The sequence below is a fragment of the Chlamydotis macqueenii genome, chromosome Z, assembly GCF_036417535.1.
Source record: "Chlamydotis macqueenii isolate bChlMac1 chromosome Z, bChlMac1.mat, whole genome shotgun sequence".
NCBI classification, from domain to species: Eukaryota; Metazoa; Chordata; class Aves; order Otidiformes; family Otididae; genus Chlamydotis; species Chlamydotis macqueenii.
Window position 1 is genome coordinate 13,089,900 of NC_141593.1, and position 288,358 is coordinate 13,378,257.

Genomic DNA, 288,358 nt, shown 5'->3' on the forward strand with positions numbered 1-288,358 from the left:
GGGAGACCTTACTGCAGCCTTTCAGTGCTTAAAGGGGGCTTATAAGAAAGATGGGGACAGGCTTTTTAGCAGGTCCTGTTGCAATAGGACAAGATGTAATGGTTTTAAACTAAAAGAGGGTAGATTTAGATTAGATTTAAGGAAGAAATTTTTTTCAGTAAGGGTGGTGGAACACTGGTGCAGGTTTCCTGGGGAGGTGGTGGATGCCCCGTCCGTGGAAACATTCAAGGCCAGGCTGGAAGGGGCTCTGAGCAACCTGATCTGTTTGAAGATGTCCCTGCTCCTTGCAGGGGGGTTGGACTAGATGACCTTTGAAGGTCCCTTTCAAGCCAAACTGCTCTATGATTCTAAATCCTTGAAGTACCAATGATTTCATGTCAACAGCCCTCCTTCTGTCTGTACTTTCAACTTTCTCATCTCTCTACAGATGTTCCCACAGCTCTCTCATAGCAGTCTGGATCAAGGTTCTGCAGCTGTGCTATATTAGAGCTGGGCCTTGGATACATGTACACAGGTAGCTAAGCACCTGGGAGAGGCGGAGGGAAATTCAGAGCTGTGGTTACAGAGAAAGAGAATCTGAGGTTGGATTGGATGTCTTCTAGGCCTTTCCAAAGTATATTGCTATAATTTGGTATGTAAAGAACTTTGGCACCTAACTTGGGACTTTAAATTCTGTAGACATTGTGACACTCTACACATTGCAGTGCCAAGTTATTTTGTGGTTTTACCTTTGTTCTTTTCTTTCTATTATTAGTTTTCCCGCCTCAAATATGAGAAACCAGATAACTTGCTTTTTGAAATACTTTCTGACCAGGCATGAAAATTCCTTGTAGACATTATTCAATAACTTGTTCAGTTTTTGGGTACTAATTAGTACCTTGAACATAATTTCTAGATAGCAGTGAGTTCATATGTTCCTAAGTCTGGAACGTTCAAAGGATAAGCTATCACATTGTTCACTCTGGAACTTCTGGATTATGTGGATCAGTGCGCAAAAGCAGCAGTAGAGATTATTGCTGCTACACAAACGGAGAGGCAAGAGAGAGCTGAACATCTACATTCTACAGTGGTCTTGAAATGATTCAGAAAATGTTAAATATATTGACAGTTTTTAACAGGTATCTCCAGTAGAGCCCTAAAAGATAAAACATTTTCAAACACAGATGAGGAAGCTCAAAGCAGAAAAATTAATATATTATTTTTAAAATACTATGTGCAAAAATTTTTCACCCCTACATTAAAAAAGGCAGTGCAATGACACCCATTCAAAATTCTAAAAGTGCTAGAAGTACGCTGTCTTAATTTATTCCCTTTAGTTTTCATTACATGATTATATGCCATTTTTACCATCAGATCCTTTAATGTACAAAACCTCCACATTTTATTTATTGCGTATTATTCAAATCCTACTTTCAAATATAGACTTGATAAATTTCCAGTAAGCTTTTCTAATTATACTGTTTAAAAACATTAGAGGAAAGAACTTATTAGCGTATTACAGAGTCCTTAATAAACATAAGAGAAAAAAAAAAACAGAAAAGAACCATCCCAAAAATTTTGGCATCCAATTTTAGACATCTGTGATTTGCATTTTCAGTAAAACTAAGCAGTTAGATGACCTTTCATGTTCGTACTGCTCTGAGTTCTGATGCAACATTAAATGTCTGGTTCTAGTGCCTCTAGACCGGCACACAGGCAATGAAAAATGGGTAACCAGTAACCCTCTGTGAAAAGTTCCATTTACATGACTCACTGAAGATGCACAGGAACTCTGTGGAAGAAATAGATGTAATTCTTCAGAGTAAGGTTCTGAAGAAAACTATCCTGTGACTAGAAATTATTTGCTTGACTAGAAATCAAAAGCATCATGGAAAACCTGAGAAAATGGAAAACCTGACTAAAGCAGCAGAGTGTTACAGAACAGAGGGAAGCACGGGGTATCACAGTGATATAGAGAGGCAGGGAATAACTTGGCTAGACAGCAATTTAGAAGAAAAGGATCAAGGTGCTGAAGCAGATCAGAGGCAAAGTGTAAGCTGGCAACACTATGCTGTAACAAAAAAAAAGGCAAACTATATATCAGGAGGTATAAGAAGTAATATAGCCTGTAAGGCAGAACACCTTCCAGACCGCAGCCTTCCAAGGAAAAGCAACTAAGCTTTGAGAATGAGAGGCAATCCAAAGGACAGCCAGAGAAACAGTGCCTTTATAGGTAGATTACGTTTAACCTACAAACGTAGCCTAAGAAAAATAAAATAAGAGACAGATGATCTCTTTTATGTAAAAGTGATACAAACTGGGAAAACCTTCACCACGAACACTCTGAAAAGGGTAATAGGTTTAAACAAAGCTTTCTCATGGCTACATCTGATGGAAGCAGTGACCCAGACAGCTTGCGGCACACTGTAGCTCTCTGAATGCCTTACCAAGGCCTGTCAGATGGGGACAGCCGAACGGGGGCAACAGACCCAGTGAACTCCTAATCTCCCTTCATGCCTCATGGTCCTACAATTTTAGGAGCAGAGAGTTTGACATTGTGAGCCATGACCTTCCTTAATGTGGCTCCTCAGTGGGATTTTGCGGGACAGCTGCACGTGATATGGTGCTGCAGCACCAGATGGGCTATGGCCTCGACCCAGAGCCCTCCTGCAAACACCAGGCCACCTCCTCACCCCCTCTGCCTTGGTGGCGAGAGCGACCATTCTGCTCCTCTCCGGCTAACCCTGCCTGTCCTCCTCTCCCTGCTTGGCCACCCTAGGGTCGGCCCCTGTCCCCATGCCCTGCAGCCCCTCCTCGCACTGGGGGCACCGGAGCGGCCCGGCCTCCGCCACCCTCACTCTCCTTCGCGGGGGCCGGCTCCTTCGAGGCAGGGGGCAGATGGCGGTCGGAGCTTCAGCAGAAAGGCGGGCCGGCCCACGCCCTGCCTGTGGGAGGGCAGCCAAGGGAACCGGCCGCGCTTCCCGGAGCCGGAGGCGGGAAATTCCCGAGGCGCTGTTCACCCGGCCTCCGGGAGGTGGGAGGAGGCACCGCCCAGCCCGTAGAAGGGACGGCCCAGCCCGGCCGCGCCGTACCGCTTCCCGGCACTGACCGGCCGGAGTTGGCCGGGAGGGGGCGGGGGTGTCCGGCACGTCCCGCTGGCCGGCAGGAAGGGACCTGTCTTTCCCCCGCCCCGTTCCTGAGGGAGCAGCTCGGCGGCTGCAGGTGAGTTGTGCCGGTCGCTCCCCGTGGCGGCAGTCCCTCGTTCCCTCAGCAATCCTCCCGTCCCCTCTCCTCCCGCGGGGGGACCCCGGCCGCGCTCGCCGAGAGGAGCTCAGCCTGCTCCGCTGAAGAAAAATCCACCTCCTCCACCCCGGCGCCTTTTTTTTTTTTTTTTTTTTTTTTTTTTTTCCCTTTAAATCCCGTTTTACCAGGCGTCCCTCGGCGGGGCGGGAGCCGGCGTAGTGCTCGTTCAAACCGACTGCCCCGGCAGCACTGCTGCTTACCCTAGAGTTTAAGGAGTTTTATACTTCCCCGCCTCCCCCTTTCCCCCCGAAACCTCTCTGCTTTCAAGATGTCACTGCTTAACTACAGCATAAAAGCTGCTGATTCGACCAGGGCAAGAGTTACTGAGGTGAGGTGGACCGTGGGATGAGGATGCTGCTCCTGCCAGGTGGTTTGGTTTGGTTTTAACGCTGTTTCTCCTGCTTCGAGAAGGTGTTGACTTGCTCAGAAATGCAAGCCTGGACCTTTAAACTCAGCATCACACAGAGAAAAAGTGTTGCTCCCGCTTTCTTTTAAGCAGCTGTTGTTCAATCTCAAAACCATCAGAGTAAATGAGAAAACATAATAAATTCCAGTGTGATTGCTGTATTCTTTGGAGTACTTTTTGGGCATAACTTTCTTATCTCTCTTTTTATCTAAATATTGCAAGCTTGGACCAGTCCCTACTCCAGCAGAGTAAGCCAAGATCCTAGCAGTGTTACAAGTAGATAATGCCTGAAAAACAAGGTAAAATTTCTCTTCCTGTGGGTATGAATCATGCCAACATGTTATGTGATTCCTTCCCTACAATTGTTAGCATTTGCTTTCTGATGGGGCAGGAGTAGTCTTACACAATTTGTTGAGTGCTTTACATTTTTAGACCAAATTTTTTTTCACTATTTAATTGCTTTTTGTCTGGATTCCAGCCAGACTGGAATGGAACCCTGAAGTACATAATGTTTTCCTGTTTTGGCAAAGCTCTTTAGAAAATCAACAGCATGCATCAAAGAGCTTTCTATTTATCAAAAACCAGGAGATAAAGCTATCCCTAAGAGATCAAATGATTACATGCCTATCAGACCTTAGTTACAGAAATTCCTTTGTTCCGCATGCAGCTTTTAAAACTTGTTGCTCACCTGTGAGATCACAAAGGCTTATTAGGATCTTTCAGTGTCTTGGACACAGATGTATTTTGTGTGCTAGGTATAACTGAAACCATCTTTAAAATTGCCTGGGAGAAGAAAGCCTGCGTAGAAGGACTAAAAGAAGGGTTCATCTGCTTTAGAATTTGGAATCTCAGCTATTCATTTTTTTCACAATTCAGAATTGTTGCAAATTAATTTTTCCATAAACAGTGTGACATTTATTTTGAAGAGGGATCTATTTAGTTGTAGGATGCTTTGACAGATGCTACTTTACCAACACTTGATAGGTTTCCCGTGGCTTGACACTGCTTCCTGTTTCAAGTAAAACTGACTCAGCTGGATGTCAGCTCTGCACTGTTGATTTCACAAGGGATATTCTGGGAACTGCAGGAATCAGGAGAGCAGAAGCACACTTCCGTGCAGAGTCTTTGTACAAATCATTGACTTAGGGTATTCTAGCTCATTTTGTCACTTACCTAGTTATCTGTTTATTTAAGAGGAAAAAAACACCTCTGGAGGATGAGTTAGTCTACCTACGGTCTGGTTTGCTTTCTAGGGGTCCTCTTTGGTGGCTATGGAAGGATTTTCTTAGGTTTTGGCACTAAACACATCAGTTATGTTAGAGACCTTGTACTGTGTGGTATGAATATGAATTGTGATTCCTGTCCTTTGTCTGTCTGTCTGTGAAGCACAGGAAATTAGAACATAGGATTAAATACAAAGTATTATTAATCCTGCATTTGCCTCACTGACAGTCCTCTTTCACATTTGGTTTAGGAAAATTTGTCCAATGATTTGAAGTCCCTATCTAATACTCTTCTTTAAATGGACAAAGTTTTCTGGATCCTAGCAGCTGAAAACATTTATTTTCCCAGCTTGTGTCCAGGCTCTGGTTCATTTGAGGATGAGGGTTGTGACTGGCAGCTGTTTTAAATAAGCAAAGTAAAGGGCATTGAGAGAGGAAAGTTGTATGAAGTATGATTTAAAATATGTGACTTTAGGAAGACTGATACAAAACAGATTGAGTCTGCAGTTCGTATCAGGGGCTTCGTTTTCTTATACACATGGGTATTCCAGGCACTGCAGCAGCCTGTGCACGGTATAGCTCCAGCTCCCAGCCAATGACTCCTGAGTACTATCAGCCTGATCTTGAAAGAGGTTTCAGTTGAATTTTGATGCTTTAATACCTTTGAAGAGAGGTCTGACAAAATGTTTATCTTGGGCATGTTTACCAGATGAATAACGGGAATTTCTTTTTCCTCTCATCCATAGCATCAGAAAAGCATTGGCCTGGCTGGGACTGCAAGGATCATCTAAGCCAGCCTTTTGCTCTGAAGGAGAAATAGTTTACCTGGAGATGTTTATTTAGACTATTCACAAACTACCTACTGAAGGAGACTTTATCTCTTACCAAGGTAATTTGCTCCTGTGCTGTCTCCAGTGCTAGAGTGATTGCTCTTTGTCAGGTTTCTGACCAAGTCCTGTTGCTGCTGAATATTATTGCAATTGCTGCCGGTCTCCAAAATGGCTCTGTTCTGTTGATGTATCGACAGAAATTAATCTATTGGTTAATTTCAAGTTAGGGTGAGGAGTACTGAATCCATGCACGCCCCAGGTTACATTTTTCCAATGGGAAGAATTGCAACTAGACTATATACTCATGAGTCAAAAAAATCTATCAGTGATTCAGGCTACTGACTGACAAGACTAAGCAAGTCTGCTTCATTTCCTCCACAGATGTTGAATTTTTAGGAGGGGGAAGAGTATAATGTAAACTGAAAAATTTCTTGCTCAGTGAGCTTCTGTAGCTCTGACAGATCATTTTCTGGCCAATCATCCTCAACTTACAGCTTAGTATTATCCCCCATTTTATAGATCATTTTACAGTGTGTCCCAATAACCAGATTCATCACAGAAATTAGAACTGTGACTACTATTGTTAATGATAGCAAGGAATTAGAGCTTAGGGAGGTGATTAATTCCTTCTATTTGGCACTTGTGAGGGCATATCTAAATTACTATGTCCAGTTTTGGGCTCACAGTACAAAGAAGGCTGACGAATTGGACTGAGTCCAGAAGAGAGACACCAGGAGACTTTGGAGGCTGGAGCACATGTAGGAATCACTGAAGGAGCTGAGTTTGCTTAGGTTTGAGAAGAGAAAGGTAAGGGCAGCTCTAACTGCAGTCCTTGCCTAACTAATGGGAAATTACCAAGAAGACAGAACTAATCTTTTTGCAGAGGTGTACAGTAAAAAGGCAAGAGGAAACAGGTCAAAATTGTAACAAGGAAAATATAAGAAGAAAAATATAATGAGAAAAATGAATATATGAATATAAGAAGAAAAAACCTTCACAGCGTGGATGGTTGAGAACTGGAACAGGTTGCCCAGAGAAGCTGTGAACTCTCCTTCCTTGGAGTTCTTCAAAACTCAGCTGGACTAACTGCAGTGTGATACTGTGATAGAATAGAAAAATGCCATTGCAAAATTATCTTAATGACAAAAGTAACTAGAAAGGAAGAAGTATTCAAATAATGTGTCTTCAGTCTGTGTTCAAAATAATGGCACGAGAGCTTCTTGTTCTTACCTGCAATTCATGGAACAAAGTACACAGGCATTCCAGGTTGGAGCACGGGATAAAACGTGACATCTCTTAGATTTAAAATAAGTCAGCAGTGACTAATTCTTAGATTAAGAACTGTGGCATACTATTCTGGTACTCATATCTTTTCAGACTGGCAAATCTGAACCAAGCTGTTCAGCAGAACAATGCTTATGATTGTCACTTTTCCTGTGGCATTTGACAGTTGCTCACTGTTTCTCAGAGGTAGTACTTTGTCTCTTTCAGGGTGATGAATTATTTAGATACCTAAAAAACTTCCCTGGCTTCCTTTGTCGTTCAATTATTTTCACTTTTGTCAAGGATATAGTTAATCTATTATCATTTATTTTTAAAATTAATTTCATAATGTATTTTGTACAACTGTTTTGATCCTCTTTTAAACTTTGTAACCAAGACAGGGATTTTTAAATGATAATTTTACAGAAGTACTTAATTATTGATAACACAGAATAAAGTGCTTGACATTAGTTGGTAGGAATTATTGTATGTGATTAATTACTGTATGTGATTAATTTGATAGTCACAGGCAGAAGTTTCTCTGTAAAGATTATTTAAGTCAAAATACTACTCGTATGTTAAGGACTGTATTTCTCTTTTTCTTGAATGGTGTTTTATTTATTTGAATTTACTTCTTATTCTCTTTTGTTAGAGAGTTCCAGAACTTTCCCCATGAAAACTGGTTTGGTATGATTGTGATACATATTATCACAATTTATTATACAGTGTTAAAGTACATTATTAACACACAGAATAATGAAAAGCATTGTAGCTGTCTATAATATGTTTATATTCTGATGGTCGTTTGTCATATTACACTACCTTTTAGTAGCATATGGCGTTTGTACTATGCGTCAATAAAAGTGATCTATGCTGTGTCATTAGTGAACTGACAGCGTGAATGACTGGAGAAATATAGTTAAATTACACATTTATTTCAATACAATAGCTGAGAATGCTTCTTAAGAGCAGAAAAGAATTTGGATTTGTTTTCCAAATAGGAAGTAATTTAAACAAATAGTCTAGTATGTCATGACTTCCACAGTACTTTCCCACATCCCAAAAATGTTGGATTTAAATGATGTATGGCAAATAGGGCAAATAGCTTTGTGTTCAAGCCCAAAGATGTTTACAAAATGAGGAGTCCCATGGGGTTAAGTTTTTGGCATGCTGATATAATAAAGTCAGGAGTTACGTCACTGAATGTAACTGACCACCCTTTTATTAAATTGATCTTAGAGCAGAGAGGCCCCTCCCTTGACTTTAAAGGCAGTTTTACTTTAACTTTTTTTTTTTTTCTAAAAAAAGACATGCAAGATATGGCTTTTTGTCTCAATATTCGTTTTGTATAATTCAGACGAATAACAATCTACTGAAGAGTTCCTGGAAGTTTTAACATAATCTGCCTTGCAAAGACTTATTTTTGTGTCACTTACTTGCGACTCACTGCTCTGTAACAAAGAGCCATTCTGTCATGTTTATTCTAGACAAAACATATGAAATTATTTTCCCTTTTAGGTATTCAGTTTGATCAGGTGATAAAAAAAGTCTAAACTTAGAAAAATCTGCGACGAAGCAGATTTTCCTAAGTCAGTTCTTGGAAGAGTGTATTAATTGCATGTGAATTAGGCCTAGATTCTCAACAATATTTAGATTCTTTATTCCTGTTGATTTTAATGTTGTCCAACATTAAAATATTGGTATAACAAAAAGAAAGACTGCAGAAGGCTATGCATTAGGCAGGGCAATGCTCACCTTTTAAGTCTGGGGGCCTCCATGTGCAGCATTTGTGCTCGTAAGGGAAAAGCTGGAGCATAGTGCAGCAAGGGTGCTTGTTGCAAGTGTTGAGCCCTGGATTGCAGTGCTGCATGCAAGACTCTTCTACATTTTTCATATGACCTTTAGAAACGTGTTGGGGGGCGGGGGGTAGAGGGAAGGTTGAAATGTTTTCTTTTCATCCTTTGGAGAAATTCAGAGCTTCCCCAAACCAATGAATCTAAGACAGGGTCATTAAACTTAAGTGTCTGTAGCACTGAAGTATTAAATTGAAGGTTTTCTGCTAGGAAGAAATTCTGGACCAAATTCCGTCCCCTTCTGAAGTCAATACAAGTTCTGTCCTTGGCTTTAGTGGGAACAGAAGGTCATCCTGGTTATCTGTCCTGCTAAGCAGTTTCAACTTCTGTTATAGAAGCAGTGGTAGAAGACTATTTATCAGTATTCTGCACAGCGCCAGAAATGTAAAAAGTGGAAATGAAGTTAAAGATAACTTTATATGTAGTCCTGTTCCTGTTGCTTGGATTCCTGTACCCTCTGTGCTGGAGTGCTTTTAACCATACTGCTGCTGAATGTGGACCTCTCCCAGCTACACGGGGGAGATTGCAGGTGATTCATGTCTTCTGAGATCTGACACACGGTCAATCCCTCAGGGCTGGGCTGTGCAAGTCTGGAGTTTCATCCTGTCGCGGTGTGAATGTAAAAGCTCTGAAAGGAACACCAGCAAGAGCTATGTTGTGCTTGAGATTACCATCTTTCTAGGAATGGAACTTGCTAAGACTTTGATATGTGTATTTCAACTCCAGTCTAACTGAAGCCCTTATATAGTGTTCTGGATGCAGGAGGAAAGCCAAAGTGTACCAGGACAAACTTTTAATATTCCTTAGAAATAAGTGGAGGGAAATCTTTAAAGATATTGTGTATTCTATTTTTTTAGATTAAATTGAACTTTTTGAGTGTGGTATATTTTTCCCTGTGCTGTAACCAGGTCTTAAAACCAAGAGGGTTTTTTTCATTCCTCATGTTTCTTTGTCCATTCTTCCTGAATTTCTCTTAAACTGCCTGGAGTGTGTACGGTTGATTTTTTTATTTATTCGTTCTTAAATATAGTAATATTATCTGGACTGTTGTTTGGCATGCATGTCTCATAAGAGAAACAAATAAATAGAAACGTATTCTTTCCTGATTAGTCTAGAGCAGGAAAAGGCAGATGAATGATGAATCACTTCATGATTCTGGCAATATTGCTCTCCCTGAGGACTTGCTATGCTACATACTCACAGCAAGGTAAGTGTCTGAACATTCGCTTTTTTATTCGGAAGCGATCTGCAACAACTGAAGCTTTAGACTTGCTCATTTGTTAAGTCTCCTGTGATTAAGCAACATGTTACGTGCTTAATCAAATTATTCTCTTTGGTAAGGTGAAGCAGCAACTTGTATAATTACCTTTTGTAAGCCTATCATGCAAAATTGCCTGTTGAATCAATAACTTGCAATGATGTGAAGCCAGAGTATATTTATTTACCTGCTCTCCCTCTGTCTCATATGTTTTTGATCTGTATTCTATCATCTTTAAATAATTTATTTTTTCTTTGACAACTTTCATGCTTTTCTACCTCTTTCCTTCACTTTCTCTTTTTTGTTTGTCTCATCTATGAAAACTTCAGCACATCTGTTGGCTCTTTTCTGATTGTACCATGGATTCCAGGACCAGATTTTTTTTCTTACACTTCACATATGTATCCAATACAAAGAAAAAAGCAAATACACATATTCAGAGGGAACAAAATTAAATATAAGGGTAACATTCCAGAAGGCTGTTTATTTTAAGGTAAAAGTACTGCTTGAACTCTTACTGCTGGCAATAGTATTGGATTATTATAATAAAAAAAGAAAAGTAATTATTATTTTTAATTGACTTTTCTGTGACCACCATTAAGAGGGCAGAACTTAACGTGGCTATATTCTGCAGTATAAAAGTTGTATTGCCTTACTTAAGTTGGTGAAGGAAGGAGAGAGGTAGGTTTTTTGTTTAAATGTATTTGTTATCATACTGAAGGGGGTAATGTATCTGTTTCAGACTTCTTTGTCTCTCTTCAGCCTTGAAATGCATGTGTTCACACTCCATTCACCCAAGGTGCCAGCTCCTCAGTTTTGAGTCTCTATTACCAATGCCCCTAGAGTGGCAAACTTTCTAACGCAGGCAGGTCTGAACAGTTACTGCATTGTGTTGTAACTTGTAACAAGTAACTTGGTCACTTGTTTTCACATGCAATTGTTCAGGAATAAAATTAGTCTCTGTTGTTAATCATAAAGCTATCCATATAGTCTTGAGTTAGCATTCAAGTTAAAACAAATCTTAAGATGCCTTCCTGATTTAACTTTGCTAGGAGGAGAAGATTATAACTGTGAATGCTACAAATATTTCTAAATGTGTAAATTATACTACAAAAGTATTTTAAGTCCCACCTTGTAACTCAGTAGTCTTCAAGATCTTGGATATATCCTTGACTATACTGTTTCTTCTCTTTGTTTGTACTGTGTATAAACCCTGGCTGGTGATCTGGATTGTCTTACACCAGGCGCTGAGGAAAACAAGATTATGTGAGGTCTGAAGTTATTACGTCATCTAACTAAGAGGAGATAATGGAGGGACACTCATACAGATGAAGAAAAACCAGAAACTAATGAGATCTTTGGCTTTTTGTCTATTAAATGTGGCAGGTGAAAATATTCACATGGTGAGAAAAAGAGATGAAATTTTAGCTTGGACAAAAAGAGATAGATGTAGAGAAGAGAGGCAAGCTCATCATCAACGCAATAGGCATAATAGTGACAATTAGAATTGGCTAGAGAAGGAGCAGAAAAGACAACAGGGAAATTTTGAAGATACACAGGGGTTTATTTTAATGGTGCACCCTGAAAAGGGAAGGGGTTTTGGCCAACTGGCTGGCCTTTCTTTCAGGCATATTTGTTTCCTTTCCCTGGGAGTCTTACTTTATGCCTGTGAGTTTCATTGAGAGACTAGCTGGGTCCCTTCCTTTAGCTTTGTTTGTTTGTGCTAGGCTCACCTATCTCCTCCAGTTGCTTCAGCACTGCAGAAGGGAAAAAGAGGAATAGCAAGGGCGAGAGCTTTAGGTCAGCCACCTATTTGCATGTATGAAATGAGATACCCACAGAGGCTTGGTACATAGTGCTTCAGGTAAAAGGATGATGAACGTACGGGTAAGGTTGACCAGAAAGTGAGCAGCTAAGATTACACACTGGAGAGGAACAACATTACAGTAAATTCCTTAGCATAAGTGGAACTTAACAGCCTTTATCTTGTTTTTATGGTGAAAGTCTGTAGAATGTGGGGAAATGAAGTGTCTTGTCCTACCTTCCCAAAATAATACAAGATACTGTGCTTCCACAGCTAATTTTATGGCTCACTTTGTTGCTTTGGTTATTCTGGCTCCTTGCTTGGTCGGTCCTCGGCAGTGAAGGTAACACTTTTTCTGTTTTGCAGTAAAACCTACAATTGCTGCTCCCTCATCCTTTAGACAAGTGAAATTTATCCCCAGGCCTTCCACTTCATTAATTCAGTTCCAGACATCTATTATTTGTTGTAGGTGCTACATTTCCTTATGGTAGTATAAAACTGATGGCCATTATTTCTCAAAAGCAGCTGTCAAGCAGCAGGTATGTTTTTTTAAGGACCATGTCATAACTATAGCAAAAAAAAAGTAAATTTTACTTCTGCACTTGAAACTTTTTTGCATTTACTTTACAAGAAACACTCATGCTATCAATTTGTGCTTTCGTGTAATTTACACATGTTAATATATTTCCAGTAATTATATATTAAGACTGCAGTGAGAACTGATAGAAGGTGGGTGTGCATATGTATATGTCTATACTTTTTCTAAGACCAAGTGTTTGAACAATGAAACCTTGATGTCTCCCTCCCAGCATATCTGAAGAAGCCTATGCTAGTAGTTTCCTCTAGATTGAAAGCATATGGTTTTCATTTCAAAATGGAATGGATTAAAAATATACCAACAGAGTTTGTAGATGATTTACTAAAAGAGAAACAATCCTTTCTTTCAGCATTTTTTTTTAGAAGTTGTTACTAATGGTACAGTATGTACTTTCCTCCATTTATTCTTTTATTATAGACTGGACTTGTATAAACAACTAAGCAGTGTCAGTTCTGTATTCTCATAATTAATAAATGTGCTTATAAAGTATTATTTACTTCCTTTGATTGATGAGGGATTGTTATAACTGCTGCTTCTCTTGAGCCTTCCATTCCCTACAGTTACTGTAAAGGTCAGCGTGTAGGGAAACTGCTGCACGGTAGTGCAGAGCAGGCATCACAGAATAAGCTGCAAAACAATTTGGATATCTGGTTGCTGCCAGGACCATCTATCAAAAAGAAGATTCTCAGACTAAATTTCCTGAATGCTTGCACTTCTGCCATTAATATTCTGTAAAAGTCTCAGATAATCATTAGGTCAATGAGTGAAGCACATCTAGGAGAAACCACCGGAGGTGGCAGTTTTGTGCAAAGGAGCTGCTGAGGTCTCTAAATTCAACATGTCCCTGAGGACTGTGGCTATAGTGGGGCAGGGGTGCCCAGAATGAGTTCAGTTTTAGTAAAACAAACAGTTATTTCTGTGATTGCTTTTCTGTATCCTGGTCAGTATGGATTCTGACCCTGTTGTAACAAGCAGAAGCATCTTGGAAAGCAACTGTGGCAAAAGAACTGTGGCCATTTCAGTTCTCCGGCTTCATTACCAACCAGATCAAATGTAGGCATTTTTTTTTGTTGTTGTTTTTTTGTTTATTTTTCAGGAAGGAAAGAAGATACAGATCAGTGAGCACCATAGTTCATTTCTTCCAAGAGTTAGGGTTTTTTTGGGAGGGGTGACAGAGCAGACATCTAAAAAGAGAGACAACTCATAAGGTGACCTGTAATTTTCAGCAGGCTAGTGTTCCTTCCTTTCCTGGCACCAAAAGGGACGTCAGTGTGACTTTTAAACTTCTTTATTTTATTCTGGGAATTAACTCCAGACCCACAAAAGGATGGAGGTGCTTGCTGTTCATATCAATAGCATGCGTCTTAATAACTGGTTTTTTTTTCCTTCAGAACTGTCTGGTTTGAAACCTATCTTATCTCTAACCACTGTTTTTTCAGATCTGCTTTGCATTAATATCTTTGTATCCTCTTTGTGCTTCTAGAGTCCATTGTGTTTCCAGTAACATACTTTAATATTTCCAAGGATTTGGCTCTTCAGCAGCTGCTGGTGGAATGGGATGTTGGCAAGTCAGCACACGATGCTGAGCTAGCAATGTCTTTTGAAATACAAGTTCGTCGAACAGATGAAACAAGTACTGTGTGGACAGTAAGTGTATTTTTAAAAAAGATAGATTAGTTGTTTACAATATAAAGGAAGCTAAAGGAAAATCAAATGTTCAGATGCATATGCAGATAGCTTTACTGTATAGGTTTATGATTTATAACATAGTATTTACAAAACTGTACTAGAAATACCTCCATATTTCACTAGGTGCTAGACTTGGTCTAATGTTATGCCCAGTTTTTGTGCAAAAAGATATTTGCTCAGATCAAGAAGTAATTTCCACCTGTGCAGAATGTAGATAGGCCTTGCATACCCTTATTGAGGGATTGTGGTGGGCAGTTAGGAGATCTGAGTTTGAAGGCCTCTGTTTCCTTTCCAAGGTGCAGGTCCCCTAAGAGGCCTCCCAGAAGAATCTCTTACATTGCTCCTAAAAGCAGTCTTTTTTTTGGTAGCATGATTGCTGCCCTTCACTGGGGACTAACTGAGCCTGAATCATGTTGCTGCAACTCCTCTCACCGTATGAATCAAACAGTAGTCTCAGTGTGAGCAAAGCCTTTTGAGCCCTGTGCTTGGCCCTCTTACCTGTTACACTCCCCTCTTCTAGTTAAGGAAGAAGTAGTGACATCTCTTTTGCAAAGTCCCTAACATGTAAACCAGCCAAATTTTCTGAAGAGGTGGAGGTCACCCAAATCATAGGCTTAGGCCTGCTCCCAATGTTTTCCCTAGTTCGTGACTTCAGTGTGAGAACTTTTGTCTCCAAAGAAAATTTCCTCTCTTTTGGATCTGACGAAGTCTTCTGGGAACTAAATGCATGTTTTAGGGATATTATAACTTCTTGTGAGTCATCTGCTGGTTGAGCTATGGAAGAATATGAAATGCACATGTTAAAACTTAGTAAAACTGGAAAAGTGCTCTAGCTCATTTAAAGCTGCTGTTTGTGAGAAAGCATATAAAGCAGAGAAGGGCTTATTTTTCTGAAACCAGAAGTCAATAAAATAAGATGGGCACAGTTAAGAATTACTGATCAGCCAAGTTGGTAGTATTTTCTCTCTGAGTTTGAAGAACCACATCTTCATGCAGATGAGCTCTATGCAGTTCAGAAGATTTTGACCATTTTAATACATGGGGTAGGATTTTTAACACCCCATGAGTAAAACTAACTGTGAAGTCAGAAATTGGGGCTGTATAGCTACAAATTAAGTGGTTATTTGGAGTATCCTTCCAACAAACTCTTATTAATTTGCTGGAAGAATGGAAGAGTTTTTAAAATCCAGGGATATAGTCTGTTCTGTTACTCATAATAAAAGTGACAAGGAAAATAAACAGAGTACTTTGGAAGTCACTGCCACACAGGAATGTGCTTGCTTCTGTGTTTTTCTGAAGACAACATACTAATAAAGAAACTCTGTGAGCCTTCTCATACCAAAGCATGGATAGTCTATATGACTTCCAAAGCAGTGACTACATTCCTCAGTGGTGCTACAACTGAGAATTAAGTTGTAGACTGATTGCTGAGTTTTTCTCAGAGTGGTAGTCTTACGGAAGTGCAGGTGTTGCCAATGGAAAGCCAAAATGGAGAGCAGTTCTCTAGTTGTCACTGTGAGCCAGGGCTCTGGCACAGCTCATACGAGCAGCAGGGATCTATATGCTGAGAATCTGGAATGGTTGTTTTAAGAACTGAAATATATGTTTTGTTCTAAAATGTCATCACAATTACAGATGATTAATATAACTTCTTGAGCCATTTTTTCGTGCTTCTTATGGACTCATGCCGGAGGAGATTCACATGTGGGGTACATTTCCATCTGTTGCTATGGTGCCCTGGTTAGTTTGAGTTGTTGTGCCATATATTGGTACACCTCATTTTAGTGCCCAGGTGGGCCTTACTGAGAGGGTACAAGCTGAGAGAAATTTGTAAAATATCTTCTCTTAAGAGAGCAGCTGAACATTTTATGGCTTTTGGCTGTTTGTCTGCATTTGTATAATCCAATATGAAAATGTTTGCCAAATTACAGAGCATTTAGCTCTCATGATTTTTTAACTCCATTTTATGTTTCAGGGTGTCCTTCTTCTGTTACCTTCATGGAACTCTAACAGTTTTGGATGCATTTTTTCATGTTTCTTGCATGTGCATGGTACAGCAGTCAAGCATTTTGGGGAAATCAGCAGATATTTTCCTTCTCTGCCTATCACTGATGGTAGTACTGTCCTCAGATGCTGTGCCTCAGAACTACAATGAGATGTCGACCGACCAGTGCAGATTCCTACTGTAATTTAAAGCCAGGGATATGTAACCCAGAACGTTAGACAAGGTTCACTTGCAGGCAGTGGCATCTGTGCGCGCTATTACTCATGGAACAGAAGGCACATATAACCCACTGAAAGTCTCTGAGAGTAAATCCATTTCATGAGAAGCAGGGCCTGACTCAAAACTGTGATGTCAGAATCAAGGAATCAACTAGTCTTGCCAGCACGTCAGTCACTCCACCGCTGCTAGTACAGATTTGTGAGCAGTTACTTAGCTTACTAGTTACTTAGTAAGAGATCATGTGTAGCAAGTGGGATTTCAGAGATTCATTTTTCAAAAGCATTTTCCTCCTTTGAGCTTTCTCTCTCTCACTGCTTTTCATTGTACTTCTGAAGTGTCTATACATCACTGTGCTTTCAATACTTTGCTTTACTGACCTTTGTTTGTAGGAGTTTCATAACGTCACACTTAATAAGTCAGGAAAGCTTCTTCATTGGATATGGGATTCAGACTTACCTTTGGAATGTATGTCACACTCTGTGAGAATCAGGAGCAAAGCAGAAGTATCAAAAATCTGGAGTCAGTGGAGTCCATGGGAGACTGTCCCAGGTAAGCAAAACAAGACTTTGCAATATTGGTTTTATTTTTTCCAGTACAGAGCTAGATTGTAATTCACTGGTGACTATAGCAATGAAGTCCAGTTCAGGAGAGAGGGCATCAAATCAAGAATTTATTTTGAACACTTCTTTCTCTGTAAGCACTAACCAACTCTTTTTTTTCTCCTCTCTCTCTTTTTTTTTTTTTTTTTTTTTTTTCCCCTGGCCATAATAGCAGTTCTTCAGCCATTGCTTTAATTTGCAGCCTATCTTAAGCTGAGTAGACCAAAAGTGTTAGAGCTTTTCTTGCTCATGCATTAGAAGAATGCAGCACATAGAGTGGGATAGGGTCTTGGCTAGGCTCTAGCATAGCCTATCACCACGTCAAATGCAGCCCTGGCGCACACCTGGGGAGAGGAGAGGAAGCACATAGCTATGTTACTTTTGTCTGGGGTTCATATCTGTGATTAGTGTTAAAGAAGCAGAGAGAAATGAGCAAATCAGCTCCTTATGGCACTTGGAATGAACGTCTATGAATTATATGAGAGTAAACAGGGACTGAAGCAATAATGTAATTAATGATATCACAAAAACCTTTTTTTTTTTTTTTTTTAGATTACAATGGCTTACTAGATCAGTTTGGTTTCCAGTGAATTTTGTTTAAACAAAATATGTAACTGCTTTAGAAAAAAATGACTGCAATGACTTTGTAAAGAAACACTGTTCTTGTTTGGAGCAGCAACGGCTTTTAGTTATGGGTGACTTCATGGGTTGTAGAAGCATCACAGGTCCATATACTTGGATTGTGGCACATAAATTGCCCATCTCCCTCGCTTTATATAATGGGAAGTAGGATGCAAGACTCCCATTCTTTGTCACTAACCTCAGTCTTGGAGATTTTATTTTTTTCAATTGAAATAGAATTACGAACAAAAAATACTGTTTCTTTGTCATAAACTGATCCTGCGTTACAGACCTGATTTAGCGCTCTCTGAAAGTTAGTGACTCTAGACTTAATCAGATTTTTTGATCAGATTCTCGAGAGTAGATTTTATCTTCAACCTGTGCAAAAGCCTGAGAGTCACTTAAATCCCACTAATTTTTGCATCTAGCAAGGACTCCAACATTGAAAGCAAGAGGAGTCTCCTTCCAAGCTGAGTATCCCCTTACTGACCTGATTCATTCAGCGTTGACTCCTCTTAGCTGAGCTCTGCATGAGCTTCAGACCATGACGTTTTTCTAGCCCCCTGCTCATAATCTTCAAAAGCAGGCATTTTGGCTGTAAGCATCAGCCTGTTCATAGGCGCAGGAGGTAGTGTTCATCTGTAAAGGCAGATCTTGAACACACAGTCTTTGTTTCCCCTAAGTGAAAGGCAGTGAGGTGGATTTAGTCTCTTAAGTAGTTTGTTGGACTTCATATTATGTTTATGGTTTTAAGAGAAATATAGCTGTTATTACCTGTGAAGTTGATCTCTGTATGGGGAAGAATACTAAATAAATGTCTATGAATGGATAATATAACATTAGCAGGTTCTTGTGTAAATGCTCAGTTATGTGTTCTCTTGAAGGCTGCTGCCAGGAGTGGATTTTGAAATGATTTATTATGTATTAATTTGCAGGCCTGGACACTTCAAGTAACAGTGGACCACAAATCTTTCCAAATGAAAAAATTTTAGAGGAAGGCTCTGACATCACTTTTTGCTGCATTGGAAGAAAAGGTCAAATCATTAAGAAATTCTTTGTAGACCCAGCTGTTCATGCTTTCAGTCACAAAAACAGTCAAGTCAGACTTCTTACTGTGAAAAATGTGACACGTCAACTTCCTCACATCACTGTCTACTGTAAAGAGTCTTGCAATGAAGAACAATGCTATGATGAGGCAGTTTTCTTAGTGGGTAGTAAGTGAATGTTTTATTACAGTTGTATTTTCCTGTTCCTGTTAAGTCAAAAATGGCTGTGGGGAATGGGGAGAGGAAAAAAAAAATCTTGCTACATGTTCTCATTGTCCTGTCATGCCCAGCTAAACTCTGTTTTGTGTCTGACTTCAGACCACTTGCATATAAAAATCATTAAAGAGTAGCATTAAATGTGTTCAGATTAATCTAATTAATTCATCCTAGGACAGGTGATTGATTTTTAAATGTACTTACCCATTTAGGATTTCAGCTTCATAATCTGTATGCATGGGGCAAAAATTCAACACAATACCCATTTGGAAGTCTAATAGCATTTTTTACATAGAGGAAACAATACAGATTAAATTAATGAATATAACAAAAAACAATAACATACAGAAGTATTTGAATTGCAATTAATTTATGGTGTTATCCTGATTTTCTCTGCAGAGTGGTCATTGAATAATTATAATTGAAATAATTATATCTCTAGTAAACCAGACTTTGTACATAACCATTATCCGTTATTTCTGGTTTGTTAATATAGTAAAAAGATTGATGATTTTGCCTTGACTGCCACGCTGTTGTGATTTTTTTTTTTGTTTTTTTTTGTTTTTTTTTTTGTTATTCACATTCCCTCTGACAAGAACCACCTGATACACCTAATGATTTTTCCTGCCAAACTCAAAACATGAGAATAGTAACATGTACCTGGAGCAGAGGAGGAGACACTTATCTTTATGAACGTTATTCAACAAAATATACCGTATCTGAAGAGTAAGTCTCCTCATTGTTATATTAACTCTGACCTGTACTGTACTGAACAGTCATGTTCTTTCCTTTAAAATTTGTGGAAATGTTTTTTATTTTTGTTGCAGTTAGCTGCCTGCCTCTTTCCAGCTCTCTGATCAGCTTATTTAACAAAGGTTGAGCAGTGCAGAACTGCTCTGAATTATACTACATAAACCAAAGTTGCAGGTCCATAAGAAGTGGTTCTGCTTGATAAAGCTTGTTCTAACCATTTTTTTGGGTTAATTTATTTGAGTATCTTTCAGTAGCTATGAAGATACACTACAATCAGGATATAGATAACTTGAAAGTGTAATGTAGTTGTTGGGTAACACACACAATAGATAACTAGGATTTAATCAGCTGGTAGGCTGAGTATTAGTGTGTTCACAATCCACTGACAGTAATGCTGACTCAAACGGATGATTCCCAGCTAACCCTCAGTTAGCCTGATTAGCTTCCCTAGTTCTTTTTATTTAGGATTTTATAATTTTACATGCTAGTATTTTCCTTCTTGAGTCCTTGAACTACTGACAATCCTATCTCAAACATCCTACTTCTGTCCATAATTTCAGCTTTTTTTGTTTGTGGGTTTTTTTTTTTAAATCTCTCTGTAGCCTTTCTCACAGCTTTCTTAGCAGCCTGAGTCAAGGTTACACAGCTGTGACGTATCAGACCTGGTCCTTGGCTGCTTGCTACAGAGGCATCTAAATGGAGAGGAGAGGGGCTTTACAGCAGGGTCTGCAGCGAAAGGGGAACTTGTAAAATAGGACAGATGCCTCATCATCACAAAAGACTTTCATCACAAGATCTCAGCAGAAGACAGGTCATCATTGTGTATACCTTCATGGTATACGCACTGATTAGCAGGTTAGAAGATGCACTTGGAATTACTGCTTCATTTAAAAGTATAATGGTTCACATGTGAATGGATTAATTCTTGGCAATAAGTCCCTAGTTTAGAATTTCCACGAGGAAATAATTAAAAACAATTTAGCTGTATCTTAAAAGGATAAAGTAAACTTAGCTGTATCTTAAAAGGATAGCAATTTAGCTGTATGTTAAAAGGATAAAGTAAACTTAGACTTTGAAGAAGACTTTCTTCTAATTGTAGGAATACCTATATTCATCCTACTTCTGGCTAGGGGAAAGAACTGTGTGGCTTCTTATAGTTTCCCTCAGACTTATTTTTTTTTATGATGCTGTATATCTAGTTGGGCATCAAAAATTTTAACATCTGTGTTGATTGTACATTATGGAAAAATGTCTGTCTTTCTCTTTTCCCCCCCTTCCCACCCTCTTTCTTTGATAGGTTTTCCCAAAAAATGGTTCCATGCACAGTAAGTTGCTCTGAGCAGTGCTCGTGTTCTTGGGACATAGGCAAGCAGAGGATGTGGAATGTCACGGTGACTGTGGAAAACCCACTGGGAAAGAAAACTGCCACGGATGTTTTTGATATAACTCACAGAAGTAAGATCTTTTCTATGTCTTTGTTGAGGATTTTTTGTTGCAGGCCTTGTCCTCCTTCTGATCTTCGTATTTGAGTGCCCCAGTTTAAAGTATGGAAGTCCTTTATTTTTATCTTCACAGCTTTTATTAGATATCTGTCCCTGTACTATAGGTATCCCCTGTCTCTTAAGTTTCAGCTTTGCAAAGTAGAATGCTAGTAAACAGTTTCACTTCAAAGGTCAGATTTAGATTTAGTTATAGAAATGTCCCCTTAATGCTTAAAAATCTGTTGCTTTGCTGAAGTTGGTTCATAGTATGGGAAGCAACATGATACAAGTATATATAAAGCAGAGTTCAAGAAAAATACGTCCGTATTTTACTTGGGTATTCAGTCCTTTCTCCAAAACATTAATGCTGATGTTACTGTCTTTCCTATATAAAATGGAGACAGACATTTTGAAAAGTGGGTAAATAAAATTACTCACACCTCTCCAAATGAGAGGTGATACAGGTGTAAGCAGCTATTGCCAGGAAAGAGATGGGAGTGCTAACCTGTCTTGGTGCTACATCTGTTGTGCCACTCTAAGGGAGGAATAGTACTTCATCATCAGCGAAATAAAACAGGTTATTCTGTGAGCAGTAACCGATGGCTGCAGTTCCTTTTTCCCTATTAGTTGTGTCCTTTGTCACTGTGTGCCCCAAGTCCCGTTAGTTCCTACCTATTTCTGCCTCAAAACACCTGGTTATTTCTCATAGCTCTAGCAGTATTTCCAGTTCTGCTTTAGTCCTCTAGCCCCACCACATCCACCTCAGTGTTCCCAAGGTCCTGTGGCCACCTTACCTGTTTGAAGAAGCAGGACACAACAAGTACTTTGCTTAGTGCTGAAGCTGACAGGCTGATGGATGGGGAGGCTGCTGGTGTAACTGCTGCGTTCTGGCAGTGCTTCCTTCCTCAGACGCACTGATCACAGTTTCATTAGACATACCTTTTCATATGACTTCTAGGAACCTATGTTAAAAGCCTGTCTCTGTTACATTTGTCTCAGAGAGGCATGAGAGTTCTAGAAGTTGATTATTTGATTGATTGGGGGTGAAAGAAACAGAGTAGGAAGAAAGTGGAGGAGTAAATTGACAGTGTAGTGAGACAACACAATGTTATAAATGAAGTTTTCATAGGAAACCAGGCTAAAATATGTTACATTCAATGTGCTAAGTACCTTAAAGTTTTACTACAATTTTCTTTTTCCAGTTCTAGTGATTGTTACAAGCTAAAGAAATGATATAGGTAATATCACATATGTTATATTATATTATTGTAATACATTATATTATTGTTAGATGTATTATATATAATATAAGGATATATAATATTTATGATGAGTTAACCTTTTAAATAGTGATTACTGAAAGTTCTTTTTTTTTTTTTTTCTCTGATCTTGGACATATTTACAGTAGAATTTTCCATACTTAAAGGATGTCAGCAAGTAAAGGAGAACTGAAGTCCATCATTTCCAATTCTGCATGTAGTAGCTGGGACATTCTGTATCAAACACAATCTCTGGAAGTCCTCAAATTGGAATTTATGGCCCATAAAGTTCTAGGATAATGACCAAAGCTGTAAACATACCACTCACATTGTCATGTCTTGTTCCTTACAATTGGACTGATAATATGAGAGAGTCTGAGATCTGCTGCTTTCACTAGGTACTGTTTATGTAGCAGCAAAGAATCTCAGAAATCTTTTTGAAGAAGTAGCATTGTTCCTCTTGACCAGAGGGTAGCTACTGGCAGAAGTCAATGTAAGAGTTGTGAATAAAACTTCTGGCGAAGAGGCTGGATTCTGGGGTGTAGAAATGTGGCAAATGCTACCCGCCATGCTACATCAAAAGCCTCCACCAGGCCTGGATTAGAGATTTTTTACTGGATTTGCAATAGAAGTCTCTGACTCTTTCTTTTGTTCTTGATGTTCTAAAATATTTCCAGGTCAGCATAAGAGGGTTTTTTTTTTTTTTTTAAATCTTGTATAATATTTACTTACACTTACATTCTGAAATTAACTTTTACTAGTTTATATCTGCTTCTCCTAGACTGACAGGAAAATTGGTATTTCTTATTTGGTTTTACTACTCAGCTAAAATACCTTAAAATAGTTTTGCAAATATTTTATGTTTTACAAGAGCTAACTTAGATTTTCCATTGGCAGTTTATCCCACTGCGCCTTTCCAGCTGTGGGAAGAATGCAGAGATACAGAAATCACATTGTATTGGAAACATGGAAGCAAAGGAATTGAACTCTTCTGTCAGACTGAAGTGCTCCTACCTGATGGGAAAGTACAGCTGGTATGAAACCTGAATTTCATACACAAAAACGTGTCAAGTAGCTTTTTGATGTGAGATTCAAAAATAATACCCCAGCAATATGAATTCACTCTAAATTTTGTGAGCGTGTTCATGTGTCTGTCTTTTGGATTTGTTTACTGCCAAGCTCTATGCTGATGATGTGGTCTGTGTGGGCAGCCATTGTTGGGACGAATTCATACGGCCAACACTTGCTGCACTGCTGGCCAAAGTGTATAGTGTGACTGGTCTGCATATATGGCTCTGTCCTCTGCTGCATGGGTTCTGCAATTTGTTGAAGTAAATGAAGAAATTTATGGGCCTTGTAACTGCTGTTAGCTATTGCTAATTGTAATTTTTCATGTTTTTATTACTCATATCATCTTACATGCAAATGGTGGAGTGATGTGTTGAAGGCTTTTTTTTTGTGTTAGTCCTCGAGCTTTCTGTGTGCTATTGACTGTACTTGATGCTAGTGTGTCTGATTTCTAGTGAGGGAATCCCAGAACAGTTTTTCTTCCCATCCTTTTCCATTTTATTGAAGATTATTTGAGTAGACTCCTTGTCTTCTTCCACCTCTTTCACGATGAGCCTGACTGACTCTTTGCACACTTACTGAGGTTTCTCTGTAGCCCTTTTCTTATGAAGGCAGCTTGTCTCTAGAGTATTATAAAGGCATTATGAAGGTCAGGGTCAATCTGCATTCTGTCTTAAGTATTGCTCAAGAGCTGTTAGATCAAATGGCTGCCACAGTTCACCATTCAGACAGTTTAGAGGACAGGCTTAGAAGCATGCTCACTTTTTAACTCTTACCAGAACTCTCCCCATCTCTTAGGAGGCAGTCGGGGAAAAGGTTGGGGAAGAAACTGAAAGAAAAGGTAGCTGTAGATGTTGTGCATAGATCTGCAACAGCATCCTACTCACGTGAACTGAGTAAGAGACCCAGATTTTGTGAGGATAAGATCTAAGTAAATTCCCTCTGTGATATAAAGATTAGTCAATTGACAGGTTGTGAATGACTGCTACTCAGACAATTACACAGAGACAGCTTGCAGACCTCTTTTGGGATATCCTAGTCTTTTGATGTGTTGCATTTTTTGACTGTTGTCCCATGATTGTCTTTTCCAAGTCAAGCTTAATTGGCTATTGTAGGATCTAGAGGAAGAACTGTTTTTTCAGACAAAAACCTATTGCTAGTGAAGCTGAACTGAACTCTAACTGTTCTGTTTTTCTGTCTTGCAGCATAATATTTCAGACACGCATCTCCATTACGCCAGCATCACCTTGCGTGGTCTGCAGCCATACACCGAATACACAGCTAGAGTACACTGTGGGGCAGCCAAGCATTTCTGGAAATGGAGTGAATGGAGCGAATCCCTAACCATCAGAACAAAGGAAGCAAGTATGTCAAGCCTATTGAGAAGGAAACCTTGAAGGGTGTTCTGTGCTTGCCACCTGTGTTTGCTATTTGTTGCTACTCTTCTGCTGTGTAAAGTAGAGGCCTGTTGCATGCATAAAAGCAGAAACACATTAAGGGACATTTAACAAGGTGGCTTCTTGAACAACTCTTATCCTACACGCCAGTCTCTGCCATTTCATCCAGTGCAGGCAGTAGGAAATAGAGGTGACTAGGAGGATTCTCTCTGTGTGAGAGCTGGAGAAACGATGCAGAGGTGGGAACAAACACTGGGAACTGCGAGCAAAGAAAGATTTTTCTAGGGAAATGAACCAGACGTTCATTCAGAAAAAAGAATGAAGGGAGAACGAAGAGTAAGAATAATGTTTGGCAAGACCTGGGAGTGATGGGGAAAAGGAGATTTTGGGGTTGTAACTTTTTTCAAACAGGAGGAAGCAATTGAATGGTTTATCCTTTCTGCACCTAGAACATCTTTGTTTTGCTGTATTTATTACAGCTCCATCAGGGAAACTGGACATCTGGAGAGAAGTTACACCAGTTCTGGGGGGGCAGAACGTGACCTTGTTCTGGAAGGTGAGACATTGGTACAGAAACAGAAACAAAACCCTTCATAAAGGGGTTAGAAACTTCCCCCATTAACTTTAACAAGTTTGTGTGCACTTAGTAGCAATTCAATATGAAAATTACTTTTAAGAATCTAAGACAAATATTATATATAACATATTTCAGAATGTATGTAGCTGTATGATGGTATACTGTCCTGACATTTCAGGCATATACTTGTAGGCCCTCAAGGGGGCCTACAAGAACGATGGGGAAAGGCTGTTTAGTAGGGCCTGTTGCAATACGACAAGGGGTAATGGTTTTAAAATAGAGGGGGGTAGATTTAGATTAGAAATTAGGAAAAAATTTTTTACGACGCGAGTTATAGAACACTGGAACAGGTTGCCCAGAAAGGTGGTGGAGGCCCCATCCCTGGAAACGTTCAAGGCCAGGCTGGATGAGGCTCTGAGCAACCTGATCTAGTCAGAGATGTCCCTGGTCCTTGCAGGGGGGTTGGATTAGATGACCTTTGAAGGTCCCTTCCAACCTAAACCATTCTATGATTCTATGATAATTTTCCAAGTATTCTAACAAGACAAATCCCATTACTGAGATTTATACATTTCCATTTCAACCAGTATATGTATGCATGTATGGAAACAAGTGTTTGTATTCTTATGGAAATAATACATCCCATTAATTATTTAAATTTCTAAATGCTCCTCTCATAATTTTTTGGCAAAGTTTACTAAGTAATTAGTGTCTACCTCCATAACTTTCTCCCCAGCAAGCACCAAATTTTCGAGCAAATGGAAGAAGTATTTCATATGAAGTAATGTGGGAAAAAGTAGAAGATGGCTCTAAGCCTGAAAGCATCTCCTTTTCATCAGTCTACAATAGCACAAGGATTTCCATTGATAACCATTCCTACAGAATCAGTATCATGGCAAAAAACAATGTTAATTATTCACTTCCTTCAATATTGATCATCCCTACAGCTACAGGTAACAGTAGGAGTATTATCAATTAGATTTCCATTATAAGGGTTTAGTTTCTAGCTGTTTTAAGTGAAATGATAATTTATCATCTTGAGAGTACAAATTAACCTAGGCTGTTGACTCACATCACTGCTATCTGGAAATTATTGTTGTATTTTTGCCTACAAGGTGATAACTGTATATATAGTAAGCTTAAATGCCTTGATCCATGGCTTACAAACACATTTAGCCTTAAACTGGGACCTCAGACCTGTGGCAGGTGCCGTGAAGGTTCAACCAGTGCCTCACAAGGAACTCTTGTGTGTGGTTAACCTGTTGTGACTTTCTGTTTATAACTCCAGCTTTCTGCAGTTGAGTTCTTTTTATGTATATACAGTAGTAATTACTGTATTTATTTTGAGCTGTCAACTTTCAGCATACAAAGAGATCAGCTTTCAGCATATGAAAGATCCCATATGTCTGATAGTGAAGGAACACAACAATTTTATTATTGTTTTAACAGCTTAGCATAGAAATGATATCAATCTTCATTTATGAATCTGAGGTCTCATGTAGGAAAATAAAAGAGTCTGTTTTGTTCATTCCTAGGCACCACAGAGCTTAAAGAAGAGCAGGTTAATGGTACAGATGATGGTATTTTTATTTCCTGGGAGCCCAGACTTATATATGACAGTTATATTATTGATTGGTGTAACTTTCCTATGGTGCAGCCTTGTGATTTGCAGTGGAAGAGATTTGGGCCCAACACTTCCAGTGCTCTGATCAACTCAGGTAAAAGCTGAACAATTTTTCTTTCTGATGTCTGTGCAGCAATCTTCTATGCTATGGTGATTAACTGAATTTAGGAAACAATCCTGTGGAATATTGCAGTCTGTGCAGTGCAGGTGTAATTCTTCAGAGGCATGTGGCATCATGTTTTGCTTAGCAAATGAACTAGACACCACAAATGTGCCAGCACCATTAAGCCTTGGAAGTCAACATAGTATTTTAGAAAAGTCAGCAAAGTATTTTAGAAAAAAAATTCTGAGTAGCTTATAGTAACATCTTGAAGGAGGATGGGGAAATTAATGAAGGAGGTACAAATCTTTTAACAGGAGAGATGCAGAATGGAGCTCTGTCTTGCATGTAACATGCAATTTAACACCCACTGCTTAGTGAGAGGTTTGGTCCTGACCACGTACCACAAATAATGTGTCTCAGTACCACTCCTTGCTTAGGACCTTGCTTGTTTTTTTATCCCAATGATGGCCATTAGACCTAAATCCTTTCTGGCTCTGTGAAAGGTGCACTTATGTACTTCCGCAGCTGCAAGAATATAGCCTTCCCGGAGTCTCTTGAGCAGGGAGTTCACTTTGGAATGAAACATGTTTGAACAAAATTTGACTGAATGCATTTCAATATGCAATAGAGGAACTGCACTTCAGTTCATATAAACACGTGGGACCCTGTGTCCTTACTGAAGGAGAGTGTGGTAACGTGGAAAAAATTTTGACAAGTTCTTCAGTTGGTTGCACTTGGTTAATCCAGATAGGAATGGATGTCAGTGAGGATAACAGGGAATCCTGATGCATGGGATGTGTCTACATTAAACAGTCCAAACCATGACCTTTGCCTGTGCCAGAAATGGAAATGAAATTATCTTACTCTTTGATGCCGAGTCTATTGTGCACTCATCTTGAATACTCTAGGGCAACAAAAAAATATCATCCCCTCCCTCCCAGTTCTCTCTTTCAGAGAGAATAAATGTGTTCAATTCACTTTATGCACACTCAGAATTGGTTTACCCTATGTCTCCTTCAGTTGCTTTGATCACACAAAGCACACAAAGATTTCCAATAGATTATAGACCTCTGTAGAAAGCAGTTAAGTAAAAGTAAAAACCAAAAGACAAACCATAACCTATTTTTGTAATCAGTTCCACTGTTTTGTAGCTGCTTTTGTTCCGGGGGTGAGATACAACTTCGGCATCTATGGATCTGTTGCTGGTAGAGCCTCCTTACTGGAGAAGAAGACTGGTTATCTCAGGGAGCTGCGTAAGTTGGCAACATATTTAGGGTTTGTGCATTTGCTAAATTCGTCTGTCACAAACAGAAGAATTCCGCAGCCTTCCTCCCGCTACTAGCTAAAAATGTATTTGCTTTGTTGTTTCTGTATCATCAGTGAAGCAATTAAAAGTTGTACAACGATGTACACAGCCCTACATCAAGGGTATTTGACTAGTGCAGTGACCAGGTAGAGTCCGTGTTAATTAGAACAGCTAAACAAAACTGTGATTAGCACTCACTGCTTTGTGTGTAATGTGGATTGTATGAAGGCTCTGTGAAGTTTACAGTTTTTGTGAAGCACTTTGGCTTTGTTCATCTTTCAAACACAAGTGAGATATAAAGAGAAACACCCCATGGGATCTGAGATGTTTTTCAAGTTGAAAAGATAAACATTCTTGAAGAGTAATGGCAAGTTTAACTTGTATGTCCTTTCTTCCAGCTCCTCTGCTTGACCCTGTTGTGGAAAAAGTTGAACTGACTTTCAATGCAGTAACACTATACTGGGATTCTTATCCCACAAATGAGTCACAGCCTGGTTTTGTAAGAGGTTACCATGTTTATGTGTCGCCTATACAAGAAGACTGCCATTTGAAAGGATCCAAGAAACATATTCTTTCAGGTAACTGAGCTCTGGGATTTAGGAAGTTGTGTCGCTGATACAGGTGAAAGACACTGTGGCTGTAGCTGATACTGCAGCCTCTTAGAGAGCTCCCATGAGGCAGGCACATTGGCTCATTAGGCCATATACAGATTTCAACACCTGCTGCTTTTGATTACTTTCTAATGCTTGAGGTGCTAATGGGCAGAAGTGAGTCCTGGCTTTGTACAGATTTATAGCCTCCGTCCTGTTGTCTGTAGCTGCTTGTAACTCCAGCGAGAGCTCCAGAAAAGATTCTTGCAGGACTGTAGGAGGAGTCAAGTTTCTGCCTCTTGTGATCTGAGTTCTAGATGAATTTCAAAAACGTCTGTTTGTGGTCTATTTGGACGGGAGTCATAGGAAGCATGTTAGTTTTACTAGGATTTGGGGTATTTTAGAAACAGATGGGATACAATTGATTTCCTTTGGAATTGGAGCACTCTGTAAATTCTCCATTTCAATTTTTTTATAGTGAAAGTGTTTGTGGCTGTCCTCTACAGTGGAGTTCCTTCAGCAGAACTGAGCTGTGGGGTGGCACAAAACCACATTTAAGCTTTTATATCTGATCTTCCTGCTCCACACTCAAAACTGCTCCAGATGACTTCGCTCTATTATAATTTTCAGATGTTTCCAACATGTTTAAGGACATGTATTTTTTTCCCTTGCCTCTTCCAGTTGGGTCTTGTCCTGTATCAGATCCTTCTGCTAATTAGACCAGTAGCAGGCTGAAAAGCTTAGTTTGAGCTGAATGAGGCTTAAGTAGGAGTTCCTATCAGAACTAAACTAACCATAGAAGTACCATAATTTTGTGAGTAATGTCAGTTAGACTTCAAACGTTTAAATTGAAGATTTCCTGCTTCCTCAGTTTGAGCTAGCAGACAAGGAGTGTGACAGGGAACTGGAGGAATAAGCTAACCCTTTTGTCCCTGGGGTCTGGGAGCTGCACAATAGAGAGGCAAAAGAGGTTTTTTCAAGCAGAGATTTCTTGCTTTTGATTATGTTCCAAGAACTTGACCTAAGCTTAAGGACTACAGGATTCTAGTGAAAAAGGAAATGGCAAACCCCAAATCTTTCTGTTAAAAAGCTCTATTAAAAGAAAGTTAAAATAAACAGTAGCACCTTTCGACTGCAAGTTATTAGATGGTCTGCCAGAGGATGGGCAATGCTGTGGACGGTCTAGTTAGAAGGGATGTGAGTTCAGCCCAGTGGCAATGAGTCAGGATGCATCATCCTTCTCAGGAGAAAGTGTGCAAATTACAAAGAAGGTGAGTTGCAAGTGTTGTTATTTCAGTGGTCTAGTGGTCTCAGTTAAGCGGATTTGTAACATTTTGGGGAGACCTATTGGAACATTTCAAATACTTACAAGGGGCTTGTAAGAAAGATGGAGAGAGAGTTTTTACCAGGGACTGTAGTGATAGGACAAAGGGTAATGGTTTTAAAATAAGAGAGAGTAGATTTAGATTAGATATAAGGAAGAAATTATTTACTGTAGAGAGTGGTGAGGCACTGGAACAGGTTGCCCAGAGGAGTTGTGGATGCCCCATACCTGGAAGTGTTCAAGGCCAGGCTGGATGGGGCTTTGAGCAGCCTGGTCCAGTGGAAGGTGTCCCTGCCCAGGGTAATGGGATTGGAACCAGGTGATCTTTAAGGTTCCTTCCAGCCCAAACTATTCTGTTATTGATTCTGTGATTCTTATCTATTTCATTTTAGATGATTCAGTGCTGTGTAAATACACAGTTGAAAACCCGGAAGAAAAGAGATACACCGTGAAAGACCTAATGTCAAATACAAAATACAAACTAGTGGTTAAAGCGTACACAGGTGGAGGAGAAACTCCCATTGTTAACTTTATATACATAGATACACCGCTTAACTGTGAGTATTGGCTGTGGAAATTTTTTCTTCTAGCAGATTGATGGGATTATTTAAAAGGTTGGAATAATCTTCCTTTCTCAAGGGAGAACATTTAATTCAATGTAACATGCACTTGAGAAATGGTCCAACTGAGAAACGAAATGTGCATTCTAACATGGCATTTTGATACTTTTAAGTAGCTCTGATTTTTTATTTTAGAATTAAAATAATTTTTCATCCTTATTTAAGTCGTATCTTTCTGAGAAATAGCTTAATATATGCACACTTGCATGACTAGTGAGCTGTCTTTTCTAGCATGTGTTGAAGAATTGCATTTGGATTTAACTAGTTTTCTAATATGGGAAGAACTACAGACCTGTGTGCTAACAGGTTGTTTAAGTATGGACTCTTGAACTTCTAATGTTGATTCTTATTCTCATTAGTCTTTAAATCCATTGGCAAGTTAACTCTTTTATAAGTCAATAAGAAATGGTTGTTGGCTTGAGCACTGCAGTTTGCTAACTGGGCAGATTTGGTCATCAAAGCAGAAGATGAAATCACTTGCCTGTAGTTCTGTTCCCTTCTCTGGTTGTGAAACTTATGATCCCAATTGGAGATGCCTGGTTTTGAAAATTTGCTGGGGGGGGAAGGGGAAGGAGTAGGAAAGGGTGAAGCACTGGCTTATGCAAGGAGACTTTGTGTTTTAGGCTAACTAGCAGAGTCATGTCTAAACCCTCATAGAGGCAGTTCTGCCTCTTACACCTGTGTTCCAGCTCCCGTTAGCCGCTCTTCTCTTGTGCAGGCACCGACATTTGTACAGCCATGCAGGGAATTAAAATGGGGGCTTAAATTACCCAGAAAAAAAAAAAGGAGAATGTAACACATCTCCATTCCCTGCAATGTGTGTGGTAGGGACACACAAACTCGCTGTCTTAGGGCAAGATGGCACTGGCCAGGGCAGAGGGAGAGTGAGCGCTAACTAGTGCTCACCCTCGGCCTGCTTATTAAAGCCTCAGCTGTTTGTGGAAAACATAGCCCAAGGCTGTGTCCTTCACAAAGAAAGAAATACTGAGATTCTTGTGTCAGCATAAATCTTAAGAGAGCACAAACACTTGTGTAGTTCATCCATACTGGGGATACAGATGTTCTGTCAACATCTCACAGTGAAAATCTGTCACTGGGGATCTTAGAGAAAACCTAAACCAAATAGTTATGTGAGGTTATAATTGTCTTAACTTTTCAAAATTTACTCATATAGTTAAGATGCCAACATGAGGGCAAATTAAAAGCAATCCAGTAATAATTCAATTTGGGTAAAGGAAATCAAGGTCCGAAGACTTACAGATGTATCCCAGATCTTCCAGCCAGACTGTCTTGCAACCACAGACCACAGTTTTACTGCTGAATTAGTGGCAAGTAGCCATGTGGGTTTGATGTTGTTTTTTGTCCCAGAAACTCAGGCTATATTGACTTTAAAAAGTGAGAAGTTGCAAACAAATTTTTAAAGTATTTTTCTTTCACAGCAAACATGCTGTACGTTCTAGTCCTGCTAGTGATAGTTCCATCACTAGTAGCAGTTATATGCTGCTGGAAGATGAAGTGGTAAGTTATAATGCATTTTTCTGTTGTAGACAGAGAACGTAACTAGCATAATTCACAAACCACAGCTGCAGCTTGTTGCTTCCAGCCTGTTGTAAAGCCGCATTCATTTTTTCCTTTGGCTGTCCATCTGTGTGGATGTTTGGTATTTGGCTTGTGGCATTTCTGAGACATTCATCATCTACTGCTGTTTCTGTACACATCTACGTGTGGCTTCTGCTGGTAGAATATGCTTTGATGAGAAAACAAAAATGTAATTTGTTTTGCTCTCTTATTTCCAGGGTGAAGGAGAGCTGCTGTCCTGTAATACCTAATCCTAACAACAGCAAAGTGCTATCATTCAAAGAGTTTAACGTAAGATAATTGAAAATCTGGTATTTTTTTATTTTTCCATTCTTTGATTAATAAGGTTTCAGAAAAATATTTTTTTTATGTTATGTTGACTACATTTAAAAATGAGTGACACTCCTCATTGTACAGAAATTAATTTAGTATAATCATTTAGTGGAAAATTCTTTTGATATTCATTTGACTCTCTAGTGAACAATTTTTATTCTGCAGTCTGTTACTGCAAAAAGTAAAAGCATAACTGGACAATAAGTGAAATCTTCTGAGACAGTAGGCGATTCTTCGAGTATTGCTGTTCAAAACCCAGCGCTGTCTGAACGCAACAGAGCAGATACTGCACTTTGCTGCCATGCATCTGCCCACTCCTCCTGCCCCACGCACCCTACTGCTGCAGGGCACAGCAGAGTGATGCACTTGCTGGCCTTTAGGAGGATGCAGAGGGTTTTGTCATATCTAAAAACTGTACACATCAAAAACGTGGTAAAGTCAAGTCCTTAGAGGGACATGGTTCCTTCTTCAAATGTCATCATACTGAATTTACTTTAAAAATAAATCTCTAAATAAATACTCTGATAAATTCCACATGAAATACACCTTCCATTGAACATTCTGTACATGTGTTTTCCTTCAAATTCTGTTCATTTATTTGAAAAATTCAAACAAAAATAATTTATATGACAGTATTAGAAGTGCTTGAATAGCAGGTTCCTTTCCTTTACACTGGGCTTCTTTCATTGAGTAGTTTTCTTGTTGCATGTTTCTGTTGTAGATTGGTTCTGAGAAAGTAATGAAAATAAGTGACTGTGTTCCTGACATGCTAGCAGTGGACAATAAGGCTGAAGCCCAGAAATTACATCCATGGAGCCAGTTGTCTTCAACACTAACAGAAGATAATGCTGATGGTCACAAGTCTTCCTGGATTTACCCCAATGAAAATGGAGAGGGAGACTTTACACGCACACCTACACCTCAGACTCATACTTGGTTTGAAAATTTTGCTTATTCTTCTCATCCTGCAGTTGAATCTGATCCCTATCAAATACTGTCGACACTAGAAACAAGCAATCCAGAACGACCAGTAATGCTGTACCAGCCACACTACTACTTTGATATTTTTAATGAAGATGCTGCGTCAGGACCCAGAGAAACAGCTGGCAGAAAGACCAGTCTGAGATACATTTCACAAACAGATGTGCACTGCCTCGGGAGGAGGCTTTGATGTACTCTCTTCCACTGAGTCCGTCCAGTGTTTGGTTACAGAATATAAATAAGAATTCCTAAAACCACAACAACTCCTTTTGTTGAAGGGTTTCACAAGCACAACTGCCCTACTTCTGTTAACACTGCAAAGCTCTTGCTTCAGGTCTTGATTTAAAATACTGACTTGTGCACAGGAATTACGTGTGCAGGAGTTTCATTGTAAGTTGCAGGCTTTATATGAGATTTACAAGCTCTTTTTGTGGCCTGTGTTTTGTAGAAGGGTAGATCACAGCAGTTTCTCATAGCTGGATGCAAAGAACTAGTATATTTTACAGAGATTAAGAATTTATTCAGAAAGTAGAGGAGCAAGACTGCAGTATTATTATGTGCTCTGACCACCTCTAGCCACTGTGTATTGTGCAGCTGTGCATGGAGCATTAGTCAGCATTGCAGCCTGCCTCAGCCCAGTAACATCACAGGGGGAGCAAGTTGTATTTTCTGTCTCTGAAATGATGTAAGGCATCAACATTGAAGGGTTACCTGCACTCAGTGTGGCGCATTACTGAAAGACTAGAAAGAACTTTGACTTTGCTAGGAGTGCTACCCTGTGCACCAAATCCAGTGACCATTCTACTTTTACTCCATCTGTCTTCTAACTACACTTGGGGAGTGAAAGAGCACAGAAACCAGATTTTTATAGTAGAGGTCTCAGCTAGTGGGCTGCCACTCCCCTTTCCGGTAAATACAGCTCCTCTCATTACATGTCTGCCTTCTCTGCCTGGAAGAATGACCCATTAAAATCCTAAACAAAAGCCTCTTAACTAAGCAAAGAAATATGGGGAGTTAGCATGGCACTGCCTCTCTGCTTTTGCACCTGATCTTAACCTCTTGGCATTAACCCTGCTCTGACGCAGTAGTCAGATGCACAGGTGTATGAATCCCATTTGTGAAGAATGTAATAGTCAGGTTGCATATCAGCTAGATCTTACAACACTATCTTCACATGCATAAAAAAAAAAATTGTAACACACAGAATCCCTACAGATTAACCTCCTTAGCGCAGAAGGAACCTTTTGTTTTTGTCTAATTATGATGCTGTCACTTGTCTTCCTTGTGTTTAACTAGCTAGTCACACTTCCTAAAAACTAGGCAGCTTGCAAAACTAAGAAATTAGTTTTCATACATCTAGGTTTTATCCTATTTACAGATATTGTTGTAATGTCCATGAGCAGTGTCACAACAGCAAAATCAAGAGCTTATGTAGATTTTGGCTGAGACAAGCATTGACTGCAAACCGAGGGAGATGTCTTCAGCCAGGCAAATGTGAGGTACAAAGGTACAAACTCACAGATGGCCAAGTGTGGGAAGAGGTATCCAGTCAACACACACTGTGCTGTGTCCTAGTGTAGGTTGCATGCAGATTTACTTGAGAAGCAGAACAACAAAAAAAAAAATGCAGTATTGTCCTTTCTTTCAGCCTTCAGCTAGTGGAGTAAGAAGACATGGCTGGTCCCATTTAGCTGAACTGCAGTTTGACAGAGGCTGATGCTATTTGATGGGAACACCCAAAAGAAACCTCTCCTCTCTTCTATGTTACTGTCCTTTGAGTTACAATGAATTTGAAAGCTTGATAACGTAGCATCTTTACAATTTAAAACATTTCCTTCTCCAAAGTGTTTCATCACATCGTATGTGATTGTGTAGTTTCAAAGCTTTACTGCTGGAAAAAGGCCAGTGAACAGAAGGGAGCTGTTTTGCCACTACTGAAACAAAGCTTCCTAGCCATGCCTTTCAGGAAAAAAAAAAAAAAAAAAAAAAAAGCCTGTTTATTTAAACAGGTTTGAAAGGTATCCTAAATCAAGTCAGTTACACATCTAAGGAATTCTTATACAGAAGTCAGTCAGAATTAAGTCAAAACCGTGCCATGAAACATTTTAAAATTTGGCGTGCTGCAGTTGCTCATGCCACAGGGGATGGCTGTAACAAGGTGCAAATTCTTACTTTTGAAAAAGCTGCTGTCACTGCGGGGCTTGGCTTCAGTAGTTCAGCCCAGGGAGTGAGCGGAGGGGGATGTGCGGCTAGGGGTGCTGTTGCTGAGAGTTCCCATCCCAGTAAAGTTCATCATTCCTAGGGAGATCCTGCACTGATTACACTTCATTATCTGGAAGCAAGGAAACACTTTACCAGATTGCTTCGCAAGGTGATGACAAATTAGCTTCTCTTTATCTATAAACCTTTCTGCTTGCTGGCCCTGATGAGTGGCGTTTCATGAAACTACCTGTGCTTCAAAGCACACAGAGCATTCCAAGGGGGATAATGCCTTCGTGCCAGTCAAAGGGTACAGTCCAGGCACTAGAACTAGAAATAAAAATTAGAAAAGTATTTTTGCATGAGTGGTAAGGCGTGTATAATTTTTGTATTTTTTTTAAGACGTGTCTTGCATTAATGGTTGAATGAGTTCAAAACTGTAAACTTCTGTAATTTTTTTTTTTGTTTAGAAAACTTTCACAGATGTTGTTGAAATGCTAATACTTAAATAATCACATAATGGAAAATCAGTATTAGTATGCTACATTTTAAAAATAAAAATGGTGTACAAACTATTAAAGAGTCCTCTTTTTGTAAGATATCTTGCAAAGCATTAATATAAAATATATTTTTCACAAAAAAAAGTTTATTTGGAAAGCTTCAGGTTGTTCTAGTTAATCAGTAACTTACAAATATAAATAAAATTCCAATCCATTTCTAGTGCTGAGAGATACATATGAGACCAGAACAACTATGCGAAGTTTAAGTACATTTTATTAACAATGCATCCCTTTGATAAGATTACGCTTCAGGAGGCTTTTAATGCCCATTGACATCAACTGTACACACTATACAAAAAGAAAAAAAATCAAAACAAAAAACCACACAAAAAATCAAGGTGGGCAATACTATTTTGGGACAAGCCTCTGTTTAAATTATACACAGCTCAATGCAATATTCTTACGGAAAAAATATAAATACTTTTTCTTTCTATGTTACAGGTATACAATATAAATCAGATTTCAATGTCTGTTCAGTGACCTACAAACACTAGAACCTCCAAATATGTAGCAGCGTATTACTAAATAAAAAAAGACCACATGGGACAGGGAGAATAAGTCTTGACATTTTCCTTGATCCCTTCAGAAGGATTAATTTAGATAATCTCTTGTAATGCAGTTTTAGGGATGCTGACAGCCCAGTATTAGAATTTTTTTTTCAATTAAATCTACAAAATGTCTGTCTTTTCCCCCCGTAGACATTGCATCTTGTGCTCAAACACCCTATTAAGTGGCAAAATGGTATGTTACACTTTTTGGCATAAATTACATTTCTCAAATAAAATAGTGTATTTTACAAAGCAACTCAAGCAAAACGTGCAATTGCTGCATGCTGTGGCATTGCTGTCCATCTATGTTACAAAAATAGTAAAAGAAAATCCCCATTTTATACTGAACACACAAATCTGTTGAGAACAAAACTATCCAGGGAACCAGAAAGCAGGAGTTAAAACAAAAACAAAGCAGACAGTGGGCTTCTAGCGAAATACAAACACAGTTTCTAGCATGTTCCCAAAGGTCTTTTACACTTCTCAGATTTTAGTCTCACCTGGTATACCTTTAATAACCACAGGTTAATAGAAGTGTAAAGAAAAAAAAAGTTATGAGACCTGCTTTCACTGGGGTCCAGTTGAAAGCTCCGAGTAACAGGACTTCTGTGCAGCCCTGCCGGGAGGCAAGCAGAAACCTTAGAGATACTCTGAGGCCTGGCAAGAATTCTTCCACTGTGCTTGCTCAGCTTTAGCTCATGTTCACTTACAAGGTAACACCAACTCCCTACAGTCCAAGAAGTCAAATACCAAGTCCAGGACACAGACTAAGAAGAAGCAACACTCTTTCATCCCTCACTAGGCTTTGATTATTGCCTGTTTCTCAAACAGTTACCTTTCTCTTCAGGCACTTTCAGTCTCTCACTGCAAATTACAACTCTCATTCAAGACCACTACATAAGTTTCAAAATAAAATGACAAAAAGACAAGCAGGATTCTCACTCCTGTGTTTTTATACATTTGTAAGGGTAGCTTACATCAGTGTGCCAAGCCACTGCGCCCTAAGCTACCAAACACTCAGCACTTCTTTGTGTCTTGGGAAAAAAAAAACCAAAACCCAAGCAAAGCACATCTAGGGTATGTATGTCAGGTCAAATCAGAACTGTCAGACGAGGAAAAGCAACTGTTCCAAACACAACATGCCAAAGGCCCAACATACAGGTTAGGCACCTCAAAGGCTGACCATCTCCAGCTCTAAGTGACATCCACAACAGCTGGGAGCATTCAGCATCTCTGAATTTCAGACAGCTGAAAAGGTCTCTCTCCCCAAAAGGACACTCACAGCACTCAGCTTTGTCCTCCCTCCCGCTCAGTGGAGAGAAACAGGCCCTTGGGGCAGTAATTGGGAGCCCTTTAGTTAGCGCTCTGCCCTTTGGAAAGGGCTATCCCTTTCCACTGACTGCAAAAGGAGACTAAGAAAGTTAGCCAGCTCCTGCAGTAGACTAAATACAATTGGTTTCACAGCCAGCCTCTCCTTCCCACAAAGGCTTTCTCCTCACAGCTGAGTGTTTTGTGCTAGCATGTTGAATCATTCAGGAGTTTCCTTTTCCAGCATGACCAAACTGTATTTGTATATAGTGTAAGTCAACACTACATCCTTTATGATTTGTTCAACAGTATCACCAATCATTTGGACTGGAAAAACACACAGTGGGTGGTCTGCCAGCTTCCCTTACAAACCTTTCCAGGAGAAGTGGAAGGATTCTTTATTAGGGTTAATATAAGCACAATTTTTATTTACTACTGTTTATTTTGAAGTTTTATCATGAAGCAAATAAAACCCCAGAATAAGAACTTTTAAAGGGATATTTTAAAAAAGAAATCTAGAGTTAGAAATTCACAGTTTATAACTAGGCCAATGTCAAATTCCTTCAATAACAGTATCCCCTTCATTTGCCAATTAGAATGAAACATTAATGTGAGCTTAATGTAAATATGTAAGTTAATTCTAGAAATGTCCTATGTTATGTACAGTACAGACTTTACATCCTTGACGCATACTTGTTGAAATCTACTGACACTCATACACTTTCAGAATAAAACCACGTTTTATAACTGAGTTTGCAGCCATAATTAGTGCATCAAGTTTCTGTTGTCATGGATCCCCAAACAAGTAAGTACTCCAGAAGATATAAGCATTTCAGGATGGAGAATCTTTCAAAAGTATATTGACATCACTTTTGCTTACCTTTTTATAGTAAGAGGCCTTCCTATGATGCTTTCTACATTAAGTGCTATAGGTTAAACTGGTAACAAATGAAAAATGGTGGGTTTTTTTTAAATATAGGTGATAAAAATTGTTTAATTTGCTTTAACTGCAGAAAAAATAACATGGAGTTGTTTGATGTAACCCCATCTAGTTATTAAAACAAATCTCCTATACTCTAGCCTAACTGAGGTAGTGTTTGAAACTACTGTATAAGATATGCTAGCCCCATTTTTGGGAAAACTACATTATTTCCTTTGGAGTTTACACTACTATTTGGTCTACTGTGACTGACATTTTGGTTTTACAGAAGCATTTATTTCCTATGACCAGAGAAGTCCAATAGGTACTGGTGTGGTTGTATTATTTGTGTCACTGACCACAAAACAGTTGAATCAGTTTCTTTTTGCTCCTTCTTTCAGCGGGAACTCATGAAAGGATAATCTTAGGAACTAAATTTGACTGTGAGCAGCAACTTACAATCTGCTTTACCAGAACCTGATGGTATGCAGTGCACATAAAACTTACTGAAGTGATAGCTGCAAAGCAGCGCTTATGTGGCAAGATTAAATTTCCAATAAGAACAAATAAATTCTACATTTTACTAGGAATTGTGTTTTACTGTTCACAGGACTACTTACTGAGATGTCCAGTAGCACAGCTAGTAAGAACAAAGTTCTGAGCATCAGGATAAATTTCACTTATCTTCACTTAAGTATTAATCTGACAACTATAAAAAATGGCAAAAGTGAATGGATAAAAATAGGTTCTACTTAGTACAGTCCAGCTGAATTATTCACCTATATCAAAATCAAAGGGTAATCCCTTCCATTACAGGCATTCTAACAAAGGTGGCCATGCTACTGTATATATACATATTTGCATATATTTATATTACCTTTGTATAAAGGCTTCTGAATCTTTAGATCCATGATAAAAGTGACAGGGATTTTTACTTTTTTTTTTTAAGCTTGTACGCATCAATTTAGAAACCTCACTAGTAACATTATAGAAGCAACTATTTCAGTCACCAACAGTCACTGTATCATTTAACTTTTGCAAGAAGTCTTAAATACCAATATAAAGTTATAAGTACTGCTGCTCGAAAATTCTGTACTTAAGGCTTTTCACAACAATTATTAGTACTATATGGTGCTTGATTACTCATCCATGGAAAATTCAAATAAACCTTTGTTTTTATAAAAGGCTGTTTCCATAGAACTTGGAAAACACTCATATTATAACTTCTCACAAAAGCACCAATGAATAAATGTCTTCACGTTTAGTTTATACAATATTCATTTGTGTGATACAAATCATGCTTTTTAAAGGATTTTAGTTAAGAATAAGACCAATATTCATACTATTTGAGCGTGAGTGTAGAAATGGCAAACACATGCATATCATTCAGGGAAAACAATCTGATTTCAGCACTTTAAGTTTAAACGATTTGTTATTTTTCAAATCAAACTGTAGTGAAAATCCTTAACTGGTTCAGATAAGACACACACAGCTAAATGTAATAAAACTGGAGAGACTGCTAATAAAATGACAACTACAGCAACATTAAAATAACTTAAAGGAAACCTCAGATTCACAGAGGCTTTTCTATCTGTCCGAAGTTACAAACCCCCAAGTAGTGTTATAAACAGTACAAAAACAACAGATAAGGGCTAACATGAATCCCCTTGTGTCACTATTACGACACAGCTCCCCATTGCTGGCAATGGAATGCACCCTTATCTCTCCGATTCCTGGTATCCAGGGGTTAAAGAGCAAGGCATTGTTCTGCTTCTCTGGAACAGAATCAGAAGTCAATCAAAGAAGATGTCTCTGCATGTTGTCCTATTTTTGTTACATTTATGGTAGAAAATGAAATGAAAACTGATGGAGGTGTTCAGTGCTCGGCTCTTGCATATACTGGTAACTACTATTATTAAAACTATGGTAATGTATAATAACTCCCCAAAGGGCTCAAAAGAATGGGGCAGTAATTGGTTGAGGAAGAAAAAGTTCTCGGTTCAGTCTTCAGGTACCAGTAGCTTCTGGAACGGTCTAGAAGATGATGCTCCAAGCTTTTTATCCAGTCAGTCAGAAGTTGTCCTACGATTTCAGAAAGTCTATATGCAATGCAGTGTGTGAGACAGACATCAGGATTCAGCTGATGTATCAATTACTGGGAGTTTTGTTGGTGTTGCTAAAATAGCCTCTGCTTCTTCATGCATCTGAAAGAAAAAGACAGATGGTATTAACGTTATTAGAGAATTTACTAGAGAGACATCATAAAATGGTTTCCTTTAATACGTATCTGAAAGCATCTTCTACTCAGAACATGAAACCTCCACCCAGCTGGCAGACTTTAGTGCGTTCAATGCATCTGAGCCCTCCACTTACTTGTAAGAACTGTACATCTTGAAAGAGCTCCTGAATGAACCTTCGAGATGGAAGACGAAATGTACAATGTGCTAACAAGTAGGACACCTCAGAGTAAAGGCATATGTCATCAAATGCTTGGGGATACTTCTCCTTAATTCTAAAAAATAAAAAATAAAATTGTATAAGTCTTGGAGTAGATTATCATGATATTTTAAGAAACTCTTCAATTAGATTTTAATTGTCATCATTTACAAAGCAGAACTCTTCAGTAATAGGCACTGTAAGTTCTGGATCTGACAAAGCAAGAAAATCAAACCAGACAGCATAATTTTATACCAAACTGGAAGAAATCTGAATTAATGAGATGAAACTATATAATTTGAAAGTTGTACAGAATCGGTGAGGTCACCCAGTCTTAAAGTAATAGAAGCAGAAAGAGAACAGTGTATCAAAAAAATTGGCATTCAGATGTACAGCAGTAACAAAAAAACATGAAAAAGCTAACTTACATTACCTGTAAGCATTTTTAGAACTAAAATGAGCACTTCTGCATTTACTTTTAGCAGTTGTATGTCAGCTTCCAATGCCACTGCCCCAGAAACCTACAGGTTTTATTATAACATTTGTTCCCTGGATTTATATTCCTGTATTTTAACACGATATTTTCTATAAATTAATTCTAGCAGTTGTACTCTTGCTCAAAGAAGATTCATGTTCCTCAAGAAGTTCCTTGCAATTTGTTATTCTGCTTATCATATATATATTATTTGGCACAAATAATGAAAAAGAATTATTGTTTCTTTTTTAAAGATGTGTGATATAGCTACAGTTAACTTACTGATTTTAAAAAGACTGGAAAAGAGTAAGAAATTAAACACAGAAAATATAAAAAAAAAGTTCAGTGAAGAATTTTATGTTACACTTAATTCAATCATATCTGCTTCACAATTTTTTGAGAAGTCAGAAATAAGGTATATCACCATCCCACAGATCTTAGAGAATACAGGCCACTAAATGTTGCTACAACACCTGAAATGTATTGAACTTACGTCAGGAGTCCAGTTTCATGGCCTTTAGTTCCTACTGAACTACTCAAATTGATTACTAAACGTAAGACTTCCTTCCGCAGAAGTATTCTGCATACTGGTGTATCATCTGGGATTGATTTTACTCCTGCAAAAACAAATCAAACAGTATGGAGTTTAAACAGAATAGTCCTTGATTTTGCTAATCTTACGCCACATAAGTCTGTTTTAGCATTCCATAAACACACATATATTTATGTATATATATATTCTGAACTATCAACAAATATTTCTACTGAAATGAAAACTTAAAAAAATACATTTTTAGGAATTTTACCAGAAATACTTAAAAAACATAAACTATTATTTCATAAATCGAAGACCCTGTGAGATTAAATTACAGAACTGTCTCTACCACTAAATCACGTTGCAAGCTGGGTGACTGATTACCTGCTCTGCTTCTATCAGATGCTGGAGAAGTTAGCAGATACTTTGTAAGAAATTATGATAATTCAAAATGTAAAACACAAGCAAGCCTAAAAAAAAAAAATGTCTTTCTTTGCAGAAATTCAGTAATTTTTTTTATTTTACTTTTTTTTTTTTTTTAAACTAACACAAGTGTGGGGAAAGAAGGCAATTGATTTGCTTGTAATGTCGGATACAGGGCTATTTAATAACTCGCAGAAATGCTGTATGGCAAAGAGAGAATTTAAAAGTATGTTCTCCCATCTGCTGTAAACATGGACAATGCAACTACATTCTTGGATAACAGTTAAATAATCTAAAGTGGGTTTCTTTACTGTTGTTTTTAATCTTGTTCTTTTGTAGAGTTGTTTTGTTTTGTTTTTTTAAAAAGAGCATTACTTTGCTGCAGTATGTATAAATGAAATGCTATTTTTGCACAATACCTGAAAGTTCTTTTAGACTCATAGCCTCTAATAATCATAAGGGTTTCAAACTTACCTAGTACAAGCTCTGAACTCTTGGTGCTGCTAGCTGAACCATGGGATACTGCATCACTACACCCTGAAATTCCAGAAAATTTGGAGGAATGCACATCTAAGTGATTGTGTATGGCCTGCCCACACCAGTCAGTATATGGAATGTCTGAAAAATCTGACATAAACAACATTTTGCATCTCTGTTATTTACGTTGTTCCTCAGTTCAAACACTTTTCTTATTTTTCAACAATGGTAAGCATGCAAGACACTGACGCACTAAGTACTGTGCATATAAACCATCCTGAAATTAGACATTGGATTTTGGAGAAACCATACTTAAAATGTCTAGAAATCACCTGTTTTGAATCTTAAAATACTTGAGTGAAAATAATCAACTATTTTAGACACTAATGGAAGCCTAAAAACTGTAATCACACATAAGCTCTTATTGATAAATCCATACTCTATTTCATGTAACTTAATAAAGATGCTCTTGCATATGCATAGGTTTTTTTTTTGCTCACACAGTTATCACGGGTATTGCAGAAAGGGCTCTGACTTCATCAACAGAAAAATATCACAAGTAAGATCCTTCTGGGAGGTTTCACCATCCACAGACTTTGGCATTTTGGATGTAAAGAGATGAATATAAAATCCAAGCTTTTAATTGTTGCACAGTTAACAGAACCACAGAAAAATAAAGGCCTGAAGGGACTTTTGGAGATCACCTAGTTCAGCCCCCTGCTAAGAAAAGGGCTCAGCTCAAAATGAAATCAGGTTACGCTGCAAAGAGTTTTGCCTTATGTTCAACTGGAATTTCTATATTTGTTTTTGTGGCCTCCTGTCCTTCGCCTGTGTCCCTCTGACAAGAGCTTGGCGCTGCTGCACCTCACGCTATTTGAAGACTGCAACTGGGATTTTATTTGCCATCCCTTCTCAATACTGAACTCAAGCTCCAGCTCAGCTCTCTAGGCTCTCTCTCACATTTTGTACATCATCCCCTTTGCCAACAGTACTCTTTACATGTTACTACCTGAATATGTGTAATACTGTTGTAAATTGTGAGTATTCCTACTAAGCATCCATTATTGGATTATCTTTTTATTAAGGCATGTAACTGCAAGATCTGGAGAGAAGGTTAGGAACAAACAATTCTGAATCTGATCTGAATCCCAAAATACAAAGAAAGATTACTAAATCCAGAAATTACATCTCAACTTCAGACTCCTCAGATTTCCTTTGTTTTGTTTGATGGTACAGACTTGCTTTGAAGTCAGACTTTTCATTAGCTTGATAGCAAGTGCCAGTTTTCAGGACACGGATTTTAAGTACTAAATAAGGTTTCAAATTTTATACATTGGTAAGCTCTTAGAAATATTTTTTAAAAAGATGGAGGGATCTAGTCATACTAACATCATTAGAAATCAAAAAGATGGAAATGACCATAGAAATACCACTGGTTGCACAGTGAGCTTATTAATGAGAATCAGTTTCAAGCTCAACAGTAAGTAAGAAAACAAAGATTAATAAATTTTAAAGATGAACAAAATTCAGTATTTTCATTCAGTTTTATCACACTTCCCCACAAGGAACCCTAACCTGTACGACTGTACGAAGAGTTCACTTTGTTGTTAGGCTGGTAACCCAGGATTTGAATGCAGACACAGTAAAGGCAGTTCTCATCTGTGTGCTCCTGCAGCCCTGTATCCTCTGTATTTTCTAAAAACTGAGAGGCATCTGAACGGCTGGTATTCATTATTTCTGTGAGACTGATCTGCTGTCGGAGCATCTGAAAAGGGCTTTTGACAGCATCACTTGTACCTGATGGAAGACCTGTAAAATAAGCCATCAGACACTAGGAAAAAAAAAAACAAAACCAAGCAACCAACAATATTTCAATTAGATTTCCCTTGTTAAGGCTGGGGAGTGTGTGTGTGTGAAGACCTAGAAACTTTTTACTGAGTGGTTAAGCTCCCAAGAGTGTTAGCATTCAGGAAACAGACATCACATTTTACTCCCAGCTTATCATATGTGACAAAACATTGCAAAGGACAGAATTCAACCTCTAAACACGCATACTGTATGACGATACGTGGTAAATCCTGACATTCTATCAACATTAGTAACAGTAATAACCACGCAATACTAATGTTACAAATTTTCATAGCATCAAAAAAAATTAGTACAACAATATACTAGATGTTTAAATGACACATGCATCAATAAGCACAGAAACAAATTTTAAAGAAAACTATTACTTAGTGCCTGTAATAGGAATAAACTAGAGTCAAAATGCAGAAACAAGCTGCAGACACTCTAGTGACATGGTCTTTATTGGAAAATACCAACAAATACAATTTTGAAAGAGAGTTAACATAACACTAAAACTTAGCAACTACAGAAAGATACTTTCAGGGAAATATGTGTTATATATTACATTAACAACATAAAAGAAAGAAAAAAATTAAAATTATTAAAGTGTGCCTGTCTGGATTTCCAGTGCTTGTAACAAAGCTCCAGTTAACCAGGAGGCAAGACTACAGCTATCCTATACTACTTTAGGACCAGTTTCAATGCTTCTTGTTAAGTTGCCCTACTGAAAAGATGCACATTGATGCCCGACAGATTTCTGACTAGAGTAAAAAGAAAGTGCATCCAGGCATTATAGAGCACTTGCAATTCTCTTACACCATGTCCTATCACCCCCACTGATCAACTATCACAGAAACACAAAATTTGCTTTCTGAAATACACACCTAACACCTTTACTGGTTCCTATAAATTCCTTGTAATCAAACAGAAGTCAAAATGCAACAGTTCAGCATGTATATGGCATACATATTTTATCTTAGCTTAAATTTTGTTACTTTAATGCAGTTACCACTACCACTTCTCAATTAGTATTAGCTCATATTATAATCAAAGATATGCAGACTTTCCTCCTTCACTTAGTAGAGTGGCACCAAGCTTACGCTGCTTTGAAGCAACACCACATTATCTCAAATCAAATAAAACATGACACTAATGCCCTGCTATCCTGAATCAAGAACACAGCTCTCAAAACTTAACAGCTAAAAATAACCTTTTCTGTCAAGAAAAAAAATAAAATTAAAAAAAAAAAAATCAGCAAATAAACAAACACCCCGTCCAATGTACAAATAAACAACAGAAAGGTACAGGAGAGGAATAAAAAACCAGTACCTCCTGCATCAGGTGCAAAGACCCTAGCTCCACGGTCATCAAATGGAGGTGTGGTTTTCTTCTGGAAATATGGAGTTTCTTTTACCTGAAATATTCAAGTGGAATTAAAATTAGCACAGTTGATAATCACATACAAAGGAAAGCCAGATTTTATGAAGAAATAGAATGACTTCCATTTTTTACTTCAGGAAAAAGATCTAATTAGAGGAGGGAATTAAGAATGGACTCTTGAGTACTGAAGCAAAGATAATGAGAAAAACCTAAAATTGTGAATGAATATCTCTTAAGCAAGGCTTATGAACAGTCAGTAAATGTCAAAATGTAGTGGTGATATGCTGTAAGGAAACCAGTGAATGATCTGTCCACGATCACTCTATGCTACTGGAGATCTTGGGGGAGCAGTGCTAAATCACTCAGGATATCCAAAATGTTGCCTGTAAGATGTAGAGTTGAGATGTGTCTCAACTCCTCAAAAAGAGCTGTGAGAGATGAAATGAGGCAACATAAGTACGACACAAAGAGAAAGAAAAAGTAGTCATTTCAGAAAGGGGGAACAGAAGCAGGTATTATGGAAAATCTTGCCTTTGCTTTAGCTTTAGTCACTGTTTGAGATTAGCAAGAAAGAAATTTAGGTTTGAAAGGCAAAGACTAAATAAACTAAAGAGAAGGAATTCCACTGATTTACCACAGATCACGTCTGGTTTTTTGATAATTAAGTAACAAAATATTAAACTCTGCGGTGCATCAGTTTGTTAGATGGGAATGTGTTTTAATGAAGTAGAAAGAGGAAGGCAATTGAAAAGACACTTAAAATAATCTGTTTTAACCTAAATATACATATATCTGTGATGTTATGTAAAGACAGTGTAATTTAACACTATGATGACACATACACAAATAAAGTAAGATTTAATTAAGATCATGGCAGCAGGAAGTTAACTGTGCAATTATGCACATCAGTTATGATTGACCAATGAACGTATCAATTAGTTGGCTAAAGAGGTATTAATAAATACCTACAGACTGTGCTAATTTTAGTATAAAAGCTAGCTCTCAAGTAAAAATAGTACAACAGAGTATTTAAGCTACCATTGTTTAATACTCTTCTAACCTTGACTGTGTCATTATCTGCCTAATAATACAGGCCAGACTAGCACTTCTCCGTAAACTGCTAGAAAAGAAACTCTTGTTCTCCAAAGTGCCTTCCTCGGAAGTATCACATCAACTTTTTCCTCATTTCTCTAGATCTAATCTATTCTGACGAAAATACAACAGTTGACTGCCTTTCAGTAACAAAATGCAAACGAACCCATTAAGTTATCACATACATACCTGAAATATTTCATTGATATCCACTGGGAGAGCAAGGCCAATGTAATCATCAGAGCTACCATATGTAGCATTAGAAACCATGGAGCGAACAGAAGAGGAACGCTGAAGTGTGTTTTGGTTAATAGGACTTAATAAATCTTCTTTATCTAACGAAGCATAACTTAAAGCTTTCATGAACCTGTAACATTGAAATAATAAATGACAATCTTAGTAAATCTCTCATTCTGGCATGTCACAAGTAAGAAGGACTGCTGACACAAAGACTATCCTCATTTTGAAATGTATCTATACACCGAATGTAACTTCTCTGGATATCATAAAATCCGAGCTGAGCAGAGACATCCTTGCAAACACAAAGCTTAAGCCTGCTAAGGTACCAGCGATGTGAGCAAGGAATAATTTTTTCCTGGACTCTAAAGGAACCATTAGGTGACCAAAGCATGGAGGAAGAATCTGCGCAACGTGAATGCACAAAGAACAAACCTGAGCCTGCGCAGTGAGAAGAGCCGACTGTGACAAGCAGCCCAAGGAACAAAGAAAGAAACAGGTTGGGAAAATGAGACAGGAGAGAAAAGGCTGGAGAACAATTCCTCAGTGCTGACCAGAGTCTTGATGACAGACATTTTCACATTTGTCTGTCATTTTACTTCTCATTGAAAATAAAAACTTATAAAAGTTTTCTGCTAATCAACCTATGCAGTTGGTCTGTATGCAGCGGATTAAAGCTTCCTAGCAAAAAGATACACACGTGAAGAACAGTAAATTTTTATTCTATTACTGCAAATTATTATACATTGTGAGGTAAAGTACAGTAAACATTTGATTTCTTAACTTTCTGCCTTAGAAATAGTTTTCTACCATGTTTTGTTTTAGATGGAAAATTGAAATGTCTTCTTATCCTTAAGAAGTTATCTCAGTATAGATCTGTTAAAATTAAATTATCAAGGTTTGACCATGTAAGGTTCAAGACATTATTATGCCACAGGAATGTGCACAACAGAAATTATAGGATATCAATAGTTTTCTTGCTACTAACTAATTCTGAGCAATGCTAGTGACAGTAGCAGTGGACTTAAGTCAAGTCATACTTCAAAAGGATGAAAAGAAATGGTCTCAAGTGGCAGCAAGGGAGGTTTTGATTGGGTATCAGGAACAACTTCTTCACTGAAAGGGTTGTAAAGCATTGGAACAGGCTGCACAGGGATGTTTTTGAGTCACCATCTCTGTATATATTTAAAAGGTGTAGATGTGGCACAGAGGGACATGGTTTAACGGTGAACTTGGCAATGTTAGGTTTACAGTTGGACTCAATGATCTCAAAGGTCTTCTCCAACCTAAATGATTCTATGATTCTAAAACCCAAAAAGTTACCAGTTACATCAGTTATTTCATAATAAAGTATTCTACAATTACTCTCAACATTAAATTAAAGATAAACATTTGTCCCTGCTTCTCCTGGAAAAGCTAAGAGTTATTATTAGAAGTGATGAACACCAATAAGGTTTTATGAAAGCATGTCTGCAGATAATAGGGTGAGAAGCACACTCAAGATTTGAGACACGCACACTAACATTTTTGGTTGGTCTTTAAAGACAGAGGTGGAAAATTTAGCCTCACAGAATAATTTATGCAAAAAAAATAAGCCCTTCAATCTTTTGAACAAAGAGAATTAGAAACATCACAAAAATCAATTTACAGCTGCTAGTTTCTTATGAACACATGGATTTATCAATGAAGCATGAATCAAAAATTTTTCAGAAGACTGACAAAGATAGCCTTGGTATACAAAAAGGACAGAGTATTTCTTTCTAATTATTACTTAAACAGCAGTTAAGGACAATATTCAGTTGGAAATAGTAACACACTCTGAAATTAAGAGGATCACAGTTATTCAGTGCAGCCACTCAGCTATAACTAGTAGAAAAACACATATAGCAGTTATATTAGTAACCAACACAATCTGACAATCTCTTGTGATATGTATGTCTGTGAGTCTTTAACCTTCTCAGAGATATGAGCACTCCAGCGTTTTCAGTTCAATGTTAAACAGGTCAGCTCAAATCCTTGAGCCTAACCAGTCACATAAGAGATCACGAACAGCTTAGCACCAGGAATACTGTTAGTTTTACCCTGCATGCAGAGTCTCAGGATCAAAGTCCTTTGCAGCAAGGCGTCTTTGCGTATCAAGGGCATGACTGCAAGGAATGGTACAACATTGCTACAGCCACAACGGAACCTGTACTGCCACCAAAATGACACTGATTTGTTCGTGCGTTAGCACAGGAAGCCAGTGACAGAGCAAGGAACAGCACTTCTGATTTCCAGGATAGAGCAGATTAACTACTGAATCATCCTTAACTTAACCAGCACACTCAGTCTAGTTCTAACTTAACTGAAGAAAGGGAACAAAACTTATCTTCTGTGGTATCTTTGCAGAATCATGTGAAAGTATCAATAAATGAATGTTGCCGTTAATCAGGAGAGGCACTATATACAGTCAACTAGCTATGCAAACTGTAGTTCAGGGATTGGGCATTTGCCGTTTTGTGCAGTGAGCCGATGACTAACATACTAGCAGCTTCTACCCTTTCCCTTATCTGAGAAGGGACATTTAGGTAAGAACAGAGATAGAAAGTGTCCTCTCCCTTTCAACAGTAATGTGAAAATACAATGCAGTAGCTAGAAGATTATTTGAAAGGAAAAATTTGGTAGAAGAGCTTTTAAGGGAAAGTTGTGAAGCACTGACTATAGCTGCTGGGAACACTGTCAATGTCATGAGCTAGATATCTTATGTAACTATCCAATTAGTCCTCAGAACATCTAATATTACTCAGAAATAAAGAGGTGACACTGTTGTGTAAAAATAAATGCTATGAGTAAAATCTTTGCTCTGTTGTAGCTAAGCAGCCACACTGACATTCCTACCAGTGGAGCCAGTATCTCATCACTGGCCTCAATGCCACAGCGAACACAAATATAGCACATCAGCAGGAGGCCCTGTCCTAAAACCTCACCTGGAGACACTGAGAAAATTTTCTTCTGAAGTAGAGCTCTGGCTACATGGGCAGATTTGTGTGATGGCAACTTTGGCATTATTAACAGTGTAACTGTATTTAAATATTTTTAAAAGGAATAGGAAGCAAATGTGATAAAACGAAACATTTTCCTTCGTCACTAACAGCACTAAAGGGGCTGAGCACAGCTATGAAAGCCAGGCTTCTCTGACAGCACTTACAAAGCTGAGAATTCTCATTCTGTTATATTACTCTCATATCAATACTACTTTCAGTGATGTTAAGAACTATCTTGCAACAACTGTCACTTTTAGGTGAAGATGGAAAAATATTAGAAAGATATTTTTCTTATTTAATTGCTCTTACAGCTTTGAAATGAGAAACAAGCACATAGTAACCTCTTACCGGCTTGGGGTCAGCCGAGAATCCAGGCTGCCAGACTTCATGGTAATAGTGTCAGTAAACAGCACGTCCTTTGCTGGAGATGCTAGGGCTTCCGAGTGAGACAGTGAAGGATGCATTCTCTGCTGTTGCAAGCGTTTTAGTGTAGCATAGCCAAAGGCATCTCGAGAACTTGTGTAGCTGAAATTATAGTCAGCAAGACTTTTTATTGTAGCAAGAGAAGGAGCTTTCAGAGACTGGGCTCTTCGGGGAAGTGTATGAGAAGACCCTGGTGGTACCAGGGATACAGAGTTGGATTTTGAGAGAGGCAGGTGGTTAGACTGTGGTGTTGAACAGTGACTTGGTTTAACTGTTTTTGTGCTTACCACAGTACTCAAACTTCCGCAGTCAGTATCTACATTTGTAGTGTCCACACCTACAGTCTCCCTTGAAGGGCTAGAGCTCATTGAGCTTATGCCACTTGTTGTGGTGTCTGTGTTAAAACTTAAGCTACGACTCTTGAAATGTGTTTGTGTAGTACCATCTCCTATCAGTCTTTCTCTGCTTGTGTTTTCCCGCTGAATTTCACTTCCAAGTCCTTTTGGCAGCTTCAGATCATTTTCTCCAATACTTGGGGTACTATCAGTATCTTCCATGTGCTTACTTCCAACAAAAGAAGTTTCTAAACGTAAAGTCTGAATTTTAGGAACTTTGAAAACAGGGTTGAATTCTTCCCCGGCAGGAAAGTCTATGCTACCAGAAGGTTCTGTTACTGTACGATTTCGCCTCAGGCCTGATTTACTGTCAGATGATGTCACCTTTCCTCCTTTTGGATCACTGCTACTTCTGTGTTTTTTATTAGGTAGAGTAAGAGAGTTTAGAATGCGATTTTTCACAAGCCTACTAGAAGAAAAAAAAGGAAAGGGACTACGGTCTTTGTCCTTTGAAGGTCCAGGTCTGTCATAAAATATTTGTTCTGCATCTTCAGTAATATCTAGGAAGAAAGTACTAGTGGAAGTACTACCAAAACGGTCATCCTCCATGATGAACATACCTGAAATTATATGAGACTTTGTCACTGAAAACAGACATTTCTTCGAAGTGTAAAAACTATGTTGTGAAAAAGCAAACAATTCTATGGAAGCCAAAGCAAGAGACGATGCGACTTATTTCAACTTTAACTCAGCATTTTTGCTGCACAACTTAGTAGTATAAATTAAGTTTCTTGAGGAGTATCTGAGCTGATGGTGTCATTGCTTCAAAAGAAAAGCCACATTATCTTATTTCAGTGCAAATATCCAGCTACTACGATTACAACTGACACATTCCTTTAATGATATGTAAATATGGTATATTTCTGGATTTAAATTCTGAATATCTATAGCAAATTTAAAATTTATTAAAAATATACTGGAATTTAAATACAGCAATACTCTGTGTGTGTATACACACAGACTATATGTATTTATATTCTAGAACATTTATTTGAGGACAACTGCGTAAACAGATCTCTATACCTAAGGGAGGTTTTTGCAGGGTATTACAGCAAGCTGCCATGACTTGACATAAAAACTAGTAACTTACTCTGATATTAGAATTTCTTACTTCTACACCAAATGAAACCTAAGACACTGTTCTCTTCCCTCTCATTTGTTTACATCTCTCTGAACGCATATAACCGGGCCCTTGCTTACACTCTTCTTTCTTACAATAGCACCTTTACACCATTTACCTAAACTTCACCCTGCCAAAAGGTTGTCAAGAACACCAAAATGCTGGTTTGTGGTGGGTTTGGGGACAGGTTTCTTGTTTGTTTGTTTTCTTGTTGTTGCTGTTACTTACTTGAAGGAGCAGATTCGCTTTCACTGTTATGCCTAGAACTGGTGGACTCAGAGTTCAAGCTGAGAGTGCTGGGTATAGAAGAAAGTTCATTGCAGAGCTGCTCCATGTCATCAGGGACCACCGGCCAAGGCTGTCTACGACTGTGTCTCACTGCATCCCAGTTGTGATGCTTCAAAATATCACATCCTTGTTTAGTTTTGGCTATTAGACCAAGCACGTAGACACAGGTTCTGTATTTAATGTATACACAGAAAAAAGAGCAACAATAATAGCATCTAATTTAACTAAACTTCTCTTTTGAAAGGAAACAGTTTCAAAACAACTCAGCAGAACTTCACAGAACTGTCAATTAGCTTTTTGTTCTTTTTTTTTTGTAAATCAATGAAAGCTTAAGAAATGCACTAAAATATCTGAGAATAGCACACTATTCAAAAATAAAAACTAATTATTACAAAAACCTGATTACATAAAGTAGAAAAGTATACTTTAAAAAAGACAAACATTAATATAGTAGCAATATTAGGAAAAAGATAATCTGTTTCTGCTTTTAAAGATTCAAAAGAGATATTGAATAAAAATATGGAATAATAAATTGATTCAGACTGAGATATAAGTGGCAAATATTTTGTTTGTTTGTTTTTTTTTTAAAAGCAGAAAAGTAGTATGTATCTTTTTTCACAGGTTTAATTTACTTACTGAGGTTTTATTTACTTACTTAATTTACTTACTTCTTTCAGACTTCCTATACAATTCTGCAATTGTATAGGACCGAGATTGACACTCAGTCACCAATGATCTTGATCGTAGCAAAACTACATTAACGTAAATTAGGTAAGGCTATTTGAAAAACTATGGGAACTACCATCTGTAAATTTTATGTATAAATCAGATACACATACCCTCTAACAGAGAGAACCTCACAATGTTGGGCAAGTGCCATTATATCAGGAATTACATTCTCCTCTTGAAGCAAGTTAAGACCCCAATTTGATGATCCAATATTGCCCTGGAATAAAAGTTTGTCAAGTAAGTTTTGATTTTGATGTGATCTGCCATGTATGAGTGTAAAGCTTTCAACGTTTTTGTTTGTTGGTAGTACTTTCAAGCCACATCTTCTCAAAGCAATTAGAAATTTGAGCACCCTTTTTGGCACTTTCTAGTCGCGCAAATCCTGAAAAGGACTTGGCACGCTATGCATAACACCTAAAACTGCTCACAGTTAACTACTATGTGTTCCTCATTTTAAATTCTACTACAGTAAGTAGTATGATCTTGGCTTACCCATTTTACATTCCTCTTATACAGCCATTTTATTACATACCTACAGTATCATCCAGTAATAGTCATGTTGGACAAATGCTCCAAAATAAACTTGAGGAAGACAAGAAAGAAGCAGACGAACCATTGAGGTGGCAAAGCAAATTTAGAAGTGTAGACTGGACAGGCACAGACACTAGGTTTTCGTCTATCCCAAGTACCAGGGGCGTCATGAGCATATATATCCACACACATCAACAGTGGCAGACAACTTTCTTCCAGAAACACTGAATTTTTGACCACCACAGTAAATACATTAAAATTAGACCACAGCAACTTGTAACTGCTGGTTCCACTCTAATATTGTTGCTGCATATGGCAATCTGTTCTTTTTATTTGTTAAAAAAGAAAAAAAGACAGTGACTATTAAAAAACTCAGAACAAAAAAAGTGCAGTGAACCATTTTAATCTGAGAGTCCAGGTAGGGTACAGAACACCAACTTGGAAAAATCACACATCTTTTATGACAAAACCCCTAATTAATGATTTTGTGGGATTTTGCTTAGTTACTTAAGAATGAAGATTCATAACAGAACTCAAAGTTTGCAAAAAGTTTGTAAATCTACTACTAACCAAGGCCCAAAGGGCTGCTTTCAGCTGCTTAATTCCTTCCCACTTATCCAGCATTGGAGAACGAACAGTGTAACTTAGATCTGTAACAATACTCTGAAGGAGAAAAAGAGAACAAAAAAAACAACAACCTCAGTTGAAAATGAAAAGGAAACCTCAAACAGGTTCACTTGCATTTTTAATAAAAGGTTAATCGCTAGTGTAAAGTATGCACCCTATAATGAACAATAGTTCTGGAATAATAAGCATAAACTAACAGCAATGCTAATACAAGCAGAAAATGTTAATGTAACTACTGATTGCATGAAATTAATTCACATTTTACAAGGATAACAGGCTAACACACTGAAATATATAAGCTTTCTCTTGGACTTTTCAATTATCATATTGAATTCATTACATCATCTTCCAAACCTACATTAAAATTGAATTCATTTAAGCAACTATGAATTGGCTTAGGGTTTGTTTTCTTAGCTTTTCAGGATACTAGGAAGAAGATTTTATTCCCTCATCTCCATATTTTTGTATACATAAAAGGACAAGCACAGTTTTACTTGTCAATATACAATTCCCTCGCATACAGACTGAAAACTTGTTTCTACTGTTGAGTTGCTTTCCATTCTAAGATTTTGCTAGTTATTTGAAGAAAAATGTTGCAAGGTATTTCTCCTATATTTCAGTGTTAGGAAAGAATTTTATATGAGAATAGGTGGCAAAGACTGTCATCACAACTTTTTGGCTCCATATAACTTAAGACTTTCATAATGAACTTATTTTGCAATAACTGTTTAAATGTCATCTCTTTTAAAACATATTTTAAAAGGATTACAGTACTGTTTAAAATCTTTCAAGTTACAAACAGTTATCATCCTCACCTGAGACTCCAATAAATGGCAGCCCGTTTTATGGTGCACCAGTTGGCCATAAAGGTGAACTGGCAGGTACACGTGTGGTCGCTGTAATCTGTCAGAAAGAAATCACATGCTTTTCCAGCAATTCTGACATTTTTGTTTAAAATAATTACACTGTAGTTAATTAGATAACCCAGAGACTTACTCTTGAGTTTTTTCAGATTAATAGGATTCTTTTGGAGAATTTAGAATACAACAGAACTGAATATTTCAGTTGGAAGGGACCTACAATGATCATCTAGTCCAACTGTCTGACCAGTTCAGAGCTCATCAAAAGATAAAGCATGTTATTAAAGGCACTATTCAAATGCCTCTGTCACATTGACAGGCCTGTGGCATCGACCACCTCTCTAGGAAGCCTGTTCTGGTGTTTGACCACCCTTTCAACAAAGAAATGCTTCCTGATGCCTAGCCTAAACCTCACTGGTGTAGCTTTGAATCACTCCCACATGTTCTGCCACTGGATCCCAGGGAGAAGAGCTCAGCACCTCCCTCTCCACCTCCCCTCCCCAGGAAGCTGTGGAGACCAATGAGGTTGCCCCTCAGTCCCCTTTTCTCCAAACTAAACAAGCCCAAATCCTTCAGCCACTTCTCACGGGACATTCCTTCCAGCCCTTTAATGAGCTTTGTTGCCCTCCCCTGGAAGCATTCAAGGACCTTCACATCCTTCTTAAATTGTGAGGCCCAGAACTGCACACAGCACTGTCCTGGTTTTGGCAGGGATGGAGTTAATTTTCCTCTCAGTAGCCAGTGTGTTTTGGATATTGGATGTGAAGAATGTTTGATAAACACACTGATCCAGCTTCCCAGGTCTCGCTAATGTGCAGGTGCAGGAAGCTGGGAGAAAGACAGAATAATTGACCCAAACTGGCCAGAGAGAGTATTGCATGCCATAAACATCATGCTCAGTATATAAGTGGGGGTTGCTTGAGGGGCTGCATCTGGCATCTCTCATTCTCCCCTCTCACTCCTTTGCTTGCTGCTCAGCTTCATTTCCATGATCACTGCTCGGGACAGGCTGTATGGGTCATGGGTACACCAGGTGGTGAGAAAACATGCATTGTTCATTTTGTATATTTTAGTATCCTTATATTCTGTTATTATTGTAATTTCATATTGCTGTTCTAGTAAACTGTCTTCATCTCAACCCATGAGTTTTCCTTTCTTCCCAATTCTCTCTGCCATCCTGCCAGGGAAGGGGAGGGTGAGCGAGAAGCTATGTGGTGACTTGGGAAACCACAACAAGCACTCAAGGTAAGGCTGCATCAACACTGAACACAGCAGGATGATCACCTCTTGTGACTGGCTGGTTGTGCTGCATTTGATGCACCACAGGATGCGGTTTTCCCTCTTGGCTGCCAGGTCACACTGCTGGCTCCTATTGAGCCTGCTGCCAACCAGCACGCCCAGATCCCTTTCTGCAGAGCCGATCTCCAGCCACTCCTCTCCCAATCTATACTTGAGCCTAGCATTACTCTCTTCTAGGTGTAAAATTTGGCATTTTGACTTGTTAAATTTCATCCCATTTATCATAGCCCAACGCTCCTATCTATCTAGATCCCTCTGCAAGGCCTCCTGTCCCTCAAGGAAGTCAACAGCACCTCGCCATTTGGTATCATCAGCAAGCTTGCTAATGGGCATTCAACTCCTGCATCCAGATGGTTGATAAACTTACTGAACAGAACTGGCCCTAGAATTGAACCCTGAGGAACACTGCTGGTGAATAGTTACCGACCAGATATAGCCCCACTCACTACAACCCTTTCAGCCTTGCCCTTCAGTCAGTTCTTCACCCAGCACAGCATGAACCTACTCGTCCCATGGTTGGACAACTTGTCCAGAAAGATACTGTGAGGGACAGTATCAAAAGCATTACCAAAATCCAGAAAACTACATCTGCCACCTTTCCTTCATCCACAAGGTTTGTAAAAGGATATCACATCAGTTAAACAGGACTTCCCCCTTCGTGAACCCACATTGACTGTGCCTGATGATTGCATTGTTCATTAAATGCCTTTCAACAGTACCCAGTATAATCTGCTCCATAATTTTTCAAGGAACTGAGGTTAGACTAACAGGTCTGTAGTTTCCTGGGTCTTCCCTTACACCCTTCCTGTAAACTGGAATAATGTTGCCTAGCTTTCAGTCAGCAGGGACCTCCCCAGGCTCCCAAGACCTTTAGTAAATGACCCAGAGGGGTCCTGCCTAGCATTCACTGGCTCCTTCAGTACTCCAGAATGGAGCCATCAGGCTCCCCGGTAACATTCAGCCGATATAGCTGGTCTCTTAGAGTTTCAGCGTCCATAAACAGAAAGTCACTATTCCCACTCTTTTAGTCCATCTGATTCAGGGGACCAGGCAGACCAAGGTCTGTCTGAACTGTTAAAGACTGAAGCAAAAGTAGTCTCCACTTTTTCTTCATCCCTATCTTCCTGTGAAGCCTGACCTCGCTTCCAGGGATCATACAATTTCTTTTTCCTCTTGAGCTCCATAAGGAGTTCCCTGTTCAGCAAAGCTGGCCTTCTGTCCTGCTTGCTGGACTTATGACACAATGCGATTGTCTGCTCCTTTGCTTCTAAAATAAGGTTCTTAGAGACTGACTAGCACTCGTGGACTCCTAAGCCCTCACAAACAGATTCCCAGGGTGCTCTCCTAAACAGCTTCCTGAGTTTGCTCTCCTGAAGTCCAAGGTGGCAACTCTGCTGTTATTTTTTCCCCATTACACTGAAAATTTTAAACTCAACTATTTCATAATCACTATGGCCAAGACAACCACCTACAATCACATCTCCCACAAGTCCTCCTCTATTCATAAAGAGCAAGTCTAGGAGGGCATCTCTCCTAGTTGTCTAACTGAGTGCTTGTGACAAGAAGTTTCTCCTACAGACTCCAAGAATTTCAAATACCTACCAGTATGGTATTCCTAGCTGATGTCTAGGAAGTTGAAATCTCCCATAAGGACAAAGGCTCCCCATCCAGAAATTTCTCCTGCCTGCCTGCAGGATGACTCACCAGTGCTAACATCCTTGTTGGGTGATCAATAGTAGACACCCACTACAACATCTCCTTTATTTCCCATCCCCCTAATCCTCACCCAGAGGCTCTCAGCCACATCATCACTAACTGCAAGGGCTGTACAATCAAACACCTCCCTTATATTTAGAGTGACACCTCCACCTCGCCTGCCCTGCCTATCCCTCCTGAGCAGCCTGTAGCCCTCCATCCCAGCCCTCCAAACATGGGAATCATCCCACCAAGTCTCTCTAATATCAATGATATTGTAGCTCTGGGACCCAATCAACGCTTTCAGTTCATCCTGTTTGTTTCTCATACTGTGTGTGCTGGGGTACAAGCACTCTGTGCACCCAGGAGCAGTGTCAATGTTCCCACGAGCACGGCCACCCTCAGGTGATGCTATGCCAATCCCTGGCTTACCTCCTGCAATCCTTTTGGAAGTATCCCCTTCCCTCATGGATACTAGTTTAAAGCTCTCTTTATCAGTCCTGCCAGCTTATGCCTAAAGACTCATTTTCCCAAATTTACCTTTGGTTGCTTCGCCGAACATAGTTATCACCATCAACAGGTTTGCGGTATGTTGTAAGTGCTTCATTAAGTTGTTCCTCAATCCATTCAACATACTTTAAGTTATATTCCTAAAAGAAGGCAGATAGAAGCTGACACAATAGTTTTAGTGGTTTATGTTTTTATAGCATGATATTTTATATGAAGGAATAACTGAAGTGCTCCTTAAGGAAGGCTGAATTTCTTTATGATCCGAAGGTGGGGCTCACCGAAATTACTGCACTTTAAGCATACAACTAGTTTGTGGGGTCAGCAATTGATCCCATAATTGTTGCAGTGAATTAGTTAAAAAAAGGAAGGAAAGAAGGAAACACTTCACATCTCACTTAACCCAAATAATCTCAACAGAACAGCACGCATTTCAGTATTCCTAGAGAAGTGACAGCTTTTAAGTTAGTAAAAAAATTGCCAAGAGCAATGAGAACAAGCACTTACAGTCACTTAAGAAAACAAAATAATGCATGAAGAACTTTATTCTAGTCATGACTATGATGCATTTTTCTTAACGGTCTTGTGTTGCTATTTACTTCCTAACAGCAGATGCTAATTCTATCTTCATGACCTCTAGATTTAACTTTAATCAGCAACAGCCAGAGTTTAACAGGTACCTTGAAAAGCAGTATTCATTTACACACTTCTCTAGGTAAAACCTTACACAACAACCTATTTAGAAAGCCACTACACTCATGAAATATTTGCTTAAATATCAGTATTATATAAAAGGCTTGGGTAAATCAAAAGCACACACAGAAGAGCTATGGAACTGTTAAGTCTCTGTCAACCTTTTTAAACAAAATCCTAAGTCACTGAGGGAATAAATGTATTGGCATTAGCAATACACGAATATGAATACGCAATATTTTAAAGGAGGTTTGACCTTCTAAACCCACATATTCACACCCTTCCTCTTCCTAATATCAAGCACACTTTTTATCTTAGCATTACCTTTTGCCACTTCTCCATTTGTTTTGTTACATAACCTCTTTCATTTAGATATGAAAACCCCTTTGGGATGGACAGAAATCTGTAAAGTAACATCAGACAGTTAGTATTCCACTTAAAAGAAATAACATAATTTAAATAAAAACAAACACTTATTTGTTTCCACAGTGTAAAGTCAAACAGTATATTCAACATTTACCTTAGGAGCAGAAGCAAACCCTTGTCCCCAAGATGAGAAAGAGCTGGTTTCATTTGGATAAGGGCATGAAGATTGGCCTAAAATAATTAAAAACGCGTAATGACAACAATTACAACAATCTGCCAGCAATGAAGCAGCAAGTTTTTCACAAAAGTAAGTATCAGACAGCACTAACCTCATCCTAATATAATGCACTTTAAGTACCTTCTGTCATTAAATATATATTACTTCACAAAAAGTATAATGATCAAAACAACCGAATTAAACTGAACTCATATTCAAAAGTAGGTACAATCTAGAAGTCTACATTCTCTTGACATTGATACAGCAGCATTTTCAGCAAGGAGGTCTATAAACTATTATGAAGTCCATCAATGACAACCATAGCTTCTTGTATACTTTCACTTTGCTACTGGGGAAGGGAGGGGTGAACTGCTTTCAGAGTAGCAGACCAAAAAGAGGTTGAAAAGGGAAAGGATGCTCACCTTGTCTTCACATGCCTCATCTAAAATATCAAGTGCCTCTGAAGAAATAGTTTTATTTTTATCGTGTAATTGGGTCACCAGTAACTCAATCCCCCAGTTGCTGAAGAACTCTACATTAGCTCTCAGTAACACTCGTAAGTGTTTTGTTGCATACAACCTGCAGCTCTGCAAAAGTAAGGAAAATGCTTTTTTGAATGGAAGAAAAGTAGCTAGTGTAGTTAATAATTTATCACTTAAAACATACATTTAAATTACTATATTTTACAGCAGGTAGATGTGATGCACACCTTACGTACTAAAACTGCAGTCTATTAGAGAACTATTTCTGTCTTACCAAACAGGAAATTTGAGTTTGAGATCACAAGTAATCTGCAAATCTCCTTGGAAAGCCCTGATCAGTTAGTCATTCACTGTGACTGCACCACACAAAGCCATCAGGATTAGCAGGAAAAATAATTTTTAAATGGTCAGTGCATTTGCATATACTTTCATGTACACAATGTTTTGCAAAAAACTTAAAGAAGCATATATTAGAACCTCTGGGGAATTTATTTTAATAAATTTTGTTTCCAAGAAGTATCTGATCTTCAGAACTTCTCAGAAAACCTTCTAAATAGAAAAATGTTATTTTCTGTAATAAGACAGCTTCCCAATGCTTAGTTATTTCTATAAATTTCTCCAAGTCACAGCAGATTGAATTAAATACCTCGTAGTTCCTGTACTGCTGTTCAAAACTTGCTGAATAAACAGCACAAATTGATTAACATCATTTTCTATTAGAAAAAAAAATACACACAGAGTAGAAGCAAACAGGCTTAATCAACAAGAATTTGCAGTGTCCTGGATAAAAAAAAACCAATGATGTATGCTTACTAAGAAAGGTGTTATCTATACTTAGACAAGCATAGTTGGAAAAGACAAAATCAGGTGCTCATATCTTTCTTCAGGCCTTCAGTCTCTACACCTTTAAGGCTGTAATAGCTATAAACAAGTAAATTTTCTTTATGTTAAAATATACATGATCTATCTTGATATGCATGTGAATATCTGTACTCCAAGACACAAGTGAATTAGTCCAGGTTGGACAGACCTACACAGGTCACCAGTATCTTTTGTGTTATTTTTTTTCCGCCTCTAGAAACACTTGGGAAGCAGGACATAAAAGAAAATGAGAACAGGAAATGTGAAGATGCAGAGTTCATTTCAAAAACCTTGTCTCATTGAAAAATCATTGTCTCATTACTTCAAATATTATGTGCATATTTCTACTTATTCCAACATACAGAAGCTTATGTTTTGGAAGGAAGGCAGGAATGATATAACATACGTAACAAGGAAGACTGTTGAATAGAGATTCACAACTCTGGCCTAGGCTGCACAACCATTTTGAAATGGCTTGCATCCCATTAGTATGCCTTGTGCATGGAATAGAAGACTAGTGGCATATTTATTAAAGATGAGAACAAGAGCTATTATGCCAAAATTATCACTTGATCTAGGTGTTAAATCTACAGAATAACACAGTAATATGAAACCAGAATTCAGTGTCATGTAGTTCAAGTGTTAAAATCTGTGCATAAAGAATCGTTACTGTTATAACTACATTAAGTATGACAGAGAAAATGAAAGATCATAACATTCACTTCCTGAATATGAATTAATCTACCCAAATAGCTAGTACAGAATTAGAACAAGTTTTACTTTCTGTTTGGAGAAGGAAAAGATAAGAAGGAACTCATGACTCTGATGGGATAATAAAATGGCAAATAAAATTCACTGCAGATAAATTTGAATCAATGAGCTAAAGTGAAAAAATAATCCCAGCTTTACACACACGATGGGCTCTGAGCCAACTCTTTCCACCCAGGGAAAAGCTCTTGGGGCTACTACCAGTTAGTTCTGTGGAACCATTAGACAGAAGTTAAATGGCAACCAAAACCACGGGAAGAAAAGAGAATAAAATGTGTCAGCGTTGTCACTAGGTAAATCCACTGAGTACTGGCATCTTGGGCATTGGGTACAGTTTTGTTTTCTCCTACCATTACCAGACAGCAAGAGAACAATTAAAAAGGTGTAAAGAACAGCAGAACAGGGTTCTGGTTCGTTAAGTAGCCGAAGGTATGGAAAAGTGTCTTTACAACAAGGAATGACTCAACAGACTAAGACATTCAAACATCAGCCTGAGGCTGCAAAATCACTGCATGCATTGTCAACAGTCCTGAAGTCTTCAAGCAGGGCCACAACTTTTGTGCAGGAAGATCATCTATATGCATTTCCCAGATCAGAGGGGCAAAGCCCAGCATTGCTTTACCAGATGAAGAAAAGTCTTGGAATGCTTTTACTTTTGATGAGAACTGACAGGAAAACCAGCGTAGAGGATATATGAGGAAACATATATTCTCCTCTTTCCCTCATGCATGAACTACATAAAAAACCATAAGATAAAGACCTGTATTAAATCTGTCAGAAGATTCTTACTTTTACTATTAAAGGGCTTTGAAACCATTAGAAGTGAAGAAGAAAGTCAGAGGTCACTGTGCTCAGCTGATTACATACAGCTCAGTATAGATGACAGTAGATATAGGATAAGTCTACCCCTTAGCCACCTACGAAGATAAAATTTTAGGTCACGAACTGCAGCACTTCAGGACACACGGACTACTCTGCTGTTTGTACCACGAACTGGTAGAAAGGCACCTGAGGCAGGATTAATTTGCTTTAGCAAGAATGACCAAAGCATATCTGGAAGCAGGTTAAGGATATTGCTCTGTAAATGTTTTTGTTGTATACAGTCAACCCAAAATGCTACGCTCCCCTTCTAATGCTAAGTTGGCTATAGAAATCACTTTTCCTTGTTTGGCGACAATAGCAAAAGGCTAACAACCTTGCTTCACAGCTCTGGGTAGTTTTAAAAGGTATATGAGGCTATAACCTCAGTTAACCCACGAAAAAAAGCATTTTCAGCTTCTGAAATTAACAAATGTCTCAGGGAATGAAAAATTCTAGAGGGAAGAAGCCTTACTGGAGATCATTTTCCTCCCTTACCAAACACAGCTTTTCAGAAATTACATCCAGTTCCGTACATCTTTATTGCTTTTAAATAGAATTTAGAAGCCATAGGCAGTATACAGAATCAAAACCACAATTTCTCTTCTGGATTACAATTTAATACAAACCCTTCTAGAGGCTTACTATACAGGCTCCATTCATCCTTCGAAGTACTCATCAGAAGTACTTGAAAAGGGAAGGTGGAAGGGCTCTAAGTGCCTTATTTGAATTGAACTGCCTGTTCATCTTTAATCTTAGGATTCACTTGTCCAAGGTGACGGAATGTCAGTTCTGGTAGTATTTAAAAATACATTCTTCTTACGGGACAGAGCAGTGAGTTTCAATTTTTTCCTATCATGCTTGCTTAATATGAAAAAGTAAATTTTCTTTTGCTGTTGACAATGCTGCTGTTTCAGAATTCCAGACTGTAAACCCCAGAAAATGGCAGATACCTTACCCTAACATCTAAACGGAAGTACTTCCAAATTACTCCTCAGTCAGTCAAACTGCCCACGCAAATACCTGTCAGTTCAATATTCCCATATTCTTTCAGGTCTCTTATCCTCTTGGAATTGGCAATTATTTCCACCTCATATTAATATTTTAATTTCTGGAAGAGACTTGTTAATAGTAAAATAATCAAAAAGTTGCAACCTTTTGATTAGCTTTTAACATTTTGATCTTCCATTGGGAGCATAAACACCAGAAATATTGAAGACAAACGTTTTGTCCAAGAGACAATACTGGCAGTGTTGCGTACACCAACCATTGCCAAAGGTTCTTCGACAGGTTAATATTTCGCTTTTTTATCAAGTAGTATTCAGTGAAATTTTCTCTTCAAAATCCCATCAGTTCAGTTTCCATCATAAGAATATATGTGGTTGGGCACATAGTAATACAAGAAAATAATTTCTTAAGAAAGTAAACAATTTTTATTCAAGTACAGTGTAGTTGATGCAAACATAGACCCATTTCTGGTGGCTGAGATAGTCCATCCTATTTGTGATTTTCCTCTTTTAAATTAAATATACAAAGTATTTCCCTATGAATTCCAACAATTACAAGTAGGTCAACTAATTCAGGAAAGAAAACACCTTGAAGTAGTATTATCCATCCCTTGGGAGTTCCACAAAGGAAGTCAGGCTCTATTTAAGAGGTTCAAACAGCAAAATTTCCTTCTTTTTTCATATCCTGATAGTATAAAATTCATGTACATTCGAAATGAAAAAAACAGATTTAATTTTTAAATAATTTTTAGATGGGTTAGTAAAACTTCTTTAAAAACATGTATATAGATAGAAGGGATTCTCACACTATTGCAGCGCACAAAAATCAGGGTACAGTCCCATCCAGTGCAACAGAACTCTAAATAGTAGAATTTAAGTCAGAACGTATCTCAGATATTAACTTGCCTGGAGATTCCTATGGTTAGACGCCTGCTATACTTGAATGCATACCTAACTCTGGTATTAAGAACTATTTACCCATATTGTACACACATGGGACAGGTTACACTTTTACTTATACAGTAAGTCAGTGCTCAGCAGCTGAGAAGATATATCCTAATAACTTCTATTCTCTTACATATCAGGAGTCTGCCAAAACCATTCCGTTACTTGATCTCTGCTGTTTCCCTAGACAATGCTGCTAGATCTATGCATCAAGGTAAGACTGGCAAATTGAAGCATTATAACTCAGTAGCCATACGCTACTCATGCAGGCTGAGATCTTAAAACATCACAGATGTGAGAAGGTGTCAGTGTATCCGGCAAGAAAGACCTCTAATTAAAACCAGTTATTTAGGTTTGAGCTCCAGAATTTGTGTTCTTAAGTTTCTGAGCCTGCAAAACATCTCTTAGCTTTCTCCAAACAGTTCTACTTCAACATCTGTCAAGGTCTGGCATTAAAGAGTCATGATAATGTCAGGGATGAGACCAGATCCCAAACAGACCAGAACTGAAATGGGTAAACCTGGGGGCTCTACAAGCTTTCTTAGTTTCTATTCTATTCACCTCCAAAGTACAAGAAGTGTTTATTACCTATTGTTTGTTACAAATAGTTGGAAATTCTGGTTTTAGTTATCATCACTAAGAGCAGCAGTGGCTCTCAGCTGCTTGCTGGCTTTGTATATGCTTGGGACAGTATGTTCCACTTAAAGTCAATCCACTTACAGCTAGTGAAACCTGTTTCAGAGCTGAAAACATTCTGGTTTGTTTTGGTTTGTTTTTTTTTTTCCCCACCTCTAAGATGTAAAAAAAAAAGGAGAAAAGTAGATTTTTATAGAACATTTGGAATGAGATCAACTCATTCATGCTTACATAAAGCTCCTGGTGTAAATACTGGATGCTTGAAAACATTTTAAGTATTTATCTCAAAAAATAATTTAAGTCTTCATACCTCAGATATCACAATCAATAAATCTCTCTCAAAATCTAAACCACAAAACATTAATTCATAACAAAATACCTCAAATTATTAGTGTAACTGTATGCTTTGTTGAGGAGATATGACAGCACGCCTGGACTTTTTTCTAATATTTAACTAGCTTGCATTTGGAGAAACTGAAATGCTGGACTGTTCTTCCTCCATGTGTGGCCCCCTTTCACGAGGTAAAAATAGCTATGAGGTGGTGGAGGGAGCAGGCAGCACTACCCACTGACACAAAATCTCAATAGAAACAGCTAAATGAAGTTCCACAGTCTAAATTGCTCTTAACTGACAGTTCTTAACAGGAGCTTAGAAGTCTAATAAAGACATAGGCATGTGTCCTTGCAACAAATTCATTTCTGTTTTCTTGCTCTGACTAGGCACAAAACAACTTTGCAGACAGGATATCAAAGTCATCACTTCATTGAAAGACTACTTGAAAATTATTCAGTAGGGAGCTTCACTCCCTTCTTTCAAGGAGTCATTCCTTTAACCCCATTCCTTAATTACTTTCAGACCCCACTCTTTACCCCTAAGAATCATTGATAGTCTCAACCGAAACAGCCTCAATTTCTTTCTTTCCCTCATCTCTTCTAAAATACAATGAGATATTTAAAGCTAGTGTCTTATTCCGTCGTGTCCACTCTAGAATATATTCTGCCTTGTCCAAGCAACCGAAGAATAGCTCTCCCTGAAGTAATGAAAGTTGTTTTCCTAGTTAGATTTCAACTTACTAATTGTTATTTCCCTGACACCAATGCTTGCTTCTTTACTATGTTACACAGGATTGATTTCTCTATTCTAAAAAGTTCAAAAGCTTCCTTTCCCAAGTCTACGTAAGTCTGTGTTTTATTTCCACTCACCTTCTCTGATTCACAAGTACAAACCCCAATGCCTATTTCTGAACCACTCCCTCGTTCCAGGAGCTATAGCTTCTACTCAGTTCCTTCACAGTAACCTCAATCATTATCAAACAGCATCTACCATTAGAAGGTTAATCTGTTTATTACTGCTAGAAATAGACATTTTTACTTGTGAAAACAATGCCTTCATGATTGATTTACTAAGGTAGACAATAATGTTACATTTGGTTTATGGATTTAAAGACTTTACTCCTCTTCACACTTAAGAGTAACTTCTCTTTGAACAGCTTAATTTGTTGAGCATAAATACAAATGTAGGTGTTCCGTTCACATCAAATTCAGAAGTGGAATGAGTAGAGTTTAATTTCTCTGAACACAAAAATAGAAACCTTTCTGGATATATAATAGCTTGATAGCTATTCTGGATATATAGCTTTATATCCTTTCTGGATATATAAAACACCTTGAATAACAAAATTAATGTCTAGTGGCAAATAACAACAGAATATAACTTGAATCAAACTTACATCAGTAGCTGCTGTCAGGATTTTAGAAAGGATGACTCTTGCTAAACCATCTCTGCTGTAATCCAAACTAGAAACAGTCAGTTTTAACAAGTGATCCTGGTTCTTCAAAGAACAAAGATTTAGAAGACTAGAGGGCGAAAAGGCGGGAGAAGAAAATAAAAATTAGTATTTGAACCCACTCAAACCCATTTATTTAGTCAATCAGTAATTTAAACCTAAGTACTTTGAATTAGACTTTCATTTTTATAAATGCAGACTACAAAGTAAGTTCTCATATGAAATGGAGTAACTTTAAACTATTACTGTTGTTAGAATCAAATAGGGACCAAATAATGCACTAAACTCACAGGAAAAACCTCCAAACCAACATATTTTATATATATTCTCTGTAATAATTTAATTAGTGATTATAAGTACAAAAATAAATGTTCTGAACAGTTCCTCTGAACTCTCAACAGTTCCTCATTGTAAAATATTCTGTGTGTAAAGCTTACTATAAGGTTAGTCTTATTAACTGTCCAGATTTTACTGTAAACCACGTTTTCTGAAGCCAGTAAAAAAACCTGCACTCTAAGAATCAATTAAAGCAATTTAAAAAAACAGAGTACATAAAAACACCTGAATTTTCACTTCAAGTTTACTATATTTAAAATAAACTGGTATTAGCCACCAGCCAATTTACTCCCAAAGGAAGGTACGTTTATTTGTGCCAGAACAAAATTTTGAACTTCACAGCCTCACTCAAATATACTGGCCTGAAGTTTAGGTACAACATGCATGATCTCATTTCACAGACAGTATGATATTGCCAGTTTTTGATGGTTTGTGTGTTGTTTGTTTTGGTTTGTTTGTGGTTTTTCCTGTCTTTTCAGTACAGTATCATGCTTCCTGATACTTATTTCTGTCAGATATGTGTGGACAGAAAAAAGTACGCTATTTTGTGACAATCGTGTAAATCTGTTCAGTAAGGACAGATTAAAAGACCTCTTCTTAAAAAAAAAAAAAAACCCCACAAAAAACCTGAAAGTGCCCACAACTAGGGATCTTTACTTGGAAGTAAATCAAAATAATTTTAAAGTTTTCAGCTTTACAGGCAGTGGTCCTCACGCACAGTTTACAATTGTCATAACCATTATACTCACAAGCACAATTCAAATAGAATAAGAACACTCACCACTGAAACACATTACATTTTTCAAGCATTTTCACTCCATGAGGGTGACAAGAGAGAGTACCAAAAAATAGAAAGTAGTGCTGGCTAAGGGTATTTAGTAACCCATTATTTTGAAGACTACGTTCAGGTTTCATTCCTGATGAAGTGTTGAGCCAATGTACAATATCTTTGACCAATTCCTCCAGGTAACCTTGTCCATCCTAACAAAACAAAGAGTAACAGCATTTACTAGTAAGAGAACTGGGTCTCTCTTCTCTACTGAAATCCATGATTTTACATTTCTTAAAATGTACAAACACAATACAGAAACAAAATAGAACTGCTGGACGGCAAACACAATTCAGACTAAAGAAAAAGGTTCAAGGCAAAAAAGATTTAGTTCGGAGATTATCTTAGGACCAGCTCTACTCTTTCAAGGAGAAGGATTATCCAGTGACATTTTCCTCTGGCCTGAGGCATAAAGATCTTCAGCACACAAGAAAGAAGGCAGAGAAAGGAAGGATATACACAGCAGAAAAAATTAAAACTCCTAAGTTTAAGCTGCATTTACTAAAGCTGTATTTAAAAAAAAACTTCTACTTAAACACAGTTGTTTTTCTCAGTGTCGTCTCATCTGGACAATTCAAGATTTTAAGTTATATTTCTTAATTACACAGTTCGTTTTACATTTAACACTCAAAGTCTACAGGAGTCTTTACTACAATCAAAGTTTTTCCTCTTGTTGCCATGCAGCAGCACTACTATCTGCAGTCTTTTAGGTGAAAATTTCTTACCTCTTCTGATTCAAGAAGAAATTCAGTAAACTGACAACCAACAACAGTGAGCTGCTTAGCCTTGGTATAGTCCAGATCCAAGTTGGCATACAGTTTACTGCTAGGCTTGTAAAAATATAGCAATCTCCTTACAAACCTATGGAAAGCAAAAAAGAATTTGCTATTTTTCAGTATGACAAGAATACTACGAAATGATGCTGGCAGAAAAGATATGTTATCACTAAATTGGCTTACAGGTAGTGAATTTTCAAAAGTTATTAAAAGAGCAGCAGGTAGCTAACAAGTCTATACTGACAAGATTTCAGAGACATAGCTGTAGTGTGTGTTATAAAGGCTTTTCTATGCCATGACTTAAAATAGGCAACGGAACTCAAAATCCCTATGCTCTCAGAAACCATAGCTTCCTTCTCATTCTTATGCTTATAGTTTATTCTACCGTAATTTATCCTGTGGTGAGTTTCAAAAACTATACTATCTAGATCTACAAAGACTTAAAAAAGAATCTGTGACATGGGTCTTCTTCAGCTGTAATAGCTAATGCTACTGTGAAAAATACATTTTTGTGTTCTACCAGAAAAAGGCTGTATTTATTCAGCAACTGTATTTTCATTCACCTCACTTAAACATTTCTGAAGCATAACACAGTAATTGCAAACGCAGACTCTCACCCAGACTTTTTGAAATCATAGTGAGCAATACAGCTTGAATTTTGTACTGCAGGAATAAATCTTGAGCAAAGCACTTCCCCTCACCAATTCTTTGTCAAAAAATAGAGAATGTTCTGTCTAAAGGTAAATATGTCAAGAATTAACTTTTTTTAACTTTTAACTAAAGCCCTGCAACTTTAGTTAAAAAAAGTGAGTGTAAGCCACTATCCCCAACTCCAAACAGGGGATCAGTCATATAGGAAATTTGAGGGCTTCTTTAAGTTTTGTTAAATTAAATGTATTTCACTCTGAGTTATTAGCAATAAATATATTACATATATTAACACACTGTTCTGGTTTTGTTTAGTAAATGGGGGGCCTAAGGTGGTAGCTTCTGTAGGAAACTGCTAGAAGTCGCTCCCCTTTGTTCAGTGGACTCGGCCAGGCCTAGGGCGGACCTGCTGCTGGCCAACGCCGAGCCAGTTGGTAGCAGAACGTCCGGTGATAATGCCTCTGTGATAACGTATTTAAGAAGGGAAAAACAGGAAAAAAAAAAAAAATGTGAAGCAGCTGAGCAGGGGCAGAGAGGGGGGAGGCGCAAGCCTTGTGGGCCTTGCAGGCCTCACCCTCTGGCCTCCCACCGGGCGGCTGACTGGGCCCAACTCAGCCCGGCCCGGCTGCAAGAAGTGGAGAGGAGATGAGAAGTGAATGAGATGTAAAAAGGATCCTGAGAGGCGTCTGCCAGCCTGTTGTGAGGAACGGCTGCAGACGCCAAGGTCAGTGAAGAAGGAGGGGGAGGAGTAATGAGGGTCCTGGCCGAGATTCCCCTGCAGCCTGTGGTGGTGACCATGGTGGAGCAGGTTGTCCCCCTGCAGCCCATGGAGGTCCACGGAGGGGCAGAGATCCACCTGCAGCCTGGGGAGGACGTCACGCCGGAGCAGGTGGAAGCCTGAAGGAGGCTGCGGCCCATGGAGGGCCCGCTGGGGCAGCTGTTCTGGAGGGACTGCACCCCGTGGAAGAGATGACCCACGCCGGAGCAGTTTCATGAAGGACTGTGGCCCGTGGGAGGGACCCCATGATGGAGCAGAGGAGGAATGCGAGGAGTTCTTCCCCCGCCAACGAAGTAGCAGCATAAAACAACGCGTGATGAACTGACCGCGACCCCCATTCCCTCTTCCCCACTGTGTCACTCGGGAGGGGAAGGAGGTAGAGATAATGTTAAGCCCGGGAAGAGGGAGGGGTGGGGGTCTCATTCTCCTGCTAGTTTTAGAAATAAATGAATAGTTTTCCCCAAGTCAAGTCTGTTTTGCCTGTGATGGTAATTTTAAGGATTTCTCCCTGTCCTTATCTCAAACCTTGAGCTGTTTTTCTTACATCATCTCCCCCTATTCTCTTGGGGGGTGGGGGGAGTGAGAGAGAGACTGCGTAGTCTGGTCCCGATCAGGGCTGAACTACGACACACACATATAAATTTGTGTGTTAATATATGTTATAAATAGCAGTAAATATATTACAATTTATTTATTGCTACATATTTATTGTATTTATATGTGCATGTATGTATGAGTATACTTAAGTGTGTGTATATATATATGTATGTATATACACATACATGTGTATACACACATCACATGTATCTTTATGAAATGAAGGAATCTAAATCAAAAATACAATTTCACTTTAACAGTTGTAAGATCATCACAAGAACACGAACAGCAAAAAATCCAAGAAAACTCATGGAAGGAAAAATAAATACACTTTACCCTTCAAAACCAAAGTGGCTGAAAATTTTTTATGATCAGCAGTGAAATTAGAGAGATTTTTGGCTTAATTAGTTATAATTAAACAAAAGCAACAGCATTTTAAAGCCATTAAAACATCTAACCCACAATCCTGCAGAAAGGATTAATGAACTGTAGAAGGTTTACACTAACTCAACCCTAGAGTTTCTCAATTTATTTTGTATTAAAATGTTTAGGCACTGAAAAATGGTTGAGTGCAGCACAAAACCAGAGAAAAGGAACACAGTCCCAGGTAGGCAGGTAGAGGAGTGGGTGCAGGTATCACAGTTGGGACTGCAGCCATTGCTTTAGAGAAGTAATGTTACAAATAACCAGATTTGGAAAATCTGGTTTACCACAAAGTACAGATTGGTAATTAATGTTTAGGGAAGAAGAAAACCAGAAAACATAAAAATGCATAATTAAATTATGGCTATGATTACAATGGGACCAGCACTTATGCTGGGAACACTATATAAAAGCAGCGTGATTACTTTTTAGTAAAAATTTAAAATGGAGCAACATAATAATTTTAGATTTAGGTTTTTCCTCAAATTCATGTAGAATTAACTTTCTGTGCCTACAAATACAGAACTAATCTTCAAAATAATTTAATCAAATAAATTTTTGGAATACATGTTAAAAGGGACATCCAAGAATTAGTAACAATATTACTACACACGCACAAAATTAATAAAAATGTCGTAATGCCAATAGACATGAAGGCAACCAGAGCTGTACTGTTTTTCTGGTTTTTGTTTTTATTTTAATCACATATGCTTGCCTTGCCATTCATTGCAACTAGAAATAATTTCCTATTTTTTCATAAAAGCTATAATTATACAACTGCAGTATACAACTCTATCAAAATTTGTCAAGTTCTGTCATCAAAGACTAATATATGAAATATCAAAGAGGTAATACTTTAAGGTTTAAAATAAAAGGTTCACAAAGCCAGCGTGACTCTTCTTAAGGGAACAAAAAGTATCTGTGCATAGAAAAGAAACCACTAAAGCTTAATGACTTGCTTATTTAAAGTAAATATCATCCTAATTATCTAATTTTTCATTTTTGGTGCTTGTCTACAGATTAAGTTTTAAAAACGTGACATATCCAAGGAATACTTTATTGCAGTATTAAAAACCAGTTTTCCCAAATGTCTTTCTTCAAAGGAATTCTACGTAATTTTTACCTACCTGTGCAACTGTTCATCTTTATAGTTCCTTAGATTTACATTTGGCCACTAGAAAAACAGCAAATATAGCATTATATGAAACTTGTACATCAGTCTGTGATTAGTCACTAAAATTTACTAATTTCTATTATAACTATATTTACCTATTTACCTGATTCTAATGTTATTAAAAAAAAAAAAGTTATTTTATTGAAAAGCCCACACTTCTTGCTCCAAGAACTGTGATTTTTTTTCTAGAGGACAGGGAATGTCAGTTGCATGCTATATGTACAAGGCCACAGTTCTAATGAAAATAGCAAACTATGAAAAGTTAATGAAAAATAAACAATTTTGATCAGTTTCTTCTCTGCAAATAACAAAAAAATTTATATGCATAATAGGGAAATCAATTTTTTTTCTGTTGTTTTCACTATTAATCAGATTGGTTTTAAAAATAATCATTATTCTATTATAGCTCACTTAAATGCTGCGTATTAAAATGGTATTTAAACTCCCTGTTGATATGCCGTACGATGTTTTAAGAAGGATCACATGAAACCACAACACTCTCTTCTGGACCTATCCTTTCTTCCTGTTACATTTTCCTCTGTTTTTACAGCCATCTGTTGTCTCTATAGCTTCAGATTTATTTTTGTTGCTACTAGTAGGTATCTTCTTGGAAAGGATGGAAAAAAGTGTAATCAATCTTCTTTTCTACCCAAGTGATAGTCATTTCCAACTGATATACTAGTATTAAGATATATAGCACACTAGATAATGATTAGTAGAACTGACTACCCTAGTAACAGTGCCAGATAAAATATGAAGCTCTGCTGTCAACGACGGTCGCAATTTAGCCACATGCCACTTTTGCTGCTCTATTAGCAGCTTAGACAGCAAGCTGAGCAAGTAAAGAGCCACAGGAGATGCAAGTAGTGCGGTGGTTAGAAAGCTGATGCTCCAGAGATGTAAATCTGTTACAGAGACAGGAAGGAGGAAAGCAGCCACACGAGATAGCGAAGTCCAAACACTGGAATCTGGATCAGAGGACTAAAGATGCAGCATTCTGATTAACTCTTAGTTTATGCTGGTGTTGTGCAGTTTAACAGGAACGGAAGTGGTTAAACCAGAAAACACACAGTCTTTACATTCTGAAATAAAGAAGTCTCTGATTTTGAGACATTAGCAACTGCTTGACAGAACGCTAGAAAACACACTGTTGGAGAGGTCTGAGATAGCACAGAAACTTAGTTTGACCTAAATTTCAGGTTAAAAAAAACACCGAATACGCATTATCAGAGTACTACACAGACTAATTAGGAGAAAGATTGTCAAAACCAGCTTCTTGATAATATATTTAATACTGAACCAAAGGTAAAAATTTCTATCAATAATCACAGATATCTAAAAACCCAGTAAGTCCACTAATTGCAGCAAAAAGCCTGTAAAGGGAAATTTGCTGGAGCAAAGCTACTGTCATGTTTATATTCAGGTCTTTACACCAGACAGATTCTTGCTCTCTCTCAAGTTTATCAGTCCCTGAAAAAATAAACAGAAATATTTAGTTTCTTTTGTTTTTTTAAATAGAATCTTGATTATGATTGTCATTATTAATCCTTTTTTGAACTTTCACCATCTTTGTAACAACACATTAAAGCAGACAGTAAGAAAACATTACTTGTTGGTAACAACAGAAGGATGGTTTTGATGCGCAGAATGACAGGAAAACTATACTGAGTACTCACTCAAAGTTTTCCCACTTAAAGAAATTAAGTTTTCTGCTTAAAAATAGCAGCAGTCTTAAAAGTTATGCATCACATGTATTCAAGATAATGCTCTCCCTGTCAGAGATATTTCCTTTATTCTGTAAAAACAAATTAATTTTGCAATGAACTTATGCTACAGGAGTATTTGTATTAGTTAAAAACATACAATAAGATTGCATGCTACTGAAGTTTTCATATGTGGTGCAGTCTAAGCATCCGAAGTTTGATCTATAACCCACCTCCAGCTCATATTATTAAAAAAAAAAAAATCTGGTACGAAATCAAATGAGGCAGTATCCCTGTGTAGTTTGGACTGAAGTCTAAAGTATTAGCAGCTATAAAGTCACTATAGCTAATTCTGTAAAGTCTCTTTCTACACAAATAAAGTTATATAAAACTTAATACATGCTGTTAAAGAAATTTGTGAATTTAACTGTAGTGTATTTTTGCACATAGTTTAAGGGCTGTATACAAAGAGACTATATCAGCACTGATTAAACTCACATGATACTAATTTTCAGAAATAAAACAGATTTTGCCATGTAGTATGGAATTAATATTAGAAAGTCAAAACTCACATACTCATGCTCATGCTCTTTTTATGCTCACCTTCAGTATGGTCCCTATTAGATTCCAATTCCAGTCAAGGTTCTCTTTATGATTGAGAACTTGGCTGTCTCGAAGATTCATTACAAGCGCTTCTTCTGTATCCTGGAATACAGACATGAAAAACTACAGTAAGTTTCCTTGCATCATTTTTTTCAGTCTTGTCACATGATACGTGACTGTTCACAGAACAATCATTAAAAGGGCTATGCTCCACAGTAACTCGCACTTGAAAGTAAATTGCATGGTTGTAGTACTGCATTAAGAATCTAACAGGAAGAGACCACAATTGATCCTAAAAAGCATTAAAATTATTGTAATTTCACTCCTTAATTTCTAGAAATGCAATATAGCATCCACAAGTACCTACAAAAAATTAAATGAAGAAATACCACAAAGAAATCACATAAATGGCTTTGAATTGGATGAGCAAAGACTAGGGGGACAGGATCTAAGGCTTCAAAATACAAAGTCAAATTGAGTTTTGAAAAATCAATAATGGTAATACCTTTAAAATAAAGATGTCTTTCTGCACGCGGTACTGATCCCTTTTTTGGTGTGTTGAGATTGCTTTCTGAATAATATGATCTAAATGGAGGCTGTAAGGTTTAGGTCCTCTTTTCTTCATCTCATGAAAACGTTTTAAGCAGTTGAGTGCAGCACTTGCTCGTCTAACAGAAAAAATAAAAACCTACAATCAGTATTTGGCAGCTGTTATCCCACTTAAGAGTGCCACTGCCATCTTCAGTAAATAAACATAGCTCAAGAAAGAACTGACCAACAATTCTAAAACAAATAAAAAGAAAACAATTTTCTTGATACAAATTTTCATACATCCATAGGTCTCAGTCTTGTACTGAAATTATACAGAAAATTATCTTTCAGAAATTCTAGTACTGAAAAATAAGCCTTATTGATACCTTTTCTTCTACTCTGCAATTAGTGGTGCCCATCGCTATTTACAGAAGATATTGTAAAGTTTAAAGCTGATAAAGTGAGAAGTCATAGTAGATCAATGTTCTGCAGTAAAGTTGAGAGGGCTAGCTTCAACTTTGACTAAGAACAGTATTTCTTGTAAATTCTCTTCCCCCCCCACTCCCCCCCACCCAGAGGGTGGCAGGAGTATCAGTAACATATTTCCTGCTCTTTATAGCTAAGTAGTTCAGCGACAGCATGTAAGAAGTTTCCCAGGAAAAGATAACAAGTAATAGAAATGACAGCTGACAACAGCAGAAACAGTTAATTACAAAATAGTGCTGGCAGAAAAAAAAACCTGCTAAGCAAATAAAATAAGGAAGTCTGTGACAGAGCACTTCAGAGGTTCAATTGCAAGACTAGTAGATCTACAGTGAAATTATAAAAAAATAAGTAAAATAAAATTTAAAAGTCCACAGCTTTTAAAAAATTTCAACTTTCAAGTATTTCTAGTTCAAAGAGGAATAAAAAATTTCTATAAACTTTTTTCAAGTCAGATGCTAAATATACCTCATTTGATTGGCACCATCACTGTCAAACAGTTCCCTAATACCGCTTAACTACATGCCACTGCAGAATGCTGCACTTAACTTAAAATTTCTGTTCATGCATTCTTGTATATAAATAGAAGTGAAAAAATCATTAGTGCAAACTTCAAACAAAAGCATCACGAAGTTTTAACATAGTGACTATTGTTACAATCGCCATTTTCTTCTAAAGAAAAAAAAAAAGGTGGTTTATTTAAAGAAAAAAAGATTATTTTTTATTAGCTACAGATAAACAACAATGGAAGAAAAGAATTGGTAGACGCTTCTTTAATTTTGAAAGCTTAATTGTATTAAAATGCCAAAAATGAAGTGTGAAACAATGAAGAGGTCAAACACACAACACGGTCTCGGATGTTGCTTTGCTTGGTCAAATAATGCCTCAGAGTTCATTTAAGAAAAATTCTCTGTAAATATCTTCCAATTTATGCAAAAGTGTTCTGAAAGGTACTATCAAAACTTTCTTTTGAAATTTCCAAATTGTTACTGTAAACATCTCTGTAATGAGGAGCTGCAGACTATTTCCCTAGAAAGCATGACAGAGTATTTCTACATGCATGCATTTGTTTACTTTTAAATAAAAATAGCAGTGGTTTCAGCCACCAGAAAACTTGTAATGTATGTTTTCACTCAACCATAGGCGGAAAAGGAGATGTAAATATTTTTGCTTTTAAGTACAACTGAGAATTCTTACAGTCTTTTCTCTTTCATGATGTCAAAGGATGCTGCCATATTCATTAGCGTTGGTAAGCAGTGCAGGTGATGGCTATGAGAATGAGGAAGAATTGTGTTTGCCTAAAAAAAAAAAGACCAGTTAACTTAATAAGTAATAAGTTAACTTATTACAAAATTGTTAGCCATCTTTTTAGGACCAATATCTGAAGAATGTATGACTTTTCACAAGACTTTCACAAATGCATAACAACAAAATTACTTTTTGCATAGCATCAGAGCAATAATTACAAATACTACTTTGAACTGATCTAACATATCAATCTGCAACACAATTGAAAGTAACTTAACACAATGTGGTAGTTTCTAAAGTGGTAATATGCAAAAACATGCAAACCATCAGATATCTTTATGTGATGTGTATAAAAGTACTAAAAAAATCTAAAATCAGAAATTCAAGTTAAGCTGATGATGTCTATTAAAAAGTTTCTGTAGACACAGACAAAAATATGATTAATTAACATAGCTTACTAAGTTAGTAGACATTTAATTGCTTTTATTTTGGAAAATGTAGGTAGTTCTGCAAATATTTTTGGAAATTAAATGAAGGTGAAGAAATTACTTCAGGCTTTTAAAGCTAAATAAAAGTACAAATATTTGTTCAGTATTTTGATAAACAGTCATCTCTGACTAACGAATCACCTCTTCAGCAAACAAAAATACCTATGCTTTGCAGCATACTCAAGTAAATGTCAGTAACACTCAGCCTCATTTAAAGGTATTCTGGAAACTAGAAAAATAGCATATATTATTACAGATTCCTCTCTTTAAACTACATGGCTGAGTGAATAGTCAAGAAACAATTTTTAAAGAAAAATCACTGAAAAGACTAAAGACCAGATTCATTGCAGTTGTGACCCATGCCGCTGAGCTGAGAAGTTTTAAGTCACTGTAGTAATAAGCAATCCCATGTCTGAAGATTGTGACATTTTTGAGGCATTAAGCACCACTGAAATGAGCTGATAGTCTGAAGATGCGTCTGACAACTCATATTCAAATTTTCATAAGACAAAGTTGTATTTCACAATCTTACCATCTCCTATGAAGTAGTTTATTTGGAAAAAAAGATTTTAAAAACCCATAAGAAAACTGATCAAACAGTGCTTTGCTGCATATCCTATCCTGTCATCACAAGAGGATGTGAAAAATAAAAGAATTGTTTTGCAAGAAAGGTAAATCATATCACTTCACATATGACTAACAGCTCCTCAGGAGGCTGAAAGGTCACACTGGAGTGTATATGAAAACAATAATACCATCTCTATACCAAAACAGGTTAGGGTAAGAGAGAGAAGTTACTGTAAAAAAAATACATTAAGCAGAGGGAAGCAGAATGAAGCAAGGTCCCTCCAGCTGGTCTGTAGCAGGGACTACTCACAGCAGTGCTGAAAGAGCACTCCCTCAAACTAGAGATGCCTAAATGAATCATATCAAGTGTCCCAGCCAAACCAAGCTGAACATGAAAAAGGTTTCCTCTGCCTAGCCTGTGAGGGAGAAAGCTAAATACATTGTCAGAGGGCTACCATCATCCTAAGAAAAGCAAAAATCAGCAAGGGTCTTTTTCCCAAACACAGTAACTGGAGCGTGAGTTTGCAGGACTCCAGCTTTAAAATACAACTAGCTACTGAAGCAAGGAAGTGTACTGGTGAAAGTTTGAGAGCTGAGGATTATCCTTAGAGCAAAACTCCTAGCACTTTCAGTACTCTTCAAATGGTCTTCCTGTTGATTCATACTGCTTTTAATATATGAACTGCCAAAAGATGTAATGTAAATCAACCCACTACTCTGACAAGAAGCAGATGTTCCAAGTTTGTAACACAAATGCAAAGCTGCAATAGGAAATACCTACTCACAACTAGCTACTAGTACTACTTACTCTCAGCAAAAAAGTTTTACTTACCATGTGCAAAAGTTCTCCTAAAAGGATAGTTGCTCTAACAGACACATGGTCATCACTACTTGTGATCACTTCAACCAGACCCTTCAAAAAGGTATAAAATGATTACAATATTCAATGTACAACATTTTAATGTTCATAGGAAAAAAGCAGCAAGCATCTATTCAAAGTCATTAGTTACCTCTAGAAGTCCATTGGTAATAAAAGCTGAAAGGACTAAAGCCAAATAATTATCCATGAGATCAGGCCTAGGGAACAAAAAGTATGGAAATAGTTTAGACAGTTAATTTCTTATTGTGCCTGCAAGAAAAGAACAAATATTTTGTCAACACCACCACAAAACAAAAGCAAGGATTTAGATCAAGTTCATTAAATGCTTACCTTGACCTGGCTCGATGGGGTAATATCGTTTTAGCTTCAGCAGCTACAAAGCCATCAGAAAGTCTCCAGCAGTCCTGAAACCTGCCTGGATCTAGAATAAGAAAATACGGACAATGACAATCAGAACACTGGATTTCATAGTGTTATTTTAATGGTTGTCAGTAGGCAAATAATAGTTCTTGCCAACAAATGTCATTTCAGTTTTCAAATTCTAGAAAATCTTGTTAGAATGGATCTCTAATATAGTCACTTAATCCACACTCCTGAACAAAGCAAAGCTAACTTCAAAGCCAGGAGAAAGAGAGTATCTAAGTATCTACCCAATTAATGACATTTCCAAATCATAAACACATTAAACTGTTCAACAGAAAATATCACAAAATCTACAATTTTAAAGTGTACATCCATATGTCACAAAATAGTGAGTTTGCAACAAATAACGATTGATTTACTCATCAACGCAGAACAAGGATTAAACTTTTATAGTCAACTGCATGACAAAACATTTATAACTAGGGTTTGAAGAAAAGAATTGCTGGAACATTAAAGGCTGAAACTTGCTCCTTTTGGGCTCATAGTTTTGCACTGTGAAATAAAGCAGAGGATGTTCTTGAGTTTAGAAAGGATTAATTCTAAAGACAAAAGACTAACTCTGCTAAATATAAAGACATGAAAAGTAAAAGTCTGATAAAGTTCAGAAGACGGCTAGCAGATATACAATATATAGAAAAGACTCTGTTTAATAACTTTTCTGTAACACTCAGTACATCTACATTACTAAAGCATTTACTGCTTCAAAGAAGTGTTATTTTCAATAATGTGCTTACAGTATTTTGTGTAAATGCTCCACTGCTGATCTTGATCAAACTTAAAACACCTAACAGTTGATAAAAAATTTTAAACAGGACTTCAGAGCACCCAAAGAATTCAGTGATGAAATAGTTAATACTGATGTAATTTACCATACAGCAGAGATACTGAAAGGTTCAAATTTGCAGAAGAGCTTAGTAGAGAATTCTTATGTGAACTGGTTCTAAACACTTACCTACACTGAGAAGTGCCTCAATAAATTCTTCTGCGATAACAGGGAGAGGAAGGCGAAATATGTCATAGAGAACTTCAAGCAGACCTCGCTACCAAAAAAAAAAAACAAACCCAAAAACCATCACAACAGGAATTTTATAGTATTTACAAAAATTGTCCTTTTGTTCACTATTAACATTGAAGTTGAGATTTCTATGGAGTGCTAAAATTGCTGTATTTGTTTCAGTGTTCCTTCTTTTTGATAACATGATTATTTTCATAAACTGAAATAATCTGGAGAACAGAAGAAGGGAAACAGCTTGTTTACTTCAGAACTGTGCTTTATTGTTACTATGAATTCTACAGCAGCTCAGGCTACTTGGATTACAGATTTTTAGAACAGTTACTACTGCCAACATCAATTTCTTGCTTTAACAGGTAAATGGGAAGAAACAATTTTATTTATCTCTTATTCAACCCTGATTATTATGCTTTAAACTTGTAACTGCAGCTACTGTGAACCTGCTTCGACTTGTGACCACAGCAAAAAATTAATGTATTAATTCTTCTCTCCTCCATTCCCTCCCCTCAGAAATACAAGGTGTACTTCCATGCTCACAGGAATTTTATAACGGAATTATAGACTTGAACTTTGAGGTCAAATAAACTCGACGGTAGTTGTCTAATAACTGCAGTACGTGTTTAAACCGCTAATTGTTAAAATGTTAAGAACACGTTAAAATTAAAACAACTAATATTATTCCTAAGTCAGTACTAAATATTTATCACCTACCCTTATTTCCATATTTGGTATACAGAGTACCCCAATAAGAGACTGAATCCCAGAATTTCCAGGTTTGCATAGGCTGATAATACCTAAAAAATATGAAGTACATAATAGTATTTCCTCACCAAACAAAAAATAGTATTAGACACATCGTTAAATTTGATTTCCAGTTTGTGTACAAGCACAGAAGACAAAAATTACTAGTCATAAACGTTTTCATCTTTATAATGCCATCTCCTTTCCAACCAATAATATTTAATAAAACTTTATCACATAATTTTGTTTCCTCATTAAAAAATACAGCTACTATTGCTCTTTCTACTGCAAACAGTATTGTCAAATTATCTGCAAAAACAATATTTACATGGAAGAAATGGCAGAAAAAAAAAGACAAAATTGTCACTGAAGAATGAATCTTAAACCTAAAAGATACGTATCATCTTGGCAGAGCTCCGAGAAGTTTCTCCATCAAAAGCTGCACCTTAACCTAATAAATTATTCAGTCCTTTTAACCTTAGGTGAATTCTGAACACTAAGTTTAAATATACTCGGAATAACATTCTCTATGCACTTTTTAAAACTATGTTCTCCCAATTATCAGTGCTCATTTCCAGAAGTTTCAACACAATAGATTTAAGTTTACACAAAATCTCAGAGCCTTTCTTATAATTGCAACGCAGGAATAGATTTTGGGTGCATGCAGTCATGGCTGCATGCCCCAATTTTATGTCTAAGCACATGCTCACACGCGAGGATAAAGGACATAGTAACCTTCAGCTCCGAAGAATAACCCAGTCTGGAAAATAAGGAGAACAGAAGAGCAGAACACACAGTAGATAGTACAGACAGGAAAAAAAAAAAAACACTCAAAAAGCCAAAACAGAAAACAACAACACCCTCAAGCCTGGCTCAGTGACATGTGCTTTAGGAAAACTGACAGTGTAAGGACATTTTTGGACTAAAAACATTTAAGATGTTAGTCTCCAGCATAACAAAGGATGAATGTGTAACAGTGAAAGTGCCATGACAAGTGCCATTCCAAGACAATAGTTTCTTCAGTCACTTGAACTCTCGGGTATATGCTATCAGTTCTAAGTGTCTGAGTGAGGAAAGATGCAGTAACACTCCTATCAGCAACTGCTTCCTAGAAGTTTGAAAGTTCTCACAAACTTCCCAAGCTTCTTCCCTAAACAAGTGAGAACACATGTGAGAAACTTCTAAAGGATACTTTTATATTAAATTAATCTTAGTCATAATTTTCAGAACATTAAAAAAATAAAGCAAATAGTCTTACAATGAAAAAGCCTTTCTATACAGTAGGAATCTTTCCTAAGTATAGCCTGTAAAATTCTCACCCAGAATTTTGGTAAATGGTCACATCAACTGATTTCATTTATTTGCAAGACACTGTCTTGACTAAAAGAATCAACAGTCCCTGAGGCAGTATCTTCATGTTAAATACTGTAATATTGCAGAGAAAGGATGTAGAAAAATGCAAAAACATGCTTTTTCCATTTAGGAATATCTTCTACATGAGAAATCCCAGACTACGTCCATCTGCAATTTCTCTTCAGCTATGCCACCTGGTAAAAGCCAGTGCTAATGAATCTATTCATACAGACAAAAAGATTTCTTATTTACAGTGACAGAACCATCTCAAAGGCAAATTCTTATGATATGATGTAATTTTCAACATCCTCTCACCCATCAAACATCAAGAAATACCATCAAGGTACAATTCTATATGGGGGTGGAAAAAAAGCTGTGTCTTGTCAGTAAAGTTAGTCAAAGAAAACCATGTATGTGCCCTCCAACCTTACAACATCAAAGCACATCTTAGTAGCATTGTAGGAAGGTACTGACAGAAATCAGACGCATCAAATGAGACAGACCCTATGCTTAAACAAACCACACTCATACTAGAAAGTAAAATTCCTCTTCCAATCGTCCAGCTTCAAACAAACAAACAAAAAAAATCTTACCTGCCCATGATCGAAATGCTGCCACTATTCCCATTTTACTAGCTAGGAACCGTGCTTCTCTGTCCTCTCTGTCATGAACACAACAAATGTCACAATATAGTTAATTGCTGTAAAACAACAGTGTTACTAACAGCAAGTAAAAAGTTGTTAACTGATATTTTAGACAGGAGACAAAACCCAGAGTAAGAAATCTGTTACATACGTATATCTGTGTGTGTTTGTATTTATGCAATGTGTATACACGACACACAAAGATCAGAATTTTTAAGTATTGTTACTTTTCCTTTTTCAGGGAAATTTCCATGGTAGGAGGGTAGCATCACAAAGTAAACACCTACATGTGGTCAGGTGAATCAGTCTGCATCTCTACTGACAGTGAGTCTACAGCATGGACCTTACGATTTACACCTTATTCAGTTATCCAGACATAAGCATCCAATGCTATCTGATAATTTAAAAAACTGAGTCATTCAAGTTGGAAGCAATCTCAGGAGGTCTGTAGTCCAAACTCCTGCACAAAGAAGTTGCCAGCTATGAGACAGACCAGGTTATTGTCAAGGCTTTATACAGTTGGCTCTTAGAAGCTCTCAAGGATGAAGTCTACAGGACCTCTCCAGAGAGCCTGTTCCAACACTTGACTGGCCTCACAAAAAATCCCCGCCATGCCGTTACATCAAATTGGAACCTCTCTTTTTCCAATTTCTCTCTATTGCTTCTTGTCCTCCAATCTTTCACCACCCTGAAGAGCCCTGGCTACATCTTCTTGATAATGTCTTCACAGGTGTTAGAAAGGCTGCTATTCCAGGGAGAGTCTCTCAACATTCTCTTCCAGGCTACACAAACTCTTTTAAATCTTAAATGCTTGACAATACTTTAGAAAGTTGCATTCTAACCTACTGTATTCAAGTAGTTTAGCATTACATCATTGCTTTTATTTTCATTCTGGAAAAAAAAATATCTTAATTCCAATACCATGAACACAATTGGTAGAACAAGTAGCAGCACTAACACTTACTTGAGTTGTCCTTCTGCTGTGTCTGGATTATGCCTGTAGTGAAAATCTGTATAAGGAGCTAAAATTCGCTAAACAAAAGAAAGACATGCATTACTTTCACATGAGAATACAGATAAATGGGTCTTGCCCTTTCCTCAGTCCCACTCCAATCTGTCCTGTTATTCCTGCTTTATAAATCATTATGCTTTTAGCCTAAAATGTTGTATTTTAAACATTTTGCAATAACACAGTGGGCAAAATCTGAGATGAAACGTAAACATTTCCATTAGTAATACAATGTTTAATTTCTGTCACTAAACAAGTAAAACTGAACCCACCTCTAGTTCTACATCTGCTCGCACATACTGTCGGGTCTTTGGATGATTAATGAGGTGCAAAACTGTAGTTATCAGAGCCTCATTTATTCGGCTTAGCTGACAATCAATCACATTTTTCAAGATGGTACTTAAACCACCCCGAAGAGCCACCACCTCAGGATTCTGAAGTGCTAAATAAAGAAAAACACCGTCACTTGGGCCAGTGATAGGAAAGAAAACATTTCATGGCTTCCAGTATGAGAAACTTGTAATGTCTTTAGCAGGTACATCTTTTTCTTCCTCAGCAATTCTGAGACACACGTAAAGCTTTTAAAGGAACTGACTGACATTAGCAATTAATTGAGAATTTGGATTAATTTATTATGAACAAAAATACTGGTCAGTCAGTCACCATCGTGCAGCAGTTTCCCAACTTATTTTCAATCACATTTCCACACAGTAGTTTCTGGATTTCCCTGCAAAAAGGGTTTGTGCCTCACTGGACTGACATGGACAAAATATTTATACTTTATTATATCTATAAAATATTTATACTGTACTACATAAAAGTGTAATAAAATGTTTAGTTCTTTAAAGCAGAAGTCAGTATCTTGAAAACACTGCTGAAGTTATTTCCCATTGACTTATTTTGAAAAAAAAACTTTAAAAATCAGCATCCACAAACAAGTATAGGGAGTTAGGATAAACCACTGTCCACAGAGCCTTTACAAGGACACAAATACTGACCTCAGAAGGCAGCTAACCACAGTTCTCACTCAAAAAATTTTTAAAGGAAGATGTCCTATAGTTCTCTAAACTCTTGTACATTTGTCAGTGTCTCATGTATGGAATTCTCCCTACTTCCGATCCATTAGTTTTAGAAACATCAACTCCAGCAGGAAACGTTTTTAAGGTAAATAAAAAATTGGCAAGTCTTAAAGGAAAGAACAGCACCTGAAATCCTCAGAAAGGATTAACTTAAGAGATTTTAAGTTAAAATGATTTTGTTCTTTATCAAACTAATGACTAAAATCCATGAAAATTACATTAAGAACATTTAACATCTATTTCATTACTAAACAAATATCCTTAATTATTTGAATACAATCTATTTCATATGAACTCATAGAAAAGAATCTCTTAGAAAATTGATGACAATCATGTCAAAATTTCGCTTAATTAGCTTTCGATTATCTTACCTAGTTCACAGATAATGGCTATACACGCTCGAACCATTCTGTCTCTTTCTTGAAGACCATCATTTCCAACAGCTATCAAAGAATTAGTAATAGAACTGGGGAACAATGAAGCATTCACAGTGATCATCTGCCAAAAATGAAAGAAAAAGCCCTCTGGTTTCTTCATAATACTTCTCTAAATACACTCATAGATTCACCAGCATTCTGTTTTCTAGATACAACCAGATATATCACTCCACATATTAAATGGTTGTATCTGGCAAAACCTCAAAACTATTTATTTTGTTCTTGCAATTCTTTGTTTGTCAATTTACTTTATAATTATCTTCCTGCTTCAGCTTATTAATTTTTATGTTATTTTATCACAACAGGAAAGTGTTAAAATGATAACTGTTGCAGAGAGAACCATGGCTACCTTTCTCATATTTTTTTCCAAGAATTTCTTTATCCACAAAGAATGCTACCCAATGACACAGAGCAGATTACAACTTCTTCTAGAAAATTCATTCATACTGAAGCAGATTCTTCAATACCTATTCAACTATTTAATTAGCCAAGACTAAAGTCTCCTGTGTTGTAGAGAGATCCTTTGATTGCTGCAGACTACAAAAAAAAAAAGGACAGTCAACAAAAGAAGCTGCTACAGTATTTGGAAGGCAATATAACACCCCTAAATCCTCTTGCATAGTACCTGATCTGCAGCATAATTCAACTTCATCATAAGTTATATAGCTGAGGCACAAAAAACCATACACACACTTTAAACTGAAAAGCAAAGATGAAAACGAGACCTGTGTCCATTAATCAAGTCGTTCTTCAATTAAAGAAAAAAGAAATGCAGTAAATTTGAGACAGAAGAACAGATTTTAACATCCAATGCTCATTTACACTACTGAAGAGGTCCTGCACCATGGAAATCCTCAGTTGCTAGTTTAGGACACGCAGAATTTACAACAGATTAAGGAGCAAGACACTATGCACACATTAAGGCAAAAAGTCCCACACCAAACCAACCAGCGCCACCCCACTTCTCCTTGCCCTCCTCCAAGTGAGACTTTGACTACAAAGCCTGAATAGCTGTTTGTTCACATTTTTCATAGTTTGCAAAAATTAAATATACATATCCTCTTTACTACGAACATTACTGAACACATGTATTACTGAGGTGGAAGTAGGTTTTTTGTCCGACTACATAAAAACGTAATGTGTTATAGCCTACTCAACCATGTTATATTTTTTCTACTAATAAATAAAAGTGAGATGTAAAAAAGTACTCAGCATCCATCAAACACCCAAAACCTTAAGGTTAGCTTTTCAAAGTTTTGTTTTAATATCCCTTTTGTTCCCAACAGAAGCTGGCTTGTCTTCACTATTTTTCCAAAATTGTTTTGTCCTATATTCATTGTACAGCTCACTAAGTTGTCTTACAGATGTTTGTTTAGACAAAGGGGATTAATTGTTTTATGCCCTTTGCAGAGTGTGTTAAAATGAGATCAACCATTATGACAAATATATTGGAACACCTTAACAAGTTTATTTTTAAGACACGTTTTTGAGAAACTTCTTGTCATACATAATGTTGTCACTCACAAAACAGGAAGCTCTAAGATAGGACTCAAGTTCTATCTTAAACTCTTCCTTACCCATGCTGTCTTTCACTTTTACAATGATATGAAGTAACAAGAATTAGCAACAGAATGGGTGTACCAATCCACTGTACAAAATTATAACCTTTTTTCCTACTGATACTGACATGTAGTTAGTGTGATGACAGAAGCAGCCTCTTAAGGCTGCTCTGCTTTTCTGTTTTACTGGGTTTTAAGATACGAGAAGGAAAGATTACTTTCTTTTAATAGAGTAAATACAACCTTTTGCATTTGCTTTCATTCTGCTTTAGGTACTAAAATGCAGTTCTAAAGAGCAAGGATAGGTGATTCAAGGCTACTTACGAGCAGCTATGATGAAGTAAGTAACAAAGACTATGAATTTGGTCTTGAAAGACTCCTTTTAAAATGATGAAGAAAGAAAGTGGTTCATATTGTACCTAACTGACTTCTACATTGAAAATAAAGCACCCTGCCTATTATTTTTTTTTTAAATGGTTCTTATTGACTTTTATTAGATGGAGAAATACTTTCTGAAGCAACTTTAGGCCAACCTTTTCACGGCCAAAGATATTGCTAAATTGCAAAGCTCTTACAAGGAAACGTAAGAGGTGATTACAGCCAAAAGCCTTAAAAAATAAAAAAATAAGAAACCAATTTTATAAAGTTTAAAGTTGTTGTTCTTTTCTTTTCCTATACTACTCTAACCTGCACATTTTTTTAAACAAGTTTATAATTAAGTACCTTTATACATTCATAAAATAGGATTGATATTTTATATTTTGCTCTTCTACTCTATGAAAAGGAAGAGAAGAAAGAGAAAGAATGTTTTAAAGTCTTCTATTTATGTTATTTTTACATAGCATAATTTTTGCTATCAAACATGAGGTTAAAGAAGTGCATCCAGACTTTGAAACTGAAACCAATAGTTCTGTGATGCTGGTGGAACTCAGTTCAGCTCTCCCATGGCTCACAGTAAATTACCTCCTGCACAAATGAATTAACTCTGATTGTTTTATTTCCCATTCATTCTGCTCTTCTAGACCTTTATACAATCTTTTAGAAATCCTGGTATCAAACCACTGTGTCTGAGATATTGAGGAAGATGAAGAGAGATGGAAAAGAGCAAGAGCCGCGTAACAAAGAGACCGTGTGAAAATACAAAATGTGTCATCAGGACACGTATCCAGTATTCCTTGTGAGGGAGTATTTCTTTAGTACTGACTGCTCTATGCTAATACACGCTTAACTGCTGCAGCCCAGAAAGGACATGAAAAAGGTGTTAACTTTACTGGTAGCCAGCTTGGGTGGCTTTTTGTTTGTCTGACATTGTCTTTTAAGAAACAAGGATGTTTTAGGTAGCCAAAGACCTTAGGAAACATCTTTCATCAACACAGTTCTCAGCATTGAAGAATGATCAGCATCCCTGTACAGCCTGTCCATTCCATGCATATACATCCCATGTACAGCACCTTTCTACAATGATGGAGAAAAAAAAAACCCAAAACAAAACACACTGGTGGTCAGTTGTATTATTTTTCTATATTTATCTTTCAGGATCATTATTTCAAATCAAACTAATGCATTTATTACTCTTCATTTCCTCTTGGTTTTTTTCAAGCAAGACAGAAGTCTTTCCTCAAGTAGGAAATGCTCAAACCACCCAGGAATAATGAAGACAAATTTCTGACCCAAGTAAAACCAATTTATTATAAATGTGTTTCCATTCCATCTTCAGATTTAAGTTATTCTGGCCCTACATTGAAGCTCTTTTTAAACAGATCAGCAAAGAACTTTTATAAACTGTAAATTCCCCAAGGATCCATTCCTTTATGTTTGTGGTTTTTATTTGTTTTGCTTTGGAGGTGGTGGTGTTTAAGCTTTAAAACTCTCTTTTTGGCACAATTGCTATCAAGCATATTGTTTCTTCTGTAAGACAGAAACCACCTGAGTACATCATATGAATTGCATATCAAACTTCTATATTTTCAATCTATATACATATATACACACACACATATATATACACACATATACATACATACATATATATATAAACACAAAACAGATTATACACACACAGTGCCCATAGGGAACGATTCTTCCAACTACTTCAAACCTTACTTAAGTCTTTGGTAGTTTTTCCTAAGATGCTCAGTAGAAGTACATGAACATAAGCATGAAAAAGATTAATAAAGTCTAGTACAAAGGCAGAATACTATGTTGCCTGAAAAGAATGCCTTCAGTAGCTGTATATGCTAATTTCTCTGGGATGAACTTGAAAATACAGTTACAACAGTGCCACAACTTCTCTTATCCATGGGTACATAGTACAGTAACCACCACAGACTAACTACATCTTATTGAGTATCTGAGAAAAGTACTAAGGATAGCATCAACCTCTACAGAGGAGGGAATGCTTCTAACCTTATTGCTTTAACTGACTATTACAGTGACTGTAATTTGTCTCATTTCTCAAACGGCGGAAAACCTCCCACCCTTGATTCACAGATGTTTAAAACACACGCCACAATAAAAGTCAAGTCATTAGATGAAACTTAAATGTGGTTCTTATACCCTTGCATTAATAATTTGATGAGCTTTTACAAAATCTTGTCCAGTACGATCTCTATCAAAGTAAAAAATAGCAGGATTTTTCTAGCCTACTCAAGATTCCCAGCCGTAAGAGATCAAAATCGAAACAAGCCTCAGCACTACCCTTCCGTCTCTCCTCTGAATTGTCAGCTTTGATTTCTTCTCACATGATAAAGTAAGGTATAGTGTGAAAAAGACCTGCTGATGGGGAAAATCAGGAGTCAGCACAACTGAACAGCATAGCTGATAATACCATACATAGTTAAATTTTACCTTTCTGACTAATCGAAGTGCTTGTGTTCTTTCTACTTCATTACTCTGCTGTATGTCAATGCACCTAAAAAGAGTTAAAACACACATTTTGTTTATAACAACACCAACTTTCACTCTAACTGTTAACATCTCACGTTAGTATTCATGCAATTGCATAAACAGAAGAAAAAGAATATTATGACCGATTGTTTAAAAATTCTGCGTTACAGCAAGCATACTCATTATGACTGGTCAATTAGCTTCACCTTTTTTTTTGTTACGTTCATCATAATTAAGTCACTAAAATATTCTCAAATACACAATGGCAAGGCATAACAGCTTCAACAAATATTCTGAGATAACTGCACCGGCAATTTCAAATGAAACTAGACAAAATATTTATTATGTTTTGTGTTTGTTCTCAAATCAGAAAAGTCCTTTTACTCCAACAAAATTAAATGGCACCCTAAAACTATGGGTGTATAAACAGAAACACACACCTCTGTATCAGGATATTAAATCCAACAAGATTTTAACAAAGGCAGCACTAGAAATGCTAATATTTACACCTATTTGTCATGCTGATCTTATTATGTCATTGTTACTCTGCCCTTTGGTATTATTCTGTTGTGTCATGGGTTGTACTTAGATTATAATTCTTGGGCACAAACTACTTTTAGCCTTGACTTTGTACTAGAGGGTCTGAAGCATTATGATAATACAAATAATCAAAACACCTCCCACAAAACAACTTATGACACAAAAATTACTGATGTTTCAACCTTCTAATAACATGATAGATTAATTTATGATTAATGGCATTTATGATAAAAAAACAGAAGGTTTTTTAATTATTCAAAGCATAGCAGATATTAGGACAGCATTTTATTTGGATTAGATGGTGTGATGCATTATCTTATTTTTAAAGGATGTTATTCACACAGAAGAAAAATGGCTTTTATAAAACAACTTAACAAGAACGTAAGAGGATATGAAAACACCTCTTTTCACCTGTCTCAAGTATGAAAAAGCAAGTTATTTACAACTGTACAATTTACAACAAGAAGAAAGAGAAAAAATTACCTGGCTATCAAGTAATCCACTTTCAATTTTAGCACCTTCTGGAGAATACTGGAGTCTCGAATGAGATAGCGGAGGGCTCGCAATCCTGCTGCTCGCACCTCTTTTGCTTCGTTTAGTAAAGCTAACCTCAGACTACAATGAAGGAAACAAAGGGGATAAACAATTATTTGGCAGCAAGTAGACTTCATCTGACATGCAGCTATTACCTACTCATTTAAAATAAGAAGTCTTTTAAAAAGAAAGGTTCTGCATTAATTTTCTGTCTTTGAGACATTCACCTGTACAGCCTAGAAGACAAACCTTGACCCTGTCAGCAGATATAAACGATATATTCATATGAAAAAGCCACAAACTACTTTTTTTCCCCCCTACTATTTTTCCCAAATAACAGCTTGTACATCCATGAAATGGTACATGACCAAGACCTTTATATAACTTGCTATTTGTATAAAGTAACTCAAGTAATTATATGCACCACTCACTAAAGATATTATGGCACCATGTTATGCTTACATGAAAATTTTTTTTACGATGAGGGTGGTGGAACATTGGCACAGGTTGCCCAGAGAGGTGGTGGACGCCCCATCCCTGAAAACAGTCCAGGCCAGGTTGGATGGGGCTCTGAGCAACCTGATCTGGTTGGAGATGTCCCTGCTCCTTGCAGGGCATTGGACTAGATGACCTTTAAAGGCCCCTTCCAACTCTAACCATTCTATGAGTCTATGAAATATGACAGAGTCATAACTTAAAGTGCCTCACACAGCACAGATTTCTACAGATTTAATTGAAACATATAACCAAAATTTGTCTCTTTAGATAGATTCTGAAAGTATTTTTCTCATACTAAGGTGAGCTTTCCTAAACATAACTGTCATCATAATGTAGTTTCCTAAATTCATTACCTAGGTAAAAAGAAATGAGATACTGAAGGCCTCCAGAGATGGATTTTGAAAGTATCAGTTGACACACTGTCCTTTTGAAGGCCCTGAAAAGATTTGTCCCTTTTCCTTGACTACAAAGGGTGGGGAAAAAAAACTCCTCTATCTCCTAGTGACATATTTTAGTACGATTCTTTCAGTGGATATCTAAGAATGTAAATATTTCAGCAAGTGAGTCTAAATTTCTATGTATACAAACGGCTTATTTTTTTCTTTTCTTATTCTAAGACTGTCTTGGCATGGTAATCAGCAACTCCAAGGTCAAAAATCTTCAGAATTTTTCTGGAGATTAATTGGCCTGTGTAAAAGTCACTATAACAGGAATCCACTTCCACATGATATCTAAACAAAGTAGAGAGGCTGAAATACTATATGCAAATAAAGATGAACTGATTATTACTTTTAGCACCAAGCAGGGAATTACTTCAGGATGAACATCTTTGCTGTAATATCAAATACAATTCTTCACATAAAAAGAGTGCCACTAATTGCCTTTAATTGCTAGAAACAATTAAGAAACAGATTCTCAGTGCTGTGAGGTTAAGAAAAAAAATCTTCCTCTAAAAAAAAAGCTGTACTAGATGAGAGATTTCCAAAGTCATTCAAGAAAAGCTGACAAATAACTCTTCAACTGTTCTAAGTGGATAATAGGTATTCTTTAGATCATGAATGATGCTTTGTTTCTAGTTTTGCAGAAATGGAAGTCTGAGGGACGAGCACGTAAGACTCAGTCCTACTCAATGCTATTTTTTCTATGTGGACTTTTACCGCACAGTTTACGATTGGTTTGGATATGCCAGTTTAAGACACTTTAGCAGAGTTACCTTTTAGGGCAGAAGTTACCCCATACTCATGCAAATGGTGGTGTTGTGATCCATGACGTGTCTTATTAGGACAGCCAAATACCGAATCCAGATTTTTTTTTTCCTCTCATCAAGTAACATACATTACTTTTATATTTGAGAGGAAAAAATTTTTTTTGAATGGTAGATCAAAAAGATCTTTAGACAAACAGTTTCTCAAAAACAATCAATACTTTCAGAGCTTGTTCTACAACTCACAAGAGGAGGATATGTCCCTGCTCCTTGCAGGGGGGTTGGACTAGATGACCTTTGAAGGTCCCTTCCAACTCTAACTATTCTATGATTCTATTTGTAGACAGAGGTTAATTTAAGAATTAGCAACAGTGAAACTACTACAAAGGACAACACTATCATGAGAAGAACATCCAAAAGCAGAAGATAGAAGATACCAAAAATGGACGTGTCACTATCTTTAAATAGTGAAAATACAATGAAAATTGTATATATATATTTTCTAGCCAGAAATATATAGACCTTAAAATAGAAGCCATAAAAAAATCCAGAAAGGTCCAATGAAAGCTATGACAGATAGCAGTGTACAAGGCTGAACAAAAATCTCTCCATTGAAAATGAAAACTAAACAAAAAACTCACCAGCCAATGACTGAAGTACAAAAACCTGACAGAAACCTGACCTTATAAAGATAACGAAGATATGCTACAGCACGCAGGGAAAAAAGTATGTAGGAAAACCTATGTGCGTGTGTCTACATGTGCCTACATGTTCTGACTTCTCAGCTGTACCACAATGAGAAAACTTGAAAAATTAAAATCAGACCCACTGGATAATGCAAAGGGAGAAGGAATAAATCAAATTAGAGACTGACAGAGATATGACAGAAGAAAGCATCTTCTTCATACTTAGTCATTGCTTTAGAGATCTGCATGATGATTCCCACCCTAAGGCCTCTTTTATTATATAAAGAATGAGTTAGACTAAGAAGTGAAGATGATGGAAGAATTGGAGGAAATCTGTCAGTAAGTATTGTTAGCAGCCTACTAGTGTTTAGAAAGAACACTAACATGAACTATCTGCATACATTTGCTAGCACCATATTATAACAGTAGTGGCCAAGATGGAGACAAGGCGATGAACAGGTCTATACAAAAAGGATTCCAAAGGGCATCCAGAGGACTGTTTATGATCCTCAAAAACTGTTCAGTCATGTGAAGCACCCAGTAGAATTTACACAAATTATATTCTACAAATCTTTTGAAAGACTTGAAAGTAGTAACTACAATAGCATATAAAAAGGTATAAGGTGTTGCTGAAGAGATTATATGAAGAGATTATAGAGTGATTAAAAGTAGTTTCACAAATCAAAATCCAAAAAGATTAATTCAAATAGTAGACGCGAATGGAAGATTTTTATCCTGAAAATTTTTTCTCCCCATTTTTACCCAGGTTCACAATCTCTTTTGTATGCAGTATTTAGTATACAATTCTTGACCGGAGCAGGGGGACGGGGACTCAGGGGGAGGGGCAGAAATACAGAGAGCAATGTCATTTATATTAATGAGAATAGGCTGGGTTTATGAGAAACTTCAAGGGAACTTAAGAATTATCTGTATGAATAGTTAACAAGACAGTGAAGAAAATTCAAGATCGTTAGATGTGACTTAGTGCACATCAAGACAAAAATTGTGTTATAGACTCATACTACATAATTAAGAGAATTGTTTTGATATGCACACTACATGTGCATCTGTGTCTGAAAGTGCCAAAAAGATGTCATGATTGTGTAAGAGAAAGTGCAATATTACTTGCCCCAGTATTTTAAGTGTTCCTGCTGAAATGAAAATAACTTCCTATGACAGCATTAAGGTTGACACACATTAAGATTGAAAAAGTCTGGAAGAACTAACAAAAGACGGAATAAGAAATGACACTCACTATCTATTACAGGATCATTCTCACACCTTTGTCTAAAGCATATCATCCATTCACTACAGAAAGGTAACCATGGTTTCAACAAATCTCTGTTTGATCCCAGACAGGTAATTGTGAATATTCAGAATTTTGCTTTTATGGCCAAAGCCTCTTGGCACACTACTAGAAGACCTCAGAAGTTTCTGAGGCCTACCAACACTCCATTTTCTTCATGGCTCAAGGCTTCCTCTAATCTGCCAATGGCACGGTGCTCTGGGAACTGGGAAGACCCATCTACACTGGGAATGACAACAAAACGTGTCACTATTATCTCCATCTGCTGGCAGTAAGAAACAATCTGGCACCTGGACTGATAAAATTCTAAAAAGAGAATGAGTTCCAAAAACCAGATCTCTAATTTGAGAGTAACTGCAATTACTGCAGGCTGCAAGTGTCTTTGGTTTGGGTAAATATTCTATCAAGGTTACTGACTTCAAAACCTAGAACTTTATAGGAAATCTATAATTATTCTTTAAATCATTGATTCCCTTATAGTCTAATGCTTTAGGTTAGCCACTCATACTCTACAAATGTAGAAAACTCAAAGTATTTCTTGCATCCAAGTAACTTTTCATGTTTTCAAAGAAAAACAAGTTTGTTCTGTAGAACAACAGGTTTCCCTATGGAAATCTAAGATAACGGGAACATCAACAGAGTAAATTACAGAACTTATATATGTTATTTCTAAAAGAATATATGTACTTCGCCTGCCTGAAAGTAACTTCCAAAATTAATTTAAAAGTTCAGTATATCAAGTTACTTAGAATGGCTGTATGCTGTACAGCAAAATAATGCGCAGACAGAATACTACTGCAGAATGGCTATAACTCTGTAGAGTAGAATTTTTTAATTTACCTGAGAAGTTAGTATTTCAAGAAAACAATCCATCCTATAAATATTTCTGAAAAGCCAACAGTCAGCACAATTACGTTTATTAAAATTTGAGTGGTATCCTTGAGCTTGAAAATTATCACTATAGCAGAATTACCTACATATATTCGTTAAAAATTGCTTCTCATGTACATACACAGAGGAACCATTGGACTGACCAAAGTAATATCACTAACCAAGATAATTTTCCTGCTATATGTCTCTATTATTTTGATAAGTCATTTTGGCATTTTTCTAAGTAGGGGGCTATTTTTCTTCATGTGTTTGCAGAGAACAACATTTTTATCTCTTCCTTATCAATATCCATAATTGTGCCTGGGTTAGCAGATCTTTCTGCAAACTTCTTCCTACAAAAACAAACACTAGTATTTTAATAACCTTTTAGGACTTCTGTTTAAAAATATTTGGTAAAAAGCTTTGGATTTGAAGTTATACTCTGAAGTGATGTTGAGTTCCACCATAAAGCACTACAATAGATTACATAAATAAGATCAGAAGATCATAACCTTTTAAAACTTACAGCAAAATATGCATTCACTAAAATATACTAACATTTAAATTTTTTTTTAGTTACAGCAAGGAAAATCAGTTCTATTTAAGAAAACAACTTTATACAAGTTTTCCCAACATTTTACTTAAAAAGTGACTAGCTTTTCTAAGCTTGCTTCCACAAGTCAGGTAACTAAATTGAAAAAACATAAAATCATATTAAATACTAGATCTTAGTTGTTTCTGCCACCAATGCTGAGCCTCAGGACAAATTTACCAATGTCCATGTAAAAACACAGAATTCCTGGAAATAAGCATGTAGTTACTTTTGACTGTCAGAAATGGCAACAAAATATAGCAAAATTCCACTTGAAAGTGCATACACAGGGCATTTTAGTAGCAGGGAAAGCAATGCTACAAAGACATATATACACATCAAATTAACAAAAAACATTTAACTTTAAATCTTGATTCCACATCACCAGTATGCTCTCAATTCTGTGGGTGCACATTTTTATTTAAAATGCTTTCTGCAAGTACTGAGATATTTAGAGGTATTTTTAAATTTATGAAGAATACAATAAAGAAATCCATACTTTTAACTTGGAGGCTTTCCCGCCCTCTTTTTGCCCATAAATGAATAACCTATTTCTGATTTTAGTTATTAAAGTATTTGTAATGTGTATCTTTGCATTATGACATTTCAAACACATTAGAAATACAAAATACTAGCTCAAAAGTGCAAATGAAGTTTATTTAATTGCACCTAGAACAGTTAGAGTGCCCTAGTATTGCTCTAGTGCTCCTTACTACTTACCATATTATGATGCTGTCATACGTAAAACCTAGCTTTTCTTCAGCATGACCAGTATTACAAAGCAGCTGAAAACAGAAGAAAACGTTATTACTTAAAACTCTTCAAAAATGACTATGCAAAACTGTACATTTCTGGCAACGCTTTCAAAGAAATCTGAGGAACTTCATTCATGGCAAGGGGAAGCATATAGACTTCCCTGAGGATTTCTGCTGCTGGTATTCTGCTCCTGTGTACGCCAGACACACACAAATCTCCTTCTAGAGAAAAGCTTGCACAGTTGTTTAAACTGTCTACTGGTCAGTTTTTCAGCTCCAGATTGCTTCTCTTTAACCTCTTTTGGGAAGAGCCACTACTTGGGCAGAGATGAATAAGACTGAAGTCAAAGCGTATCTGCATTCAGAAAGAAGGCCTGGGTAAGAGTTTTGAGCAAAGATTGACACCGATGGTCCACTATCATGTTTTGCCAAAGCACCACTGGTGTATTAAAAAAAAAAAAATCAGAAGGCATTGTCAATGGTAAGTGTCCCGTAATACTGTAAACTGTCACCAATTGCGAACGTTCGGCCTGGCTTGCCATCAGTTTCATAGAACTTGGACCTCTGAAATATCAGTGCAAAAGTTGAATTTATGCACACAAAAAGACACCTCTTTCTGTGACAAATTCTGAACATTTCAACCATATCCTATCCATTTTGAACACAAGACTGAAGATTTACAAGTGCAGTTTTTAAGTCCAAAACCAATCTCAAAACAAGTGATCTACTGCGTGTCAACTTTTTAGCCTCTTGAGGAAAGGAAAACAGTCTCTTCTGTAAGAAGAGCTGATGCTGTTCAACTTTGCAAGAACAGCAAAGAAATTCCTAGTAATCTCATTTACTACACTAGCTAAAACTATGAAATATTTATTACCATGTCCAAAACCCTAAGCACTTTTCCAAGCACTTCCAAAAACTCAAGTGACTGATTTCAGCAGCTTTGCACTTTATCCTTTCTTTTTGAAACAGGTATGTGTTCAGTTCTGAGCCAGCGTGGTATTAACAGTTTCTCCTCAGTGAGGAATTCAGGAAGTGTTTGTGCTAACTACTGAATACTCCTGTTCTGAAAGTATCAAAATATATAAAACACTGTGCCACGCTCTTTACATGTATTTGCTGCTAACAATAAGAAATTTATAATAAACTAAACCAACAGTTAAATTAAGGCTACTGTAAGCTGAAATATTTAACATGGTCCATACCCCCATTCTACTGTTCACCTCCACCTGAAAAAACAGCATAGTGCACAGAAACTCTGCTTTCAAGTAAACTCATTTTATTAGCACAATGGTTTAAATTCAAACAATACTCAAGTTTATGTTCAACGAGTACAAATTCTTCCAAGGATCACATTACATTTTAAGAAATTATTTTTCATATTGTGAGAAAAATGCATAGATAATGATGAAATCCAAAGCTGTTAATGAGATACATTATTAAATTGGCCTGGATTAGCTTCACATTTGGGCTCAAATAATTTAAATTAACTGAAAGATTTTGGATTTTGCATTTTTCTTAAGTGGTTATAACCAAAGACAATTACAAAACATAAGGACAGTTTATATAACAACTCTTTCCCTCCACCTTTCAAATTTAAGTGATAATAAAACTGGACAGCTGGTGCATTGACTGGTTATGACAGAACACCACTTCCTAGCATAAATCCGTTTGTATGCCACGTTGCTGGACTGCCTAAGGCCACCAGTGCTGCTTTAGCATTTCTATTGACATCTTATGAACTGTAAAAATTGGCTGGCAGAGTGTAAGCAAAACAGTGTGAGAAGATAGTGAGTAAAAACAGTTCATTGTTCAGTTTCAGACAAGTACATTGACAGTTGTTTAGGCTCATCGCTCATCTAAACCTCTCCCCATCGTTCCACCCCAGACACAAATGAGAAATTCTATTTTAACATACCAGACTATCCTCAACAGTCTTTTTAACTACTTCAAAAAAACCCACAGAATTATAATTCTGATGTAGGAAAAAACATTTTTGAGAAAGCTGCTATTGTGTTTACTAGTGCATTTCTGAAGCAAGTCTCCTACCATTGCACTTACCATTGGTTTGCATCTTGAGCGGTCCTGAGATGAAACTAAAGCAGATGACGTGTTTCAGGAATCCACCTAACTTGCTACAATTGCTAAAGAGTATTCAGTTCACTGGACCCCCTCTAGTCTAGATGTCAGTAATCACTCTTAACAAATACACATAGCATGGTCATTAGCTCCTCAATACCAATTGTTTTCCTCTACATATGCACTACCAGTACACACACCATCACTCATGTAGATGGAAACTTGACCTTATCTTGAAATTCAAACATCGTCATGTAACCTGACAATACTTACAACTTTCATCAAGTTTAACTGCTGTGTGAATAGAAATTTCTGAATGTGATGATAATTATTATTGAAGTGCCTAATGGTGTCTGTGCGTACACGTGAAATATTTCTCATAGAGAATGAATAGATAAAATTGGCTAAAAAAGTAATTACAGGATTGGATACTTTAGCTATTAGTTTACTCTTATTGCAATGGGACACCATTACTTATGTATTGGCTTTCGCTGCAATTTACACACGGTATTGTACTTATAGGATTTCCAGCTAGAAAAGAATTTAAAAGATGGACAGGAAGATCAGAATTCAAAATGTTTCAGTGATTTGAAAGGAGTGCCCAAACTCAGTAGGAAAATTCAATTAAATAAAAGGAACAGCATATCATGTCCTTCAGGGTACCACACATTCACAGACACAAAAACTGAAAAGAGTCCAGCAGAGAAACAAAAGATGTCTGTAAAACATTCCAGAATGTTAAATACAAAAACAAATTTCAAAAGGAAAGTAAAATCTGTAAGTTGCAGCAAACTACAAACTAAATGAGTTTTACTTTCGGAAATACGAATAGGCCTGCACTATGTTTCAGATTAAGAGACTTTTTTTTTTCCACTTCACAGGCTGCTCTCAACACCGCATGAAGAACAAAGTTTTGGAGGTAGCATTATAAGAGCAGACAAACTGGAAAAAGTGTAGCAGAAAGTACAAAGTAGCTAAAAAATACACCCATGAAGGCTGAGACATTTGGTTTATTCAGTCTTGGGAAAAAAAAAAAAAATCTGTCAAAAAAAGGTTGCATTGATATACGTTTAAAAGCGGGGGAGGAGGGGAAGTAATGGAAGCTGCCATAAAAAAGGTACTGTTCAGCTGGTCCCAATGCTTTGGGTTTTCGCTCAGTTCTAAGTGTCTGGTCTTAAATATATCAAAGGAAAAACTGCCACTTTCTTCTCATTTCACCTTCAAACAACATTAAGCAGGTCAATGATTCTCATCCCAAATGTAGTGCTTTTTGTAGACGGTTGAATTCCTGACACAGCCAAGTAACTGTCCTATGTTTGACTGTAACATTTAACAATTAATACTCATGCCATTGTAACAAAAGTTTGTAGGCAAGCAGTACCAGAATACTAAAAATCTGCTTTTAGCTACACTTTGCTATATTTCACTAAAATAGCAATGGATTATCATATCGTGTAAGTGACTGGTGTGACATAAACACACTTTTTATTTTTCATATATATATATATCTATCTCTCTCATATATAAAATTTACTATGTATATAAAAACAATACACATTTTATATATTTTTATATACACATACACAAGCACACAGAGCATACTTGGCTTGTTGAAACTGCCAATAAGTCAACTCTAAAATTCAGAATTTTATATAGAGTTCCGAGTTTATATAATAGTCAATTAATGGGAACAGCATAGACTTTTTGAGGGTATGATTTAATATTAGAACAAAATAGTACTTAGACTAGGCCAGACAGTGACTAACTTACAGGGAAGGTTTTTTTTTCATGTTTACTGTCAGCTATGAGTTTTTCATGCTACTTGGATGAGTCATAGCAATATGAGTAACACATCAACATGTCTTGGAAACAGTAGCTCAAAACAACAAAACCACAGGAGGTCAACAGCATACACAAATTGAGTGCACACTGAGACCATTAAAATTTATATTTAACAGTACAGTCACAGCAATTACTAGATAAAAGTATGATATTATTCTATGCATCCAAAATACAATTATTATACTGTAATTCTGGAAATACAGTTTTGAGCCATCACTGGTAATATTTATGAGGAGATCACTTCATAGATCCCAGTCTTAAGAAAAGTCCCGACCAAAATTACACACTCTGGATTTAGATCCATGAGCTTTCCAAGTTCGTTCCACAGCCAAATGCCCCTGAGTAAATGTTCTGCTCCTGTCTGCTACATATTCATCACGAGCTTTCACGTTTTGCCCATAGTGATTCAGCGACTTGGATGAATGTTACAGTCAGTCGATACTGCATTCAGATTCTAAGACACTTAGGTTTTGCAAAGGACAGCTGAGACTCAAAAATTATGGACTATGAACCAGATAGAGACAGAATCCATTAAAGCCTCTATAGCCCCAAACTCAGTCCATATCCTAGTGAAATTTGCTAGCACAGTCAAAGGCTAACATATACAGAGCAGAATAGTAAAGCCTCATTAAATAATGACACAATTAGTTTTGAGCAGATTGAAAATATAATTTTCCATATCACTGATGCTATTTAATTGCTAAGTTTAAGCTAAAAATAAATTGTCCCATTTTGTCTTAAAGCAGCATCTTTCCTTTTGAATGAAAAACTGAAATCCCTATAACATCTTTGAATCTTCTTTTTCCTGTTCACTATTTAAATACACTTTTAGGTTTACAGAAGTGTAAAGGATCTCTCAAAAGCCAACAGTGGGATAAACCTTCTATAATAAAGGATTCTAAACTAATACTTCAAACACAAAATATATTTTCCACTAAGTAAATGCAACTGTACAGTTCCTTCTGGTTTTCAGTAATTTATCACTTACTACTTCTCATGGGGGTGGGGAAAACCCCAAAGCAGCAACCACGACGTTTTGGTATTAATCAGCAGAAGTTGGGAAACTTCAAGACCTTATGTAGCTGGCCACATAAATGAAAGATGGGTAATCCTACTCAGCTTGCTGGAGCGAAAGGCACATATCAAGCTTGCAAACTGCTATGACGATTGAAAGTGTCACTGACCATCGACTAGAGGTCAAATCTTCAAACAGTTTTCAGGTCAAAATTCAGGTTAGCTTAAATAGTGATACAGATGGTTTGAAAGGAATAAGATTATTTTTGTCTAACACAGATTAAGCAGTTCTTCATAGATGTTTTTGTCCACAAAACTGCAGCTTCACTTATTAGGTGATGAGTAGCAGATGAGGTGAATCATTTCTAAGTCTGCCCCTGCAGAACTAAAGATACCTTTCCATAGCCTGTGTATCACCAGACTGGGAATGCTAATTTCTTGGAGCAGAAAACTTACAGCCCCTGTCGGGCAAGAACCTGCATCCTGCAGCTGAAGAGCCAAGAACATGAACATTAAGGTTTTTACTATGAAGAAGTACTAGCTAAAACTTCATGAATGAAATGCAAGATTTTGGAAAATACCATGTACACAGCATACTTTGCACAGTATTTATGGGAGCTCAGGGGACTTGAATGTCACTAGTTAACACTCCTCTTGAACGGAAAAACAAATGAAGAGGGAGTTACATCTCTCAGGCATGCAAACTTCATACAAAATATTTGCCTTATGATATCATTCTTGCAGATAAAGTAACAAATCCTGTTGACTGCCGGTGACCATTATTTTAATAAGTATTATGTAAAGTATTAACTTCTGCATAAAATCCTGGAATCTAGTTCAGTAATTTTTAAAGGATTATTACATTCCTTCTCCTTAAATAAAGGAGGTGGGGGAAACAAATCCTACCTTAAAAATCTAGTCCTCTTTCAGAGAAAGAAATCTGAACCTAACATACCTTCGATATCTTGAAATTAATATAAAGCTTAATGTCTACCACAGTGTCTGTCAGGAAAGTCCACGTTAACTTACATCACTTGTTTCCACGTGAATACAAACGCTTCTCTTCCCTTGACCAAAAAAATAAAACAGTATTTCTTCCAAATGCAAGATTTGCTTAGTCTTTGAAGGAAAAACCTGGGACAGTGAGTAGCAACTGCTTAGATGGTGCTGACATTTTATTTTAAGTTTAATAATATTCCTAGCAGAAGAGTTAATTTTTATAGATTTTCTGTATTATTTTATCAGAAATATGCCATTAAAAACTTTCAAAGGTCCTTTTGGTGTCCATAGGACAAATATCCCAGATTACTAGTGGCCTTCCAAAAACAGACCATAAAATCCAAGAATTTACAGATAAATCAAGTTAATCCTCAACATAATTCCAAGACGGGATAAAAACATCCTCAGATCTTACCACTTGTATCTTCCCCACACTCCTGTCTCATAAAGGGGGAACTGAGACTATACCAATTCACGGTAGAAGATCAGAGTGCAAAGAGGAAATAAAACCACCTCCCCCAAGCTCCAGGCTTTCAATCTTAACCTCTGGAATGACAAACACAGAACTGTTCCAACCACAAGGCAGACAAAACAAAACAACTTGCAACTTTTATTCTATTTTCATAATTGCATTTACAGTTAAAAAATATGAAGAGTTTTCAAAATAAAATGTACTAGTTATGCATTTATAAAACAGATTTTCCAGGGAGATGAATATAAGAACAAGTGCTAAATATTAAATAAAGTAGAATGATTCCTTGTAGATGGTCACTCTAGGACCAAAACCAGGTTACGAGCTACAGTCTGTGTCTTCAAAAGTCACACAATTTCAGCAAGCTGCTTTTCACAAATTCATCACTTCTTGCCAGTCTTAAGGTCAATTTATGAAAACCTTTCTTGTGTTTTTGTAAGTATTTTCTAATTTTAATCCCAGGTAAGTATAAAGAACAAATTCTTCAAACATTATGGAATTATTCAATTTTTCAAAACCATATTTAAAAATAATTTTTGGTTCATCCTTTAATTACAGCATGCATATTTACTAACTTACCACATTTATAGGTGCTTAATATCTGATTTTCAGTAGTAAAATCAACACTGTTTTAAGATCCATAGTTTCAAATACTGACTTTTCACTAGGAATCATGTATCTCCAAACCTCATTGAGCTCTTTAATTTTAAGGCAACTAGAGAATTTGGAAACACTCACATTAAAAAGTTTCCACATTAGTACAAAAAGGAAATTCAGCTATGCATAAACTTTTTTGAGCAGAACAAAGGGTTTTCTTGCAACACAGTTTGGAATCTCAATAAAAACAGCAGCATTTTGTCAGTGGTGGATGCCTGATTGACACACAGAATAAAACAGAGAATAAAGAAAAGGTTTCACTGTAAGTTCAGTTCCTCACTGAATGCTATGCACCTACACATGCCCTGAAGCAACTCAGAAATGAAGCAATTACAGATGTTACTAACACACTAGTAAAATTGATTTGCTATTACGATTTTGTTCTTAGTAGTGACCCTCCTGCTAACTTAATCTCATTCACTACCACTGAAGTGTTGTTCAGTCTTACAAGGAGTGCTTTTAACAGCCAAGACGTATGTCCACTTTGAAGATTATCATGCATGTTTGTCCTTCTCATACCGATTGGTTCCCTAAATGTGCCCTTGAGCATTCGATCTTTCACTTGAGATTGTCTCAAAACTGGCAAGCAGCTTCCTGATTATATTACTCAACGATTTGTTATCAGCTCTTTTACAACAACAATAATTTAAACCTTCGTTTACCCACAAAATTCTCCACTATCACCATATTTCTTGGCTACTGCCAATTGCAGGATCCATTCTCTGTCACAGAAACATGGGTTTCATCTTCAGGCATGCTGCCCTATCTGTGGCACTCTATCAGAAAGGTGTACAACTTGCCAGCTGCTTCTCAGTATCAGTCTATCCATTTAGGTAACAATCATGGTGACATTTCAATGTCTCCTAGCTCACTGACTGCAACATACTTTTCCCTTGCCTTGACAAACTGAACACTGGTCCAACCACAACCACTCAGTATGCTACAGACACCCTTTTCCTAACTCCCTGCTCACCTTCCATCAGTCCTCCCTGCTCTTCTCCACAGGTTCCACCTACCCCAAAAATGGTACCTGCTTTCCTTCTGAAGGCCTTCCTGGCCTCTTTCTTCAGCCTACGCTTTCATACTATTGTAAGTTTTTAATTCTTGCCTTCTGTCTGCTCTCAATGTCAGCTTCCAATATATCCATTATACTTTTAGGCAAGTAGCTATCACATTCCCATGACATGGAAGCACATATTTGAAAAAAACACCTCAAAAATCAGCAATACAAACAATTTCTAGAAATTGACCCTTTAAATCTTCTTCACTTTCACTCTTCTTCAGTGAAACGTGACAGTTGCTATTCTATTAGTGCCCAAACCACTGCACATCATGCTCATTCAGTCCTCTGTCTCATCATAGTTCATCAGTTTACATCCAGAGAGTCTGGCATTTCACCTTTTTGATTCAATTCTGTGGACTGGGAACCAATCTTTAGCTCTATTTGTGCAGCAGCTCATTAACTGGGAGATATTTCAGGCTTCTAAGCTTTAAAATACTACAGAAACTCAGCCAGTAGGACATGTAGGCTAACTTCAGCATAACCCTGCATTCATATATTTGCTTGTCCTTATTTGCTCCTTTCCTCTCACACAGTATGTAGATTTTAAATACTGTTCCATGATACTAAGCCATTTCATGAATCTCCTATCCAATGTCTGATAGAGTACATAAAAAATACTTTGCCTATATGATCACTTGTTCTATGACACCATTTGAGCTCTTACCTTTGTAAAATTATTCAAGTGACCTAGTTTTCTCATATTTGAAACGCCTTGTAATTTGGCCACATTTTGGAGAATCTCTCTCATATTATCACAGGGTTCTGCAAAAGAAAGCAGGTTATTAGCAGATATAGCTGTAAAAAAAAATTAAAAAATCCAAACACGCACTCAACATGCAGCTTCCCAAATATAACTCTCTCAGTGTGAATTAAGGATGTAGATAATTTTCGCATCAAGAAGCATCAATTTCATTCATGTTTAGAACCAAAATCAGGCATCCTCGAGTTCTCTAGAATAAATGCTAATGCCCATGGAGAGAGACTCCTATTTAAAAGCAGAATTTAATCAATATCTTACATTTACAATTGACTAAGAAATTCATTTGGTGTCTGAAACTCCAATCCTAACATCTTATAACTGGACAGCTTTATCCTTAACCCCCTTGTAATGTTAAGGCAAGAAGTGAACGTGCCAGACAAAATTAAAAAATAGTACGTTATTGCCACACCACCCGACTTCCTTCTTGCCTCCAGAGAAAGGAAGGGATTTTGGGATATGATCTCCATATTAATCTCTGTCCACAATCACCCTAAACTAGTTACTAAAGGGCTACAACTTTCCAGGGACATGGGAAGTGAATTACAAAGTAAACAGGGGGACTACAACCATCTTCCCCTTTCTTCTTAAGGGTCCACATCCCAACAAGAAAACCCCAAAACCCACCAATCGGGATTCAAACACTAACTGATGACCCTGCACTCTGCTGGGAAATGGAAAAAGACTACCAAGCACGGTGAGAGGAGACAATATTGTCCTTCCTTCAGGAATAAGGCTGGGAGTTGAGGCAGATCGGGGCAAGCAGCACAGAGCGGGCTGGGCACAGAGAGAGCTGCATACAGAGCTACTGTAGCAGAAACTGCAGTAAGCTCTGTACATAGCAGAACAATTTTCAAAGGGAGATGCTCAACTGCAGGATTCTCACGCAGTCCTAAGTCAGACACTGTGTGATAGGCACTACAACAACACTATCAACAGTACTGTAGTTTGAAATAAACAAAATACACAGGCTATGCCGGAGATGTGAACTGCTAGAAAGCATTACACTACCAAAAAAGAAAAAAATGCATTATATAAAAATGAAGTCTTTAGAAAAGGTGTGAAGAGTCCAAACACCAGACATCTGGAAAGCAGCAGAGAGAAGGGTTGTGTGTGTGGTGCTCCACACTAACTTCAGGAAAAGAAACTTGCTTCCTACTGCAATATGAACAGCTACAGCTGAATCTGTGGCATATACACAGAGTCTTTTACTCGCCCATTCACAGTGAAAAGATATTAATGTATTTCTTATTATACGAAGGAAATCAGAAGTGCCAGAGACAAAAAAAGCACCTTCTTCACCACCGCTCTACAAACCAAGCTGAGTCTTTATCAACTTCGTAGTTTAAAATCTTTTAAAAGCTACAAATATGAAAAAGTGGGCATAACTAGCAATCTCATCAGGATATATCCAGAATATATTTGGAAAGACAAGACCTTGTATTTGTACCACCATCAGGAATACAAGAACAGTATTTAAACACTAAGACATCTACAAGTAGGCATCTGAATTAAGGTGTGTAAACTTGTAGTCAACGGAGATCTCATCTATCAGCCTACAAAGTCAAAAACAATTAACCTGACTAGTTGCAAGATTTCTACTCAAGGTGAATCAATTGTATAGACTACACTGCTTATAATGGGACTTTAGCACATGTACAGACATGCTACTGCCACACCACATAATTGTGATTTCTTTCAGACAAAGGATCACTGAGATGCTGGGAAGATAAGACAGGCACCTAAATGTAGGCACCAGTCTCAGTCATCACCAGCTTGATGCGAAATACCCTTTTCCACAAACCTAAGTCACGGTACTAAGTGAAGTCAACTGTCACAAGCACAGAGATACCTTGCATTGTAGAACAATATGCGTTCTGAAACCAAACATCCAGTAACTTCCAATTTAAACTGCAACACGTACATGCATTTCTTTAAACCACTCCTCCCCCAACCCAGCCAAAAAACCATAATAATCTTTGCTACAATCCCATAACCAAGAGACAGTGAAAATCCTACTTGACACATCCCAAGTTTAGGATTTCTCTGCATAGTTAACATTTCCAGGGCTCAACTTAGTTTAAGAGGTCTGCAATAGCAGAAGCCATAGAAACAAGAGAACAAGAGAAATGCTGAAGACAAGTAGGATGGGATAGTCATGGCACTACAAATAGTTTACACCATAGCCCCTAACTTCAAGGGAACGTAACAGGAGAGGAAAATAACTTCCTTATAATTTGGTTTCTCTGAAAATACAGTTGGGCTGATCTCTGTGCCCTGGCCTGCCTTGGATAATGGATGGGAACTTCCCTGGTTCATACCCATTTTTGGACCTGTAACACATCCCATTACACCACAAGAAACATCCCAGATGAGCAGACTTGGAGCTTTCCAGAATGTTCTACTTCAATACCCTGGAGAAAAAGCAGCAACAATAACTTTCCAAAACAACTGGAAATACGCTTGTAAATTTTAATTTTGAAGTGCAGATGACTGCATACTCAAGGTAAACCTCTACTGAAACTAAGCTCATTATATGGACATGAAAGACAATGAGACTAGCGCAGGAAACCTCTTGTACACCACTGGCAACGAATACTTCTATTCAGCTACCTGATAAGAGTGGGCAGTAACTCAGAAGTGAGAAAGGCAGTCAATTTGGATGCGAAGAAAGCAGGACATGGTGATGCTACCATTTCCCACATTAACAATTCGGTAGCAGCAGTAGACCTTTACAACAAGGCCGCGTAATTAAAATGAGCACTAAAAATCATTTTACTCTGCATGTGTATGAAAAACTGCAGTTATACCAACTTTTTCTCACATTGTCAACTTTCTGCTGAGAAAAACTCACTTCTAGAGAGACAGAAAAAATTGAGGAAAACCATCTTTGTATTGCTTAGCACAGCAGACAGAAGCTTCACTAGTAGGCAAGTAATTTGAAGCAAAGTGAAGACTTCAGTATAAGATCTACAACACCATGAGAAAAATGAGAACACCATAGGTATTTCCACTATCAAACTGATAATATGAATACAGAAAGTTAGCTGGCTCAAACTTCAGTTATAACAACACCACTAGTGCTATAGAAAAAAAAAAAAAGACAGTAAAGAAATAAATACCCTCCAACAGCACACTACCTCAGGAAGATCTAGGACTACAGAAGCCTTTTTGGTCAAGCCTTGTCAGTTAAAGTCTTGTTTTAAAACTTCAGAAGAATCTCCCTGTAAAACATCTCCAAAAAAGTTAACAAAATAACTGTGACATATTAACCTCAAGGAAAGACTGGCTAACCTGTTTTTCCTCTTCTGGAAATGCATCTATATTAGAAAGAAGTAGAATTAGTTATTCAAGTGTGACTCATTTTTGTTAAACATCAAGCCAATAGGAAAGGTTGGCAGGTCTAGCAGAACTTCCTATGTGCCAGATGTAAAAATTTAAACAAAATAACATGACTTCACAAATGGAGATACAGCCTCTTTCTAGTCTGTTCCTTACTTTAAAATGAGCTTGGAAAATAGACTAAATACATTCTGCATTCTACCAACTAAGCCGTGTAACCTAAGACCAGATCCAGCACTGCGTATCTTCCTGTCAGAAAATCTCATGCAACAGCACTGAAGAACATGGATTAATGCAGGCATGGAAAAAACATGGCACAGAATTAGAGACTGATCTCCAGAAAGAAGAACTTATGTCCTTAACATGTCATTGTCAAGCTTTAAAGGTCATGATGGTGTTGAAAAGGACTTTTGTTTTTATTTAAGGACCCCTGTTCAAACCACTGCTGCAGAGATTTCTTAGCTCTGATTAACCCTTACTCTTTAGCTCACCAGAAGTTCTTGCTTTTCTATCTGAAAAAAAGGACAAAGAAAAGAAGATACTTGTTATAATTTTAAGACTCCTCAAAAGTCTATTTTTTCTTGATTTATCTCATTTATTACTAACATGTGGACCCATCTTGAGCTGGCCCACAGTGACAACCAGGTATCATAGGATCTTAGAATAGGTTGGAAGGGACCTTTAAAGGTCATCTAGTTCAACACTCCTTGCAAGGAGCAGGGACATCTCCAACCAGATCAGGTTGCTCAGAGCCCTCTCCAACCTGGCCTTGAACGTTTCCAGCGATGGGGCATCCACCACCTCTCTGGGCAACCTGTGCCAGTGTTCTACAACCCTCATTGTAAAAATACTTCTTCCTTATGTCTATTCTGAATCTTCCTCCCTCTGTTTTAAAACTACTACCCCTCGTGACATTCTTTCCCATGGTGTTTCTGAAGGTGGAGTTGTGCAAAATGAATGAGCTAATCTTGCAGCTTTCCTCTGCCAAAAGACGAACAACCCCTTCCCTTACTTTACTTTCCTCTTCTCTGTCCCACTCCATAATACAACCTATCCTTCACACTACTCTAGCACCCACTAACTTCATACTAAAATCATTCTGCTAACTCAGCAGAATACTTTTCATTCTTCTGGCTATGTTAGTTTTCTGCTGGGTTACCCAGTCAAACTGAATACTGAAGTCTTACAAAAATCCATGCAGAAGTGGCTGTGCCACTGAGCCATTCACAGGTAGAGTGGTGGAAGGAGGACACAGCCTTTCCAGAAGAAACTAGTTAGACAGAAGTCAGACTTTTTTTTTTTACCTGCACTTTTACTCTTCGTAAATTTTCCCAATAAATGTACACAAAGCCACCCCGCCTCAAATCTCATAAAAACTTGTTGATATATAAAAAAATTTCAAGCTAGCACAGTGTTTTGCAGCAACAGCTTAGTTTGCTGATCACTACCATTTCATTTTAGTGTATCTGTCTTTTTATCTGGACAGCAAGCACTTTGAAGTAGCAGGTATTTTTGTTCTGTGAACTTCTGTTGCACCAAATGCAGTTTCTCATCTACAACTGCTTTCGCTGAGTAACAGCCAGTACATTTAATGATAATCTTTAGCACAGAGTAAAACTGGTGTTTTTAAAACTCTAGCCTCAAGAATTCCACAATTCCCTATGCCTTAAAGCAATTCATAGATGCATGTATATTAAAAAAAAAAAATCTTCAAAGTTGTGGTGTTGTTTGTTTTTAAACTCTCATGACTTGCTAGGGCTTGACTCATTTTTCACCTCTTCAGGACTGTGACATTGTTTTTCCCCAGTGAGAATCATGATGCATTCTGACAGATCTCATTCTCCACAGAAAAAGAACACTGCACAGCTCCAGCTACACAAAACAGTTAGCCCTCTAACTAATGCAGGGATGAAACAGGACTAGCAATAGCTATGTCAGCACAAGTGATGACTCCTTTCCCCCCGACAGATTTAGCAGTATTGTTTGACCACATTCAATATGCTAGCAGCAGGCCAATTCGCTATTCCGTTATGCACATGCGAATAAAAAGCAAACAAAAAGAATGGCAGGCTTTAGCACACAAATAATTCAGTAACTCTGAAGTCAGGCAAAATTACTTAAACTGAGGAGTGAATATTTTATATGCATCACCTGGCAGATGCTAGGACAGTAGCTGTACACAGTAACCAATGTCCATACAGTAAGTAAACTCTCAAGAGACTGCAGTAGCAGCTGCTATCACACCTGCTAGAATCATAGTGCCGAACAGTGAAGTAAGAGACTAAATACACCTAAAGACTTCCTCTTAAAGAAGGAAGTAATACTTCACTACAATTAAGCATTTAATAAGAGGTGAGACATGAGATACCTTCCTCTTCTTTAAGGAAAGAATCACAATATAAATGGATTGCCCTAGTGAACTTACTTTATACCTCTACACTTACCCAAATTTTTCAAGGCTATGTCCTATGCAACTGTATATTGCAAAGATGCTTTTAGTTGCGTGTTAAATTACATGCTGCCAAAATGAAGGAAATTGAGTGAAACGCACATCAGCCAGAAGCATTGATGTACTGTTCTCCACTTCTACTTAACCAGTCACAAATTATCAGTTATTAAAAGCAATGAAACATTAAAAATAAGTTACTTAAAGATGTAGATGACAGGTAATCAGTCTGCTAAAACACTTCTTATTACTACATTTAATAATGAAATGAAATACCAATGAGGAGGCATATCCTGCTATTAGTAACTTGCTAAAAAAACCAATCAGGATAATTATGTAATCTTTTATAACATGAAGTATTCTTAATTTCCATCTAATTCAAAATGTAGAAACTGTACAGAAGAAAAACAACCAAGCTCTCAGAACAATGGAAGAAAAGAATGCTACATAAAAAAATGCAAACTGCATAACACAGAGATCACTACTGAATTATTTACATTGACACATCGATTCCACTTTGCTAGGTTAAAAAAAAATCAGTGCGTGAACAGTTTACATTCAGCCCATGACTTTCAAAAACACAGTAATATATGTTTAGACTGAAGGTATGTCTCAATTTATAAGGTAAAATCACAAATAATTGTTTGTTCATAATATCAAGTTTAGGTAGTTACTATTATGTTGAAAAATGTACTGAAGCCAGATAGACATTCCCTATGATCACTGTTAAAATTCTATTATCACACTTGAATTAGCAAGGTGCAAAATACTTTGCACTGCTATGGTGTGATGTGTAAGTTTTGCCAAGTAATTCTCATAAATTTTAGATTTAAAAACCTACAACATATAACAAATATTAACAATTGAGAGTATCCCCTTGAAAAGTACATGTGACTAAAATCAGTGATTTCTGCGGAATATACCTGAAGAGTTATTTCGTTTGATTCCCGCAGCTGCCACAGCTGAACCATGCATATAGCACTTTATTCTGAACACAACAACAGAGAAGCTCCAGTAACTAATGTTCATAAAAAGAAAATAAAAGCTGAAATCTCAGATTATTTTCACTCTTGCTGCTTAAGAAAGCTATGAATAGATGAAAGCGGCTCAGTAATACGGAAAAAAAAGCATCTCTCTCTTTTATGGCAACCAGCAAAGAAAGTAAGAGAATCGCTCTTCTTCCTACACCAATCAAGTAGAAATTAACCTTCACATTTACTAATATGTCTATTAACTATATAGTAGTAGAAAAGTGGAAAAGATAGCATATTCAAGGTAGGATTCAGGAATCACTAGATCCTCAGATAAGAAGAAAGTCTGGTATCAGGATTACACTTAGGAGTCTAATCCTTCATATTTAGCTCTGTACATCTAGATTTGGACATATATTCTTCTGTAAGTAAAGAGGACAGTAAAGTTTAAATGCCTACTGTGACTGCATAGATTTATCATTTGCAGATGTGCATAAAATACTGTCAATTAAAGAAAAACCTTTAAAATATTCTTAAGTGTGGATAAAGCTAGCAGGAAGTAATACATTCTGGTGTCACAGTAAGCTCAAAGTGGTTACAGTAGTTCAAAACTGGACCACTTTCCAAATTACTGTCTTATATTATTATTTCTAACCAAGACACTGGGATTGTATGTGTAGAAAACCATCCTTATATCCTCACCCTTGGAATAATGTCAATTATCCCCAGTGTGTGATCTTGTATGCCAAATTTGTAGACAGCACTGCTTTACTGCTATAACTTCTGAAAAACTAATTTTATACTGGAAATGCTAACATCTTTTATAGCATCTCAACCTAAAGCACTACTACTTAAACAGAAGCATAGAACAAAGCTGAAGATGGGCCACAAATTATTTTGGATTGCTAGAGATAAAATTAAAACACCTTTAAACTTGGAGCACAGAAAGAGAAAACTGAAGGACTACTCCAAAGGAGAGCTACAATACTGATTTGCAAATTAATTACATGTAGCTTTTGATAAACTATTCTTAAATGTTTTATAGCAGTACTACAAACTACTGTCCTGCATGAGTCTTCTCAAAGATCAAATATGAAAATAATATTAAAGTTAGGACTACATAAGGAATGAAGCCATGTTTAAAAAACTGTTGTTCTTTAAATAACTTGTCTATTCACAGAGAACAAATGTTTGATTTAGTCCTCCATTTAAATTTACAGTTAGATCCTCAACTCTCAGGAAGACATGATGTTAACATCAAGAACCTTAGCAATCCTTACTGGTATACACAGCCTTTCTGTATTACTCACTCCCTCCCTCCAGCTGAAACAAATAATGCCATCTTTCTACAATATTAGATACATAACTTGCTGCACATTATGATGACTAAAAGCAAGCTGACATTATAGTCTCCTAACAAAACTTCTCTCATTACCACAAATTATTCCAGAATACAGTTAAACTCTAGAAGAGCTTGGTCTAAAGCTTTTAAAAGTTTAGATGTTCAAAGCAAAAAGAGGAAAAAAAAATTAAGACAAAAAGAACACCAGTGGAGGCACAAAATGCTGGAGGCTAGGGAACACTCCATAGCAGCACAATTACATGTTTGTTTGCCCTGTTGTTCTGCTCTCTCCTCTGTATCAATTGTCAGCTACTGTTAAAGACCAGACACAGGGGTGGAGTGACCCAGTACAGCTGTTCTTACACTCAAAAGCCAATAAAAGGCTGAATAATAAGCCTTTCAGATTCACAGCATTGGTAATGTTGGTACACAAATAAAATTAATACTTTACAGTACGTCAATGAAGAATCTGAATTGTGAATACAAGTTTATTGTTACGGTTTAGAAAATTATCTTCAATTCCTCCAAACATTTTCTTCTTTTCTGCCACCAATTCTAGAAATAGAAAACTCAGGACAGTCACAATTTTTGGTCGCTTTAACAAAAAAAAAAATATACTGTCACTGTTTCACATCATGCAACTACCGTTTGGTGAGCATATCAGGCAAATCATCTTTCAAAACTACTCAAAAGAATTCTGATCATGTACTTCTCTGAACGTTATCAAACCGGCAAGCAAGTTAGCACTGACTTCAGAAAAAAACCCAGGAACGGGAGAAATATCATATCTATGAATATTTTCCCAGTTAATGTACTGATTTTTCTCTGCATCATTTCAATTTGTCCAAGAACCCAAAGCCATAAGTGTTGTCCAGCTAAAAGGCCCTTACGGATAAACTGCAAGTTGTCAGGAGGTAGCCACTGTCCCAAAAAATACTGTTACACAGGGTGTCATTTAAGAAGAAAAAGCCTAGCAACATTAGCAGATGTAGGATCACTCCGTCTGCCAATGCAGACACGAAGGGCAATTAGGCAAGACATGGGAAGAGTAAAGAAACAACATCCTCAAATTAAAACACTAATAAAGGTACACAACTAGAAATGACAAGTGATTCACAAACAGCACTAACTGCAGCAGGAAACCTTTAAACTGTGACGAATGCGTGATGGGATAACCAGCCCCCTTAAAATGTTATAACCAGAAGATTTCAAAATGAAATGATGATGACTGGGAACTCCAGTCCCTTGAACTAGGGACAGGACAGGACTCATCCATCCGTAGCTGTGAGTGTTGAAGCCTTTTACTCTTTCCCCTGAAAAGGTTATTTTCAGAGGAGGGACAGGAAGCATCACATTTTTAAATTTCACAACAAGAGCAAAGTACAATTCTTCAAACATAGAAGACAGTTAACTCGTTGGTCAGTTTCAACTTATCCCACTGAAGTAACTGTCTAACCTAAAAATCTGAGCTGTAAACACTGCATTTGTAGAAACAGCAATTTTTTTTCCATTTATTTTTTTTGTATTTCATGAAAAGAACCCCATTAAGTCTACCCATAAGAATTACATATGGTTTGCAGAAAGGAGATGAACACATTCTAAATTCTCTAGATATGAGATTGCTAGAGCTGAATTCACTGATGCTCAGAAGGTAACAAAGGAAAAAGATTACTTACAGATTTAAACAGATTTTTTTTAAAAAAAAACCAGTAATTTTCAGGCAACAGCTGTTCTTGAAGATCCTCTATTTTTATGAAGTAACGATTTAAAAATAATTATGTTATTTATAGTCTGTGTACATGTCAAGTAGGAAACCAATCTTTTATGTAGCTAAAAAAACCCAAATCCCTGTACTGTTCACCATACATCTTTACATGAAGACATTAATGTAATTATTTGTTGTTACTCTTTTATATTTTTCCATAAATCAACGACATATTGTTTCACTTTAAATACCTTACCTCTATGCACAAGCATCTCCTACTAATCATTCTGTAGCCTTAAATCAGCAGCTCTATTTCATTTCACAACAAATAAAATCTATGCAAATAAGTTATAGAGATGCACCTCTTTCATTTTAACCAAACAAGTGCAAACTGACAGTAGCCATTTCAAATTTGAGTGATTGTCCTAGCTCATCTTTACAATTTTGTCATCATTTTGATCTTGGACTCACAAGGTTACTCAAAGTATCCCTGGCAAACAGCATGAAATTTTGTTAACTACCCATTTCTCCAGCTGAGCAGGAATTAAAAATATTTGTGGTTTTCATTTTACATTTCAGACAATTAAGTATATTTAATTTTTACAATAAATAATTTAAAAAAAAAGTTAAGTGGCCTTCTGAAATGTTCCAGGAGCTACCTGAATAAATGGTCAGATGTAGCCAAACCCATAGCAGTAAGTAGCACCTGGTCTACAGTGAGCTTAGAGAAGTCTAGATAGAGAAGAACAAAACCAGTAAATTTATAAACAAAAGCTCCCCTTTTAGGAAAACTTTCATAAAGGCTCTATCACTCTGACTAATTTATTAAAGAATAATGTTGATTCCAATGATATTGCTGTTCAGGTAGCATTTGGGAAAATCAACTTTCTCATAATATTTTGTAACCCAAACCTATTCAGGCCACCACTGAGATGGCGCTTGCTACACTCTAATTAATATAACAGAGCTTTCAGGTATGTGCGAACAGTAAAACAGTCACACAACTAAGAAAGTACAACTGTAAGTAGGGCTTTTTGTTCTTAGGGGCTGGGGGTTTTTATTGGGTTTTTGTTGGTTTTTTTTTACACCATTTTCTCACTTTCGCACCTTCACCATTGTTCCTCCTCTTCCCCAGGTGCAAGGATTTGGTGAATACACTCCTCACTAATCATGCTCTGAAGATGGTTGGCAAATGAAAAAAAAATAAATTTCTGCAGTATATACAAATATAATACTACTACAGATTTTCAAACTAGAATAAAGCAAAATACATTTTATGGCAAGAGGAAAAGTTATAACTGGTCCAGTTAAAACAATTTGTCAAGTATCAGTCAGCATTTGTGTAGCAGTGTTATGGCACCTTCCCTTCTGCATCACAACTCATGGGAGGAGTGCTGCTCAGTGTGCAAATTCACCTACACTACGGTGTAAGCGTCTGCCTACCTGCATGCAGTTAAAAACAGTTCCGGGGAAAAGCAAAGCCCTTATTTTATCTAATCTTTTGTGTCGTTATCAAAGCCTCAAGTCACATGCTTATGTTTTAGTTGTAAGAAACTAGCTGGTTTTAAGACAGATGAATCGTGTCATTAATTTAAAAAAAAAAAGCAAAAACAAAACAACATCTCAGGCAGGAGTCTCAATTAGTATGAAAAATAAAAATCTCATCTGATTTTTCAGTACATTTCCCCAAACCAGTCAGCCATTATTCCAACATCAATTCTCAAGCCATTCTGTAACCCTCTTGAACATCATTCTTTTCTGCAATTGTTCGGGTTTATAGGGATACAAACAGTCAGAAAACGGCAGTTTTTCAGTCTAACTGATTATTTCACTTCTTCCCACTTTAAAGAGAAAAAAAACTCTACCTGATGTTGAGCATCTCTTCTACGTTATTTGGGGAAAACTTCCAAAATTGCTAGGTAATCATTAAAGTATGCATGAAGATCATGGGATTGGGCAAATCAGCGATGTATTTCTTTCTGGGAAGGATACCATTGACATAGCTTCCTTATTTACTGTAATTATGATGAGAGGTGTGTGCCTTTATACACCACCTACACTGGATAGGCTCTGACAAAAAGAAAAAAACCTGAAACTAAGCATTGCATTAATCTGAAAGGGGGGGTGGGGTGGAGGAGAGGGAAGAGAAGGAAAAAAACCTGAAGAACAGTTATGACAAAGATTAAAACATTCACATCAAGAAGGCAGCAGAAACTAGAGATTTTGGTACTTCAAGAGTTTCTAAGATTCAAATGACAGACGGGGGAAAAGCAGAATACTATATTGTTGTGGAAAGACAGCATTTCTTAAACATCTAAGAAGCTATTTATACCGATCCAAATCGCAGAACAATCTTCTGTCAAATACAAATAGAAACCACAAGATATTAGAACAGTCATTTTACTCTCTGCCCTTCAGAAGAAAAGTGCTAACACTTGTTAACCAATTTGAACCACAGCAGCAAAACATGAAGAACCCACCCATAAAAACAAATTTAGAGATGCTATACACAAAAACTTTCAAGACAGATATGAACACAGATCTTGAAAGACAGCCCAGCTTCTACAAATATCTTAACACTAGGTGAGCAAGTTTAAAGCTGCCTTTTGTTAAGATTTTTCCTTAATTAAAAATGTTGTTCCTGTTTTAAAGAAATGAAAAATGAAAATGTTGTAAGCACACACCGTTTTAGTAGTTCTGAGAAGTCTGAAGATTGTAAAAGCAGTAATACCTTAGGAAGCAAAGCCAAAGGTACATAGGTGTTACTAATCTAACCAGACCAGTGCACCACACAATTCCCAAACAACGGTTCAACTAAAGCACAAGGGCAGGCAGGAAAGCTAAGTGCATATCTTAATTTTGCATATTCTCAGCACTTCCAACACTCTTATTTTTAAAACCTACCAAAAGGTTACATTTTGCCCAAAAAGTCAGCAGGCCATCATCATTGATCACTTCTCCTTTCATCTCCCTATATAAAAAAACCCCAATATGCAAGAATAATGCAGCAGAAAATTTCTCAGACAGCAAGATGAGTAAAATCTCTCTCCAGCTGTTTTTCAAGTTGTCCCTTTACATCTCAGAAGAACTGAAAAAAAAATATCACTAATTACCTTCTTGATCCTGTTACAGCTTCTGTTACAGATTCACAAACAAGGGAGCAAAAAAACAGCTAATGCTGTATGTGATCTGCTTTAACACAAGCACCCTGCTACAGCTACCCATCACAATGTCAGCATACTGGAAAGCCAGGGTGAAAGGTGCCCACACATTTTGTTTATTTGGGTATTTTTAAAACACTCTTTCTACGGCACAGTGGAGCCTCACTTATCTGTATTTTCAAGCAAGATCACATATTGCAAGAGCACGCAAAGAAGAACATAAAGGCTTTCCGTAACAGTCGCACCATTAATGTGGAAGAACTACCTTTCAGCCACCAAGAAAATAAATATCAGCTACCATCTCTGCACGGGTTCCCTTACTGCCTTCCTGCAAGCACTCCAAAAGGGTTTTTTTTCCTCCCCCACTACTCGAGCGTTCAGTATCAGACAGGTGCGCAGCGTCCCTCCCTGCTTCTTCCATCCTGATGGAGAAAGCTGGAAATGGCACGGTCATCAAATCTCAAGCTGAATTTGGAAACAAAATTCATCCAGCCTTCTTTGACTATCCTGCAAATAACCCTTAAAAATGCTTGACATTTTTGTGGGCTGTGAACTGCAAATAGCATCCTGAGATGTTTGCCCTGCATGCAATGCATTACGATTTGCCATGTGGGCACATGAAATCAAATACAACATGGTTTAAAGTGATGTAAGCACAGTAAGAAAAGTAATACAGTTCAGCTCTCAGAACTTCTCTATCTTTTGTTTTTACCTACATGATACAAGGAAATGATGGACAACAAAGGTAAAAAGGAAGAGAGTATTTTTTTCCAGATTACACTAGCCAATTTTGTGAAACTCACTCTGAGGGAGAAAAAATAAGCCAGTTTTCTCGGCTGCTTTATTCTTATCTGTCTTGTGTTATAGCTAGAAGGCTCAGCATTTACAAAATACAGAGAAAACTGCTAAATGAAAGTAGTATCCCATAATGCACGTTTATGAATAATAAATGAAAGTACTGATGTTGGAGATACGTACATTCCAGTTAATTAAAGACTATAGTATCAGAAAGTGAAGACATTACCCTCAAAAAGGAGGAAATGAAGACATACAGACATGAACAGCACTTGACCACCAGCAGTTGTCACCCTTGTAGCTCTCCAAAGCTTCACTAAATGAACAAGCTCTGAAAAATTTCTAACAGCCATAGCATTCTCAGAGCTACAGGAGAAAGAGGGATCCCTTGAAGGAGGGGTATTTAAAGGAGTCTGACTACAGATAAGGCACCGTGAGACAGTGCTCTCAACCAGGCAAGGTCTAAACTACTTGGGCCTTCACAACTCAAAGGCAACAGCTGAAACTCCAACAAAGAAAGAGGTGTTGGTCACTGAAGAGGATAAGGGGATTCATTTACAGACGTGAGCAGAGTTAGCAGCAAATGTAGTGCTGATTACACAAGCCTTTTACAGTGCCCAAAGCTTTGGGAGGTATATAAGCTTCTGTAATTCAGCCTGGAATACCTGTAAAACAGTCAGAAACGAAGATGAATTATGCTAAAAACATACAATACTTCCATTGTGATTACATACACAATGATGACTGGACTCAGTGCAAGAATTCCCACCAACGGCACTAACCTGGTCAGTAACTCCCATTGTCCTTTCCGGCCTTAAGAAGTTATGAACTTGATTTCAGTACTGTAATTAAACCAATCTGCCTCGTCCCATTGCTAATTCCTTCCAGATGACTGCAGTGGGAGTTTCACTGGTGGTAAGTCTGTCCTCCTTTTCCTTTTCTGTTCTATTCTGAGCAGGTAATATAACACAAGGCCAAAAGCCGAGTACTTTGAATCCCAATCCAAATTATTAATGGCAATTTTGTTACCAACAGAAGACACAACATATGACCTTAAGTAGAAAAAAGCAAGGAGTCGAACTTGTTTCTGCACAGTTTTTTTTCTCACTATACCAACATTATGCCCAACAATATTTGTGCTGAGGGACAATTTTTCCAGAGATCATCCTTTCAGCAAATCGATTTTCTTAAGAAAATTACTGACACAAAAGAAGATCTATTATAATCCTCTTAAAATAGAAGGTACAGACAGGGCTGAGTGACCCAGAAGTTTTTCGGGTTTGTTTTTTTTTTTTAATGAATAAACAAAATACCAATAAAATCCCAAGAAGCAGTAAACCACAGACTTTACATTATCATCTTTAAATAGGTTAATCTTGAGAGTTCACACACACGTACACAAACACACACAGTGCACCATCATACAAAATACCTTTCATAAACATTATTATACATAATTTTTAAAAAGGCAGAGTACCAAAAAGCTCTAAAGAGCAAAACCCTACTATACCAGCCATGGTACGAACACGTAAGAGAACACCACAGTGTGTTCTGGGAAAGCACGGGGAACCCTCAAACCACAGCAGCAGAGAAAAGAGCAAACAAAAAGCACAAAGGCAGATCTGCTCTACAAGCAGCAAAGCACTCCCCGAGCCTTACTACACAAAAGGCCAGGAAGAAGTAGGACCCAAAGCAGCACAAACAGGGCTAGCACCCCCCCCACATCTATTAGTAGTTCTGAAATAAGTTCTGGCCTCCTGTATGGGAAAAGCGTAGTTATATAGTCCACAGGTATGGACTAGTGAAGATCTGACTTATATGTTAAGTCATGTTTGTCAGGCAATCACTAACAGGAATCTGTTTTAAACAAGGCAATACCAATATAATTTCATGTGTTTGTAATAAAGAGGCCACTGTAACTACAAGCATATGGCTGAGGCATGTTTACGGTGATTCTTTACTTTGACAAATCAGATAATTCACATTAATCAACACAAAGTTCACTTGTCTGGGGAAACAAAAAACATCAGAACATTCTTTTAAGTTACTGAAAATGTGAGCCCTGTAGAAAACTATGTGAACTGCTCAACACAGTAAATCAGAATAGTTTATTACTAGTAAAGAATTAGGGTAACAATTTAAAATATTTAAACTAATTGCTTATATAACTATTGTAACAGCTGGAAAAACAAACATTCATTGTGTTCAGTGTGGAAATCAAGTTACCATCTAGCTTAATGTCCTGCTAAGATTTTTTAACCTTTTACTTTTGTTTTCTCTTTAAAACTAAGTGAATACCTACCATGGACAGCTATACAATCAGTCAACTGCAGTTTCTCTGACAAAAACCCAAAACTCTCACTTTTTTTTGATAAGGAGTTTGTAATTAAATTTAAAGCAGCATCTTATTCAACTGCAACCACGACAACAAGGATTTATTTTTTTTTAAACAGGGGCTATATTGAGTTATAGGGTAAACCATCTTTTTTTCTTTGTATTAAAAATGTATTTTGCATCTGACCCGAGAGCCTCTTTCACAATATGATACACATGAAGTAGTTACACTGCTACTGATACTGGCCTCATGGAATCAGTAGGTGGCTGAAAACACCTCATGGCAAAAATCGGTATCATAATGCTGGCTGCCTATTGAATTCTGAGTAAAAGATTTCAAATAGGCCACACCTAAAAATGACCGCTCCACCATTTAAATTTTGTGTATTGTCTTGTCACATCAAAGCACTTTAGTATGCTACACAACATTAAAAGTTACTATACCCATTTATTAAAATCCTGATTCTGTAAATTTCATAAACAGATACCACTGCTTACAGTAATTATTATTACATGTATTGGAACTGTTAAGGCCTTGGTTTCACATTTCGTTGACAAAAGTTTCACTTGTTTCAATTTTAAAGACAGTCTCACTTAAGCAATCATGTCCATTTAGAGACAGGGTGGAAGGAGACATAAGAGCTTGTTGCTTTAAACTGAAAAAACCTCAGCACTTTTCCTAGGAACAAAAACACACTTGTAAATATATGTATACACAGATATAACTTCCAGCCTATGGTAAAAGTGCTCAATAAAAAAATTCTAAACACAGATCATACCAGGAGGAAAAAAGAATTAGAGGTGGAATTGTCAATGCAGCCTCTTACTAAGCTGAAAACGTTATTCATGCTGCTAATACTTGTACTTCCTTTACATTTCACAGTCCACTTTTATCTCATTGATTCTGTCATTTCCCTGCCTACTTCCTCATAAAATGGGTCTATTCAGGATAGCAGCAGTCCTTGATCTCCTGAAGCAGAACAGTTATACTACAAGCATCAACTTTATGCCCTCCCAGATCAAGATCTGCTGCCTCAGAGAAGATTGTTGCTTCTAGCTGGGCAGTTGTTTTCTACATTCTATTTGGCTCCTTGGGAGAATCTAACCCTTACCTCGGCCCTCAGCAAAGCACAATGAACATTTGGGTAGGGAACAAGTTCCTACTTGTCTGAGACAAAATTAGTGTGTAGCAGATGTTATTGTTGCTTCCTTCCTCTTATTCCCCCTATACATCTGAGAGCAGCGGAGGATGTTTGGAGCAACTTAACAAGTAAACGGGAGACGACTGCCGCCTGGTCTCACGGCAAGCCCGGTGGCCAGCCGGCCTGGGACCGGCAGGGACACAGGACAAGGGATGGAGACCGGCCCCACCGCCCTGACCCGCCGAGCGGAGACACAGCCGGAGGCAGCCCGGACAGCCCCGCTGCGGGACGGACGCTGCGAACAGCCCCGTCCACAAACAACGACCTCCTCCCAAAACTACCCCGGAAGCGGCCCAGGGGCCTCCGCCTGCATGCAGGGGCTCCCCTCGCCTGCGGCCAGGGCAGGCCAGCTCCGCGGACCCGTCACGGCGCTGCCCGAGCTGCCCCGCAGTCAGCGGGGGCTGAGGAGAGGCTTCCACCTACGGGCAGCCCCGCTCACTACAGGACGCTGGGCAACCCACCGACGCCGGACACCGGCAACCCGCTCCCTCTTCGCCTCCCTCCCACCGCCCACCGAGCTCCCGCGGCCGCCCCAGAGCACCAGGCCGCTCGCCGCCGCCGGCGGCATCCCCTCCCGTCCCGCTCCGCCGCGGGCACGCAGCGAGGGGCAGGCGACGACCCCCACGGCCCGTACCTCGGCTGAGATCGAGGGGAACGTTCTCCTCGCCGCTGTCGTTCCGACCTGCGGGGACGGGAGGGAGGCGGAAGAGAAGCGTGTTAGGCTGGCAGGGAGGAAGGAGCCCGAGAAGGAGAAAGGGAGGAAGGGAACGGAGGGGGCGAGGAGCGAGAGCCGGCGGCGGCAGGACGGGAGGTGAACAGCCTGCCGCCATGGCCTGCCCGGGGCCCCTTACCTCGGATGCGGAGGTGCCTCAAGGAGCGGGCGCGGAGACTCACCGCCATGTTTACGGCCCCGCAGTCACAACACCGGAAACCTCGCCCGCTCTCGCGAGAAGAAGCCCGCGGAAACACCGCCGCCTCCGCCCCGCTGCTGTCTCTTCCCTACCCCCGCCCTGTCGCCGCGCCTCCCGGGGCGGGGCGGTGACCGGTGGCTCCGGGTACTGGAGGGCGCCGCCTACCTGAGCGCACGCCTGGGTCACGCTTCCCGCGGCCGGGGGGCGGCGGGGTGGTCACCCCGCCGCCCCCGGCCGCGGGAAGAGTGACCGAGGGGGAAGCTGTTTCTCCGGTAGCTCAGCCCCGAGATGCCAAAGCTGGGGCTGGGGGGTGGCGAAATGCCCGCTTCTCCCCGAGTCTGGCCTGCTGGGAACGGGCTTGCTACATCGCTGCTGCGTCACAACGTTTGAAGGTTTTGGTCTGACAAGTGAATTTTTTTTTTTTGTTTTTCCTTTTGGTTTTGTTTTCGTGAGGTTTTTCCCGCTTAAGTTTCCCTTTTTCCTTTGAGCTGCACTTGCCTTGTGATGAGATGGTAATTCAGGAGGATGCGGCCTGGCCGTGGGCTTTGTACACCGGATGTTTTCTGCGCTCAGCTTTTTAATAGGTGAAGTAATTAAAAACAGGAAAAAACTTTTTTTTTTCAGTGCTTTCTTGGTTTACTCATCGTGAGTCTCTTTGCACTGTCAACCTTCTTACCTTGATACTTGTTAAACTTACCCAAGAAGTGCATCCATCAAAAAAAAACCTTCATGTCCCTCAACAACAACAACAAAAAAAACAACATATACTTACAAGTACTTGCTCTTCTCATTTTTAGGCAAAAGTTTAAATAAGCAGATCACACCTAACATCCTGTCCTGACACTTCAGGCAGCTGTAGCCAAGGCAAGTTCTTGCACCAAGACTTCCCACATTTTCAGGAACAAAACCAACAAATAATAATCAAATTAAAGTATAGAAGTAGCCAGCTGTATAAACATAGCTTCACAAGCTCAGGTCATTGTTTTCCTGTTCTGTAGTAAATTATTTTCCACTCTGAGTTTTCCCTTCTCTCTCTTGAGGTCTTTCAATTCAGATCCTGTGTTACTTATAAAAAATCTGGTTTTATTAAGTGTTCCTGAACATTACGTTTAATCTCAAAAATTGTATAAAACAGTTTTACACTGATTGGTGCACTTCTAAGACATCAAAACTGATTTAAAAGATTAATTATTTGTAAAGTTGTAGTGGAAAAACATTCTGGCATATCAGTTCATGACACACGTGTAAGAATCTTGCTTTAATAGGATTACGTCAAGTATATTTAATTTAAAATACCATTTTCAACAACTTTGCTGTTTGGATCATTGCTTATTAAATATGAAGCTAATGTTCTTGAAGAGCTCCAGGTTCTTAAAATGAGAAAGTCTAAGCAATGAAACCTCATCCATCCATAACACAGGATGAAAGCCTATCAAACTTCCTTAAATGGTTTCATCAATACGCCTCAGGACTGCCCTTTAAAATTTCTTGTCGAGGGAACCCTTGATTTCCTGAAAATGCCAAATTGGCTGCTGCTTGTGGTAGTAATGTTATATCCTGTTTACTATGCATACTGCTGGGACTAATTAATGTCACATAACCTTTGAAGCACCACTAAGCGTTGGCCCACTATTAAACTTCTGGAATGAATTTGAACATGTGATCTGCATGTAAAGTGCTTTGGACTTTCATGCTGAATGCAAGTGCCATACAGCACTTGTTTCTTCCCTTGATATGAAATCAGAGAGACACAATGTATTTTAAAAGAACCAGAACTTCTTCCAACAAGGAAGAGTAAGAAAGGGGTAATGTTTAAGCTCTAGGGTACTCTTTTTGCAGCGTGGTCCCTACAGACACCCTCTGATAATCAAAATACTTCACTTAATTTGCTGGGCTCCAGTTTTCTCTCTTTTTTTTTTTTTCCTAGTTATATTTGAATTATGCAGGTAAAACTGAAGTTGTCTCTGATAATGACACACAAAATAGTGCCATAATGTCAGCTCTAAGTGGTAACCCACGAGAGTATTTTGAATGCAGTTTGAGGTGTAACTAGCATTTGCCACAGCTGAGAAATAAACAATAACATTAGATTGTTAACTTTCTGTTACAGTGCAATGGTAAATAGCAAGTATGAGTTAGCCTTAACTGCCGCTTACATATGTGGAAACTTCCCACCAAAAAAAAAATAAAATGCATGTTGCAAAGTGAGTCTGTCCCTTAAAATGTCGGGGACATCACTGGTATGAATAGTCCTCACCCTGTGAGAGTAGAGGACATTTTGGGATCTATTTTTGGAGCTTTTCTCATGTTCTGTTCTCCCATTAAATGTGAGGAAAGGTTCACAAAAGTTTAATTAAAAAATTATAAAAGTCCCTTACCTATCAAATTTTCTACTCATTTTTTTATCAGCCTGTGTTTCTCTTGAATATGCAAGAGGGGAGAAATGTGGAGGGGGAAAAAACCCACAAGGCTTTTTGTTCATTTGGAGGGGGGATATTAATACCAAAAAGAAAATGAGCTTCACTGGTCTGATGGCTTCTCTGTGTCACAAATTATGGTTGACTCAGTGTAAGGCAGCCTCTTCAGTTTACTATTTTTGTCTTTCGGTGTCTAAATGACTAGAAATCAAATAGCTATAAATCAAAGAAAAGATGTTTTGATAGCGAAATGAGAAATTAGACTAGTTCGATATTACTTCTTAGTTTATAATTTTATGTGAATATAACTTCTCTGTATAGATAAGTAAATCTTCTAAAGCCAAGGACACAGTGTGAAAGCATGTGAGCTGTGAGCTGCTGGCATACTTCCTTTCCTACCTGCAATGCACGATTTGTGAGAATGTAACAACAAACCTCCAATGTCATCTGGAGGCAGGTTAACCTTGAAACCGTGTTAAAATGTTCCTACATGTTCAGTGGTGGTTACGGGCTTCTAAAGCTAGAGCTTCATTTTTGCGTGTAAATATAAAGGACTCATGAAGAAACTGCTTTGTTCTCTCCTTTTCCAGTCGGAAGATTGTCCCTTTTGCCCCCTCACATGTTGGATTTTGCTAGTGACAGTGTTTTTATATGCCAAATAGGGTTTTGCAATATGCTGTAGAGGATACTACTAGGTGAATTATAAATCTTCAAGATTTAAAATCTAATGTGAAGATCAAAGAGAGGAGGCTTCCACTTGTTTGCGCTGAAATGGAGAAATATGAGAGACAAGCTAGGGGCAAAGACTTAACTGGCTTAAATTGATTAAACTCTGTGGGAATTAATAAGCATGTACAATTTACACCAGGTGCAGCCTGCCCTTTACATACACGTAGAAAGAGAAAAAATCATGAACTTGAACCAACCTACACAGATGAGATGTTAACCTATTGAATTAAACTGAGCTACAGTGATCTGTAGTTGTCGAGCATTTTATCTCATCCAAATGTATTTGTAACACTCTTCCTTATTTGCAGTATCATAAAATTGACTTTAAATAGATGATAAATCCTGAATGGCAGTGGGACAAACAGGAAGAGGTGAAAATCTAGTGAATCAGATTGAAAGGTTAAAAAAAATTTGCTTCTTTTGCTAAGTATATTGTTAGCAAGAATTTTTGTAATCATTCTGTTTGTTTAATCTTTATTCACATGAAGCCCATCGAACTGCCTAGGAAAGGGTAAGACATGAGGTCTATTTTCTGCAGCCAGGAAATATTGCAATGGAGGTATAAAAAAAAAGAAGGTATAAAGAAACTATCGCTGATTGAAGTGGATCAGTGTCCAAATGTGATAGACAAACAGATCTGCACCAAAAATGTCCAAATATTGGTTAGTCCATTTGATATTGCAAGAATCACTTGACCTGGTTTTTCTTACTTGAAAAAATCTCAGACTGTAAATATGTCTGGCTCAGCAGCAGCTCAGAGTCAGGTCAAGAGCAGGTGCTGGTGGGCGGTTGGCTTAGAAGTTCTGCAGTTTGAGACAATCAAATCCAGCTCCTCAGCTGGATTTTTTAGAGCTGGACAAACGCATAATATCAGATCGTGTTATTGGCAGCTCTGAACTGCCGGTGGCACACAGGTACGAGAGCAGACGCACCAATGTTCTCAGACCTCGGAGTGCTACGCAGTGGGTGTAAAGCGGTAAGAGCCTGCGCGCTGCACCTCCATCCAGTGATACAGAGCAGATACATCTGTGGGAGGATGCAGCTGCAGCTCAGGGCTCATGTGCCTGCTGTGCAGCGGAAGGTGCTGGGATCTGCTAGGAAGAGGGCTGTGCTGCATGATTGAGTCTTCAGAGGATGTGGGAAAGGAAACGAGGGGAAAAAGGTGACCCTACTAGCTGCAGCTTAATCTACATAAGTCAAAGTCCTTTAATGAGCTGTTCTTGAGATTTGTGTTCTGTGTCTCTATAATACAGCAAGGAGCGGTCCTTCCTCCGGCCTGTGAGATCAGCTGCCTGCTGCAAATGCTGTCTTTTTGCCCTGCACCCTACTAGAGGATTTGGGAAAATGTGAGTGTGGCCAAAGCTTGGTTGAAAACCTAGCAGAATTTGAGATACGGGGAAGGACAGAGGTGTTGAAAAACAAGTGCAATGTGAAAGCATGGATATCCCATTTTACACACAGCTGCTCCTTAGGGAATCCAGCTGTCTCATGGGGTCACTTGAGGAGGGCACTGGTGACATGGAGATCCTGCAAATACATGCTGGGGCATCTTTAGGCAGCCTTGCATTGACCCTGAGCCAAAACTGTCTGGTTCAGCCAATGTCACAGCAAAGACTTTCAAGGTCCTGTGCCCAGGGATGCTCCCTGGCACTGTTTTAGGTGACTGGTATAGAGACAGCTATAGTGCCTGGGCTGCTTTTGATTACAGGCAAGGGATGGGTTGCCACACTGCACAGACTGGGATAGTGCAAGGAGTAACTCTAGCAAAGAGGACCCCCATGTGTAACCACATAATATTTTTTGTTGAACTTTTGAGCCATGTATTAATTTTTTTTTGATTTGCCACTTCTGGTCTTGTGTTCGCCGAGCAGTGTGGAGCAAAAGCAAGGGGCAATTTGCCATTTGCTCCCCAGGAAGGATGTTTCCACTGGATTTGCTTTTTGAGGTGTGATTGTTCTCCTGGCTAATGTGGTATATTCCTAATATATTCCTATGCTAGCCTTTTCAAATACAATCCAACAGGTATATTTCTACATATATTGTTATGGAAAAGGAGTTCTATAAATAATAATTGAAGTATTGGTAATAGAGTTTGCAAAAGCAACAGGTTTAACTAAAGAAAAAACAATTCCTAACAAAATTTTCAGCTCAGTAAATCTTTTTTTTTCTGTAACTGTTCTGATTTTGGAAAACAGCATAATCTAAGTGAATAATACAGTGCCCTTAAATCCAGCTAGAAATAAAAACTATTAATAAAAATCTGAATTGATTGCAACTGGGTAAAATGCTAGTATTTCTTTAGTATCCACTAATGGAAGAAATTTAAAAATGCACGTATAGCTCATAGCAGAGAATTATACCGGAGTTGCAATAAGTGTCATACTAAAGCAACAACAAACAGCTGCAAAGTAACAGAATGTTAAGTGGTGCAACAAGCCTGCCTGATTAACTGGGCAGGTTGCTAACTAGATTGTTAATTAGTTCAACCTCACATTTAGGCACCCATTCATGTAAGATTTTTCACAGCATTCTGCACTGTATAATCCTATTGAAGCTATGAAAAGCAACAGGTGTTGAGTTTGGGTATGGTTGGCATATTAATTAGACCTGAGGAAGAAACTTTAAAAACACACAGCTTTTAGGTGTTTCAGTCCAAATAAACTGCAGAAATAGTGCTGAAGCTGTATGTAAGGATAATTAATCCGATTCTATATGGCAGCAGGAACTATTTTTTGTAAGTCTTCATGGTCTTTTTTTTTTTTTTTAAACTGAAGAAGCCCATTAACATTTTCTTTGGGCACTGGCTGATGAAGGCTAGCTACCATTTTAATAGCAATGCTATTATATGTCATGGTATCCATACTGAAATATTTGGATATCTGAGATGCTCAGCAGTCAGTGGATATCATTAGAACAGGCTTCAGTGTCTTATACAGCTGGTACAAAGTACCTTAGTGTGGATTTAGGAGCAGAAAATGGGGTGGGATAGAAATAATTTTTTAAAAATTATTTTAAAAAATTTAAGCTGGCAGTAGTAAGATTTACTTATAACATCCCAACTTAGGTACTGAAAAAAACTCCCTCAGATATTGAGGGCAGAAGGAAGGTATGTTTGGAGTGATTTTAAATGCTATGGGATAAACAGCATAGAATGCAAAATACAAGAATTCTAAGTCTTTTCAGTGGTTAGTGAGTCATAAAAATGTCTGCTGGTGTCACCCACAGAGTTAGAAATCTTGCACAAAAAAAAAAAAAGAGCATTTAAACAGAGCAGCTTTTAAAAATGGGATAAAAATGAAAGTGCCAGGGGTAGGAATGCAGAAGTAGGGCATGTTTAAAAGGGTGAAAAGAGAAAGGAAAAAGGAAGGAGAAAAAGTGAGGAACAGAATAGCATCATCAGAGGATGAAGGAAAAGAGGAATATTTACAGGGAACAGGAAGTACTCGAGAAAGCAAGTAGAAGAGTACAGAGAATGTCTCAGCTGGTGAAAGGAGGCAATGACAACAAAAAAATAAGGATGTCTTTGGATCAATACGGGAGAAGAAACTGGGCTTACCTGTGTGAGCTGGAAGGTGTGTGATGGCATTGTCCAGGGCAGGAGAATGTGAAAGAAGCTGAGATGCAGGAGAAGGGACGGAAGCTTCACAGAGCGTCCGTTCTGTCAGCAAGAAAAAGGGACGGGAGCCCCGGATTCTGTGTCTGTGGTTTGTGTACATTTTCCACCTGAAGTGCACCCACATGCGAGTGAAGGAGCAGGGAGCTCTTCCTGCTAAGAACTTGAAAATCAGGAACTAGGCCAAAAAGAGAATTAAAAAGCAGAAAAAAAAAAAGCCAGTGCTGATTTTTCTTTTCTTTGTCTATCTCATGATGCCTGAGCTGTAGGATTTGGCGATATTACTGAAGTAATGCAAATCATATCATATTTCTTAAAACCCTTGGTATCCGTCTAATTCACATTTAATTCATGTTTCTGTTGACATTTTGCAAATTTCTTTTCTGCCTAACAGTGAACATTTTAAGTTTAAGCAATATTTATGTGCCTATGTGTTAAGAAAGAAAATAAACATACAGTTTCTCATATTCTTTTCAACAAGGCCCACAATATGAAAAGCCTCGAGTGAGAAATTCTATACATTTAATAACAGCTTAATCCTCTCTCTCAAGGTGCGTTAGAAAGAGGGAAATAGAGATAATTTAACAAATTCCATGTATTTCAGGAGCCAGCTAGCTAGATTGAAACACAGGGAAGAAAGGCTTTGTGAGAGCACTGTAATTCTGCTGCACCCAGGCAAAGACGGGGACCTGGCGTAGCTGCTCTGCACAGGGCTAGGACATGTTGCGTTGGCATTCTGCAGTACCCAGTACTGTGGCTAACCTGAGTGTCAGAGAGATACCTTCCAGCTGGCTTGGATGCTGGAAACAGCTTAGGATGACCCTTCAGCTGCCCTTGTTTCTTAGCCAGGCTGAGCAGTCGAGGTGGGGGGCTTGGAGGGCTATGCGGCTATCCTGGGTAAATAGGTTCTGTTAAATATGTTAATTCTTTCAGAACTGGTTTGGGTGTCTCAGCCTGGCGTATCCCCAGACCATAAACACATAAGGATTTAATTTTGGCAAAAGCTGTAGACCTGGCTGAAAACTGCCAACAAACTTGCTGTCAACATGGGAGCTGAGAGACAGCAAACGGTGTAAGTTGAGGCAATAATGTAGACTACTCTGTTCTAGAATTTGTGCCTAGTTTTTGTTAAGTTTCAAAAGATAACCTAAACTATTATTTAATTTAAATTTTAATCAGTATCCCCTGTCCACACCCTTCTATTACTGTAAACAAGGTATTTTTAAAATATACATTTTGGATGCTAATATTTTTTAAACACAAGATCTTTTCTCTCTTCTCTTTGTGTTTAACCACAAGTGGAGGCAAAGAAGAGGTAGAGAAAATAGTGGGAGTCCTAATCTAGGAAAGTACTAAAAATATAATTAATTTAGCTTTAGCAGTTTGTTTTTATATCCAGGATTAATGGATACGTGCCACAAATTGTCCCCTGTTTGTGCCTTCCTTTCATACACTAAAAAATGAGGCTAAAATATTTTCCTGTCTCACAAGATAAATCCAATACTATTCATGGGAATCTGAGATATCATTGTGATGAACACCACGAGAAACTAATAATTCTGGGTGCAGCATAGGCTTGGGAAGATTTGCACTAAATAAAGGAGTGGCCAGAAACTGAATGAGCAGGGCTGAACAACTGCCATTTCTGTTATCCAGCCCATGTGCTAAATGAGGTGGGGATCCTGTGGAAAGGATGGATATTGAGCCATCATGTAATTATAGACTGCGCACACAGTTACAGACTCATCCACACGAGGAGGCAGAACTCAGGCTGTGCAAATGCAAACTAATTTCTTACACCTCCTTGCATTTGAGTGCCGCACTCCATGGTGAAGCTTTCATGCTTCCCATGTGGGATGGTCTGGGGTTGCTATGCAGAAGTCATAAGGGTACCCTTTTACAGATCTGTTAGTTTCCCCAGAATTTGTCTTATTTGACATAAAATACACACATACTCACACGTGGACACACAACATGCATATACACAGATACACACGTGCTTACACCTGTATCTGTCATGAAGTAACACACTGGTAAGGGGTAATCTAATTCACATACTGAATCTAGGTTCCTCCACCAAATTTCCTTCACCTTACTAAAGCCCTGATCTTCACAGTGGAGGTGGATTATGCAACAAGATTGCACACAGAGGAGGGTTTTGTTACCAGCATGGGAGGAGTAGTCAAGGGATCTGCAATTATGTGGATCGAGAGTATAAACCTCTTACACAGGAATGCACAGGAGATCAGCTGCATTCCTGCCGTCCGGAGCCTGTGGTAACAGCAGAGAAATGCTCTAAAGCTCCTGAATTAGAGAAGCCTTTTATGCCCTCCTAGTTTATGTTTTGCTTAGCCTGTTTACTGCGACAGCAGTAGGGGTACAACATAGATGGAAATCAGCTCTATTTACCGTAACTGGGGTGTTCATGCTGAAGCCTAATTTTTATGTCAATATTTTGATGTTTTCACTGCTGAATGTTTTAGCAGGCACAGCCAAATACCCCAGGGTTATACACTGAGTTTGGAGAAGGTAAAAATATCAAGAGAGAGAAAACAGCTTTCCTTTTCTTTCTTTATGACTTTCAAAAGATAATAGAATAAATTGCAGGTGAGAAACCCTTAAAATACAGTCTTTATTAAAATGCCTAAGTATAGATTTTCCTGTCTGGAAGATTTTCAGCTTACATTTCACTTTCTGGATAGTAATTACTGACAAACAAATGCCACATTGTAGTTGTGCTGCCTTTGCAGCAATAATAAAGTTGATTTTCACTCTGTCAGCTGCTTACTAATAATTTTTGAAAGTTATTTTTCAGCTACTGTTGTTCTACACTGGCAAAAGATGGTGTAACCACATTTCTTATGAGAAAGCACACTTTTATTGAGAAGAAAGGAAAAAAAAATGCATCCAGTGAACAGCATTGGTAAAACACTGAAAAGAAAAAATATACAATCCCATCAATTTTTCTGGGCGTAGTACCTTATCATTACTTTTCAACACTCTGTAACAATCACATTATATTTGATCTGTGCAAACAATGCACAGATTTTTAGCTTAGAGTCTCTTATGATTCTTTCTTTTGATGATTTAATGTATCATAAGACCAATTCAGTCAGTATAATCAGTAACCTACAACACATCAAGGCTAAGAACATGGAAAAGCTATTCAAAATGTATGACCTAAAAATCTCACAAAGAATAAAATTAACTTCTTTTTCAGAGGGATAAAAGAGGCTTGTGTTCTACTGAAATCCTTTCATACAAGATAAACGGTATTCTAAAGGAGAGTTCCTCTGTTGGCCTTACTGCAACACATGAAGTTCTGCTATGAGTTAAAACTAAAACAAGACTAGGTATATATGTTAGAATTGAACACAAAGTCTTTTTGAGATAATTAACTGTATAAAGCATGAAATTATTTATCCTATTGTTAACAGACAAGCAGTTGTGTATTTCTAAATGTCTAAATTTCCTCTCAGTTCTTTGGCATATCACTAATTTGATGCAAATACCCACCCTCCTGAATGCCCCTGAAAAAAACCAACCACCAGCAGCAACATAGCTAAGTAGCCAGACTTGTTCGTTGCACTTAATATACAAGGTCATGTTTTAAATTTGGGTGCTGGTGCTGATGTTTATGCATAATATTGGTATTTGTGTGCCTGGATGCTGGCTGGATAGCACATATAGAACAGGAAACTCAAGTTTGCATATAGCTTTTCAGTGTATTATCAGTGATTTTAAATACAGTATAAAATAGCTTATAGGCTACTATTTCTACAGTTAATTTTATGTTTGCTATCCCCATAGGCTAGTATTTCTACAGTTAATTTTATGTTTGATATCCCCATAGCATTATACCTCCTGAGAGATTTACTGTATTTTGAACCGTCACTAAAAGGCATTTGTGTAAGATGCAATCTCAGCTCCATTGAAGGCAAGACCAAAACTCACTCACTTCAAGAGAACCAAAATCTTTTTATGTTGATAAGCTAAACTTGCTAGCTTGCTACATTGCACTGATTTGCACAGTGTACCTTACTTCTCTTGAGGATTACAAGAGACTTGATTATCAAGAGAAGTTGTTTGCACTGGTCCAGCCACATTGGTTGTTACAGGTTTTTGATTATCTCGCACTACAGCAAAAGCATCACACATTACAAATACATGTTCCATTCTCTGCACGTGCTCACCCTGTTTATTGGGAGCTCACAGTAAACGTCTTTTGATTTCCAGTGAGTTCTGATACATAAGTGCAAAATGATATTTTTTATTATGATTCATCAGTTCATTTTACTTTCATTTGCTACTTGTTCATTCAGATAACAGCATCACCAGTGATCTTTAGGAATGAATGTTGTTTCTACAATGGATATGCATGGAAGTGTTTAACTTCTATACTCACATTTAGCCAAGTCTAGTGTAAAATATAGTACTTAGAAGAAAAAGATTATCAAAATGGTGTGATAAATATACTTACATGTTTAATATAGAAGTTATTTCCAACCAGTTTATCATAAGTTTATAGGTCCATTTTAATGTCTAAATTACTATAGTGACAACAACAACGTATCTTCAAACTAAACAGAAAATATATCTAACCTAAATGTTCTGAATATATTTTGAGCAACACTAAAGTAGACTCTACTATGGTTTAGATCTCAGAGTGCTGTATGTAACACATATAACATTGTTACTAATTCACTATTGATATTAGTCAAAAAGTACAAAATGGTCAAATAAATTTTAGAAGATGCTACTCTATCATTAGTACAATGTAGAAAAAAACTTCAGCAATAATGGTAGTTGGCTGTACATGTCAGTGTAGCTAAAGCTATTGCAGTTGGAATGGGAGGTCAGCAACATGATGTCTTCTCTGGTGCCCGCTTTTGATTTCCTGTTTTCACAACAGGATGTTACCACCAAAGGAAGCATTTTTCTTCAGGGTACTGTCCTTCCTAGAGTGGCCGTCTCTGATGTTTAATAGACCAGAGCCAAAGTAAAACCTGTCCCAGGATTTGTTGTTCTCTGTATCCTTCATAGACCTGAACTGACCTCTTTGGGTATAGCTAGTTGAAGAACTGTTTTTACATGGACTGTCACAAATGTGGAAAGGAAGTGGAAAATTATAACCTTAACTTTAGCTCATATTCACTGAATTTTAATTGCTCAGATAAATGGCAATACAAACATCACACAAAGCAAGGGATGACAAAACCCTGAAATTCTAAAAAAAGGTTAATTGTACATTTAGAAAAGTGTAACCACTTAACTTTTAATCTTTAGTGACTTTAGTGACTTAGTCACTTTAGTGACTTCTCTTGCTTTCACAATTAGGAAGTCTGAAATAGATTTTGATCTTCAATGAAGCTCTTATTTGCACAGAGTTCTGCATCAGTCATTATCATAGATGCAATCTGAAATGGAAATAAAATGCAAAAATAGTACTTTGACTCAAAGATAAAGTTATTTGGTGTAAGTTACTGTATTGTTTGAAATGTTCAACATACCATCACCAATATCATCGTAAATGTCTCCATCACTGTAAGTTAAAAAAAGAAAAATAATATATTAAAAGTCAAGACATCAGACATATGTTATTCTTTGCATGTAGATACAAAATAGTGTAGCAGTATGGTGGAGTGCAGACATGCTATCAAGCAAATCATTTGCTAATCAGGAAAGGGCAACCTTTGTAGTAAAAGAACAGTGCTGAGCAAGGTGGTCAGGTTAAAGGATTTTCAGGGAAGGGTAGAGCTGGATACATTTCTTCCTAACGTGAAAGGCTTGCTTTATTAAAAGGTTAGGTTTTCTAAATTAAGTTTTTAAGTAGCTATTCTGACAAACTTATAGAGGTATTTCCATAAAAAAAATACTTACTGATTTTTTAAAAAGAGAAACAGAATATATGAGTAAAGAAAATCAATATGCCCTCTTATCTGTTGCTGTACTTGGCAATGCCATAATGGTTTTGGATGAGCAGCTTTTTAGATAATGAATTCAGGTAATGTCAATAAATGATACATGCTCCATGAATAGGAATTTTCAAAGTATATCACTTAGATACATGAACAGGCTTATGGAAACCAATAAGGCTGTGTGTATATAAGTTAAACGTGTATATGTGTTTGCAGGCCTCAGTTCTAAAGGTGACATATAATTTCATATTTAAGGGGCTACATAATGGCCATTGAAGGAAATGGAAAGGTGTTGTCTGGCGAGAGTTTTGGATTAGAACCAAAATGCTGAACTGAACTCCATGCAATAGTTTGGAGAAACAGTGAGCCAAAACTGCTCAGTCCCAATAAGACTGGAAAAGAAAAAAAGAAAACCCTAAAGAAAAATCAGTTTATTTTAGTTAAACATTTGAAAATGGCATCAATACACTTAATCACATTAATGTGTAGTTCAGTAATAGATTCTAGCACAAATAATGCTTAATTTATGTAATTCTTCAGGGTTTAAAATAGAGTTTATGGTTAAGCATTGAGGAATGCGGCCCTTGAAAATTTCCAGCATGGATGTATGTGACTAATTCTTGAGAAATCTATACTCCATAAAAATAATAACTCAATTTGCAGGACAAAAATGACATACTAAAATAATTACATTTCACTTTTATTTAACAAACAATTTAGGACAAAACTGAGTGTCATAACAAATGTTTCAAAAAGATCACTTTGTACTTACATCTCGACTAAATTGCTTCTCAGAACATAGCCATCTGTAAAATTGAAATATATATGCATTTAAGTTAAATTTAAATATTCTTGTTATTTCTTCTGTTGCCATCACTAGTGAAATGCAGTTTTTTCTTTTAGGTACTTTAGACAGAAAGATATAATAGATGAACAACAACATGCAATGGATATGTACTCAAGGAAAATTTTGCTATGTCCAATTTTAGTTTTAATTATTCTTTTCTACGTGTTTAATATAAAGTAGTGCCTTAGATAGGGAGTAAGAATACTACAGCAGCTCCAAGACCAGTTAAATGTCTACTGTGCCCAGTACTTTACATATTCATAAAATATAATTTTTCTTGTTTCATTGCACTAATTGCCATTGTGCATAAAACTAGTGCTGAAAGGATAAAATAGTAATACAGGTTATGTAAGATTAGGTTTTCATTTTATATTTTAGCTTCCTGGTTGCTTGATACGGGCATGAAACAATATATATTAACACAAAATATAGTACAATTCACAAACTATAGCACAAAAATGTGGTACAATAGTAACCACATAATATTTATAATAATAAATAACAGAAATACGTATAGTTCCTACAGTGCCAAAAATGTCTTTCAAGATGTATACAACAATTTATTATAATCAACTGTAATTGTTTAAAAATTTTTAACTGTATCATATTGGTAAGAACTGTTTGTATACATAATGGAAATACCTTAGAAAAGCTACGCACTAGTGAATGATACTATTACTCTGTTGCATTACTAACTAAATCAGATAAAACTACACATAGTCTTCTTTGAAAAAAAATTACTGTCTTTGTTAAAAGATACATACAGAAATACTTGCTAATTGGTATAACATATTCAAGCAAAGGAATAATTACACATTTGTAAGTAAACATTAGTATGTTGGTACAAAATTAGGACAGTTCTAAGGTAGAAGTCTGATCTTGTTGTATTTGAAATAATTATATAAGTTTCCTTCTTTTATTCCTTAGGAGGCTTAAATGATCACACTAAAAAGACAGGTTTTTAGTAATTCATACACAATTTGTAGAGTTTAGAATAAATTTATTAGCTTGACTTGTAAAGCTCCTTGAATTCCTGGAGGTGCTACTGCTCCATGTACTTAGAGGAACCATTATATCGTACAGAAAGTGTCATTTTTCTGCTAGTATTTTTGGTGTCGATCCTTCAGGTCAGTCTATCTGAATCCTCAGAATCTTACTGTTTTACCTTTAGGAATTATTTCCTCCTTCATGTGAATTTTTCTCTTCTGATACACAAGATATGACAGAATCTTTTTTCTTTTTTTTTTTTTAAATGCACAGTAATATCCATCTAAATAATCTCATATTTTGTGTTAAGGCTTTTTTACACCTAAGCCCTAATTTTATTCTAACTGAAATTGACCTTTTCAGGATCTGTAACTTTACTAGTAGGGGCAACCTTCCCTTGCATCAGACGCAATGAGATAATACTGTTCCTAAAAGCTGCTGAATTATCACAGTCTTCAACTGGCCAATGTTTTTATATATAAAAACGTCCTATGATTCCTATATAGGATATTGGAAAAGTCATCTGACAAGACTAATATCCCAAATAGACCTGCAAATAGTAATAAGTAACTAACTCTTATGTACAGCTTTTATTCGTAAAGAAACATCTGCACAATTTGTTTTAGCTTGGCAAATTTCGCTAGATATCAGAATATTGCTATAGCTAGATATCAGATATTGCTATAAATCTCAAACATAAATATTTTTTTTTCCAAAATATGCTGTATTAATTGCTATATAAAAAGTAGATTAGTGACTTCCTCTATGAAGGCCAGAGTACACTGAAAATATTGCATTCTTAAAGAAAACTTCTATCTTGTGCTAGAGCTGAAGGTTGCCTAAAAAGACATCAATTTAATGTGATAATATTTTGACACTAATCTGCTTTAGCTTCTGTTCAAGACTCAGCAGTTACATGAAGGAAAATAAGTTCTATGCATTTAATATTTAACTGCAGCTAAGTAAGATAAAATTTGCTTCATTTGCCTGGATTTATATCTTCAGGGTCAGGAAGATTTGATACTTACATAAATTCTACTGTAACTTTTGCCTACCAAAAATGTTAAACTGCAAGTAATCTTCAATAGTCAAAGAACCCAGTACTGAAGATTTTCAGTCACCTGTGTGTTCTCTCAGGCTGATTCCAAGTCAGTACACATAGGGAAAGCTCTGTCTATTCAAGGTATTCTTAGCTTGTTTGTCTTTGCTCAGATTTTTTTTTTATCTGGGATAAAAGCATGGAAATTGATTTGGTTTTTTAAGAGCTCATCTTTAAAAAATTCTCTTTAAGCAGAGTGGAATAATTTCCAGGACACCTGAAGTCTCTCTGGGAATCATTTGAAATCATTTGACTAATCTAATCTTCTCTGTTTCTTCTTTTAATTTTCTCATGTGAAACACATGAAAGCAAAATTTCTTTGCTTGCAGTAATGACACATAAATATAGTGTGCTTGCAAGCTAGATGTGCATGTGCCAGTCCTCTTACCACTGCAAAGCATAATCTAGGTTCTTTTGATGGTCCCTAGCTCCTAAATACATGGGAGATACAGCCCCTGCTGATCTCACACTCTTTCAAACTTACTAATGGAAAATTACATGTCCAAAGTTTCAGTTTCCAACTAATTTATTCATATTTATGTGGCTTCCATAATAGGGAACAAGGCAGCAGGTCAGCACACTCCCATCTTGATTACTTAGCACCACTGAAAGCTATGACACATCAGGCCAACTGCTCTCTGACAATGTAAAGGAAGCTTGGAAAGGACACAACTTACATTTTCAGGCACAAAAGTCCATTTATATGTTAATGTTTAAGCAAAATTTGTGAAAGTGAATTGAAGGTTTTTGTGTATCTCAAAAGGTACGTGGGTCAGACCAAGGCAGCAGTAAGAAGGAGAAGGTAAATGAGAATGAGTTCCTTGTTTCACTTTTGAAATTTCAAATCGTTTTGTAACTATTAAAGTAAGTGATGGCAGAATACATTCCTAAGGTCATCAGCCCCTGCTTAAAAATGTAGGAAGACATTATAATCTAGTTGAAGATGTCCCTGCTCCTTGCAGGGGGGTTGGACTAGGTGACCTTTAAAGGTCCCTTCCAACCCTAACCATTCTATGATTCTATGATTCTATAATATAATTTGTAATTTTGTTTAATGGCCAGAAGAGGCATGAAGCTATGGAAGAGCTTCACAAGTTAATGGTCAAATGGAAGAATTTACATGCAAGAAAGTAACAAAAACATCTTTAATTGTTGTTTTTCAGTCTATCTGGCCTTCAAAAGGTAAAGTCATAGCTTTAAGAGATGAGGAACTAAAGCAACTAGAGCAAATAACCAAAACTGTCATGCACTTAACTAAATTAGGATTCAAACATCACTAATTAATGTGAAAATTGACAGAAATCTATTCAGAAGTTTTCAAGGAGGATATTTTTATTTGCTTTGCTCTTTTATGCATAGCAAAGCAGTTGCTCCTGTCACTATATGAAAGGCTTTGAAGACTATGTGAGAAAAACAGCCAACATGAACTACTTTCTATTTTGTTATTAGCTTGATTCAAAAAATGCAGCATTGAAAGTTGCTCTTTGGGAAGTAGCTACAATAGTGCAATCCATATTTTGAAAAACATACTTGTTGTTATGCAAGAAATTCTTTCTCACCCTCCAGCCCTGCCAGGAAGAAGGCTTTACTCTAGACTCTAACAGTTGAGTACAGAGAGGAAAAACCAGACGGAAAGTGACTGAATCCCCTTCAGAGGTTTATGGCATTGGACTGTCTTCTACATAGGTCAGAGGTAAAAAGTAGAGGTGAGTGGAAGGATGCTGTTACTTTGAACGTAGTCTGTTCCTGCACAAAGTGAATTTTCATTAGGAGTTTTGAAAAGTATTGTAACAGAAGCACAGTAAGAAATTGAAACCAACAGTAGATGGTCCAAACTTCTCCAAAAATGCAAAAACTTCTGCCAATGTACATCCTGGCCAAGGGTTTCAAAGAAATGCTGAAAGGCCTCGCACAGCTCCCAAAACAAGCAGGCATGCCAGCAAGGACGTATATCTTGGATGAGCACTGGGCTGGGGGGAGGATTCCTAAGCAGTTTCCCCCCAAGCCTCTTCAAAGGATTAAACTCCGTCTCTGGCAATCCAAAGAATATTGTTATTGATTTTTCCTTTGGCTGCAATCAATGGGCAAGTGCTTCCCAGGAGCAGAGCAAGGATTTTACTTTTCCTAGATTATCATAGCTATACTTTTTTTTTTGGCAAACAGAGGGAGACAGAAGCAACAAAACCATCTGTTAATCTTAGTTGATGAAAAGCAAGATTTACATAACTCAGTTGTCCTTTTTCTCACAGTTGGTATCTCTTGTCTCGAATTTTAATTTTTTAAAGGCAAACTGCTCTTAAAGCACAATAAAAAAAATAAAATAACAATCTACCTCTTGTTAACAACCAGGCAAGGAAAACCAGAAGTATTAGGCTCTGCTTTAATAAGACAGGGAAGACAGTTTTTTCACATGTCCTGACTCAATCACTCTGGCAATTTGATTTGTACTAGAGCTTTTTAATAAAACTTACATTTTCCTTCTTCATTCCTGCACAGGACCTTGGTATCATCTGTACTTTCTATAATTTCAAGAGACTCTCCTGGTTTAACTTGTAAGTCTTTTGGTCCCCATCTTCTCTGGGGCAAATCCTGGACTGTGGTAGTAGAGTACAGAACTTTAATTTCGCCTTCAAACTGCAAAAATAAAATAAAGAGATGCTGGTGAAAAACCACCAACATAAAGCATTTTTTAAATCATGCATTTTTTAGACCAATATATTCCCATTTATTACTAAAGTTTTGAAAATTAGGTCAGTAATTGTTTATGCTATGTAGTATATGCCCATGCTTGCCATTTGGACTTACAAATGGTCAGATTACTATCTTTACAAGTAATAATACTTTTTATCTTTCAAAGGCAAAATAATAGATTATTTACACATCAGGGAATATATATTAGAGGACACTATACAGATATTTTAATCTTTGTATTTTATGTGAACAAAACTTACTTTGAACTTTTTTCTGAACTCTTTCTCTTCTTTTTCCATCTTTTTAAGCTTTTGTGCATCTTTTTCATCTGATTTATGTTTTCCAAGGCTTGTTGATTTTTGTGAACTAAACCAAAAGGTTACAGATCAAAACAAAATTAGCAACATTCCTGAGATATTGACAACCTTTCTGATAATTTCAGTGAAAATGCATTTGTCTGCATGTGTATTTAGTATGTTTTTGTTGCTCTACAAAACTAATATGGATAATACAATACAGATTTGATTTCAAAAGATATAAAAAGTTTGAGTTTTCTTTCCTACTCTTCTCTTTTAATGAGCTCTCACGTTAATATGTCTATCATGTAAGCAAGTATGGAAAATTATTTGATGTATCTAGCTGCTACAGCAATGAGAACTTTCCATCTACCAAAAATAGTTTAGGTAAATGATACCCATAACTTTAGAATCTCTAGGCAAGGAACAATTCTTGTTAAGTCTATGTATCTTTGGGCAACAGGCTGAATAACACATGTCCCACTGTGGAGGCAGCTGGAAAATTTTAGCCTTTTGTAGAGTAGCTCTATTAGTCCTATGTTCCCATAGAAGACCTTGCTACACCAAGGAATCTCCATTACCTGCCCCTTTTCAAGTTCTGGGGTTTTTTTTTCCCCATCCCTGATAATGTTGACTTCTGCCAATGAGCACAGAAAGGTTTCATCCCTAACTAACCTTCCTGATGCTGTACCTGGTAATTTAAAGTCTGACTCTACTTTTTGATCCTTCCTGATCTCTGTAGGAGTTGTGGATGGCAGTTTCACTTATGATAAATTGTATGTGCATGTGTGTGAACTAACCTAGATTTAGGTTAGGAGGGACACATCTTTTCTTTTCGATATACAGTTCAAAGAGCTCTCTCTGTTTTAATGCCTCCAGACTAGATTATTGCAGTGCAGTCTGTAGCTCCACTTGAGTGGAGTTAGTGGCAACAGAATGTGACATATTGCAGTCATCTTCACAGATGCATCTGTGCTCATAACACATCTGTGCTCCAGAGATGGCCATACCTTCCTGGTCCAGGGATAAAAGTTTTCCAAGTTGAACTTTACACCTCCAGATGTGTCTCATAACACAGGGCACTATCTTATTTTCTCTTCAAATCCTACAGCAAGTGGGATCAAGTACATACCCTAATAGTCCCTGGATTTTGATAGGAAGAGGACTGCATTCAGAGAATGTACAATCAAGTACCTTTAGGCCATGCATTCATTTCTACCTCTTGTCCATCAGAGATTGAATTTGTTGAAATTCAAAGCATGCTTATTTATCCTGTAGTCTAATTATTATTTCAACCTAAAATAAGGGCAGAGAGCATTTGACTGCCATTGTCAACAGAAAGTTTAGGAGAACTGCAACACCTGACAATACCAAATAAAGCATACATTCATTAGTTACAATTTGCCTTTAGTAAATACTTTGAAAATGTTTCATGGTGTATTACACATTTTTAATCAGGGGAGTAATTCCTGTTTTCACTTGCTTGAGTTCGAGTGGTGGAGGAGGGAAGTCTGAAGAATCTACGTCATCATAGACATCATTGTCTCCAGAATCTGAAACAATAGCATTTAAAAGCATGGAAAATTATAATGTGATCCTTGAGTAGAAAATACATTTTGTTACAATCTATGGTAGTGTAGCTAAGTTAACAAGAAATTGTGGCAAGTACTGTAGCCATGTATTGTCTGTGGGTTCTCTCTTTTGCACAATGTACTGTGCAAAACAAACATCAGCCAACATTTTCAGAATAAGACTCTTTATTAATAATAATAGGTATTCACTGATATTTTAATCTTCTTAAGCTGAAGCAAGTTTTAGCACATGTTGGCTAATGCAATAGCCTTTAATCTTCATTTTAATTAGTCCATTTCCCACTGTGTTACATCGAAGTGTATTTTTGGGGTTTGATATTAATGTAGACTCAGGCACTTCTATAGCACTTTGGTCAATGCAACGTTGTTTAGAAGTGGATATGAATTGCATGTAAGTTAGTTTTTAGGTCATCTTGCAATGCCAAAGCAGTGAAAAGTATTCTTACCCCAAGAATATACTTAGAGTCACATTTAGCCTATTTGAGGGAGGAAGCAATTGTTCCACGCACCAAACCAATGACTAGAAAAATCACAGTAGGGGATAAAAGGTTTAGAACTCAGTTCAGGCAACAGCTTCAAAAATTGTAAGCAGTTGCTTTGTATTCCATGGCTGAGCTGATATTTATGAGTGCATATTATCTTACAAACACAGTGCAAGTGATAAAAATAACAACAAGATCTCTTTTTACTTTTGAAGTGTTGCATTAAGTGTTTCTTTCCAAGTGTATCTGTTCATACTTATGTCAAAGAAAATGAACTAGTGGAAATCTCACATAGAAAAATAATGACTGCTTAAAAAAGCAGTCTATTTTCTAGAGAGTTTGTAATGTATTTGTATCTCCTTGTCTGTAGCCAAATCAGTTGCAATATTTGAAATTTGTTTGCTGGAACTGGGTAAGCAATGGGAAATCCTGTTTCCTTCCTTGAATGTATTTTTGTGACTAGCATGATACAGAGTAATGTATACAGAAAAAAAGGATCAGGAATCAATATGGAGAGTGAACAATAGGCTATTAATTACCTTTTCCAAATGTCTTTGTTGAAGGAGATGTGCTGGGAAAAAAAAATGCTCATTAAGTATTTATATCACATTAATAGGCTTTTGCATTATTTAAATAATTTTAAAAACTTGTAACACAAGGCCTCCAAGTAATTTCCAGGCATTTTGAAGCTCTGCTGACACAAGCAATACTCATGAACTAAATGTATTTTTACCACTGAATCAAAGTAAACTAGTTCAGAACTGAATGAGAGAAGATGGTGGTAAAAACACCAGTTGCTGGTTTAACCTCTAGGCAAGATCGGTAGAAGACGATCTTTGTATTTTTCTGTTTGGCATGTTATTCCTAAAATTTGGATTAATAGGACTAGATTTACAAGTTTGTGTCAGCTACATTGTACTGATGAGCAAAGTACATTTTAACTGAGTATACAGCAAACTTACATCACCAGAGTGGCAGAAAGAGCATGGATATTTTTAGTGTTCTTCAGCAAAAAAATTGTTTTGGGATATTTTAATTACTAGACTTACGCAACAAATACAGGTTTTTAAGAGAGTAATTGTATTATATAAATGAAAAGAAAGGAGGTCAGTGTTTTTGCAGAAAAGTATCATCCTGAGCTGTGATTTGATGCATGATTTATTAGGCTGCTGTGAGAACATGTTAGTAGCATGTGATCAATGCTTTATTAGAATTAGTCAACATGTACTGTGATTTCCTGGCAGATTCTTACAACAAATTTCCATTATCTTCTGCCCCATTGATTTTGGTTGTTTTTTCTCGTACACTTTTCTTTTTGTCATCTTTAACCTTTAGCTTCTTCAAGATTCCCCAGGACCAGATACCATTCTTATCTTCATCCTGCGGTACAGACCTTTGGAGTATGCATGCAATTATCACAATGTAAAATGTACATTCTTTTTAAAAGGTCCAGTTTAAATTCTCCATTGATGCACATAATTCTCATTAATGCCAACAATGTATATACCACAAGGTGAGGACACTTATCTAAGTGCCAAACACTAAAATGCTACACTAGAAATATGTATGTTAAGACATTTGTAGATATCAAGATATATTTGTAGGTATAGATATTTATCTAGTGGCTTACTTTTCATGTTGTTACTCAGCAAGCTAAAATTTTAGTTTGTTATTTTAATTTCAGAGCTATTCTGTCTAATTGAGGATTTCAGGGTTTTTATGATTGCACCTGATTTTGCTGACACACTAAAATTAATTACAGAACAAAAGTTCTCCAGAAGACCAAAGAACCCTTTTTTATAGCTTCACAAATCCATCCTGATGTATACTCACTTGCTGATCATAGAATCATAGAATCGTAGAACCTTTAAGGTGGGAAAAGACCTCCAAGATCATCAAGTTCAACCATCAACGTAACACCACCATGTCCACTAAACCATGTCCTGAAGTGCCACGTCTACACCTTTTTTCAACACCTCCAGGTATGATGACTCCACCACTTCCTTTGGCAGCCTGTTCCAGTGCCTGGCCACTCTTTCAGTAAAGAAATTTTTCCTAAAATCCAATCTAAACCTCCCCTGCTGCAACTTGAGGCCATTTCCTCTCATCCTAATAGTTACTAAAAACTGAAAGGAAGACACTGTTAAAGAACCAAATTATGTAAATTATACAAAACCTTACCTAGTTACAGCATCTTCATCATCAATCCCATCATAAATTTCTTGATCAGAAGGAGGAGGTGGGAACATCTCTTTAATAGATCAAACAGTGAATTAATGCATTTCTATTTAATGCTGCTGAATAGAGTATTCAGTACTGGCTTCTTAAGTATGTCATATGTGCGTGCAGTTTGTGCAATATCCGTGTAAATTGTATTTTTCTGTAAACCAGCACAGCCTATTTATTAAAACAGTGATTTAGACTTATCCCAGTTGGGAGTGCCATCCACAGCATTTAAATGTGGCACTGCCAATCACAAGAGCATGAATGATGAAAACAAATGCATTTACACTGCACTCAGTGAAATTATAAATGGCTGATTTTGGCCCAGTTGTTACGACGACTGATTACTTTTAAATTTTTGTGACTCGAGTGATGACTGAGGATGCCAGACCAACACTGTCAGCAAGTGACGTCTTGTGTTCATCCACAGAAGCCAGAGGCAAGAGCAATATAAGCTCCCCATTTTAGTCTCAATTCTGACCTTTGAGCCCCAATCCATCAGTGCAGGGTTAGCTCAGTTTCCATGTCCAATTCTAGTCACCGGTCAGAGTAATCACTGAAATCTGTACTTAGCTGGCAGCTGCTTCATTCAGCACTGCCAGGGGATGCTTCTGCCATGACTAGTATCTAAACTCTAAGCTGGGAAGATGAGCTGCACTCTTGTGATCAACAGAGAATGCTACATAAATATATGTGCTACCAAAGGGGAAACTGGGTTTGAATGGGTATTCTTGACAGTGTGAAACTGCTGCAGGCAGACTGGTCATGACTCCAGAGTATCGCTGAAACTGAAGTTCCCTTTAACTGTCAGCTTTAATTGGTAGTATTACTGGCTATTTCAGAACCAGATTTCTCCTGCACAAAGCCTCTTGGTCATCTTAATATTTTGCCAATTATATCTGTGCTGTTTTGTGGGATGATTTACCCTCTCACTCAGAAAAGTAGGTTTGTGATCTTCTGATCACGTGTTTCTAATTCACAGTATCTGAAGACAAAACTTCTTTCTCACCCAAGTTCCCATAGGTGGAAAGAAAGTTAATTTGGCCACTGTATCTCCTTATTTGTTGCCTGTTAGCTAACATTTAGCACGCTTATTACTGCTAATTACTGCAGAAGTCTGAATTTGAAGGTAAGCAGTACACAGAAACAATTCTCCCCAAAAAGTATAGGTAGAACTTACTTCCAGCTGCAGTTTGACCACCACTCTGACTGGAAAAGCAAACAAGAGATATTTTAGAGAAAAGCAGTAATCCTTCAGAAAAAGAAAACATCATGATCATCCATCATTTTTGTAGTTATTAGTTCTAAACCTTTTGGCTTTGGCACTCGTCTACATTGCCAGGTAAGCTCTACAATTTCTGGACTGGAAGCTCACGCACGTGCTGTGTTTTCTATATGGGCAACAACCAAATGTGCCAGTTCTTTTTTTCTCTCTGTTTTCACTACACTCACATGGATTTCTTACTGTCAAACAGTACTTGCAGTCTCACTAATGCTAAAGAAAATGTGTAATCTAATTTGTAAGTGAATTAGCTCTTAGATGGGGAGAGATTAACTTTTAGTATATTCAAGTAAAGAAGGAAAAAATACTGTTGTTTTTTCTTTCCCCCATGGAAATGGATAATTACAAATCAGAAAAGAGTGTTTTAAAACATCATTTACAGTAATTCAAAGGGCTATAAGAGAGCATTATCAATACCATCTTTAGTTAATGTAAAAAAAAAAAGGACAGTATTTTATAAGTAAAGCTGTGAAGTGAATTCTCTGTTTGCGTAAATGATTGCAGGTATTTCAGGCAAAGGAATATGCACCATTTCATACAAGCACATTTTCATACATTCAGTCCTAATTGTTAGAAATTTTTAGCAACAATTGCAGGATAATTCATGTTGGAAGAGATCTCAGGAGGTCATGTAGTCAAACTTGATGGGAATGAAAATATAATTTGACTGAACATTAAGGATTGCATCCATGTCCTTTAGATTCATCCCTTATGAGGGGATTTTCTTAAGATTAGATGGTAAATGACTTTATTGCATTACTAGCTTTCATTGGATGATGGTTTAAGCCTCTAACTGCATATTTCTGACATTTCAAGAATTCCGTATGTTCTAACAGTAACTAAAAAAAACCTAATAGGTTCACAGTAGCTGAGATTATTTCCAAGTCAGAGCCTAACTTAAACTTATACATCAAAACAAGATATCTGTTAAACTCTGGTGCCACAAAATCCTGAAATACAACAGCCCTCGCCACTTACTAATTTTTGAGTATTAACAATACTACTGATAATGAAATAATACTGTTTGGTCAAGGGGCTTTTTTTAGTATGGCATTCTTACAGTGATTTCAAAACATGTTGATGTATGTCAGACCCTCCAACAATTCATGCTTATGAACTGAACAGAATGCTATTAATCACTAGAGAAGGTAAAAATGTCAAAATACAGCTTAAAGGATTTAACGAATCTGAGCCATTCATTCATCCTTCCAAGTTCCTTACACTGTTTTTTTAATATGCAATAGTACAGTATTCTTGTTTGCTTTTGAATCCCATAAATTTTCTAAATTCCTTGCATTGAGGTGGTTAATGGTAATGCTTGCCATAGTGAAAAGGATTGGCCAAAGATACTTCTGCAATGAAGTACCTGATGCTCAGGTTACCTAAAACCTAGAACAATTAAAGCAACTCTTCTGGCTACGTTGCAGTAAGACCAACGTGCAGGGAGTAAAACTGATATTGAGCAAGCTGGAAAAAGATCAGATGCAAAACTGTATTAATTTCTTAAAGAATGCCAGCCTGAAGGCAGATCTTTCCAAGCACTTGTTCTGAAGCTCATGAGGATGTTCTAGCAGCTGAAGATCAGCTGCATCCAGCAGCCAGCCAGCTGTCTTCTCTTTATTCCAGCCAGGCCTCTAAGTTAAGGTGCTGGGAAGCAGTAAAAGCAGGTGTAATGGCTGAGTATTTCAAGATAGTTGTCCTACACATTGAAATCCTCTACACCCATATGCAGATCTCTTATCTGAATCCCAGTGTATGTGTTTCTGCACATCAGGACATGTAATGGAGAATGAGCACTGGTTTGTTGCATCACATAACAGAAGCAGACTTTTATATGAGGTTGGGTAACAGAGGTAGCACTGTCATGTTGTGTCATGTGATAGCCTTGACTTTTGTCACAAGATGACTAGGATACTTGCCAGCAAGTTTGATACACTTCTCTAGCTGCAAATCTATCTGACATGAAAAGTACAGCACGTTGAGGTAGAGAGTCGCCAATCCAGCACTGCATTGCAAATACATGGGAAACTATGCCATAGAGGAGAATGTCTGATGAAGTAAAAAAAGTATAGCTCATATGCATCTAGTGGGATTTTATAGCCCCTGCTTTCAGGACTAAACACATTAGCCACATTCTTTTCTGAAGGGTCATCCTAGTCAAGCTTCCAGAAGTCCTTTATCTTCAAAAGGGAAGAGTCAGTAAGACTCATCGTTTAAGAGTAATGAGGGTGATCAGGAGTTCCCCAGTGCAGTGAGTGCTTCCATTGCTTTATAGAGTCTATTCCTGCATGTTAAAAAAGACAGTTTGCGAATTCAAAAGACAGAAGAAGGAAAGAGAGGTAGGTAAGAGAATTGGACTTCCTGCAGCTGATGTGTAATCCTGCATGTTTTGCATTTTGTTCTCCTCTGGACTGCAATGCTGTAGGTCCTCTTCCAGTAGTATGGATTCCTCCTGAGAGTGACTGCTTATAGATGCTGGATACAGAATCCATTCTTGTTCCTCTGGCTACTTCAGTCTGAATAGCTCAGTTACATGTTTCTGATATGAATGGCTGTTCTTTTGTGACAAGAGTCTGCTGTGTTATAAAACTTCCCGTCTAGGCTGACTGGGGTGAATTATTGGTCCCTTTTCATGCATTCCTTATACATACCTGCTAATACTGTCCTGCTCTCCAACATCGTCATACACTTCTTGGTCACTGTCTGGATGTTTCACTGCAGCTCTGGTAGATGATTTTTGCTTTCTTTTTAAGGAATCATAATCAATCTCCACCATGGTTGTTTTAATGTATCCATCTAAATGAATGAAACAGTGTAATTAGGCAGAGATAGTTTTAAAGTGCATAATACAGGGAGGAGTTTAGCAGAAGGTTCAGGATCAGTGATTTAATTGTTTTGTATGATCTTTGAAAACTTTCAAAGAAATGTCTTGTTCCAAGCAGCCTCAGTTTGAGTCTCCATCTGTCTACACAAATACAAATCTCAGGTCTGTCTCAGATCTCCCCCCAAACCCTCCTCAGCTGGTGTAAAGTTAACTTCACCTTTACTTCTCAGCTACAGCAGAAGAATTTTCTTTGCAGACTCCAGGAATTATGGGGCAAGCTCCCCTTCACAGTTAACCCTGGGACCTCTGCAGTCTCATGGCACATTTCAGGGCAATTCATGACATAAAGATTCTGACAGGTCATTAGGAGGGAGAAACTTTGTTTGCATTGATTTTGCTTCAGGTTGGTAGACATGCTGCAGCTGCATTGCTATCCTCTTGTCTCTGGATCTTTGCTAAAAAGATCTGGTTGTGCCCCTGAGTCCAATGGCTCAGGAGAAACTTGCAGCAGAACAGTTGGCCTGAGATTGGGAACTCTGTTTGTGCTGAGGGGAATTTTAGATAGGCATAGTGCCTGTATAGAAGACAGCACAAATGTATTTTCTCAAAGCTGAAAAATGCTCATGCATTTCTTGAAAATGGAAAATCCCCCACTTGACTACTTCTGAGTTAACCCAGTTTTTAGTGTGCTTCCCCTCATATCTGTAACACATTGATTTTTTTTTCTTTTATTTAAATGATCAGAACTGATTTTCCTTTGTTGTTTCATCTTCTTCACAGACTACATCTGGCTTGTGAACATTGAAGGCTGAAGCACTGGTGAAACAAATTGGACTGTACAATTGACACTTGTCAAGGAGAAGGCTTGTACAGCTTGCAGTTTTGCTGAGGCAAGAATTGGTTTATGAAAACTAAAATAATTAAAGGTGAATTAATTAATGGACTGCACATGCTCAAGAAAATACCCTTCTCCCAGCCCTCACCAAGATTTGTTTTCCTATGTACAAAATGAACCATGCAAAAGACTTATTTGCAAAACTTCAAAGTATCACAGAAAAGCTGATACTGGAAACTACCTCTTGAGGTCATTTTGGCCAATCCCCCTGCCCAAGCAGGATCCGCTAGAGCAGGTTGGCCAGGACCATGTCTCATCAGGCTTTGAAGATCTCCATGAATGGAGACTCCACCATCTCTTTGGGAAACCTGTTCCCTTGCTTGGTCACCCTCACAGTAAAAAAATGTTTCCTGATGTTCAGACAGAATTTCATGTATTTCAGCCTGTGCCTGTTTCCTCTTGCACTGTCATAGGGCATCTCTGGAAACAGTCTGGCGCCATCTTCTTTACAGCCTCCCATCAGATATTTATGAACAACTACGAGATCCCCTCTGAGCCTTCCCTTCAGCAAGCTGAACAGTCTTAGCTCTCTCAGCCTCTCTTTGTATGAATTCATTAATGTCTTTTTTACATCAGTACTACAAAGTGCTCAGCTGGTATTGTACAATTCTACATGTGTGAACTGTCTTACTGAACCTTACTGACATTTCAGTCTCCTTAGAAATAATGCAAGTGCTTTTAATAATTTTAATTTATTTTATGGATCAGTCTTTTAATGCTTTCGCTATAACCCCGCAGCCAGATCATCAACCGCTTATCATGCTCATAGATCCACTCATGATATTTATACAATTAGAGAAACATCTTGGATTTCAGACAAAACAAAATCTAGAAATCAGTTATAAACTTTCATAGGAACAGGAAGGAGATAAACACTTAAAGCAGGACCTTATATTCCTGCTTCTATTTTAGGAACACTCGTGTTTTTTTAAATACAAAGACATGACAAAATGCGATCCTTGTTACTTGCACGGAGCTAAGTTCTGAAGCTATTTGAAGGCTGACATGGAACTACCTCTCAATAGGTCCATGAAGATCCCAACATATTATTCCTAACTTATTCTAGTGCCTGTAGATGTTACTGTGTTGTACAATAATTTCCTACTATGAACTAAGCCTTGCACATGAGCTAAGGACTGGAGGGCGAGTTGTAATTATTTACTTTGGTGGTGAGTGACTCAGCCTTGGTAAGGCTGCTCCTTGGTGTAATGCTCAGGTTTACTGCCATATAGTGAAAACATTCAGAAGGACAGTGAAGAAACAGAACTCACAACATCCTTTTATCCTCCCCAACCACTTTCCTTCTGGGTTGTCTGTGAGGCGAATGATTTCAATCTCATCTCCCTGTTTGACAGTCAGCTCATTCTTCCCTCCCTTGTGGTCAACACAAGCTCGTGCCTGATGAAGGACTTGGATGGGTCCTGTTAACTGCAGAGAAGAAACAACAAAAGAAATCACAGATGTGGAAAAATTGAGTTCTTTCCCAAACATTCAGACAAAAGAGAAAATAATTGTAATGATGATTATTGGTTTCATTGGTATTTAAAATAGTCTAGACAAATAAATGGAAAGGCATCACTCCTGTCCTAGACTACCCAGTTTAAATTAATAATCAAGAATGTTTTCATTCAGAGGGCAACGGCATAGCAGTAAGGCAGCTGAAGAAGTGACTGACAAAATTACAGAAATACTAAGAGTAAAATCAACAGGATAACCTATGAAGCCTTTCACGGGTTCACAAAAGCAACATGTATTTAATTCCAGTGGGCAGCTTCATGGAGTTCCAGCAGAACTACTCATAGAAGTAAATGTTTATTAATATAAATAAGTCTACTACATAATGTTCTGTGTTTACAGTTCTACCCTGTAAATGATTCTACAAGTACTCACAAGAGATGATCACACTGTTTATGGAATTCAGGATTCTCTTTGTGAGATCTTTAGTATACGTTACAGAGAAATCACTTTAAATTTTATTATCTATGGCTTTAAGATATATGTGAACTTGCAGAGGCATGTGGCTGTTGACAATTCTAGACTAGCTCTGGAATATCTATCCTGTATGGGTGGCAAAGAAATGGGAAATAAATATGCACTAAAATATATTTCTTTGCATTTAAGAATAATAACAGACTTTAATGGCTGCAAAAGAGCAGTCTGCAGTCTGAAATTATTCAGTACACTAGTGCCCACGTTTCACAGAAGTGGTCTGAAAAATAGACTTGGGGCCTGACAAATGACAACTAACCCACGGTTATTAACTATTAGTATTTTCCTTTAATATTTGCTCCTCAACTCATGTCAGTCTCTCCACAGCAGACCCAGGCCATGATGTGAGAGAATCACCATGGCTTTACTGTGTACAGAGCATCATAGGAACTAAAACAAAGCTGCCCACTATGTACAGTGACACTGAAAGAAGCACAGTGAACAGGCATCAGTTCACAGAAAATGACTGGCAGATTTGTAAACTGTGGTAGCATGCTGACCACCAACTATATAAAAATTATATAAAACAGAAAGATCTGTGTCATCATTTAGCCCCTACGATTTGACAGTGACTGTAGCTCCCCTACACATGCCCTATTCCCTTCCTCCCATTTAGGCTGGAAGTCCCTTTAGCTCCCTTTAGACCAAGGCAAGGGCAATGTGTTGCAATACAGTGTTGAAATCTCTTAAAGGCTGGATACTGTTGTATCTGACTCTAGTGAAGCAAAACCCACTAATTTCCATTTTTATTAAGGACTTTTAATGCTATGCTAGTGACATAAGTGCTTTTTAAACAGAAGAATGACAGGAATGTTTTTAAGAATTTTTTTTTTTTAATAGAAAGAATGTGAGAAGGGAATTTAATTAAAACTATATAGGCACTGAAAAAATGTCTTTGCCCTCAGTACAGAGCCTGAAGCCAAGCATATGCCAAACATAAAAGGGTAGCTTAAATCTTTTTTCAGAATTTATGCAGGTGCTTGAACTATCTACCATAACAAATAGCTTTGTAACTAGCTGAAAGATCTATTTTGAACTCAACAATGCTAAATAATGCTTCTAACATATCTTTGGCCAGATAACAACACAGAAAGCTTACTTTGAACTTCTTCCTTATTTCCTGCTCTTTCTTTTCTTTTTCCTTTTGTTCTTTCTTTTCTTGGTCCATTCTTTTCTTTTCTTCCTTGTCCCACTTCTTCTCTTTTCCCCTTGATGATCTGAAAGTGCATTGCAAGGACTGAATGTAGCAGTGAAGCAAATTGCATTAGAGCTTTCTTACCCAAGGTTAACAAAGGACTACATGCGATGGAGAAAGGCTTCTCCCAGTGAAATCAAAGCTACAGATTCTAAACTGTAGTGTGGCTGCAACAGATGGAGTAAGCAGCCCTTTCTCTTATATTACATATGTAATTTAAAGCGGCTGTCCTCAAGACAACAGTACACCAGGAAAGGTTATCTGGAAGAGACTGGCTTTCCACGTGCATGTCCAAACATCTCTGAGCTAATTTTGTCAAGCAAGCTTGGAAGCTGGTAGCAGTCTAGGTGTTGTAGGATGCAGCTGTTAAATATTTACCCAGTGGTCGATGCAGCCCGAACTGAAGCCTGAGCTACCACTGGACCGCCGTTTTAAACCTAAGTGTAACCTACTCCAGCAGTCTACTCAAATGGTAGTTAGTCCTCTGCACTTCATCATAAATGTGCTTATCACACCAGGGTAGATTGCTCACTATGCCTCATGTACTGGATGGTACTGAGATCTCGGCCTTGGGATGTGATTAGGATTATAGGTAGAGCTCTGCTGTTTGCTGCCAATGGTTTGGCAAACCCTGCTTTACAAACCCTATGAAACTGATTGAGTGAGGCTCTGTGCTCTTCTTTTTTTGGTACTTTTGCCAAACTGACACGCTCAAATTATATTTAAAAAAAAGACTAAAGAGGATCACTTGTTTTGGTTATATAGTTTTAAAATTATCTGTTTTTAAAGGGAATTCAACAATAAATTTTTGCTGAAAGTTATTCTATATCTGAAAAAAGCTATTTTTGTGTAGGAACTTTAGACAGTTAGTTATTCCAAGGGAATTAGAGCTTTTCTTTGGCTGTTGTCATACAGTGAATTCCAGACATTTAGATATTAGCAGAGCAAGAGACTCTGCAAAGTAAAGGGCTAAATGTCAGAAGAATGAGCTCATATTCTGGCTCTGTAGCTATGCTAGGGGACTCAGGCCATGAGGACTGTAAATCCAGCCTCTCATAGGAGTTCTAAGTACATTTATCTAGAAAGCAAGAAAAACAACCACAACAAAAGATCTATCTGGGACCATAGTAGCTAGGGGCTGAGTGTATTTTTCCTCCTAAGCTGTAATTCCAAATAGTGATTCAGATATGTTCCTTAGATCAGAAATCAAACTTCTGTCATCTAGATCACAGTAACCACATGGTTTTATTGCAGGAGTTTTTCCAGCCCAGGGCATACTAGATCTAAGTGGGAAAGAACCTGTGAACAAGCTGGCTTTCGCTAGGTGAAATGAATGAACGCAGTAACGCCAGGCAGGGACTGCAGTGGAATCACAGTGTTGTGCCAGATGAAGTATCTTTGTTAGCAAGCTTTTAGGAATAAAGATACAATAGGTTATAGATTTTATAATTCCTACCTGATGTCATTTATGTCTTCATACATCTCTCCATCACTTTCTTGGCCCTATAAGAAAAATTCACTGTTCAATGGCCTAGATACATTTGGAAAGACATGAAGAAAATGGACCTGCTATGTAAGCTCTATACAAATATTTACAGCAAAATGTAAATACAAATTAATTTAATCTTCCCAAACAAAGTTACTACATTATTCAAACCAACTATTCTTTTTTTCTGACTTTGTTTTTACAGTACCACAACTATAAAGTTCTAGATTCTTACAATCACAGTAGCATACTGCTAAATCCAAAGTGGATGTTTTAATTGCAATGTTAGTCCTGGAAAGCCTTTACCTGTGTTGATGATTGCACTGCCATGAAGAAGGTACGAGGATTAGCAGTAGTTAAACTGAAATGCTAGGGATGTAAATGGGACTCAGATTAGGGTCCCAAAGACCTCTGTAGTCCTAATATAGCCAGGTACTTACAGACGCAATACCAACGTGTGCTTAGCTGGAACAAGGGGTTTATTACTAGAACAGAGCCCTTGTTTCTGGAAAATTTCAGTGAAATAAAATGTCAGTGGAAATAAAAGGGATGGTTTTGGGGTTTTTTTTATGTCAATTTTTGGTGTCTAGCCAGCTTTGATAATTAGTTCCAGTTTGCTCTGCTTACCCTGTTTTATTTCTGTCCTTCACAATAAGTAGCTGCTTCTACAATTTACTGACAATATACTGGATTCATTCTGCAATTAATTTTCTAATGCATTGAAGGGCTTTTACTAAATTTGTAATTTTAAACTAAAAAGGATAGGTTTGTCATGCAAAATAACACTTACCCCCTCTGTATTTCCATGACCTAAATGGCAAAAAATAAAACCAGGATATTTATTTTTCGCTCTACAGAAAACAATTCATTCTAGTGTTAACTATTTACAAACTGCTAATAATACCAGTGATATTAACAAGAAGTATGTGCAGGCTTTTAATGAGGGTATGAATGCAAAAAATTAGAATTTTTCCAGGTTGCTTTAGTAGTACAGTGTAAAGTAGAAATATCTACAAAATAGCATATTTCACTGTGCATTTTTAGAAGTGGAAAATTTGTTTTGTGACATTGTTGAACTTACCTATGCTATTTGTTTACCAAAGTGCCTATTTATATAAGAAGGTCATTGTTAAAAACCTAATAAATCCAAACAGACCTCAAAGAACTTGCTTGCACCTGCCCCGCAGCTGAATAAAGAGGCCAAAAGCTCTTTTGCTAAGCCAGCCTCTACCCTGGGCTGCAGGAGAACAAACTGTGTGAAACTCCTGCTTCCTCCTCACTCTGCAGGTAGTTAGATAAGAAAAGAGCTTGGGCTCAGTTTCCGCTCCGCAGCCCACACTGCTGTACGGCAGGGATGGCTAGCACAGTAAATGATGCATACTGTGCCTGGCACAGACTGAGTCCTCTTGAGGAGAGATCAGAAGGCAGATTGAAATTCTTTGTGTCACAGTCTGCTTCTCTGGCTGCTCCTGGTACAACATAGTGACTCACTGCCTCTTATTGAAGGCAGACCACAAAGCAACATTAAAAGCACAGTCAACAATTTTTTTTTTTTTTTAATCAAGTATAAAACAATGCCTGCTTCACCAGAGCGTAAAACTTCAATTCTGAAAGAGCAGCATTCATTTTTCTTCAGCTTTGAAAATCTGGTAATTTACGGTCCAAGCATACTTTCAACCAAAAAAAGGTGGGGCAAGGGGAGATGATAGTTAAAGCAGTTCCTAATAGTATGTCATATTCATTATAGAACAGTTAGTTTTATGAGACAACCATCTTCACCGATAAAACTGCAGAACCAGCATAATGAGTTACACAAGTCACTCATGAATACAATACAATACAATTGCTTATCTTATAAATACAATATGCTTACAGCTTTATATAGCTGCCATTAATTAAAATGTATGCATCTTACCCTGTGAAACAAATTCAACGTCATCATAATTTTCTTCATTGTCTGGAGTTCTGTAAACATGAAAAAAATGGACATGTGAAACCTATGAAGATAGTTTTATGATTGCATTTTCATTCACCATTGTTACAGTGCTTTTTCCAACTGTTTTATACAAACTCTGGACACTCTGTTGAGCCCTATATGCTACTTAAGTACCCACCAGATTCCCTAAATTGTTCTTCCTAACTGTGACTCAATTTTTCACCTGGGGCAACCTTGATCCTGAGTATAAAAGGAGAAAATGAGCCAAAGGCACTCAGATACCATGGAGATGAATGTGGTATGAAATATGTGACAGGCAGACGGGCTGGCTGAATTGTAAGAATCTGTTGGGCTTTTTAACCGTCTTTGCAGGTGTGGGCTTCTTACACAATGCACAAGCAAAATGCCAGACTTTTGCAGAATTTTAAATAGACCTCTAAGACTTGCTTCTTGACTTGTAGAACTTAAAGTCTAAACAAGGGACAAGAGAAACAATGGTATGAGGTCAGGCCAAGTAAAAGGTCTCTAATGTTGTTATATTTAAAAGTGCTGTCAAACTGGGAGAAGCAAGAAATTGAGAATGTAACCAGTAGTAACATCAGGGACTTTTCATAATACCTTATAATAGTTGGTAGAAAACTAGGGCTGACAGTCATCATCAAACAGGTGTAATCAAAGAAAGGAGTGGAAAGCAGAAAGTGATCTTTTAAAATTGGCTTGATGGAGAAAGCACTGAGATAGAGTGAAGGAAAACGTGTCAGCACCCAGGCACTCATTTTCAGCAGAGGGGAGAGTGCAGAGGACACGCAGGAAGGAGCAGAAGGGCAATCTGGAGGTAAATTTTGCAGGTCCCTGAAGGCAAAGAGAACACACTTGGCTTCCAAGGATTTGTCAAGAAGGGTATCCAGGAGGGCTTCTGCAGGGCCCATGGAGCGGCTGCCATTGCCCGCTCCAGCCACTGAGTGGGGCGGTGGTGGCTGCTCCCAGGATGTTTCCCACAGGCCTGAGCACAGCAGCAGTGCTAGGCTGATGTCACACTGTCCATACCAAAATACAGCACACGTGCTGACACCCACCTCTCCAATGCCTAATATATGTTCCCTGTCTGCTGTTTGCTGCTGTTTGCAGTAATTGCTGGCCAGAGAGCAGCCCATCATTCAGCTCAGCTCATTTCCGGTCAGTTTTGACGCTAGACCGAAGTGCTTTTAACTCTTTATCGCTGGCAGGTTCCCCTTTTGTACACAGCTCTTCAAAGAAGGATAAAGAAAGAAGCCCCATATGCAACAGAGGCTTCTCGGTGTTACCACAACAGGTCACAACATGGCTCCTGCTGTAGTTTCACAACCAGCTCTGCGCTCAGTACCGCCAGCTTGCAAAGCTGCTTCCTGGGGTGTTGATTGATAAACCTGATGCTCCTGGCCATCTTCCCCCAGAAAAATGCAGGGGAAAGCTTCAATTATTGATACAACTGATTTTCTACTAGTGTATGAAGTATTTGAACCCTTCTGGCTTAAAAAAAAACCCAGTGGGGTGTTTGTTCCCTCCCCCTTCCTCTTACCAATGGAGCAGAGAAAAGTGTTGTTACAGATAAGACAATTTAGGGAAACAACTGAATAGATGGAGGGTTCAAGTTAATAAAAATGAATTCCAAACAAGTCAGGGACAGGGGAGGACAAGGAAAGTGCTGTGGGACCTCACTCCCCCAGAAACCTGGGATATCTGCAACCTCAATCTGCTGCTGCATAAGCAAAGTAATAGGGAGAAAAAGATGAGAAAATAAAGACCTTGAGGTTTATTTTCACTTACATTGTTTCAGAGCTGGGCTTGACGTTTCTGGGAGGCAGACTGGGAGCTGCCGAGGACTGCAGGGATGGGTGAGAGGAGGGTGGAGGAGGTGGCAACGGCGTAGCAGAGTGTGGTGGAGGTACAGGTGGGGAGACGGCTGCTGAGGAAGGTGCTGTCTGTTTCAAACCTTCATTTTTAAGGCCTGAAAAAAAGCAGAACAGACTGAATTTATCAAGCAAACGGCTGAGGAAGGAACCTCACTGTTCACATGATAAAATATCAGTACTGCACACACCCCAGAGCAAATGTATTTTGATGAACCTGCTTCTCAGATGTTTGGTGCCTTATCTTACCAGAGAAGAGAGTCTCTGCCTAGAAGAACGTACTGCTGGTAAAAGGCCTTGGAAATGTCTTTTCCAATACAAGAACAAGAGATAAAAACATCAGTTCATCCAGACTGTAAGCTCTTGTGCTTTAAAACTAAATTACCATTTAATTCTACAATTTGCATGAACAGACCAGCTGCAGAGTTTTACTTGAGCACTGATGCACTCTTGCTGGAGTTTTTCTTGCTCAGAGACAGAGTTTCAAGGAAGGGATGAGAGATGACAAGTTATTTTGGTTTTGATTAAGAGGTGTACAAGTCTCTATACATCTTCAAATATGTTTGTGATGGAAGTTCTAAAAGGCTGTACTCTAATTTTCGAGCAAGCCCGTACTAGAAAAGTGGCAGTTTGAGAAGCTGCACAGAAGCTACACCCTCGACAAACAGGTGCAGCCTTAAAAACAAGGTGATGCAGTGCACCAGACACAGAAGCCATAATTACATGAGTGGGCTGGCGTGCATGTGTGCTGCACTGAATTTATGCTCTGCGTACAAGCCACAACCAGATCATAGTAACCATTGCTTTGAGAGTTCACCTTGAGAGAAGTTATTCAACACAACCAAATGAAATAAAACCTCCAGTTTTGTTTAAAATATCACGAGTGGATTAAAAGCTACCCAGAAGGAAATGTCCCCAGTTGCACGGAGGGAAGTACAACAATATCTAAGGGAGAGGAGAGCAGAAGGAAAAAGCAAATTCACTGTTCAGTTAAAACCAATTACAAGTGAAAAGAACCTCCTTGTCTTCTGGAGGTTTCCATCAAGTTCACACCTCTATAGTGGAGATTAAAATCTTGTCAAGAAAAAGAAGCTTTAGCCACGTTGGAAAAAAGTGTCTTAAACACAGAACAATGACAAATATTCAGTAATTCTTAATATCAAGACTTAAAGTTACAAAAACTACTGAAAGAACTTTCCTTAGCTGCTTGGGAGTCTGAAATTCTGTCCTTGGGATAGACAGGAGAAGGGGAATTGATAACTACTAGAAGGACCTCTCGTGTCACATGGAAATCAAAGCAAAATTACCAAGCTGTGACAGTTTTTCTCCTTGATAACAAAGAACTCAAAAAGTTCTGGGTAAACTGGGCTTCATGGCTGCTTGAAGCAACTTCACAACATACGTGTCAACAACAGTGCATTTGAAACCTGTTAAGTTCCTCCATCACCTAAACAGCAAAGTACTAAAAGTCCCAGCACTGCTAATTACACAGGTGAATTCTTTAGTGTTTTTGTTAAGGAACATTCATCTTGCAAAAGCACAGCCTTACAATTTAAGGTACACCAGGATTCAATTTGTGTGGTATCACATATCTTTTTATAATTTTATTCAAAAACATAGCCCAGAAGTCAAATGAAATAATCCTTTCACTTAATACTGAGGAGGCTATAGCAGAGTTAATGTGTGCCAGCTGGAGGGAGTCCAAAGGAGAAGAGTGAGAATGATTAGTGGTCTAGAAGACATTAATTCCTGTAGATATTGAACAAATGGTGGTTGTTTAGGGAAATATAATAAGACTGGGGGAGAACAAAATGAATACCCAAGCCTCTGCCAAAAAAAAAAAAAAGGGCTGATTTTTTTTTTTCTTCATTTCCATGGTGGAGAAGGCAAGAAGTAGTATGTTTAAAGGCCAGCAACATTTGTTAGGAGTCACTTTCTAATAGTGAAAGTGGAATTTCCACGGCTTGACGTCCATGTTGAAGAAGTGGGATAAACTTAGGGCATGAATAAGTTCTAGTACAGTTGTTCTTAACCTGTGCATAGGGATGAACCAAACAACTTATTTATGTCCCTCCAATTCAATGATGACGTACTTTGTTTGTTGTCCTATATTTTACAAGATGTAACATTAAAAATACTTGCCCCTATATTGAGCCCAACAGCTAGAGATCTATAAAAATACCATTTTAGCTAAAATTTTTCTTACAGAAAGATGTCCTACTTGTCTGAAGACAAGAGAAAGAATATACCACTACAAAGTTTGTTTGGTTAAATTCGCTTACTGTTAAAATCTGCATCTTACAGTTTTCAAGTTCATCAGGCTTCAGGTGCTATTACTTTTATTTCCATCTTTGCTTACTGGATCAAAAGCCTTTTTATAACTACTGTTTTCTACCCATAAGGTATTGATACCACTGAACTTAACCGATATCTCAGGTTTCTTTTTGATAACTTTAAAGATCCAAGATTTTTAATCTCATCTCAAGGCATTTTTTTTTTTTCATCTAGCAATTAGGTTTGTAGCTATTTCTGTAATCTCTCCAACTTTTCTAGCATTGTAAAAAATCTGGCACTGGAATTCTAAACAGCATGCACTTTGCCACATGCAGTGATGAAAATTACAAGTTGTTCTTCATCTGGCCATATCTTTACTGATTGCATCTGTATTTGCACAGGAGTTCAGTATTTTCTCCGATTGTCATCCCTTCTCCTGTTTTGGAAGTGCACACTTGAATATCAAACTAAGGCCCATTAGCAAAAAGCTTTTCTTCAAAAACTTTGTAACTACATGAAGATTCCTTAACGGTAAAATTCCAAGAATTTAAGGCTACAGGCTGACAACTATTATGCATTAGACTTTTCTGTCCTTACTCAACTGTAGAATTGTTTATGATGTCTAGATTTCTTCCCAAGGCATTACACTACCTTGTTGCACTGGTATAGTTTACAGTTCTTCATTCTACACGTAATTTGCGTTTGAGTAAAGACAAACTTTTTTTAAAATGAGCCAAGATTACACGATTGTGCTCTTGTTGTATCTGAGTGTCTGAAGACTGTGTTCATATTTAACTCTTCACAGACTTTATTCATCCGCAGGCTTTGTCAGTGGTAATGTCTTATTGTTCTAAAATCCCTGATAAAGATGAATAGCACTGACAATCTACACATGTATCTGCAGTTGAATCTTTTAAGCAGTTTCTAACCAAATAAAGAAGCCAGAAAGGTTTTTTTTTTTTCATGAAAGTGATGTTAATTGGTATTAATTATACTCTGAAATTCTTGTGTTTTAACGGGGAATCCAATATGAGTTTTTCTGTGGTTATATTTATGTTGCCCTAATACAGTGTTGTGTGTATGCACAACATGCATACATGCATTATGTCATCATACAGCCTTACTTCATTGTGATAAGTTTATAGGACTAAGGTAAAAATTCTGCCCAAGTCTCTGTGCATAACACTTGTTTCATCTGATGTCTCTTGAGACCCAAATTCAGGCAATAGGAAACTGAACCAGGAAAGGACACCACATGCATTTTAGATTAAGTGTTTATTTTTAAGTGTAAGGGCTGAACAACCTGTCCTTTTTAATTTATGTACATTGCTGGAATCTAACAATAACTACATGATCATTGTATTAATGGAAACACTGCTTTTTTATTTTCTATTAGAACATACTATTCCTTGCCTTTACAGTTGTAATGACCTACACTTAACTGACTGAGGCTGATGTGCGTGTAAACTGCTTTAATTCTAATACTGAAAATAGTGGGATGAGTAGGTAGGAAGGTGACATTCAGTGTGAAGAACTTGTTAGAATCAGGCCTCAGAGCCAAAGCTGTCATAATGTTTCAGTAGTGTTTTGTTTCCTATTTTAATGGAGCATTTAATTTTGACTCCAGTTCCATCTTTTTGTGTCTCTGAGACACTTGGTTCTCTGAGGATACAGAAAGGCTGTGTGCTGGTAGTGGAACTGAAGTCAGCTCTGGACACTCAGAACAGGAAATCTTGGCTTCACATTCACCCAAAGCACTCTTAACACAGGAAACAGTGTTAAGGACCATCACTATGTGGTACCTTTGACCACTAACACCTCAATTTCCAAATAGCCTCTTCTCTCTTCTTGGGACTCTCAGCTTTTTCACATCCTGTGCCACACTGAAGAAACAGGTGCAGAAACTGAAGCTCTTCCCAAATACATGAAAGATCAGATGGAAACGAATGAGTTCCTCAAAACCTGTGCAGCTGTATAGCAGCTGAGAGAAATTTGCCATAGAAACTGTCCATAGAAAGTACCAGATAGCCCATTACACTGCTACTTGTAGTATTAAACTTCTTTAATCATGCTCAGAGCTTCAGCACTTATAGCAGAACACTGCAAACACTTCACTTGTGTTCTTTGGGAACCTTCTCAAACAACTTCCATATGTCCAGAGACTAGAAGGTCACCTACATTCTTGGAGAATGTTTATTTAGCAGGAAGTTCAGGACACTGAAGTTGTCTTGATGTAAAACTTGTGATTTTGACCCTTGCTGTTCCTGGCTTGTGAAAGAGAAATGCTGATACCTCTTTGGTAGCTCAGATAACATTCAAGAATCCCCATCTCCAAGCTCAGGATTGATGTCTCCCAACAAAGAGGAAGTCAGGGAAAAAACACCAGGTGGCCTGCATAGATGAGCAAGGAGCTTGTAGACCAACTGAAAAATAAAAAGGAAGCCTACAGAGTGTGGAAGCAAGGACAGGTAGCCTGGGAGAAAAACAGAGAGATTGTCCAAGTGACCATGGATCAGGTAAGCAAGGCTAAAGCCCTGACAAAATTAAATCTGTCCAGGGACTTGAAGGGCAACAAGAAAAGCTTCTTTAGGTACACTGGGGACAAAAGGAAGACAAGGAGAATGCGGGTCTTCTCCTGAGAGAAATGGGAGATCTGGTTACCTGGGACATGGAGAAGGCTGAGGTACTCAATGACTTTTTTGCCTCAGTCTTCACTGGTAAGGGCTCTAGCCACACCACCCAAGTCACAGAAGGCAAAAGCAGGGACTGGGAGAATGAAGAACTGCCCACTGTAGCAGAAGAGCAGGTTCAAGGCTATCTAAGGAACCTGAAGGTGCACAAGTCCATGGGCCCTGATGAGATGCATCTGCAGGTCCTGAAGGAACTGACAGATGAAGTTGCCAAGCCACTGTCCATCATATTTTGAGAAGTATGGATACATGGATTTGATGGATGGACCACGTGGTGGATAAGGAATTGGCTGGATGGCCACACTCGAAGAGTTGTGGTCAATGGCTCAATGTCCAAGTGGAGACCGGTGACGAGTGGCGTTCCTCAGGGGTCAGTATTGGGACTGGTGCTGTTCAACATCTTTGTCAGCGACATGGACGGTGGGATTGACTGCACCTTCAGCAAATTCACCAACAACACCAATCTGTGTAGTGTGGTCGACATGCATCTAGGAAGTGATGCCATCCAGAGCGATGATGACAGGCTGTGGAGACATGTGACAACCTCATGAAGTTCAACTAGGCCAAGTGTAAGGTCCTGCACATGGATTGGGGCAATCCCAAGTACAAATACAGGGTGGGCAGGGAATGGATTGAGAACAGCCCTGAGGAGAAAGACTTGGGAGAGCTGGTGCTGGTTTTCTTCATGTCCAGATATTCTATATTCAACAATCTGAGGAGGAATCAACCTGCATGTAACAGTATAATTTCCGTGCCTCTCCTGTGTGGATTCAAAGAGAAACTAGTAAAAACCCCAAAATAAGGTATTTGGAACCCATGTACTCTATGTAGTCAAAAGCAAGTTTCAGGGCAGGCTGAGAAAAAGATATCCAGTCTCACCTTGCTGAAATCTTCAGTGGTGTCATGAAATGCTGTATTGCTCTGTCCTGAGATGCTAATAGCAGAAATAAGTGGCAAACTGAAGGGAAATCCCAGCAGTGCCTGGAGGAACATTTGCAACATCTGTACTTGGTGTGATAGGAATCTGATGGGAACCAGTATTTTGGCCAGGGCCAGTTTTCTCCAGTCCTTTTCCAAATTGGACTGGGTGATATGGGCTCGGTACTGACAAAGCTGAAATAACATGTCTCTATTTACCCCCTCTCTAAATACCAAGGTATCTCACTGCTTGGATGAGAGTTAGACACATAGATGAAGAACAGTATCTAATTATCAACCTGAGCAGAACAGTAGTAGTCAAAAAAAAAAAAAAAATAGCACACACACATGCAGTTCAACATCCATTGGCTGAAGATACAGACCCTGATGATCAGTTCAACCTGTACTGCAATAGAATGTGATTACTTGCCAGAAAGCTTTTAACTGGTAACAATGATAAACAACCATTTTTGTGATCTCCCCTGAAGTAGGAAACTATCCGATCCTGTCAGAGGGTGGTCTGCTTCAGCTATTCATGTTGTTTTCACAGCTTGACTGGACTGCAGCAATAATGTTTACCTTAGTATAGTGCTTAAAAAATTCCAGTTAGCTCAGAAGAGCTGCATTGCATCTTATCCGCAACACACGACCTTCCAAATGCATGAGCCTGGCCTCCACTCTCTACACAGCCCAAACTTAACTGCAATGACTTAACTCTTACTTATGTTTAAGGTATCAGGCTGTAGCATCTAAGCCATCCATTGCCTCAACTCAGAAATTTCTGGTCCAAGATTGCATACTAAACAAAACTGGAACTGACAGCAATGCATATCACACTGCCTTCCATTTTGAGTTCACTCTGACTTCACCTACTTTACCATAAATACATAGCAATATACATATGTAAGAAAATCCCTTATGTAACAAGGCAGTCTCTTGCACATACAGGGGAAAAACTGTGTCTTCACTTCATATCCTAAGAAACAGACCATCTCCTTCATTTTTTGGCCTACAGTATGGCCTTTGGCAAGATCTTATTCCCTTTGACACCTGATGCAGTGAGATACCAATGAGGGGTTGATCCCTTCTGCTTTTATTAATGTAAAGAAAACCTGACAATGATCAACCATTGCAAGGAGACTCCAAACATTCTGCAGGAAAGAAATGCCTAGAATTTTAAATTTCTTAATGAATTTCTTTTGTTTTTATAAAAAAATTACTTTAGGATTTTTTAAGCAGTTACACAGTCAAAAGTTTTGCATTTTGAAAGAAGCATCCTTTTGTAAAACAAAATGCTTTTGAGCTACTCTGCAAATGCAACATCAGTTTTCATTTTTACTTCAAAACACTCCACCATTTCTACATGCAAGGTCTGGAAAGCTTTCTGGGTTTTAGAGAAGTTTTGCTAAGAACCTGCAACAACATTTGCAGCAGCTGATCACCCACTTCCTACTATGTTCATATCTTGCAGAGAGCTGCTCTCTGCTCCGCTTCCCTAACCCACATATTCATTTACATGCAAGCCATGGTTTCAGGTTTCACAATTATGCTGCTTTGGAGCTGCTCAAAGTAAGCAGGTAAACTCACAACATTACTGAAACTCAGTGCTTTTGATGGTGCTGTTTTCAGACATATCGTAAAGGCAGAGACACAAAAATTATTGGAGACACTGCTCACACCTTGAAAGCAAAGACCCAGAAAGTTTTTGATTATTGCCCTCCTTGAGTCCAGATCCCACTTTAAGAAATGTCTGGGTACAATATTTTCTTCATTTTCATAGAATCATAGAATGGTTAGAGTTGGAAGGGACCTTCAAAGGTCATCTAGTCCAAACCCCCTGCAAGGAGCAGGGACATCCCCGACTAGATCAGGTTGCTTAGAGCCGCATCTGGCCTGGCCTTGAACATTTCCAGGGATGGGGCCTCCACCACCTCTCTGGGCAACCTGTTCCAGTGTTCTACAACTCGCATTGTAAATAATTTTTTACTAATAGCCAATCCAAATCTACCTCCCTCTATTTTAAAACCATTACCCCTCGTCCTATCACAACAGGCCCTGCTGAACAGCCTCTCCCCATCTTTCCTGTAGGCCCCCTTGAGGTACTGGAAGACTGCTATAAGGTCTCCCTGGAGCCTCCTCTTCTGCAGGCTGAACAGCCCCAACTCTCTCAGCCTGTCCTCATAGGAAAGGTGCTCCAGCCCTCTTATCAACTTCGTGGCCCTCCTCTGGACCTTCTCCAGCTGGTCCATGTCCTTCTTATGTTGGGGCTCCAGAACTGGACACAGTACTCCAGGTGGGATCTCACCAGGGCAGAGTAGAGGGGGAGAATCACCTCCCTCGACCTGCTGGCCACGCTCCTCTTGATGCAGCCCAGGATGCGGTTGGCCTTCTGGACCGCAAGGGCGTGTTGCCAGCTCATGTTGAGCTTCTTGTCCACCAGCACTCCCAAGTCCTTCTCCTCAGGGTTGCTCTCAATCCATTCCCCGCCCAGCCTGTATTTGTGCCTGGGATTGCCACGACCCAGGTGCAGGACCTGGCAGTTGGCCTGGTTGAACTTCATGAGGTTGGCACGGGCCCACCTCTCCAGCCTGTCAAGGTCCCTCTGGATGGCAACCCTCCCTTCCAGCGTGTCGATGGCACCACACAACTTGGTGTCATCGGTGAACTTGCTGAGGGTGCACTCTATCCCACTGTCCATGTCACCAACAAAGATGTTGAACAGGGCCAGGCCCAACACGGACCCCTGAGGGACACCACTCGTGACCGGTCTCCACTTGGACATTGAGCCGTTGGCCACCACTCTCTGAGTGCGGCCATCCAGCCAACTCCTTATCCACCGAGTGGTCCGTCCATCAAACCCATGTCTCTCTAGTTTAGAGAGAAGGATGTCGTGCGGGACAGTGTCAAAAGCTTTCCACAAGTCCAAGTAGGTGATATCCGTTGCTCATCGCTTGTCCACAGATGCTGTCACCCCGTCATAGAAGGCCACCAAATTGGTCAGGCATGATCTGCCCTTGGTGAAGCCATGTTGGCTGTCACCAACCACCTCCTTGCTCTCCATGTGCCTTAGCATGGTTTCCAGGAGAATCTGCTCCATGACCTTGCCAGGCACAGAGGTGAGGCTGACCGGCCCATAGTTGCCTGGGTCCTCCTTGTTCCCCTTTTTAAAAATGGGGGTTATGTTTCCTCTCTTCCAGTCATCGGGGACCTCACCAGACTGCCACGACTTCTCAAGTATGATAGCCAGTGGCTTGGCAACTTCATCCACAAGTTCCCTCAGGACCTGCGGATGGATCTCATCAGGTCCCATGGACTTGTGCACCTTCAAGTTCCTCAGATATTCCCGAACCTGCTCTTCGAGTACAGTGGGCGGTTCTTCATCCTTGCAATCCCTGCTTGCGCCTTCTACAGCTTGGGTGGCAGGACAAGAGCCCTTATGGGTGAAGACTGAGGCAAAAAAGTCATTGAGAACCTCAGCCTTCTCCATGGCCTGGGTAACCAGGACACCGGTTTCCTTCCAGAGGGGGCCTCCATTCTCCTTGGACTTTCTTTTGTCCCCTACATACCTATAGAAGCTTTTCTTGTTGCTTTTTATATCCCTGGCCAGATTCAATTCCATCAGGGCTTTAGCCTTCCTCACTCGATCCCCGGCCACTCACACAACCTCTTTGTAGTCCTCCCAGGCTACCTGTCTCCGCTTCCACCCTCTATAGGCTTCCTTCTTCACTTTCAGTTGGTTCAGGAGCTGCTTGCTCATCCACGCAGGCCTCCTGGCCTTTTTGTTGACTTGTTCTTCATCAGGATGCACCTCTGCTGATCTTGGAGGAGGTGCTCCTTGAATGTGGACCAACTTTCCTGGGCCCCTCTTCCCTCCAGGGCCGCCTCCCATGGCACTTGGCCCATCAGGTCCCTGAAGAGGCCGAAGTCCGCCTTCCTGAAGTCTAGGGCAGAGAGCTTGCCGTGCAGTTTCCTTGCTGCCCCGTGGATCTTGAACTCCACCATGTTGTGGTCGCTGCAGCCAAGGCTGTCCTTCAGTTTCACATCCCCCACCAGTCCCTCCCTGTTGGTGAGCACAAGGTCAAGCATGGCACCCCTCCTTGTCGGCTCCTCTATCGCCTGCAGGAGGAAGTTATCGTCCACACATTCCAGGAACCTCCTGGACTGCCTGTGCCCTGCCGTGTTGTCTCTCCAACAGATGTCAGGGTGGTTGAAGTCCCCCATGAGGACCAGGGCTTGTGACCGTGAGGCTGCTCCTATCTGCCTATAGAGCACTTCATCTGCTCTGTCCTCCTGGCCACGCGGCCTGTAACAGGCCCGCACTGTAACATCCCCTGTCCATCCCTATCCTCTAATCTTGACCCATAAACTCTCTGTCCTCCATCCTCAGGCAGAGCTCCACACACTCCAGCTGGTTGCTGATGTAGAGAGTGACACCCCCTCCTCATCTCCCCTTCCTATCGCTTCTAAAAAGCCTATACCCCTCCATGTTGACGCTGCAGTCATACAAGTCATCCCACCACATCTCCGTGATGCCAACAAGGTCGTAGCCCTGCTTGTGTGCATGCATCTCCAGCTCTTCCTGTTTATTTCCTATGCTGCGTGCATTGGTATAGAGACACTTCAGCTGGGCCCCCGACAAAGCTGACTTGCTAGCTGGAGCGACAGGAGTTCTTTTGGACCTCAGTTGAAGTTCATTTGCACATACCTGAGATCCTTCCTCAGCTTCTAGACCCTTGGTGCTGGCACTGGCGCCATGCTGACAGCAGTGGGCTGAACTGTGCTCCCCCTCCCCCAGCAACACTAGTTTAAAGCCCTCCAGACGAGTCTGGCAAGCCTCTGTCCAAGCACACTCTTCCCCTTCTCAGTTAGGTGCATGCCATCTGCCCCTAGTAGCCCGGGCTTCTCAAAGCATGCGCTGTGGTCTAGATACCCAAAGCCCTGGCTGTAGCACCACTCCCTGAGCCAGGAGTTAACCTGCCAGATACATCTGGCCCTTTCAGGTCCCTGCCCGTCAACCAGGAGGATTGACAAGAAAACCACCTGCGCCCCAGAGTCTTTGACTGTTGTACCCAGGGCCCTGAAATCTCTTTTGATGTTTCTCAGGCTGCTGCCGGCTGTGTCGCTGACACCCACATGAAACACCAGCAGTGGATAATAGTCTGTGCGTCGTATGAGGCTTGGTATTCTCTCAGCGACGTCCCTGATACGAGCCCCTGGGAGACAGCATACCTCCCGAGAGAGCGCATCGGGGCGGCAGATAGGTGCCTCCGTATCTCTCAGGAGGGAGTCACCCACTACTACCACGCGTCTCTTTTTCGTTTTTTTTTTCTTTTTTTTTCTTTTATTTTATTCTCCTCATCTCTTCTGATTCTACTTCCAGTTAGATGGTAAAGCTGCTTTTTCAGCTTTGTATAAAGGGAACCACCTACAAGAAAAAGGGGAGTTTTGGAGGAAGGGAAAAGGGGAAAATGGAGACCTAGTAGAGGTTGTCATCCATTTTAAGATTACTTTGCTGATCATTGCTCATACATCATGAAAAATGATGGAGAATTTGTCTTTTTTTAAGCAGAACCTCTCATTGATCTCAATTGAGTGTACCTCAAGGGTATTTCACATAACACTTAACACCTATTCAATGCCTAATATTCTCAAAGTGACATGGAGATGACATATTATGTGTCAGACAACATATCTGGTAAAGGGTTTTTCCCATTCTGTGTGATAATGTAGAGACAAACAGATGAAGGATAAACAACACCTGAAAGAGAGGATCTAAATCTACTTTCAAGGCTGACAGCTGAAAAATATTAAACATAGATCTAATCTTACTCCTGGAAGAAAACACACAGTACTTCAGCCGAAGTACATACTTTGGTATGTAAAAGCTTGCAGGACTGAGCCTTATGGTCACTAAATAAGATATTAGATATTCAGAACTCTTTGTCTGGCCAGTGCAGACTGGCATGAGGAAAGTGATTTCAAACTACAGATGTGTAATCATAGACAGAAGCCTATCCTTATCTAAAAGGGAGCACAAAATTAGCTTCCAGTTAAACTATAGGTGAAACTTTTAGTTATCTGATAAAAAGCCTTAATGTTTACTTTTTTTTTTATAAGAAATATTTATAAACCTGAGCCAGTTAATTTTATATTACATGGTATAATTTCATACACAATGAAGAAAAATGGCAATTGGAAGTACTCAGAGGTGAGGACATGTAAGATAGCAATAGTTTAAAATAATTTTTGGTAAGTCATTTCTATTTGAAAGAGAAGGCAAAAGAAATGCATATAATGATGCACAGACAAACAAAAGAAAAGGTACTGGAAGATATTTACTTAAAATGTAACTATTTGTTTCCCAAACCAACAAACTGATGAAGAGGTTGGTAATTTCATAAACCTGTTGTTCAATCTGAAGACTAATTACATCATACATAGCATGCAATTCTAGTTAAAAATTAATCATAGGAGTGTAAACATTGATATATAAAACATCAGTGGCATAAAAAATTCCCATGCCACAGTGTCTTGCGTCAAATAGTATGGGTTTGTATATTCTTTTCTTCAGGATCTGCAAACCAGGAACATCACCGTTCTAAATGCACACATTTTAGGAGGGTTCAGTTTCAAGTGGAAATTGATGAGCTCAGAAATGTTCATTAATAAAATGAACCTTTTAGGATAAAATTTAACATTAGTATACTGTTCATAAGTTTTCTAACATCTTTACCATGAAATGCTTAATATTTGTTTGTTTCTATTAGCATTTAATATTTACTTTAGTATTGAAAAATTAAGATCAAATCTTTCAGGAATTACTGGCTGTTTCCTACAATGAACTATTTGGATGACTAACTTAATTAGTCAACTTATTAACTTGTGTGTTGTTACCCATGTAATGCAATCAAATTAAGATTCACTAAAAGTTTCTTTCTGTGAACCAAAATAGGTCTAGGAAATAAAAAGATGGAAATACTTGCTCTAGTATTGTATATATTTTTTTTTCAAATTCAAATATTATGCATGCTGCATAGTTTTACATCTGTGAGCCACTAAGGAAGTATTATTTAAACAATACAGAGAAATTAAGATTTCTCAGCTCAAAGAGAAATTTCAGTACGTGTCAAACTTCAATGTATGAGAAGTATATGCCAAACATTGTTGTAATTATGAGTAAACAGACTACAAAGCATTTTTTTTTAACTAGCTAAACATGAGACCTTTAGAATTCAAGATGCATTCTGCAATAATGATAGCAGCAACATGTCCAGAACTTCCATCACCACAATATTTTTGCATATCTGACAAAAAAAAAAAGGGTTTTTTTTCCCCAGGTTTACCATAAAGCTGCCTATGAAGTAATGTGATATGCCAAATATAGTCATAGCTGTCTTTTTTTTCCTCCTTATAAATTCTCCTTTCTAACTAGTGTTCTCAACACTCCTTCACAAAGACTCATTTTGTATGTAGTGTAATTTCAAAGACATTATGTTAAACCCATCCAGCACTGACCCTGATGGAGGGTGGACACTGGTTTCTAATACAGCATTACATGTCATGTGTTTCATTCAGTCCTTTGCAGAAGTCCAGGCCTATTGAGAGATTATGTTAGGCATGTACTTGATTGAAATCAGAAGTGGCCTCAAAACAATTCAAACTGCATATCAACTTGTATTTGGAATTGCTAGGAGTGATCTTTTAGATTTACTCAACAGAATTAACGGGTGTTAATGGTTTATATTCAGTCCTAAATTCTGCACCTCAGATTCTGAAGTCTCTGCTCAGGAATGATTGTAGCTGACTCAATGGGATTACTGCACTGTAGTCTAGGAATGCAATGTAGTTTACCAGGTCAAGGGAGGGGATTCTTCCTCTCTATTCTGCTCTTGTGAGGCCCCACCTGCAGTACTGCATCCAGGTCTGAAGCCCCCAACATAAGGACATAGACCTCTTGAAGCAAGTCCAGAGGAGGGCCACAAAGATGATCAGACGGCTGAAGCTCCTCTCCTGTGAGGACAGGCTGAGAGAGTTGGGGCTGTTAAATCTGGAGAAGAGAAGGCTTCAGGGAGACCTTATAGCAGCCTTCCAGTACCTAAAGGGGGCTTATATGAAAGATGAGGAGAAACTCTTTAGCAGGGCCTGTTGTCATAGGACAAGGAGTAATGGTTTTAAAAAAGAGGGAGATAGACTCAGACTAAATGTAAGGAAAAATTTTTTTACAAAGATGGTGGTGGAACACTGGAACAGGTTGCCCAGAGAGGTGGTGGATGCCCCATCCCTGGAAACTTTGAAGGCCAGACTGGATGGGGCTCAGAGCAACATGATCTAGTTGAAGATGTCTTTGGTCCTTGCAGGGGGGTTGGACTAGATGACCTTTAAAGGTCCCTTCCAACACTAACTATTCTATGATAGATGACATCCATAGGTCTTCCCTCTTCCCTTGTCCACTGATGTAGTCAGTCCATCAGAGAAGGCTACTAGGTTGGTCAGACAGGACTTGCCCTTGGTGAAGCCACACTGGCTGTCTTGAACCACCTCGCTGTCCTCTGTGTGCCTCAGCATAGCTCCTAGGAGAATTTATTCCATGACCTTCCCAGGCACAGAGGTGAGGCTAACAGGCTGGTAGTTCTCAGAGGCCGCCTTCTTACTCTTTTTAAAAATGGGTGCAATGTTTCCCTTTGTTCCTGTTACCAGGGATTTCACCTGCCTGCCATGACTTTTCAAATATCATGGAAAGTGGCTTGGCAACTACATCCACCAATCCCCTCTGATCACTAGGATGCATCTCATCAGGTCTCATAGACTTCTGTATGTTCATATTCCTCAGGTGGTCTTGAACCTGATCTTCTCTTACAGTAGGAGGGACTTTGTGACCCCAGTCCCGGTCTTGTCATCCATCCAGTCAAGAGGTATAGGAAGAGAGATTGCTGGTGAAGGCTGAGGTAAAAATCTTGATGAGTACCTGCGTCTTCTCCTCATCCGTTATCAGTTTGCCAGTCATGCCCTTCACAGGGGGTACACTTTCTTTGACCTTCCTTTTCTATCTGACATACCTGTAGAAACCCGTCTTTTTGCATCACTTGGAAAGTTCAGTTCCAGCTGTGCCTTGGCCTTCCTAACCCCATCCCTAACCAACTGGGTAGCATCCCTATACTCTTCCCAGGATACCTATCCCTGCTTCTACACTGCCTGTGCAGTGTACTTTTTGTGTGTTTTTGCTTCCTAATGCATAACAACAGCAAGCTGTACCCAGAACAATCTTTTGTGGGGAAATACTAAATGTTGGTTTCCCTCAAGACTTATTTCATCTATAACATGGATTAGATTTATCTGTTTCCTTAGGCAGATAGACAACTTGTCTTATTCATATTCCTATCAGGATGGTTACATTCATTTTTAAATTGCAGTGATTTATCTTTTTTTAGTGCTATAAGCCATACTAGCAGTGAAATTTGCAGTCTTGTCCACATATTTTAGCAGAATTACATGGTGAATCCTTGATCAATTAAAGGTAATGTTTCAAAAACTTCAGTGTGGCGGGGTTTCCTCCATAGCATTAATATTCTTTGCTGTGGAGGTTCCTAAAAAATCTGAAAAAAAATTATCTCTGACTAAATCCGTCTGAAGTCATCGGTCTGTTCTTTGCTTATTGAAAAATTTAGTCTTACATGCATAATCTATAATTGTAGTGTGTGTAGTTATAACTGGAAAATGAAGATGTGAGCAAAAAGATTGAGGGAAATTTAATTCAACTGGTCTTTTGGAACTTACACATTGAATTATTGAAAGACGGTCAAAGAAATAATACTGAAGTTAGAACGGAATTCAGACTTCTTTCTTGAAAATGACATACAAATCCCATGAGTAAGACAACTCCTTTGGGGTCAGACCCACACAGATTTTGTCATTGGGTTTGTACCAGACTATGTATATTGTGTGGGATTTCATACGCTGTGGTCTGATTTTCATGATAAATGCACAACTTTGATTAGATTTCAGCTAAGCATCGTTCTTCAGTTCTAGGAACTTCAAATTTTGATTCTCCTGTTCCTCAGATGTGTAAAATATTTCAGTATAATGCTGCTGAAAGAAGAATTGTTTGGGTCCTCTAACTTTCAGAGAAGGAGGGAGAGGAATGTCCTTAGTGGAAAGCTGAAGAACTTTTACATTTTTTTCCACTAAAAACTACACACAACAGCTTGTTGAGATTTTGTAGTTGGTTTCAAGCAGACCCTGCAAAGTTAAGTTCTTGTCAGATCTGTGTAATCACAATTTCAACTTCACTTCCATAGTTTTCAGGTAAATGTATGGGAGGCCAATAATAACAGACATCAACATCACAAAATCTAATAAAAGACAAGGTAAAAAGCGTTGAAGGTCTGCAAGTTCCCACAAATAGTCTCACTTCAGTACCCTTTTTATATAGCTTAAAATTCATCATTTTAGCTATGTATAGCAAAGTCTAGGCATTATGTTGCACATAATTATCATGCTATTCTGAAATTATCATTTTGACACTTTCTTGAGCTGTACAGAGCTTTATGGCATGTTACGGTTCACCTGTGCAAACAGAGGCACCACATCATTACACACAGCTACCCCCACCCCCTCCTGAACAGTGCTCTTTGATATCATCACCTGCTTTTAGTTTCATCTTCTTAGAAACAGATTATTTGGCTCAAGTTACAATTCTTTTTATCCCCTTACACCTTAATACTAAGCTGTTGCATAAGTTTATCCAATCTAGCACTGAGGTAAAAAAAAAGAAAATCTACATTGACCTTTTAAGTCCAGATTCTGCAGTAAACAGCTGTGACATCCTGTGATAAAAAAAAATCCCCTGTTCTTTATAACTTTGGAAGCTGCTGTTTCATCTTGCCATCAAGTAAGAGCAACAATTGACTGGTCCTAAGGGGCTTTGCAAAGAAGGTTAGGACATTTACTGTCCTCAGGAGTGGTGCTTGCCTGTTAATTGCTTTGCAAACAGCGTTGTGATAACTTTGACAATGCACGTCAGATTTTAATTCGTCCTTTCTCTCTGGTTGTCTTACTCAATTCAAAGAGCCATGTCACAGTGTGGGTACACAAACCATCGCAGAACTGACCCTCAAGAAGGACTGCAGACAGAACTATAAACCAAATTATAAATCGTGAGAATTTTCTTGCATGTCTTCTTTTCTCCTAGATTCAGTACACTTTCCTTTCGTTTCTGCCAGTACCGTTCACAATATTCTCCGCAGCTGAAGCCTCTGTGTTGATCATTCACAAGGCATTCAGAGGTGTTTAGAGAGCTAGGGACTCTGAGCCGTGAACCGACTTTATGTGGGTGGCCATCTGTACACGCACGGTCTCACTGAGGTCAGCCCAGGTGCAGTTCTCCTCTGAAGGCAACAGTGCAGTTGTGGCCTCACATGGAAAGCTGTCAGCAAAATGACTTTGCTTCTCTTCTTTTTGCTAACAAAGCCCCGTTTTGCACATTGGGTATTTATTATAAAACAGTATCATTAGTATTATTTTCTGAATAAGCACATGCATCTCATTGATTCTGGGCTGACGTAAATGTGATCTGCTCCCAGGGAAAATTGCTGTAATGGGACATAACACAGGAATTTATGAGTGCCATATATTTACAGGCCCAGATAGGAATTTCTTAAAAACCTGCCTTCAGCGGAAATAGTAATGCAATGACAGTCAAATTTTCCTTAGCAAGACACTTGTATCTACAGAAGTTTTATCAGTAAAAGTTTTTCAGGACCAGGTGAAAATTTCTAATCCAAAGCTAGGCAAAACAGCATCCCTTAGTACTCATGCAGGCATGGTGGACAGCTTAAATCCTTCTCCCACATATGACTAAGACTGCTGCATCTAAAGTACATCGAAGGTTATTTCATGCCCAGTGAATATTTGAATAAGAAAAAACAGTAAAGCAGCTTTCATGGGAAAGGATAACAACCAAAGAAAAAGGGGTGAATTGATACTTCTGAGAAAACTGAGTTCAAACTCCTGGTTTAAACCAGGTAATACAAGGTTTTCTGCACCCCGGGCACATGCCCCTTACTTAAGTATTGCAACCATCATGTGTGGAGCTTTTCTCAAAGGACAACACAAAATCTAACTTTTGCCCTAGTACAGATCAAAACTCCCAAAGGCTACGTGTCAGAAAGTTTTGTTGGATGGGAAAACTATTTCCATTTGCTTGTTTTTATTTTTACTCAGCACGTGAATCACAGCAGCAAATTAGGCAACTATGGCAAGCTGTTGTTTATCAGTACAAAGTAATGAGAAGGAAGAATGTGTGCTGCGGGGGTGGCATCTTCCTGACAAGACTTTGATTCTTGAAATGACAGTTTGCAAAAAAAAAAAAAAAAAAAGAAAAAAAAAATTCAGTTTAACTGCCTTTCCAAGGCAGGTAGGTTTTGTCATTCAAGTTTAACGTTCCAAGAAACCCAGTAGCGACAAATAACTTTGTGGGGCTGAAAATGAGTTTTCTCAAGATTCACTGTAGAACACCTAGTCTCTCCACCAGAACTGTTCTACAGAGAGTTCTGGCTACAAGGAAGAGAGCTGATTAATTAAAGACAAACAGACTGTCAAGGTCTACGTGCCAGCTCTGCAGGGGAAGGCTGAAGTTCAGGATCACTATGAACAGCTGTAGTTTCTAAATCTTTCATTCTTGACCTGACCCAAAGACTGTGAAGTAAAGAAGACTGTGTCTGACCCTTCAGTTCTACTTAGTGTATTTTGCAGCATGTTTGGAGAACAACCTGTACCACCACACTGGGCAGCTCCGTCCTTAGCTCATGCTCCCAGTGCGACTCATCGAGGCCGGTGCTAGTGCTAGTTAGTGACAACTGGAGATCCTCCTTCTAGCAAAAGTTCTGGTATTATCCTTACAGCCCTGTTCACAGTATTCATTTTAAATACACGGGATAAATATTTCTAACTCTCAGTTTTAAAAAGAGGATGAAAAAATGCTTTCTGTCTGTAACTGCATGGGAACCAGAAAAAAAAAAAATCTTAAATAATTGAATAAACAACAAACAAATAAAATAATTCCTCCATTAATTACTTAGAAATAAACTTTAAAAAGGAATTAAAAAAAAATCATTGCAGTTTTAGTGTTTCCAGCCTTCATCAGGACTTCTCAAAGTTCTAGTTAGTAAAGCTCTTACTGTTTTTGTTTAATCAAAGCATTTGCTGGTGTCATTTGCTGAAAATGCTGCCTTTCCACTTTGAGACCTACTCTGGGCACTCGAGTAAAGTCAGTCATCCTGAGCAGTGCTCTATGGAAAAGGGACAGCTGCTCAGACTGTTGTAAATTGGCATATTTCTTTTAAAGAGATACAAAAATTTACACCATTTGAGGACCTAGGCCTGATCATGGATTTGTAAGAACATTTCCATAACTGTAGGGTAACACAGGAAAATCAGAATGTACAGCCGGCAAGAAAGTACATTTTATGTTACTGATATGCTCCTGTTTTTTTAGTGGAATTAATAATAACAGAATATGTAGTTGCATGCACACTGTGTTTTTAGTGTGGCCTTTTGTCTTTAGAGAAAGTCAGCTCTGAGCTTTTTCACCCAGTCATAACCCTTTTGAATGTCTTCTGTCTCAGAAAGTCCAATCTTGGGTGCATTCAAAACTGCTGAAGCACAAGGCATACTGTACTCTAAATACAGAAGGCACAAGGACAAATTTTGTATCAATTAAATTACATGAATGTACCTCATGTACTGCACACGTATAGTGTGGAGTTATTCAGAGCATCTGCTGTCAGCAACATTTGGCATCTAAGTTTAACACTGAATCACACCATTGAGCAGCTCCGTTTCCCACTGATCACACTGAAAATTTAAGAGACTAAGTTTGAACCATTAAATTAAATCTAAGAGAGTTGGTTAAGGCAGACTAATATAGATGAAATGCCCCTCATTACCAGAAATTACTTAGCTGTGTGTATCACCTGACACAATTTGTTGCAGGACATAACTGGTTAAAATTACTTGAGCTAAAAAAAAATATATGTGAGGATTGAATATATTCTTTGCTTCCTGAGCTCAATGCAGACAACCATGAGTTAAGCAAAAAAAAAAAAGAAAGAAATTAAAAAAAAACCCAGAAAAAATTAACACAGTAATATTTTTTAAACTTCTGTCCTTGTTTCTTTCATGCAGTGAGATCAAGAACAGCTTTCCTCTGAACCCATACAGCTTAAGACTTTGATTTTAAAATGTGATCTGAGTTTCTCATTCAATCATAGTTCTTAGCACCTGGTGCTATAAAACAAAAGAGAAAGCCTCCTTCAGCTACTATAAAACATAGAATAGAAGTGTGTTAATTGGCGTCACTCATTCCACCTGGAGGTAAGAGTGACTGATTTTAGCTTTTAAAAGTTGTCAGAGTGTGTAAAAGCTCTGGAAGGAATTTAACCCAAGAGTTTGAAGTACAGGTGGTTACAGATGACAGTGGATTTCTGGGTCTAACTTCAGGAAACTACATTTTTACATGAGATTTTCAAGGACATATTTTGAGTACCTCAGAAACAGCTTATATTGCTGTTCCAACTTGTCTTAAGCAATGAAAGGAACTTGTTGAAGCAGAACTCTTTGAGCGAGTGGAGTCAGCAATTTATTTTTTTTTCACAGGGATTTGCATCCTCCCTGATACTTCAAATGTATTTACATAAGCTTTCATCATGCACAAGACTATCTCAAATTTTACAGAAACCTAGTGACAAGTCTTAATATTCATGCCTGGATTACGACCATCAGAAAGTTCAGAGGCTTGGTTCTTCACAGAAGTAGTGAGGCAGAGCCTCAAGTGCTACTAACTGCCATACTGCTGAAATCATGCAAACCTAAGAGAAAACACTAAGTCCAGGAGGTGGTTATGGAGTCTGGATTCAGATCTTGGTATAAAATTGTCACAGCTCCACATGAGAACAATTGATTCTGTAATGTTGCACAATGTCCAGCTTTCTAAACAAACTTTAAAATACAGCAATTTATACGGTCACACGGTGATTAGTCATTGTGAAAGACAAAAGAAAAAAAAATTGTGGGTACTACGGATTGTAGTATATAATTTTTTGTGGCCTTCAAGCTGTGCCCAGGAAGTTACTGTCAAGAACAGGACAGACAACATCTCATTTATAGGAAGTCAGGACTTAAATATCTGTTAAGAAAAATACTTAAACTCTCTGACACAAGTTATAGCTACATCTGAGTAGTTTTGAAAAACAAATAAATCCAATACAGAAAGTATTCATCCTACACTTAATTGCTGAGGGAGGGAAAATATAATTTTAATTTCTGTCCTGTATGGAAGAGACACAAGGATAGGTTAAAGCTTTAGGGGATTATCTGATGCACAGAACAGAAAAAGGGATTCCGCCTGAAATGAGGAGTACTAACTGCATAACAAAGCAAATACTCAAGAAAGCAAGAACAGAGAGGACTCACTGTCTTTTGGGCTGCTCTTCTGGAACCTTTCCAGGTCCACACTGGGGGGTCTGCTGGGCTTCTGCGGGGGCTGGCCCAGCTTGAACAGTGGGGGCAAGGCTTTCCGCTTGGGGGTTTCTGAGCTCTTGTCCCCATCCTCTTTCTCTTGTGATGCACCTGATGGCCTTCCTGCAGCAACTGCTGTGTTCGTCTTATGGAACTTAGGAGAAGAAGAACCTGATTCTTCCTGGATGATTTTGTTGAGAAAGATGTTCTTGGCAGCACTCATTCCCTTTTCTTCAGTCTTTTCCTCCATGTTTTTGGAGGTACCTTGAGATGAACTGGACCAGTGGCCAGTAGGCTTCAGAGCCATGTTAGAAAAATTACTGCCTGCAGCTTCTGCAGCACAGTTACTATTTTCATCCATTTTTTTTGCTGCTTTAGATGAGTGTATATTTTTTTGCAGAAGAACATTTTTATTTGAAGTGTCATCATTGTGGGAGACTTCATGGTTTAGAGAAGGTTTCTGTGCAAGAGGTGGTTTAGCGAAAGGATGCTTGGGCTCATTTTCTTGTGTTGCAGACATGAACTTTTCCTTAACTACAGTTACTTTTGAAAATGTTGGTTTCTTCTCACTCTCCTGTGATGCAAAATTTGAATCTGGTTTTGTTCCCAGAGGATTTTTTTCTTTCTCACGAGGAGCAGAGTTAAGGAATTTGTTCCCTGCAGGTTTTGGATACAGAGGCTTTGGCTCTTCTTTTGCCAAGTCACTGGTTTTGGTGGGGGGTTTAGTGCATCCAGCTTTTCCATCATTTTCTCTGTTAGTTGGTTGAAGCTGAACGCCAAACCTTTGTGCCACTGGTTTCAAATATGGAGGCTTTGGATCCTTCTCTGTTTTATCATCAGTTGAAGGCTTGACCCCCAGAGGAGGCTTAGTATGAACAGGCTTGTGAGTGGTACTGACTCCTGAAGAAGCTGCATTTCCTTGACTTGCAAATTTCTCAAGTGCTGCTTTCCTTGTCTGTAATCCCGTATGGATAGCTTGTCCTGGGACTTTGAAGCATCGATTGTTACCAGAAACATCCTCTGTGGGGTTGCCACCTGTGTTAAATTTCGCCATGAGTGACTTCACATCTGCCTTGCCATCCTATAAGCATAAAAAAGAGAAAAAGAAAGAGCAGCAATGAGAAAGTCCCCGTTGCAATATTCACACATACTGTACTTTAAAGAGTTTCCTGGTCTGAGGCTTGTAGTACTGCTGATTGGCTGTGGAGATATTGTAGCATATCTTCCTGTAGGGTTAGAGAAGCTGAGCATTTGGTTATATTGTTGCTATCATTACACAATCTTTTAAAATTTTCAGTGCAGATGCTGCCTTTGGAGAGTGGTCATGCAGCTTCTTTTGGGTGTACTATCATTTCTGTTTATTTCTGGAATTGGGAACTGAACATCTAAGAAAATACATACTACTTCAAAATTAATGTATCCCTAAAAATATGAGTGTCCTGCAGCGAGAAGCATAGACTGTACTAGAACCTGGATTATGTACCAGCCTAGAGTTATTCTGCCAGTTCTTTGGAGAACTGCAAGTTCCTTTGTGAAAACAGAAATTTCTCTGGTTTGGAGTGTGTATGTGTGTCAGTTTTTCTTTCCCTTCTCAGCAATTTTCTCACATGCTGCACCCCCACCCTTGCTTTGTCCTTGTTTCTTTTCTCTATCTTGTACCTGAAAAAAACTGTGCATGTGTGGATGGAAAAATGAAAATATGTGGAGTAAAATAGGAAGAAATGAGAATCAATGCACTCAGATACTATCAAAGATACTTAATTTCACGGGGAAAAAAAAAGTTGAACAATTACAAATGGATAAAACCCATCTTCATTCGAAAATGTTTTAATTGGGCAGCCCTATTCAATACCTTTCAGGAACAGTCTTTAGTACGAACTGAGAGCAAAAGCTCGATACATTTGAATTCAGTACATTTACAACACAGCACAATGAAGGATGTTGGCAAAGGGGAGTGAGCTAGTCTCACTGGTCTAGACTGGGGCCACCTTTGGGTTCCAGGAGCCCTCCACAGCCGGTAGTCCTTTCCCAGCCAACAACGGCAGCAGGGGTGCAGCTACAGCAGAAACGTTGGCATGTCTGATTCACAGCTTGTTTAAGTGGGATCTGTGTTTTGTGGGGAAGTTAAAAAGTAAGACTAATAGTCTAAAGCAGGGATGTTTTAACTAGGAAGGACTCCAAATAATTTGTTTGGAAACAAAGGAGTATCATTACAAAGCACAATATATAGATGTTTGAAAGAAATTTTAGAAAGAGGTTGAAGAATGAGCTGTGTCTTCACTCAGTACAGTTCAGTGAGTATTCAGTGATATTTTTTACTTCGTTAACCAAAGTTTCTAAATAGGAATTTCGCTCCTTTTGCCTTCTGTTTGGTTGTCTCATATTACATGAATTGCCTGCTATGTTGGAATAGTTCTACCTGTGACTTCTGCAACTTAAAGTAAACTTACACAGTCTTTCAATATCATCAAGAAATTCAGTCTTTCCAAACTGTTTGTATTATACTACAAATTTACTGACAATAAATGCAGCCAAAACAAGATAGACATATATGAAACTTATGCCCAGAGCACCATCTTGTTATCTCTTTCGTATATGTAGGAAAGGGAGGAAGTACAAATTTACTATAGAGATTATCAGTTTTAAGCCATCTACTCCTGATTGATGCATATGCGCTAACACACACACACACAATTACACTGCAGACATACGTATGTGTATCACAAATCATTCAAGATTTCTCCCACAATGCCTGACAAAGCACTGATTTTTCTCACTTAAACAGAAAGTTAAAATAATTGCAATGTCAGAGAGAATGCCTGATCTCTTTCTACTTTGCACCAATGCATGGGGTTTCATAACTTCTGTAACAAAATCTAAACCATCAGAGATACTGTAACTTTACCTCAGCCTCTGAAGTCTTCAGAATTTATAAATGACAACAGATCAGCTGCTTGCCCAACTCAGCACCTCATTTATTTTTAAAGTTATAGCAATAAACTGAGTCTTCTGCTACCTCTTCCATTTGAAAATTAAGAAAATGTACTGGGTCAAACTACAGTAATGTGAACATTCTGGACAAGAGACATTCAGCATTGTAGACATTTTGGAAGCTGGAAATTTAGCCTTGAAGAAATTTTTCTTGTTATGATACATGGTTTCTGAGAAGTTTTCTACATCTTTGCAATAGCAAGTTCAGTTACATTCATACATGCTTTCAAATGCACCGAACCATTCACTACTGCCATGTTAGGACTGTTAGTGGACTTCTTTTAATAAATCTCTTCCCAGTACTGTGAACAAACCTTGCCGTAGTCATGTAGATTTACAAGCTCTTCAAGAGTAAAAAGCTCTGTGGCATGCGGAAGGGTTTACAATCAGCTATGTAGCCTCTCTCATTTACTTACAGTGAGTAGTAGTAAGTGGTAAAAGTAACACTCTTAGAAATCAGAAAAAAGTGAGAAACTCTGTGAAATCTTTCCGCTTCTCTTTAATCTATTTCACCAGTTCTTGCTTTCACAAGCTACATTATCCTAGAAGCCATATTGAGGATTCTAATGTACAACCTGACAGATGGGGGATGGGGGATGGGAACTGGGGAGCTGGGAAAAAGAGAGGATCTTTTATTTGTAGCCCTGCTCACAGAGTAATCCCCACAGTTTATGTGTTTCCCTTCCCTGAAGCACAGCAGCTACCTATTCCATAAGCACATACAGTAGGTTGTAAATCATGAAATGGGAACTTGAAAAGATTCTGAAGTGAGATTACATTCACCCTACCCTTCCCCCCTAAAGTGCAAAGTGCCTGTGGGACAGAGGAGTCTCATGCAAGAAGTACTTGAGTTATTTTCTGAACTTTCTCTTTGTGCTCTATGGGGAAACACAGTGCAAAATATTTTGGCTTTTCAGCTTCTGATCTGAACTAGAAGCAGCAGTAAGGTGCATGGTAACCTTTGCTTTGACACAAGATGGCTTCATTATTCAAATATGTTTGCTCAAATCTAGAACAATACCCAGGTTTTAGTTCCCATGCTATAGATTCATCAAGGAGATTTATAGATACAGTGCTTTCACTGCCTCCCACTGCCTTCAACAGAGACTCACATGGATACCAAGATACACTTGTACAGCATTCTTCCACAACTAGATCTTAATTGTACTTCAGTGTAAACAAGTGCAATTTTCTATTATTTACAATATAACTGCTCATTTCTATACAGAAGTACAGTGTAATGAGAACACAAGAAATAGAAATGTTCCAACTCTATTATTCCTGAATTTACTGTGAATATTCCAGTCTTAACTAGCAGTCTGATCAAAAAACATTTGCTTGGTTTTGTTTTGGCATAAATATGCTTTTATTATTTAATTTCCAGTCTTGCTGAAGCCAAAAGATCATTTCACTTCAGCTTCCCCTTGTGATTGCTCTTCTTCAGACAGCAATACTAGAGCAACTGAAGGAATAGCATATGTGTATGCATACAATCCTTAATTAAGCAAATGAAATATATATACCTGTTGACTCTACAACAAATATATAAAGGAAAAAAAATCCCATCTTTTAACTTCTCACCTGTAACTTCTTCCTTTCTATTCCCAAGTGATAGCATTATTATCCCTGTTCAGATGCCTTTTAAAAAACTCATCGTCTTTTAACAGAATCAGATCTTGATGAGTTTGCTAGAAAGTAATGAAATAAAATTATAAAGCTATCCCTTTAAGAAGAAAAATGTGTATACTAATGAATTCTGTGACAGTGAAATAACCACAGAAGCTAGTAAGCACTAAGGGAATTGAGCTCTAACCCCTGGACAGGGTATCAGGAATAAGGAACTGGACAGAAAAGGCAAGGAAAATGACATATGAAAGTTATAGAAAAATACAGATCTGAAAATTATTTGGTAATATAAAGGCCTGATTTATCTTCTGCTGAAGTTAATGGATTTGAGGGAGTTTAGCTGCTTGCAAAAAATGCTAGTGCCGTTCTGAATTTGTGATAAATAATTGCTTGACTATTTCCTTTTCCAGACAGACAGATTTCAGAATTATCATTGTGCAACTTTGTTGTTTCCAGAAGAGTCCAGTAATTTCCAAGTTGCTTCTCTTCCCCTTGAGTTTAGTTATAATTACTAGTTAAAGACTCCCTCTAATAATAAGTGCAGCATTTGGAAAGTGCAGTTAAGATGTTGCAAGATACTGTATCTATGAATGTAGGCAGTGGAAGTATGAAAAGAAGGCAGAAAGACAGCATCGGCCCAAACAAAAAGACTTGCTAATACAGTGATTGGTGTACAAGAGAAATGAGCCCTCATCAGATACTAAATAATGAAGAGGCAGAGTATTCTACTGTCTGGGCTTTTTTTTTTTTTTTTTTTTTTTTTTTGAGAGGCAGACATCTAGGATGCAGAGAATAGACAGAAGATTATTTCTTGGGGTTTCTCAGTGAGAGGGTGACAGCCTATAGGTTATCTGGACAGCATCATTTCAAACATCCCTCTAATACCAGCAAGACAAAACCGGCGCACTCATGAGGACATGTGGTTGTGATTTGACTCTAGTTATTCCACTAAAGCTAATGTAACATCTCCAAGTCTCAAGGAAGAAAAACTTGAGTTCCTGTCACTGAAAATTTCCTGCCCTTATTTATAGAACTTGAAGGTCCCATGTGATTTTGAAGGAAATTTTGTTCAGTTTTAAGCCATTGAGTACCACCACTGGAAGGAAAAGTATTTTCCATGACCCGCTACAAACAAAATACATACACTGCTATCTCAATCCAGAGTATGGTATATTAAAAAGTATCCCACCCACAAACCAGCCAGACACAAATAATGCAAAAGGAATTACTAGACAATAATTGCCTTTAAGTGATACCATTTCTGTTTTTCTTCAAAATGCAAATGTCACTAAAATTAGTGACAGTAAAATTTCAGGGAAAAACACAAAACTTTGAGAAAGAAAAGTCCATTTCATCAGCTTGGCATCTTTTCAGCTCCACAACAAATTTTAAGTAAAATCTACAATTAAAATTTCCAGTTATATGAGGTTATATGTAATACCTGGTACTGATTCTATTTCTCCTGGAACTGTGCACATTCATTTCTAAGACAAACATGTACAACAATTTACCTGAATTCCCCAAAGTTCTCCAGTATTTTGATACAGGCAGAAAAACTGGCTTCTTCACGGGTTTATCACCTTAAACAGCCTGGTTTGTCTGCGAAGAGGACTTCTCCTTCTCAGTGAGGGTTTGCATAAGAATGCTGCTTGTGAGTTTCATTATCATGATTGTAGAGAAAACTGCCCTCCTCAGGATATTAGGTAAGAATTGGTGGGAGAAAAGGGAACTAAAATGTGTTTAGACTGTTCAGCTGCTGCTGTCAGCAGTATTAACCATATGATATCGAAAAGTATTGCAGTTATCTCATTTTGTGGAGTCCTGTGAAGCTATATTGTTGCATACAAGCATGAGCCTTTACAGAACAATGGCTAATGAAAAGTGTCTTGTAATTACAAGTGCACAGATAAGAGTGGAACAGCTTCTTGGGACATCAAGTCTAGACTCATGCTACCATCAAGAATTACTGCATGAATTTCCACTCACAGGTGTCAGGTAACCTTCTTGCTTGCTCACACCTTTGCCAGTAGGATCCCAAAAGATTCTACTGACCAGTTTTTTAAAGCTTTTTCTATGTGGAGATTTTTTTTTTTTTCGAAACTAAGATCATACATTTCTTCTGCCCTTCTGCCTATGAGTTCATTACACAAATCAAAGACTTTCAAGGATGATATAGGATAAGAAAACCAATATTGAGAAAAATATGCTTCACAAGAAATTCTAAACCTGTGTTTGTGCTGAAGGTAAACCCAAACCACGAAGGCGGAACCCTCTACTAAATACTGAAGTTGCTGCAGCTCTGCAAGGGGACGAGATTGCAAAAGAAAAATTGTGTGTCTTTCAGCTTCATAAAAGGTTGTTTGACTCTTCCTCATTATCCATCACTTCTCCTTCTGCACAACTTCCTTAGTACTTTTTGAAATATTTTTGGATGCCAAAATAAAGCATTGGAAGTCCTTGATATTTCCAGCTTAATTTTACAAAAGATTCTATCTTAGCTAGTTCAGAAGCTTACTAGAGTGCTGGATGGAGCTTATTTGAGTTAAAAACACTGCCACATGTTTTGTATTTGCCACTTGCCAATGACAATTAATTTTTTTTTTGTTACATAATGCAATGTTTCTTCTTAGTGGGAGAAACGCAATTCTTTATGCTATTCATTCTGCTAAACACTATATTTTATTTATAAAATCATTTATCTGTGAAAATAACAATCATTACTGATGATGAAGCATTTATTATTAGTATTAAGGCAGATTAGACTTTGTGACTCACTGTTGCTGTTCTATCTGGTGGCCTTCATGACTGTTTCAGGTTCTAACTGTAGCAATACAGTCATTTTTCATGGGTAAACACTGCTGCAAGGGTTTGCTCACAGTATCAGTGCTAGACAAATCATGCAATGATCAAAGAATGAGCTCATCTTTGCAACTCTGAATGCTAGACAGTTTCTGTTGTCTTGTCTTTCATCCATTACACAGAAATAAATATATCCCTAACTGATAGAATGCTGCTGAGAATATAAATTGCAACAAACACAATGAAAATAACCATTTATGCTGTGAAATTGCTGCGAAAGTTGCCCATCTGCAATGTCTATTATATGCTTCATTTTACACTTGCAGGTGCAACAGCCTCCCAGATCCTCTTTGTTTTTTTCTGCTTATTTCTGTGAAGGATGTTTGTGAGTGATCTGCGGAATTAGCTCTTTTTAGGTGAAGAAATATTTTAAGGAACAGGACCCACAAGCTTAAAAGCAGGTTACAGATATTTTGCCTTTTTTATTTTTCCCAAAACCGACAGCACCAACAAAATCAGAAGATTATACTCAAGCAAGACAAGACTATCAATAATGACAATGCCATGCCACATATGAGCATGCCATTCCAGACCAAAACCAGCATCTAAATCCCAGCATAGCCATGGTTTTTTACTGTTCCTATGAGCAACTTTCATGACTATAGCCATAGGTTTTTGCTTTTTTTTTTTTAATCAGCGCATTTATCCGGCTTTCTGTTTCCATGTACCTTCAGAATAGGGGCTCCTAAGGCATTAAATTTGTCAAAAATAGAGGAAAGAAAAGAGGGGAGAATAGGACCCTCACTGACTTTCTCTGCTCTAAGTGCTAGTCCATCTTTTTAAGGTATCTTTCATTTACTGTTACTGTCCTGCGCTCTGAAATAGTTTGAAAGGACGGGCACTCCCATCTGAACACCTCTGGCTTTCCAATTCAGTGCTCACGAAGCATATAATTGTCAGGATCTTGTTACCTCCACAGTTCTGTCAGTACCATTGTTGGAGGTGGCGTAAACTGAAGTGAAAGGATACAAAATAAAAATATCTTTTTTTTTTTCTTTACACAGTTTTAACCTGCTTCATTTCACTGACCTTAGCCTATTAAATGGTCCCAAACCAGGTAAGACAGCATAGCAGAATTAGTGGTGAGTGAGGGTGCGAGAAGAAAAAGACAGAAATGATTGGCTGGGGCAGGTAGTGCTTAAACCATGTATATAAATGGAAAAATGTACATAGGAAAGCAACTTTGGACAGGTGCATTAATATCATTAAAGGAAGTCTGACAATCTCCTTCCCAAGTCAGAATAGTGCTGCTCTGTATGGCTGTAATATACAGCACATGCAAATATGTGGAGTGCTCAGCAAGCGAAAGTCAATGTTAGCACAATTTTTCACTGAAACTTTCCTCCTACCTCCTCCTCCCTCTCCTGGGGCTTTTACCTCCTAGCAGCAGACTAGGAGCAGGAGCAGAAATGACACATTTCTCCACTGGTCATCTCTTTGTACATACTTGTACTCAGAAAGTTACCGTTTACCTGGTTTTGAGCTGTTCCTGGGGGATAACGTTTGAAGGACGTGAACCTTGTCAGAAAGCAAGGTGAAGAGATAAGCAGTCCGGCTTAGCAGCAACGCTGTGCTACTCCTTGGAGTCAGGAGTTGTGGGAAAAGTGCTGCCCCACTATGGCTGCGATCCTGTTACAGCATAACTTTGGAAAGTACCTGATTTTCAGTAAAAACTTGATATTCCTGAGCACTGGCTGGAGCTTCTGCCTGCAATTGCTATAGCACGCTGTGAGAACGAATGTTTCTTGTCTACATAATCTTTGTGTCTGCAGACAGGGCTAGACTTCCTGAAAAATGTGCTGTTGCATTTCCATTGGTTGCTATTTGAAAACGGTTTTGTATTTCTGACAGAAGTTTGATGCGGCCATGAGCAAATTAGCAGCTTTCTCTCATGCGTACATGCTTATGGGAACAACTGGGCTTTCCAGATACTGTTTGTGGACAGCTGGCACACAGGGTTCCCTCAAAGCTCCTCAAGTCAATGGTGTGTCTCTTTTTCTTGTAATGTTATAACCGTTGACTGTTATTACTATATTTATATTTTCCTGAACAAGGAGTGCAGAAATATGTTTCTACTATTTATGTTTTTCTATACTGGAGAGAGGTAGAATTGGCAGAAGTCAAACAACACTGGGAGATTCTCCTTACCTCGACTATGCTTTTTGAAGGATATATTTCTGTCATGAAGGAAAGCCCAGCATACTCTAGAGCATCGGGTGCATGTTAAGCTCTTGGTTTTCTGCTTGGGTGTATGCACTGTGATAAATGACCCCTTCCAGAGCACAGTCCTTCCCCTGGACACTTAAAGCTGATGCAAAGCACCTGCCGTGCAAAACGCACAAGTCTTTCTTTTTTTGTGACTTTACCTTAGAAGTGCTCCGTTGGCTAAAATCTCAAGCAATTCTTCTTTTAATACAAAGCTTGTATTCAGGTATTAACTGTCATGTTCCCCCAAATGACTCATCTTCACTGCCCTGCACTGCTCCCTCTACGCTCTGCCCCTGGGCTACCCCTCAGCGCCCCCCACCATGTCATGAGCACTCCCTGCCCTCTTTGCTGCAAAGCTTACTCACCCAGGGGGGCTCAGATTAAGCAGCTTTTGAATTAGGCTTTTTTTTTGCCTGAAAGCTGTGGTTTTTGCTGAAGTCAGGTTCTGCTGCCTGGGTTCAGCTGCAAGAGTTCAGAGGGAATTGAAAGCAGCATGGCAGCAGAAAATACTCCAGACAGACCAAATAGGCACATCAGGCCTTTGCTAAATCCTCCACAGGCATGAGAAAACCCTCTTGAAAGCACAGAGGTGGTGGTCAAGAGCCTTGGTGCATAGACACAGCCGTGCGAAGCATGGGCTGGTAGGACTCACAGAGCTTGCCACAGCACCAACACCCCTCATGTCCCACAGCTCTTGCCTCATTGAGGGCCACAGCTTGACTAGATGATTTAATGAGCTACATTGTGGGTGATGTGCATGTAGCTGTGATGCCTGAGTTTGCAGCAACCAACTCCTGGCCTGACGCAAGTGGCATGTGGAGAGGACCTGGTGGCCATCTTGGCAAGCAAGCTAGCTGGGAAGTTGCTAGAAGCTGTGTATGAGTGGACCAGTAGAGACTGGGGTGAGAGGGAGGGTGGAGGGCATGGCAGAGCTAAGGGGAGCTGGGCATGAGCAGTTTGTGCAGGGAAAGGGGCTCTGGCAGCTGGGGAGAGCGGGCAGCCTCTTCCCTGCCCTCAGGATGTTGTGCCCTCAGCAGTGGCCTGCCTTCCCCTGCCACCAGTTTATGGGGCCCTGCCTCACTCTGTGGCTCCCTGATGGGGCTCAGCCTGTCTTGGAGGGACTCAGGGCTGGCTGGAGCTGGCACAAGCCTAAGAGCGTGAGGGCAGCCATCTTACAGCTGCTGTCAGCAGCATCCTGGCACCCTGGGAGAGGAGAAAAGAGGGAGCCCACACTGGGGGAAGGGGAAGAAAAGGAGGAAACAACTTTCTCAAGGAAGAAGTTGCTTCATTTTCCTCCCCATACACCCTTGTGTAAATGGCTGGGCAGGGGATCGTCCACTGCTTCCTCCTTGCCACCTCCCACCTGCCCCCCCCCAGCTGCTGATACCATAAGGAAGAGGAAGTGGAAAAGCAAGAGGAACAGGCAGCTTTAGCAAAAAAACCCCTAACTTCCCTTTCTCCTCAACACTTCCTTCCCTGCCTCTCCCTGGGAGGCAAACAAACGTGCAAGACCATGCACATATCTTGCCAGGAGTTGTGCAAACCCTGTGAGAGGGAGAGAGGGATCTCTGTGGACACCCCATGCTTTTGCATTCAAGCTTAACACTCTCCTTTCCTGCCCTCTTGTATGTTTTACCCCCAGCAACTCTTCAAGTCTCATCTGCTTTTAGTGCAAAGAAGCAAAATAGAAACCCATGTTTCCTAAAAAGCATCCCAGCTCCAGGCAAGGTCTTGCCCTTCTGCACTGGTTTATGGGTACATAGAGGACTTGCAGCCGATGTCTGTGCCTCTTCACGTATCACCTACCTCAGTTATCGTGAGCTTTCTCTGGGAAGTGGATGGCAAAGGGCCTTTACCCTTCAAAATCTCCTTACACATCTGAAGAAAAGGTTTCAGATGAGAGCGATTTAGACTCTGTTAATGCCATATGATTTCTTACCAGCAGCTCTACAGTTTTTCACTTTTAAAAACTGGAAGATCAGACCTGCATTTGGTAGCTATTGCTCAAATCATACCAGAGGTGGTCAGGCTGCTTTTGCTTTAAAAAGATGTTTGCTTAAAAAAGATATTATTCCAAATCAGATTTTCATGGTCAATTTTGATAAGACAAGCAATCCCTGATAAGGTTAAGAAAAAATGTATTTTGATGAAATCCAATCGACATCTTTCTGTACCTTATGTGCGCTCATGAAAGTATGTGTCACAAGTAGGGCCAAATTTGAAAACCTCTGAAACAGCAAAAATGAAGGCTGAAGTTAAATTCTCAGTTGCCACGAATCTTTCACCATTCTGCCTCTGCTCCCTTTCACAGTGGTTCTGTGCTAAATAGTATTTAGTTTAATTTTAGAGTCTCTTCTTGTGGTGTCAGATTTTAACTTTTTAGTTACCATATATGCTATATTACAAGCATTTTTATATTCTAATACATGAAGATGGATAAGTTAAAAAGAAAATATCAGTGCTTTGCAGTTTAACCTGATTTATATAGTATACATTTTATCTGTGTTGGAGTGAAACCTTCCTAGCGTATTTTGTAAAGTTAGTTTTCCCAGGAAGTCACACAGCTAAAGAGTGTGTATTTTTGGCTGTGTATCATTAACAGGTTTCAAAAAATAGACGGTTACTTTCTCATACAAGTCCTGTTGACTTGCTGAAGAGCTGGATTAGGAAGGAAAACTCTCTTCTTTCCAGGCTAGAACTCCTTTTCTTCTGCTTTTGTGCCAGGAATAACACAAAAAGTGTCCAACTAGGAGCCACACTGTAGAGCTCACCAAGCGCCGTGTTCATCTGGGTGACACACCATGTAATGCTGATCTCTGATGTCACTCTGCAATGTGTCTTTTTTTTCATAACTAAGGTAGTACTTTGCACTGGGGAGCATTTACAAGGATCTTTATTACATCCTTCATCTTTTAATGGCAAACTTCTCAACAGATGAGCAATGCACACTCCAGGAACTAATTTTAGCAAGTTTTCACAATTTCAAGTACAGTTAATCTAGCATCAGATATTTTTGTCTATCTCTTACAAAGTTTTTTCAGTTTCTTGTCCTTTGCATTGAGAAATGTATTGAAAAAATATTGCTGTTTCTTGTAGTTCCAGCTGATTTGCAAGGGCTAGAAAGGGAAAAGTGCTAAGCACTTTAATGGATTTTGTCCTTCAGAAGCATTCAGTGACTTTGCTATAGATTCTCTGCTCGGAGTTCATAAGCAGTGCAAACCCATACAGAGCAGTTGGTGAAAAGTGATGCGTGCTATTAGCAGTATGTGAACTACTTCAAAATGAGATGTAGTACTAAGGGTTGGACTATATGATCTTCTGAGGTCCCTTCCAACCTAGGCTGTTCTATGATTCTATCATAGCAGTGACTCTCAGTTTTGCTTCCAGTTAGTTTTGTTGATGGATGTGGATGATTTTGTTGATTTGATGTGGATGCCCCATCCCTGGAAACGTTCAAGGCCAGGCTGGATGAGGCTCTGAGCAACATTATCTAGTCGGGGATATCCCTGTTCCTTGCAGGGGGGTTGGACTAGATGACCTTTGAAGGTTCCTTCCAAACCTAACCATTCTATGATTCTATGAAATGCTGTCTTGTCCCCACCTGGACTGCAGGATGAAGTGCCTCTGTGCAAGTAATTAGTGTGCTTATCATAAGGCTGAAGAGAGCCTTCACATAGCCAGCTACTAAACATCAGCTGATCAGCTGTAACTTGCTGGATGCTGCACCTAGACCACCAGGTCCCTGTTTCCTGGTCTGTTCCATGAGTTCAGTCAGCGCAGAGACTCTGAGCACTGGCTGAGAGTGCAGGATCAAGGCCAAAGCAGACTGAAACAAGACTCTGACAGGATGCAGTTAGGGTTCTTTTTTTTTTTTTTTCTGTAGAGCTAAAGCTATGTTGAAAGGAGGTAGGGGACAGAGTGGGATCCCCATTTGTGTGTAGTATCAGATAGGAGAATGAGGATGTAGAATAAGGGTCTGGGTTGTGGAACGCAAGACGTACGATAGAAGAGTAGAGGAAGGAAGACAAGAACATATTTTGTGTCCAGCTACTGCCACTGTGCAAACAGAGTTTAGGAATCCCTTATGTAGGCCTAGCATGCATTCTTTCTTGTTGCAGACCCATTCTACTTACTTATAAATCATCATTCATCCATTTGCCACGCATGTTATGCACTGTTTCTACAAGTCCTCCTGTAAGCCAACAGTTTAACCACATCAGTGGAAAATTCACAGTAGAAAAAATGAGCCTATGCTGTCATAGAGCTCAGTCAGCTTGACTAGTTGTGCCTTCTGAGAAAGTAATGCATTCTTAGTGTTGATGTGGGGCATGGGACACCTAACAATTATACTTTTAAACTGTTTCCGCAAAAGGCTAGAAGCCTGGGTAATGACCTCTACTATTTTTCACTGTAGTTTGAGGTTACAGGAAACAACAGTTGTGCCAGCAATACAAAGAAACACAGGATTTGCATAAGAGGAGTGCTTGGGTGAGGAGTCGTTAAACTACTGTTGCAGTGGCGGAGAAGGAAGGTAGGAGCACACCCTTGGAACATAGCTTCAGGACAGCTTGGTTGGTTAGGCAGGAACAAGCAAAATACAAACAGCATAGTTTCAGTGCTACACATGGGCAGAAACTTTATCGTTCCCATCTCCCAGCCAGTGCTGTACTGCAAGATCTCTCATATAAGCCTTTTGTTCTTTTTTTTTGTACTTTTCTTCCTGGACCATTTGACCAGTCACAGAACTGGTCAAACCTTAGAGTTGCTTTCATGTAAGCAATTTCACATTCTCTAGTGTGAGTTCTCTTGTGTGAGCAACACATTTTTAAGGATTGTCACACATTAAATCAGGCATCTGGAAAAATGCTCAATCCAGAATGCTGAAGTTTAATTAAAAATAAATGCAGCCCTTTATATAATTTCTTTTCCTGACATCAGTAACAAAGACAATGATGTGGCCTAAATAACAACAACAAAGAGCATGCTTTCACAGCATAAACATTTCAAAACACAAAATAACTTCAGACATATTCCCATGGGAATTTTAATCAAAGACAATAAAGTTTAAAAATGAAAACCCAGTTTAATCCAGACATCCTTAAAAAGAATGTTTCAACAAAAATTTTCTTAAGCTCTTCTGCCTAGGATTTGCATAATGCCTACCATACTTTCTATGGCCTGATCCTCTGGGCTTTTAAAAAAGTTTATTTTGACTATCAGTGACTTCGGACCCCTTATCCTTAGCAGGTGATAACAGGTTGGTCACAAAGCCTACTGGCTTTAAAGTGACTGGTTAACCTGTGATATAAACCCATAAACAAAAGAAATTTAAAGTTAGGTTAAGTAAGAATGCGTTCATTTGTGCCTCTGACAATGACGGCAGAAAACCAGGATTAGTTTTCCATCTGCTCAGAATCATTTTGGTAAAGTCAGCAGAGAGTGTACACAAACCCCATATTCTGAAGCCTTCCTGGTACACTCAGGGTTTTTTCTTTCAAAAAGAATACTTCTTCCTTCATATCCTACTCTCCTGTCTTTTTCCAAGGCCCCATTTTCTTCTGCTAACCTGACTTTTCCTCTTTTTATCTCATACTTGGAATGTGGTAGCTAGGAAATGAGAGTTAAGTGGGCCACATGTCCCCTCTTCCGTCATACATGTGCCCTGCAGCCAGGTGGATCTCACCTTTTAGCTATTGCGTGGAAGGGAACCCTAATTCATGCAACACGTTCTCTATTCAGTTACTGAGTGCGTATGTTTTCTGTGGTGTCGTTCCCAGGTGCTTGCACAATAGTGACCTCTAACGGAGGAGCCACCCCCGTCACAAATCAGCCTCACAGCAAAATCGAGGTAGGAAGTCATCTTGTCCAACTGTCTGCTTAGAGCAGGGCCAATGTCCCCAGATCACTCAGAACATTCTTCAGTTGGGTTTTGACTACATGCGAGGATGGAGATTCTGCAGCTCCTCTAGGCTGTCTCAGTATTTGATTTTCCTAACTGTTTATAAGAAAACATAAAAAGAATCAAGAAAAATAACTTGAGAGTTTCCTTTTTGCATCTTGTTTCCAATGTTTCTTGTTTCAGTTGCCTCTCATTCTATCCCTGTGCATCTCTGAAATGAGTCTGACACCCTCCCATTAGATATTTGAAGACAGCAATAACGTCTCTGCTTTGCCTTCTTATCTGCAGGCTCTACAGGCCCAGTTCTCCCAGCTTTTTCGTCTGTCCTGTGTCCTAGTTCCCTGGTCACCTCCTGTAAGCACAATGAATTGGGCTGTTGCTGTTATGTCTGCTCAGTGCCTACCTTCTGCCTTGCCTCAAAGGCATAAAGTTATGGCTGCTTTCTTAACTTTAATTATGCAAGTTTAGTTGCTTAGCAAGTCTATTATTTGCAGACACTTAAATATACAGGGTAAGTGCAAATGAGAAGGGGAAATTCAGCAGGGTCTGTTTCAGTTTTGATGTTTCCTCAAAGAGGCTACAGGCCATGACAGATAAGGAGGCAGCACATACCATCCTTTCTGCTGCCGGGAATAAAGTGTATGGGAAAATAAAATTTTCCATTTTCTTGTTGTACAGGATCACACTGCCAAATTTGTTGCTGAACACTGACTAGATTGAAAGGCCAGTCTTCTGGGCATCTGTTAAAGGATGGGCCATTGAGTAGATCATCAACTGCACAGGGTACTTTTATTGTGGAGGACAGGACAGCTACCGAACAGTGGTGGGGAGAAGAGCTTCAGGAAGCAGAAAGGCACCAGCAGGCAGCTAACGGAGGTCCGTATATTGACTGTTCATTCTTGTGGACTAGTGCAAAAAGTTGAGCTCTAATAGCTGTTCTTAGAGACTACAGAAAAGAGATTTGATTGAAAACTTATGTCATGTAGGGAAAAAATTCAGATCAATGGAAACATAGTGGTAGAATAATGAGTGAATTAGGTCCAAAAAAGATAAGGTGGGACCAATTGCAGGAACAGGACCATTGTGACATAAACTGCTGAGCCCGTAAACACTTGAAGAGATAAAAGGGATTGCTAAAAGGGATCTGGAAAATAGTTTTTAAAAATCACTAAAAGGTGGAGCAGATCAATGGTTGTGGCTAAATTATTGTTTGGAGAGGCTTTGTACAGAAGTAAGTGAGAGCCTGAATGTTTTTTTTTTTTCTCTAGGGAGAATAAGAAGACCAATCTCCCTATGACTTATCTTCAGAATCAAAATGCAGATGCCCTCAGAGGTTTGGAGAAAGGTCATGGTATTGTAGAGGTTGTGACACTTCTCCAAAACTTTGTTACACAAGTGACTAATGGGAAGAAAAGCTGTTAGAGATGTGTCAGCAGAATTGAAGGGAACACCCAGACATAGCTACAAATCCAAGTTGCACAAGATCCTCTGGTCCTCATTTCATTCTCTGAAAATGTAAACCCCCCACAATAGTTTAAAAAAAATTGCCAATATTTATGGATTGAATTTGGCAAATTCCTTATGTGCCACATATTTAAGCATGTGTAATAAATTGTTCTCATGAATTTTCCACACCTTTCAGTGATGACTTTACAAGTTGGGAGCCATTGTTTGCAACTTCAGTGCAAGAATATGGATGAGGCTTTCTTTTTGTACTTCTCTGTGTAATTGTTCTATTCTTAATTTTCTAGATATGCCAACTTTTGCACAGAGGGATGCTGCTGCAGGCAGCTCTTATTTTTGTTCATTTCAGATTTTTCCTATTAAGAGTCCTGAACTCTGACAGAGAATTACTTTTATTCTTTTTTAGTTTGTTGGATTCTCTTAGTTAGAGTACAAAACAGTATGAATGTTTTATTTATAAGAAGAAATATATTAAAAAAAGATTACTTTTTATTGAAATGAACCCACAAATCCCATCAGGTTCTTAATCCCAGACTGTTGATCCAAGTATAGATGACATGCTGATAAATATTAAAACTTTGCACTTACAACTTTCAACAACCATAAAAAAGTACTCCTTTAGATATCCTTGTTTTATCGATCTTAAACTGTCAGGAGACATTAGCAGTATACTTAAATGAGACAAGTCTGAAATAAATGGCTATAAAGATGTCTCATATAAATATAAATACTCAAATGAGAGTTTGTTGTCAGAAGAAAAAGGATGTTTGGGCAAATGCTGCTAATTCCCACCTTTGAGTGTGACTGTAGAGAAAGGCAGTACTTTTAATAAACTATGGACAAACACAGTTTCAAGGAAAGGAATCAAGTGTGGAAGCACTTGAAAGCATGGTGGTTGTGGTTTTGTTTTTTTCTGATTTCTTCAAACACCTTTGGCGCTTTTAAAAAAGCAGATATCTTGTCAGCACTGGAGAAAGAGAGCTGGGAGTCTTGCGCTAACTTGTGTAACTTATTCTTTGTTAGGGTAGGAGAAGCTGACACATAAAATTGTCCATTTTTCTTGTTATAGTTCAGGTGGCAAAGATAAAGATTGGGGGGATTTTGTATCTTAGAGTGAAATAAACAAACATGGTATGTTCTCTATCAGCTTCACTTTTACATTTGTTTATGAATGTGATTTATCTGTGTCTAATTTACATACCTCACACATTTTCCTATCTTAGCCTTTATTTTTTCCCCTCAGGAGTAGGAAAAACCCTAAGGGATGAAGGTTGCATGAAAATTCAGCAAAGGTATTATTGTTCTGAATTGTAGGGGTTTCTGCAAGTCTGTGTTTTGTCTAAGTTGCAAAGTACAGGGGTGGGGAAGGTTGGCATTCATTGCCCTCCTCTTAAACAGGCCAAGATGTTGGATGCCTTCACTGTGAATGGACTGAGCACAGACATGGCTGGATGTAGCCAGTCCTAGCTTTCATTACATAATATGGGACTCTCAAGTTGGCAGCAAGAAACAGTAGAGTAACTGGGATGACAGTTTGGGATGTTCTGAGTGCAATTTGGCCCTCTGTGCCAATCTAGAGGCATGACTGGGCATTATATATGCACAGAGCATAGCTGTCATTGAGACAATCCACTCCTGTTTCACTTCTTGACTAGCTTTACCATTACAATGCTTTCCCTCGTGTCTCATAGAGTGAGCAGAAAAGCATTTTTGGATTTCATTGTGACAGATGTTTCTTTATGATGTTTTTGAAAGCAGTCTGAAGATCAGGAAAAAACTTTCTGTCTCTCAGTTTTTCTCTACTTCTTATGCTCCACTTGGGCTTGACAGACAGATAATTGTGCCTGGCTCACAAAGACAACGGTATTGTGAACATTTTATTATTCTTAGCCTTGCAAGTTGTTTTTTGCACAAATCAATTTCAAAATCTGCTCTGTTCCCAGTTATGAAAGACACCCTGACCTGCTGGTCTTCTGTGACTATCTGAAGTCCAGTGGCCTCAGTGGTCTTTGCAGGAAGGTAGAGGTCCCTTCACACTTCCTTGTGAGACTGGTTCTTCTGAGTGTGGTTAGACCTTCAGCCTGCCGTATAATCAAATATCATGTGTTCCTGTGCAGAATCAGTATGACTCCATTGAGTCAGAAAATTTGTCTGTAAAATATTGCACTGAAAGACAAGGACTGTTTTTTCTCTTTTTTTTTTGTCTAGTGAAACTAATGATCTTAATACGTATTGTGATGGCCTTGTATCTCTCATATCCCTGTTTTTGCCCATGCCGGAGGAGGATTAGAGGCATCCCTGTGCTTGCGAAAACTGAGTCCTTTCTTTTTAACAATGGTCAGCTGCTCTTTACTTTCTTTTAATTGTACCTAGTTTTCGGAAAACACAACCCAGGGTGTGTGAAACCCAGAGCCATCCTGATAGTGCCCTAAACACCAGATCAAAGGTGATTAATGGCTGATAGTAGAACTTTACATCTCTGTTTTGATGGTGATTTGCTACACGTGGAAGATGTAAGGATTCTTCAGTTTACAGAAGGATAAAGCATCTCTCTAACCTAGTAAGTACAGCACTCACTTGGAAGTGGGTAGACCTAGTTTCAGTGCACTGCTCCAAACACTGCTCAGGTTTTTTTCTTACATGACCAGAGGTACCTCTTTCCAACATCTCTGCTTTGGTCACTGAACTGTTCAACCACTGGTATGAAGGTGATGCAGCAGTTCTTTCCAAATGGGCCTGCTAAATCTGATGAGGTGGAGAAGATTACCTCATTTGTGAACCTGATGGAATGAGGCAGAAGTCCTCTTAAATGGGGAATAGCATGCTGATGGAATGCAACAATTTTAAAATCTAATTAGGATCATTGCAGAACATGGGCTGCACTAGACACTGCATCCTTAAAGAGAAAAAGCTTTATGCCACTCCTCATGGAGCTATACAAACCCTTGGCTGTCTAGCTTATAATGTCTAGGCCTTCCCTGCAATACAAGGGGAAAGACAAAGAGAGATTTCTGAGAAACTGGCATCTCAGCTGAGCCACCTAACTTGGGCAAGTGAGTAAGCACTGGGAAAGTTTATAAGAAAAAGCAAGTTCACCTGACTGAAGGCTGATATGCTCTTCCACACTGTGCTAGATGTGGAAACCTCTCCTCTTTAGAGGAATTTCTCTATTCCTCATGTTTCATGAAGATGTCCTGGTCAATGTCTTATCTCCAGTTTATGGAGATTTTAATCTGGTATAACTCCTTGGGTACCTCTGAATAGCTTTGCATTGTGGCATTGTGCAGTGTGGACATTCCCTTAAGGCATGCAGAGTTAGGTGGGATGAGTATCAACTGCGAAAATTATTCCTAAATAGTGGACCTAGGTGCCTAAAAGATGGGCATGGTGCTGAAGGAGGCACCTTTCAGGATTAGATTAACAGACTTGGTTGACAAGGGAAACATTCAAAATGCTAATAGTTAAATTGTACACAAAAATATCACAGTAGATAATCTTAGCAAGCATATAAAGAAACAGAGATCTCTGCCTCTGAATAGCTCTTACTGTATTTCTCACTCCTCTCTGTCATTTTATATTCCTGAATCCTGTGTAAGGATAAGTGCCTTATTCCACTTTTGGCTATGCATACTTAGGCCCTCTCTTTCAAAAGAATAACCCAAAAGGGTCCTTTTTGCATTAAAGAACAGATGGAGAGGGCTGTGAGTCCCTTCCTGGCAGTTAGGAGTATGGGTTTAAATGTCAGCTCTCAGAATTGCTATATAATGTGCAATGTAACCACTTGTGAATAAGAAGAAGCTTTTTCTGACAGTCCGTTGAAAGAGATCACTTCACTAAATGGCCTCATTTTTTGTATGACAAAAATTTGGTCCCAAAGGATTGATGCATTTTGACTGTCCGTGAAGAAGACAAAACCCTTTCCAAGATGAATGCTACAGAACTACAGGACTGAGCCCTGACTATTTCAGGGCAAGCTGTGGTACAATAGCTGTTCTCCAGGAATTGCCTGGAGAGTGTGGACACTTCTTGTCTACAGTCATATAAGGTGAATGACAGAGTCTGCCACAATTTAAATACAAAGTTAGTAACGCTGATGAAGCAATGCGAATGCCTTCCAAACTGAGATACCTGGAAAATGTGCTGCACCTCACTTTTTAACTGCTATTCTAGCTCTAGGTGGATGTTGTGACTAAGTAGATACTAGCAGTCCTCTCTGCTTTTCTGAATTTGCTTCCTCTCTCTTCTCCTCACAATCTCATCTTCAAAAGATTTATTGGCTTTTTTTTTTTTTTTTGTAGGAGTAAGTTTGTCTTCCCAGCCACTCTGACCTCTGTGTACCATAAAACTGCCAGAAGACAAACTTTCCTACATTACTCCTCACTCCACCTTCTTCAGTTACTTGTTTTGCTCTCCTCCTAAACTTTTAAAATGTCTTCTCACATTGCTATAATATTAATTTCCACCTGTGCAGCATCAAAGTAAAGACCAAAGAATATAATTTGCTTCCTTGCTCAGGCTTTTGGGTTGCCTGTAATGCAAAGACGAAAGCTCTCCTTGCCCCATAGTGCTGTATAGCATTGTCAAGGAAATACAGTGAGTGCATGAATTCATGGTTTGCATCACTTGAGTTGTCATTCATATTTGAATTCAGAGAAAACAACCTGGAGCTTTGAAAAAGTCTAAACAAAAAAGGAAACTGTTAATTGTTACTTATTTTCAAACTGCATTGGGCAACAGCAGAGGTTCTGTTTTCAACATACTTGCATATTTACATACTCTTTCTAAACAAACACTTTTGAGAAAGCAGCTAGACATTTGAATCATGCCAGAAGAGTAACTGTGTGTTTGCCTTGCAAATTTTAATGTAGAGTTTGCAAATACAAAGGCTCCATGTATATTTGGGCTCCTGAATGACTAGCTCAAGTTAAAGAATCTCTGTGACAACCAGAAATCAGCAGGCAACAACACCGCAAGATGCTAGTTTGTCAGAACTGTTGGCCCTGTTCAGATCCCATTTATCCATATATAAATTCAGAGTAATTCAAGTGACTTGAATTGAATTATTGAGATAAACAAATGTAGTATTTTAGTCTTTAGTACTTGATTCATTACAACAGAAATAAATAGAATAAGAAATATCTGTTCTATAGTTTAAATATAAAAAATTTTACTTATGTAAATACTTTCAGGCCATTGCTTCAGATTCAGGAGGAATACAATCATTGGGTAAAACAGAGACAAACTCAGTGAAAAACCTCCAAGCTTTGTGAAACATTGTTAAATGTGAGCCGTATTCTTCATTCAATCCCATTTCACATTGCCATTTTTGAAGTGCAACTTGCAATGAGCAAAGTTAGACCTTTTTTCCCATGAAGGTACTGAATTCTGTAGCTTGAGTTCCTCTCTAAGTTTCGTGAGATACCTTTTCTCTCTTGAAACAAGACTGACAGCTTCAAATAAATAATACCTCTTTAGTAATACTACCTTCAGGGAAAGATTGCTTTATTTGGGCATATGTACTGTGATAAAAGTATACAAGCTACTCCAGGAGTTCTAAACTATTTCCCAGAGCCAAGATGGCCTGAAAAGCTGTTCAGTTTTCACACTTTTCAACATTTATCTGTGAAATCACTTTTCTTGAATTATTGATTTTGTTTATTAATAAAATACTTATAAAAACAGACACACATACAGAGTTTCGAATTTTAAAGAAACTGTTTTTTTAAGGAAAGAAATTCTACAGATTAGTAAAAAAAACCCCAACTATACTGAAGATTTACACATAAATGTCTAAATCTTGAGTGGAGTTTTTTCCTTTACTTTTTTTTTTTTTCCAGTTACAAAGTACTCTGAATCAACATAAGATATATTGCTTTTGTGCAGTTGCTTTCTGGAAATCTAATTAAAAGGCTTGACCCATTCCCATTTCTTCTTAGTGTCACACTGACACTTGGCTGCAGAATACCTCTAGATAAACAAAATAATTTTTTGGCTTAGCCTTGAAAGAAGCTGTTTTCTCTTCCTTAGTTTTGAATGCCAGTAACGCACATACAAACCAGTTCACATGATGAAGGAGCTGAAAACACTAAAAAGTTTCTTCATGACCTCAAAAGCAGGAAGTGAGCTGCAAGGAACTGAATTGAAAACTATTAGAAATACGTTTAAAGTTTACAGTCACATCCACTGCAGTTTTAGTACTAAATCTTATGCATCCATGTAGTAAAAAGTAAATGAATAGAGCTCTGTACTTACCATAGTTTCAGCCTCTCTGCCTCCCCAAGTCTGCTAAAGAGTATGTAGTGTACTAGAGAGAGTAAAAAATGTTCTTTGTCCTTCACTGTGCACTTCCTTTTTTGAAAGTGTATGTGGTCTATCCAGCCTTCACAGGAAAAGATATCAGCAAAATCCTTGTTTTGCATATTATCAGAGAAGTAACAGAATTTTTAACAGCATTTGTTTGGGATACACTGCAGCACTGTGAAGGACGAATGACAGTGAATGAGCATTCATTCGTTTTGTGACCTCCAAGATTATAATGAAAAACAGGTCTATGCTGATGAGAAAATTGTATAGTTATGTTTTAACTAATCTTAGACTGAATTTAAAAGGCAAATATATATTTTTTTTCTTTTTTATACTTAAAGTTCCTGAATTTTCTTGTATTCAGGCTTCACTGCCAACCTGCATGTCTCCTCCTGGCTCAGATTTTCATGGATGTTTAGAATCTGAAATAGTTTTCTTCCTCTAATAAGCTGAACTTCTGTCAATTAACCTTTGACTATTGAGCTCTTCATAGCTGATACTATCAGAAAAATAGGGTTGTCCTATTCCAACAGGATATTAAAGTTCTGCACTGCTGCAGAGTTCCTACACACAAAAATTGAAGGAAGAAAGAGCATATTGCTATAAACCTCACTGAGCTGGATCTAGAAGAAAAGCTAAAACAGACAGCTTAATGAAAAGAGATGAAGGAAGGAAGAAGAGGAGTAAAGTACATACTAAATGCAGGGGGAAGGGGGCACTGATATATTTTGGGTGATGTCCAACTACTAAATTAAAAATCAGTTGTGTTTTCAATAGGCAAGCTTCTCTGTATGAATTAGAAGGACAAACAAAAATTATAGTAAAGTAACAGAAAATTCTGTATCTGTGTCATAGGCAAGATTTAAATTGCATTCTATGATAAAATTAGGATTTTCCCATAATCTCAGTACTAGAGCAGTGAAAAGATTGCTGCATTGCTGTTATGTCCGAAACCACTGGTTTTGGACTACAGTAACCTATGGTGGCAATTAGCAAACATATCACCTATTTTCTAAAAAGCAAAAAAACTACGAGAGCAGCTACAGTGTTATTTGCTTGAGAACAATGTTATGTAATGCTAAAAACAGATCTCCTCAAAACCAATTTGAAGGAGAAAATATTAGGTACATTTAAGGTAGGTTTCATTAAGGATGGATTATGTCTGAATAACTTAATATTTGTTTTACCAAGATTAACTGGCATTTTAGGCAAATGTAATACAATTAATACAGGCCAGGTTGGATGAGGCTCTGAGCAAGCTGATCTAGTTGAAGATGTCCCTGCTTCTTGCAGAGGGGTTGTACTAGATGACCTTTGAAGGTTTCTTCCAACCCTAACCATTCTATGATTCTATGATTCTATTAACTTGATCTATCTAGATTTAAGCAGAATATGTAATATAATGTCCTTTGTTGAATTTTAAGTTATAAGAATCAGGAGAGGATGTCAGAAAGACGGCAAGGTAGGTAAGGAGCTGGCTAAAGCAACATCAGTTTACAAGTGGAAGGGGAATTCCTGAGCTTAACTGGGATTACTAGCAGTGTTCTACAGGCATAGGTCATGGAACTGATCCTGCTTATTACTTGGGTCAGGAGTCTGGTTCAAGAGCTGGGTCTAGACCAACGTTGTCTGAAGATGTACTGAATGGAATGATTCTGCTGATACTGGGGAGAATCAGCTTATTACACAGGAAGAATGAGATGACTTTTTGTATTGGAGTGACAGAAGTCAACCAAAGTTTAACAAGAAAGTCATATACTTAGAGCTAAGAACAAGAATTTTTGCTTTTAGCCAGGGAGACTGTGAATATGAGTCACTAACATGACATGCACATGTGAAAAGCGCATGTGATTTGAATGCACAGTAGGCAGATGATTTTTAGGAGATGCAGGAAAAGAATTTGTCCAGAGCACTGATGAGAGCTCATTTAGAGCATTGTGTGCAGTTCTAGTCAACTATGTTGAGTGACCATGAATTTAAACTGGCACAGGTACAGGTGAAGACTTCTAGTATGAGTAGAAGAACTTCCTGACTTCTGAAAGGACACTAAAAGAACTTACTTTGTCTAACTTAAGAACGTGGAGATGAAAGAGGCTATGACAAGTTCTGTAGGTATCAAGGAAGAATGATTATGTATACTAAAAATAAAGTATTGAAATAAAATGGGTATAAATAGGTTGTGAGGACATTTAAAGTGGGAATTACACAAAAACTTATATTCATTTATATTCATTCACATTCAGTAATGATTTTCCAAAGAGGATAGTGGAGGAAGGAGATCAGTAAGGCTTCATATGATACATAAGCAATTTATGAAAGACACTTAATGATAGGACAGGGAGGATTCTGAGATTGGGAAAAAAGTCTGTGTGTCAGATGAAGAATGCTAACTGTACCAGAAAAATACTTGTTCAGCATGTCTGGTCACACTGAGAGTTAAATCTCAGACTATAGTAGGTTTTCCTAGGTCTATCCTATTTTTATTTATTTTTTTTTTAACCAGAAATGTTTGCATGTGCAGCTCTTGAGGAATTGCTCTGTCTGCTAGGGATTTCCTGATACCTAGTAGCTCTGTTTTTGATGAAGATTTCTGCTGTCAGAAATCACTACAGTGACACAGTAACATCTCATCTTCTACCAAAAGCAGCTTTATTCCAGGTGCACAGTGCAGCAAAGTATGTAAGCGTTAGGTTTGAGGCTTTCTGAAATGTCCCAGAAAGACTGCAGAGATTTTAGGTACATGTGTGCTCTATCCATTCAGAAAATCCTGTGTTTGCGCTTGTGAACATTAATTAGTGGAAGCCTATTAATTAGTGGAAATCTATTTCCTGTTCTGTGGTGTGAAGAGAACTGTTCATGGTGTCAGGAAGCAGTGAAAGGCCTTTTTCGGTCTGCCTTTGTAGCATGGGGTGTGATTCACTTTGGTCATCAGTACACTTTCACTTTTTGAATGCTCTCCTACTGCAGGGGCCTGGGAAATGGTTCCCTCTCCTGCTTTCTTTCGTGATGTTTGGTCTTTGGAACCAGAAGTCTTCAGGGTCACTTGTGGCAGGCATGAGGCAAGTAAAGAAGGTTCCAGGGGACTTTTCCAGACCTGGGCTGCAAGTAGGCAAGGAACTGATGTCATTGATCTGGTGGCCTTTACCATTCTTGTGTTTCCAAACCACTCAGTCCTCATATACCTTTGTTCTTAACTTTTAAAAATAAATATATTTTCTTGTATTTTGCTTCCATGTAGATCTTCTGGTCTCTAGTAGAACAGCTAAGTTAAATTAATACCTTTTCCTCAAGAGGGAAACTGATTTCTTTTTGTTTTCTCAAAGTATTTCATGAAAGTTTTTTGAGTATTATCGTTCCTCCCCACCCCAAACAAATTTTCCAGTAATTGTCCAGTAGGTTCAAAAGTCACTGAGGAAGACTGACAGGCAGGTGCAATAACAGTACAATTGCCTCAGCCTTGTTTCCTTTGGAAGTTTTGCTAAATATACAGATGGTAATATAACAGCTCTTCCATTCCTTTGAAATGTGCCTCTGATTTCACATAAAAATCTCTAACACATTGACATAGACAAGACATAGTGTCAGACTATTCAGCAAATGTTTGGAGGAGCAAGAGTAATAACTCTAGTAATGCTCTATGTGTGGATAAACATACTGGTGATTCAGAGCGTGAATTAGATGTAAGGTGGGGTTGGAAATAAATCCACATGGGCATTTTGCTGAAGAGAATGACTATCCCAGGGTCTTTACTAACAATATACCATAAATCATCTGATGTGATATACATTGTTCTGATACTCATGCTGGATTTGAATTCTTGAAAATCCATTTGAAAACATACCACAAAGACTTATGAAAAAAACATTGACAAGGGGACACCCCTATGCCATTGACTAATAAAGACAGATAATTCATGTTCTAATGATGGCCACAGACAAATAAAAGATGGATCACACCCACTGCATCAGCTCATCTCTGTTAAGATGTTTATTGATGTATTACTTTGTTTTGATTAGTGATCATTTAAGCTACAGGTCCTTTTAAATCATGGCATTCCATTGCTCTTGGGTAGCGAGCTGGCCAGCAGAAACTGTTATTTGTAGAATTGGCTTGGAATCCATAATTGTTTTCTAAAAAGAAAAAATAGTAAAGAAGTGACAGAAGATAGTAGCTACAACATATATATTGGTCAAAATTTAAGTGAAATAGTACTCTTATGGCTCACCAAGAACATGATTTCAGTGTGACTCAGATATGACTGAAGATGAATAATGAAGAATGAATCAAAACACATACTGTGATTTTTGTAAGACTTAAGTATCTGACTTCTGCTGGAAGAGTGAGTACTCAACACATCTGATGTATTAGGAGCCAAAGTTAGGCTCCTAGGCAATTTTTTTTTAAAAGAGCTTTTACTATGTCATACCAGAGGAAACATATCTGAATATGTTTGTATCATGAATAATCATCATGGTATTTGCTATCATAGCTCAATAGAAACATGTAACTGATATAGTGCAGAAATAAAATTAAACTGCCTCTGAGATTTTTTAAAAATAAGTGATTTCTCTGCATGAAGTAAAGCATAACTTGATACCCTGATTTTAACAAAAGGGCAATAGCACTGACCTAGGTAATATCCAGGAGCAGGGAAACACATAGAAATACTTCCATGGAATACTTTCCCATCTTGCCAAAATTGATGCTTCAAAGACTTCCTGAGCGAGCATGATTATCTACATGTTTGAGAACCTTCCATTAGTTTGTGTTTAAGTTTTTAAAATGCATATTTACTTTTGGTATGTTCACTGTGTGAACGACCACTTTTCAGTTTTTTTTGAATCTGCCACTTACTAGTTTTATTTAATTTCCCATCTTATCTATTTATTTCCTGCTTATACCTGTCTTCCTCATACTACTCTCAATTTTCCAGCTCGGTATCGTATTATTCTCTCAGTTTCTCTCTTCTGTCTCTGGAATAACTTTATAGAATATGTAGCTTTGATAGCCTGCAGATGCCACGCTGTAGGAAGTAGCTTGTAATTCTCTGATGTAGAGCTAGGTGCCTTGTAAGTGCTGTTATGTCTTGCTGGCCATGCTTTCTTCAGAAGTAGAATGTTAGATGTAGCTGAAGTTGTTAACTTGCTTCACAAGTAGAATGTTAGATGTAGCTGAAGTATACTGAAACTGTAAGGGCAGGCATAGAAGAAATCTTCTGACACACATTTTTGGTGCAGGTAAAGGTCATGTTGTGAGACTTACCATCAGGGTGTTTCAGTGGGGAAACATTCAAAATTATTTCCCTATCTTGCCACCTCTTTTCTTCTTGTGGCCTCCCAGAAGAGAAGGAAATTACGGTAACATGTTAAGCATAAAACACAAACACTTCCTCCTGGGCCTGAAAACTCTTACTGTCACATCCAAATGGCATGCAAGCTTCTTGTTCTCAGCATGTGAAGAAAGTTGAGACCACCTTGCCATTTTGTGGACCAGAGCATCTGCCCTCAAAATGTTGCTAATTTTTTTTTGTTTGCTTTGCAAACAAAACCATATCGCTAAGTACTTTCTTAAACTATTTTTTCCAAACTAAAACTTTCAAAACTGCTATAGCAGTAGCTTTGTTGTATTTAAGCGTTCTACTTATCAAGTAATAAAATTCAGATTCGCAAACTATCTTTATATTTTGTTTCTGGAAAATATATCTCTTTCCCTAGCACTTTTTTTTTTTTTTTTTGAGAGTGTGACTGGAAATGAAATCTGGATTCTTATCCAGAACTCCATTTTAGTCTTAGAGTTCTGTGATTTGCCATTACTTGTCAAGCCATTCAAATACAAATCTAAACATTCACAAATTCAAGCTACAAGATGCCTGTTTTTAAAAGTTATATCAAGTCATAGATTTAAATGAAACATGTAAGCAGACTTAGCCATCACTTCAACTGTGTCACCGAAATGCCCCAAATATTGGTTGACCATTTACTCTAAGAATAATGCATTAGTACTTAGAGAGGCTGCTTACCTGTTTTTGAGCAGTATAACTATTTTGCTTCTCCACAGAACCGTTTTTCAATACTTTCTCCCTGGCATGGTCTGCCACCAGGTTCTGGTGTAGGATTGTTACACTGGCGACTTCGAGTGCTTTCTCCATTGATGCAGGTGGACCAGGCACTCCAGCAGCTCCAGCCTCCATCAGTGACAACTGGTATTAAGATACCATACTAGGATTAGTCCGGCATCTCTCTGTCTTCTGTGCAGTGACAGAAGAATTAATTAGAGCTTTTTACTTGGCACTTTTGAGGATGGACAAGATAGAACATGATTCAATTTTTACGTTCTTAGTTATGGTGACTCTGCAGGTCATTGCAACCTCCAGTATACATTCCATCACACTGATTTGTCTTTTGAAAATGCCCTTCTCAGTGGCACTGCTTTGAGCCTAGAGATTTCATCATTTTTGTCATCCTAGGAAGCTGCCTGAATATCAAGTTGTAAGGCCCATTTTGGGCACCTGTGCTTTAAAAACTTGTCTACAGGGAATAAATTTACTGCACAATAAATTTTTTAGATAGTTAGTTGTGGAACTGCGTTAATCTCCCTTTTCCCCTTTGTGGACCAATGTAATATTAAGCTAGCACGGTAATTGTGAAATGTGATCACGTGCTAGCAAACACAGTGCTTTTGCAGGAAACTGAAGACAAAATAGCTTATGATTTGGTGAGATTGCTTTTACCTGAAATCAGCTTACCATTACTGCACCATTCTTCAATAGTGCTACCTTTTACTTAAATGAACTTGGACTATCATTCCAAGACACAGCAATGTATGTCAGACAATGAACTATAGTTCAGAGTTCAGTTTCTTTATTGAAAGAACCCAGTAACTTACACTAACTTCCACACCATATACTCATGAATTTTGACAGCAGTAGGTATAAGGGAGTATTATGACATTCTTCTGTCCATTTGAAGGTTCATTTTGTCAAGATATTTTTCCTGACATCTAACAAATATGCTCATTTTAGTCTGTCTGGAGTATTTACTAACCTTGAACTAATGTAGATTTGGGAATCTGACAAGCAGTTCCCTTAAAGTAGTTTGAGCACATGCATGTACAGGCTCCATCTACCAGGACAAGGGTGCCTCCGTTTTTACAGGGTTCACATTTGCACACACTGTATTCAGTAATGTAGTCTTCAATTGCTCTTTCCAAATTTTGTTTCTTTAAATATGCATTTCTCATCTTAACTGGAACAAGTGTATATATTGGAGAAGGCTGTAGAAGAAAAAAGCATGCATAACAGACTTTTCCAAAGTTTTGAATTCTTTTGATATACCCATCACTAGAGTAAGGACCTGAAGAAACTGTCAAGATTAAGAAAATACCTGAAAGTTCATTATAAACTTGGAGTCTCACCTTCATCTTAGAACAAAGCCTTTCAAACCGTAAGACCCCCAGCTTTGAGTAAGTTGTACTTACCCGTTGCTGTATCACTACTGGTGCATCAACCAAAGACTTAGCCCACTGTATGTAATCCTCTACATCAACCATTTTGGATCCCCGCAGTAACATTTCTTTTATTTTAACTGAAAAGTCAATCTTCCCTCCATCAACTAAGGAAATGACATCATCAATGACAGCATCATCTTTAAGTTCTGCTGCAGAAAGAACATATGAAGAAGAAAACTTAATGCCCATCCATCTTGAAAAACAGTTGTCATTTTAGTGCAACCAGTCCATGTCTATAAGATTACCAAGGAGAGAAGAACCCCTCACTCACTGGTTGTGGTGGAACTCAATCTTTCTTTGCTCATACCTCTTATTTGGGAGGAAATCCTCTATTTTGCAATTAAATTAGAAAGCCTTATATCTCAAAGGAAAAGAAGGGGTAGGACAAAATGAGAGACATTGTGAAAATCATAGTCATTTGACAACAAGCCAAAGATTGTATCAGTAATGCTACTGTATCACCTGAACTGAACAAGAAAAGGACAGGAATTGGAACAGTAGGAGCTTGTGCTTCGGAACTAGAACACAAAAACAGAGCACTGAAAATAATCGCTTCTTCTGTGCTCAGTAGTAAATCTCCTTGCCTTTTACAATTGTTGGGTCTTGTGATAAAAGACTAATCTTCAGACACAAAAAGGACCAGAGAGGAACAATGACAGTCAGGGAAATGCAAGAGAAAGGGAACCCCTGCCTTGACTCCTTCCAGGCCTGTCCCAGAAGAGCCATTAGTCCCACAGGATGGGGCTGAGCATGAATCAACAGCAAGATGAGTTGATGGAAAGGCTCTCTGAATGCAAACAAGGGCATTTTGAAGGGCATTTTGGGATGAAACAAACTTAAATACTTAGAGTATATTTAGTGGAGTGCTGTTGAAGAGCTAAGGGGGGGTCAAAGTGGCTTTGGGAGGAACAAGCATCGGAAAATAGAGGGATAAAGGCAAAAAAGGGAACTGATTGCATATAGAACGGTGGCACAGAGCTTGTGCACTGTGTACTGTCCTTAATCTTTGCCATCTGTCCTGGCTTACCATTAAATTCTATTTCTAGCTATTTTCCTGGGTGAGGAGACTCTATTCTGCGTGCATGCGTGTGTATGGAGATCTGTGTGCCAGCAACTAGAGTTGGACAATGGCTGATAGAGACCTGGTGTTTGTGGTGCCAATAACTGGAGCGAGTGAGGATACATGGGAGTGCGTGATCACCAGCAAGTATCAAGCCAGACTGGCAGGTGAACAGGGTGGGAATGGCTTGGGAACCAAGTATCAAACTGGCTATTAGTTTGTTCTAGATATGTATGTGTCCCTAGAGGGAGACGACTGGAGGAGTTGGTAGTTTGTCCTAGATATGTATGTGTCTCTAGAGTGAGACAACTGGAGGAGCTGGCTACTGTAGAGACCAGGGCTTCTAGGCCAAATACTGGAGACACTCCAAGATCATGGGCTTGACTGAGACCTGTTTACATGTGATTGTGTGTCTGTGTGAGGCAACTGGAGATAAGAGGAACCAAGTGCCAATTGCTGGATGGACTGAGCACCTGAGGCTAGTTCCTGGAGGCATCCACAAGTGTGTGTCATTGTGTTGGTGTGGATCAGGTGGTCTGTACCAGCAATGGGAGTGGAGCTGTGGGCCTTGGGCTGTTGTATGGGCCTTGGAGAATGCCAGTAACAGGGGAAGACTAAGGATTGAGTTGCTGGTTCAAATGAATGTCCAAGGTCAGCTGCTGGAGGGGAGTGCATTGGCCATACCTATATATTGAGGAAGGGCTGAAGTACCTGAGGGTTGTGCTTCCTGGGGAGAACATCTGCTCCGGAGGACCCTACTTGAGCAGGGGAGTTGGAGAAGATGGCCTCCAGAGGACCCTGCCAACCTCAGCCATTCTGTGATTCAGTGATATTTCCCACTAAGAGACTTTCACCCTGATCAGATGGAGGGGAGAAGAGGATGAAGCCATTGGTGCTGTTTGTTTTTGCCTGAGTGCTGTGCTTCTGTCTGTGTTGATTTGTATGGCCTGCAATATGTGTATATACCTATGTGTAATATAAATGTGTTTGTATATGTGCCTGCTGGGAACACATGATCAGCCTGGCTTGACCTGGGAGCATGGAAGTACAGCAGCCTCACTTCTACTAGTCTACTAGATTTGTCCTTTCCCTAACAGCAATAATGATAGTGATTATGAAAGAGGAAGCAATTGGTATAACCTTTCCTTAAGCAAAAGATAGAATGCAAAAATAAGGATAGACTTACAGTGCTGGCTTACATGAATCTTTTTACATTTACCATGATCAATATTAACATTGGCTTCTAAGTCTGTATATGCAATATTGGCATCTAATTGATAGCCAAGGCATCTTTTCACATCTTCTACAGTGATACCTGGAAGTGAAAATAATAAGGTGATTAGAGGGACTGAATGACCACAAATAATGTGATAACATTATTTCTGGAGAATAAATTTCTAGGCTATTGGAAATGTTTACAGCCACCTTCTTCCCATTTATCTTCTGCTTTCTCCTCTTCCATGAAATGAATGTAAGGGTGATTGTATTTGAAGCGCCTGCACAGAGGCAGGTGAGATCTACAGTGATTAGGAAAATACTGAAACCCTTCAACACCTGATTTCTATTTTCCTTGATCTAGCTGAAAGCAGATGTCCCTCTAGGGACCACTCTTTCCATATATTTTATTGGATTTTTTTCTTTCTTATCTGCTTATCATTTGTTTCTTCTATGTGCTAAATTATTCAGTCCTCACAGTCTCTCTCTCCTGACCTCAAACGTGTTTCTTCACTTCTTTTCCTCATAAAGTTAGTTAATGAAACTAATCTCTTACAAGTACTCTATTCCCTTAAGTTACAATCTTCTTATATCCTCTACTGCCTCCAACACCTCCTTTCTATTTATTAAATTCAAACGTATCAGCTGGAACTTCACTTTTGTGTTCAGAAAGAGTTTTGCATACTATTGGTACTTAAAAAAAACCCAACAAAATAGCACCACAATCTCTAGATGCTGAGCAAAGTAATACTGGTATAGTGACATCTTTGCCCCATGTCGCTTTTTATAGTCTGAACATCTGACAGCAATAGTGTTGGTGCTGCATGCAGCAGGTACTTACTTTCTGATGTCCAAAATCAGCATGAGAATTACTTTCTCTAACTTCATTCCAGAATGATCACTTTAATCCATCACAAAACCACATATATCTGAATTGCACATGAGGGAGGATTAAATTACTCCTTTCCTATCTTAACCAGGGCAAGGAAAATTCCAATGTGAATGTTAAAGTCTATTAAAACAGTTTCAACACACTCAAGTGCACCAAGTGATTTCTGGGAAGTTCTTAAATGTATTCCTTATTTTTTGCCACCACCATACTCTTAGAGTGATTGTACCACAAGAAAGTATCAACTAGCAAATTGAATTTAAGGTTTAGGGAGATTTTCTAGGCATTGGGGACCTCTTGTGAATCGTGTCACAGCAGTTGGTATTGCTAATATTTTGAAGAGGTTTAAGACATTCTTCCTCAATTAGAGACTTAAAACACAGATCTCAAATAATTCTGGAAGTTAGAAAGACTGACTCTTGTCTGTACTGAACTCATGTGATTCTGTAATGTCACTGGTGTGCCACAAGCAGTACACACTGAACTGTGCTGTTCTCAGGAGCGCTCCATGTACACAAATGTATCCTCATACATCTCTGCATGACTGGAGAGTTGGTGATAATCTGCATACCATAGCAAGGCCAACAGAATGCATACCTTTTTGAGACATAGCGTAATTATCCAGCACGTACACAAGTTCATATTTTCCTCCTACAGTTCCAGAGACAGCATAGTGAGTTCCATAATTTTCTAGGAATTTGAAATATTCCCCCTTGTCATATTCAGCAGGCAGAAAGTTCAGATCATCAAGGAAACTGTCTGTGAGACGTACATCACGACTCCGCATTTGGAATCTTCCTAGCTGAATCTTTCCTCTTACATGCAGAAAGGTTTGATTCTGAATGCAGGAAGAAGAAAGCAGATGAGAGTGCCATTCTGGTATGCAGTACAGCAGGAAAAACTGTTCTTTTTTACTTATAAAGAAACAGCAGCACTTTTAAATGTGGTATTCAGTATAGTGTTTTGGAACAGGGACAAAGTTGTTTAATTCAAATTAAAATTTCTCCAATTTAAACTGAGGAAACAGCAAGAGATTTAGATCACTTCAATTCTTCCATTTTTGCAGAAATCTCCCCTTGCTAATTTCAGGAAGACCTTTGTGATCTATTTGACAACAAGGTCTTATTTTTAAGTATACTATCTACTGCTTTCAGTAGACATCATAACATCATAACATCAAAAAGTAATTCCATATGGCTCGCCAGGTAACAGAAGCTGCCCACTGAGGTCAGCTGGAGTTTTGTCTTTGTTTACAGTCAGAGCAGAACTAAGTTCTTTCTTTTTGGATCACTTCTCTGTTATTTTCAGACTGTTGGAAGGAAGGGCACAGCTCGAAATAAAAACAGAAAAACTCAAAATAACATCATAAAATGAAAATTAATCAGGAAAAAAATCCCTTTGAGGCATCTGACCTATACATACATTCTGATGCTAGGTTTAGTGACTGGTATTTTCATAAATTACACTGCAGATGGTTTTATATCATAATCTAAACTAGGACCTAGCTGCTGCCTGTAACACATGACATCTTGTGAAATAGTTGCACTTAAGACTCTAAGCAAACACATGCCTTCCAAACCCCATTATTATCTGCAGTACTTATGTGACTCCCTTAACAGTAATGCCTAACAGGAGGTACGTAAAAGGGATGTAGCAACTGACCATCACATTAGTTGGCACCATTTAAAGGATCTTAAACTGCTGACTCAGATGCTGCTTAGGACTGGCAGAAATCTTCAGGCGTCTAAATCTCTGTGAGAAAATTTTTGTAGATGCAAATATTCCTGCTATCCAGCATGTACAAAATCTTTTAAGCTCCTGGTGTTCCCAGCTGCTTCTGGCTTTAAGTTGTAGGTGAGCCCTGGAGGGTTCTCGACAGGGTCTGCCACTCCACTAACCTGCAGCAAGGTCAGTTTACAGTGATAGACTGCTGCTGGTGACAGATCACAGCTCATTTTCTAAACTGGTCTCTGAGCAAGAATTTGAGGCCAAAACTCCTATCACAAACTACTAGACGATGAGCAGTCTGTAACATACCCTGAGTTACAAAAGCTGAGTGTCTATGGAGATTAATGTTCTGATATTTAAATTATTTGTTTTGGTCCCGAGAAAACTCATACCAATATAAAGTTAGTGCTCTGTGTCAGCTTCTCTTTATAGGACAGACTTTCCTCTTCAGCATTATTTTGATTAATCAGCTATAAAAGTTATCGTAGTTTTCCCATATATCCATTGTTCTCCAGAGCTTTGGAGGGGCCCTAGACAACAAGGTTGACAAGAAACTTGAGAGATTGAATTAGTTGAGACAGATCCTTGCATGTGGTGCATTACAGCACTATGGAGTTGCTGTACCTTATACATGACGGCATGTTGCAAACACAGACTTTGGTGTATGTGGTGGGAGAAGGTATATGACCTGGTTGCTTAATTCCACTAGCATCCAGCAACTGGATTAGGCCATAGTGACTAGTATCACTTTTTGTGGTCTCTCTCCCTCTTTGACCTCACTAGATGCTAAGGCTACTTCTTTACTAGTAAACAAAATGAGCCTTTCCTCTGTCTCAAAGGGCAAGTAGACTGGTATGGCCTGTGTGCAACACCAAAGTAGGCATGCTTTCTCCAGTCAGAGTACTGGGAACGTTCCCTTCAAACATGCTGCAAAGGACCACAGGATGGGCATTGCTTATGAAAGCACAAGAGCTGGCCTGGACCAAAATCATGGCAGTGTGCTATGGGTTGTCATGTTGGAGTGCTAATGCCCATGCCTCTTATCCCAGGCTAGTTTATTAGTACAGACATACCGGAATGTCCGAGATCTGACCTTTTGGTTATTATTCTGCATGTCTGTTTCGCATTTACCTAGTGTAGGCCTACTCAGTGGCAACTTTTATACCAGGACTTGACCTGACTGGCCCACACTGCACTAGATCAGAACTGATTTCTAATAAAGATGAAATCAGAGATCTTTGGCCCTTTGTAACATCAAGACCCTGTTGAAAATGGCGGTGGTTGCTAGTCAAGGGTAAACAGCAGGAATATGAAGCTACACTTGATTACCCTTTGGCTATGTCTGAAATCTTAACCCTAGTATTGCCAGTATTTAATTTTTGTGAACAAATGGCAGAAAAGCAGCAGGCAACTGGAATACTTAGGAAGATTAATTTTACATTGTTCTAACACTGTGTACATTTTACTGTTTGTAAAATAGTTAATTTAAACCCTTTAGCTTGATTACACTTACCCTTTCTGTGGTGCTGTTCAGGATAGAATTTAAACTTGAATTCTTGTTATAGTAATACTTTGCTCCTGCATTTATCTTACTTCCTTCAGTAGGTGTGTATTTCACAGACAGACCAATATTAAAGTGTTTCTGTTTTTCTATGTAAACCTCTTGGAACATTTTCACACGGTCATGGTAGTACACAGATGTGAAGGTTTTGTCTGCTTTTGTCTTAGAAACGATAATGAAAAGGTTGTATGAGAAAACAAAACAGGCAGTGATAGAAGAATCTATGTAGCACTTTAAAGTGGTATGCTTTACATAGCTTAGTAATACATTTTCTTACAGCCCTGTTTTATTTTAAAGGAAAAAAAATAGAAATACCACCCCATTCCCAAACCACCTCATCTGGATCAGCTCAGTGGTTCAAAACTAAACAGAAAAGTGCAGTGACAATATTTCAGTGAGTGTTAAGTCTCAGCATGTAACACTGTCGAAATCATTTATGTGTGTCAACAGTTCCTTTACATAGGAGGAGTAGTAGTCTTCTGCTCATTTCTGTCACACAGACAAGATTTGCTAATAGGTCTCGACATCTGAAATGAATCAGAATTATGATTTTGCTTTCTTTTCTTATAGCAGACAATGGCTAATTCAGAATACCTATTTCAGAGTTGTTTATTTTTGTATACTGTAGCAGAACATGGAATTTTAGTAACTAAAAATAGTTATGCATCAAAATCAAATATGAGCAACGAGCTCTGGGTCAGATTCACTAATTTGGGGCAAGATCTGGTTTAAAGTGTCATTATTCTATCAGGTTCCTACTTACAGTAATATGCAAAGAATTTGGTAAGCAAAATACTGCTTTGATTGTCCCTAAACTGGGGAGACATGGATTTGATGGATGGACCACTTGGTGGATAAGAAATTCACTAGATAGCCACACTCAACAGAGTTGTGGTCAACAGCTTGATGTCTAAGTGGAGACTGGTTACGAGTGGCATTCTTCAGGGGTTGGTATTAGGATTGGCCCTATCTAACATCTTTGTCGACAACATGGACAGTGGAATTGAATGCACCCTCAGCAAGTTTGCTGATGACACCAAGCTGTGTAGTGCAGTTGACATGTTGGAGGGAAGGGATGCTATCCAGAGGGACCTTGACAGGCTGGAGAGGTGGGCTCGTGCAAACCTCATGAAGTTCAACCAGGCCAAGTGCAAGGTCCTGCACCTGGGTCATGGCAATCCCAGGCACAAACACAGGCTGGTCAGAGAACTGACTAAGAGCAACCCTGAGGAGAAGGACTTGGGAGTGCTGGTGAACAAGAAGCTCAACATGAGCCGACAATGTGTGCTTGCAGCCAGAAAGCCAACTGCATCCTGGGCTGTATCAGAAGAAGTGTGGCCAGCAGGTTGAGGGAGGTTGTTCTCCCCCTTTAGTCCACTCTCATGAGACCTCATCTGGAGTACTGTGTCCAGCATTAGAGCCTCCAACATAAGAAGGACATGGACCAGTTGGAGAGAATCCAGAGGAGGGCCGTGAAGATGATCAGAGGGTTGGAGCACCTTTCCTATGAAGACAGGCTAAGACAGTTGAGGGTGTCCAGCCTGGAGAAGAGAAGGCTCTGGGGAGACCTTGTTGTACGCTTTCAGTACTTAAAGGTGACTTGTAAGAAAGGCGAGGAGAAACTCTTTAGCAGGGCCTGTTGCAATAGGATAAAGGGTAACTGTTTTAAAATAGAAGGAGGTAGATTCAGACGGAATATAAGGAAAAAAATTTTTACAATGAGGGTGGTGGAACACTGGCAGAGGTTGCCCAGAGAGGTGGTGCATGTCCCATCCCTGGAAACATTCAAGGCCAGGCTGGATGGGGCTCTGAGTAACCTGATCTTGTTGGAGATGTCCCTGGTCCTTGCAGGGGGCCTGGACTAGATGACCTTTAAAGGTCCCTCCCAAACCAAAGTATTCTGTGATTCTGTGATTTCTGAAACGCATCTGACATTGATGTTTCTAAGATCATCAGCACTTTGGTGTTCACACCACACTAGGAGTCATAGTCTGAATCTCAAAAGCCTATTAGATTTTTTTTTTTCAGTGGAATAGAGAAAGTTATCACTGATTAGAAAACACAAGGAGGACCAAAGTATCATAATATTATTCCTGCCTTTTTATCTGTGTCTTTTCTGCGTCCTTGAAAAAGTAGCTTGATTGCTGCTCTACCCTGTAAAATTTAGGCATCACATTACGTTCTGTGCATCTCCTGTTCAACTCATCCACTCATATTGTGAACACTCCAGAAAGATATTTTCATTTACTAGGCACAGGTGCAGCAATGAACACATGGGAATTTATCTTGCGCAACTGAGCTTAACTGCTACAGCAAATGAGAACATAACCTGTTTCCCTGTGGACTTTATCAAAAGCTTGATGCTAAAAAGCTGCTGCTGCCTGACTCAAGAGATATGCTGAGTCTTCCAAGAGGATGTCAGGATCCATCATTCAGTTAAACACATCCTAGTTTGTACAGAAGGACTTAGACTTACATCGTAGGTGAGAACACCCACGTTCCATGGCTTGCGGTAGTATGTCCTTGTGTTTCCATCACGCACTCTTTCACAAAGACCATTAAAAAACTCATTGTCAAATGGGCTTGCCATTGGCTGCATCCCTAAAACATTGATTCTACAAAAGAAATACGGGAGAGGTTATGCTTCAGAAAAGGAGGTGTCAGCATCTGTAGCCTGTAGACAATGGTATTATGACTGGAAAAGTCAGATTCTGTAAGAGATGAAACTGGATCTTGCTTCATCCACAGCAGCTTGCCTCCTCTCTTGTGGCCCTCTCATCTCTGTAATGGAGATAACAGTACATCTTTTCGTAAAGCACTGTAAGGGCCATGTGTGAGAAATAAACAAACAAACAAACAAAAAAGATAGGTATTAAACATCAAGCACAGTGAAAACCTTAGAAATAAAAGGAGGTAAAACATTTCTTCTTGACCAAGATATTTGTGAAGAAGCATTCCTTACAGGTTTAAAATGGACGTCTTAACAGCTACTTTTAAACTGTTTTTTTTTCCTTAAGTTATGTTAGTTTGTTTGCTGGTAGGAAATTTGGTATGAAATGTTTACAACTTCCATCAAATCTGTAGAAGGTGTATACAGCTACTCCTAGCGTTGCCTTTTCTCACAGAGTGTGACCTGGTAGGGGCAGGACTTGGAGTAGAGGAGAGGAAATCTGAACCACCAGAAATCCAGAGAAGCAGGCATATTGGCTGTATAGCTCTATCCATCACGTACTGATGTAGAAGAGATGAAAATGAAAAATTTTACTAATGCATTGTAATGTAAATAATAAAGAAGCTACTTTTGACAATGCCAAAGTACCTGGCTTACTTTTCTATGCCACAAGAGCAGCATTTTTAGTCTTGTGCAGTAATACTGTTACCAAAATTAAATGCAAAGGCTGCAGCCTTTTCATTTGAACACAGGGTGGTGCTGTAGTATGCTTAATTTTTCTTTTTTTTTTTCCGATTGGATGGCTGCCTTCTAACTCCATTTGTAGATAAACAGTATGTCATACTTCCTTTTTGTTTGAAACGAAAGAAATCCATCAGGGTCTGAGAACAGAAGAATTACTTTTCGACTTAGATTAATAGGAACACTCCTGTAAAGAGTGAAGATCTAGGAAGTGGGGAACGCAATACTGGGAAAAAACTGCAGGCAGAGTAGTGTTGTAGTAAGGCATCCCATTGTATAAATAATCAAGATACATTTTCTCCCTTTTAGGCATGCATATTAGTAAAGTATTTGGGAATGACTGATTCATTATGAAATATCACTTGAAACATGTCTATATAAGCTTTACATTTAAATAACAATTATTTTAAGTATCTTCTTTAACTTCTGTGTATGGTTCTGTGCATTAACGTAATGATTGTTTTACACTGTCTATTTAAATATTTTATCCTCCCTAAGTATACAAAATAAAACAGTAGTTCTTCCAAAAGCTACACAGCATTTCTGAATACAAATGCAAACACAGTTCAGATTCCACTTTTGGGAATGTCAGTGTGCCCCAGTGCTTTCAGCTGGCTTTGAAAACAGTTCTAGATTCTTCACAAGAGTCTAATCTACTACTCTACTTCTACTAGTGTACTAGTCTACTACTCTTTCCTTCATTACATACCCTTGCCCTGAGGTCCTGCCGACTTCAGACACAGCAATATCATGGTAACGGCATGGTGATTGTGGGTCGGATTCACAGTTATCTTCATCAGAAAAGTCTCCACAGTCATTATCTACATTACACACAAGTCGTCGCTTTATACATCGACCTAATCAAAGAATAAATAGAAAATGAATTAATTTTTTTTTTCCAAGATGGACTTTAAACGACACCTGCAGCTACTCTTTATTGAAATATTGCTCTTTGTATTTTTCTATTATTGTCATAATGAATTTGAGTTCTACACTCTGCCTCCTTCAAATGAAAAAAACCCCCACGAGTTTGCTAGGATGGCTAAGAAAAGTAAGCGACAGGAGAAATGCTGCCATTTGCAGAAAATTGTTACTTTGATTGTTTTTATATTTATCTTTGATTATTAGTGGGTTTTTAAAAAACATGTGTTAAGAGAATACAGGAAAATATTAATTCAATATCCACAAAGAATTATTTCTAAGTTGTTTAAATTGCTGCTATTTGGACTATATTATTTGGACACAGTAGTGTCCAAAACTATAGTGATTTTCGTTCTAAAGCAACAGTGAAGTAGTAATTCTCCTGAGGCTGTGTATCACAGGTTTTACAAGGACTGATTTTTTTTTTTTCTACAGGATTTAAAGACTTGGGGTAAATTTAGCTCTAACATAATAAAACAACATTTGTTAATATCAACTGCCTCACCTTTAAGTGCCACACAATGGCTGTGAACTAGTAGCTTCTAATTTTTCTTTCTCTACTTGCACTTCACAGTACAGTTGAGATAAAGACAGCACTGACAATGTCTTAGGACTCAAAATTCACTTACCCTCTTTCCTTTTTTTTTGTTTTGACTAGTTTTACTAACATTAACTTTTCCTATTTTATTTTGATTTATGATGATTCTTGAACATTACATTCATTCATATGCCGTACATGTATCACTTCACAAATTTACCTTTTACTTTGGATCTGGAGGCATTCTGGTCTCCAGCTAGCATCTATCATACTACTGCGGTCAGTAAACCCCTCTATCTGTTTTATTCAAATTCCTTTAGTCCTAATTTTTTTTCCAGTGATTTTTTCATAATACATAGTGATTCAGTAGCAGATGGTGTAGTTATGCTAGAGGAAACGACACTCATAGTATGGTCAGCTTTTAACCATTGACTAGAAATTACAGGACAAGAATTAAAACTAGACACAAATTATAATGGGAGATGAGAAGAATGTAGCCCTTCTCAAGCACTGTTCATGCTGTGCTTTTGGTGTTGTGTCTTTGCAACCCACCTGTCTACACACCGAAGACTCTCTTTAAACCCTAGCAACAGGGCACTGCTTTGGGAAGTCATCCCCAACTACAAGAGCACTGAAGAATTTCTCTCTTTCTGTATATGTATTTTGTTTTCAATGGAAACTGATTTAACTTCTTCACAGAACTAAGTAAAACACAGTTTCCTGAGTTATTGCATAACTCTCCAGGGCATGAAAACAAAACATACCGGAATTGCATTGGAAGTCAGTACCACAATCTGTTTCTGGTTCTTCAGGACAGAGTTGGCTGGTTTTACAGCTTTGTGTATCTCCTAAGGTCTCCAGGCATGGTGTTCCACCAAACTGTCCAAATCTTTCAACATGTCTAGAGCGAAACTTGAAGGACAAATAACATTATTAATATTGCTTAGAGAGAAAAGAAAACTACCAGGTCTGAAGAATTTCTAGCTGAACTTAGAACTTTTCAAAATGAAACCTCTTTGATGACATTTTCAGTTGAAAATCCATAGGCACAGCTTATGGTTTAAAAAAGGTGTACAGGAACACCGAATTAACAATAATTTCTTAGAAAGTATGTAGAGATGCTTATTCTTCACTATTGAGTTTATTCACTACTTTTATTATTTTCGATCCAGGGAGGAAATGCATCATACGTATTTTGTATGCTTTCAAGTTTTTCATTTTTTCGAAGTCTCATAAGAAGAACTCCCCTAAGAAACTAAAAATCTACTTTAGACAAGGAACTACTTTTTATTTTAAAGGGGAAAATATATTGAAAAGTGATGTTCTTAATAGAAACATCTCCATAGCCAAAATAGATAATTTATATTAACAAACCACTTTGAATGAGAACACTTGACCAGTTTTGTATATCTGGATTTAGTCTTCTTTTACTCATATGCCTTCAAATCTGAAGTGATTATAGGTTTCATCGAATCATGGACAAACAATATTAAGAGATACAATCTGATATTTTCCCATCACCAAAAGGCAGACAGGTAACATCCTTTTGGTTGTGGCTTTGGAACAAAGACTTCCAACTAAAGCTTACCCTTTGATGGGTGCATGGATCACAGGGCCCCCAGGCACTCCAGCTGCTCAGCTTACAATCTATTGGAGATGGAGCATTCAGTTCTCTTGTTCCCCTGTGGAAAGCTTTTTCTGAAGAGCTGTCAAACAAAACATTCCAGTGTAGTCCTGGGCAGTGCACTAAAATCACATGCGACTTTGTATTTAAACCATAGACCAATATTTTGGAAGCATCTTCAAGCTATTTTCTGCTTCAGTTTCATAGCAGTACTTGGTACTAAGATGTATAAACAGCTGCCTAAAATTAAATTCTTTCATGGTTTAAAACCTTATATTTGCAGGTAACAATGCTGGAAAGCAGATGAATGGAGGAGAATTGAAGTCTAACTTGCCTGGTTTGCCCTCTGTGATTTGTTTACATTCGGCCTTACATGCTGAGTATTCCTCCACTGCAAAGCAATTCTCTCTTTGCACCTCTCCAGGTTAATGCTGTTGTCTCTGCTCTGCAATGGGACCTTCTTTGCTGAGCCCAGCTGGCTGGCAGATCTGCAGCTCACACAGTGTGATGTATGGGCTCTCACTGCAGACAGGGCCTTGTCCTCTACTCTTTGACCTCCTTCCCTCGTACAAATATGTCAGGAGTCCAAACAAATGTAACCTGATTCCACAAGATTGAGAAATCTGCAGTTTGGACAAGGAAGATAGACCAGTTGGTCCAGCTTTCTGGGGCCATTTACTGTATGTTCAGTTTACATACAGAGTAAGTTGTTATTGAGACATTAAATCAACCTATGTCTCTTTTCAGCTATTTAATCTTAAACAGCTCAGGGATCACAGGGTTGTTGTGCAACCTTTTATACACTCAGCTGACCCCAGCTGGCTGTGATGCCTCAGACTTTCCCGTCACACACGCCCCAGCAGTAAACACGCACCACACTTGCTGCTGGAAGTATCTGTATCATGCACTCCCATTGTCTTGCCTGCTGCTCCTAAACAACGCTCTTCCTACAAATCTCCTGAGCTCAAGCTAGGGCCTGCAGTAAATGGATCCTTGTCTGAGAATGTTTCTTCTAAGAGGTGGCACTCTGAAAAAGACGAAACAGCAAAAAGCACAAATATGCCCAGTTTATATGGACAGCAGAAAATGTCTCTCTACACAATAGGGACCTCCCAGACTCTTTGCTGGGGAAGTGTGAAGCTTTACTATGTGCCTGGCACCAATAACTGGGGTACCTGATAGAGAATGCAGATCCAACCTTGTGAAAAGTCCATTTTGCACAGAATTCCCTTTCACTAATTCTCTGGTGGACTCTGAGTACCTAAATCAATAACTTACTGAAAGTGCTGCGAACTTGGAAGATGGCATTGAATACCTGCCTTGTTCTTACTTGTCTCCCTAAGCATCCTTTAATGATCACTATCAAGAATGGAGTAATGCATCAGCTGTCTCTTTGCTCTGACCTAGAAAGACTGCGATTAGATTAACCACAGTACTTTTAATCTGAGCCTTTTCTTCTACTTTCATATTCCCACTTAGGGGCCAGCTTTCTCTCTCCGGTGCTGTTGAGGTTTAAAGATCCCAAAACACTCTGCAAACTGTGTACATTTCAAATATTGACTAAGCATGCATACTTACATACATCAGAATAATACTTCAGCCTGGGAACAGATGCAGATTTTTGAAATTATGATTCCATCTGAAGCTGCACTGCAGTCACACTTACCCTGTGTTATATTAAGGTTTATAATTCAAAAATAAGAAAGAAAAAGAAAGATGTCTATCACATCCCCTAGAAACTTCTACAGAAAAGGGTAAGTCCTAGAAAGTAGTTCTATAGAAGATGGAGACACCATGCAGGAGTTGCTTCAGGTAAATATTAAGAAAAAATACTTTATCATGAGAACAATTAAACATTGGGATAGGCTACCCAGGGAAATGGTATAATGTCCCTCACTGGAAATACCTAAGGCTGCTTGACAGGACCCCTGGATTACCTAATCTAAGGCCCTGCTTTGAACATTACGTTGTACAAGATCTCCAGAGGTCCCTTCCAACCTAAACTTTTCAACATATTCCACAGTTCTATGAAATTCTAGAAAGTTGTAACATATTTGAAGTTTGATGTAGCCCTCCAGCCTCTTCAAAAACAATTCCTTCACCTGTAGTTAGCTCATCTTACAAATACTTCAGCAATACTACAATTTACCTTAACTTCATAATAAGCAGGCAATGCTTTGAAATGTTGCTGTACAGTATTCTATTAAATATTTTTCTACCACTCAGCATAACAGTAACATTAACAGAGGGAAGAGATGAAAATCTACTTGTCAGGCAAATGGACAAGAATCAGCTTGCTCCTTCCTGTATCTGCAAAGATGGCTGCATACGACCTTTCCATCTCCTTACTGATGCAGGACTGTAAATCTCTGACTAGCAACATCTATTCTGGCATCTTGGGTGGAAGACTGACAGGTTGTCCTTCAAGACAGTAGGAGTGGGAATGCTTAGACCCTAGACTTTAAAAATGTATTGAAGCACCTAATAGGATTTCCAAAGGCAGATAGATATCTTATTCCTAGCAATTATCACATATTTAGGTATTGTAGAAGTTTACATTGAAATGCACTTCTGAACTTTATTACCTTAAAAATGCAGGCAAAATCTCTTGAAGGCAGTAAGAACAAACCATCAAGAGCAGTGTCTAGGAGGAGAGCCTAGAGGAGTGATTAGACTCAAGCTAGTACAGATTCTAAAGAGTCTCCCAAAGGTTCCTGTAAGTCATTATTTTGAGTCTAAAATAAAAATCCCAGGCAGGAAAGGCTGAATTGAACTTTGCAATGCAAATGGAAGTCTTGCCATCAACTGTCTGCAAACCACAGCTGATGGCAGTCTTTGAGCTGACTTTCAGGAGGCACAAGTTTTAATGTAATCCCAACTGAGCAACTTCTGCAAGAATATTGAGTGATATACACGCACCCATAGGCCCTCTCTAGGTTAGCAGACAAGGTTCACATGATTTGCTGCAGATCCAGCCTTAAGGTGTTTGATTTACTTGAGGATAGAGAAGGGAAAAAAAAAAAAAAAAACCTCAGAAAAAAACTCATTGCAAATGAGTCTCATGAACTCTGAAACACAAACAATGAATCCACTATCTGAATTGACCTGGAAATTCGAAGGGACACATAAGAAAGAGCATTTTATTCAACAACATTGTTTAGAAAAAACAAAGTATTAGGAAAATTGTCAGGCTTGTTACCTCCACATTAAAAGAAAGGGTTACTGAAAAACTATGCTGAAACAGGAGATATTGAGTCACATAATTTAAATATGAGAGGAGGTAAAAGCAGTTCAGCTACTGAAAAATATCACTGAAGATGACAATTGGGAGCAAGAACCTCAGAAACAAGCATGGAAATCAAAATACCTTCTCTGCTATATATTACTGGGGAGGCTTGATGGACAGAAGAGTGCTCTTTGGAAAGTAAAAGCCATTTCACAATCAGTACACAAAATTGCTCACACCTTGACTTGGATTGCACAATACACTCTGTACACTCTCAGGTCACGCAGCTTTGGTGATTTGTTGATCCATACTTTGAAACACAGAGCTGTTCTGTTCATCAGTTCTAAAACTTATTACTGAAGAAAAAGTCTTGGTTTGACAGTTAGCACTGATCAAGAGAGAAAGTATGGCTCTCTTGAATGTGTAGACATGATAGGGCTTAATTTTGCCAACTGTTAGGTATGTTGTGAAGTCAAGCTGCTGGCTCACATTGCCTGCTGTAGTAATCGCATCTTCTGCTTGGACTATTTCTAACTGAATATATCAAATGTGTTTTGTAATTGGATCTGAATGCCAAAATAATAATCACCATCAAAATATAACAAGAGAGGGAAGCAGCAGTCCTTATAGTTTTGAAGGCTACTCTTCAAATTGTGTTCAGGTATTTCAAGTGATAATACAAGCAGCCACCCTCAGGCCTAGACACATGTGCAAGAGGCAATACTTGGTTGTTGAGATAGTATTCACATGTCATCACAAAATACTTCAACATACTGCAATTTGAGTCTGAAAGCAGATGGATCCCAATTTATTCTTAATGTACATATATCTATTATGAGATTCACATTCTTTCACCACTTAGTACTGACCATTCTCATAAATGACATATAGACTAGGCAGCTCTGTTTCTGGTAGTGTAGCTCTTCAGTTGTTTTCACACAATATTTTTTGTAGGGACTAAGCCTTTAGTTCTCCTTCTAGTGATACTTACAGTGAACACACAAAGGCTATATTTCCGAAGAATTAGATAGAGGCAGTCTAGGAATAGGAATGGAAGTACTGTCAGCATGGAATTGTGCATCTTCAGAAAGAAACAGATTGAGATTAGGTTATATTTTTACACGCAGCATGCAGTAGAAAACAGTTGCCTGAGATTGACCTCCCTGCAAGAAAATGTCTTCAACAGCTATCAGTCACCTTTATTGTGCCACATACATCCACAATAAATAATCCATTTCTATTAGACTCCTTGAAATACAGCAAGTAGTAGTTTTCTTTTTCATTGGATATGTGCGCAAGCTACCATTAGAAATGTCTACATTGGAGGTTTATGCTCTGTATCAGAGAATCAAAGCAGTATAGATGTTTGCAGAAGACCAAGGACACTTACCTTCTGCTTTCCCTCAAAAGTAAGGCAGCCACCTCTAAACTGAATAGTATGGGTATAAGCTGCACGATAACATACATGCTTCTCATTTTGTAACTGAATAGACAAAAATGGCCGTGACTGAATTTGTAATTTCTTTATTTGTTCCTTTTGTTATTTATTACCAAGAGAACAAACAAAAAGCAATGCTTACTGAAAAATGCTATTTACTGGCCAAAACTGACTTACGGGAAGTGCTCTAAAGTCCACTTTTCAGAAAATTCCACTTTTTTTTTTTTCCTGTGTGGAGACTAGGAAATAGTGTAAAATAGTTTCAAGATTAAAAACAAACCATTTTTGTTTACTAGTACCTTTGAAATATAGGAAAGGCACTTTCTACTTAATTAACAAACAGTTAACTGCCTAGTAAAAAGCTGTCACAGCAGTGACTCACATAAGGAAGAAATAATTTCTAAAGCAGAGGTGTTTACAAGAGCAAGTTCAGCGTCCAACATCTTTGGAATCCTCATTGGAGTATTGGAGGAATAAAGTCCCAAGATTCCTTTTCCTTCCTCCCCCAGTCAATATGAAAGAACAACACTTTTTTTTTGTGGTTCTGAAGGAACCTAAAACTCTGGCTTTCACTCTATCACCAAAACCCATCACCCACCAAACCACCCTTTAGAAGAGCTTTCCTATTCTGTATTTTGCTGAAATCCAGACTTAAGGCATCATGTGTTGGACACAGTCACAAGACAGAAGTAACTTATGTATAAGTTGTTGTTTAGCAGTTAAGTATCTGGATGCAAGCTTAAAATAATAATCTAGTATAAAGGATATTCCAAATTACAACAGGTAAAGAAAAAAGTTTTTTTTTTCCTGTTCCTCCCTTTTCCTCCCTTTTTGTGGCAGGGAGAGGGTAGGTTGTGGAAGAGGGCAGGCAATTTCTTCCCCTATTCAGTCCTTAATTTGGATAATTTCATTTAGCAGAACTTAAGTCTGATGCAGCCTCAGTCCAGCTTGATTAATCCAGTTGCATTAAACTCATTTGTAAAGCAAGAATGGAAGACAAAGACACTGGTGAAACTGTATTGTTTCATCATACCTTCTTCAGCTGATGCTATATATACACCACTACAGTTCATGGCTCTGTAAGACAGACTAAATCAGAGTAAACATCTATTTAAACTAGCTAGCAGACTAACAAGCATCTTTGGCCAGCTTGTAAGTAGTCCTGCTAACTAGCTCTTAGTGATCTTCTTAACAGCTATTTCAGAACTCCAGCATAGTAGGACTGTTAATTTCAACTAGACCAGCAAATGGTCATTTGGATGCTTAACTCAAACACTGGTAAACATCCTCCTTCACTCAAGCACCAAGAAAGTAAGTTATTTTTTTACATTCTAATGTGTCTTTGAGTACTAAGTTACATGCTGCCATGCAGCCAAAAAACCTGAAATCCCCATTCCTCCTCCAGTGATTCTCTGTGAAGCACAGTAAGACCTGTATTTCAAGCAGGATACCAACTCCCTTTCAATGAGTGGTTTTAAATCCCTTTGACCATACTAATCAAATGGTATTAAAAGTAAGAAAGCACCCACTATTTCTCCAGTGATACAGCAGGCTGACAGTTACAGGCCTGTCCCAGTACTAAAGGTTATTCTAAACCAGTAACTTTCCAGTGGATTTATTGTTTTTAGCCATCTGCATTAAAGGAGCTGTAGTTTGTTCTGAACATTAGGTAGGTGTTCTAGTTCAGTCTTCCCAACATCAGTTTAGACCTCCTGCAAAGCTGGAAAGGACAAGTTGAGTTAATGAAACCCCTGAACACAATGTAATTTAAGTACCCACTTCCATGATCCTGCAGAAAGGAGCAAGAAAGGATCTTTAGTAGTGCAAACTCAGACTCAGCAGCTAATGGGATGAGCTTCTAGTGACAGTTTACTAAGTCAGCTGGGAATTTTATTTTTTACTGTGGGACAGCATTCGTTGAACAGGCCTGATGCAAGAAGCTACAGAGACTTAAGACCTTGCTATCAGATGGCTATAGTAAAAACCCATGAGAAACAATTCTTTGGCTCTAAATTCCTAAGTATCAACTAGACCACAAGACTGAGTTATGGGGGACAGAATCAACAGCCACACTGATGTTCATTTGGTATGAGGAATTGCTTCTTTTTAATGTCATTAGGTAACATCACTTGAGATACTACAGTTTTATGTAACAGTGTAACATCCATAAGTTTCTACATTTCCAGTTTGAGACAAATACTTAAATTCATAGGTTTTTTTTTTTTTTGCATTACAGAAAGTGCAAGAGAGGTTTATATACAAGACTAATTGCATGCCTGGCTGAATTGGGTACTAAGGCTGAATTCAAGTTGACTTTCTTAGCTCTCCAGTTCAGCAACTGCTTAGGCATTAGATTTAACAGTACTATTTCAAGTTTATACTTAGTATTAAAAGAAAAACCTCTGATACATCAGCTATCCCCATTTGGCAAAAAAGTAGCTGTTACAGTCAGTTATAACTATAACAGATTCAGAGCTCTGTTAGAATAGATTCTTTAGAAAAAGGCAAGGTTTTCAAGAGATGGAGAACTACCTCACATTAATGGCACGGAGGTGGTGCATCTGTTCAGAAGGAACGTAGGCATGGAGTGAAGCCATGATTGTCTTTCTGCATTCTAACATACCAGAAACATGCCACATGACACCATGAGATATCTCAAACTGAGCAACATCAGGGTATGGGATATTCACTAAGATACACGCAAGAAGCCTATCTGCTTGTTCCACTTGTCTGACAGGCCACCTTAATAAAGAAGTAATCCTAGTAGATTTCCCTCCCTGAAAGAAGCCATATTAGCACCAAGACAACAGTTAGTGTCCATGACTACCTCAGTGTTCTGCAAGAAGTGTTTCAGCTTATCTGACCCTACAACATAGATTTCTCTTACTCAGGACCCTAGCAGTTTTGTTGCAGACCCCACAGTTAGTCCCTTTATTACACATTTATGGCAGAATGATACTTTTACCATTAGTTAAATAGACAAGTATTGGATTTTTTTTTTCCCCCCCTACCCATACAGTTTACATCTTTGTGGCTCAGAGACCAAGTCACATGTCAGTCACCAATTAGAACTGTGTAGTATCCACTTAACTTTAACAACTGGCTGCTGTTGTGATAACAGGCACCTGACCTAGTTGCTTAAGGTGTGGAGTTTTAGCTACTAATTCAATTCCCTTATGTGAAGGCAACATTTCTTCCCCAGGTACATTCAGTTCCTGTATTTTAGGACAGTAAGTGCTACAGAAAGAGAATTGTGGTGACCGTGTTTACAAGACACATGACTTAGTGTTGCTAAGCTATTTTGCAGAAGATTACAGAGAACTAAAGTAAAGTTAACATCCACCAATTTGAATTTGGGTCTCCAAGATGAGTCCAACTCTCCATTTGCTTTGCCCTGAATTGTCATCTTCACAGCATGTTCTTTGAGGGTTCATGTTTCAATCCACCTGGACATGTTCTAGATTACAGACATCATGGAATGGCAGCAAGAGTGGCAGACAGCAAAGTGAAACAAGAAGAAAAATCATGTTGAGAAGAGGTCCAGTTATTCCATTTGTCCTTTTCTGGTTCTGCCTAATATGATGAAAAGGACTTAATGTTAGAATGTCTATAAGTCATAATTTTATTGCTTAAACTAGCTTAGAGCCACTGAGAACAAAACTAAAGCAACAAATAGCAACACTTGTCTTCTGCTGAAAGACAGTTTTTCAGGGGAAGATTTAGAGGTGTGACAGAGGAATAGATTTGCTAGTTTGACAGTTCATGTTCTCTAATAACAGTACAAAAGTTTGAGTTACGTTAGTTTCTAGTGACAAAAGCTCTCATAACAGCCCTTAGTCTGTTTTTACTCCTGTCCACCCAGAGTACTAACCCACAATTATTTAGGGGATTAAACTTCAGAAAGCAGTAAGGGCCATTGTGTGCTAACACTCTCCTAAAGAAATTTAGTTAGCCCCTCTGAGTTCTGCAGCACATATTTACTCATTAACTTTCCTCAAGGAAAGGAAATCTAGATCTATTGTGGCCTTGAGACTTAAGTTCATGGAAGAATAAAAATCTTTATTTCTAAGAAACTGAAGCTGGCTAGGTTTAGCCAGAAGGCAGCTATGTAGAAGTCTGAGTAGAGGTACTCTAGCAGAAGCGTTCTTCCACGAACTGTTTGCCATACTTCAGAGGAGCACTGCAGTTAAGGTAGTGTAGTTCTTAGTCAGCTCTTTACCAAAGGTATTTTGGATCAACTTCAGAGAATGAAATTGGTTATCTTATTAGTGAAAGACTTACCTGATCTATACAAATGGGTTGCCAAAAGGATCACCAAAAGGACCAGAAGGTGGTTTCTGGGGTTCCTTCTGAGGAAGGAGAAATAATAGGCTATTAGTGGATTTCCAGGTTTCACCAGGTTTACTCTGCATGACTGTATCAGATAATTCCTGTTCCAAACACCTTGGAAAGAATACTGCAGTCCCTGCTGAACTGTACTGCTTTAACAAGAGAAAAGGGCTCTAAAGCCACGTTAGTAATTTTCCTAGTCTGAGGCAAGGTATCTTTCAGAAGACATGTGCTTACTGAACACTCATTTGGAGCTCAGCTAGTGTAGCCATGATGAGATCTGTTTTAGACAAATGCTAGATGTCATATAGTCAGCATTCTGGAATTCATCCAGAGTTTTCACCAGGGGCTTCAAGTGCTGTGTCCCAAATGGAAAGATGTGATTAAGCCACTTCTTCCCCCAGGGGCTACTGAATATGAAAGCCTCCCATTTGTTCAGCAAGAGCTGCACAGTCCACACTGCTCTGTCTACTCCACAGACATAAGTGTAACCAAAGTGGAAGACTTCTGCAGCTACATCATTTTACAGTCTTTTGTAGAAGCTTCCAATACTGAAGAACTTCCTGCCAGGGCTTGCAGCTTGGTGAACTGGTTATGTACCCAAGCCAAATGGAATCAGCCTTCTTGCAACAAATACCCTCTGTTAAATTAAATATTAGCCTCAGACCTGCAAGAAATTTTGTTCCATATCATTGCTCAATCATAGGCACCCCTGTTGTTAAGGAGAAAGAGAGGCTGGGGTTTTTTTGGTTTTTTTTTTTGTTGTTGTTTTTGTTTCATCGAGTTTTTTACTACTTACAAGTGAGGCACTGAAAAGATCTGTTTTAGCTTGACTTTCAAACAGCCCATCAGCCGGCAGCACACTTTGTCGGGGAACAGGCTTTGGTGGTTCTAAGGAAAAGAAACATACTGCTATACTCACTTAACAGCTTTAACAAGTACTCAGCTCTACCTGTACAGCAGCATGAAAGCTCATTTAATTAGATACACAAAAAATACACAGAAGTTGCTTGCTTTCAGTGACCTCAGTTTTATCTCCTGCTTGTCCCTCACTACTCTTAAGCTAGATGGTACAGCTAACAATTACCTCGTTCTAGTCAAGTAGTTTAGGCACTAGGTGTCAGTGTTTGCTCACTGATATTGATAAATTCTGCAGCATTACTAGGGAAAACAGTCCATCAAACTTTTAGCTCTATCAGAAACGACTAGTGACCAGCCATCCCAATCCCTGAGCAGCTATCCAAGCAGAAGAAAAAAAAAAAAAAAAACAATTACCCATCAGTTTGGCAGACAGCTGGCTAGCTTTCATGTCATAATGATCTGTACTATCTTGAGGAATGCCTACTTTACTACTAAAATAATTACTGAAGGGTCCAGAAGCACCTGAAAGGCTTTGCTGCTCTCCTCTCCTTGCTGGTACTGCAGGCGGCTTTGTCAGCTGGAAGTCTTTGAACATTTCCTTGACATCCTTCATCTCTTTATCACCAAGTGGATCCAGAGCAATAAAAGCATCACTTTCTTTCTTGGATAGCTCCTTCTGAGGAGTAGCTCTAGGTGGTGGCTGAGGTGGGCTAGTTGTTGACATGGAGGGCAACACAGATGGTGTCTGAGCAGGAAGCGTTGAAGATGGGAACACACTACTCTGGAAGGGATTTACAGCACTGGATGGCTGCACCCATGGACTAGATGGAACTTGTGCTGGCTGTGCCCAGAGACCAGAGGACTGAGGGGCTGCTGGACCAAAAGATGCAGGCTGGTTCCAGCTTGGCACTGCTTGAGTACCAAAGGCAAGTGGTTGAGTAAATCCTGTAGGCTGAGCAGGCATCATAGACCCAGGAAAAACCGATGCAGCCTGAGTGAAGGCAGGTGTCTGTGCACTCCATGGTGATGAAGTTACTGGCAAGCCACCTGGGGGAAGATTGTTGTTACACAGCACTTCAGTGATCTGAAGACCTTAAGCAGGAGTGTATCAGTTCCATTGAGGGTACCAGCAAAAAGTTTTTCACGTGCTGTTTGCAAAAATCTGTTGATTTACACTTAAAAATCAAGTCATTTGGAGGGAGAAGGGGGTTAACATTTTTTACTTTGCTCCATTTCAGTCCTGAATATAACAGGAGGAACATACTTAGTCCTAGCACAGAAGTGATGGATGCATTTGCCATATAGTTACTTCTGTGTAAATGATTATTAAGACTCTGCAGCAGAGTTACACTAACCTCCCACCTTGTGCTTGGCTCACTTGAGCTTTGCATACCTGAAGCAGAAATCTGCTGTCAAAGTTTAAGCAAAAAACCGTGTTCCAGTTAAGCACGCAGAGTTTAGGCCTCCATTCACAGAACTTAGTATTTTAGGGCAGACAGCACATTGATTAAAGGGCAAGACACTGCACATGAAGTAAAGGAAAACTAGAACCCATTTTGGTGTTAGTAGATATCTTAGACTGGAGCAAGACCTTCACTTTGTAAACTAACCTAGACCAGCCAATGGAGATGCTGTGGTAGGACTTGTTTTGAAGAGGTCCAGTGGACTAGTTGGCACAGGTCCTGTTTGGGCCACTGATGTCAAGCTATGGCTCTCTGTAGTTGGTGCAAATAAGTCTGAGCTAAATAAGTAATTCGATGTAGTCTAGAAAGAAAAAAAAAGCTTTGAGATGGCATGGCAGAACACATGCTAGCATGCTCAAGACTCAGTCTAGAGCTACAAGCTTTCATTTCAGCTAGAGCAGAGCAGGGAGCTTTGATTTATCCTTTAGAGGCCAAATATAAGAGTCTCAAACTTCACTGTTTTGTTCATGCCTCCTGAGATGCATAGCATTAAGTAGGTATAATATATATTAGTCACCAGTCAAAAGCAAAAGAATAAGACTTAAAGTGACTGAATTATTTGCTATCATAATGAGCTTCCCTTTGCCCTCCACCCCTCCAAAACATTCCTGCTCAGTTTGCAGTGACCCCTGCAGTTGTGGCAGGGTCAGCAACAGTTTGGCATAACTTGAGTGCAAGACAAATGCAGCTGACCCAGAGCCAACTCAGGAAAGTCACTGAGATTGACCTCAGTAGGTAGGTACTGAGAAACTACATAGGTTTCCATAGGCTAGTACCTCATTTTTATGAAACCACAGGCTGAGAGACATACAGCTATTAGGCTCTAGCATTATATCAAGTGTCAATAAACATAGCAGCATACTTACCAGACCTTTACAGAAGCATGGCAGCATTAAGGGAGAGAGTATATAATTTAGTGATGATGGCTACTATGAAGCATTTGTGAATGTTAGAATGTACCATGGCTGCAAAGAGATTATGGTAAGCATGGTAGATAGAAGAGAAGTAGATGTGTTGTGAAGCCATTTAGCTAGTTACACAGTATGAAGAAAAAAGAGCTTCCTTCACCCAGCTTCTAAGTAAGAGCATGCATATCACCATGCATATCACCGTTAATTACTTGAACATTGTTCACCTTGACAGACCTCCTTCCTCTTCCTGGCTTGGTACTTTGTGGTGGTGGGCTAATTGTTATAGACTCATGTGACATGAGCTGGATATTGTTTTCAGAATCCAGCTTTAATCCATTCTGCAGAGATACTCCTTTGGAAGGACCTTCAAACAGGTTTGATGGGGCTTTAACAAAGCCATTCTGTTCTCTCTCTGGTACCCCATTTGGAGTTCTTGCTGCAGGCGACTTACTCTCAAGTGGCCACTGGCTTGTTAGTACTTCTTGTTTGCCACTTCTATTAGAAATCTGGTCGAACTGTTTACCAAAGTAGTCAACATCACCATTTGAAGCACCATTACCCACTGGTGTCAAGGTACTCAGACTTTCCTTCTTCTGATCAGCAGATTTTAGAGAATCAAATGAAGGTGGTGCAGATTGGTCTGGCTGTGTGAAAGGATCATCACTGAAAGGGTCTGGATTAGGTGTGGGAAAGAAGCTGAGATTGGTAGAGAAAGAACTCTCAGGCAAGAAGGGTGACTGTAGCTTTGGTTGTGGAAGAGAAGTTGTGATGCCATTCAAGAAGAGATCCTCTTTTGTAAAAGTCTGTTTGGTCTCAATTTCAGAGTTTAGATCCACTAACAGAATCTCTTTAGCTTCCTATTTGTTCAGAAAGAAAAATAAAGTTAGTCTTAGGCAGGACTTGCTGCATAGTACACTAACTCAAGGAAAACAGCTGCAAAAGGAAAGTAGTATCCAATACATTATTCTAATAAGTATCCAATGTCACAGTGAAGTTGCACTACAGCTTCATCTTACAAGTCATTATGGCAAACACTGACAGCTGTGGTCAAATTACAGCTACCTAGTTTCAGAAACCCAATGTTAAAAGCACCTGTTTTAAGATCCCTTACTTATCTATCAGATGCTTGTTCTACAGCTTAGAGACTGTAGAATCATTAAGCTTTCACTTGAGTCAAGAATCACTGTTATAGTCCTTTGTTTTGACAAGTTGTGAAATCACACTGCCTTAGTGTGACTTAAAGTTGCAGTCTCAGCTTTGCATAAGGTTAGAGAGCTATTAGATGGTGGGAGATGTTAACATGCCATCTCTCCACCAAGCAGGCAGTAGAAGGCTAAGACTTGGTCACTACAGTTGGATTGACAGCAACAATTGTATCATGGCCAACAGTGGCTTACAGTGCCAGAATAAACTGGTAGGATTTGAGAGGTCCTACTGAACTATGACAAGGTTTATGCACGCTTTTGTGGAGTTAGGCCATATCTTGAGCTAGGGCTACTCATCTAGAATGGCCAAGAGTCCACTCTGAGTGACTTAAGGATTCTCTTGTCCATAAAATGAGCTTCAGCAACCTGGTCTAGTAGAAAGTGTTCCTGCGCATGGCAGAGGGGTTGGTCTCTAAGGTCTCTTCCAACTCAAACTATTCTATGACTAATAACACAGGATTATCTCTGCCTCTCAGTCTCACGTGAACTCTGCTGGATAAGAATGATATTAGCTAGTCTAGTTAGTAAGTAGATACTATTGTAGGCCTAAGAGTGAAACCAGAAACCAGGACTAACAAAGTAAAACCAGATCTTATTACTATGACTAAGTCTGCTCTCAAAGCAAGAACCAAGAGCTCAACTAGATTCTACTTACTGTGGGACTGCTCATATCAGGAGGTGTTGACATATCCCCAAACAAGTCCATCTGGTCAACTCCCTTGAAGCCAGAAATATTGAAAGAATTGGTACCTGTTAGAGTTCTTGCAAGAGCAAGAATCAAGCATTATGCAGATCTACTGTAAACACATCCAAAAATACTGCATTTCCCACACCATGTGCAGACAGTCAGTTATGAAGTCCTTAACGGCATCAGCGTAAAGTTCTAAAAATTAACCTACCAATTTCATTTTGTCAGCTTGATCAGCAGGAGCTGCTTCATTACCATTCTGTAATAGATGGGTAACAGTGTCAGCAATAACTGGCATATCAAAACTTGCCTTAAGCAAGGGACTCGCAGGCTTCAAAGAGCAAGTGATGGAAAGAGGAAATACAAGGGAGATCACTACTCAGTATTAGTTCTGTAGGCTCCTTTTACTCGCATTTCAGTGTAATTTGGCATTTGACATTGCCTCCATAATGCTGGCAGTGTGAAAATCAAACCTAGTCATATTGTAGCAGCATACCTAATGAAGTGAGGCTGAGCTGGAGCAACTTACCTCAGTCTTACTTGCTTCTTCACTCTAAAGAAGAAAAGAAGGCTTTTAGTACCTAGACATCATGTACAATATCCAAAGCCTCTCGCTTTGGAGAGCTTACCAGATCTAGGAGATAATCAAACTGCTGCTAAAACTACCAACCAACACCTTCAAATGATCCTGGATTTAGACAGACCTCAGTGTCAAGCCTTAGAAGAGTCCAAAAGCCAAGCCAAAGCTGAAGTAAGCTTTATTTCTATGCAGACTAATGTAGTATCTGTAATTTTACTCACCTTTTTCTTATCTTCTTCTTCCTTCTTCTTCATATTATATATTAGTTGGAAGAGGTCCTTAAGATCAACAACTAGAGGTTCAGCCTGAAAAAGAATGTAAATTTTAGGCCATATACTACTTCAGAGCTTGCTTCAGTAGGATTCCAGAGAGCAGCAAGCCAAATTTTCCTAAATGGTGCAACAGTAAGGTTGCGATAACAGGAAAAACAAGAGTTTAAAGGACTGTCTTGTCTCCACACAAGAGCTTATGCAGGATCCAAGGGTAGTGAAGCACAACCAGCTTAGAACTGTTAACTCCACAGGAAGAGTGGCTATATTTGTGCTGAGCCTGCTATGTTTTTGCTAAAAAGCTTGTAGGGCAAGGTCTTGTAAGTGCATGGCAAGTCTTAATCATATTTCCTCAAAAGTGCAAAGTTTATCCAAGCTCTCCGGTAGTCTCATGAGAGGAAAAACACTTTGCATCTGTCTGTTTTCTACTAACTCCAAGACTGAACCTGGAAAAAGCCTCTGTAGCTAATACCAGGTTTATTTTAAGCAAAAGGCAAATAGTAAATCAGCAAGGCAAGCATAAGGTAAGATTATAATCACCTTATATGTGTAAAGCAGACACCAGCTTTAAGTGGATGAAAATTTAGTGTGAATTAGAAAGGAGCAGCATTCCCCCCACACTCATTGAGAGTGTTTTGAGTTGTTGCCAAGATGGTGGCAGGTCCAGCTATACTGATTTGTAACTTCTGCTTGAGGCATATTGCAGCTGTGTCAGTGTCTATAGTGGGACAAGTCCCCCTGTTCAGCCACTACCTTTGGCTCAAGCAGAGAATCTGTTGAGCAGATCTCACTGTTTATGTCTGAGCATCATCTTCTCCTAATCAAGGGTTTTAGACATGCAACTGCAGGAAAAGCTATTTCAGGAGTTATCAACTTTGACAAACAGTACAACTGCAGCAGTCTAGAGTTCAGAAGTCCTTACTTCTCAGCTAGACAAGTTTGTTAAAAACAACTAGCAGCAAGTAAGAGCTGTCTACAGCTTGGCTAAGCTTATAGGCTGGCAAACAGCACCCCACGGTGAAAAGCTCTGAGAGAACAGACTCCACTGCAGAGCACACACATAAGGCTTTTGTACTTAATTTACAATTCCAGTGAAGCCAATAGAACTCAAGAATCTGGTAAACTAATAAAAGAGGCTTAGGAGAGGGTGTTACAGCTATTACTAGAGTATTAACATGCTCCAACATGGAGCCCCTCAGTCCCAACTCTAGGAGGTCTGAAGGTGCCAAGAGGTTCTCCAGAAGGGCAGGCGGGGATGTGTATGAAGAACTTATTAGCTCCTCAATATGGCTCCTCAAATCATTATAGTGACTATTATAAAGACATTATAATGACAAGCTGAAGAATGATACATATCTAACTTAAGTTCAAGTCATTTAGGAAGCTGCATAAGACTCAGCAGTAATTCCAAATAGCTTGTTTCCAATATTGCTCGTGTACAGATTCTCTTCAGAGAGACAAACTCTGCATACAGGATTTCTTCATGGGGGAAGCTTGTCACAGAAGGATTAGAAATCCCTCCCAAAAGTAACTTAAGGAGGACCAGACCTGCCATTCACTGTGCCCAGAAACACTATTGAAATCAAATCTGTTTTCACTGCTTCATGAGACAAAGCACCATGAGAACTAGACTAGTGGAGTTCTAAAATAATTCCTGTTAATTCTGAGTGAAGCTCTGGCTATTTGATTCAAGAATTAGCATTCTCACTGGCAGTAACAGGCCACTGTACAGTAAAGCCCATGATAATGGCTCTATTCACCTCACTAATGGCTTCCATGGTGCATGGGCACATTAAGCAAGGTTAATCATAGTAAGCAAGGGTACTCTAGTGTTTTTTGTTCTGACTATAGATAAGCTGAACAAGACAAAAGCCACTGGTGACACAGTTAGTTCCTATTGCCCTCGTTGAGAAGAGGCTATCCATCTGTGCTGGCATTCCTCTATACCTCATAAGGCTAGTGTTTTTCTGGTAGCCCTATCACATGTTAAATGTTTACACAATAGCATTACTCATAGCAAATACAAAAGTGTGTATAATCCATACCTGTTGTGCCGTTTTTATGGCAAAAAATTGGTGCTGGCCTTCTCCTCCGCAAATATAGCCAAAAGCACGGTTGTCTGTTACATCCCGAGCAATAAAGGAGATTTTGTTTACTGGATGCTCATGCTCTATAACCTAGAATTAGGAAAAAGAAAATAAGTACTGGTTTAAATTGCTGGAGACATAATAGCCGCTCTTCTCTGTAGTTAAAATGGCTAAGGCTATTAGAAGGCTTAAATTCAAGACTTGGGTTTATCAGCCTTTGACTAACCACAATAGGATGTAGCTATCATTCCAGCAGGAGGCTTCATTATCGCAACCCATTTCACAAGCCAGTTTTTAATATGTGGAAGACAGGCACAATGCCACTAAGGAATCTAGTTCAGATTGTTCTAACTTCCAAGCACCAAACTTGCTTTAAAAATCACATTAAGAGAATAAGTCATATCTTACCCCAGTTTTCTCATCTATTATCTTGATACCAGAGAGGGAAATGTTCACCCAGATCTTCTGTTTGTGTTGACCCTGGGAACGGGCTGCCACTGCCATTCCCTGAAGAGGATGAACATCAAAGTATTGATGAGACTTCTGTTAGATAAAGCTTTAACTTTTTTCCTTACATTCCTCTTGAGCCCATGGCTGTGACTGTACTAGTGCTAATCTAGTTATTCCTATGCAACTGTATAGTTAGAGCAGCATTCCTCTTGCAACATAGGCCTGACTAGGTTTGAAGTGATACCTCACTACTAGATCGTGTTTCCTCTGTAAATGTTTTGGAGCTTTAAAACTTCTTGGTTCACAAAACTGCTGCAGTAACAGCATCTTTACCAGCTTTCCTGGCCTGATTGAAGCTATGTGAGTGTTCTGCTCTTCAGAAGTAATAGTCTTTGTTGCTGCAGGGTCTCATTTATTCTTTGGCTTATCTATATCTTTTGGTGTCACTATTGCAAGAGGATGCCAACCTTTGAGTTTGAGTGCTTTGAGTTCAGTGTTAAATTGCATAGAGCTTCCCTGTTCCCATCCAAACTTAATTACAAATAGTGAGCTTGGGTTTAATATCATTAGCATCCATACTGGATGCCTCCATGAGGCCCAAACAACTGTTCCCAAGCTATTAGAGAAACACTGTCCTCTGAGCAAGGGATTACTGCTTTAAAAGTAACATGCATCTAGGATGGTGCTGTTATTACTGTTTTACCATTCAGCTGTACCTGAAATTGTGCCAAAGTGACCATTTGATCTGGTTTCTGAAGACTTCCTGGAAGTGGCTCCTTATATGGCAGCTCAAGCTCTTACCTTCAGCTTCATCATTGAATCTTGACTCATTTTGTCTCCTCTTGCCTCCGGGACATCGTCAATGCCAATGAGTTTAGCTTTGTATCTTACACCATCACCTTTGAATCTAGCCAACAGAGATTCATCTGTCTTTTCTGGCCCTGGAGACAGAGAAAAGTTTGTTGTTGTTTTTTGTTTGGTTGTTTTTTTTTTTTTTTTTAAAAAGAGAAATGCCTATGTGGTGGCTTTGAGATCTTTAAAAAAAAAGACCATATAAGTACCTGTTAAAACAGTCCCTTGAGTACAGCTAACAAACAACCCTTTGTCTTTCCAGTACTGTGTGCACTGCAAGATAGTGACTCCACATTGCTCTTGCGGAATCTGGCCTCAGTTTAAGGAGTGGAGCCTGGTGCTTAATATTTGACAAATTCAGAACATTTGTTTGCTACATAGAATCATAGAATGACTACGGTTGGAAGGAACCAGGGTGACAGCATCGGTGGACAAGGGATGAGCAATGGATGTCATCTACTTGGACTTGTGCAAAGCTTTTGATGCTGTCCCACATGACATCCTTCTCTCTCTCTGAACTAGAGAGACATGGGTTTGATGGATGGACCACTCGGTGGACAAGGAGTTGGCTGGATGGCTGCACTCAGAGAGTGGCGGTCAACGGCTCGATGTCCAAGTGGAGACCGGTCATGAGTGGCATCCCTCAGGGGTCCGTGTTGGGCCCGGCCCTGTTCAACATCTTTGTCGGCGACATGGACAGTGGGATAGAGTGCACCCTCAGCAAGTTCGCCGATGACACCAAGCTGTGTGGTGCCGTCGACACGCTGGAAGGGAGGGATGCCATCCAGAGGGACCTTGACAGGCTGGAGAGGTGGGCCCATGCCAACCTCATGAAGTTCAACCAGGCCAAGTGTAAGGTCCTGCACCTGGGTCATGGCAATCCCAGGCACAAATACAGGCTGGGTGGGGAATGGATTGAGAGCAGCCCTGATGAGAAGGACTTGGGAGTGCTGGTGGATGAGAAGCTCAACATGAGCAGGCAATGCGCCCTTGTGGCCCAGAAGGCCAACTGCATCCTGGGCTGCATCAAGAGGAGCATGGCCAGCAGGTCGAGGGAGGTGATTCTCCCCCTCTACTCTGCCCTGGTGAGACCCCACCTGCAATACTACATCCAGCTCTGGAGCCCCCAACACAAGAAGGACATGGACCAGTTGGAGAAGGTCCAGAGGAGGGCCACGAAGATGATAAAAGGGCTGGAGCACCTCTCTTATGAGGGCAGGCTGAGAGAGTTCAGACTGTTCAGCCTGGAGAAGAGGAGGCTCCAGGGAGACCTGATAGCGGTCTTCCAGTATCTCAAGGGGGCCTACAAGAAAGATGGAAACACTGTTTAGTAGGGCCTGTTGCAATAAGACGAGGGGTAATGGTTTTAAAATAGAGGGGGGTAGATTTAGATTGGAAATTAGGAAAAAATTATTTACAATGTGAGTTGCAGAACACTGGAACAGGTTGCCCAGAGAGGTGGTGGATGCCCCATCCCTGGAAACATTCAAGGCCAGGCTGGATGAGACTCTGTGCAACCTGATCTGGTTGGAGATGTCCCTGCTACTTGCAGGGGGGTTGGACTAGATGACCTTTGAAGGTCCCTTCCAACTCTAACCATTCTATGATTCCATGACCTTTAAAGGTCATCTAGTAAAAATTTTTTCCTAATATCTAATCCAAATCTACCTCCCTCTATTTTAAAACCACTACCCCTTGTCCTATCATAACAGGCCCTACTGAACAGTCTCTCCCCATCTTTCTTGTAGACCTCCTTGAGGCACTGGAAGACTACTATAAGGTCTCCCTGGAGCCTCCTCTTCTCCAGGCTGAACAGCCCCCAATCTCTCAGCCTGTCCTCACAGGAAAGATGCTCCAGCCCTCTGATCATCATGGCCCTCTCCAACTGGTCCATAAGAGACTGAAATATTTATAGGCAATAGCCAAGTAGATACAAGTAATAAGCAAAAATACCACACATAAGTGGTACTTCCCATGCCCAACAGGATGTTCAGTAAGGCCTTCAGATATTAGCCCTCATCCTGGTGTAGTCAGATCTTTTTCGTGTGCTAGAATCTCCTAGTTCCTGTGCTAGGACTTTCTATCAGTACCATGATTTCTACAACATGTCCTGGTATCCCTATTCCTGGAATCACTTGGGATTTTAGCTATATTTGCTATTTATGCTGTTCCCATTGCAGAACTGCTTAGTTTTCTTCTCTGCATTCTCAAGATAATCCAAGTGTGTACCTAGGAATGTATTTCTGTATGAGGTAATTATATTTATGTGATGTAATCTATTAAAAAAAAATCTATTATCTGATCTACAATAATTCTCATGAAATTAGTTTTCTGGCTTCTCTAGACTAGAATCTGTATCTGTGTGCAGCACATCACTCCCCCTCTGAAGGCAGGAAAGGAAGTAAGTTCAGGTTCAGACTGACAGCCACTTGGATGGTCCTAGGTCTTGTCACCTCCTCAGGAGGCTTTCACTTCTCTGGGCTTTGGTGACTTGTCAGGCTCAGCACACGAGTCATTTAACAAGTGGAACTGAAATCTTTAGAACTTAAGCTAGTAAAATAATTCTAACCAGAAGGTAGGCTTTTAGCTTGAAAGTTTTTCTAGCTTTATGTACTCAGTCTTCCAGCTAGCTTGAAACCTTTTAACCACACTGTGAGACGGATCTTAGTTTTAAGCAAGTGCAAAAGATTAAAGACACTGACTAGAGGAGGTATTCCTTACCTTTCTTTTTTTCCTTCTTTGAAGGTTGTGCTTTTGGTGGAGCCTGTTGCTCAGGCTGGCTGTTGATAGTAGTAGTTTCAGCTTCAGTAGACATGATGCTATGATGGTCAGCTACGCTTGCTGTGGTTTTTAAAAATACAAATAACAATCAGTAGGCAGACATAATATTTACCTTGAAGAAGCAATAGTCTCATTAGATCTGTTAGTCCAGTCTTCTGCCGCACACTGAAGCCCACTAATGTCTGAAAGCTTGAGTAGTGATCATGTAGGAAATCTGACTCACTGTCTGTTTATCTCAGGCTACAGAAAGCATGAAGTTATGGCCACTAGGTGATGAAACCTCACCTCCGTAATACCTAATCCATAGATCATACTAACCTACATCCACAGGCTGTACTTGCATCACTCTGCTTTAATCTGTCAGCCTTTAGCTTTTTAACTGTTAAAGCTATTTATAGAACCTCAGATATTTTGCTCTATTCTGCTTCAACACTACAAATATCTCTGTAGTTGGATAGGAAAGAATGCATATCTCTGTAGTTGGATAGGAAAGAATGCAAGAAACATTTGCTAGATCTGTTCCAAACACACATGAAGATGACACCAGAACACCCAAAAGAAGCCAGTAGATATTATTCATGCGTCTATAACTAGCTGAAGTCTGAGGTTATAGCACCCAACAGGTAAAAGTAAATAGATCCCTTAGGCTGCAGACAGACTATTCCAGGAAAAAAAACCACAAGATTCCAAACTCCACACTCTTGTCTTAACAGTAATCAAATAACACTAGGTTTAAAAAAAAAAAAACCAAAAACCAAACAACAAACCTGGCAAGTTAACAGAAACGATGGACTAGTATGACTTCGTTCTATGCCATGAGACCCTTTTGCCTCTGAGATACAAGATACATTAAAAAAAAATAATCTGCAGTCACCATGTTTTGTTCCTACACAGCTAAAGCATTGATTTACACTAATCAAATAGAGGGACTCATTGTCTTTATGGAGTTCTGAAGTTCATCTATACCCAACCAGAAAGAACTGGACATTCACATCTGCTACAGAAACTGTTCTATGAATCTTCTGTCTGGGGTATTGCGGTGGCTTCAGTTAGTCCCTTGAATTTTAGGGTGAAAAAAATGAAGCCAAGAGATTGTTTAGATTATTAAGCAGCTGGGCTACTCTCTTCTAGTAATTTCCCCTATATCCAGGCAAGCAGACACATACCAAACCACCCCTTTTACCCAGCACACTATTTGAGACATACTCTGTACTTAGATTCAAGTACTGAAGCATTGAATATCCTCTAGCATTAGAAGCTTGTAATTCTCAGTAACCTATTCCTCATTTGGCTTAGTGACAGCTAATGTTACCTGCTACTTGGAAGTTACTTTCAGGATTTTGCTCTCACTCCTGCCTTCCCCTCTTCCCTCAATTCATTACTAAGTCAATAGCTACAGACTGACTCACCCAGCTTGCCACTAATAGAGTAACAGATGTCAATGCTTAACTGATTCTTAATCTAGGAAGAATATAAATTCCTAGGTCCTTAAGAGAGAATTTCACCCTCAAGGCCTCCATTTCCATTTAGCCAGGAGGGAGGCCTTTAGGGAACTAGCTACTAATACAAGCAAAGTCAGATCTAGCTGCTTACCAGATAGTTAGTGAATTGCATTTGGCATTGCTCAAGTCAATCAGAGATAAGATAGCTCATACGGGAAAGACTGGGCAGCTAATGCCTGTTCTCCTCTGTAAGTAACCTACCTGACCGCAGCTAGAGAACATTTGATGCAAGGGAATAGAGATATGACTGAAAATTTCAAGTGATTCTGAGTAGAAATAGACATTAGAGGAAGAGTTGATATAGCAAGCCACTGCTATTTAGGAAATGTTACCACTGGAAGAGGAGTGGCTTGTGTACCCATTCTGACAGAGGAGCAAGGGGGAAAGTACTACAGCCAACAGGAATTTTACAGGATACTTGCACCAATGCTAAAAAGGAGTGCACCCATTGAAAACTCAACATTAAGCAGATAAAATGAAGCCAACTGAATTCTACTTTAAAACTAGTCTAGCTTGCCTGATTTGGAAGGAAAGAGAGTTAAGGCCAAATCATTAGTTAGTCACTCATCCCCATCTGGAAGGTTACTGTTCAGAGAATAGAACAAAAATGTCTGGAGAGGAACAGAGCTAAGATACGTTCTCTAGGAGCCGAGTCATAGCATTAGGACATTCTGCCCAGCTCCATGCAGGAAAAAAAAAAAAAAAAAAATCAGCAACCTTGAGGCATTGAGTCCTGCCTGTCAGTCATCCTGCTTCCCCAATTTAATTGGCTGGGCTAGACCCAGCTCTGGTGTTATACAACCATAGTAAGTATCACACTCCAAAGTAAAGCTAAGAGGCAATAACAAATGAATAGCCTAGGGGGTAGCAAATACGCACAAGCAAGACCTCACTTTGGCAAATGTAAAGTGGTAGCAATCCAGATGGGCAGTGGCTATCTTTAAGCTCCAGTCATTCCTCCATTATTACCATCTGCCTCCATCTATGGAAGCCAGACTACTTAATTGCATAGAGGCAGACAGTGCAAAACCCCCAGGTGAAGTAAGATGGGCAGGGACACACACAAGTCTAACTGAACCCTTGCAAATACACACTGCCTTACTGTGCAGAAGTTCTTTCTTAGCTCTTTAACTACTATTTCAGAAGTCTTAGACTGCAGATTTATGGATGTTGCTACCCTGGGAGGAGTGCCCCAAACTCTAGCTTGTATTAGTAGATACACACCAGATTTTGTTCACTCACTTTTCAATTTACTCCAGAAAGGGCTTGTTAAGAGGTCACTAATAGTATCTTTCTCCTTTCCTGTAGGGACCATACTATGAAGAGTGAGTACAAATTGCCATTTCAGGCCCTCAACACATAGGCCTTGAAGTATCAGCTGTTAGATACTGTCTAAAGTTAGGCAACTCTTGTACTTAATTTCCACACATCTACCCTGGGAAAGTCAGTCTTAAGACTTTGGGCATCCTGTGCTCTTGGTGTCTTCTTCAAACTCCCTTCAAGGAGAGCTGTTGGTAATGACAAATCATCCTTGAAATACCTGTTTCTTAGCAAGGCTTGAAGCACATGCCAAACAATTCTGTTGAGCAACATTTAGTTTCTCTTAAGAGATGCTTTCACAATTATCCCTTATTTGAGCAAGGGGTGGCAACATGGTAGCTACTCTTTGATTTTACTTTTGTCCTGTGCACAGGGGATTGAGAATCTTCATTACAGCTGTAATTTGTCATAGAATTTAAAGACTGGACAATAACCCTCACCCAGACAGCCTTTTTTCACCTCAGCAGACAAAGATAATTGCCTCAATGTTGATGAAAGCTTTTCTGAGAAGAGGTTAAGGACACTGAAAAAGTCAGAAGGCAGATAAATTAAACATCTGCTCAGCAGTTTAATACTCTGTCCTTTTCACAGCCTGTGTTCCCTTCTTTGTCCCTTGATACTGCAAGTATATGATTCAGCTTAAAGAGTCATTGCATGTAAATATTAACCTCAAATTAGAATATGAAAGGCCAGGAGGGGACAAGAGAAGCTTTTACTGCTAAGTGCAATATAACCTGTTAGGATGAAGTAGTAACCGGAAACACAGCAATAGTTCAAGTGCTGAACATGCTTCCAAGGCAAGTTGTTCACACTCCCCCCACCTTCTTGAAGAGTTAGTCAAGTTCTTCTTGTTAGAAGATTGTATCAGGACCTGCACAAGGTATCCTTAGAAATACCTCTACCCATCAAGTTCTTGACAGGAGAGCTGTTCTCAGAAGGCTGGTAAACAAGCTGTACTCTTGAGTGAATTCAAGACTTCAGTTTTGCAGGCTGAGGAAATAGACTAAAGGCTAAACAGCAATACACACAATGACTGCAAAAGTAAAAGCTGTAAAGCCAGCAACATTTACTAATAATGGACTATCTTGAGTAGCAGCATTCTACCCACATGAGAATTAGAATAGTGCATTTGTGTGAGCCCCTGTACGACTGACTTACATTTTCATCTAACAAATCCCTGTGTGTGTAACTATCACATTTTCTGCTTAGTTCCTGCTGCAATGGTAGTGACCCAAGTAGCCTTGAGAATCACTAGGCATGCATTAATAAATCAGAAACATGAATGTGCTATTCAAACACTTGCCATTTAAACAGGGTCATTCATTCTGAGAAGTCAAATAAAATATCATCTTAAGTATTTTATTTCAGTACTAAAACACCCATTGCTCTAGCCTTTGACAGTGTCTACGAGTTCAAGTTGAACAAACCTTCTGTAACACGACGCAAGATTACTATGTTTTAGATGGAAAATTCCAAATGCTTTTTCTGCTGCAAGCACTACCATTACTTTGTTTCCTCTATTAAAACAATCAAATTAGTCTGTTAGGAACTAGCATAGCCAGTGACTAATATAAATGAAAGATACCAGCCTTACGTACTGGTAGGTTATACCTGATGCATATTGTTCACACTTACACATAACGGGTACCTGCTTGAAGACAAGTGGTGGAAGAGAGTTCACAGACATTTTGGGAACCGTCTTCCTCCAGTTTATGCTATGTCTGGAATGCAAGAGCAGCATCACTTGCCTGAAAGATGACTGAATACAGGCCCTTATACTGCTAAGTCTAACCCAAGCCCCTGTGGTTAGTCTTGTAAGAGAGACAATTGAAAAGGATGTTGACCTACCTTGCCTGACAAGTGAAGCTATCTGTCATTCCCTCAATCAGGAACGTCTGGATTAGGGATGTCCCCACCACTCAGCTTCTCCTGTGATTCCTTGATAGCAGGGAAACCAAGACCAGTGTTTTCAGCTTAAGTTCAAAAAGGCTGTTTAACTGTCTTGTTTATGCCGTGAGTAGTTAGAAACAGGATTTGTGGTTAAGAGATCATTTGCTTGGTGTCATAGACTCAGTTAAGACTGGCACTTGGCCTGTTGGCCCAGATATTGCCAGATTAACAGGATTTTACTTTAAGTAACCTCTTCCATGCAACTTGCTTTAAGCCCTGTTTGATATTCTGTCCTCTTACCTACGTGATGAAGTGGATCAATACTTTGCTGAGGTATTAAGGCAGCCTTACACCAAGGGCTTCCTCTGCAAACAGGAATACCCTTTTGGAATAAGCAACAACTGTACTTACATGTTGCAGGATATAGCTGTCTTGATCATATACAACCAGTAACAAGGAACAGGAAAGGCTGACATTCATCTGCTTAGTGGGACAGAAGGGTGGTAGCAGACATATCAGGGATTAACTCCTTCATGCTGCTCCCTTCCCCCAGCACCAAATGCAAAGTAGATAAAGATCTTAGTACTCTAATTAGTCATGTCAGCTACAGATGTTGGCATGCACCACTGCTGGTGCAGGATCATGCCCATGACACTACCCAGACATCTTACCATTTCAGCCAATCTGCCAACTGCTATTTCATAAGTTGAACAGAACAGTCTGTTCTCATCATATCAGTGAATCAGTCTTCTCTGAGCTGTTTGGTTTTTAACAAGAACATAGAAATTCCAACTAAGTTCCCGAAAGTGTTTTCTGCACACTTGAATCACAGCCAAGTGACCGTCACTAAGTTAGCAGCTGGAACCGAACAGGTCGCTCAGTTCAAGTGGTGCAATTGGACCGGTAGTTTTTGCCATTGCACTATACTTTTGAGCACTTTTTTTTCCTATGAGATAATTAGTTACTTCTTAACCCAGCTACCACAGTAGCTCTGTTTTGGGTTTTTATTTCACTTGTCATGGGAATAATACGGCTGTTGCAAGAATATTAGAACAGAGGGTTTAGGAGAAGTCATGACCAGTTTAAACAAGCTGTACCTCACTAACAACTTTGAATGATAAAAATTAGCAAGTATTGCCCTCTGCTTACTTTAAAGGAAGCAAGTTAAATGGTTTTCATGAGCTAGTGCTATCTGGTTTCCTGAAGACTTAATCGCAAACTGAAGGGAATTAGCACTGTCATAGTCTGTTTGATAGAGTTATTCTTCAGCCAGGAACTTCAGTGTCCAAAGGTAGTGTCCAGACACCTAGCTAGCCCATCTCAAGTTATGAGTTGTTCCAGGAATAATGCAGTATCTTGCAAGATGTCTTGGTAGCAGCCTTTCCAACCTACTCTCAGCATTTAACATTTCAAGCTATTAGTTAATTTCTTAGATTAAGAAACCCCTTCACTCTTAGTACAAGCAATATCAGCAGCTGAACTGCAGATTCTGCAGTTAGAAAGACATTGGCAGATATCCCATTATGCTTTTTCTTGATATGGAGCTTTTCAGTTGGTAACAAGCTTATTATTAGATTATATACTTAGGTTATCCACAAGAAGTTTCTTCATATCAGACTTTCAGAAAGACAGCATGCTTTGCAGTCTGCTAAGGGGCCACTCCTCTGCAACACTCTTTCCAGTTTCCAGTGCTGAAGCCTCAAATCAGTGGCTCCTGAGCCAGAGATCAGTTCTCTTCTAGCTGTTGGTCAGGAAAGCATCACCTGCCTGCTCACAGGATGAGGAAACTCACGCTATGTGTCTGCAGGCATACCACTCAATCTTCTGTCAGTACTCCTTGCTGAGACTCACTGGAGCAAATCAGTTGTTAGTCAAGACAGCTAGAGTTTACTCAGATGCAAATTAGTTTGAACTAGACAACAGCCCAAAACACTTAACTTAAACTGTATTCCTAACTCCCTCCTGCCTGTTTCCGATCTTCTTGCTAGTTAATATAGCAAAGGCCTCTTGCCAGGAACAATGCTTTTCACTCCCTTCCTCAGAGCAGTAACTTGACACATATTGAAGCTGTTATCATAGGTTATTTCAGCTGCATACTGTTAGCTGTCCAGTGCTGGCAGAGTTATCCCTTTTTACAGTTTGCATGTGTGCAAGCTGTACTGAGAGAGATTGCATATGTGCTGCATAGCCTATGGTGAACAGTAAGCGTTCTCTACCTGTTCACAAATGTTATCTGCATGAGCAATGGGATTTTGCTGTATTATTGCCCCATCCCAGAAACATTCAAGGCCAGGTCAGATGGGGCTCTAAGCAACCTAATCTGGTTGGAGATGTCCCTGCTCCTTGCAGGGGGATTAAACTAGATGACCTTTAAAGGTGCCTCCCAACCAAAACCCTTCTATGACTCTATTCTCCTCTTCACCCAACCTAAAGCCATATACTCATGGCCACAATGTCATGCATTGCAGTTTGCTTACCCAGCCTGATGATCACACAAACAGTTAAAGACCTGTCCTTAAACATTCATTTCAGCAGTATTTCAAGAACCCTCCACCTAGCCCCCAGCTGCTGTGCCTCTTCTTACATAAACTGTTGTAGCAGTCATTGTCACAAGAGTCACTCCATACTGTCTCTTGTAACACATCATGAACATCATGTTATTAGAAGACTGATGAAAATTCTGTTTGCACCTTATGAGGGCAGGCTCTTCTACAGCAGTTTCAGTCCTTAGTTAGGTATTACAAAGCTTACTGCTCAATACAAGGATTACTCTTGCCTTCAAGATTAGTTATTACCAAGGGCCCCAGCTCTCCCTTGTATATGAAGCAAGAAAGGCAATGAATAACTAAACAGGACGCAAATCTAGAAAGGTGATACAGAAAGATCTATACCAGAGGTAAAGAAGGATCAACCAGGATTTTCAGAGCTCCACTGCAGCTCCTTCAGTAGCTGTCCTACTAAACGGCTAGTCGTGTTTCATAGATTACTCTTCCCTATTGGTAAGTGTAGTCACACATGTTTGTGATGTACATTAGAGAAAATTTACATTATTACTCCTAAATCCAGACTCTAAAGTAATCCTAACTAAGCTCTCTAATTTTCCATCTCTATGATGGTCTTGAGATCATATTATGGGGATGCCCCCATCCATCAGAAGCATGCAAGTATAAGTGGCAGCCTTCAATCCTGCTCTGGAGTTTAAGTTCCATCAGCCAGGTCAGCAGCTGTTTGCATGTGCCATTAAAGCTACTAGAAAACTAGTTCTTACTCATGTAGTGATCCTCCCTTAAAAGCACAAAGAATCTTGTTCTGAGAGAGCACAGAAGATGTCTGTAAGGTAGAAACACAGCTTGCAATATTAACATTACATACTTAGTGTTCCCAACTTGTCTCATCCCTTCCTAGGAAGAAAGGGTCATCCATAGGTGTTTTAGCCATACGGCAGGTGTATGAGAGTTCTCATAGGAAGAGACTTGCTGGCATGCAACACATCAGCATTACAAGTTGATTACACTTCGCTGGAGGAGCTAGTTCCTAGTTGACATTGTCACGAAGCCTTCTGACTGCCAAGTAAAGGTCTATTATCCTGTCTCTCAGACCTACTTGTTCTGTTCAAGAGATAATAAAGTATTTCACCTCTCATCTTATTGCTTAGGGATGCAACATGAACTGACAGAGCAGTAGGAAATTCTGCTCCAAGGCCAATACTCTATCCTTAACCGACCCTGTAATATCTGAGCTTTGATATTTAAGGTGATATGCACCAGTTATGAAGCTTTTAGAAGCTTTTTTTAAAAAAAAAACCCCACAGATAGTTGGAAATAAAGGTCTGCAGGGCATATCAGCTGAGACTCCATCCTCAAGCACTTCATAGCATACGCAAGGTACATCCTTTCAGAAGAGGGGAAGCTGACACGGTCTATGCCCCCATCAACCAGGGCTGCCAAGAGTTAGATGGGAGAAGATGCTTTGTTCTGCACTCAGCTGCCCAGCTTGGGTAAACAAGCTAATCCTGTTGAAACTGGTACCTCTGATTTATTGACTAGGCCTGCCACTATGCTTCATCCAGCTTCTTTATAACCCTGAGACCCTTGAACCCAGATACAGCCTCAAACCCAGGTTTCTAAAGTCTGTTTGTTTTATCAGTTATGGTACTTAGACACCTTATTCTATTTGATCCTTCTACCACAACCCCAAGTTGTATTTCTGTGGAGTTCATGCTGAGGTGGAGGAGTAGTGGCTTATGCTTGGTTGTATTTCACAGCAGAAGCTCATTAAGACCTCTTAGCATGCCTCCTTCTCTCCCCAGGAGGCAGAGTCTTGATTCTACTAAATAAACCCTTAGTTTACATTCAAGATCCAGGTTTTTCTCCAAATTCCTTGCAGATAAGTTACCTTCATGCTATCTCTACATCATTTGACAGACTCTAGCCAGTAAGCAGGATTTGTACCATCAGTACTGATTCCAGAACAAGATGGCTTTCTCTGGATATGGAATTTATTGCTTAATTGTCCAGGTAAATTCATGTTTCTGTAGTGCTCACACATTGCTGGCCTTGCTGAATAAAGTCCACAAACATTCCCAAGAATGGGGTTAACCCAGCAGGTCACACAAAAGTCCTAGGAGTCCTAAGAGCTCTTTTCGCCACCCTTTGTATATATTACATTCACCTGTTTAGAGTGCTTCTTTCCATATCTGCTTGTGAAGTAAAGGCCTTAAGCAAGAAGTATATCCATAGCAGCTACTGGTCAGTGTCCAATAAAAGGGTTATGCAGGAACTTTAACAAGTAATGGTCTTCTCAGTGAGAAAGTGGGCTGTGTACTGCAGATGTATTGAGACACTTAGAAACATAGCAGAAGGCACATGTTAGAATGGATAACCATCTCTACCTTCACAAAAGTTAAATGATGCCAGATTTTTGTCATTTGGCCCATCATGCCAACTGGTAGTGCTGAGCACAACCTCTGGTGCTCAACCAATAGCTTTTTTTTGAAGTAAGAGCATAAGAGATGAGAAGTATCATAAGTCAAAGGACTATGATTAGTGCTCATCATTCTCCCAGTCTCCTGTCTGCAGCGCGATGCACACGAGACCCTGTTAGATTCCCCTCAGCAGAACCATCTCCTCATTTAAGACTTGGAGCATCTGGCATTCACTCCACTTTACCCTGAGATTTCCTAAACTCCAAGTCACAAGGTTTGCTAGTTAAGTCTCTGTTCTGATGGTTCACCTGACATTCTTTTGGCAGTCACATCCTCCTTACCATTTCTACCATTTTGTTCTCCTCCTCCAAATTAATAGAAATTTCTGCTTTAGACTTGACCACGTCCTCAGACCATTCAGGGAATTTTGGAAACCTAGCTATGCCTCAAGAACCATTGTGCTGGATGCAACTGCAGCAATTCTTTGGACAGACATGGTGTGGGACTCTCTCAAACAGTTCCCTTCTCAGCTGAAGATATTTTCTTTGGATTCTGATTCACCTTTGTAATTAGCCACCGACTGCCTTACCCATCTCTTGGAAAGTCCTAATAGAAGTAGATACTAAGACCTGTTAGCATTATAACTGCTTAACAGGTCACTATTGGAAACAAGGACATATTTTCAATTTACTGATGCCCAGTAAGTCTTCACAGCCAGCTAGAATCCAGAGCTTCATAATTACTTTTCTCTAATTGAATCTGCATCTCTATCACCTGTCTACAGCCTAAATACACCTATGCCTATTCCTTAGCACACAATCTGCAAACCTAAGCCTATATGCTCTCAGATTTGGTCTATTTTGGGCAGCCTTGTTTATGGAAATTACAGAAGACTTCTGAGGAAGAAAAAATGTAGCCTTTTGAAAGGGAACTACCTTCATTAAAAGAAGATTAAAACAACTCCTTCCCAATCCCCTCCCCCCCAGACCCCCCCCCCCCAAAAAAAAAATCAAACTAATCCTACCCTACCAGTGAATTTTTATGTTTCCCTAGTAGGTGGTCAGGCAACCAGCTTCAGCTTATCAGAGAGGTAAAAGCTTTGCTACAGAGAAGCCTGGCTGTATTGGCAACACCTGCATTTATCTTACTTCCCAGAGCACAGGCAATACCGCGAGGTAAAGTGTCATCATGTGATAATCATTGAAGTCTCACCAGTTGAGAAGTCAGTTTCTCTAACAAGGCAGAAGACTCATTCCAGTTAATCCTCGACATCTTTAAATGTATCCGTTTACCTCAGAGAGAAGTAGCATCCTGAGATACACCAAGAGACAGAGGGGTGCCCAACAAAGATGCTCCATTCAAAAACAAAACAGAAACCCACCCCTGCTTCACAGCATCCTAACTCTTTCCTCGACTCTGTGACTAGAGAGATTCTTTCATATCCATAATGTAAATGAAATTTAGTGTTTATGTGTTTTTGGTTTTGTTTTGTGTTGTTTCTTTTTGTTTGTTTGTGTTTGTTTTTCCTTAATTCCCTCCTCTCCACACACAGAAATGAAAACGCACGTTGTGTGTTGCTCTGCGCCCAAGCTTCCCCAGGGACCGGCCCTGCCGGAGCCCAGAGCCGGCGGCTCCCCTCCCACCTCAGCCGGGATCCCGCTCCCCGCAGCCTGGCCAGCGGCCGGCTCCCCCCGCCGAGACCCCTCAGCGGGGCCGGGGCCACCCCGCCAACCTCGCCGCTTTTCCAAGCGCAGCCCCTCCCGGTGCCTTTCGCCCAGCCCGGCTGAGCCCCACTCCCCCTCCGCCCCACCGATGTGAGCCCCCACGGGGAAAAGGGCCCCCCCTCCTCTTCCCCTCGTAGGCTTTGCCGGAGCCTCGCCTCGCCGGCAAAGCTACTTACGGGCTAGATCCGTGCCGCTCCGTGCATGATCCGGGGACCGCAGCGGTGGCCTGGCAGGGACCGGCAGCCCGGTTAAATATTGGGTTGTGCGCTCGCCTGCAGATTAGTTAGCCACTCACAGCGAGAGATATGGTTTTAATCAGATGCTGGCAGCTGAGGACTACCCAGGAATGTGCTGTGATGTTTTTGCTGCTCGGTCTTGGCTACTCCCCCTCAACGTGTCGGTGCTCACAAGTTTAACCCCTTGCGAGCCGGCGCCCCGCCCGCAGGGCGCGGGGAGGGGTTGGGGGGGGGGAACTGGGACGGCCCTTTCCCAGCAGGGGGTGGGAGCCCCCCGGGAGGGCACGGCGGGAAGGGAATGGGGTGGGGTGCTGGGCGAGGGGATCCTGCGGGGACACGGGAACGCGTGGGTCCACCGTGTGCAGGCAGCAGGTACTTGTGCCTCTTAAGCAGCAGTGGGCCCGAAACGCCCTTCTAGAAAAGGGGTTCTCTCCTCTGTCTGCACAAACGTGGGTGCCGTGGTGGTGGTAAAAAGTCCAAGTCAACATTTTTTTTTTTCTTTTTCTCAAAAACATCAAAACCAAAATACCACTCTCTCACTCCCCAAATCTGTGGCTAGCTGAACCAAAATATTGGGTCAGTGCAGTTCAGTCTCTGGGTCACATCCAGACCTGACCTTTATACTTCCCACTCATCTTTATTCAGACATCTATCATGTTTTGTTTCCCAGTGCAGTACAGCTGTTTTCCAACTTGTATGAAAGAGCCTCTGATAAAAAAAAATCACATTTTTGTCCTTGCAGCAGAACTTTTTTTTTTCCTCAAGGCTGTAAACTCAGCCTAACATTTATTTTCTCAAAACTGTGTGAATTATTTATGTTCAAACTGTGATATCGCTCTCTACAGCAATACCCAATTTAAGAAAAGAAAAAAAAGAGCAACACTTTTCCTGCAGTTTTAATACATTGATAGAAATTTCTATGTGTTTTGCAAGAGGAAAATATTTTCTACAAAATTATTTTACCACTGGGGAGTTCAGGGTTCAAAGCTGGTGGATGCATTTGGTCATCATCCACAGCCAAAGCTACCAAATGAAGCCATACTATTCTTGATGTGGTGTAGTACTCCTTTTTTATCAACAGCAAAAGTAGTAGAAGCCCTGTACCTGAGGTGACTAAGAGCTGATAGTTGCATCTCAATACCCTGTCTGTCTTTCATTTCAGAAGTGCTAATTTTAACCAGAAAAGACACGAGGGACGTATTTTTGTACACTAGCCTAGTGTTCACGGAAGGAAGTGCATGACACATATGTAAGGAGGCATTTGCTACAATTCACAGGTTGCTGGCCATGCACATGCCGGTATTTGCAGGATTAGAACTGAATTCCTTGGGACACTGTTGTATTCATGTTTAACAATGTTGGTTTTGTACAGCTTGCACCAGGCTGTGCGTTATTTTGAACACCTTGTGCTAGACGCCTACCCACAGGACTGGAGCTTCTTGGTCCTGGGGCAGTATGTAATTTGAAGAATAATACTTTGCTCAGCATGCTTTCTGGGAGTTACACAGACTGCCTGACATGGAGGATGGCTACTTTAAACAGGGTGCAGTAGCAAAGCAACTTCTATAAAGGAGCCCACATAATTTTGGAGCCCAATCATAATATAAATATGATTTATACTGTTTGTTGTTGGATTTGTATGAGATAAAAATGCTTTTCAATTGGCAATAGAGAGCAGTTTAAGAGCCCTTTTGGGGTGCAATGAAATTACATCTCCTACAATGCAAAGAGGTCTTCTCTAGCTACTAGCACTTGAGACATCGCTAATAATCTCATGGAAAAACTTTTTTACTGATAAACAGTTAATAACTAACTGGAAAAAATTACATTTTTCTTAGGGAATAAAAAATGTCTCAAGCCTTGATGGACTGCACTGTCTATTTTGTAATTCAACTTAGAACAGCTCCCCTGATGCCCCACATTGTTGAGCTAAATGCTAAAATTCAGAACTGTTACATTAAACATATGTAAGAGGATTGCCTTCTGAACGTAGGAGGAATCCAGGCAGAAAGCCCCACTGGAATTCAGTTATTTCGTCTATACTGTGCTGCAGGACTTGCAGGGCATGCTTTACACTTTATGAAAAGTAGAAGGATTTTATTTCTCTACAGTAAAATCAGAATCAAATGAACAATAGCTGTTATGACTTTAAGCCTGACTGTTAAAAGATTGTAGTAGAGAGATAGTGCTATGTTTTCGGGCATGATGACTTTTTTTTTCTTGTATTTGTTGTGTCTCATCTTACTATTGCTGGCGTAGGTTCAGTCCCTACCCAAGGTTATTTTGTTTTAAGTTAACTGCTTCTTGTACAGAACACTATCAGCCTCAGTGCTTCCCAAACACAAGCCATTTTTTCAGCAGGTTTAAAATTATCTCGAATTTGCAGCTGGAAACCTTCACCTCGGTGAGTTTTTCTATCACTTTTCCAGACGTTAATGCTGCCCAAACCACAGTCTGTCATTAGGATCACTGGGATTCCAGTCTGGGTGGACACTGGGGTAGCAGCATGAAATAAAAACACCAAAGTGCAGAGACCTTCAGAAGACATCAACTTTCATAAATGCCTTGAAAGTGGTATCAATAACAGTTTGTGAAAAATCTGCTTGCAGCAAAGCAATGTGGTAGCTAATCTTGCGACGGCTTGCTCAGGAATGCATGGTTTATTATTAAAGTAATCTTTTAAGATTTTATTGGAATGTGCTTCCACTGTGGTGTCTCTGCCTTTGTGGGCCTTAGTGTGTGTGTGTCATCTTGTCCGTAATTAAACTTTTCACTGACAGACTTGGGACTTTTTCTTTCTTAAACCTCCCACTTTGAATGCTGGAATTTCATTTGAACTTTAAATACTGCCTTGGAATTTGCCATAAGATAAACTGTCTGCTCTTGTATGCTTCCCTGTGCTGCTACAGATGTTGCAGGCACACAATAAGTGACTGAATGTAAGAGGACTTGCAAACTTATGCCTTAGTATTAAAAAAAGACTGACAGGAATAAAGCAGTTGTTCAGGTGCTCAGGTTGTCCCTAGATAATTTTCACTTTGGAATATATGGGAATAAAAATTAATGGAAAACTGGCCTAGAAAGTACAATTTCAGTGAAGCTTCACTGCTGTCAACTGGAGAAGGTGAAGTATGTCAAAGGAAACATGAAGGAAGAATTTGTACTTCAGCCTTTGGACTTCTCAGCCAAGTTTCTCATGTGACTTGGACTTGCTGACCACTTCTTTTTATAAATTCAGTTAAAGATAAAGTCCACAGAATATCTCAAGCAAAAAGCATCCTTGCTATTGAAAAGTCTTAAATTACAATCTATAGTTTATTTTAGTATAGTTCTAGGCATATCTTGGGAAATGCAGTCCACACGTTAACAGCTTCAGTACCCAAATGCTGGATCATCAACAGATCTGAAACTTGCTTTGGAAATAGTTCCTCCTGGAATTAAGACTGGACTCGAAAAATTATTTAATCGAAGGCTTGTTTGTTGAGGCCCAAGTTTGGGCATCTCTGGCCTAGGCTGCCGCAGGTGTTTACATCGGTAATATGTTCAGCCATTTAGAAGTGATTGAGTAGAAGAAGTGTAAGAGCTATTGTCCCTCACCTGAGGTACAACAGGTCTCTCGGTCTGTGCCTTAACCAGCTGCAATGTGAGGTAAACCCAATTATTTTAGATTGCCTTGAGTGGTATTTGTTAACAATTAAAGCTAACCTCTCAGCTGATGCCTGCTAATACATTGCTGAGAAAGGATGACTTCCCCATAGTACTTTACCCTCTGCCATGCTTCACGCAGGCATACTTCAGGAGGAAATCATGAAGTTTAGGACTGGAAGCTTATGCATTGCCATTACAGGGCTGTGGCTCTCCAGCCCTGAAGTTCTACCCATCTGATGTGGTCGCCAGCAGAACACAGACTTCCGAAACAAGAGACATATTACAGAGTCATTTAGCAGTTTTTTCCTATCTCCTCTTGTCTGCAGCCATAGTTTGCCTCAGGCTTGTGTGTAGATGTGTGCCAGCATGGAAGGCGGGCATGCTTTTACGCCACGCAATGTGGTTGTGGTGTGCAGCAATGGCCAGCAGATTTTAGATGAAGTAGAAGTGACATTTCCATCGCTGAAACCCAGTGGTTGGTCACTGATATGGTCAACCAGGATCTTGAATTTGTCTAAGCAAAAAATGTGCTGGTAAGCCATATAATCTCATTTGAAAGGGTACACTGCCCCCACATGTGTTAAATAAATAAACACAGTCTGTTGTTTGTCAGCCATCAAGATGAAGAAAGGCCAATACCAAGGCATGTTCTCAGACTGTGAAGCTACTCTCTAAACAGTGGGAGGTGACCACTTATTGTCTTGAAGGAAGGGTGGCCAGTGTCTATAGCCCAGATGACAGTGCGTGTGCACGAGCATTCCTGCATACAGGAAGGGATTTTGGCCACTGTGTGCTCCTTCGCCGGAGAGGTGCTGTGTCCAGAAAAGGGGGAGAATTTCAGATGCATTTCTCTTGGCAATATTTCATGTTGACTGGCTGTAGCTCCTTCTGTTTGTGTGTGTTATATATTCTGGCTCTGTTTTTTGAGTCCACAGCTGGTGCCTGACTTTTGGGCTTCATAATATTTAGCGTCCAAACATGCGAGCCTCTTCTGGGGTCTGGCCCATCATTCCTAACCTGTACAAATCCTTAACTGGAGTTTGACAGTTGACTTGCTTAGCTGTGTTTGCAAATTCTGCTGAAAATGCCTTGATTTTTAGGTGTCTAATTAGTTTTATAAACCTAGGCTTACTCTTTCCAGTTAATGGGAACCTGTCTTTGGTGTGCTGCACAATTCTGTTTCTATATATGTCAACATGAAAGCTTGTCCTTAACCCTTGTGATATGTAAAATAAAGCTGCATAAATTACAATTACAATTATACAATTTAGATCTAAGCAAATACAGAAGAATGTATTAAGCCCCACTGAAACTTATTTGATGTAACATAATCTGGTGTAGACATCCTTCCCAATATGGGTCCTACTGCATTTTCAAATACTGTCTCTGTAGTTTCAAAGTAGATAGATTGAGCAGAAGGGAATCTGAGATTATAACTTTACCTGAAATTCCAAGAATTAAGCCTCATCTTTGAATTTAAGTATGTAACTGAGGATCCCAAACAAGTATAAACTAGTGCCCGAAAGTTGTCAGCTGCATGTACATGAGATTGTGACATTAGTTTTGTGTTTAGCTCAGAAATACTCAAAGCCTGGGAACAACATTGTTGGGATCAGTCATCCAGAAGAAGAAACACACACAGTTCTTCTATTGTCTATAAAGAAGCTGCTTTTGTTACAGCTTTTCTGTGTTCATGTACTTTAAGAATTCTTCCTCAAATGGTGTTTACGATGTAGGTTAAATCATCCTGATTCTGTTAGTCCATCCTAGAGTAGTATACTGCTCTGAAAGGCCAGTCCTGGCATATTTATGTAACAATATTCAAAAATTGATAAATTGTTTCAATAAACATTTTTGGAGGAAAATGTGCAATGCAGTCCTGTGGAGAGTTTTGATTTCAACAGTTTTGTCTATCTTCTCTTCTTCTTTCTCTTAGCTCATGTACCTTGTTCTTCTAAGTTAGAAACATGTACTATAACATAGTGGAATACATTTTGGGTATTTTCTGTGGAGCTCCAATTCCATCTGAACATAGAACATAACATTTGTATTTTGTATTCTCAAAGCCCTTCTGAAGTAAATTCCTCTTATTGCCTGAACTTTAGATAGAGAGAGGCTACAGAAGAACTTCACATTCAAAGTGGGCTTAGAACTCAAGTCTCCTATGCAAAAGCTGAAATTAATCTACTTGAGCAAAGGCTCTCACTTGTTTGCTAACAATGCTCTGGGTCAATTGTATTCTTCCATACTCTTAATGCCATTAACATTCTTGAGCTAACAGAGGTGATGACTTGTATAAAATGAATAATACATTTATTAGATGTTGGTCATGTGATACGTGCTCTAGGGAGAAGAATCGATCCTCTTTGTGCCCTTTACCTTTTGTTACACATTTCTTCTCATTTTGTTTATTTCTCAACATTTCTTAGAGCTATTCCTGCTCTTTTTGAATAAGACAGCATCTACTACCTTTGCTTGTTGTCTGGTTCTCTTTTCCCTAATTCTCTGGAATTATTTCTTCAGCTAGGATTGTGTGGTTGTCCTTCATCCAGATTTGCTAGAATAACTTCTTGTAGAAGTTCCTTGCCTTATCAGTAACATTGCTGCCTTATTGGCAGGTACTATTTTTGCGTCTTCTGTTTCTACCTTCATGAGGAATGCAGTGCAATTTTTACCTCTTGTTTGTTTTTATCTTCTTTAGTTTGTCAGTCTCTGGCATCAGCTCATTAAATGTGAACTTTGTACCAGCCTTCATGAGCAGACACATCTCCAGATCAATGACAGGTGCACATTTGGAGACTATCTGCACTGACCTATCTCTTCCCATGTAATGTCATTTCATTTATTCTAAAATTTTTTAAAAATTGTCTAATAATATTTTTTTTTCAGGTTGCCTATCCTTACTGGCATCTAAAAGTTTTTGTGTTTCACCTTGAGTTAATCTTTGGTTTTAGTTTACAGAAAGGGACATAAAGGATCATTATGCAAACCCCTATTACATGTTCCTATACCAGAAAACGGAGGCTCAGCTTTGTGAGTCTTTGCCTATGAAGGAAAAACAGTGATCTTTGTTGTTCTTTTAATAATATTAATTTTATGGGAGCCCATCTAAGCCCTGAAGATCCAGGCAGTACTGGGTACAGAAGACAAGAAACAGAATAGTTCAATATGATTGTTGTCAAATATGCAGGCCTCCACAGCCTCATTTCACTAGATCTCCTCATTCTCCCCATTTTGTAGGTTGAAAGTTTGAAAAGAACAGACCTTTTATGACTTGTCTTTGGGCTACTGAGCTTTAACAGCCTAAAATAATTCCTCTTTCATCTCAAATGTTTTCTTTCATCTTAGATACCTGAGGTCTTGGAGCTTTAACACTCACTTTGTGGCTTTGACCATATCAGTTTGCCTTTGCTTTACTCGAACTGGTAGGAAATTTGGGGCAAAGCCATTTTTTGAACTCAAACTAAATAAAATTTATAGGATACTTGTAAGATCAGCATCAGGATATGACTCTTACTTTTTGGACTTTGCTCATTCCTCTAGACTTCCTGTTTGCTAAAGGTTTTTTTTTTTTCATAAAAAGCTTCCTCTTGCTGCTTTTCAGAGTTTGCTATTTTTACAAGTCGACACTGAGCTTCCCTTTGTCATAACTGATGTAAAACACTGTTAAAAGACATTTGCACTGTCATAAAATTATTAAGATTTGACAAATCTGAGAACACTCAAATTTGATTGCCTTTCCCCAGCTGTAACATTCCAAGCTGCCTGGAAGATAAGAACATACTGTTGTTATTAGGAGACAAATGGTTTGTAAAATGGATTCAGGATTTTCCTAGTAAATGCAAGTTACTAGACTGCTGTATTATGAAATAAATTTGGATTTTCAATAAATAGTGTAAAATATTAGAGAAACATGGAACAAATTCATCTACATAAATCTGACAATAAAAATGTACGAGGTTTGACAATATTTGCTTCTGCTTGGGAAAATGATTGCCGCATATACTGTAGCTCATGTTGAGAAAGTGAGGCTATAGACCATGAACTACTGTATCAGTGATCTCTCTACAGTTCATGGCACTAAATACTCAGCAGACAGCTTTGTTTTCTATAACTTGGCCTAGAAGTAAATATAAAGATCATGGTAGACTTATTTTCTGTAATGATAGCCACAGAATTCCTCACAAAACAATTTGCTGGCAAGAAGCCTTACTTTCTTTAACCCCCTTCCTATACTTGCTTCAATGGGAGCTGACAGAAGTTATATTTTTAAGACGGGGCGTCTATCCAAGTTCTGTCACATCCCATCATGCAGCAGTATATAAAAGTAATTTGCTAGTATGAGAAGCCCTCTTTTTCTTTAGGTCACCTTTGTTTAGAATATAAATTACTGAAATAGCCCAGAAACAATCTCTATGTTATGAGTGTTTGGTAAAAATGTGGCTTCCTTTTATTTTAGTTTTCTGTTAGGAATGTTCCTTTAAGGGTTACTATAGCAATGCAAGCTGCTATTGAGACTGTAAACATTAATGATGACTTGGAAGTTGACACCCTGCAAAAACATTTCAGTCATTCTTAGTAAGACTTCCAACAGCACTGCCATAATATGCAACTCCTACTGAGAACAGCAGGATTCAGAGTTTTTTAAGAAAATAGTCCATATACTAGACAGCAAAACTGCAATGAAGGGAAAATAATATACTCTAATTTTGCAACAAACCAAAATTCCGATTTCAGCATATTCTGATGCCATATTCGTTATATTTTGGGAGGTCTGTCAGGCCACTTTTAAAGCAACATTTGCCTGCCAAGTCCAAATTGGCTCTACATGTCTTTGGAATCAAACTTCTGTTGCTATTGTTGTTGTTGCCTTTCTTTTGCAAATGCAATAAAAAAAAATGTGCTAGGTTATACGTGACCATGGATATAATTTATCATGTAGGAAGGACAGAAACAAACTAACCACCAACCAAACCAGATGCTCATAGGATATTTTGAGAGGGCAAGATCAAAATTTGGGCTTCACTGCAAATTTGGGAACTTCAAAATAGAACAGGAAAATCACAGGTTTGTAGCTCAAACATATTTTCTGATTGGTTTTCAAATATAATTTGTGACTTTGACTGAAGAATACTGTCCTCAGTTGCTACTTACAGGGAAGGACACTTCAGTATAATATCAGTACCTGTATCTGTATTTAATGTTTGCCAATGCACAGCTCCTTTGGGAAGCAACAGAACAGTAGTTAACAAAGCTGAGACAAAAGGCAAACAGCTTTAGGGACTCATGGCTATTAAATTTTCTCTTCCTAATGAAATATAAAATTTGGGCTTATTTTACAGTTTATTTTATGTATTTATCACAAGTGGAAATTTATTTAACTGACAATTGCCGAATCAAAAAGGCACAATCCAAGACAAATTCACAAAATATTCATCTCCCAGGAGCATTGTTTCTGCAGAGGCCAAAGATGGTGGTGGTGAGCTGGATCTTTCCTGACCTCTTCCTATGGCACACTAGAGTTTTGTGGCTCTTGGTCTTTTGCACCATAGGTCATAGGCTTGTTACATGGTGTTGGGAAGTATTTTGTGGTTTTAGGGGACCCTCTTGGACTAAAGAACTCTTTTGTGGTGTTGTTTGTGACTGTAGGAGCCTAGACTTTGGGTCTTCCACAGCCCTGTGATTCCAGAAACTTTGTTTTCGTTTGCAACAGAGTTGATCTCAAGGGTGGATTGTGTTCCCTTGCTGAGGTTGCTATATGTGGACTCTTGTACATACAGCAGCCATTAATTTTCTGACTTTTTCTGGTGTTGCACTACCCTTTCACAATACTCCATGTAGGGGCTGTGCCACTTTAGCCTGCTAGAATCTCCAGACCTGGAACGTACAAATGGTTTAGCCTTAGTTATGGGCTAAAAAACTGGACAATTTCAAATTTTAAATAACTCTGATTTTTAACCCCTTTTCAAGGACAAACTAATAATATTTAAAAATTCAAATTCGCAAAGTAAACAACCACACAAATTTTGTAAAAAAAAAAAAATGTTTGTCTTCCACTGATTTCTTACACTGAGCTGTCATTATCTGTCACCAGACTGTCTGAACCATGTACAGATACCCATAGTCCCTGTTCTCAAGATCTCACAAAGCCAATAGCCTTGTGAACCAGAGCACAAGAGGTGATGAAGGGCATAAAGAATCTTATGCAACAATGTCCCACACAGAACACACCTTGCTTTAGTGACAAGACAGACATTTTTAAGCATGCCTGTATTCTACAAGGATGGAATGTCTCTATGATTCAGCGAAATCTGATAATCAGAATTTGAAAACTCATGGGAAGGTAACTTGGAGTCTACTGATACAGCTCCTATAAGGAACATTGTTTGATATGGGCTGACACAGGGGTGATAATGCACATTAATATTCCTAATGGTTGTTAGAAGGGCTACTGTAGGAACAGCTCTGTTATCTGACTGATATGATCTATGTCTTCTGCTGATCCTATAAGTCCCCATTTTGAATGTACATAACTTGTGCTGGACAGAGATCTTCCACCATTGCCCATACACACTTTGTTGTGTACTGCTCCGAAGAAGGCAGCAAGTGTATACCATAATGCCCTGTCTTCATCTCTCCCATGTTTTTGATTTCTTTTCTGACCTTCTGTATGTCCTTAAATGTTTCACAATACATTCAAACAATCTGGGTACAGGACAGCACTAGTTCTTAGAAGTTATCTAGCAGCTTGCCACTTAAATCTTTAGAGACTATGCTGACCACATGGTTTGTTTGAGCTTAGAAAACACCTTCGACAACAGCTTTCATCCTCTTCTCGTGAATGTCACAGGCTTCCTGTATTATCCTTAGTAAAAAGCACCAGTAGAAAAAGATGTTTTGAAACACAAATTTTTAAATATTGTTGTGTCTTTAACTTCTTGTGTTGGCTGAGAGCTCTTCTCCTGTTGTTGTCTGGAAAAGAACATTGCTTTTATAGGAAAAACGTAGACAGACAGTAGTAAAATGGTAATATAAATTATGGGGAATGTGAGCATCAACTTGCTTCTAGGAAAGACAGCTGCGAAAAGCTAGTGAGTATCTTCCGTGCGTTGTGTATTGGTGTATTAGATGTTTTTCTGTAGATTTTCTGCATATTGAGGATATAGTTTGGGATTCAGTGGGGACATTGCATGGAAATAGCCTCTGTAGCTATTCACATTTCTACCTATTTACCAGTGACAGGCCCTGTGCTAGTGATGTTGCAATTCCAAACTTCTGTGACATCAAATAAATGCAAAACTGTTGCAGCCTGGCAGGACCTGGCTGGAGCACCTCTCCTATGAGGACAGGCTGAGAGAGTTGGGGCTGTTCAGCCTGGAGAAGAGGAGGCTCCGGGGAGACCTTACAGCGGCCTTCCAGTACCTAAAGGGGGCCTACAGGAAAGATGGGGAGAAACTCTTTAGCAGGGCCTGTTGTGATAGGTAGTGGTTTTAAAATAGAGGGAGGCAGATTCATACTGGACATAAAGAAAAAAAAATTCACAATGAGGGTGGTGAAACACTGGCATAGGTTGCCCAGAGAGGTGGTGGATGCCCCATCCCTGGAAACATTCAAGGCCAGGCTGGACCTGGCCCTGAGCAACCTGATCTGGTTGGGGTTGTCCCTTCTCCTTGCAGGGGGGTTGGACTGGATGACCTTTAAAGGTCCCTTCCAACCCAAACTATTCTATGATTCTATAATTCTGTGACCCTAGGGTCTAGTCCTGTGGTATCACCCTGCATGGCCTAGGCCAGCTGCAGAGTGCAGGGACCAACAATGAAAAAAAGAAGGCCCTCAGCCGTAGCTGCCAGAAACCTGACAGGGCTCTGAGTGTACCAGCCAGCATGGTAAATTTTTTATCCCATCCTAAGAAGCTGTGCTCAAGGTCAGCTTTGATATAGCACAGCTGTGTAACCTTGGGTGGAGCTGTTGTGAAAACAGCTGATAGAAGTCTCGCCTAGGGCTGCTCTTGGCTTGGGAACTGTGGACGAGGCCCTTGCTCTTGGTCCTTGCCCGAGCTGCTCTGCAGGTGTGCGGGGCCAGCCCTTGTGCTCTCCTGCTCCTTGCCTCGCCAGTCAGATCTTTTGGCTTGACCTCAGACCTGCCTTATCCCTACAGATGTGTCCAGCAGTCAGTGGGCTGTGGCAGTCCCTGGCTGCTGCCACCAGACCCGCTCTGTTCATATTGTTTGGGCGCTGTGGGAATGGGTCCCTGCCGTGAGGCTGTGCTCCTGCCTGCCTTGCCATCCCCTTGGCTCCCTGCTCGCCCTCCCTTGCAGAGCAATCCCACTGTTTTATCTCCCTGACAAAAAATAGGGATGCTTTAAAGTGTTATGATATTTGGATTTGCATATGTGGATCATGATTTTTTTTGGCATTAGTTTCACTAACAATTCAAAATACAGCTCCCATCACAACTCCCTAGCTACCTACTTACAATTTTATTTTGCTAGGGACTAGAGAGTTGAGCAAAGATTGAGACCTCTTGTTGTACGTAGGATAAAATGTTTCAAAAAGCCCTGTCATTTGCTGCCATCCATCATCAGCAAAGTATCTCAGTTTCCTGACCGCAGGTCCTTCACAGTACAGCGACATGTGAGCAAATCCGAGAGTAGGACTCGTGGCATCTCCCTATGCAAAACTTAATAATACGCGACCAGGCAGAATATGTGGTACAAACTGTCAACCACAAAAATGGTGTATGAATGTTGTTCAGATAGGAAATAAAACTTTCAGTCAGTATAAGGCCAGCAGCAGAGGGAAAATGAAAAGAAATAGGAGGCACAGAGAAGGCTAAAATCCACAATACTTATGATGAGATTTGAAAAGCCACGGGAATGTGATGAGTGAGGGCACTAGAAGACATGGGTTGTCAGAGCTGCTGTTCAGTGGTACAATAACCTAATTGCACCTCTCCAAACTACAAAGAGATAAATTGCATCCATGTCATAGGATAGCTACATGAGCTCAAAACGGACCTGCAATTGAATTCACCTCACATCCAAATTCAGCAAATGTTGCAGCTTGCATGCATATTTCCATCCAGAAATTTTGTGGTGGCCAAGGATGCCGGCTCAAGCTGAACACTGAACCTGAGCTACACTGCAAGTGTGATGGGCGAGCATGATGACTCAGCTGGCGAAAGGTCCTTTCTGAAAGTTGCCATTGCTGCTGTCAGCTGTGGAGTCTGTATGTCAAATACTGTGGCTGGTCTCAGCCTAATTTCTAGTAGATACTCCCCAAATTTCTGTCAGCATTTGTACTAGTGAGCTGTAGTTCCAGAAGAGACAACAACACTGGAGGATCGTGATGGCAGCATAGCTCTGGTGAGGGGTGATGTACACTTGGAACTTGTGCTAAAGGCGCTGAAAGTATCTGCTTTGTAGATACACTCTTTGCTGTTTTTGATTATCATCTTGGCACATACGGAAGCGTGAAGTCCAAGCTAAAAGTTGTGTGTCAAAGAGTATTGGAAGACTTCTTTTTATTTATTGCCTTCTTGCATGAGGTGACAAAGCCACACCAGTTCCCTTCCAGCTTTCTGAAAAGAACATCCAAGTTCAGTGCAGTAAAAATATCCTGGAACCCATGTACCAACCTCTGAAATGGGGAACTGGGAGCAGAAGTTAACAGGGGCTCCTCTGTTTTATACACACAGCACAAAGTTCAGAAGTATAAAGAATAAGAGAGGGAAGTGTGTTACCTGTCTAGATTGCAGTTTTATACAGTGGAACTGCCTCAGGAGCAGCCCATCTCTTGCATCCCTGCCTACTTCTGCTTGAGTGTCAGGGTGGAAAAGCAAGGTCCTTCACCACATGGGGTAGGTGATTTCGCAACTGCTCTTGTCAGAAGTAAAGGGAAAAGAGGAATGGGGGTGAAATGGCCTTACATTTACTACTTCTACGTATTTCTTTGCAGTTTACTGCCATGGAGAAGCATTTCCACTACTCCACTGCTGTCCAGGTCTCTAATAATTAATTCCACCCAGGGTACAAGACAAACTCTGGGGCCCCACAGCTTGTCTGTATGGAGAAGTGAAAGTTAAGTAAGACCCTCTACGTTGATTTTCTGCTAAATGCGTACATAGTTGTGATGAGTGATATACTTGAATTCTTTTCAAAACCAACACCAAAAATTATTGCAATACCACGAAGTATTGTGAAACCATTATATCAGCTATAATTGGGGTGAGGGGAGGCTGTGGGTAGGGGCAAGGAGTTTTTTTTTCCATTATTTCACTTATTCCAGATTATTTCCATGTTCTCAAATCATCCAACCAGAATTTGCTCTGTGGGACTCCTCTATCTGTTTCTCTGGTTTCTGCCAAACCTGCCCCCCACCAAGATGTCCTCAGCCCATCTCCTTCCTTGTCCTGCCCCTTCTTCTGGGAGCCGTGGATCATATATGCATGGCAGAATTTCTGTGTTGGGGAGTTGGAGGACCTCTACCAGATAAGGTAATGGAGATGCTTTACCTCCTGCTAGACCTTTCCCATCACATTGCTAGAGTGGAGGAGCCACATTCAAGGTCCCCATTGAATACTTCCCTGCCTTAGTGAGCACAGACCTCAGAATTTGGTCCAAGCTAGTTTGATCCCACTCTCACATGTGCAGCTTTATGAATGTGACTAGCCCTGAGAAGCGCAGAGTGACTCATGCACCACTTCCAGGACTGAAACTAAAGTTGGTTCATGGAGAAGTGAAAATTGAGTAAAATAACTATGACACAGGGGTATTTGTTCATTAACAGTTCAGCATTACAGCTGTAGCAATACAGGGAACTGAGTGTTCTGACTTTCTGAATCATCTAGCTCGTGAATATTTTTCTTTTCTTTTGAGAAGGATTAATTTAGACGATATTGATTGTAGACTGGCTATTTTCAGTGTGTTGCAACTCCTGTTTCTGCTGCTTTTCTGTTTGTCAACAGATGCGTTCCTAATAGAAAAAAAAGGACTGAAAATTCTAACTATATACTTGGAAACTTGTGTTACTTGAAGTGACATGATTAAGTGCAAGTATGCATGTGTTCATGTGTATGCAGAGAACTATAGTGCACTTGCAGACATAATGAAGACAAATTAGTATACATATACAAAGAAGATGTGTTTGATGGTCAGTAGAAATTAAATAAGAATTAGTGATCTTAAATGGAAACTTGCATTCACATAATAGGAAAACAATCTCTGATGAGATGCATCCGCGGGTCCTGAGGCAACTGGTGGATGATGTTTTCATGCCACTGTCCATCATATTTGAGAAGTTGTAGCAGTCTGGTGAGGTTCCCACTGACTGGAAAAGGGTAACATAGCCCCCATTTTTATAAAGGGGAACAAGGAAAACCCAGGGAACTACAGGCCAGTCAGTCTCACCTCTGTGCCTGGCAAGGTCATGGAGCAGATCCACCTAGAAACAATGCCTAAGGCACATGGAATACAAGGAGGTGATTGGTGGCAGCCAACATGGCTTCACTAAGGGCAAATTTGACCAATTTGGTGGCCTTCTATGATGGAGTTACAGCATTGGTGGACAAGGGACGAGCAACTGATGTCGTCTACCTGGACTTGTGCAAAGTGTTTGACACCGTCCTGCATGACATCCTTGTCTCTAAACTGGATATACATGGATTAAATTATTAGACATGGATTTGATTGACGGACCACTCAGTGGATAAGGAATTGGCTGTATGGCTGCACTCAAAGACTTGTGGTCAATGGCTCAATGTCCAAGTGGAGACCGGTGACGAGTGGCGTTCCTCAGGGGTCAGTATTGGGACTGGCCCTACCTAACAACTTTGTCGGCAACATGGACAGTGGGATAGAGTGTACCCTCAGCAGGTTTGCCAACAACACAAGCTGTGTGGTGCCATCGACATGCTAGAGGGAAGAGATATGTCATCCACAGCGATGCTGACAGGCTGGAGAGATGGGCTTGTGAGAATCTCATGAAGTTTAACCAGGCCAACTGCAAGGCCCTGCACATGGGTCAGGGCAGTCCCAGGCACAAATACAGGCTGGGAGGATTGAGAGCAGCCCTGAGGAGAAGGACTTGGGAGTGCTGGTGGACAAGAAGCTCAACATGAGCTGGCAGTGTGTACTTGCAGCGCAGAAAGCCAACTGCATCCTGGACTGCATCAAAAGAAGCATGGCCTGCAGGTCAAGGGAGGTGATTCTGCCCCTCCTTTCTGCTCTGATGAGACCCCACCTCAGTACTGAGTCCAGCTTTGGCGCCCCCAACATAAGAAAGACATGGACCTGTTGGAGCAAGTCCAGAGAAGGGCCACAAATATGATTAGAGGGCTGAAGCACCTTTCTGAGGACAGGCTGAGAGACCTGGGGTTGTTCAGCCTGGAGAAGAGAAGGCTCTGGGGAGACCTTATAGCAGCCTTTTAGTACCTAAAGGGGGCTTGTAGGAAAGATGGGGATAAACTCTTTAGCAGGGCCTGTTGCGATAGGACAAGGGGTAATAGTTTTTTTAAAATACAAGGAGGCAGATTCAGATGATATAAGGAAAAAGTTTTTTGCAACGAGGGTGGTGTTTTGCAACACTGGAACAGGTTGTCCAGAGAGGTGGAGGCCCCATCCCTGGAAACGTTCAAGGACAGGCTGGACGGGGCTCTGAGCAACCTGATCTAGTCGGAGATGTCCCTGCTCCTTGCAGTGTATTGGACTAGATGACCTTTAAAGGTCCCTTCCAACCCAAACCATTCTGTGATTATATGATTCTATATAATTGGTGACTGAAATTCAATAGCTAGTAAGATGAAGTAGATTAACTTTTTTGTACTAAATCAAGAGAAATTATAATCAATGTGTTTCATTTAATTGCATCAGTAGCCATAGTTATGACTTTTAATTTGGTACTTTATACTAATTTTTTAACTGTGTTATTCATTGTACTCGTCTATCATGGTGATCTTTTATTTGTATAGCAATGAAGATCTAATCTGCATTCAGTTAAAAATACATATAGAAAAGTAATTGACATACTGCGGGGAAATCCTGCTATAATCCGATGTAATTGAAAAACAATGCAGGAGTTGCATAAATGGATCTCATAAAAATGAATCATTGTATGCTATGGCATCAAAGGAAAAAACCCTGCAGACTGAAAGGGAATGGGGTTTAGACAGATGTGATTATCCATTTGTGTCCAACTATGGTAGCCGTCAGGGAAACAAAAAATTCCACTTCTTTGTGGACATGCTGGTGACCCTCAGTGTTTAAGCACTTATACTTAGAGAGTTCTGCATCTACTGCTTCTTTTGTTCAGAGACAGGGTTTAACTGTTTAAGTGTCTCCCTACAAACTCTTTGCAACTAAAGAAAAAAGGAAAATTGGCACATACATTGGTAAAGGAAGGGTTAAAGTGCTCTGCAGCCTGGGAAGAAGAGGGGGACCTATTGCATTCTGTGGCAGGTCTGACTCAGCCTGAGGGTGTGCTGAAATTAGCTGTATTCCCTGGAGTAAGGGTCGGTCTGTTTATCCATTATGAGCACAGTAAAGCAAGGTTAGCACCTTACCTACTTACCTGTGGCTAGTTCTGGGCTTTGGTTGCCTGTGGGAGCTGCTGAAGCCTTCTGCACAGCTTTGCAGTCAATGTTGCTATGACAGGAAGGCTGCAAATCTTTGGGTTTTCTTGGGAAGTTGCAGATCTTTTGGAGATTTCCTGATTTCTCTTAGTATGGGATGGTAAATGCAGCTGCTTAGATTATATACTGCAGCAAATCCACCTGCTTTCACAGAGGGGGCTCTATGGGTACAATATAAAGGGCCACTGTCTCGGGCAGCAGAGCTGTAGGGATATTGCTGCCTTGTGGGCTTCAGTTTGCAAAATTTAGGCTTAAACTCCCTCTGGCAGGGAACTCTGTGGCTGATCTGCAGTTGTGTCAGTGCCCATGCAGCACCCCTCTGTGGGCAATGACAGGTAGGAAAATGTCTCAGGTAACAGCAGCACAGTGGGTACCTGGAGCTGTACCACATCCTACATGTCTCTGTGGATGTCAGACCTATGTTGAAAAAGACAGTAATTAGTATTTTTAAGACTGTAATTATTTCTATGGTATAAGGAGGCAGGTAACACATGGTACAGGTAGCGTTCTCCTTGTGGGCGTCTTTGAAGTACTATCAAAAATTTATCTGTGAGCGCCATGCAGCCAGGATAGTGCCAGTCATCAGCTGAGTGGCATTCAAAAGTAAATGAGAGAAAATCTTTGTGAGATAAATGTAGAAATAAATCCTGATGAAGGCAACTGGGTGGATCAGATAATACTTGGGATTATTCCAAAGCTTTAAGTTATGTGTTTATACAGCTAGATAAAAAGTGTCAACTGGAGTGTGGTGTACAAAGGGAACAGATAATTCTGTGCTTGTGATGAATGTGGGTTAATTTGACTACTACATGCAATTACTTAGTTTACTAAAAGACAATACAATAAGATTCAATTTTGCAACTCAGTATTTACTCATGCTAAAGAGCTTTTTGCCTGAGGAGGTGCTGGCAAGTGCAGCTGAAGGAGTATTGTGGAGTCCAGTTTGCTCCCAGCAGGCAGGAAGAGTCAGATTCAGCCCTTCTGTATTTGGATGGAGCTCTCCTTGACTTCAACAAGAACACCCACCACTTGTCCAGAAATTTTGTCCTCACTCAAAGTATTATTTGTGGGGCTGTAATGATATAATTGTTTGTGTATTAGTTTTCTATATGGCATCAATTAATTTGCCTGTTCATGTGAGAAACAGCTCATTGCAAATTCACGAGGATCCTGAGGTATTCCGTACTCTGTCATAATGGAAATTGTTAGTAGGTTTATTTCCTTTTAACCCTTAAACTCTTAATTGTAAATGAAGTTAATTCATACTGAAACCACAGAACAGAGTTTCTATTTACCTGCTAGAAAACTGTAAGTATATTTGTTATTCAGTAAGGTTTTAGAAGCAAACACAGATACTTACAGGCCAACTTTAAGTATGTACATTGGGTCAAGGAAGTTGAATATAAACATGGTGGTAGCAGAAAGCAAAAGTGACAAACTCCCACAGGTAGCTAAGAAGTGTTTACATTCAGGGACAAACTCCATTCCTAGACATGTAGGCTACTCACTATTTAAAAGTATGCTTCTCTTGTCATAAAAATATGGGCATTTCCTAGTAATCCAGCATTCTTTAGTGTAGAAAAGAGATGGCTGAGGAGATCTGCTAGTGGTCTATAAAATAATGAAAGGCGTGGGAAGGGTGGAAAGGGCCCACTTTTTCTTTCAGTAAAAGGACCAGAGAATCTCAAATGAAGTTGGTAGGAAGTAGGCTCAGACAAGAGAAGGTGGCTTTTTACACCACAGAGCTCCTCACCAAAGAATGGTGTAGTAGGTTGGAGCTTGCCTGGGCTCGAGTGATGACTGGACAAGTTCAGGGTGGAAGAATCCAGTAAGAGTTACTAAGAATGTTGGAAACAACAAGCAGCTCTGGAAGATTCTAAGCAAAAAGTATGGGAAGCTAGGAAAGTAGCAATGGGAAATGCTGTACACTTGCCTTTCTTCTATACTCTTCCTCAGCCATCCACTCATGCTTACTGCTGGAGGTAGGATAGCGAGACTTTTGGGCTCATTCAGAGCTGTGATTCTTCTGATGGTGATGATGACAGAGTGTTTGTGGAGCGGCCAATATAACAAAATAATCCTGGGAGTCTGATAAGTCATTTAAAGCACTGTATTTCTATTGAAATAAAAATGTAATTAATAATTATTTTTCCTCTACTTGTAAAATGTAGGTAAATGTAAACCAGTATGATTTTTGAAACCATTGGAAGGAAAGAAGAAGGGTTTTGTTTGCTTGTTTGTTTATTTTGAGAAGGTAGTTGGAGAGTGTATCTTTGCATTATTTATGAAGATGGTCTGAAACTTTAGGGTATTTGTTTTGTTTTGAAATCTGTTTGATTTTTGCATAGGAAAAATGCAGTTGTGTCTCTAGAAGTGGCTGATAGCAGACTGCAGAACTAGTGCAACTGTGGTGTGTCCTAAGTCAAACAAGCGAAAGAGGAAGCAATTTTAGTGAGAATGTCCAAAAGCCTTTTCCAAAAAGAGAGAGTTAGCAGAAAATTTAGGAGAACCAACTGAAGATATGGTTTCTTATTTCAAGTATTTTTTTAAGAAAGAGCAAAAAATAAGAAGAGCCAGCTGTGAAGCACAGACATTCCTGGGCCATCACTGTGAGCAGCAAAATAGTACAAACTCTGCAAGTGAGGCTTCTTAAATTCTTCTCAACTTATCCCAATTTGTCATTAGAAAACTGAATTGACAGCATATGAAAGGTCTGGACTTGAGTAAAGACAGAGTAATCTGTTGATTTCAGCTGCACTTGTGTGTTTCCTAGAAAATATCAAGTGTTAAATTGCTGTAGTTCAAAGAAAAAGACTAAAAGGCAGTCAGGGCTTAATCAAGAAAAGTATTCAAAGCCGTGTCACTGTGCAAAAATGACAGTCAGATCTAAAGGTGAACAGAATGAGGTCCCAGTAATTGAGGCCCAGGAGGAAGCCTTTGCACTGCTGCATATGATGCAGCTAAAAGAAGGATATGCAAAACAGAGCAAACCAACAAAAAGCCTTAGGAGTTGCCAGGGAGAAATCGGCTGTTGTGAGATTTATCAGAGGGAAATGGACATGCAGCTCTAACCATCTGTCCACGTGACCAGGATACTTTCAGCACGTGAGCAGATATGTGCCACAAAGAAAAGACACAGGCTACAGCAGAGCTGTTTGTCTTTCTTGCTGAAGAGAAGAGAGTAGCAAACAAAAGCCTAGTGAGAAATGAAGTAGATGAAAGAAGAAACAAATACATTTTACAAAGCAGAAATACATTGGAAAGCATGTAGGCCTTGGCTTACATTTTTCTTCTCATTTTGTCACAGTTTCCCATCATTCTTCTCTTACTCTGCTACTTTTATTGTTTACACAGCTTTTTCTGTCTCATGTGGTACGTCTCTTCAGGTTGTGCAAGCACTTACTTTGTGCACTACACATTTCCTTTCTTGTCTTTTTTAAGAGAGTAACTTTTATTTTTATAGTAGTATTTGTAGTAAAGCGAGTAAAAATATTTTATGGAGAAACACAAATCTGTGTAGCAAAACTCATATGGGAGGTGGAAGCGGGATTGTATTTGCCTTTCTTTTACAAATGTCTGTGCTGATAAATTTATTGGGATATTGGAATAAAAAGCAACAGTGAGATGAGAGCACTGTAGGATAACCTGAAATGAAAGAATTACTGCTTGCTGGGCATGGCTGGTATTAGAGCAGTTACCAAACAAGATGTATTGCACAGATTCTGTGGGACACCATGGTAAATTCTTCCTGTGAAAAATGTGTTTAACTGAGTCTCTACTGCTGACCTTTTGTGTCCTGCCAGTCACTGCATCAGAGAAATCTTGTCAAAGCGCGTTGACTAGCTCAATAAACACCACAGTAGTTCTGAGAAAACTCCAGCTCTTTCCTGTCCTTTGCTGAAGATATCTTTGCATAAAACATATCTGTTTGCTCTTGCTCTCCTTACTATGTGTCAACTGCAGCAGTTTTGTCAGATAGAAATATTTGGCAAAGTGGATTGGATTTAGGCAGGATTAAAATGACCTTTAATTGCAATCTGAATTCTGTCTGTAACTCACACTCTCATCCAAAAAGTAATGTTATAATGCTGAAAAATTGTCTTTCCTATAACAAGTGCAAATAAATACGAACATGCTGCCACTTGTTGAGTCCTCTAGAGAGCAGCTCTCCCTAAAAAGGGAAAGGAATGGGTCCGAAGTGAGAAATGTGTCATTGCCTTAACACAGATGTTTATTGCACATGTGCAGAAATGGAGGGGGTGGGAATGGAAGGGAAAGAAATTGCTGAACTAATCCAAGAATAGCTTGTCCAATATCAGAGGAAGATGATAACATGAGACAGATTTCTCACATTTCCTTATTTGTTATCGTGCAAAAATAACCAAGTGTGATAATCGCCTTTGTATTGACCCTCACAGAGAAATTCCTTCAAAAAAATTTCCATTCACTCTCCATTCCATGTTGTGCTTGGAAAATACATATTGGTTGGATCCAAATTCTCTGGGCTGTGTTCAAAGTGCCTTAGGCTTTTACTTAATTAATGCTATTGTTTTCCAAGGAAGTGAGGTCCATGCAGGTAATTAGGCCATGGAATAGTTATGTGAACGGTAAAAGCATTCTATTGAAAGTCAAATTTAGCTCCACACTGTAAATACTACAAAGTAAAGAAGTTTAGCTGAGGACATAATTTCCTTAATATATCCACAGGACAAATTCTTTGCTGAGTCATACTGCAATTACCATACATTTAAAATCAAGGCAAATTACAAAATGGAATGAAAATCTCTGTGGATATTAAATCTCAGATTTGACTCCGACTGTGGTATTATATGAAAGAGAATCTACCCAAGATTAATTCTATCTTTGTAAAGTAGGCATGACCTGATGCAGATATAGATTCAGTATTTAATAGACTGTCCAGTACTCAGCACTTCCAACAGTACTTCTCTTTTGTAAGGACTTTAATGCATTTTCTGTAAATTCCTTTAATTCTTCACAATTTTGTTTTTAGCTTGGAATATTAAGTGGCTGTGTGTATTGTCTGTGTTTGGAATAAAACACAAACAAACAAAAAATGGTTAGGGGACTGTAGTAGAGGAGTTTATATCCAACACTACAATGCACAAAAATAGGCATAAAGACTCTTTCTTTCTGCCTTCAGTACCATGGGATTTAAAGGAAATAGCTTTAAGGGGCAGCTGCAAACAATTACTAAACTTTTTAATGGAACTGTACAATGTTATGAATCTGCCCTGCTTCTTCAAAAGTGGTGATTTTTGTTATTTGGAAATAATCCCTTCCCTCTTTTTATAAGTAAATCCTGTGTGCCCGATACAGCTCAAAGATCGAAGACCACTGTTTCTTTCTGCACGGCTGGGTTTTTCAGAAGCCATCGTTAGATTCAGATTTTGTCTTAGAGGCAAACAAAGAAGGAAAGCAAGAACCTCTTCCCCCATATGTTTTCATTTCTGCTCTCCAAAACACGTTTCCTATTTTTCCCTCAGTGTTTGGAATTTCAAAGCAGTGGAAACTGGCTGCTGGAGTAGGAAAGAGGGAGAGTTGTGTACTTTCAGTAGGAAAATGTCTATTCGTACAAACAGCATGGTCCTTTCCACCTGAAAGGAACTGATTGAGAAACACTGTCTCTAATAGGTCTTCTGATCACTGGGCTGGGGAATCCATGGTTAGGACTCAGTTCACAGAACGATTTGCTGAAAATGTTTAACCCCTTACAAAAGTTTGTAAAACCCAGGATTTGGGAAATCCATCAGGGAACAACAAATCAAAACAAAATAGAAAGGTCAGCATAAACTGTCAAGAGATAAAAGTGTTTTGGGGGAACAGGAACAGCGGTAGTCTGATTCCTCACAGAGCCATTAATGACTTTGTGAAAGAGAAGAGAGGAACTCACTGCATTCCAGACATGTCTGTAAATATTACACTAGTCTATTTATTACTTGGTGGCCTAAAGTCACATTATATAGACTATTGAAGGTCAGCAATTATAAAGACTCCTAGTCACTTTTTAACTATTTGCTTTTCTTTCATTGCTACAGTAAAAGAGTAACTTAGACTACTGATTAAGCCATGCTAGGCACAAGGGTCTGATAGACCAGAAATGACCGCACCACTAGGGACAGCAGATTGCAAAATGCAGACAAAGAAGAGAATGGGAAACAGAAGAAATAACACAGCCTCTTGGTGATTGCTCTTTCTCCTCCCAAACATCCTTCTATTGCTGAGATGATAGAAAATTTCCCAACTTCTTCTAGGTGCAGATCTCTCGTAGACTTTTTCTTTCCTAGCTCTCCCATAGACATTTTTTGAAACTTCCAGGTTTTATTTCACTGCAGAAACAAAAGCCTTCAAACATATATCAAAACCTCCTATTTTTAATGAAACTTAGATCTTTACATTCCAGCTAGTCACACAACACAAAACGATTGGCCAGTATATCACACAAATACTGAAGTATGGGACTAAAAGCCACCAAATATGCAATCACAAAAAGCACCAGCAGTCCTTAGATAGTGAGGATTTTGTGCTTCAGCTGATGCAGGTTCACCATTAAATAGTGATCAACAATGAATTTTCATAGAAAATCAACTTCCTACATCTGCCTTATGTAACAGTCTCTTCATTTTCAGCTGGTGGAAAATAATGGCCATCCACTAGAGTTAACTGAGACACCAAAAAGCTCCTCTATAGTTAAGACCAAGGAAGATACAGATATCTCTCCAGCAGTTTGTGCCATTATGTCATTAGTTAATTGTCTATTTGCATGGGTAAATGACTAGGTTGTGGTAACTATCATCCTGAGTTCCTATTGTTCTGAAAATCTGTGCCCTTGCTTTTAGTTCCAATATTCAATTAGAGTGTGCTTGTAGAAGAGACTATAACATAATTACAAAAGCTAAAAAGCTCACTTAAGATAATTGTTTATTTATGGACACCATTGTCCTTAACTGGTTGCGACACAGCAGTTTCCTTTCAGTCAGAATATATGGCATAAATCTATCTGTCCAGATATGTTCGTGATTTCTTTGATACACAATCACTTTCAGAAATCTCTGGGATGGATCAGGCATGTCCATACTGCAGCAATGCAAAACTGTATCTGAAAGGCACAATCTGCCCCCAAGAACTTGCTATTATAGTGTTAGTCACTAGGCAATTCTGTATTTGAAGAAATATGTTATTATTTCTAATAGAACTGCTTATGTGTACAAGACTGACATACAAAGGGCTTTGGAGGTGTGGAAATAGTAAGTTCTTATTCTACAGGGACAACTTTGAAAAGATAAAAGTATAAAGAGTTATATCACATGTATAATATAACAATGTATAGAAACGTAAAGCATCTGCAGTTTTAGAAATCCACCAGATTAGATGCCTAAGGTCTTTCTTCAGAAAAAGAATGCAGAGATCCAGAAGAGGAGGTAACATCAGCCATTCCCCCTGTAACTAGGCAGGCCTTTCACCCAGGTGCTAGACATCCAGCTACTAGCTCCTCTGACAGGCATCTTGTGGCAGGAATGTGTTTTGAGTAGAGGACAAGGGGCTGTTTAATGGAGAGAAAGGGAGAGATCAGGTTTAATCTCTTCCAGTGGAGCTCTTTCACTTGTCATAGAAAAATGGAATTCCAGGGAGCAATGGGGCCTCCTGAGTCTCTGGGTTGGCAGAAAGGGTATCTATCTGCTGTGTAAAATGTGGGTTTGGTATTTCAGTTTCCCAGGTTGAGAGAAGGAATCTGAGGCCAGACTCCTGCCTGAGTGCTCTAACCATGGCTGAACGTGAATCTCTGTCCCATCTCTTTCTGGCCATGTTTTATGCAGACACTAATTTTCTGCTGTGTTCAGATCATGCTTAGGTTAAGGTCAGTGCATGGAAGAAATCTGTGCTCAAAGGGAAAGTTAAGTGCTGAATGACTCAAACTGGTTGAGATAAATGTTTCTAGGCATGCTGAAAAGCAGACCTGGAGTGCATCAGCGTGAAAAACTAGATCAATTACAGATTTTAGGTGGTTCTTCATCTGGCAGCAACTAAGTATGGATTTTGAGGAAACCAGTTTTGGCACTGGAGCTTTCCTCTGCAGAGAAGATAGTGCAAAGCAGATTTCTTCCACACTGGCTAATGGCTCTCCTCTGACTTCCCAGATATATACAGCAGTCACACAGCAAGCTGCCTCAAACTTATTACACAGGGCAGCCATAGCCTCTCTGGGGTTTCCCAAACAGGTCGCTGTTCATGGGCACAGCAGAACGTGCACAGTGGGTGCCACCTTCTATGAAGACACTTGCAAAGCCACAGAAAAGGGAAGAGGAAGCAGGGCTTTTTAGAGTTGTTGGCAAGTATGACTGCCAAACTTCTTTTATTGCTGCCCTTCTCTTGGGAGATTGGGCTCATGTCAGTGGTCTGGTGAGTCACAGAGGATCTGGTACCTCCTGGAAGACAGGGTTGTACACAGGGCGATTTCTTGTGTGTGAGAGGTAACTCAGACGTCAGATGTGCGGCTTGTTTGCAGCCCACTTGATCGGCACAAGCTGTGTGCATGTGTCCAAGTCTTACACGTCAGACAGCTGAGGCAAATATAAATAATCTGCAGATTCTGCTAGTCAATCTGCCAGCTACAGAAATAATTAAGGCAGTTGAAGTTCACTTTGGAACAAAGGTGCTACAAAGCTACAAATGTTTGCAGTTGTCATGAACTAACAATCTTGTTTTCGGTGAGGCTTGAGTTCACTTCAGTGCACAGTTCCACACCATTTCCCATTCAAGCTATTCAATGGAGAAATACACTACTGAGATATTTTAGGACTGGCTGCTAGGCTTTAACTACTAAGAAAACCCAAGAATTAGAACATAGTATGATGTAGCTCATTCCTTCCAATTAGGATTGTCATTAGAAGAAAATAATTTATGACTTTGGGATCAATTCTGTGGTTTTGGACTGAGCAAATTCCCCCTGAAAGTAAAAGCATGAATTCTAAACTCAACTTGGAATATTTCAGGTCTATTGTCTGTTAGAATAAATAAACATTCATTTAAAGTTACATGAATGCATGTGCCAAACTGCCTGAATCTCTATGTGTAATACATACTACTTCAACTTTTGTGATTTAAAAATACTCAATCTCTTTCACTATTGCTTGCAACTTTACACATACCCTTGTCAGATCCAATTATTCCTGATTCAGTAAAAATAAATTATTTGTAACAAGTGATCAGACTACCAAAGAACTTATTTACATAAGACAGTTTATATTGCAGAAAATGCCTTGAAAGAACCCTTCCAAAAGCAAATGTATTCTGCAAAAAGGAAACGACAGAAGCATCCTGTATTTCTCTGCAGTTCAGCAGTACTCATTGCCAACACCAACATTATATACTTTCAGAACTATGTTTTTCTTACTCTTACGCTGTGCCTTTTGAGGTTACATCGGGCAAACCAGCTTGGTATCAAAGTCCTCCATACACGTTGGTGATATGAATTTGGATGTTTTTTCTTCCTTGTTTGTCCTTGGAAAAGCAATTGCAAAACCTTTATCAAGTTATCAGTCTTACATGTAAAGAAAGGGACATAATAAACCCTCTTTTTCGTCTTTTCAGGAACTGAGGAGAACACCATAACATTCAGGTAGTAGAATAACATTTACACACAGAAGTGGCTAATGACTGAGGAGTGACAATAAAATGTTTCTGCCACATGTGTGCTGCTTGTTTTGGTTAGAACATATTTTGAAATACGCGTTAAAGATCCCCCAAGGATGGATTTGTTTTTGATGTTGCAAGAATACTCCGTGGCTGCCCTTTGCACAAGAACCTGATGTATTATTGATGATGGGAAATCCTTGCTTCTGAGAAAGTCTTGAAAGGACATACAAAGTGTTTGGGTTGGTTTTTTTTTGTGAAATTAGAGTTTAGGTCATATGACTGGTGGAACATCTCTGGCAGAAATGGCAGGCTTCAGAAAAGAGATGAGCTTGCCTCATTTGCAATGGCATTTTTCCATTGCTTTGCTCATTTAGTTCTATTGAAATCATCCATATGACACTCAAGTAACAAAATAGCTAATCAGATTAAGTAATCTTAAGAGATATAAATTTGCATTATGTGCAAGTAAAATTGTCGCTAGTAATGAGATGGAAAAGGCCAGATGGAAAACTCTAAAATTAGAATTAAACAGTGTTTTTTATGAGTTTGGTGTGATTATTCTTAAGGAAGGTTCAGGAGTTCAAAATTCAATGCAAATTTTCTTGGTTTTATGCTCTTCAGGAGCTAGCTATTGATTTATAAAACTATGACCATTTCAACTAATATCTATTCAAACTGTGTAGCTGTTTATTTCATTTGGTTTACAAATCGACTTATTTTGTTTGGGCGGCCATCTCAGAAACAAAAAATAATTTTCCTTGCATTGATTATTCAGTCCTGTCACACAGTAATAGGTCTACTTCCACATTTTATCCATCTGTTGAATGGTGACTACTACAGGCCTAACAGTTTTAAAAGATTATTTCAAAATTGTACCTGTGATGCTAGGCTATTATTTTGAGGAAAAAGAGAAAATATATTAAGCGTAACTCCAGTCTTCTTTTCAAAATGCTACAACTCCATTTACTTCAATAGTCTTGTTCTGGATTAACATCACTCTAACCTGGAGGGTGCTGGAGGCCTTGGCTAACTTGAAGTTTTGTTGATAACCAAAATTCTTCATCCCTTGAGGCAAATATTAACCTTTCCTTCCTCCTGCACCAATATTTACTTTGTAAATCAATAAACCTTGATGTTTAATCACTCCTGTTAAAGTCAATGTCTCTTTAGTACCTCATATAACATACCATTACTGCCAAAAGTAAATTTTAAATCTCCTTTTTATTGAAATGCTGTGGTGAGGTGTCTTTCTGTGATATTACCAAATATTTGAAAAACTTATTTACAATTGCTTTCCAGGTGCGTGCTACAGTTTTACAAGTAGGGTTCATAAGTAATATTATTATTACTCTGCCAGCTTTTTT

At 38.8% G+C, this 288,358-nt stretch overlaps 5 protein-coding genes across 9 annotated transcripts; 1 reads left to right on the plus strand and 4 right to left on the minus strand.

Annotated features, from left to right (window-relative positions):
* Positions 1-3,091: 3,091 nt before the first annotated feature.
* LOC104480684 (oncostatin-M-specific receptor subunit beta) lies at positions 3,092-39,772 on the plus strand. Its single transcript, XM_086771164.1, has 20 exons — positions 3,092-3,201; positions 3,911-3,987; positions 5,658-5,800; positions 9,968-10,064; positions 14,001-14,164; positions 16,820-16,979; positions 18,586-18,864; positions 19,509-19,638; positions 20,963-21,120; positions 23,303-23,439; positions 24,679-24,838; positions 25,350-25,426; positions 26,184-26,400; positions 26,983-27,165; positions 28,326-28,427; positions 28,879-29,058; positions 30,787-30,951; positions 32,454-32,532; positions 32,811-32,883; positions 33,647-39,772. The coding sequence occupies exons 4-20, from the start codon at positions 9,992-9,994 to the stop codon at positions 34,094-34,096; spliced, it is 2,787 nt and encodes a 928-aa protein (XP_086627290.1). The 5' UTR covers positions 3,092-3,201; positions 3,911-3,987; positions 5,658-5,800; positions 9,968-9,991; the 3' UTR covers positions 34,097-39,772.
* A 916-nt stretch (positions 39,773-40,688) lies between these two features.
* Positions 40,689-125,789, minus strand: RICTOR (RPTOR independent companion of MTOR complex 2). Of its 3 annotated transcripts, XM_086771160.1 has the most exons (39): positions 125,682-125,789; positions 125,465-125,512; positions 107,440-107,537; positions 98,618-98,682; positions 92,691-92,822; positions 91,629-91,692; positions 91,479-91,556; positions 87,157-87,283; positions 85,979-86,148; positions 85,662-85,729; positions 84,647-84,714; positions 82,671-82,753; positions 81,900-81,987; positions 80,855-80,945; positions 80,655-80,721; positions 80,477-80,557; positions 78,539-78,639; positions 76,833-76,995; positions 76,328-76,429; positions 73,975-74,021; positions 70,351-70,486; positions 69,578-69,777; positions 68,404-68,530; positions 61,539-61,703; positions 61,054-61,130; positions 60,858-60,936; positions 59,874-59,983; positions 56,295-56,382; positions 55,423-55,515; positions 54,432-54,538; positions 53,533-53,762; positions 51,715-52,744; positions 48,296-48,473; positions 46,964-47,048; positions 45,362-45,595; positions 43,784-43,936; positions 42,845-42,968; positions 41,814-41,952; positions 40,689-41,644 (listed from the first exon to the last, which is right to left on the minus strand). In XM_086771160.1, exons 1-39 carry the CDS (start codon positions 125,728-125,730, stop codon positions 41,570-41,572), a joined length of 5,220 nt encoding a protein of 1,739 aa, XP_086627286.1. In that variant the 5' UTR covers positions 125,731-125,789; the 3' UTR covers positions 40,689-41,569. The 3 variants fall into 3 exon arrangements, with proteins under 3 accessions (XP_086627286.1, XP_086627287.1, XP_086627289.1); XM_086771161.1 differs by lacking the exon at positions 91,479-91,556; XM_086771163.1 differs by lacking the exon at positions 80,477-80,557.
* Positions 125,790-137,806: 12,017 nt separating this feature from the next.
* Positions 137,807-184,601, minus strand: FYB1 (FYN binding protein 1). The gene is made up of 18 exons (XM_086771070.1): positions 183,482-184,601; positions 162,049-162,229; positions 160,222-160,271; positions 159,097-159,116; positions 158,277-158,323; positions 156,725-156,842; positions 154,908-155,064; positions 152,569-152,713; positions 149,816-149,844; positions 148,594-148,663; positions 147,665-147,805; positions 146,952-146,983; positions 145,783-145,891; positions 144,303-144,408; positions 143,823-143,985; positions 139,191-139,224; positions 138,011-138,042; positions 137,807-137,917 (listed from the first exon to the last, which is right to left on the minus strand). The coding sequence occupies exons 1-18, from the start codon at positions 184,578-184,580 to the stop codon at positions 137,895-137,897; spliced, it is 2,556 nt and encodes an 851-aa protein (XP_086627196.1). The 5' UTR covers positions 184,581-184,601; the 3' UTR covers positions 137,807-137,894.
* Positions 184,602-210,840: 26,239 nt separating this feature from the next.
* On the minus strand, positions 210,841-232,032 carry C9 (complement C9). Its single transcript, XM_086770671.1, has 12 exons — positions 231,947-232,032; positions 227,295-227,412; positions 226,471-226,618; positions 224,957-225,104; positions 223,312-223,450; positions 220,788-220,997; positions 218,144-218,384; positions 216,629-216,757; positions 214,353-214,531; positions 213,920-214,148; positions 212,896-213,075; positions 210,841-211,006 (listed from the first exon to the last, which is right to left on the minus strand). Exons 1-11 carry the CDS (start codon positions 232,030-232,032, stop codon positions 212,915-212,917), a joined length of 1,788 nt encoding a protein of 595 aa, XP_086626797.1. The 3' UTR covers positions 210,841-211,006; positions 212,896-212,914.
* Positions 232,033-234,072: 2,040 nt separating this feature from the next.
* Positions 234,073-260,132, minus strand: DAB2 (DAB adaptor protein 2). Of its 3 annotated transcripts, none has more exons than XM_086770500.1 (15): positions 260,007-260,132; positions 248,411-248,530; positions 245,639-245,778; positions 244,796-244,894; positions 244,346-244,477; positions 242,253-242,336; positions 241,981-242,004; positions 241,663-241,710; positions 241,419-241,481; positions 239,783-240,415; positions 238,795-238,948; positions 237,707-238,231; positions 237,123-237,214; positions 236,276-236,343; positions 234,073-235,451 (listed from the first exon to the last, which is right to left on the minus strand). In XM_086770500.1, exons 2-14 carry the CDS (start codon positions 248,502-248,504, stop codon positions 236,281-236,283), a joined length of 2,151 nt encoding a protein of 716 aa, XP_086626626.1. In that variant the 5' UTR covers positions 248,505-248,530; positions 260,007-260,132; the 3' UTR covers positions 234,073-235,451; positions 236,276-236,280. The 3 variants fall into 3 exon arrangements, with proteins under 3 accessions (XP_086626626.1, XP_086626625.1, XP_086626627.1); XM_086770499.1 differs by having other exon boundaries at positions 234,073-235,567; XM_086770501.1 differs by lacking the exon at positions 241,981-242,004 and having other exon boundaries at positions 234,073-235,567.
* Positions 260,133-288,358: the final 28,226 nt, after the last annotated feature.

Coding starts and splice junctions, on each gene's coding strand:
- LOC104480684 (XM_086771164.1), top strand. CDS start 9,992: ATGATGAATCACTTCATGATTCTGGCAATATTGCTCTCCCTGAGGACT. Junction 16,980..18,585: donor TCCATGGGAGACTGTCCCAG/GTAAGCAAAACA, acceptor ATTAATTTGCAG/GCCTGGACACTTCAAGTAAC. Junction 21,121..23,302: donor TTTTGATATAACTCACAGAA/GTAAGATCTTTT, acceptor TTCCATTGGCAG/TTTATCCCACTGCGCCTTTC.
- RICTOR (XM_086771160.1), bottom strand. CDS start 125,730: ATGGCGGTGAGTCTCCGCGCCCGCTCCTTGAGGCACCTCCGCATCCGA. Junction 85,730..85,978: donor GAGCAGATGTAGAACTAGAG/GTGGGTTCAGTT, acceptor TCTTTTGTTTAG/CGAATTTTAGCTCCTTATAC. Junction 56,383..59,873: donor GTTCGGCGAAGCAACCAAAG/GTAAATTTGGGA, acceptor TCTTTCTGACAG/ATTACAGCGACCACACGTGT.
- FYB1 (XM_086771070.1), bottom strand. CDS start 184,580: ATGGCGAAATTTAACACAGGTGGCAACCCCACAGAGGATGTTTCTGGT. Junction 158,324..159,096: donor GTCATGGAAATACAGAGGGG/GTAAGTGTTATT, acceptor TTTTTCTTATAG/GGCCAAGAAAGTGATGGAGA. Junction 144,409..145,782: donor ACTCCCCTGATTAAAAATGT/GTAATACACCAT, acceptor CTTTTGGTTTAG/TTCACAAAAATCAACAAGCC.
- C9 (XM_086770671.1), bottom strand. CDS start 232,032: ATGAGAAGCATGTATGTTATCGTGCAGCTTATACCCATACTATTCAGT. Junction 227,413..231,946: donor CTTTTGAGGGAAAGCAGAAG/GTAAGTGTCCTT, acceptor TTTGTTTGACAG/CTCTTCAGAAAAAGCTTTCC. Junction 214,532..216,628: donor GATTCATGTAAGCCAGCACT/GTAAGTCTATCC, acceptor TTCTTTCTGCAG/CAGAACTTAAAGATGATGCT.
- DAB2 (XM_086770500.1), bottom strand. CDS start 248,504: ATGTCTACTGAAGCTGAAACTACTACTATCAACAGCCAGCCTGAGCAA. Junction 241,711..241,980: donor AAGAAGCAAGTAAGACTGAG/GTAAGTTGCTCC, acceptor CATCTATTACAG/AATGGTAATGAAGCAGCTCC. Junction 241,482..241,662: donor AAGCTGACAAAATGAAATTG/GTAGGTTAATTT, acceptor TCTGGCTTCAAG/GGAGTTGACCAGATGGACTT.